This window comes from Colius striatus, chromosome 4, assembly GCF_028858725.1.
Source record: "Colius striatus isolate bColStr4 chromosome 4, bColStr4.1.hap1, whole genome shotgun sequence".
Taxonomy (NCBI): domain Eukaryota; kingdom Metazoa; phylum Chordata; class Aves; order Coliiformes; family Coliidae; genus Colius; species Colius striatus.
Genome location: NC_084762.1, coordinates 20,418,448 through 20,706,805, shown reverse-complemented (window position 1 = coordinate 20,706,805; position 288,358 = coordinate 20,418,448). Strand labels below are relative to the sequence as shown.

General features: G+C 41.5%; 4 protein-coding genes across 5 annotated transcripts; 3 read left to right on the top strand and 1 right to left on the bottom strand.

The window, feature by feature from the left end:
• Positions 1-79,910: 79,910 nt before the first annotated feature.
• Positions 79,911-95,744, top strand: EEF1E1 (eukaryotic translation elongation factor 1 epsilon 1). Its single transcript, XM_061995986.1, has 4 exons — positions 79,911-80,065; positions 81,599-81,799; positions 87,826-87,921; positions 95,090-95,744. Exons 1-4 carry the CDS (start codon positions 79,958-79,960, stop codon positions 95,228-95,230), a joined length of 546 nt encoding a protein of 181 aa, XP_061851970.1. The 5' UTR covers positions 79,911-79,957; the 3' UTR covers positions 95,231-95,744.
• Positions 95,745-106,771: 11,027 nt separating this feature from the next.
• Positions 106,772-120,349, top strand: BLOC1S5 (biogenesis of lysosomal organelles complex 1 subunit 5). Its single transcript, XM_061996031.1, has 5 exons — positions 106,772-106,943; positions 108,373-108,455; positions 109,823-109,952; positions 113,119-113,177; positions 118,259-120,349. Exons 1-5 carry the CDS (start codon positions 106,826-106,828, stop codon positions 118,436-118,438), a joined length of 570 nt encoding a protein of 189 aa, XP_061852015.1. The 5' UTR covers positions 106,772-106,825; the 3' UTR covers positions 118,439-120,349.
• A 29,445-nt stretch (positions 120,350-149,794) lies between these two features.
• On the top strand, positions 149,795-174,023 carry TXNDC5 (thioredoxin domain containing 5). Of its 2 annotated transcripts, none has more exons than XM_061994703.1 (10): positions 149,795-150,077; positions 155,057-155,206; positions 157,824-157,929; positions 159,193-159,289; positions 161,625-161,740; positions 163,922-164,008; positions 167,130-167,270; positions 170,032-170,114; positions 173,195-173,324; positions 173,879-174,023. In XM_061994703.1, exons 1-10 carry the CDS (start codon positions 149,845-149,847, stop codon positions 173,999-174,001), a joined length of 1,266 nt encoding a protein of 421 aa, XP_061850687.1. In that variant the 5' UTR covers positions 149,795-149,844; the 3' UTR covers positions 174,002-174,023. The 2 variants fall into 2 exon arrangements, with proteins under 2 accessions (XP_061850687.1, XP_061850686.1); XM_061994702.1 differs by having other exon boundaries at positions 170,029-170,114.
• A 1,415-nt stretch (positions 174,024-175,438) lies between these two features.
• On the bottom strand, positions 175,439-270,610 carry BMP6 (bone morphogenetic protein 6). The gene is made up of 7 exons (XM_061994701.1): positions 269,732-270,610; positions 203,303-203,495; positions 189,964-190,112; positions 188,538-188,735; positions 179,991-180,067; positions 176,951-177,061; positions 175,439-176,860 (listed from the first exon to the last, which is right to left on the bottom strand). Exons 1-7 carry the CDS (start codon positions 270,159-270,161, stop codon positions 176,711-176,713), a joined length of 1,308 nt encoding a protein of 435 aa, XP_061850685.1. The 5' UTR covers positions 270,162-270,610; the 3' UTR covers positions 175,439-176,710.
• Positions 270,611-288,358: the final 17,748 nt, after the last annotated feature.

Sequence of the window (288,358 nt, the reverse complement as noted above, 5' to 3'; positions counted from 1 at the left end):
ATCCTTCCTGGAAGATCAGGAACTCTGTCCAATGTATTTCTTTGAAACCAGGACCGAGTCTCTCTTAAAACTTTTGCCAAAACATTATTCAAAGTGGATTTATTGCTTTTGAGAAACATTTATTCATGCAATAATTAGCATAGTAGTAGAAGCAGCAGCAGCAGTAGTAGTAAAACAAATATGTTTTGCCCATGCCTAGATATTAAAATGAGGCTTTCTTTGAGAAAGTGGTAAAAACTGGTTAGTTGAATAGTAACCAGAGAGATGGTAACAATGAAGGGGAAAGTGACATAAAAGCTTAAAACACATGAATTATTTTAGCTCAGAGTGGGATCCATATTCAGGTCTGAACTGATTGGAGTTGTCTGGTTACTACAATTTACCCAATTAGCAATCACCAGTAATTGGAAATTTGTCCCACTGTACATTAGAGGCTCATTAATATTTTATTTTGGTCAATAAAGCCCATGTTGCACTTTCTCCAGTTTATGTCATGATTTCTCCAAAAATCCCAGTACTTCCTCAGAAATTTCTGAGATTCCAAAACACTCTGTCAATGCCATAAAGACTAGAAGGAAAACACTGACCCCCCCCAAAGCCAGTGACAAAATTGATATTAGCACAATGAAATCAGAACTGGAGTTACACACTCTATCTTTCAGATTATTACCTCTATTTCTTCGTCATCTCCCAGATTTATTGCACTTCCAAAGGACGCCATATTAATTAACTAATCAATGCATAGCTTTTTTTTTAGCACAAAAAGCTATTTTTTTTACTTAATCATTCACCACACCAAGGAGCTAAAAAAGAATATGTTGAGGGATTTGCCCTTGATTAAAACATAAAATGTGGCAATAAATATTTTTTATTGGTTATAATACCTTTGCTTTATTATGAAGTTAACAGACTGCTAGTTAACTGATCATGAAATATTAATTAAAAAGAAAAATATATGATAGGGAGTTATTTCTGTGGTGTCTGACTGATTTTTATGTCTTATCCTCCTATAAATATTTGAGCTTTTCTAGTTTGTTTCTTATTAGCTGCATGATACGATATTACCCAAGTCAGCGCACACAAGCAGCAGATTTTGAACCAAACTTAGCACAATATTCCTTGCATGTCAATGCCATTCAACCATCTTCTCTCCGGTATACAGATTTATTAAGCAGAATGAAAAACTAAAAATAACTTTCAGTTCTGATTGCAGAAAATATTTTAAAAGTATCTGATTATGTATAGTATCTGAAACACCCACACGAGCTTAGTGCTGATAAGGATAAATCGAAGCACGTGCCAAAATACTTTACTGAAAGGAGGCAGGAATAGAGGGAACATTTCGAAAATCAGTTACAGTATTTTGTAATTGTTGTGATGGGAATTAATCTAAAACTAAATAGCAAGTTCTGCATTTTGAGAAAGCCTTAGTGCTCTAAGAGGTTTATTGTATACCAGAGGCATGTCACAATATTTAGGGAAAAAAAAAAGTCTTGCTTTCTAGGTATATTTTTACAGAGCCTTTATTTTTAACTCCACTAATGCTACATAGTTGGGTATCTTATATGCCTACTTTTCATTTAATAAAAAAAAAAATCTTATTACTGTAAAATTCCATTACTCTCATGCCTCCCTATGTAGTACAATGTTAAGTACACTACAACACTGAGTCCCAGATGGAATACAATGCTGTAATTCAATCGAGGGATCCTGCTAATGTCCCACACTGAAGAATATAGCTTAAGGGTTTGGGTATGGTAGCAAACCTCTCAGCCTGGAGACTGAATTACAACCTGACTATTCAATCTAGGCCTCTGTGCAGCTGTTTGTAGTGTACAGGACCCTGATTATTTGTAATGTGTCTGTAAAACAATTATTCCAATAAAAAATAGAAAGTAAGAGCACAGTAAATTAAAGTTTGTCCATAAGAATTATGCTATTACAGGAAAGCTGGGGTTACAATAAGCATGGAATACAAAGGGAAGGCTTGCCATGTGTGCTAAAAATTGCATGTAAGGTCTACTGAACAAGGGTTCAGTCCTGCCATTCCCACTTCTATTAGAAAGTATCGTAAAATCATAGACTCATAGAATGGTAGGGGTTGGAAGGGACCTTTAGCGATCATCTAGTCCAACCCCCCTGCAGAAGCAGGGTCACCTAGATCAGGTCACATAGGAACATGTCCAGGCAGGTCTTGAAGACCTCCAAGGAAGGACACTCCACAACCCCCCTGGGCAGCCTGTGCCAGGGCTCCCTCACCCTCACAGTAAAGTAGTTTTTTCTTATATTTAAGTGGAACTTTTTGTATTCCAGCTTCATCCCATTACCCCTTGTCCTGTTGCAATTACCCCTTGTCCTGTTGCAAAAAGTATCACTGGTTAACTTTTCAAAGAAGATAAATTAAATTCTACGATTAGGTTGGGGTCTCAATTTAGTTGTGGAGACAGTCACAAGTATTATAATTTCCTCATGTTAGATGTTGAATGCCACACAATTAATCCTGAAGCAGCCTACTAAACTTACTGCTGACTCTTGTAGCATCCAAAATCCCTAGTTCTGTAGTTTTCACCAATAAAACTTAATCACCACCAACTGGTCCATCTCTTGGCAAGTCCATAGCTGCTTCAGTCATGACAGAGATGTACAGCTCATGTTGAAGCCCTTTCTGGATCTGCAAACAACAAATTCCTCTCCGTTCCCTCTAAAGGCTCCGACAAGAGCAAGGCCACAATCAGGCTTCACAGAAAAACAAGGGCATTCAGAAGATATACTACCTCAATTTCCTCTACCCTTTTTGTGTAGTAGCTCTCAAGGCAGTGAGCACAGCTGGAAATGTGGATACAGTATCATCTATCAATGGGGTGACTTGTGCATAGCTCTGAGGGAAATGCTCTGGTCATGAGGCTGAAGGAGATCAAGATCTTGGAGCACCACGCTGGAGCTCCAAAAGTGATGGAGCCAAACTATCAATTTGCTGCTGTCAGTGGAGGCAGACGTGGGTCCCTTTTCTTCCTGCTCTGCCAGCCACATGTTCCTGCCTCTCTCTTGTACCGGTCCTGGCATGGATCTGATTCTGTGACAAGCCAAACCAATTAAAAATTAGCTATACAGAACCAAAATAAAGAGGTTTTAGTTGGTTTAGTTTGGTTTAGTTCCTTGAAGCACTTTGTGGAAATATAAAACAGGCAGTGGTATCAACTCAAGGGTGGTACTGGGGACATAAATCTGGAGCTATAGGAAGAGGCAGTCAAAGAACTGACCTGATTCAGCATATGATGTCATTGTACTGCAGCTCCAGCCACTTTTGTTACTACTGTTCTTTTTTTGGTGGAATATTTAAAGACCAGTGAAGCCAGGCAAGGAAAAAGTAAGCATAGCTCTCGAGCTTAGTTATTACAGCACTCTGGCCAAGGTTTATTTTAAATTGGAGAAATTTAAATTGGAAAACAAAATGTGAGTAGTACATGTAAGTGGTATAATATTTTAATAGCCCTGCGGCAGACTTAGTCTTCTCAGTCCCTCAAATGGTATTTGGCTGAACACAGGAGTTGTTTTTCAAACCATGTCATCAGTTAACCTTTCAGTGCAGAATACATTCTTACTAGATCCATACATTAGAGTTACGCAAACACCAAGGAAAAAAATATGATTGGCTAAATGGATGGCCTTCACTGTCACAGCAGAAGGGAATGAAACCTGAAAGAAGGCTCATTACGGTGCACTCGCTTGAGCTCATTACGGTGCTGGATGTGCTGGAGTGCTAGGTCATTGGGGCATCACAAAGTTGTGGATTACCAGGTACCTCTCTCATGTCCCCCTCGTTGTCAAACAGTATGTAACCTCATAGAATTACCAATAAAACATTCATAGGAGCAGATTAGGTTTAAAAATCTACCTAATGTAGCGTGAAATTTAGAGTGTATGCTCCAGTGATCAGAGCTGCAGTGTTGACCCATTATGCTCCGCAGTCACATTCTTCCATTTTCACCCTTTGAAGCCATGAGGAGAGGGGGAACAAATAACACACACACACACACATTTACAACCATTTTTTTTTCTTGTGTTTTTCTTAAAGTAGGGATGTAGCTTGTGCTGTCTGTGTGAGTTTGCTTGAGGCTTTGCTTAACTTTGCTTAAAGGATTGAAAATTCATTGCCCGGACACCTGATGGCTGTTATGTTGTGTTTTGTGAAAAAGCAGCCTTGAGTCCGCAGACTCATGGAAAGGAAGCACCTTCTTAATTCCTCTGACACTGAAGCTCTGCAAAATTGGGCTGTCATCCTGTGCGAGTTAAGGATGATCTAAGCCTTATGCTTTAGCATACAGTGAAATGTGAATGTGTATTTAAAATCAGTGAGACAAAAGACAGTGTTGTTGCAGCTATAGGTTGTGTTACAAGTCAGAAAGCTGCAGCCGTATTTTAAAAGGTATGGGTAAAATATTCTGTCCTGCTTTAGCAATTACACTATATTCTTAAATATGAAATGTTTTTACACATCCATCCTCTTTTTGGATTGATGAGAAAGAAATAACACATACTCATTAGTTTTAAAAAGTTCAAGAAGACTGTTTACATGTGTGAACTCTGCTTGTAATCTCTGGTTGCATATGCCTAGTGATTCTAGCAGCTGCTGTAACTACATTTCTGGGCCTAGACTGAGGTATCATTCCAAGGAGACCTGCAGCAGGTCTTAGTTGCAGTAATATCCATTAGGTGGACGGGAGCAGAGATAAAATTATGTCAGTATTGCAAAATAACTAGATGGTTACATGCATGATCCTACTTATAAAATCTTGAAGCTACATCCTGATCAGTCTCACTGAAATCTGGATCTTGTCATGTGATAGAGCCAGATTTGGGCTGAACTGTGGTAAAGTAAGACTCCTGACTTTTGTTCTGCCACAGCTTGCCAAACAGTTGTTGAAAAGTCCTGTCCTACTGTGTCAAGCCAAATTGTATCTCCCTGGAAGTATCCTTACTGTGCAAATTGAGCATTGATTTCCCCTTAGCACATGTAATAATTTAATTGCTATTACAATTTTTATGACAAAAGACCAAAAATATGCAAGAAATTTCACTTTCATAATGAAATAAAGACTTCCAAAGGAAGCAGGGGCAGTCTTCAGTCTTTGTCCAGTAGACTAATATTTTCCTATTTTTTACTATATATCCTGAAGAAAATACAAATTTCTATCCCCCTGTACTTTCTGCAAGAACTCAGACTTTACATATACACCTTGCAAAATTCTTGTTCCCGTACAGAGAAAAATCAAGTATATTCCTTTCATATTACTGTTCAGAAGAGTAACTTGTGTTATTTGAGGCCTACTGTCACGTACTGAAGATTTCAACAAAAGACCAAACAGTTCTAATTTCAAAAAGTGTTTTTAAGTGACTGCACCCTGCACGTGTATTTCTGTTGCATGCTTTTATTCCCTATCCCAGAAACTGTAGAGAATGTTGCGAGAGAAGAGAGTACTTAAATGTTTATATCACATAATCTAACAAAAAGAAGAAATTCCCATTAACCTTTCCAGGGATTTCTAAAACATCCAGCCCTATGCACATACATATTTCAGGTGCTACTGAGCTATTACAGTTCCTTCATTTGGTAACCCTCTCTCAGCATATAACTATTTTCTAACCTATTTTCAGCTGTGAGAGTACCATTAGAGGACAGTGATTTCATTTCCCAAATTCCACTGCCATCAGCAAAACAGCTCTGGGGGTACAGAGCTGTAACAGCAATCGGAATCTGGCCTTGTCCACTGAAGTGAGGGTAACACTCAAATACACAGGTATGACAGTACTTGGTCACAGATTGTGTGTTAATGGGACCAGGGAAGTTAGAGGAACAATAGTTCTTCCATTTAAACCCTCTGCTATGACACATACACTCCGGATCACAGGATGCTGAAATGACTACACAGCTGGGCAGCCCTTTGTTTCACACTGTAGTGGTTGTGGACCACTGGTCCTGGGAGCCCTTGCAGTGTTTCCAGTCCTTCTGGTTCAGAAACCAGAAGGAAAAAACTAAAACCTGAAAGAGGTTTTAAATCTTACGATTTTTAAGACAATGGGATAATTTTGTGGAGCCTGGCTCATGACTTTTCAGTGCTTGAGTGTGTATTTTCTTATTAAACACTGTCCATAAAATTACACAATAGAAGCTGGTTGCATCCCTGGTGGGAAATGGCAGTTTTCCCCCATGCAACAAGCTCAAGGCTCTGTGGGGCTTGGCATATGAGCCAAAAGATTTCTGCATTACAGCATCAGGTTATCATAACCTATCTCTCCCTCCTTCCTACCCCCAGAACTCATCTATATGCTAATTTAACATGACTAATGCCGCCCCACAATATAATGGCTCTAATGTTTTCAGGGGAGGAAAGAAAGTGGAAAGAAGCTGATGATCTTGTTTGATTAGCTCAGTGTCTTCTGACAAAAATCCCAGATTTTCTAATGATAAGGTCTGATTGCATTAGCACTCTGACTACATCTGGTTCAGTGTTTAACCAGGCTTCCAGTTAGGTTTGAGTTTACATTCCTGTGAGTTAAGTATCAGTGAGTTAAGTGAACATAAAATGCATTTTTCTCACCTCACTTTTGTGGAAATAACTCTAACCAAGAGTCAATAATTCAACTGCTTGTTAAAGGGAAAGATATCACCTTAACTCTTACTGTTAAGGGCTAACTACTACTATTACCCACATCTGAGAGACCTCCCTGCTGAGATAAAAGATACCTAAACTAGCTGGGATTTAACTCCTGGGCCTTTCTGGTTCAGTCATACAGCCTGGGGAGCTTTCAGTTTCTCCACAAACATGTGCATTGATAGTCCCTCTGCCCCTTTCCCCCTACCTCCCTCACATTCACTGTAACACTATTAAGATATCAAATGCAGCAATTACAACAAGAAAACCCTAATTAAGCAGTAGCAGCTTCTATAATAAAGGAATCAAAGAAATCTGAAGAAAGAGCTAAGAGGAAAGAGAGCAGAGGCTTTCAAATCACAGACTTCTTGTTCTTAAAGGACTACTCAGTGCCAATAGTCCTCCATGAATTTAATTTCACTAGCTTTCTCTTCACTTTTCTAGGACAAAAGAAGTAATACCAACACAGAGTCCTGTGGCCATAATCAAATAATAATTGGCCTTGGAGATCACTTATGACAATCAGAGAAGTAATAAGGTTTCTGAATAATTGTGAATAATTAGGCACATTTATGAATAATTACACTGTTAATAACTATCTAACACATCCAGTTCTTAAACTGTAATTCAGTCATTATTGATTGGTTAGCCATCATCTTCACTGCTGTTTCCCTACTCATTAAAGTCCTGATACAGCCAGGAGCCCTGGAAGACCGCATTTACTCTTTTGATGTGTCAGTAAAGAGGAGTTTTATTGCTGTAACTTGTGAATCCCAAGAAATGGGAAAATGTGTTTCACAGAGAACGATTTTCACTCAGAATGGGGGAGGAACATTTACAGAAAGAAAATGTCCTGACACCTTTAAAATTTGTTATTAAGACAGTGCAAAGACACTATGACAATGAGGAGTGCAGAAGACAGGACTAAAGTGCTGTGTCTAGAATTTCTGGCTATTTTACTTCTTACATTTCTGAAATTTTTGAGGTGCAGACCATCTCATATGAAATGGACTTAGCAGAGCTGACTCAAGATGCTTGTAGGAGCACAGACAGAAGTAAATGTTTCTGCTTTGAGAAAGAGGGGCCTGGGACATTTAATCATGCCCTGGGAAGGAAAGGGACAGGAGGTTGAGCAAAGTCACTGATGCTGCTCCAGCCAGAACCTCAGGCAGAGAGGAAGCCTGGTCTGTCTGCTGTTGTGGGGAGAGACTACACACATCTGCCCATCAGCAGTGTAGCTGCCACCACCTCTGTCAGCACTTCTCAGTGCTCTGCCAGTTCTCCCATGGCTTGGATGGAGCCAGAGAGACAGCAGGATTGCCAGGACTCTGGCTTTGCACCACAATCAACACTGCAAGGGTCAACTGCTGCTCCTGACATTGTCCCATCCTCAGCAAACATCTGTCTTGCCTGTGTCTGAAGCTGTCTCTACTTCCATAAATGACATAGTTTAATGGATGCCAGAGGTGCTGGCAAGGCCAATAATAAAAGATAATACTCTGTACACCATCCAGAACAGCTCTGATTTCAGGGACATTGCATCACTTTTACACCAATAGGGCAGACCTGAGACCAATCACTCAGAAAAAGTATATGGAGCATTCTAGCTTTTTAAGTAAGGAATACTTCATGAGCTGTTATTTCTGCTCTGCCTCTTGTTTATACTGCACACTTCAACCAGAAGAGCTGCGTCAGACATGGAGAAAATATATTGAGACACAAGATACCTACTTTTGGAAAAGCATTCATGAGAGTAACAGATAACAGATACGGGTCAGATGTCATGAACTGTAAGTCTCAGTTGGAAAATAAAGTCATTCTACCAGAGGGACGTTTGATAATCCATGAATTCAGGACATTTTACATAAGAGAGAGAAAAAACCCCAACAAAATAAAACAAAAATACCCCAAAGAAACCAAACCAAACCAACCAACCAACCAAACCAAACAAAACGAAACAACCAAACCCCAACACTTGTAAATTCATTTTGTTTATTTCCAGGGCATGAGCAATGCTCTGACTGATTTTTGATTAAATGTCTTTATTTTTTTTTTTGATGCTTGCCATTCTGACATTCAGGATAGCAAATTACACTGTGGACATAAAACCAAATGTTCAAATCACTCCAAGTATTGCTTTAAAGAAGATGATTAGCAAGAATATAAATGCCATAGATGAGTATGAGTATCTGTATGTTTCTTTACAAGTCTACCCCTTTCCATGGAAAGAATGCTGGTTCATTTTTCCTTTTGAGGAATTTACTTCCTGCATATTCTCCATATATGCATATATGCTTTATCATTCATTTCTGTGCTACAATATAGTCTTTTTATTTTTCAGAGTAGAAAGAAAGACAAAAAACCCACACTTTTAACAAAGCCATCATTTGTTAAGTTTGTGGCTCAAACTCTTTTCCAAGGATTGAAGCAGGTACAATAACCTATGTTATCTCTTTCATAATCATCTTCATGCATAGTCTTTCTAATCATCTCCTCCTGGAGGCTCAGCAAGGAAAAGAAAATAGACCAAAGCACTTACCAGGAAAAATCAGTAATTGAATGATAAATGTTTGTCAAGCTGGAAGTGCCATTTCTAAAAAGCAGAAAAAGGTCACAACGTACAATTCGGAGAAGGTAGCCATGGAAGACTGTCTATTTTACTCTTTTTACATGCTAAAAAACAGATTGAAGAAATGGTTAAGAAAAATGACACATTTCTCACTTTCAGCGGGGCAGAAATTACAAATCTCTATCAAAGATCTAGTAAAAGTCCATTCTTTTCCTTTCATATGATCCCATTAAACTGTGGGGCTCATTACTATCAGATGTTGTGGAGACTAATAGGTTAGGTGGGTTCAAAAATAGATCGGAGAAGTCCATGTGGGAAAGGTCTAATTGATCACAAAACCACAGAATTTTAAGGGTAGGAAGGGACTTGAAATATCATCTAGTGCACCCCTCAGGTCCCTCCACCTAGTTCCTATACTTTAAACTGGAGGAGGTTATAAGTAACCCCAGTTACATATAGGCTTATACTTTTCCCTAAAACTTAGTTTTGTGTGGAGACATAGATTTTAGACATTATTCCAGTACCAATACTTTGTATTCTCTTCCTTTTTCTATAGCTATGGGCAAACAAATAGCTTGGAAACCCCCCAATAGGACATCTGCCTCTATCAGCTAGTGCAGCAGATGCATTCAAGGCCAGAATCTGCTATGTTTTAATTAGACAAAACCATTATTAAGGTATGTTCTGTGCATACCAGATTTATCTCCTCTGTGATGTGTTTCCCTTATTATGTCAGCCCTATCTTCTAGGTGCATGGCAAAAATGGGGTTTTTTTGTATTTGGGGAAAGGGAGAGGAGTGTCCTGAAAGAAAACTCAAGCTTTTGATGGGGCTATTTTTTTATTCATTGATGTACTTTGAAGTGTCAGATAGCATTCAGAAACATGGAAGTTTTCTCTCTGGTGTTTGTCATGCCTAACTGAATTTGGAGTGTGGTGAATATAAACGCTTGAGTAAATGATCGAAATCCAGCATTGACACAATGGGAACAGTAAGTCATTCATTTCCAGCTTGTGTTGTTTGATTCTGTTCAAAAAAGATTTCTCTTTACTGTGGTCTACACAATACTTTCCTTTTTTAATTTGCCCAACTCTGAGCTGTCATTTTGTCAAGCTCATTTTTCTAAGAGTCCTAACTAGGGCAACCCACACTGGTATATTTAGCATTCAAGTGAATGCTTTACCAAGACACTTCCTCCTAGATCTAGCAAACAACAGCAACCTTCATTTCACCAAGCTCTGAAGCACTCCGAAACCCATTTATTTTCCTGAGCATTAACATCTAGAGGACCTGCCTGCCCAGGATTATGCTTGACAGGGCTTTTTGTGTATTTTTGCCTCTATGTCATAGAGAAATAGCCTGTTGCAGTTGGTATCTGTACCAGGGAGGCAGAGAAATGTGAAAGACCAATCTTCTTTCTCTCAACGTGAAAAAGTCACCTTGCACACATCCACCTGGGCTGTCTCAAACCCTCACTCTCCTCACTTCTCCCTGGTTGTGTACAAGACCGCCCCAGGCCATCCTAACTTCCCCCTGCCCCCACCCCAGCCCATCCTTTCATCTTCAATTTGTTCATCCCCACTCCATGGTTGTCATCGAAAGAAAGGACCAATTAGCTGAATGTAGTCAGGGCACAGTGATTTGGACCCTGTTTGTTTTTTTTTTTAAATAGATCCAGAAGAGTACATTCAAAGTGGTTCCTGATGGCGAACATCAGGGCTGGGGCAATGGAGAGACAGAGCCGCTAAAGGACACACAGCAAGAGAACCAGGTCCTTAGATGAGTGATTCAGGACATGATTTTGAGACCACAATGGCTTCTACTGAGTTCTTTGGCTTTCATTAAAAGTCATTATTGTTTCCAGAGAAGCATGAAATACTCACTCGTGCTTCCTCTGTTCCCCTTCCCCCATCCTTGTCCCTCCTGCAACACAAAGGGGACTTTCTTTTGTTATATTTGGATAATTGTTCTGCTGCCTTCCCTCCTGCTACCTGCTAAATGTCCATGATTGATGAAGGGAGTACATTGAGAATTTGAGATGAAAAAGGGAAGAGAAAGCAAGGCCGGGCAAATGAGCCAGTGGGTTGAAGCACTTGGGACATTAGAGGGTGTCAAGGATGGCAAATGACTTCATTGAAGTAATGATGATAAACATTTTATCCATGTGCATTATACCTAACGATCTCAAGCATAAGTAAGTGAAGAAAGGCACTAAATAAATCATAGGAACAGGCCCTAAATGGGAATCTCTAAGGAATGGGATCTGAATTGTAAACGCACGCCTGAATTTCACACATCAAATTACAATAAGGAGATTGATATTTTAAACAGTTCTGTACTTAAAGGGTATCGTATCTAGTCCTGAGGATTTTTCTTTTGCTTAGTTTATTTTTTTCAGTTACACCATGTACACATATATACACACACACACACATACACGTGTAAATTCATTAAATTAAGTACTTTGCATATCAGTGGGTTACTCTGGGTTCCGTTAACATCTCAGAAACTGACTAAGAAGTGTTTTCTGCCTGACTGACATTTTTGAAAAACATAAATGCTCAGGGACAAACTCTTTTCTGTAACACCAAAGAAAATCCCCCCCAAAAAAGTCCTTTTTTTAAAAGAACTTACTCTACACTTGGTCTGATGCTGGAAATAGAGTCTGACAGTGTTATGCTTCTTTTATCTCTGTCTCTTCCTCCCTCAAATCATGGAGCCAAATTCTTAGCTAGTGCCAACTAGCAAAGCTTCATGAGCAGCAGAGCATGCCCACTGGCATGAGTTGGTTTGCTCCAGTAGCTACACAAGTAGGGAATGCACTTGGATATTAAATAGAACAGACTTTATGCAGAACAAAAGTGCCATTTTAAAATCATCAAACTACAATCACAGTACTATAAACAGTACTAAATCTAATAGCATATTGGAAAGTAGGATGGAAGAATGAAAATGTCTAATAAGAGAGATCAGTGCTATGTCCTCACAGACAGCCCTAGCCCCCACTGCATTGGTCAGTGGAAACACACAAGAAGATAATCATGGAGGTTTAAAATCTCTGAGATTTCAATTGTTCTCCATTTTTTGTCATCAGAGGAATATTTTTTTTAAATGCTGCTAGTTAAGACGATTTTGCCCACAAATATCATAGCCACCCTAGGATCTTTACCTCCTTCTCTCGGCAGTTGCAAGAAGACTGGCTGGAGGCAGAGGACTTTTCCCTCCAGATTCCTTGGCAGGCAGGAGTGCTCTCAGGGCAGGGCTTTGGTGATGCTGCACTTGAGTTTTCCATTCAGTATTTCTAGAGCAGGAAGAAGCCATGAATGAACCTAACTATCAACTCCTCTGGCTTTTTTCCCAGAGGATTACCAGCCCTGCACATAGATTGTATTTCCCAGGTCTTGATCTTAACTTGGAAAATACATACTGGATTTAAATGTCATATTCTTTGAGTCTTTGTGTTGCTGCCAAGGATATGCACTTCCATATGCTTCCATGTATAAGTGCACATTTGTCTGTGTCCAGAGCCCGCTCTAATTCAAGCTTTGAATATGTTTCAAAGTGTTGCTAAATTAAAAATAAGTTTTTCCATCAGCATTGCTGCTATTTTTATTTTTTCTAGAATCCCTTTTTGACATATAAAAAGACATAGCCACTTATTTATATTAGAAAACTATATTTTCCATAAACTGTAAAAGAAATCACCCCAAATAACATATTGCATCTTGTAGTCCCTTCAGAACGCTCAATCCGTCACTTGTATTATTTGGCTATTGATTCAGTTTCAGAAATATGTTGATACAAATCTTTCTGTGAAAAAGACAGAACCCTTCTCTTCCATTCCTGAATTGGCATGTCATATTTTTGCCTTTTTGCAGGATTAATGTTGTTTTGAAAGCTTCAAGAATCAATGAACATACTCTCAAGTGGATACAAGTGTACTTTAAATGTGCCCTATTATCTTAATTTTCTAGTCAATATGCAAAATATGACTCCTGTAGGATTTAATAGGTGTCAGACGTGATAATTCAGAAGGTCCTCATGTCTGATTGTGTCCTTACCATGAAACCAGATCCTCCTTGCAGAGTCAGGAATGTGGTGTATCTGTTAAAGAGTTCCCTCCAGGACCCCAGGAAGAATGTTTCTTATCAGATATCTTTTTTTCTTTTTTCTTTTTTCTTTTTTCTTTTTTTTAATTTTTTGAACTACCATTGTTTTGTCTTGCCATCCTGGAGATATTTTGCATAACACTTCACAAGCCATGGCCAGCTCAACCCATCTCCTCTTCTTGTCTTTAGCCAGGAGATAGCTTTACAATCTCAAATTCCTCTGGCTTCCTTAAATGTTCGGTCTATTCAGTATATTGCAGGATGCAGCCTTCAATGAATATCCCTTGGGAAATCAAAAGAAAGATTTCTTCAAGCCAGTTAGCATCCTATATGAACACCGAAAGAATGAGGCAGAGCATAATCCAGTGTTTGAGGGATTTTCCTAGCATGATATTGCAAGGATCATGTTAGTCCATGCTGAGAAACACTGCAGGATTTGTGAGGGCAAAATGTGTGTCCTCTGTCAATGTAGGAATCTGTCCTTTAAGTGGCCACGGTACTCTTGTTTCCTATCTGAGAATGAGAAAGTGCCAAACTGGATGAGCCCAGCCTGCACTAATCTTTCATTCTGCAATCTTTCAACACGCTGCGCTCTGGAGGAGGGGAAACAAGTGTTTTACTGTCAGGATTCTTTTTTCTCCTCAACAGGTTTGATACTGTGTGCTTGAAATTTGGCTGAATACTAGTCCCAGTCCCAGAAAAAGAGTGGGAATATGTCATAACTGGTAAAATACATTTATAAATGTTGCCAGCAACTTATATTACATCTTTAGTGTCTCTGCAATCTCTCATACTATTCTGAAAGTCAATATGTGTGCATATGAGACTGCATGTGCCTCTGTGGTCTAAGATGTAACTAGAAAATGGTTTCACCATAGTAGATGCAGAAGTTCAATGAAGGAGCAGCAATCCATTCAAGGAGAAAGATGGCAGAAGGGTAGGAGGAAAACCTGCTGAAAAGCACAGTTAAGCCCTTTGTGCTGTGGAAATAATCTGTTTCTGGTGCTGTGGGCTGAGTTTGTGTTGATATACAGAAGTAAAACAAGAGTATTCAGACAAGTGGAACATGATCTGATAAGCCTGGAAATGACTCTGCCAGGCTATTTAGCCTGAATGACATCCCTGTCTGTGTCCTTTCAACACATTTGATTTGAGCTCAAGCATCCCAGAGGAAGACCTTTCTTGTGTTCTGTGTCCTGCTTCACTACTTTACAAACTCCCTGATAGTATGTGCAGGTTGATGTAAGAGGAGAGCTATACACTTGAAGGGACATTATTTATTCTGGTTAATTTTTTTTTTCAGCATTGTAACCTGGCTGTCCTTTCAATGTCATACAAACTGAGACTCTTCCTTACTCTGCCACCTTAGCACAGTAATGAAGTTATGCCTTTCATTTATTAGATGCTTGAACTCTGTACGTATTCTTTATCTGTATATGAACAGATGAAACTAGAAAAAGGTCGACTCAGGTTTTCCAATATGAAGGAGATGAAACAATTTTTATAGGCTTCCAAGAGCACAATTTCATTAAGGTCGATATCTATTGAATGAAACTTTTGCAAAATATATCTCTTTATTACATGAATAAAATGCAACAAGATTTGTGCCTGAAGATTCATAGATATGAATAATGTTCACATAATACCAAATTTCACTAAACTGAATATAAAGATTTATATTTGAACTGTAGTCTTCAATTTACACAATTTATGCCCTAGCTGTTGCATGACTGTATTTATCAGAAAGGGACTGTTATTCTTGGGAGGTAATTCTACTAAAGCTTGTGATCAGTTGGCTCTTGATCAGTGAAATGAACTGAATCTCATTTTCTATGTCTCTCTTTTCATATGTTTTCCACTCTTATATGCTTTGACTCTGGCAAAAATATATATTTCAGATCAGAATAGGAATAACTAGCCCATAAATCAGCCAAGTACAATCTGTGCACCTAAGCACCATCTTTAACATTTGACCTAGACATGATCATCATCCTATACACTATATGTACAGCTTTTAGAACTCTTAAACACTTTCACTTGGATAAGGAAATCCCACTCCTGTTCTTTAAGCTTCATAGTATACCAGATTGTGTAAGTGTGCACTTCTGAGCAATCAAGCACATCATAGGTAGGTGGGAGTCAGCAATTCTTAGTCTTCAGACTCATATCAATACCTTCAAAGCTCTTCTTGTGTACCCATTACCACTGAGAAAATGCTATTGCCTTTGGAAGAGACATCTTGACTCGAGTCTGAAAATTGCTGAAGCTCTGGAGAACATGGATCAGGATGCAAATGTGAATAAGTTGACCCTACTAGGCTAAAGCAAATAATGAAGATCATTAATTCAGTCTCATTAATGTGACCACTTATCCCTGAAAGAAATCTTATTGACTGCTATGATATCAATTGCATCAATCAATTAACAAATAGTGCTTCCATCATAATAAGAAAGAACAAAGGAGTCTCTAGTAGAAATTGCATGCTAGAATAGAAATAGCCAGATAACCATCTCTTTGCCAAAATAAAACAAGGGAGAGCTCTTCATACTTTTTCAAAAAATACAGATTTGGTTAAAAAAAACCCAGAAAATTAGCATTAAAGCAAAAGAATCACTGAAAGCAGCTTTTTTTTCATGACTGTTGCCTCTCCTGCAGCTGCAAGCACATTCATTTCTCCATAATCCCTAGCAGCGCAAAAGAAAGAGGGCCTTCAGGTGAAAGGTTACCTACATTTATAATGTCAGGCACTGAGATTGGTGAGGTAAAAGGTAAATGGTAATTTTATCATTAGCGTGCCTGACCCCTTGCCCCCACCATATCTCATAGGAGACATTAAGAACGGCTCACCTGTCAAGATGCAAACACTTAAAGGTCAATGCGCACAGAAATCTTCGAGAGCTTACAACTGAATTGCTGACACCTTTTATTATCACCGCTTAAATAAATGATTCAAGTGGCAAGACAAGGGTAAGATTGGTTTAATGTCAAGATTTACAAGAGGAATTTTGGGAGCATTATCTTCTAAATTCTGACCACATAAATTTGATTTTTTAATTTCTAGAAGTGTGTGGACTTTGAGGAGGATTTCACATCACCTACAGGAGTTCAAATACATTCCCCTATTTTACAAAGCTTTCTGGCACTACACAAGGAGGAAGTTTTGCTTTCATCGGAGCGGTGAATGCAAATTCGTGGATCTATGAATCCATGAATCCAGATCATCCTAGTGCATTACGTTAGAAAACTCATTTGTCCTCTATGCATGAGAACTGGATAGTTATGACTTAAGAGGAAGGGAGGATATCTTGCAAAGTAATCACATTTTTTTAAAACACTTGCTACACTTCATTGTTATTTCATGAAGAAATTGGATAAAGGCTCAAGTTGTTTGCACATTGAAAAGCTCTGAAGTGTGGACACAACAGCATCAGAGTTTGGAAGAGTACCAGGAATTGCCTCTTCATAGGTATCTACAGGATTGACAAGTGTAATTTTAAGGGGTTAGCATAATTTACTCCTGACACTGTGTTACCACATCTCTTGTTACTAAAAGTGCCAGTCAGATGTAAGGACCCTTGAGCATGGCCTGCTTAGAGATGATGCTCTGTAATACGTACACAGCAACTGATTATTAGCATATGGTGCAGGCCCTTCTGCATCTTTATCTCTTTGGTCCTCCCCACATGATGATCACTGTTCTCATTAATCTGCTGTCCTCTGTCTTATCTGCATCTACTCCACCTCTCCTCAGAAATAATATATTCACTTTCTTTGACTTAGTTACCTTCAGCTTTACTTTTCCAGGTAATGTTCCACATACTTTTCTCACATATTTCATGAAAATTCTTCCTGAAACAGTTGCCTGCCACTTAAAGTATCAAATGAAAACCTTCATTGTTCCTTCCTGCTTATCGCCTATATCACTAAAACATTATGGTGTTTGCATTTTTTTCCTGTACTTTTTTTTCTGGTGTCTTGTTGCTGTGCTGCATAGAGAAGTAATGAAGTAAAAAAAAAAAAAAAAAAAAGAAAGGAGGTTAAATGAGAATAAGATAGAAAAAAAAGTATATGCCCAAAGAACACTTAATTCCTCATCCTATTTAAAGAAACGGTGGTTAAAACAGAGATTGGAGTGAATTTACAAAGAGTATTTATGAAAAACAGAGTTGTCATAGAAGCCACTGTTATCCAAGTGCTTTATTAGGAATAACAGCAGGTGAGGCACACGCTATTTGCACCAGAGCAATACTCACAGAGAATTAGGTGTTGCTACAAGACAGTACACCTCCTGAATGTAAAACTCAGGACAGACATCTTTTCCATTTTAGTTTTTGAGCAAGTCTCTTACCTTTTTGTTTATTTTTTTTTCCTACAACATCCTGCAATGAGAGATCTGGACATAAGTGACTTTCTTTGGTTTCATTGCTGTAATGCAATTCTATTCGGAAACATCAGTAAATATTATTGCAAGGCTGCAGTCTCACTTTGGCTTTTACATTTATAAAACAAGAACATCTTATACCTAGCAGAGGGCTACTAGGTATACAGCTGAAATAGCTTAACAAAGCATTTTTATATTCTCAATTTATTAATCCCTCTTTATTAATAATTACTATTAATATTTATTAATTATTGTTATAATTCTTACTAACCACGAAGCTCAAGGACACCAGATACTACTAAGAATTTAATTTCTAGTGAAATGCAATATTTAATATTTATTTGCCATCTCCTACTGAAACTGCTTACTATCTGAAGGCAGACAATTTGGGCAAGAAATTACTATCAAAGTTCTCGGAATTGCAATGTCCTTCACATAAATGGGAACGGACTCTAGATCCCTTTGCACTTTAGGAAGGTTCATCTAAGGGTTGAAAAATCTTGAACCTCGTCTGGTAACACAGGACAGCACGTTCTTTAGCTCACTTACTGAAAAGCATGTGCTTTCCGGATAATCCTGCAGTCTTGGCTAATGTCCCTGCTAGGATATTTTGCATCACTGCTATCTGCAAGGCAGGTCCATCAGTGGAAGATAAAAAGCAATGGGAGCACTAGTTTCATGCAGCTTTGGTATATTTAGTACCACAGCAGGTCATGTTATTAGAGCTCTACATGACAAGATGCTAAAAACCTCAGTGACAAGTAACACATTCTTCACTGGAGCACCCGATTGCATAGGCAGAGCCTTAAGTAGACATTCACATGCCAGGAGTACTAGAGATTTCACTGGAGCAGGCCCCAACTGAATCACGGATTTAACTGTGTCTAATTTCACATCAGTAAGTTATCTCAATGGGACTTAAACTTAGCCCAATGCACTTAGCTGAGTCAAGGATGCAGTGAGTGAGGTGCTGGAATTATAATTGCCATTTCATAAAGGAACTATTTAAAAATATACACTTTGGGGGTAAACTACAGCTTTCTATCTGCACATTTGCTTTTATGGAATTTAATACACAGGAAAAAAACCTGTAAGAAATACAATCCTTTTTGCCTTGCATGGTCTTGTACATCAAAAACTTTTGCACGATCTTAATTTTAACCATGCGTGGTTAAGATATTGTAAAAAGGTTTATAGTCATTATAAAAATATTTTCCCTTTCTCACCTGACCACCTGAGGAAGACACCTGGTAGTAATAAAACCATTTTTACTACATGCCTTTCAGGACACAAAAGAAATAAAATGCTTTCTTTTTTATGCAGGTATTATACAACTGTGCTTAAGCGAAACATCTGTTATGCCTCACTGAAATCAAACAGACACCTTTTTTTATGTTGCTTGCTTGTTTTTCTTGTTTGTTTGTTTTGAATTATTTATTTTCCACACCATTGGAAGCATGCAAAGTGGAACCAACAGGTGAGATGAGTCTAGTAAACACTCTAAAACTCAGGCTTCCTTGTTTGCATGCAAAGCTCACTCTTTTTGGATCACAGTGGTCCCTATCTGAAATCTGATTGTGGCTATGCATAGAACATACCACTGCCTCTGACACTGTTTTTTTGCATGTGTGGAAATACTCTCCATTCAATATGGAAAGTAAATGTCATGTTGCTGTTCCTGTCTGGATGTTGATGTAGAATCATAGAATGGTAGGTGTCAGAAGGGACCTCCAGAGACCATCTAGTCCAATCCCCTTGCAGAAGCAGGTTCACTGAGATCAGATCTCATAGGAACATGCCCAGGTGGGTATTGAAGACCTCCAAGGAAGGAGACTCCACAACTCCTCTGAGCAGCCTGTGCCACTGCTCCATCACCCTCACAGTGAAATAGATTTTTCTTATATTTAAATGGAACTTGTTCTGTTCCAGCTTCACCGCATTACCCCTTGTCCTACTGCTAGCTACTATAGAAAAAAGGGATGTCCCAACCTCCTGACACCCACCATTTAGATATTTGTAAATATTAGTAAGACAGTCTCCTCAGTCTCCTCTTCTCTAGACCAAACAGCCCCAGTTCCCGCAGCCTTTCCTCATAAGGAAGATGCTCCAGTGCCCTGATCATCTTAGTGCTCCTGCACTGGACTCTCTCCAGAAGTTCCCTGTCCCTCTTGAGCTGAGGAGCCCAGAACTGGACACAGGACTCCCGATGAGGCCTCACCAGGGCAGAGTAGAGAGGGAGCAGAACCTCATAGGACCTGCTGGCCACAGTCTTCTTGATGCATCCCAGGATGCCATTGGCCTTCTTGGCCACCAGGGCACATTGCTGGCTCATGTTTAGTTTAGTCAACCAGGACTCTCAGGTCTCTCTCTGCAGAGCTGCTCTTCAGCAGTTCGATCTCCAGCCTGTACTGGTGCATGGGCTTGTTCCTTCCCAGATGCAGGACTCTGCACTTTTCTTTGTTGAACCTCATGAGGTTCCTCTCTGCCCAACTCTGAAGCCGGTGGAGATACCATTAAATGGCAGCACAGCCTTCTGGGGAATCATATATGTTACATTATAAGCACAGAGATTCTCTATTTGTTATACAGTACTGCTGATGATACATCAGCTGCTTACAGGTAGAACACAACAAAATACACCAAACTCTCCAACTTTTCCCTGCAGAGGAGGACAATAGATCCACCTGTACCTCTCCACGAAGCTGGAAGATGATGTTCTAACCATTTACAAGATATGGAAGCAGGCAGAGCTAATAGCTGTTGATATATGTTGCCATAACGTCCACTATGGTGTGAAACATATGTCATTATTTATGCTCAAGAAAGTAAAACTGAGAAAACCCTGGGCTGAGTAATCTGAAACATTCTTAGCTTGAAGGACATGATATTCCATTCCAGGATCAGACTTCTCGTTCTTTCCGCGTATCCACATAGACTAATGCAAAGCAGATACAGGTCACAGGTATTGTGATGTGGAAGTATCTGATACTTACTTCTCCTCAATGGAAGTGCCAAAACAATTGTGTAAGGAGATGGAGCATTTGGTCCTAGCAATTTAGGATAATGGTTGCTCTTAAATGTAGCTACAATGTTTTCAAATATCTCTTTGTTCCATTACGCCTCCCCACAACACACTTCCTCATGCATGTTTATGGAATCAGTCCTCAGTGCAGTGGAGGAGACAGACAGTCAGACTAACACATTCTAATACCTCCTAACACACACCAATTTTTCTTTGTTGTTTTGTTTCTTAATAATCTCCAAGTGAAAAATATGTGGGAAGCCATGTGTAAATTCTGGTTATAGTGTCATCCCCTAAGAGACAAACACAGGCAGGAGCATTTTTATAGAAGACAAAAAAAGAACATCCAATTTTCCACTACAAAACAGGTGCACTCAGATTTTCAAAGTACATCGCACTTGTCTCTCTTGTTTACTTAATCCTAATTTATTGGATCAAGACAAAGAATAGTACAGTTTGGTTTTCTGGCATGTTCATGTCCACAGCAAAAAGAAGGTCATTGCATTTGGGTACTAATCTACCAGTGCAGTAAGCCGTGATTAAAATGTCTCAGTAATGTTCTCAAAAAAGCATTACAACTGCTTGAATCCATATCCATCCATGGTCAGAGAAGAGGGGGTGCTAGTCTGGTTTGGTTAAATAGATATAAACTTATTCCCTAGTCAGTCAGCTAGAGCAGTAGCCCTGCATTTCAGCGAGCTAAATAAAAAGATTGCCTGGGGTCAGGATAAAAGCAAAGGTACACAGGGCCATGAAATAGTTTTTGTCCTTATCATTTCACTTCAGAGAACCCAATAGAGCTCTCACCGGGGATTGTGAGTGACCTCAGCTCTCCCTATAAGTTTCTTATGCCTCCAAATTTATTCTATTGTTCACTGAGAAAGTGAAGGGTTAAACAAAGAGGATAACTGGAGAAGGGTGGGTGTTTTGACTTTATATTATGTACTAATTCTTTCAAGGAGTTTGAGCATTGGACAGATAAGCAGGGAGGGATTGAGTCGTTAGAATAAAGGGAAGGTACAATGTGAAAAAAAATATCTCTCTGTTCAACTTCTGGGTGAAGTTCTGTGTGCCTGAGCCACTCTTCCCCTGCTGCCACTGCTGCAGCTTCTCTGTTTTTTTCATAATCATCCCCGTTACGATTCGTTGTTCACAAAGGTGGAAAACACGGAGGGCTCTAATGATGCATTATCACAGGTCAGAGAATAAACCACATAAATCTCCCTGGCATTTGCCTCCACACAATGCCTCTAAAAGGATAGCAGCTTTCCTTAAAGATGTAGCTTTCCCCAGTTAAAGACATCCAACAAGGCAGTGTACCTGTCGGCTTTTGAAGGATAATCACCTTTTCCTCTCACTGCTCCTCGGACCGCCCCGACCTTGTGTGTTGTTTTTTCAGTCTGCCATCTTCTCTGTAATGAAGACTAGAATTCAATTGTACATCTGAGACTAATAGCTTTTAAACCTTAATTATTTCTCAGCTGCAGTTACAGTCAGCTTGTCATAAACATGCACAAAATGCAGTGCAGAATGGAGAGACGCCTTCACTGTAAAAGCCATTTTGAAAGCAAAACTTCAGTCTAATTTAAAGATATTATTACTGTCATAGTTGGAGACTGATGGTGCTGTCTTTGAAGACCATGTCAGTTCTGCAATTGGCTTGGCTTGGTTTAAATTATCAGAGAAGAAACATTGATTGTAAGGAAGAGTGAGAGGAAGACTATGTATAATATATAAGTAATCAATGGCAGATGTTACTGGCATGACAGTATGATGGCAGTTCAGTGAAGCAAATACGATTTTTTCATAATACCAATACAAGCAAAGAATTTAAAAGAAAAAATAAGGTTTATTGTATATTACACAAGCAATTACCAGGGGTAGGACAGAATAGAATAGAATAGAATAGAATAGAATAGAATAGAATAGAATAGAATAGAATAGAAGTACTTTGCCATATACAGAGAAGAATCTAATTTTTGTTTTTAACAAAGACCATAGTACAGGTTCTCTGCAGTTGTAATTGAAATAGCAGCATCACTAAAGTCAATGCTCTATTTTAGACAAGCTGACTTTTAGAAGTTTGCGACTCAATTTATGATGACTTCCTTCACATGTAGACATTACACTAGTGCTGACTGTATGGAAGATAATATTCTCATTTTGTAATAATCTAAATCCCCTTTCCTTACACCCTGCATTGGAAACACCAGCAGTATATGGGAAGACAACAGTGAACTGGGCACTTGAGTACTTGTTATATTCCCCAAATCACTGCAGTTGTTCTTAGGGCACCACTGGCCATATGGAACAAGTGAATACTGGCAGTTCCTACTAGCTTTGAGTCATCCATTGTTTACATGTTTATGTTGAAACACATGATCAAGAGTCATGTAACTGGAAGCTCACTCTTTTGCAAAGCAAGAAGTCAATGCAAGCAGTGATGGCCTCCAGTGTGATATCCATCCCGTTATTACAACTAGACTCATGATAGACTTGGATTGTATGTTTAGGGAATGTTTCCGGTGCAGATTTTCTTCCTCTCCACCCTGACAAGGATTCTACGGAGTGGGATCTTTCTGGCAGACCTTAAGAAAATCATTTTCCCATCCTGCATTTCTTTCTAATGATCTGACTACTTAACTACAGAAAACCAATAAATGACAGCCAATAGCCACAGGAAGTAGTAAATTGGCAGGCAAAGTTTGTTCTATGTATGCTACATTGCGTGTCTGATGTGGATGTGAATTCAACCACAAGACACAAAGCTGTAGTAGAAATGATCGTCATTATTTCTACTGTTCTCAGAACTACTTTTTCAGAATGAAATCTCATTTATTTTGCACAATGCTCATGTATTTATTTCTCCTTTGCTTAATTTGTGCCTCATGTTGCTTCCTGAAGAACAGTCTGGCAGCCGTTAACAGGAGCAGGATCTTTCTTTCTATTTCCAGACTAAAAAAAATGCACATATTTCTTTTCTAAGTGTTCGCAGAACAACATATTTTCTTATCATGATCCCTCTAGACTCATTAGCAATTGTTTTCTATGGAGTTCTGTTTCTACTTAGGACTTTTAAGCAAATTTCTCTAAATCACAAAACCATTTATGGCTATGTTCTTCAATACGCTTATTTTACATTCTCTTTCATGAACATTCAGATCTGGTGATCAAAAGGCTTTTAATTGGCCCCTTGTCAAAACAAAACTCTCTGGATGTTGGGCTTTGACTCCTTTTGTGTTATACTCACAGGCTTATTTTTCTCTTAGTCATACAATATTATAAAGCCATTGCATTTAGTTACTTCCAAAATAAAAATGGAATCTCTTTTTCAGGGTGTTATTCCTCCTTACAGTGCCAGTGGGAATTAAGTTACTCTGTAGGCTTTGCCATGCTTATCATACTGTCTTTTTCATAAACAGCTCTGACATACTTGATGTGAATAATAATGCTTATATTAAATTTGCATTGCATGGTGCACATCTCTCCCTGCAGAGTAGCAGGTTTTGCTAACCAATATTTTGTGGTAGCTATGTCTTACTTCCTATGAACACAGCAAGGGCTCAGCTGAGAGAAGGAACCTTTGCACAATGCATTTTAAGTATATACATCATGAAGTGTATACAACCACCAGCAAACATTGGTGAATCTGAAAACAAACACAAAGCAGAGACATGGAATTCTGTGTCCACTAGTAAATATGGCAACACAGTTGGATCCATGGACAAGAATATCTGCTGAGAAATCTCCAGTGATGGACCTGCAGTTAATGATATTTATCTGTTGAGAACTCGGAATGAGTTGTGGATTGGTTAGAGAAAACAACTCTTTGTGCACACAGTTAGATTACCTGCTGCTTCCAAAACATACATTTTGTTTAATATTTCTCTGAATTAAGACCTAAGATAATTTCAGAATCAAAGAATCTCCAGGATGCAACAAAATAAAACAAAAAAAAGTATTTTGCCAACCACAAACAAGCTACCAGATAAGAAATAATAATAAAAAAAAATCCTTAATCTCGGATAAGACTGTAAAACTGTAATTTCTAAAGTTGCATCTAACTTTCCTATTCAGCTGTACCATCTCCTGAAAAGCACTGCTTCCAGTTTTTATTACCTGCATTCTTTTTATCCCTGGCATTATGTTATCACTAGGTTTATAAAATAACCAATTGCATTTCACCCAGAAATACAACAATGCTACTCATACAAGTGTTTTCTGTGACTCCAGGTATAGCTGATAGCAAAATGCTGCTTTGTACAAGCATGTGCTTTGTACAATAAAGATGCCACCAGCCACATTATTACTGACTCCAGTGTAGTTAATGATCCATAATGTTAAGATTAATATAACACAAAAGTATGTACTTGGACCAGGTTTTTGTAGTGTTTTGGGGTTTTTTTAACAGCACTGATGCTTAGTCCAGTGTGTCTTCATGAAGTGTGAAACTCGCCAAATTCAAGTTCATGGAGCCCTCATCCGTTCAAGGACTTTTGCAAAATCAGGGCCTGATTTACGAAAGCCTGTCTTTCTAGGCAAAATTAAGAAAGACTTAAAAACAGTTTAAGGAGCTGTTACTTTGTAATTCCTACAAGTTAATCTCATAAAAATATTTTATCAGTTTACCCTTTTTCTTTCTGTGTCAATTTGCTTACAGATGTTTTGTTTTTGCAAATTCAACTGGATTATTGAGGTATATGTAAGAATAGACAGAATGCAAATATGCTGTAATTAAAAGGTGAGGGGTTGAAGAGAGGAGCTCTCCCTTGTTTGCTTCCAAGCATGAGATATATTGGCATTGTTTGATAAATAAGATATTAATGCCATAAATACTGACACTCTCTTCAAACAGTCGTCGTCCTTGGTATGGAGCATAAAATGCTCAGTACAGTTCAAAATGCAACAACGCCTCACATTCATGATACTTGTCTCTGCAAAATGTATGTGTGTCTGGCACGTTTGTGCTAAGTAAATGGAGCCACTTTGCAGTGGCTGTCAAATAGACTTTTGCAGCTATCAAATGTAATTTCTTTTAACTGCCAAAGCACTGCATCAGAAGCAATTGTGCTATGCATTAGATGGAGATAGGAAGAGAATAGTTCATCTTTTGTATAAGCATGTGATGAATGAACAGTAGAATCCGTTGAGTCAGTAATCAATGGTTGACTACAAAATACACATGTTTGGGAATCCAATGGATTTATTTTCAGAAATCAAATCTTACACTGAATGTAGTGTTTAAAAGAATTAATCTTCAATACTGGCTGACAGTGAGGCTGAAAGTTACTCATTTGTGTGAGCTCCTTGACTGATATTCATACGAACTTACATTCTCAAAGTAATATCTACATGGAAAAAACATTTCACTATAATCAGGGGATTTATTGATGTTTTCATTGTTAGACAGTTACATCTCATCTAGGATTCACAAATAGTATCAGATTCAGTAGCTGCAAGTTTTAGATATTTTTGACAGAGTTTTGGATTCAAATCACAGGATGAGACATCAGGAAAAGCACAAAACTTGTGGCACAGAGAATCAGGAGATTCAGATAGCATTAATACAACTTCATGTCTTCACAGTTCTGCTTAGGGTCAAACCTTTGATGCTCGTGGGTATGAAATCCAAACTAAGGTACTGAGAAACACTGTCCATACCCAGAGAAACCTCCACACAAAGGAACAGTTACCTCTGACTTGCTCACTATATCCTCCTCTACTGCTCCATCCGTGCTCCTATCTCAAAACTAGAAAATGTGGAGGGGACTTCCTTAGAGTATTTTAATTCCTACAAAAGGGGATTGGACTAGATTATTTCTAGAGGTCCCTTCCAACTCCTTCCATTCTGTGATTCTATGATTCTCCATGTGTCAGATAACAGGCTTTTGCATCTTGACTGTCTAAAGAAAATAAAGCAAAAGAGGGCACACTTATTTGTTTATCTGTCTTTATATCTGCTTTCATACATGAACCACCTGCACTGCTTATTTTTCCAGGCTTTTTCTTAAAATTTCCTTTACAATATTTTAGCTTGCTTTCTTACAGATCAGCTTTAGTTCTGTATCCTGTTTTTTTAATCTGTATCTATATTTTCATTGTATATTCAGCAATAGACACATATCGCTGAAGGAAGTCTGTTGTTGGTTTTAAGAGATTTTTCTTTGAGTGCTATTTTTTATTGTATGTCAAGAGGAGTGAAATTGGGAAGGCCTTTTTTTCATTTAAATATATTCACAATTTGGACCAAAGTGTGAAGTCTGACTGAACTGGTCAAATACTAGGATCCACAGGAATTTTAAAATAATATCAATCACATGTTCCTCCCTTTTAGCCAGATAGTAGACCTCTGAGTAGCATATTTCAGTTTCCCAAGGGTTAATTTTAGCTTGGTAGTCTAATTCCAAATATCAACCCTAAGTTTAAACCCTGGAGTGTGGATCTGAGAAATTGTCTTCTGCTAATCCAACTCCCCAGAGGCATTTTAGGTGATTACAGTCATTCTTGCTGTAATTTATATAATTATAGAAAATCTGATTTTTCTTGGTTGTCTTTCATTTTTTTTCTCCATTTGTCTCCTGTTGCCTGGCCTGGAATAGAAGGTAGAGATTTTGTATACACTGCTAGATATGTAAGCGTATGTATTTTCCCCAAGCTGTGGTATTGATCATGGGATGTTGTGGTGATGATTTGCCAAGTGACACCTCTAGAAACATATACCTGTGCTGAACTACCCATGCGGGTGTACATGAAAGTCAAGATAAGGGAATGATACAGTGTATCATGCATCCTAATCCTGTAAAACTGTGGCATAGCAAAGGATATTACCATATGGAGGCTACAGAATATGTATTGCAGTAAACCAGTCCAGTGAATAGGAGTGGAACTTGGGAATGTCTTAACGGTGCAGTATACAATGCCTTGCCTTTCCTCTCCAGGGGAAACAAGCATTGTGAGGAGAGGTCATATTTTCTATTATGCCAGTTGATAAAGTTAAAAAGAGTACAAGCTTTGAATTACCTTGTCAGATTAACTTATACCCTCAGATGATCACCATTTCAAAAACCATAGTAGGACATTTCTGGATCTTCATAGAAGAAAAGGCTTCAAATCTTTTTTCTGAGATTAAAAGCAAGAGTAGTTAAGAGTTTAACAGATCCTTGTTTCCTTACATAACTCTTGGAAGGGGTCATTGTGCAGAAAGAGTTATTGGTGCCAGGGTTCTGAGGGCACTAATAGGACTTAAAGAACTTGACCAGACTCTACTTCACACCCTGCCCAGGTTGTGACTGAGTTTTCTCTGGCATCTTTCTTGGGGCTGTGTAGGAGTGGGGCAACTCCAGAGAGCACCAGACTTGGTGCATACACATGGGCCAACTGGTGGAGGATGGAAGTCTGATACTTGTGCCTTCCCTGCCCCTGGAGTAAGTGATGTGGTTGTCTGGAAGGGCTGGACGCTCTAGTACAAGGAAGCAGAAGAGCATTTCATTCATAGTATAAGAAAACCTGGGTCTTGGATGTCTCTGAAATTTCCCGTTGTCATAAAGACTTTTTTTTCTGTCTGTATCAAAAAGGCCCTATCTTTCATGGCCCAAGCTGCCATGAATTATCTAACTTCTCCTCACAGCTGTGCATCTTTTCAGACCATCTTTCTCTCATAATCCAGTGCACATAAGTAAGCAAAGTGCTGGGATTTCTAGGAGGTGTCCAGTTCCACACCCAATATGTGCCAAGCCTTGAAGAGAATCCTTAGCAAAGCACACAGACAGCTATGCCCAGTTCAGAAGATAACAGATTCACAATACTTAATTGGCATTCCTTTTAAAAAATGTTAGCAAAGAGGCAATACAGCACAGTCATGAAGATTGTTTTGCCATCCTTTGTTACAGTTCATGCTGTAGAGAGAAGGAACACTATGGCAACAAGGAGACATGAAGAAGCCCATGTGCAGCATTGTATTGATAGACAGTAATTTAATTAATGCTAAAAAAAGAAGAAAATATACATATTTTTAATATGGCATAAAAAGTTGAAAGGGAATGGGAAGCATTTTATTTACCTTGAAGATTCTATTCTAGCAACACATATTAATTTTCCTTGAGAAGGATGTCTAACTGGGACAATTTTATTCTGCTTCCCTTGTGCACCGTAGAGTGGCTGGACTGGAAAAGATCACAGTTCAAATATTTTCTAGGAAGGACTCTCAGTACACCTGTGAGCATTCAGGGGTGCCTGTATTTCCTTCTGAAATGCTTCCACTTCTTGTGAAACACTTAAATGATCATTAGAGCACATCAAGGAGAGTGTAGAACGACCTGATAACTGCTCTTCAGGAAACTCTTCCAAAAAACAGAAACAATTGCAATAAATAGATAGATAGACAGATAGACAGATAAATAAAAACCATCTATTGTCTGTATCTATTGCTCCAAGCATCCAGGCAGGATTTTAGTCTCAAGCTCTGAAAGCACAGGATTTTGAAAGGAAGGAATGGAAAAAGCTTCTTCACACAAATTCATTTTGCTCTCCATCCAAGTATGAACTTATCATAGAATCAAACCCTTCTGAAGGAAAGAGATAATATTTTTGGTGGGAGTTAGGTCACATCCTCAGAAGTGGATACTTGGCAGAACTGGGAGTTTTGCCCTAGGAAGGAACTCACAGCCATAGTTCTACTCAGCTTTACAGTGTTGTAATACCTACCACAATGTCTGTTTGTTAACATAACACATAAATGAGTTCTGTGGGGGTTTAGTTACTTAAAAGAATCATAATTCAACAATAAAATAGCAGTGCTTGCTTTCATGTTAGACTTCATTGTGTTCAATTCACAGTATTATTATATTTATCAGTAATTAATTAATATAGTGGTGCACAAAGTAACTAATATAGCTTTAAGCCAATAGATTCCTTTGGGCTTCCTTCCACTCTGTCATTCCAACAAAAAGCAGATAAATGAGATATTTAATATATTTTTTCATGAAGAAATAGTGTTCCTTTGCAATTTACTTGTATTAAGAAGCAGATAATACACTACGTTCAGAACATTATTTCTTTCTAGCGGCTCACCACTTCTTCATTTGCATTAATACTTACAACATATTTCTTGCCTTCTTCACTCTTTCCCTCCCCTACAGCTCTATTTTTTATAAGTTTTTATATTTGTTATTAGTAGTAAAATACAATTAACCAGCTATTTATTTAGTGTCAGCTGGTTCAGGCCCTATGAGCTCTACTTGTCCCATTAGAAAACAGGCAACGTGTGACTGAAAAGCAGAAGAAAAGCAATCACTGTTAAATCATCAAGTAGGTTATTGCTTTTCTCACTCATCCTTCTCCAATTCACCCCCACATACTAAAAAAAAATCAAGACAAGTGAGGTTTTCAAATCACATATTCCTTCAGCAATAATAAGCTGGTTGATACTTAAAGCCTCTCACCAACCTTAATCCCCTAAATCCCTTGCATGCCATAGCAAATTGAAATTCAGTTGGGGCTGTCCTGCCTTGTAAAGACAAACCATCCTTCATCAAAGAGGTGTCTGTATTGATAAATTGCTCCCTTCATACGCGTGACACTATCTCTAAAAGTGATTTGTGTACATTAGGACAGCAGAAAAAGATGAAACGAAAACCCCTTAAGAGTAAACTAAGATGAAGAATAAAAAAGATTACTTGGAGCAGTCAAGTAGCTTTTTACAGAATCAAATTTGGGAAAGAATCATTCATTGCAGTCTCTGTAAAACACAAGTCCTGCATATAGGCACAGCAGATATGACTTACCATGGATGTAAAACCCACTGTGGAATTGCTCAGATGTGCTCGCAAAGCTGTTGTGGGGATGGAGTTCAGGAGGGCAAAAGACTGAGCAAATGGAATGAATTCTTCCGTTGTCTGATTGAAAGCAAATATATTACAGCATTAACAAGTATCTTGATTCCTGCTAGTCTAGTGTAGCTGGGATGAAATATTAAGGTGATGTTGTGGTTTATCCAATACATAAGCTCATTTTTCTCCTAGGGAAGCACAGCTGTGGTTGCTGCTGTTGCTGTTGTCTTCCAATTTGAACTTGTCTATCCTGTAGCTATTCGTCATTGCTTTTTGCAGTGCTCCTAATATAATACACTTTGAGAAAAGTTTGTTCTTGTCCTAGATTTTCACAGCAACTGCTGCTTAGGATGGAGAATGCCACACTGCTCCTGATACTTCAGGTGTCTCGGTTTTTCTAATTAAGAAGTCTAAAGAAACAAAAGATAATGGAAAGTGAATACAGGATAAAATAGAGGATTAGTAGGGATTAGACAGTAAAATGGGAGATAAATATAAGCAACACTAAAAAGTCAGTCCAGTAACACATTTAAGACTATTTACTTGAATATATGCAGATGATTAAGTGAGTTGCAGAATCAGAACTTGAAGTTAAAACTTTATTGCACATCTCAACTGTTTCACTGAGCATTCTTAAAAACAGAAGTAACCAGGCAAATTTGCTACTTAAGAAAATGTGGTTTTCTTCAATATCTGTTTTTGTTTTCAAGTGGGATATTTAGACTCTGGAAGTGGGTCCAAGATTCCTAGGAATTTAGAGATGTAGTTTGTACTTTGGTTTTACTTTGTATAATCTCCTTTTATAACATGATACCGAAAAAAACCCCAAATTGTGTTGCTGCTATGTAAAGTGTCTGTGGCATATTCTGCACCATTTAAATTTCAAGTGTAAAAAAGATTTTAAGTCCATCTTTATCCAAATAGAAATCAGTGTAATTGAAAGATGACAAATTCACACATCCAGTCACAGGGTAATAAGGGTTAGGAGGGACCTCTAGAGATCATCCAGTCCAATCCTTTGCTCAAGCAGGTTCATCCAGATCAGATCACACAGGAACATGTCCAAGTGGGGCTTGAAAACCTCCAGAGGAGATGTCACACCCTCCCTGGGCAGCCTGTGCCAGGCATCCCTCACCTGAAGAGGAAAGAAGTTTCTCTTCATGTTCAAGTGGACATTCCTGTTGTTTCAGCTTGTGTCATTTACCCCTTATCCTGTCACTGGGCACTACAGAAAAAAAAGCCTGGCCCCACCCCCTAGACACCCACCTTTCAGGTACTTATAAGCATTGATAAGGTCTCCTCTCAGTCTTCCTCAGCCTAAACAGCCCCAGATCTCACAGCCTTTCATGCTGAGAAAGATGCTCCAGTATCATCAGTTTGGTAGTATCTGGTTTAGTAGTATCACTCTGTATTACGGTGATTAGTAGGTGAAGATGTATCTTGCAGCAATTGGGAAAAAAATCCTTATGAAGAACCTGTTATTTAAGTTCCCAGACCCCAATCATAAGTACCAAGAGTATTAACAGCTTTATCATGTAGAAAGCCCTCTCTCTTTTGTCCCTTGCCACAAAAAATCCCTCAGAACACAGGCTCTGTAATGAAGAACAGTAACAAGTTATAGTGGACCACATTTTACAGCTATGTTCTGAACCTGTTTCTAGCCCTTCTCTCCCACTTTTCTCAGCCTTCCCAGTGGTATTGTAGGCACTTCTCAAGACTGGCCGCTAAAGACAGCATGGCCACTAAAGACAGCATGGCCACTAAAGACAGCATTTGCCTACCTAAAACAGTTCCCTGAAGAGCAGCAACAACAAAAATACCAAAAAGAAACCTAAACAAGAAAAAAGAGATTACTCCAAAATAAGAATCTTTTTAGAAGTATGTGGCAGGTCTATATGTATATCCCTGAAGGTAATTAGAGCAGACATGAGAATTATGCTCATCCCTACACAGATCCTTTGTCTCTCCTTAAGGTTGGTGACTCACATCACAAAGAACCTTGACAAACATAAGTGATTGACACTCTCCTCATTCAAACCTGATGTGCCTCAACCATTTTTCCATGATTCAATTTTGTATGCATGATCTGAGTTCCACTACAATGTGTTGTTCAGAGAAGTCAGATGGCTTTGCACACCTGATTAATTGCTTAACTAATCCAGCAGGCTTTTCTTTCCAGTTTGCAAATCAGAATCTCCAGTAAATTCCTCCATGTGAGCTGCTGCATTCAGATGTTTATTTTAAACATATTGTGGGTGCAGATGTACAAACTAAGCTATAACTTACATTGTCTGCTTTCAAAATCTGCTATCACTATGAAAACAAGCGAAAGAAAAATGAAGGGAGAATGAGGTTCAAGAAACTCAGCTCTCTTTCGTAAAAATATTGTGGTTGAAGGGCCTGAGATAGAGTAGAAATCAGACAGGAAGAAATGGCAGTCTAAATCTACAGATGCTTGGATATGTGAGACTTGAAATTGTCTGTGTCTTCACAGCCTTGTCACCTTCACATTGTCTGATATATGTACATGTATGTGTGTACGTCCATGTATTACTCTCTATTAATATTTAAGTGCTGCAGTTCAGATATTTCATTTACTCTATGTACCTGAAAAATTTTCTTCTGAAGTAGAATTATTGCCAAGAAAGAGTTTTCATACCAATATGTTCTTTCACCTTTGTTGTCTGCAGTATCCAGAAAATCAGCATATTTTCTGTCACTTCAATAATCTCTCATTACATTTGTATTTTTAGTTTAGAAATTAATTCTGATATTCAGATGAATTCATCCCCCCCATAAGAACTTCAGAAAATTAATTAGTTAAAATGTTGATCTTATTGATAGATGTTGATTTATTTTGTGTCATGCATTAGTTGTACTCATTTTACAGTAACAGCGAGATGTTTGTTAGGCCACATCCTTCACACAGACTTGATTTGCTCTGTGATGGTCTGAAGTCTGAAGATCATGTAATTTAAATAATCAAAAGAGATGGAGAGTGGAAGAGAAGCTCAGGAAGTGTTCCCAGCTTCCAAATGCAGGTAGAGGAATGGAGGACTGCACTTACATTCACAACATCAGTTGCAGCACAGCTAGGCTGGTTGCCTCTCTGCTGTCTGCTCCTTACCCACACAAGCAGAAATGAAGCCCTGCAAAGGTCAGGACAGCCTACCTGAGATCTAAATCTCTTCTAGGCGTGCCTCTCCATCCATTAATGAGGGAGTCAAGGGCAACTGTGCTCCCAGCCAAAAACGTTTCCCCAAAGGGCTGGAGGACACATTTCTGTAAAGGTACAAAACTGGTGAAAGATGCCAATAGATCCCCAGGAGAGAGTTAAACAGAGTCCTAATTCTCACAGAAATAAGGTAGTTAGATGGCTTTAAACATTGGCTCCCACACTTCACCTTTCAACTATTTCCTATTGCCATAATGTTTCCAGCAAAACCAATTTGCCTGGTCTTCTTTTGCCCCTGAGTGGTCTCTCTCCCAGTTCCCATCGTTCACCTTGATCTTGTCAGACCTGCTTCAGCTCCATTGAACTCCCACTCTGGGGCCTCTCAGGGACTGAGCAGACAGCTGACATGACTCCCTTGAACCAGCACCCATAGCAGCAGCCAACAGGAAGCACCAGTGGCACATAGCCGTTGTGCTCCCCAGGAGCCAAACACAGGACCCGTGCAACACGCACAGCCTCTTCAAGCCCAAGTATGAGCAGCTCTTCTTCATCTTCAGGCATGAGCCATGCCAGCCTCGTGCAGTACAAATGCTTGTAGGCAAAAATCCTGGCTGAGGTCTGGTATTCACAGCCACCCCCCTCACAGACCTGCCCCCGCCTCCTCTGATCTCTTGGAGTAGTAAACCGTTTGTTTAATCTCTTTGCTTTTCCCTGACTGCCAGTAATGAAATGCTGCTCTTTCTGAAATAATTTCCTGACTATTTGCTAAGATTCATCTCCGACATTTCATTAAATATGATCATTTAACTGTACAAGTACAAATGTATTTTTAATTTAGCTTACTGCAGATATTATAGATGTGGGGAAATGAATTTGCATTGCTCTAGGACAAATATATCATTCACATATGAATGCCACATAAGAACAAATTATTAAAAATTACTGAAACTTCCACAAAGATTTATACTTAACATTTCCATGTTCAATCTCAGTGCCAGGGAAACATATAGCTTATCACTATATCACACATGATATTATGAAGAATGCTTGGGAGATTTCACTGGGAATCTTTATCAGCATTTCAGTCTTGGATTTCATGTTGAGGAGAAAACTCTAGTTTCAGGAAGAAAGGTGAAATCAGCTGGGGTTTGTTTGGGAAAGCTTGACTTATCAAACAAGTTTCCATCAAAGCATTCCCTGACCACACATAAAAAGAGATATTACTTTAATGAAGATAAGCCCACAAGAATAGAAACGAATTAAATGTGTATTAATTTATCCAATGCATCTACTATCCATAATGTTTTGTAAACCCTATGTTTATAAACTATCAGATAAAGTTAGAAAATAGGAAAGATATAAAACATTAACCCCAAGTTGGTCACAAGAGAGATGGTTCAGACTCCAATATGTGTCAGATATTTTTTAATTTCATGAAAAGCTGAAAGTGAACTCATTTAGTTTAGATTTCTTGGGATTTTTTACAGTTTCAAAACTGGTTTTCTTCTGTACATATATATAGGAATTTATCAATATATTTAACATAATTTCTCTACTTTCACAAAAAGCAACTTTACAACATAAACTTTTCCCTTTTTTTTTCTAAACTTGAAACATAATATTGAACTGTAGGGTGGTGCTCCCTCTGTGACCCAGAGCTCCCAGATCACCTCTTCACAAACTAAAGGCCATTCTTTCAGTGAAAAGCTGCTCTGCTTGGCTTACAACTGTGTGTGACAGGCATTTCTGAAATGAATTTTGAAAAAATAGTTTAAAGATTTTAAGATTGAGAACCTGAAGCCAGGGTCTGTCACTTACTCAAGTTTAGGCACTTCAATAATGCTTCTTGCTTTCAAAAATTACCATTGCAAAGAAACAAGAAAATATGATTTACCTTTGTATGATATTGTTTGTAGTAACCATATGCCAAAGTGTTGATCACTTGGAAATTTTTGATCACTGCCAAAATTTTTGGCAGAGAGATTTGAAAAAGGAGGTTTCAGGTTGTGGATGAAGCCAGAAACAGAGAGTTCTGAATTGACATGACCCATGGAAGGTAAAGGACAATGACAACCCCAAAGCTGAAGATCATCAAGGATATATAAGTCTCAGTCCTTGTCATAGCACAGGCTTTCTTCTAAAACTTATCTATTTTGTTTAGCAGACTGTGCCCTCAGCTCTAGCATCATCCTGGTGTTTATTATACAGACTAGAATAAACTTTAAAATTTTAAATGCAACAAAACAGCCTCTTGAAACAATCTTCTCATCTTCTGACGAAAAAGACATTGCAATAGAACTACAAGAAGGCTTTCAAATTATCTCAGTTGCTTAGCTGTGATCATATTGGAAGAAATATCTCTGAAAACAAAGCTATCAGAGGATTCTAGTATGCACAAGGGAGAAAACAACACAAAAAAGGCAATGTCAATTCAGCACTTTTTTCTCAGTTCTTCCAGATTATTTTTTACCCCATGTGTCTGTAACATAACTGAATTCTATTTTGGCTATTCAAACGCATTTAAAAGTCTGACCTTTGGTGTTTACAATGCAAACTCCTATTGAGTTCAGTCACAAATCTCTTGGAGAAACACAGAGGAAAACATAGTAATCCACTTAGGATTCAGCTCAATTTTTTTTCCTACATTTCTACTCTGAGAAACAATCAATCATAAAACTGCTGTCTTGATAGAATGTGGTCCCTATCTTTCCCTAATAATGGAATATAAATGGCTTATCCAACATAAAGAGATACTCGCAGGGACCTACCATGGATTTCATTGACTGTACATGAGTGTTCGTATCCGGTGGAATGAGGCACGCAGTGGCACAACTGCTGTCATTGTCCTTGTCTGGGAATTCAGATACCAATAATTGACAGAGATTAGAGGTAATAGCTAATAAAGACAGTCACCACTTCTGTGTGGGGAAGTATGAGGCTCCATGCACTGTGACTAAGTCTCCTGACATTTAAAAATATGCAGGTGAAGCTCTTGTGGAAATCTGATTTAAATTTATATCAAGCAAAGAATTTTTGGAGACAGTGCTGGTTTTCAGTTCCATTTTGCAGGTATTCAAGGACAAGCCATTTAAGGGAGAACTTCATCCATCCTGAAAATATGTCTTTGAACTAAAGTCCATTCATCTGGGACTTTTCTGATAGAGGACAACAAAGGAAGAAGAAAAGCTACCAGAGGTAGAGGTGAGGAAACTTGCAAAAAAGTAAAACCCTAGAAAAGGTATTTGGGGTTTTTTTTGTTTGGTTCATTTTCAAAAATGACCTTTGCCTAGGTCTCTGTATCCCCAATAAGTACACATGGCAGCTTAATCACAGGATCTCAGAACGAAATCATCGACTTGCTGAGGAGGCAGCAAAAAGGCGACATTTGAGAGTCACATATACGAAAGGATGCAGCATTAGCCCGTGTTTTCCTCAAGGCTGGCCAAAATGTTTTCACTAAATTGAAAGGCTGTTCACACAAAATATAGCCTGTTGAGCTAGCATGCTCTTACTGTGGCTTAGCATGGAAGTTCTTGGGCCACTGAAAGCTCTCTCTAGCTAACTAATGAAACATTGCTACCCTTGTACCCACTTCCACTTAACTTTCTGTAGGGTTAAATGAGGGAATGTTTGGGAATACTTTCATTCACTGATGTGAAGGGGAATTTGACTTATTGGTCTAATTTTTTTCCTTTTGTCATACCAGTATTAATGAGTGACTCTGTTTATTTCATTAAAATAGGTAGTTATATACACAGTTGGTATCCACAGATGGGGCTCTAGTGACTTTGATTTGCACAAGCTGTGGTTTTGGCCCATGTTCTCAGTGGACCTATTCCAGATACATATGAAGATTAGAATCCTACCCAATAGGTACCCAGAACAGTTACAGTTTGAGCTGTGTGCAGCTGAGAGAACAAGCAATGTAGCCAAATAGCAAACATATAAACCAACATAAGTAAATGCTTGTTTTACACCAGGGGATTATTCTGGTTGGCAATAGGCCCATGTTTTGCAGTTCAAAACACTAACTGAATAAGGGGAAACCTGAATAATGATGTTGTGATAAATTAGGTTTGTGATTAGAAAGACTGTAATTCCTAGGTAGTGGGAATTGCAGATGCTTGAGGAAAAGCCAAGTTAAGGGAATTAAGTATCAGATCTCATTGAATTTCAACTAACATGTTAGTTATCTAATTGCACTGCAATAAGAAACCTGCTTTTTAAAGGCCCTACAGCATTTTTTTACATCAGTAACTTTTCACCAAGTTTACTTGGGTGTGGGTTTTTTGTTTTTTTTTTTTACTTTTTATTTTCCCAAAGGATGATCTTTTCTGAGCATTGAAGAACTCCACATGCCTGAAGTTTGCCATGGCCCCTGTTACTTTGCTTATTTTCCAGTTTATTTCCAATATCAGCAAGTATTCTACAGTCTTTGAATCTGCTCCAGGATATATGGATTAGAAGGAAGTAGAGGCTGATTTTAAAGTTTCGAGGTTTTTTTCTTCGGATGGAGCTAGTGGAAGAATTGTCTTGATATTTGACCAAGCAAATTACTCCAGCTAGTAGGTGCTTTAATTTGTATGCCTGAGGCTTAAACAATGCCACATCTACTTAGGGACCTTCACGTTACTGTTCTGCTCCTGTTACAGTTAGTGATATTGAATCATGTTACTGTGGATGTGGGTCTGTAAGCCCTACTGGCTGCATGTGTGCTTATGGGTAAATTTCTAGCATGGGAGTGGGGGATGAAAAATAAATCTAAAGATGATGGAGAAGAAATGAATTTTTTAACGTAACTAAAATGATCCATTGGTATGTGCTTGTGGACCAAGTGAACAAAAGTGTCACAAGTAATCAAAAGTTTAGGGTCTGGAGTCCCTAGTAATCCAAAGTGATCTTGAATGCAGGATGTCAAAAGCTTTAGAATTGATAAGAGAACAGTCCTAGATCAGCGTGACACGGCAAACAACCAGTTGAAGTGCTGAGCTAAATAAGTCACACTAATATTCCAGAGACCTTATTTATTTATTTATTTTAAAATAAATATCTGTATCTTTTCCCTTCAGGATATGTCCTCTAAAATTCTGTGGCTTGTTTTATGGATGTGTATCATGCAAGTGTATATTAATGAGATAAAGATTGTCTAATTACATATTTGTTTCAAGCATGTCATGTATGTTCTGAATATTCTAATTACCACTGCAGCACCAAACTGGTGCATAAGTTACTCCCACTACTCAATCATCTTCTACAATGTTATCACCGTATACTATCTTACCTACTGAGCGTAGTATGAACTATATATCCCATCTACAATCAATGCCCTGTCCTGATATTGCTTATTATGCTCTTACTACATGACCGCAGATTTGCCACAAATTGACAAAGAGACTCATTAATCATAGAATCATAAAATCATAGAATGGTAGAGGTTGGAAGGCACCTTTACAGATCATCTAGTTCAACCCTCCTGCCTAAGCAGGTCCACAAAGATCAAGTCACACAGGAATGTGTCCAGAAGGATCTTGAAGACCTCCAGAGAAGGAGACTCCAAATCTTCCCTGGGCAGCCTGTGCCAGTGTTCTGTCATTCTCACAGTAAAATAGTTTTTCCTTATATTTAAGTGGAACTTTTTGTGTTCCAGCTTCTTTCCATTGCCTCTTGTCCTGTCACCAGATACAACAGAAAAAAAGGATGCCTCAACCTCCTGCCATCCATCATTTATATATTTGTAAATATTAATGAGATCCCCTCTCAGTCTCCACTTCTCCAGACTAAATAGCCCCAGTTTCCACAGCCTTTCCTCATAAGGAAGATGTTCCATTCCCCTGGTCATCTGAGAAAGAAGCAACAAGCAGCAAACTGATCAAGGCCAAGTATTTTCACTCTCCATTCCCACAGTAAATATAATCTCCCACATGTAGTCTTCCACACCTATTCTCCTCTACCTCATAGAAAATACTAAAGAAAACGTACTAGGGAGATATTCCCAACAAATTTTATGGTATTTTATGTGATCAAAGTAGGACAATAACAATCACAGGACTTTCCAGAATGCTGACTGTACAGAAAAGAGGAAATCTTTGGACAGGTAAAATACAGGACAGAACACAGGAGATCTGAGTTCTGTTAGTACCCATACTGCAGATTTCCTCTGTCATCATATTTGATTCAGTCACTATTTGAATGCAGATTTGTCCTGGAAAACAGGAAGGTTTCCATTTGCAGATGTAGGTATCTTCTGCCACCGATCTTGGAGAAGCTCTTTGATTGGGAAGTATGAGGCTCCATGCACTGTGACTAAGTCTCCTGACATTTAAAAATATGCAGGTGAAGCTCTTGTGGAAATCTGATTTAAATTTATATCAAACAAAGAATTTTTGGAGACAGTGCTGGTTTTCAGTTCAGAGGCCATGTGTGTGACTACACTTCATATTGGCCCTTAATAATGGTTGTAGTTACGCTAGTAATAACAGCATGGTAACGATATTGGGAATAGTTTAGCTTACTCTGTTCTGATGTGTAAAATACTTATGAGCTCAGAAAATTGGACTCCATGGCCTTTTTCTGTTGCAGAATGCACTGTCACACAGATATGGCTTGCATAGCTGAGTTACAAGTGATCTGTTAAGTGATCTGCATTTCAAAAGCAGAAGCCTATTGATGATGGTAAGAATGACAACAGTAAAACAGTTAAAAGAGGAAGGACTTGCTTGCCAGGGACAAATCCACATGCATTGCTCATAGTCAACCATGTCAGCCAAAAAAAAATGCTGGTATTTTAATTAACTCTGCCTTAAGTGAAACTGGAGAATTCTCTGTCCCTAACCATCCAAGCTATCATGCCATTAAAGCCAAATGTATTTACAAAAATACTATACTGTCAAGTTGTATTTCTCATCCAAGTCCTTGTTCTCTGACTGCCAGTACTGCACACATACTAGTTCACACCCAAGATTTGGGAAACCCAGGCAGGGAGCAGAATAGAAACTCTATCAGAACTTTGTACGTACTTCCTGGCCACATGTCATCATCCTGCATGGATGATAAAGACAAACTACCTGTGACTTGTGAGATCATAAAGCAAGGGGACTTTGAACTCTGGTAAAAAATATCAGTAATGTCATGAAAAAAAAATGTGAGAAGAAATACTTGATAAGCACAACTTCAGGTTAAGTGTTAACAAAGAGTGCTGGATTGCCTCAGATGTAAATATATATGTATTGGAAAGCAATCCATTTTGTATGGAAAAATGGCTGCTATGCTTTGCCACAGAACCAGCTGAGCTGAAAAGCAAGTTGTCACCAGCTACAGTGAAAGTATTAAACCATTAACAACATTCAGTGAACATTTAGTGGTCTTGCATTCCTCTCCTCATTTTAGAAGAACTTGAAATAAAACTCTGAGCAAAAACACCTTACTTTTGTGAACAGTCTCTGGTAAAACAACAAAGAGGATACTTTAAAACCTATTTTACTTCCTATAGCAAGTGCCATTCAGGTCCTGCATATCAAGTCAACAGGTAAATCGGAATGACAGAGTCATTTTTAAGGGGCATTTTTTTGTGTATTCACTTTGGCACGATTTTCTCCTTGTCATTTTTTGAGAAGCCTATTACTCATCATTAAAGTTTTTCAGTCTTATTTATACAATGATACAAGCAAACACATTCCGAATACATCCTGCTCTTGAATAAGATGTTTGAAGTTGTTTTAGCATGCCTTTCTTCAAATAAAAAAAGCAACATGTAAAGCATTGTTAAAAAAATTGCCCAGTCTCATCCACTGCTGCAATAATAGCTTTAGAGTCTTCACCGAGCTGCATGTTCATAACAGAAATCATGTTAAAATGCAAGATGTAATTATATACTAATTCCACTAATGGCTAGCTGTCTATTTCCTGAAACAACAGTCTGACCTAAACTCACTGCTCTGCTACTGGAAAAGCAGGTGAGTAAGCCATGGTAGCTAAAACAGTGAATGAGGTTCAGAAGATGGTTCTACCCTGGTGTTTCAGCACTCTGGCTTTGTGACTTCAGGCAAGCTACATAAGCTCTTTACCTTCTTTCTAGCCATCTTCAAACTACTAGTTCAAACTAATGTTTAGCTTCATTGCCAAGTTGATGTTAAATGTATTAGAACCCACTGGCACTGCCTCTCAAGTCTTTGCCCTGTAAAACAAAATTGTGACACATCAAGGAATCTGTCTACCTGAAGCTTTTGAGTTCTAATTTTACAATGAAATTACACTACCACCAAACAGAGTAGGTAGGATTTACTAGACACCATCTGTGCTGTATCATAAGTTGACTAGCCTTGAGAAAATAGGACCCTTTGAACATCAGTGGTCTCTCCTATTTAAATGCAAACCCTGTGTAACAGTAACTGGTTGAAAGTGGGTAAAGTAATCCATTCAGTTTTTCTGGGAGAGAAGAAATTACAGAACTGAAAACCTCTTGTAGCAAACAAAAGTATTGGATGTAAAAGTGACGTAGCAAGACTGGAAGTACATGACAAGTGAGAGGATGAAAGGAATATATCCTTGTTGTGGGGAAAGACTTTTTACATTAGACAGCAACTAGGTGCAGAAGACACTTGTAATAGAGAGATAGACAGAGACTCAATGATCTCAACATTAAGCTATGTTTAAAAAGAGATTCAAGACTGGCTTGAGTCAAAAGATCTTATTTAAGACTAAAGCAAAAATTGAGACTTGAAATATGTATAGAGTGTATTGCTGTATTGATATCTGAAATCTTCACACTATATAGGAACAGAAAATTGGATTTAAGATCTTATGCAAAGTGTCTGTGTGTGTCACATCATTTACCATTGCATGTCTTTGAAGGGTTAAATTACAAATGTGGAGTGCCTGCTGTGTACACACTCCAGGGAAGAATGTGATTAAGCTATTAGCGAAATAGCATGTGTCTAAAGACCTGAAGCAGTAAGAGCCAAGGTCTCAATTTTTGTGGTATTGAATAGCAGAACTTTATCCATAGGGACTATATTCCACAGGGATGGGTTCCGGGGCCAGTCTTGTTCAACATTTTTATCAATGACCTGGATGAGGGGACAGAGTGTACCCTCAGCAAGTTCCCTGATGACATCAAACTGGGAAGACTGGCTGATTCCCCAGAAGGCTGTGCTGCCATTCAGAGGGATCTCGACCGGCATGAATGTTGGGCAGAGAGGAACCTCATGAGGTTCAACAAAGACAAGTGCAGAGTCCTGCATTTAGGAAGGAACAACCCCACACACCAGTACAGGCTGGGGGTCAAACTGCTGAAGAGCAGCTCTGCAGAGAGAGACCTGGGAGTCCTGATTGATAATAAACTAAATATGAGCCAAGAAGGCCAATGGCATCCTGGGATGCATCAAGAAGACTGTGGCCAGCAGGTCAAGGGAGGTTCTTCTCCCTCTGTACTGTGCCCTGGTGAGGCCTCATCTGAAGTCCTGTGTCTAGTTCTGGGCTCCTCAGCTCAAGAGGGACAGGGAACTGCTGGAGAGAGTCCAGCACAGGACCACCAAGATCATCAGGGGACTGGAACATCTTTCATATGAGGAAAGGCTGCGGGAACTGGGGCTGTTTAGTCTGGAGGAGACTGAGAAGGGATCTCATTAACATTGATAAATATCTAAAGGGTGAGTGTCAGAAGGTTGGGACATCCCTTTTTCTATAGTAGCTAGCAACAGGACAAGGGATAATGGGATGAAGCTGGAACACAAAAAGTTCCATTTAAATATAAGAAAAATCTATTTCACTATGAGGGTGAAGGAGCCCTGGCACAGGCTGCCCAGAGGGGTTGTGGAGTCTCCTTCCTTGGAGGTCTTCAAGACCCGCCTGGACATGTTCCTATGTGACCTGATCTAGGTGAACCTGCTTCTGTGGGGGGATTGGACTAGATGATCTGTAAAGGTCCCTTCCAACCCCTGCCATTCTATGATTCTATATGTTGGAAATATGATGCAAAGGCAAAAGGGAATGTTTACAACATAATAATCCAGTCTAAAACAAGAGTATTCACTTTTTCAGCTATGACTTTGACAGATTTTGCATATATGAGAAAAGTATAAATTAAAGAACCGTAGAATCACAGAATCATTTTGGTTGGAAAAGACCTTTGAGATTCTCAAGTCCAACCAATAATCTCACCCTGCCAAACCCATTGCTAAACTATGTCTGTCAGCACCCCATCTACACTACTTTTAAGTATCTCCAGGAATGGGAACTCTCATCACCTCTCTGGGCTGCCTGTTACAGTGTTTAAGAACTCTTTCAGTGAAGAAGTTTTTCCTAATATCCTCTCTAAACTTTCCCTGGTTCAGCTTGAGAACATTTCCTCTTGTCTTATCATAGAGAAAAGTTACAGAAGAAGAAGCAAATGCTTGCTGTAGAAAACTTAACTTGCATATTGCAACTCACCTTGACGTAGTTCCACACTGTGTTTGGTTATGTTGTTCTGTTACTGTGCCGCCTTCTATCCAAAGCAGTGTAAGTAGAGCAGAGGGAAAATCTTTTCCTTCCAACAAAAAGTGAAGAAAAATACATTTAAGAAGAAACAAAAATTATTTCCTTGGTTTAAATACCAGAAGAAAGGTTTATTATTCTCTTAGTTTTGGTCTAGGTTTCATACACAGATATTCTGCACTTGTCATAATAAGCTTTTAGAAGCTGAATAATAATAGAAGCAAGGAGAGTTACATGAGCAGACTTCATTGATCTGGATTGGCTATAGCTACATTATTGCAGGTGAGCTGGTGACATAAAACATAGCAACAGTAGATACAAAGGAACCTACTTCCCAGAACCAGACTATTGGTACGTAATTAATATTATGCTTAGCTTAGACTGAGATAAGAATTCATGAGGCTGGCTTCAGGCCAAGGGGAAACATTTCCTTACCTTCACTTCCCACACTAAACTTAGGGCTATTGTTCTGGACTCATTGCAGCACTGGGGGTAGGTCTCATCTAGATATGCACATGTACATGACTTCTGTTAAATTAGTCTGTGTACATTATAAAGAGTTTATGCAAGATTTATTTTTTTACAGATGTTGCTGTAGGCTGAGAGAGATCGTGTGCTAGTTGTGCTGGTTTTGGCAAAAGTTTGAATGAAGCAGGCAGACAGCGTGTAATTTGGCAGAAACCCCAGTTGTACAAAATTAATACATCTAAATACTTTCACCACATGTAAACTGCTGGAATGAAATTATCCTGTCTCAGAACTTTAGATCTGAGTTTTTGAGCTGGAACTAATGCCCTATTGATAGATTTACTGCAGGCACAAATTTATTCATCTAACAGATTTTCTCCTCTGTCCTGCTGGTTCAGTGTAGAGCTGAAAAAGTGACCACCACCCCAGCACATCTACACACCTTGAAGTGTCTAAGGCAACCAGTGATTTTGGGGGCAGAGTCGGGAGGGAGAGAGAAGCCTTCCAGTTGTCTTAGCTTATCATGGAGGTTTGCTGAATTTCAGGTGCTGTTGACATTGGTCCAAAGAGGGGGGACCTTTGAAATGTAATATTAAAACAATGATTTTGTGCTGTTAATCTGCTTGAGCATTGCTTTGTATAAGGGCACTCCATTCATATAAAAGCTTTAATTTTCTGCTTTTCAACAGAGTAATTAACCGAGGTGGGGCTCCAGGCTGCATCTGATCGCCATTTGAAACTAATGTGAATAAGCCCACAAGCTTGTCTGTAGCACAAATTCCAAGGTACTTGAAAAGCACATTTAGAAAAGTGTCAACATTCTACAAGACTTGGAAAAAGTTATTTATTTTCTAGTTATCTTTTTTGCTAAATCTTTTTACCAGATGCCTAAGTACAGTCTGAAGAGTTGTGGTATAGTCAGAACTTCCACATTTTTTATCATAAATTCCTTGGTAAAGATACTATTTAAGTCTTGTACAACACCAGGCATATTGTCTTTCATTAAAACAGCAAGGAATAACAATAACGATTTTTTTAACTATTGGAGAGAAGTCAGTTCCTACCAGAGAAAAGTCAGGAAAATGGGAAAAAGGAAACTGATATTTGAGTGTATTAGATCAGTTTGGATTTATTGGATGCAAAATGATGCATCCTTGTAATATACCTAGGCAGCTACCAACTCAGATGGAGACAGACTGCCAAATGCAATCAGATGTAGTATCATCAGATTCAGATTTTTCTTTTTCTTTGCTTTCTCTTCAGCATTTGCAAAACTTTCAAGAATCACAGATTTCAGAGCAGTACTATATCATCAGTTCAATCAAGTAATAAAGTTATTGCACTAGGAAAATTGTTTAGTTTAAGAGTTATTCAACTTGCTTTCTTAAGTTCTCATCATACAGGATGCCAAGAACTTTCTAGTAAAGTATTAGAACACACAAGTGATTACTGCTTAGTTACTGTTTTATATGAGTAAGTTTATGCTGTGGAGTTCAAGATTTTGAGAAATCTATAAAGTTGATAGCCTTGCTGTGCTTTCCGTGTATACTTAAACACTTCCATTCACTTCACTAGTCTCTACTGTTTCCTTCAGTTTCACAAGCAAAGTCTATGCCACAAAGTTTCTCACCAACAACAGAAACATGTCTACCTGTACAATCTCTGAACTTCCAGGTAGTTGAACAGGGAGAAAGAGCACTTGCCAGTTTCTTAAGCTCTAAGTTTTGGTCCTGCAGTGCATTCACCCACGTGGAGAACTGCCAAACTCAGTGGATTCTCTAAGGGTAACATCATGTGCTTTCATATATCTTCTTACAAGGGGAGATGTTTCAACAGAAGTGGCAATACCCCTATAGCAACCTGTCAGCTGCACAGCAGAAAAAAAAAAAAAAGCTAATTGATTAAAACCAATTTTGCACTCATGATTAAACTCAGTTCTTAGATTCAAGAATACATATATTTAAGACTTTGAATTTTTTAATTACTGTGGTTGTTTGGTATGCCATATCGCCTTCATGAGTATGCATTTCCTAGTAATAAATTCTAAGAACATTTAAGTCTGTACCATCTTTCTCTTTTTTTCCAGCCTCAAACTAATGAAATGCCACAGCTGTTTGTGCAAATGGTCAGCATGAGTCAGAGTCAGATGGAAGAGTTTCGGAAGGATTCTGGTTTCCCCCAGAATACCCATCTTTGTCTTCCAAGCTATGTGTGAAAGGACCCTGTCTTAACTAACAGCAAATATGTGGGTATTTCCAAATCTAAACAGTCTAATCCAGCATTTCACTTTTCATTTTTAATTAAAACACATAGATTGGTGTTAAAAGGCTGATTACACATATTTAATAAGATGCATCTACTGACAATTGCTGTAAGATTTATAAAGCTTTGCTGCTTTATAGATTACAAGAATTAGAGAGATTAAAGCTGAAGCCAGGAATTTGCCAATTAAGATAAACTATTGCTAAACTTAAAGAAAAGGTAGAAGATTTGATCACCTGCATTACCTCCTTACTGTCAATAACAGAGGGTGAATAGGAAGAAACAATTACTCTTTTCTGAGCTACAGAAGAAACAGACTGTGCAGAACAGATGCACTAGATGGCTCTGGGAACCACTTTCACTACTGAGAGAAGATACACCTTTAGGATTTTGCCAGGATGTACCATCCCTGGGGTAAATTGTAAAGGCTCATCAGCTAGTCTAAAAGGCAGTTGAGATGCTAAATCAGCTAAGAAGGATACTTATTAAGTATAATCTTAGTAACACATTTTCTTACTTCATCTATTTTTAATTTTATTCTATTATTGCAAATGTGTATTATTTTCTAACTAACTCTAGGTTTTTATATTTAAATCTTTTCAAAGGATTTAAGGATCTGACAAACTACAAAGCATTCCAGTTTTTTATCTCTAAAAACAAGAGCTGAAATACTTTTTGTTGAGTCCCATATCTCAATGCCTTTATATGTGGTATCCAAAGAGTATTAAGATTCTGATTCAGTCAAGGGCATGTGAAAGAATCATCAGTGGCCTCTGTAAGGTAGACATGTTTCCTGATTCTAGCAAAATATTTGGGAAACTGTCTAAACTCCAGATCACCTGTCTAAACTTCAGATCACCATGGAACATAGCAGATATTACAAATTCTGTAATATTCAGCTACTTCCTGGAAAAGAAATTACAAAGCATTTTGTGTTTAATACCGCATTGCTAACTGATTGTTTCAAACAACTGTTTTAAAAGTAATACTGAAAATACTGTCCTAATGTGACAAAGCTGCTACTGGGATTATTTGTGATCAGAAAGCCCTTTATTCCTTCCTTACTGCAAGTAACACCACAGGTATTTTTCTTAGCAGTAATAATCACAGTAACGCACACCTAAGATCATGTCCTTACTGAGATTTGAAATCGTGTTGCTCACACAGAGATTCTTGTCACAAGATTTTTCTTCTCCTCACTAACAGCTGATGGAATCTGTGTAAGAACCTCTGCTGACATGACCTGCATGAAATTGTGGTCTATAGGCTCTCTTACAGATCTGCATGCAGGATATTTGTATCAGTGTGTTGCTGAATTATACTAGGCAGCCTCAAGTTTCCTCACCTGTTGATCTGTTTGAGGTGACATCACTGTGGCATCTCAGCCTCTTGAAACATATGTCTCTGTGCCTTTTGGATATTTGGTAAAGTATCCTTCTTGCATGTGCATAGGAAAAAAAGAAAAAAGAGGAAAGAATGTGGCAGTTCCAAGGTGTGGCACATATGGACACTTTTGTCCATGCAGGGAAAGCTAAAGAGTGGAGAGCAGAGATATGCTTGTCCTTGCCTCCTGCAGATCTCAAGCAAAGCTTAAGATGAAGAGTAAGAGAATGAGTAGCCATGTATGGGGGTCAGGCAACTTGAGTCAGGGGTGTTGAGTGTAATTCTTCTTAAATAGATTAATCCCAGCCATAGAAAAACAAATCACAGAACCTTCTTCACATGAATTTGATAAACACATTCTTATCTGCCTTTTAAAATCTTAATAAGAAGTCTACTATGAAACATTCGTACTAGGTAGCATTTGCCATAGACAACGCTGTAAAGGAGATATACAAAGGTCTAGACTCACTAAGGCCTGGGTTTCTCTCGTATCTTCTGTTAGTTCCTGATGCGCAGCCTTCTCTGGTTCATGCTAAACTAACAAGAGAGAAAGGGTGTCATTACAGACTCCCAAGTGGCTTTTGCTATTTAACTCATTGACAGAAAGTCACAGTATATATCAGCAGGAATACAGGCAGAAAGACAAAAGGGAAAGAAAGCATGCACCAGATGATTAGAGAGGCCCATCAAGGAGAGATATGAAAGAGAAATAATTGCTAGGAAGTTTTCTTATTGCGTTTCCAACTTGGGCACATGCATAGAGCTACTGAAGACAAAGATGACAACCAACAATAATGCTTTGCTTGAGAGGCAGGTCTAGGTCACGGCTGCATTCATGCTGGTCAGATCTGATTGACTGTGACAAACAGTGCTGAGTAATTGCTCTAATCACTCCGGTAGGCACCGTACCTTGTCCCAGCAAAAGAATGATGCAATAACAGCTTCAGAAGCCTGATGCCCCTTCAACCTGACATCTCTGACAGTAGCGCATTTGTTTTAATGGGAGGATTATTTGGAGTTGCTGCTGTTCAACAGGGGAGAGCTCAGTGAGTATTCCTAAGTTGTCCAGAGATAAGGGCCTCATTAAAGTGCTCAGGAGTACTTATTTGCAGGTCGACTTGCTGTGATGATCAGTTGGTGGAAAACTATAACAACGAGAAGCACAAAAACATGTCATAGAGCATTGGCTGCAGGTTTGTGCTTCTCTAGAACAGCGAACAATTAGGGTGATGTGTCATCAAAACTTTCACATCAACAAAGCAACACATTTGCTTTAAATGAGCCAAAGTCAAATCTACTTAAAGGAAGCCAAAACTGGAACACTCTTCCCAAGTGCACACCACTTCAGGATACCAGACTCTTCTAAAAGAGTATTGGGTGAAAGACTCAAAGAAGAATCTGTAATTTCCTCCTGTAATGCCCTGCTTTTTTCCTCTTTCATGTTTACAGACACTCTGTTTATAGCAATAAGATTGTCTGAAATCTGCTCTCCCTTCTAAAGCAGATGAAGCAGACTGAGATATTTCCATTTTTTCTGTTTCAGGATATTTTCAGAATAACTATTGTGAAGAAAGAAACAGTTTATTTGCCTAAATGTAAAGGGATGCTGTGTTTCTGAAGCTCTCCAGCCACTGCGCTCTCCTAACTTCTTGCTGCCTCTGCAAGTCAAGTGTATTCAAGGCTCTCCATAACTGGGCAAGACTGATGCCCACATTAAAAACCCGAGATGAACTTGAGTGTCTGGCTTACTGGCTGCTACAAGACACGTCTATCTCGTAAACAGTATGCACTACATGATTTTATTGCCCACTCTCTCGGTATCAAAAGCAAACAGTGCTTGCTGCGATGCACTCCCAAGTATCTCATCTGTAAACACTAAGTGAATTGTCATTGAAATATAGAGTATAGCCTTCTATTACGAGAGCTAAAATGTTTAACACATGGGTGAGTCCCCTCTGGGGAACTAACACTTGGCAGAGCTGGCCTCCCTTAATAACATGATGTTCTCCAATGGAATGACTACAATAGATAATACTAAGTGGATGTAAGTGAAAGGCATGCTGGCAAAAGACTTTATTTTTACTCACTTCTCCATGAGTATGAGCACGCACATACAGCAGTACGTGTCTGTAAGGAGGGCAAGCTGCTTGACCTTCACAAAATAGGTGGAGCTGCAAATTCAGCAGCACTGCTTTAAGCATTCATCCTCCTGTAGTGGAGGAAATCCAGAGCTTCCTTTTGGGGAAAGTTTATAGATGGTTTTACATCATCTAACTGCTGCCCAGCAGCTGGAGCTGTGATTCAGCTTCATGTTTAAATTCATTTTCTCTTAATTGTTTGCTGTTAACTTATATTCCTAGTATTTTGCAGGAGCGTGTGGGTGTGCACATGTTAGTATGTGTACGAGAGAAAAGAGGCAGACTCACAGCATGTCAGTGAGCATCAGTTGTTTGAAGGAGGGTTGTGGCTTCCTCCTCTTCTCTTGAAGTTTTACCCAGGAAAGAGATGGAGAACGACCTGCAGAGTCATTTTCGTAATATCACAAAATGATTTGCACCACTTTGTTGAGTTTTATTTTAATTTCCATTTTGCAGGTATTCAAGGACAAGCCATTTAAGGGAGAACTTCATCCATCCTGAAAATATGTCTTTGAACTAAAGTCCATTCATCTGGGACTTTTCTGATAGAGGACAACAAAGGAAGAAGAAAAGCTACCAGAGGTAGAGGTGAGGAAACTTGCAAAAAAGTAAAACCCTAGAAAAGGTATTTGGGGGTTTTTTTGTTTGGTTCATTTTCAAAAATGACCTTTGCCTAGATCTCTGTATCCCCAATAAGTACACATGGCAGCTTAATCACAGGATCTCAGAACAAAATCATCGACTTGCTGAGGAGGCAGCAAAAAGGCGACATTTGAGAGTCACATATACGAAAGGATGCAGCATTAGCCCGTGTTTTCCTCAAGGCTGGCCAAAATGTTTTCACTAAATTGAAAGGCTGTTCACATAAAATATAGCCTGTTGAGCTAGCATGCTCTTACTGTGGCTTAGCATGGAAGTTCTTGGGCCACTGAAAGCTCTCTCTAGCTAACTAATGAAACATTGCTACCCTTGTACCCACTTCCACTTAACTTTCTGTAGGGTTAAATGAGGGAATGTTTGGGAATACTTTTATTCACTGATGTGAAGGGGAATTTGACTTATTGGTCTAATTTTTTTCCTTTTGTCATACCAGTATTAATGAGTGACTCTGTTTATTTCATTAAAATAGGTAGTTATATACACAGTTGGTATCCACAGATGGGGCTCTAGTGACTTTGATTTGCACAAGCTGTGGTTTTGGCCCATGTTCTCAGTGGACCTATTCCAGATACATATGAAGATTAGAATCCTACCCAATAGGTACCCAGAACAGTTACAGTTTTAATTGTGGGAATTACTTGTGTAGTGACATTACACTGAAATTTGATTATAGCTGCTTCGACAAGTGTAACACACTGTAGGAAAATCAATCCTGTTTCTGTAATGAAGAAAAACAAGTAATTTTCAAAAGGAAATATGATTATACATTCAGAGCTTAGGTTGAAGAAACAGAAGGCAGCTTAATACAGTGCAGGCTTGCTCAGAGGGAATATCCACTCGCTGAGGCCAGCATAACAAGATTGGATTCCAGTTTAATGTGGTTGTGACTCAAATCCCTTTGGAGAGTTTGTTTGACAATCTGACAAAGTTATCTCAAGAAAAATAGGTTAAAAAACATAAACTTGACTTCAGTAACTGCATTTCCTCTTCAGCATGTAAACTATTTTGCCTGGAGGCCTCTGCAGCCCGAAGCCCCATAGGTAATACCACTTTGTGCCTTTACATAAACCAAAATGTTTTAGCAGGCATTTTGCTCCAAGAAAAGACTTGCCGTGTGATCTTAATACCGGGAAATAAGGTCTTTCTGAGCTCTCTATATGAAAAAGAGAATATGAAGGAGAAGTGTAACTGTTGTTACTGCAAGGACATGTGCTCATCTACAGTAATTTCTAACTACAGTTTCAGTTATATTGCAGCAGATGCCTATTTCTCTCACAATGCATTTGAGAAATTCCTGTTTAATGTTGAATCCTCACACTTAGTGTCAAAGCAGAATGTGCTAAGCAAAAGTGAATGCACAGCACTGTTCTGCTTCCACAGATGGGAAATGGAGGCACAGAGAAATGTGTCATGTCGCCTTTGGGGCTTATTGCTTAGTCACTGGCAGAGTCAAGTCACTCCCACACTATGTCTTCGGGCATAGTCACAGAATTGCAATGGCAGTAATTGGAACCTTCAAGATACTGCAACTTCTAACTACTCATTATTGTCCCCAGTTGTCATTTACCATCTTTCAGCTGGTGGTTATCAACCCACTGATGAGCCACCAGAACAGATTATGTAAAGCCTAATAGATTCAATGCCTAATCAGCCAGGTCTTCTCAAATCATCTTCGTCTCCTAGGAGGAAAGGCTGATAGAGCTGGGGTTGGTCAGCCTGGAGAAGACATCAGGGACACCTTAGTGTAGTCTTTCTATACTTAAAGGGACCTTATAGAAAGATGAGGACAGACTTTTTAGCAGAGCCTGTTGCAATAGTACAAGGAGTGATGGTTTTAAACTAAAAAAGGGGAGATTTAGACTAGATATAAGCAAGAAATCTTTTATGATGAGAGTGGTGAAACACCAGAGCAAGTTGCCCAGAAAGGGGATAGATGCCCCATCCCTGGAAATATTCAAGGACAGCTTGGAAGGGGCTCTGAGCAACCTGATCTAGTTAAAGATGTCTCTGCTCATTGCAGGGAGGGTGGTCTAGATGACCTTTAAAGGTCCCTTCCAAGCCAAAGGATTCTATGATACTATCTCCAGTTTAGGCTGAGCTGTATAAATTGAACAGGATCGTGCTGACAGCTGTGTCATAAAATTAAGAAGTGATTGGAAAGAACTGAGAGAGATAACTTCTTAAAATTCTCTAGATGCATTTGCAGTAGTAAATCTAACTATACCCTTATTTCCTGACCAACACTGCATTCCATGTGATGAATTGCTGGTTCTTGGAGATCATAGCCTTCTACATCTCTGGCTGCAACCTATTCTAATGTTTCAGTCAAAATTGCACCCTAGAAATTAACTATATATACATACTGATACACATGGGTACTAATGTTTTGCTAAGTAAAGAACATTTCTATAGATCAAGGTAGATAAACTTTGCCTGTTTATTCAGCTGCTCTGGGTATCATGAGGAACACTATCTTTGAATGTGTCATAAGGATCTCAGTTTGGCTGATGTCGGGATAGTACACGTGACCTTGCTATGTAGAGAAGCCAAGGACATGTTTAGATACTATGGCTATTTCACTTTTAGAACATCTAACCCAAATTAGAAACAAGATGACCAAAAGTGCAAACCATTAGTCTTTATTAAAAAAAAAAAAAAAAGTAGAACTTTAAGTTATCAGAATATGCAATTTAACAGAGTATTAGCTGACCACCTTATTTCACCAGCAGATCCCTCTATAGTCTCTAGAGCATTCACCGGTCTCTTTTTCTCTACATCCTCTTCCCTGCACTATGAAGTGACAGTCTCTTGATGTGATGAGCAGACTGAACCCATATCTTGTTCTACCTGTTTGGAGGTTTACTGATGCTTCATCCTCTCTTTACCAGTGCCATTTTTTCCATCATACTTCATCACCATGACCACACTCCCACAACCTATGACCTCAAATATGCATGCTCTGCTACAACATTACACAGATGAGGACCTTATTTTCATTACACTCCATCACCTTGGTTTTGTCTCAAGGCTGAGCAGTTGGACACATCATTGCCACATGATGATAGCTAAACAGCACCTTCCTTGTGGCACAGTGACTTTCTAGGATTCTTCCTGTTTTAATAACAGCCTCTTAAACAGGAGCTAACTTTCCTAACTTTCCTGTGCAACAGGACAGCATCCCAAACTACACTTGAGAGATGAGAACAAATGGCATATGAGGGGAGTCATACTCTGGGCTGTCTCATGGCACCAGCTGATATAAGCACCATATAATGTGCCATGAATAATTCAACAGGAACACAAGCCTGGCTGCACCAAATTTGTACTGCCAAGTGATCCAGTAATGATCCATTAATCCAATCTTATTGATCATCTGACCACAGCCTAAATGTGCAGTCCTTGACTTTATCATTAATCTCACTGTGTGATTTTAGATAAGTCATTTTCCCTTACCTGAGAATAATTTTCTCACAGCTGGAAAACAGGACATAACAGGTTCCTGTAAACTCATACCTCTCGAGGGCTTACTGTCCCACTGCAGGATGCAAGTAGATCTTGATAGCATAGAATGAGTGTCTGCAAACAAAAAGAAATAGCAATAATAAAACATTCTTTTAAAAAGAGAGATGTGAGAATGTAGGACAGGCGTGCTTTAAATGGTGGTTGGAGACTATCTTCAAAAATAAGGTGCTTTATTTTTGTTCAGAAAACAACTTTTCAAGACATAGCCTTGTTCTCTCTCCATTTTGCAGTGCAGTTAGTGCGAAGCAGACCTTTCTGAGGACTGTACTCTGAGGTAGACAGACCAGCATCAGCATTTGTAAATGCTGCTACAGAGATTTTTTTTTCCCTGCCTCTGTAACTAATTAGATGAAACAAATAATATTTGCAGTTTTGTCCATCTGCTCACTTTTCTGTTTTCTGATGAATGCTTTTCTCCTCTTTATTACTGGACTGCAATACTTCTCTGAACAGTATTAGGTGATTTCACATGATGTCAACCTGTGAAACATCACACAGTTAAAAAATAGATGTGTGGGAATAATATGTTGAAACTTATCTTTGTCAATTAAAAAAAAAGAGATAAAATGCTATAATATGGATCAGAAGTCATTCTATACCCTATGTCATGGTTTGACATGACAGCCTTTTCTGGTAAGGGGGAAGGGGCTGTAAAGATGGCTCTTGTAAGAGGTTGTTCTAAACTCTCCCCAGCTCTGAGCCAGACCCACTTCTGGGGCTGAGCCAATTAGATGCCTCCATGATCACTTTTTAATAAGAAGCCAGAAGAGGAGGCTTCTTCCTCCTTCTTCTTCCTGTTTCTTCCTTCTTCTGTCCCTCTCTTTCCTCACTGACCTTGGAGTCCGCATGGTTGTTTCTTTCACTGTTCCTACTTCTTGCACCATCACCAGCCAGAAGAAGAAGAAGGGACAAAAAAACATGACCCTACTTACTAGCTGTTCCCAAAATACACCTTTTAACCTTCCAAAACAGCAGTTATGCTAACGTAGGGTCGCACATTGAACAAAGTATTGCATTTACACAGCCTATTTTTCTCCCACTACCAGTGTCTGTTATATACTGCCACTGTTACTGCAGCCCTTAGTAATTAATATTTTGGAAGAAGAAGCAGTTTTAACTCACATCCAAGGAAGAAACTGGGAAGAAACATTACGGGCTAGATTCAATAGTGGACTTGAATGTCTCAGGTGTGCCTAAAGCCTGTTTTAAGCTCATATAGCCTTTTTGTTTCATTTGTTGTGTTCTCGTTATTATTTTTTAATATATACTGCTATTGCACAAAACTGAGAGTGACTGTAAGCAAATTAGTCCCCAGTTTAACACAGCTGCTAAAAGGTAAGCGTGTGTCCCAGTATGTGAGTAATCAATAAGATGAACTCCACGAACATGTGAATACACAACTCCCTGAATACATGCCTTGGCCTGATTGAGGACGGGGAACTCCTCTGCATAAAGCTGATCCCAGAGCTGCTGAGAGTGAGGAAAATAAAAATTAAGCCAGCCACCTATGTGCTGAACAATCCTCTATTTAACATGGTCTCCTGAGTTTGGTTGTCATGCTTTTGCTTTTATAGTAGCTGAGTACATTTGCAAAGTTAAGTAAATCACTTTACACTAGATTTTAAGATTAAAAATGTTTACACTTAAGTTATCAACCATGGAAATTTACTTATATTAGTTTTTGGCCACAGAGGGAGCACATATTCCTTTAGTTGCTCACCCAAAGGTTACTGATGATTACAAAAATCCCCAGGCCTAGACAATGTGAAGAAAATGTATTGTTCAAATCAAGGTTAATTTATAATGCACTTTGATCTTCTACTAAAAAGTAACAAATTAAGAACATTATCCTATGCCTACCACAGATTTAAAAATATTTAAAAAGGAGAAACTCCTTTTACTCCTAAAGATCTAACGCCTTTTAATATGGTGCAGGATTATTTCTTAAGTAGCATTACACTTGCTAGATTTAAATGTCTCAAAGAAGAGAATTTAGAGTTTATATTCATTCTGTCAATGCTGAGATAATAGTGTTACCATGTTGCATAAAAATAATTAAATAAGTATGGAAAAATAAGAGGAAAATTTCTTGCCATTTCCAATGGGAAATAGTCCGCCATGATATTATAGATATGTCTGCATTTGAGCTACTATTTCAGATTGTGAATTTTAGTAAATCCTTCAGGTTAATTGAAAGGCTGAGTCCCTCTGAAATTACTGAGTCAAAAATAATAATTACCACTACTATCTCGAAATATAAAGTTAGGGCAGACATTTTCAGACAATGCAACTGACCCAGTGGTCTGTCAAAACCCCTTCTGTGAAAAGCTGATCTGATAAAGATTTTTTTTCTTTAAAGTTAGGCTCATGGTCTTTCAATTTCTTTATTACAATGAAAAATGTGAATGTTTTTCTTCAATTTAGGTTTTTTTCCCCTATACTTGTTTGTTTTAAAAATAACGGGTAAAATCCTGTCCCACTTAAGCCCTTGGGAGATCTGCCAAGATATCATTCATCTAGCACAGCTTTCACACCATTATGTAAAGTATTATGGATGTTGAATGTTAAATAAAAACATTCTCTTTCCAAATGCTTTTTAGTCCCAAGAATTAAACAAACAGAAAAAATCAAAACAGTCAAGGCTAAAAGTCCTTTCTATCCCAAACACTTCACATTTTTGCTCTTTACTCTCCCGATGTTATAATTTATATAGTTTTTAGTTCTCAAAGGCAGGCAGGCAAGACAGAACTTGAAGAGGGAACATAAAATCCCTGCTTGTCTCTCACTTCCTTTAAAAAATGCCTACCAGACAGTCTTTATATGCATAAAAATCTAAAAAGCAAACAATTCTATCATTTTTACAGATCATGAGTAAGACTTCAATTATTTGGCTTGCTCGGCTAATTCAACTTTGAGCTAACAATTCATTTCTGAGCTAGAAATATTGACTCATTCACTGAAGTTCCTAACAAGCAGTTGCACTCTATTCTCTGGAGGACAGGTTTTTCACTTTTTATTATTTTCAGAGTTATTTAATGTTTCGATGTGCAAGTAGATTCTAGACACTGTTGATTTAGATAATATCTACATGCAAGTACCAAGTGATACTTCCTTTTCCATCAGATGGCAAGGCATTTCAAAGTCATCCAGACAGGCAAATTTAAGTTGTAACATTGCAATAGGAATTCTTGTGAAGCACAACATGTTCAATAAGTGACAAAGGTATCTCTTGAGGAGCAGCTGAAAGCCATTTATACTCAGGCATTTCTACAGCATAAGAAAAAAAAAGCAGAATGAGACAAGTTTATTGGTGTTATTTTTATTGATTAAACTTCATGTCAAATTTGAAGTAAGTGTGTTCAGTGGTAGTATAGTCTCTGGAACCCCCCATCTAACTTGAGGATAAACTTATAGTTGTATGGACAATGTGTATTAATCAACTGTCACCCATGACATATACATGATGACACAGCTTAAGAAAATTTGGGAGGAGGAGGATTGTTTATCCTGGAAAGAGGCTTGAGGTGTTGCATGACAGGACATGCAAAATACTCTCCTGTTAAAGAAAATGAATAATATGCAAGGGCTACTTAAGGAGTAGCTGAAATATGATCAAATGGGTTATAAATCTTTCTCCATCTGCAAGGCTTTAAGAATACAGATTCATGTCAGAACACAGATAGATGTATTGTCACGTATGTGTTGAAAAAGACTCGTAGATGAAGGGAAACTGGCAAAACGTAGCAAGACTCACATACAGCTCTGTGGAATAGGATTTGAGAAGTTGGTCATCTCCTTTATTAGGAGACTTTACATAAGTCTTCTTACTTCCAACTCTTTCTTTTAATTATACAAGTATGTGCACCTTTGCCACTCAGTGAGGCAGTACATCACCCATAGTGCATCCACAGGCTAATTGTATAGTCTAATAGCATAGTTGTATTGCAACTATCTTCATGTTTCTTCCATGAGATCAGCTAGAGGAGGCCCATACAACAGCCCAGTGTCCTTTATTAAAGTATAGCTATGGTCTGCCTATGCTTGCCCCTGTCAAATCATTAGCAACCTGGGAGCCTCACTTGCCGACCAAAAAATACAGCCAGGGCAAATCTGATTCTACCTGATCTTTCTCCTGGAAAAGGTGAGGGACATCAGTTACTTTGCTTCAAAAAGAGCAGCTCCTGACCTAGGACTATAGCTCTGACCATGGATTCTTGTTCCTTGTGTTCACTGGTAGCACTCACAAGTGACTTCTCAACAAACACAATGGTTCACTTCCACAATTAAAGGTATGTATTATTATTATTTCAATGTCACACTTCCCTATAGCGTTATTTACATCCATGTACCACGCTTTAGTTTTTGTTTTCCTGCCTGTGTGTGACCCCAGGGGAAAGACAGGTAACTCTCTTGCTGTGCGCTGTCTCTCACCTCTTCAGTGATGGCTGCTCTGAGCATTGGTGTAGCCTCTGGCAGGTAAGCAGAATAGGCCTGCATCTTTCAAAAGTTGAACATAAACTTTTTCCGATGCATTGGAAAAGCTCATTTATAGTATCTGCTCCTAGAAGGGCTGTCTGATCTGGATAGGGATTTTCTGAATTTGGATTTGACCCTGGCCTGAGCTATAAATCATGCTTTTCTGACTCTTCAGTAGTTTAGTCCTCAAGTGGTTAGAAGATAACATCTCACTCTTATCTCTCTGAACTTTGAACCTGACGGGTCAGGTTGAGGGAAGGAAACCTCCTGCAGGTTAGGTGGTGGACTTTGCAGTGTCAGTTTAGACTTGAGGGCCACAGGCTTACTAACCCTTAAGTTCTGGCCTACAGAAGGCAATTTTTATACTGTCTCCCATCTCCTTCTCTCTGCCCACTCTCTAGAAGATGCTACCTTTACTTTGGAGCACTAGCATCCAGTATCTATATGCAATGCTTCTTCCCATCAGACTGAAAGTCGTTTAAGTTAAGGATGTGCCACTTGCTGATTTAGTCCAATGAGTAAAAGGTCTTCTTTCCCAAGCATCCATCAGTCCTCCCTCAAACAATTCTGTATTTATGGGGATATTAGGTATTTACCTACAGTCACCATACAGCAGGATAGAAATGACAACAAACAGCAAGAGGAAAGACAAACTGATAGATTGTTAGACAGATTGAATCAGCTTGTACAGTTGACAATTATATTCATTAACTCAATCAGTCTTCCATTAATAGTGTGGGTTTGATTGCTGTCTTGCCTACAGGTAAATCTCCATCAAAATTACAACCATCAGTTAGTCTCCATTTTTAGAAATTGTATATGCTGGGGAGAGAAAAAAAAGGAAAAGGGGAAAGGAAAGGAAAAGGGGAAAGGAAAGGAAAAGGGGAAAGGAAAGGAAAAGGGGAAAGGAAAAGGGGAAAGGAAAAGGGGAAAGGAAAGGAAAAGGGGAAAGGAAAAGGGGAAAGGAAAGGAAAAGGGGAAAGGAAAGGAAAAGGGGAAAGGAAAAGGGGAAAGGAAAAGGGGAAAGGAAAAGGGGAAAGGAAAAGGGGAAAGGAAAGGAAAAGGGGAAAGGAAAAGGGGAAAGGAAAAGGGGAAAGGAAAAGGGGAAAGGAAAGGAAAAGGGGAAAGGAAAAGGGGAAAGGAAAAGGGGAAAGGAAAAGGGGAAAGGAAAGGAAAAGGGGAAAGGAAAAGGGGAAAGGAAAAGGGGAAAGGAAAAGGGGAAAGGAAAGGAAAAGGGGAAAGGAAAGGAAAAGGGGAAAGGAAAGGAAAAGGGGAAAGGAAAGGAAAAGGGGAAAGGAAAGGAAAAGGGGAAAGGAAAGGAAAAGGGGAAAGGAAAAGGGGAAAGGAAAAGGGGAAAGGAAAAGGGGAAAGGAAAGGAAAAGGGGAAAGGAAAGGAAAAGGGGAAAGGAAAGGAAAAGGGGAAAGGAAAGGAAAAGGGGAAAGGAAAGGAAAAGGGGAAAGGAAAGGAAAAGGGGAAAGGAAAGGAAAAGGGGAAAGGAAAGGAAAAGGGGAAAGGAAAGGAAAAGGGGAAAGGAAAGGAAAAGGGGAAAGGAAAGGAAAAGGGGAAAGGAAAGGAAAAGGGGAAAGGAAAGGAAAAGGGGAAAGGAAAGGAAAAGGGGAAAGGAAAGGAAAGGAAAGGAAAGGAAAGGAAAGGAAAGGAAAGGAAAGGAAAGGAAAGGAAAGGAAAGGAAAGATCTGTTGCCGTTTCTTTTCTTGCAGCAGCAAAAAGGCTGCTCCAAAAGCAGCGGGAGGTGCGGAGCCACAGTGACCTCAGCCGGCGCCGGAGCGACCGTGCGGCACCCGCGCCCCGCGGGGACCGGATCCGCAGCTCCACTTTGCCGTGCTCGCAGCTTCAGCGTGCTGCACCTCTTCCTGCCCTCTGGTATGGCTTTTCTCGCCCTTACCAATCCACATCCTGGACTGAGAGCTTCTCCAGCTCCCTGTTCTAGTCCGCTGTGATAGACGGCGTTGTGAATGGCCATGTTTCCATTGCCACGGGGTAAGTTTGTATTACAGCAGCTCGGCAGACGTTAGCCGGTGAGAAGTGGGTTTAAATTCATTTCAGACTTTTTTTTGCAGGCATATGTAGGAGATGATGTGAATCAGTGTCCCCAACATTTAGTAACATAAGCAGCATACATCTTCTGCTATCAGCCTCAAATTTAAGGGCTATGCGGACAAAATATATAATTCTCAGTAAAATGCTTTATGAAGTAAATTCCTTTTATAAAAATAGCTACACTACAAAGTTTTAAGTATAATGTGCTTATACTGTTGATTCTCAAGTCACAGTCCAGAGTAAGTACAGCTTCATTTAAAAAAACTAAAAAAGCACAGTGTTGTAAAGAATATCTTCTTCTCATATTTCTGGTTACAATTTGTGCTGATGTATCAAGCTGAAAAGATCCTTACATTTACAAGTAACAGAGCTGTTATTTTCACCAAAACAGAATCTTTTAGCATCCCTCTTGGAGTTTTCCTCATTTTAAAATAAATCAGGTGTTAATGAAGCCCTATAAACATGAGTGGGAGAGTCTTAGTGTCGTGGATAGTAAAGGCCTGTTTTTTCCACTGACAAGCAGTAAACTCAAGATCTCTCATGTCTTACCACAGCAAATAAATCCTGTATAACCCCAGAATCTACAGATTGCACATTCAGCTAAAACAGATTTGGTTTGTTCCACTGGTATCCATGAAGTGGTAAAGAATTGTACCAAACCAAAGGTCCAATTTTCTCTATGTTCAGGGGCAATGACTCTGTAGCCTGCAGTTCTCTTAAAATCTAACCCATCTTTTCCTGTCCCTGGTTCACACGCTCTGAAACAGAAAGCCCATTGTTGGGAGACAGTTGAGGTCACAGCACCAAGCTATCCTGTGAGAGAACAACTTGGAGGGATGGGGACCAAGGGCAGTTCAGGTTAACAAGTGGGAATAGAAAGCTGGGAATGGGGCACAGCCAGTGTTCACAATGCACTGGTTCATGTCAGCTCCATGATGGAGAAGTTTCCAAGGAGCCCCAACTTCAGCCTTGAGCTGCCTCTCAGTGCATGACTTTTGAGAAGTGATGACCCTTATTCTGAGGAAATTCCCTTAAAACTTATGTTCCTGGAGAGAGATACCACTTTTGTTTTGCCTGATATGGTGTATCTGCTTTCATTATATCTGACCACTTGTGTCCAGAAGCTTTAAGACCAGAACTGCATTTTATAGAACCATAAGCAAGTAGTACATTTCCTTCCTCTGCTTTGAAGTTAGGTTGGATTCCACAGGTAACCTTGGTTTATTTTGGGTTTTTATTCCCTTGGAGAATGGGAAACAAACCAAAGGTTGGTGATATATCAGAGAAATCTCTTTTTTTTTTTTCAGTCAAGTCCCACTACTGCTGTCAGGAGAATAGACATTGCAGCTGCAGCCTCGAGTGAGTTTTCTTTTGTGTGCTCTAATGTGCTTCAGATCAGCCAAGGGTTGTTTTGGGTTTTTTTCGGCAGGGTGGATGTTGGCTTATTGGTTATGAGAGCCTGTACAATCATTGCAGTGGAAATAAAAAGCCTTGACACTAGAGCAGGAGAAATAACAATGTTCGTTTCTTCCTACTAAGTGGAAATAACATGCTTTGTTCCACCAATTTGAGGTACAGAATACCTGACATGAGATGGTGTACATAACATTTTGTATTTTTCTGGTAAAAAGTCTCAGCATCACTGCACCTTGCCAGAACAAAACTCTTCCAAAATGGTCAGGTACAAGGTCATTGATAATAGCCAGATTTTCAGGGCCGAGGTAAAGCAGAAGAATAGGCTACAAGTATTTCTATCAACTGACAATGTGGCCTGGAACATTTCTTTCATTGGCTAGCTGAAAGTCAATTCTTGGATATTGTGCCCCAATACCCATATGTGAAAGTCTTTTAAAAGACCCTTTCTAACCTCCAATAAATAAATGTATAATGAGTGACAGGCCCTTCAATAACTGATCATGTAGAACTGACAGGAAGAAATGGTGACACTGGTTTAATAAATCATGCAACTTGCTGAACTAGATAGCATCATATATTTTTAAGGTAAGTCCTCATAGATTTCAAATAAAAAAGGAATCACTCAGAAGACAGCCTATTTTTTCTGTTCCTTATCTCAATATATTAAGATAATAAAAAGACAGTTATTGACTAGATTCACCTGTTTCTTCCATTGGCTCCTTTGCAATGCTGCATGGTCATGGAGAGACTGAAAAGGATCTAGATCTTTCTGGTAACCTCTTGTAACATTCTTTTAGTATATAATTAAATTTAGTATATATATTAAAGGACTTAAATGGCTGCAGCTATAATGTCATCCTTAGTTTTGGAGGGACTCTAGATGTATATTTCCATTATAGTTTTACAGTCTCTAGGTTGTTTGGACTGGTCTCCTGTTAATGGCACGGTAACAGCATAGTTAAAATCAATCACCGTTGCCTTCGTAGAGCACCTTCTATTCGTCAGTTCACAAGGCAGACTTTTCAACTTTTCTGTGTCGTTTAAGCTAGAGTATAAGTAACTGACATTCCAAAGATTATTAATAGAGCCTGTAATAGTTAAATAACAGAAGGTAAACTAGGCAGACAGAAGGGGTCCGGGGACTGGGATGTTAGCCCAGCATGAGAGACTCTCACTGTTCTGATACATGTTTCATGAATAACCTTAAGCAAACCACTTGTCCTCTTGTGTCCTGTTTGACTAAACTGGACAAATAATCCTTCCTTGTTTCATGGGTTTGATATGAAGATAAATACATCAAAAATGAGAAGAATGTACACACAGTCTGTGTTACAGACATGTCTTACAGTACAAGTAGAGTTGTGAGAGTTTTTTGAACTTTGAGTGGTCTGATCACTTCACCCTCCCTTGAAATAAACTTTTTCAGTCACAATGTAATTTTATCCAGTCTTCACAAAAATCTGATCACAATACTTGTTTGATATTTTTCCCAGAACTGATCTGAAGCACAAGAGAAAGATGTACAAGGTGAAGCTATACAAGGATATATTTCCAACAGACTGTTACAGCTGCTGGGTCAGATTCTCAGCTGATAGAGCTACAGGGTAATTGGATTACAGTTAATGTAAATCTCTCAATTGATATCATCAGAGAATCCAGTCCCATCACCTAAAATAAGACACTTTTTCAAAGGACTATGATATCTGTAATGTTTTTCTTGGATGTTTGTTACAATATGTAACAAGAAAACAGAATGAGCTTTAACAGTGAAATTCTGAGCTTTTCTGAATTTAAGTTTACTCCTACTGTAACATCATATTTTATGTCACAACTAGACTGCAGATCGAAAGGCGGACTGTGTCAAGGGAATTTGGTGTTTTACATTTAGAAGGAACATTTAATGAATTATGCTGCCCCCAGATAACCCCTATTTCATTTGTATATAGTGCTCAGGGCTAAGGATTGTCTTCCTGATCCTTCTCACACGTTAGGCAGTATGATTCAAGAGTTGTCATATTACTGCTCCTATCCTTACTTCATACTCAATCCTGCAAGTGCTGAGTGCCTTAACTCCCCCTGAGCACATAAAATGACTTTAATACAACAATAAACTTAAATTTATCAAAGGCATAAAGTTCAGAATGAAATTAAATGCTTAACTTTTTTTCTCTGTGTGGCTAGTGGGCAAAACATATTATGTAAACATGACCTTTTAGTAATTTAATATTTACTGCTTTTTATATTAGTACCTAATTGCTAGATTTTTATAAAAAATGAAAAATACACTAAAACATTAGATTGCCTATAAATATTCTGTCCCCTTAATCCCTGGAGGTATTACTGACTCAGCTCCTACTAACCAGGCTTCTCAGTTTGCAATTCCACACATTGAGGAGGGGGCTACAGATCTTTAAGTTTGCATTGGAAGCAAAGTGAGAGGAATGCACCGAACAGTATATTAGTAAATTAAATGTTATTGGTCTTAGGAAGAAACTACGTGATTACTTAATATCCATACAGTGTGAGAGAGAAGAAAAGTTAACAACTAATCAGATATCAGGCTTCAGAGTGTACGTTTGTTGTCTGTCAGGGTCAACAAAAAGATCTCTCACCCCTTCGCTCTGTCAAGGCACTGGTAGAATTGGCTCCATATGCTATGAACAGCAGCATCTCTCCCTGTGGCAGGAGACAATTGTCAGTAGCCTCTGGAAATGGGGCTTTACCACCAAAATGCTTATGTACATCACAACCTACATCCCAATTTTGGGTTTGCTTTCTGTTTGTTTTTAAATATGTAAATAAATTGCAGCCTCTAAATGCACGTGCATATCTGTACATATGTGAGATATCAGACCAGATGAAAAGTTTCTGCTTTTTATCTGTAAGGTTATGTCAGTGGATGAAAGCTAGTTTGTCTTAGGTCTCACCTAAAGGTAAAAGTACAGGTCTCTATAGGTAGGGACCTATCAGCTGGATTTGCAATCTCTCAGAGTGACTGGACGCTTGCCATGGTTGTGTAATTTGGCTAGTACAAGCAGGCCCCAGCTGCATATAAAAACCATATAAAACTAAGAGATAAGCATGAACTAAATTAACTCTGAAAATCATTTCCTTTTTTTAATACAAAATGCAAAGCCATCTTTTCTAACACTTCTGAAGTGTTACCTGAGGACTGTATTTGGCCTCTGATTTCTATCCCACTCACATGTACAGATAGAGCAGCAGCCTATGGAGCAGTGATGTGTTCAAACACTCTAAGTCTGACCCTCAACTAGGAAAAAATGGCATAACCTCAGTGAATATAGTATAAATCATGGCCTGCAGAGGAGCTGTGTTAGTTTCATTACCCAAAGACCTCAAACAGCTTTAAGTACTTCATAGAATCATATAATCATAGAATGGTAGGGGTTGGAAGGGACCTTTAGAGATCATCTAGTCCAACATCCCTGCTTCTTTTCTGTTTCAGTGGGGTTTTGTTATCACGTGAAAAAATATTAAAAGAGAAGAATTGGTGACTGCAGAAGACTTTGGATTATATTCCAAGAACTCTCGTTTGAACTTGTGGCAAAACTATCCTTGTCAAGAGTGGAATTAGGTCTGTGCCCAGAATGTTCAATTTTCACAGAATTTCCTGTTCCCTGGGATTCTATGTGAATCACTAAGCACTTCCAGTTGACAGGGTAATTTTAAGAAGAAAACTTGAGCTCAAGCATTGGAATAGGAAAATAATGTTTTCAAGCAGCACTGATTTTTTTTCCCACTTGTTTTCCACTTACGCTCCTTCTTTGGCAGACCTACAAAATAAGAGTCTTTTGACCAGCAGCACTTGTTGCTCCAGGGCACAGAGCATAGGACAGAATCAGCACACATTCTGTTGCCCTTACAGAGTCCAGATGTTATAAAATGCAGCAGAAGTAAGGCAAGCTGTGGAATAGAAATAGACAAAAACATTCTGAAAAGCTTCCTTCCCCAAGGACTTTTCCATGTATTTGCACATCAAACAAACATTGACCTGGTGTGTTGGAACTGGGCTTTTGGCATCACTATCAGTTGTGGATCTGAAACAACTCTACTGAGGCCAGCAGAGCTGGGTGCCTCCATTACAGCAAAGTCCTTGTACATGCTAAGTGGCAAACAGCTGCTCTGCAGTATCAGCGATGATGCATGAAAGAACCTGAAGGAAGCTGCAGGTCTTCAGGTTTCTCCTCTTTGTTACTAATACTGACCTAGCTGCCTTTCAAGGTAGGAATTCATGGTGTCCATAAAACAGTTTGCATTATGGCAAGGTATTTTTTTGACATAAGGAAACTGGTTGCAAAAGATCTTCCCGGAGTTCCTGAAATCTTGACTAGACTAGACCTAGCCAAATGCCGAAGAAACTTTGCCAGGAAAGTTTCAATGCTGATGAGGTTGCTACAGCTGGCAACTTTAGTGTTTGTTGCATCGTGTATTATTGGACTCAGTCTCATAAATTGTTCCTGCTGGTTATACATTGCTGAAGATTTGGATACAGAGGAGAGAGGTGAACTTACAATAGTTACATGGTAGTCTTATCTGAGCATACCACATTTATTTCAAAACTGGTTTTACAAATGACCAGAAGATAAACTTAGTTTGGAAGTGTGAAGCAGTACTAATAATATTGTTAGTGATCATTCATATGATGAGTTGTATTTTGAGTCTGTGAGCTAAGATGCTGAGGCTGTGAGCCTAACCTACAGCAACTTGAACTTTAACTGTTTTTTCTAGATATTTTTAGGATACTGGAATTCCTTCCAAAACACAAAGCAATTGAAGATATTATGTTAGCTCTGAGTGTTCAACAAATTAATACACAGTTACCAACATGATCTTCAAGTTGCATAGCCTTTGAGACTGTGTCAGCCTCTTTGCTCTCTTTACCTAAACACTGCATCTTTGTGGAAAGATAATGCAGCGCAATCCTAATGCCTCAAAAGGATATGCATTAAAACTCGTAGATTTTCATCAAAATGTTGAGGAAAAAGGATTTTTATCACATGCAGTAGGCATGTAAGAAAAAGCTTAGCAGGATCTGAAAGGGTTTTGTTGTCCATTTAGGACAATAGGTCAGTAATAGCTGCATTGTAGCAGAGCACTCTTACTTACGCAAAGTCCTGCTCAGTTTAATGTAATTAAGAGCATTCAGCTCTGAGGCCTTCAAGATAAGAAAGAAATAGGCCTATTGGAGCAAGTCTAGGAGAGGGCCACAAATTTGATCAGAGGGCTGAAACACCTCTCCTGTGAAGACAGACTGAGAGAGTTGGCCTTGTTCAGACTGGAGAAGAGAAGACTCTAGGAAGACCTTATAGGAGCCTCCTAGTGCCTAAAAGAGCCAACAAGATGGCTCTTAAACTGAAAGAGAAGGGATTTACGTTAGATATTTGGAAATCATTCCCTGTGAGGGTGGTGAGGCACTGGAATCATTTGCCCAGACAAATTGTGAATTTGCCATCCCTGGAAGTGTGCAAGGGCAGGTTGGATGGGGCTAAGAGCAACCTGGGCTAGTGTCTGTGCCCACAGCAGGAGGGTTGACTAGATGATACTTAAGATCCCTTCCAAGGCAAACCATTCTATCATTCTGTGATCAAGAATACAAGGATTGCTAATTTATAATAAAAGAATTAAACAATAAGGTGGTTTTCTGTCCAAAAGTTACTGTGCTTTTTAATAACTGAAACTTGCAGAGTTTTTCTGCTGATTTGCCCAAGAAGTTCATGCAAGATCATACATTGACAACCATGCAAACTGCAAATATGGAAGCCACTAGCTACTCCACCCTAATTCCCCACATAGATGCTATTCGTCATTAAATATATGGTATCTTATTTCCCTCCATTCACAGAGAGATGTTCTTGTGTCATTATGGCACATGCCCCACTCTTCCGACAGCAGTTTTCTCCCCTTAGCTGGGGCAGCAAACTTGAATGAGGTTCAGTTCTTCAGCCTGCAGCAGCTCACCATATTAACACAAATCAGCCTTCATTTGTAATTTCAGTGAACGTGGCAGGTTGTGAAGGAGGGTAGTGGAAGTGTGGTCACACGCTCCTTTCTATCACTGCTGGAACACAGGCCATAAGCTTGAGCAAAGTGTGGTCACATGCTCCTTTCTATCACTGCTGGAACACAGGCCATAAGCTTGAGCAAAGTGTGGTCACATGCTCCTTTCTATCACTGCTGGAACACAGGCCATAAGCTTGAGCAACAGAAAAAGGCAGATACCCAGGGACAGCAACCCCTTAAACCTCAATGTGCACTGGCAGAGGCCTTCTGAGCATGCCGTGAGGGCTAACCAATCTCTCTACAGAGGATGAGTGCAGACAGCAACTATACCATCCATTTTCATCGTACCTTACCACATGCTGCTTTCCCCATATAAGCAGGCCATTGGCTGCCCTTTAGAGTCTACATGCTCCAAAGATATTTGTTAGTCAACTTTAAAACTGTGAGGAGTAAGAATTTGTATCAAAAATGACCCCGTTATTTACAGACTGCTTCTGGACTCTGAGCATGTTAAAAAGCTAAACAGAAAATCCTGCTGACATCTGGGAACCAAAATTTTTGGGTCAAGCTGATTTGTCTTCACTCCAACCTACTTATAATTAGTCCATACTTCAGGGCTGCTGTCAATCAGTTTCCTCTGAAGACCAGACAGAGATGGAGCTGCAGTGCTGGGCGAGGTGGTGGCTGTTCCTGGCACTATTGAGGACGATCAGGTACCTCTTTAGCATGTCTTTTTCACACTGTCATGGTTAAACCTGTCACCAGACTCAATAGTAACAAACTGCTGGTTTGATAACACCACATTTCAGGATGGAATTTTACTTGAGGAAATTCGCTAGAATATCCTTCCTCCTCTCAAGCATGGAGCATGGCAAACGGTCCCATGACTTCCTGGGAAGATCTGGAAACACCACCTAAGAAATTCCTGCTTCATCCAAAATACCGGCAATACCCTTTATTTCATCTCTTCCTTACCTGTGACACCATTTTTGAGGTTTAAAATCTCTAAGACATGTGTAAGGTCTTTCATGCAAAGGTCTTAAGGGGTGTTTTATAAACCTTGGTTATTCTATAATTACAAAATTTTTGCAGATGTAAGACATGGAGTTTCATGACACACAGTTGGTTCCTTTACATTCCTACTTTCCTAAATGAACAAGAGCTCAAAGAAGAACCCAGGAGGCACTTCATCATTTCCAAATGAAAAGGAGATTAAGTTCTAGGTTTGGAGCATGTCAGACAAACAGCACAGGTGATTTTATTTACCATGGCAAATGAACAGTTGATGTTTTTCTTCACCAGGTCTTTTCCACTAAAAGAAGCAGCCTGTGTTATAAATAGTAGAGAAAAATGACAATCGGAATGCTGAACCCTGCTTCCAAACGCTGATGTGCAAGGCATATACGCAACTTCTTGGCAAGAATTCATTTGTCAAAATAAAAGAAGCCAACTGTGTCAGGGAAAGAGACGATAGATCTTGACAAACTTGTAGATGCTAGCAAAAATACAAACAAAAAGTTACTGCAACTGCTGTATTAATGTACCACTGCCACAGTGCCGGCTTCAAAAATTAACAACTGTTGATGCTTTTGCGACTAGTCAAAAGAGCAAGTGTCATGATTTCTGCTATGTTTGACATTTTCTATAGTTTCTACTCAATTTTGATCTCTGTGTAATACCCAATACTCAGCTTTCTACAAGAAAGACAGAATAAGTAAGATTCCCACAAATAGGATAATACATTTGAAGACAGCTGACCTAAGAAAAGAGATAGCAGAGATGAAAATTTCTTGACATTTTTATGAACTCATCATTTTTGCCATTTAATATATAAAAAGAAAAACCTATTTCCCCTGATTGATTACTTTAATGAATAAATGTACTCAATGATTTGGTGGTTTGAGTAGATTAAATTTCCCTTGCTGGCAGGAACTGGCCTTAAATGAAAGTGTTTTGAGGGTTTATTCATTTTTCCCACTCTAAAAAAAAAAAGATCAAATCGGTCTGAATTTCAAACCACTTTGATCTCTGTGTATATTTTATAAACTATTGTCTGAACATCTGGGAGCTCCTGTGAAGTAAAACTCAATTACAGTCCCCTAGATTGTTCGCTCAAATAATTCCAAACCAGATTTTTCACAACGTCACTGATGTGTTGAACAATACCCATCAGCTTATAATAATAACCTCCTTCTTTTGCGTTATACTTGCTTGCTGTAATCAAATCAAATATTCATTGTCACAGAAGCCCTGCTCCTCACACCCACAAAATTCTTTCCAAAATATAGCAGCAAATAAACAGTTGATTAAAAAAAAATTTTAAAGGCTGCATCCCCAGCTATGGTTTTGACAAATTTTGGATGGAAACAGAAAGTAAGGCTGAAGATTGCAGCAGGAAGCAATGGGTAAAATAAGGATATTTCATAACAAAAACCTAAATTAAACAGACCAACAATTAACAACAACAACAAAAACCACAAAAAACACCTAGAAAAAAGGAGGAACTGTGTGATTTTGCAGAGGTGCTATTTGTGGCTGCATTTTGCTCTGGTAGGTTCATTATCAAACTCATGGGTTATGGTGCAGTATAATCTGAAGTTCTTAAACTCATAAGCGTTTTGTATGATTCTTCCAGAAGTCCTGGGCTAAGCATCATCTGTCTCAGTGGCAGAGTATCATCTGACACTCCATACTAACACAGATTTTCCTTTGGGTGATATATGCACTACTGTCAAACACATACATCCAAAGCCAAACGTAAATTTCTTTTCCCAAAGGCGGACTTTGTGTTGGACTGGGTCTGTACCATGTATTCCAAACATATTTCCAAACATTATCTTTAAGACAATTGTTTTCATGGGGAAAAAAAAAAAAAAAAAGCATTAAAAAGAGACATATAATGTACTGCTTTAATTACAATTTTGAATTTTCTGTATTTTGCTTACTTGGTAGATGTATGTCTCCAGCAACTAAAACTTAAAAGAGACTGAGTAAAGAGAGTCAAAGACAAACGAACATAACATTTATTTTCACTAGCAATACCAGGTTGAAGGAGTTCTGCTGCAGATAAACGTCCTGATTGCACATATAAGAAAGAAAATTCAAACTATGGTGAGTCCATGTTTTATTTTCTCTACTTGTATCCTGATGTTTACTCCTGTTCTCTTCATGCACCTTGTCTCAAACCAAATTTGCAGAGGAAAGGGTTTGCAAGCTTTGAGGCTGGCTATCACTTGGTATTAATCACAGAATCACAGATTCTTAAGGGTTGCAGTCAGTGCAGAGGGACAGAATAAATGAGGGGGCAAAGGAGCCGCTGGGATTGGCATCTAGTCACTCAAAACTGCGTGCAGTGCAATAGCACACCATCCAGGTTTTAAGCCATGTCAGTATGAAGCTGTCTGGACTCAAAAGTCCCCTGCATTTAAACCCACTGACAAACTGACATTTAAACTTCCTGGTTTCTAATTATGTTTGTTTGTTCAAACTGAGATTTTCCCATTGCTCTTCTCAAGAGTCCCCACTATTTTACTATCTGACTTGGTGAGTAAGGCAATTGAAGCCACACAAGCAGCTACTACTCCATAATTATTAACTGATACATAGTCACATGCAGTAGTAGCTTACTCTAGAGAAAAGTCTAGGGAAAAAAAAGCAGGTTTTCCATCATTTGTTGTCCAAAGATGTGATGAGTAAGTTTGGGTGAAGTGGCAACAAAAAATTATCTTCCTTCTACGGAAGCACTCTAGTCCTGCAACGGCTAAAGAAAGCTCCCCAAATTCCTCAGCATAACTTGTTTTATTTGTGCTAACAACCACATTAGCACAAGTCAGACTGTGGTGCATTTGTGTCCTTAAAATTTGGAGATTGATTGATAATTAAAACCAGAAGAGGTGTGCCAGTTCAGAAATTCACATACCATATCAGGAATCCTAAATGATTGTAACTCAATACTGAAAAAACTTCCTGTTTGACAAAAAAAGCAAAAATGCACAACTGATGACCACTCATGGCATTCCTATGACTATCAATAATAGAAAAAAACTCCCAAACCCAACTGTTGGAAAGACTATTTTTAAACTGTGGTTTATTCCTGGAGCCCTGTGAGACTCACCTATGCCATTAGCACAATGTGATAGTGATGTGACATCTCCTTTCAAGTCCCTTCTTTCCTCAAGGACATCAGAAGAGGTGAAAGCTGACAGCATTTCTGCTACACTGACAGAGCTGTGGGTCAAGCGAGCACCACACCAGTTTACATGAGGGCTGAATTTGACCTTGTGTCACGGCAGCTCCCAAAGGACCCTGAAGTAAGCACTGATGTATTCAAGGCCATACACGCTGGCATCACAACGAGATCTCCACTTTAAGGGCAATGTTGAGGGCATCTATCATCCTGGGGCAAACACAAAGCATTGGAAAGATGTTCTGCTACAAAAATTTTGCGACAAGCTGCCATCATCTCCTGCAGGGCAAATACAGGAGTCTACTGTTGAAGACAAGCCATCAGAGCCTGCCTCAGGTGCTGACAGTGCTTCTTTAACACATCCACTTCTCTAATACAAGCCTTATTCTCAACAGCAGCTGCTACTGATCAAGCTGTTACTGATCAGGCATCTTCTCCTTGTCGGCTAAAAGGCAAAAAGCAAATCTGTCGGAATTGACATGGCCTAGCATCTTGTGGGCAGAGGGCTAGATCAGCTTCTAGTCCGGCGGCTGCATGCTCATATCCAAATACAGAGATCCAAACGTGCTTTTGTATCGGCAGTAGGCAGCCCGATGATCTGCTGGAGGCTGGAGAGAAGGCTGTGTGACGAAGGGCGAGGCTGGTTTGCAGCCAACTGACCCGCCTGCCATCTAGTGTATGTTCAGGAGATATTTGCAGCCCGATACGGCAGTGGTTGGAAAACAAAGAACAGAATTAGCCTGGACTAATGTGGCACGTAACTGTTAGCAGCTGCTGAAACAGCTAAGCCTTTCACCCCAGGCCTCCACATTATGTAAGTGGGGCATACACCCCAAAACCAGTAGCAATTCCTCTCAAAACCACAGCAGGCAAAGCCCAGCATTTACTGAGCTGTAAAAGAAGATTACATTGTCAACAAGCAGTGGTACCCCATTTACACAGGATAAACTAGGACTACTGCTCTAGGTATACTTTTAAAACTACTCATTTCCTTCCCCTGCTCAGCTGTGTCTCTGCTTTCAGCTTGTGCTAGATATGCACAACTGCTGAAAGAAACAGTGGTACTCTGCTACACCAAAGCCCAGCATGCAGGTTTGTGTATCAGACATCATCCCTTCAGTGCCAAACAATCCGCTGTAATTCCTCTTTTCCAGACAGCCATCAACTTTGATTGCTCTTCTTGAATGGCATCTTCTAATTTGGAAGGTGAGTGAGCAATAAAGGACTTAAGAAGCAAGGATGGAACTGAGAGTAGTATACGTCTCTACGGATCTCTCAGTAAATTTTCTGCACAGGTCCATATTTTCTTGTCTCAGGGAAATCAAATTTGTGATTATCAGTGCTGAAGAGTTGAGTCTTTATTGAACAATAAAGTTACCTGGGCTTTCTGACAGAAAAAAAGCCTATACTTCAAAGGAGCATCAATGAGACCTTTTTTTATAGATCCGTGTATATATATATATATATGAATACATACACACTCTGTTGACTGGTCTCCACATCCACGCAAAATAGTAAAAATAATTCTGGCTTTATCAAACCCAAACCCACACACACATTCAACACTGTCTTCATCTCAAAGACATGATGCTTTTGAGATCCAAATGCAGACACACCTCTAACAAAGTTAAAGGAACTCCAAGCTATGTCCAGGCAAGTCCATGCTGGGAACACATCAAAACCAAACACAGCAGTGCAGAGCCAACCGCCTCCTATCTGGGCTAAGTAGCTTTTAGGCAGCAGTGCAGAACTGCAGCCATCCCACCCCTGGCTCTGGCACTGCCCTGCAGCTAAGATGATGACCTTAAATCACTGTCAGGCCAGGGCAATGCTGAGACCTGCAGTCATCTTCTATGTATCAGAAGTTAAAAAGAATTTAGTCAATGTTATAAGGATCAGTGATGAACCCCAGTTGCAGTTACTCCAATGAATAAAAAGATATGCATATTTTGCTAAATTAAGACATCTACGTGCATGGGATCAGTCTTCTCAAGAGCACGATAAGGTTCTCTTGCCCTACTTTTGCTGTTGCACTATCACAGCAGAATATCATGATAGCTTTCTCATCCCTAGTTCCTTCAATATGCACTTAGGCTAAAATCAGCTGCTGGGACAGTAACGTCTGAGTCAATGTCTGCAGAAAGGCTGTGAACTATAAGTCCTTTTGATGGTGTAATCTTGAGGAAATGAGACAAAAAGATAAAATTATCATGTATCTTAGGTTTTAAATATTCCTTTTGAGTCAAGTTGTTTTCTGACTGACACAACAAAGAATGGCTAAATTTTAACAAGGACCTGGGGCTCATGATTCTGTTGCATGGCATGGGGCTGAGCAGAAGGGAAGCTGAAGCAGAGGAGAGGTGGCTGATACCAGGATTGTTCTTTTCACGTGTTTGATTTTCCAAGAGAACTTGAAAGAAAACAAAAAAAAAAAAAAAGAAAAAGCCAATTTCATCTTTGCCTCATTCAGGCACAACAGGAACCAGGAACAAGTCTGGATCTTTTAGTTTGGCTGCACATGTTCCCCCCATTCCAACAAGTGGAGTGGTAGCAGGAAGATCTCAGCCTCTTTTTTTATTTTGTTCTTAAGCTAAAGGCTTAGCTCTGCTCACACAGGCTGTAGATCAGGCAGGACAAAGGGTATGAGTCACAAACATTTAAGCAGTTTGTTATATGCATTTAAAAATTAAACTACAACAATGAAACCTTGCTGCAGCACTCTGCTATTAAATCTTGGGGAATTTTTATGAGGTTTAGATTAGGAAGGTACTACTGGTCATATTAGTGGGAAACAATGTGATTTAGTGATGTTTTTATTTCAACAACATGTGTAAAAGCATCCGTCGGGCAAATCCACCTTCTCCACTTCCCATGGGGTACCTGTGAATAACAGAGTGTTTAGGCAGGTGTAGTTCATGGTGCCAAGCAAGGACCCAAAATAGCAAAAGGGAAGAGAGGCCTCTTTGCCTCTAGTTTGAGGCAAATGGAGGAGGGTGTGCAAGAGGAGATGTTGACACTTCTGGAGCAGGGAGCTGAGGAAGGAGTGGTGCATGCAGCAATATGCAGAACCTCCCTGTGGAAGGGTACTGCAGGACTACAACCGTAACTGCTGAATTGGAGAAGGTGGAAGGAAAACTGGATTCAAATGGTAGCTGCAGTGAGTCCAAGGCATATTCTCCATTTGTATAAAGCATAGATTTGTATGTAAATACTCAACAATAGCTTCTCTAGTAATGAATAAGAAACAAATTGCTTATTTGATGTATGAGAAAACCAATATTTTGCACAGATGAGGCAGATGATGCTTGATTTATATTGCCTTGCAAAAGCTTCAGACAATTAAGGGGGAAACTGTTCTGAGATGTGGTACATTGACAAAATTCTGGTACGGCTAACAGCAAGATGATTCACACAAGGACCATGTGGCATGTACAGCTCATTTTAACAGATACCAACGTGACATACATAAAGCTGTCAGCCTTTCTCTAAAGGACAGTCATCTATGTTTCAAGTGCCAAATTAATTATATTTGACATTTCGTTTATAACCTAAGGTATTTTAGATTTGGAACTTGACTATGATAACAGCAGATTAGAGCAGCTCTCTATTTGACAGGATCAATTTTTCAAGTTATTTTCCTTGTGTGTGCAGGTCTCAAGTTAGATTTTTGTGTCTAAAGCTCGTGTACAGGACACCAATACCTCTAAGCAAAGTAGGCTTTGTTCACCTCCTCCCCCAGTCGTTCCATGGTGAATTATTTTGCACTTTGAAGCAAGTTTCTTCTGCAGTTTTAATCACAAAGCTCCACCTAATGGAATGAAGAGAGAATTGTGCACAGAAAAAGAGACTGCTAAGTAGTGCTAGCAAGGGAAGACTGCTACACAACTGTAAGCAGTTCCTTTCCATTTATAAAGTCTCCCATCGCAAGGACTTTAAAACTTTGAAGTGGGAGGAAAGACACACACACACACAAAAAAAGTTGTAACTATAACTGATAGGTATTTCAATCCATCAATAGTAATATCTCACTGATCAGTCTCACCTTTGAGGTTCCATTTCGGAATTATACATATATAAAATAACCTGTAAATGTAGGTATCTAATAACATACATGGTTCATTATTGAAAGCGAAATCTTTCAATAATGAAACAATCAACTCATGTTTTTAAAAATTGGCAAAACATTTCTATCAATTTCTCCACTGAAAATGAGGGCTTTCTGTACAACTTTAGATCATTCATCGATATCACACTGGAACACCAGCATTTTTAAATGGTGCTGCAGGAAAGGAGATGAAAAATTTAAACAACTTTGAAAAGACCAATGCCATTTTCAAGGCTTTTTTTTTAAGTGCTTTGCAGATATTAATACAGAAGATGAGACAAATTCCTCCAAAAGCATAAAAATCCTCTCACAATTTCAGAATTGCTCCCCACTCAGATGAAGGCTCTGTAGCCACTTCGAGACTTTTTCTGCAACAGAAGGTACAAATCTAAATGTCACCTTGTATCAAGAGAAAGCGTTTCATTGAAAAACCAGAACATTTGTCAGGACCATCTTATTTAAGATGACTAATGCAGTGATAGCCCTGGATCTGTTTTTTAGAAATGTCAGTAATAGGACAAGAATAGCTCATTGGTTTTAGTAAAAATGCTAGTTTAGTATTTAATAGTCTTCTATCAAGAATTGCTCTTTGATACTCTGCACAAACAGACCTTCCAATCTAAAATGGGTTTAATTTGTAACATTGACTATCAGAGGTAGACATATGACATCTATGACACAGTACCTTCAATGAGAAAGGTGATTAAATCATGTATTTAGCAAATCTCAAATAAATCAGGCTATTTCACGTCCAGCTCTGATTTTGTGGGGTTTATCTCTGTAGTGGTTTTGCCTGGGCCAGGTTTTTTGGTAGCAGGGGGGCTACAGGGGTGGCTTCTCTAAACAAAGAGTTGCCAGAAGCTTCCCGTGTAGCTCACAGGGTTAGGGCCAGTCAATTCAAGCTGGACCCTGCACCTGACCCAGGCTTGGCCAATTAGTGATGGAGGTAATGCCTCTGTGAATAATGTATTTGAGAAGGAAAAGAAGTTGTTACGCAGTTGCAAAACTGCAGCAGCAGCAGGGAGTGAGAATGTGAAAATATCTCCACAGACACCAAGGCTGGTGGAGAAGAAGTGGGAGGATGGTGCTTAGGCACTGAAAAGGCTCTCCTGTGTGATGTGGTGAGGACCATGGTGAAGCAGGTTGTCCCCCTCCAGTCCATAGAGGACCACTGGGAAGCAGAGACCCACTCACAGCCCGTGGAGGACCCCACACCAGAGCAGGTGGATGCCTGAAGGAGGCTGTGACTCTACAAGTTCATCCTGGAGCAAGTTCCTGGCAGGACCTGGAAGTTCATGGTGGAGGTGCCCATGCCAGAGCAGATTTACTGTCAGGATTTGTGATCCCGTGAGGGACTCGGGCTGGAGCAGTCAGTACCTAAAGGACTGTTCTCCCAGTGGATGACCCACATTGGGGCAGAGTGTGAGCTGTCTCCATGGGAGGCACCATGCCAGAGCAATTTGTGAGGAGCTGTAGCCCATGGGAAAGACCCACGCTAGAGAAGTTCATGAAGGATTGTCTCCCGTGGGAGGGACCCCACACTGTAGCAGTGGTAAGTGAGGCCGCCTCCTCCTGAGAAGAAGCAGCAGCAAAGTCCATCTGTAATGAACTGACCACAACCCCCATCCCCCGTCCCCTGCACTGCTGGGGGCGGGGGGGAAGTAAAGGGAGTGCCGGGAAGAGAGGTGAGGGGAGGTGTTTTTAAGATGGTTTTATTTCTCATCTCTGTTATTCTTTAATAAATCAAACCTTTTTCTCCCTAATTCCAGTCTGTTTTGCCCATGACGCTAATTGCCAAGTGATCTCTCCATTCTTAACTCACAAGCCGTCTGTTACATTTCTCTCTCCTGTCAAGTTTAGGAGGGGGAGTGATTTTATGACTTGATGGCCATTGGGCCAAACCACCACAATTGCTTAACTTTGCAATCATTAACGGTGTATCATTAACATGCTTTTTGTAACCTTACTTCTATCCCTCCTCTTGTTTTGGTGTCCTTGACCAGCATCTGTAATAGCTCAATGCTGCGTGATCTTCTTTCATTTCCACAGTCTCTAGTAATGTATCTCTCTCTCAAACTCTCGCTTCTCTGCTAAATTTGGCTACAATTGCGTAACAAGTTCAAAACGTAGGAGGTGGAAGAAGGCAGGGCTGGGAAACGGATGGATAAGCAGTATCATCTCATTAGCCTTGTTTTCCACGAGACTCGAGTGAGGACAGAGATGCCTCTCCCTCTTTACTGTGACAGCATCACGTTGCGATAGCACCAAGCGACCCGTTAAACTCCCGAGACAGGGCTGTACAGCCACCGAGAGTAGGGGGACCCCCCGTGCTGGGTCGGGCTTGCGTGCCTCCAGCAACTGAGGAAGCCCTGGGGACGGCGTGAGGCTCGCACCCACAGCAGGCAGGCCACCGGCTTTCCTCCTTTCAGTTGACCCTGTCAGAGGCACAGCCACCAACCCGCCGCCACCACTCGCCCCTCCCCGGGAAGTGAAGGGCCGTTATGTCCCAGGGAAACGGCGGTCGCCACCACTCTCGGTTATGAGCCGACTGTCAGGCGCGGCAGGCGAGCGCAGGCCGGGGAGCGCTTTGCTCTGGGAGGCCGCGGGGAAGCCGGGCCGCTGCCGCTGCCGCTGCTGCCCGGGCCGTGGTGCGGCGCGGCAAACAGCCGCCACCTCGGTGCTTCCACCCGCTCCCCGCGGGGCGAGGGCCGAGCGTTGGCCCGGCGGCCGCTGCCCCAATCCTAAGCCCGGGGTAACCCACAGGGCCGCCCCACACCGGGCCCGGCCGAGGCGCCGCCCGTCGCGCTCAGCCCCCGGCGCGCGCACGGTGACCACAGCGCTCGCCCCGCCCCCACGGGCGTTTCAAAGCCAAGCCCGGCTCAGCGCACGCATCGCACGACCGCAGCGCCTGATTGGCAGGCTGGCTCCTTCCGGCCAATAGCGGCCACGGTTCCTTTGGTGGTGTGGTCGTCGTCTCTTCCAATAGGAATGGCCGTTGTTTTTAGGTGGCGGCCGGTGGCTGCGGTTCCTTTCCCAGGTGGAGCTGCGGGAAGATGGCGGCTGCGGCGCGGCCGCGGTTAGGCGTGGGGGAGCTGGGCGCTCTGGAGAAGCTGCTGGGGCTGCCGAGAGGGAACAAGTACGGCGTCCAGGGGGAGCGGAAGGTGAAGGGAGCGAGGAGGGGCCGAGAGCGGGCAGCGGCGCGCGCGGGCAGCCACTACTCGCCTTCCCTACTGGCTGCTTCCCCTCCCGCCCCACTCCCCGGCGTGGCCTGGTGCCCGTACCGGCTCCCGCACCGCTGGCGCCTCGGGTGCTGGGGCCTCCCGCTTCGCTTTGCCTCTCTGGTGCAGACGGGCCTGCCGTCAGCCTGAGCGGCGCATCGCCGCATGGACACCCCTTCCCCTTGAGCTGAAGTTTCACCTTTTCCTCCCTAACGTCTCCAGCTGTGGCCCAGCTGGAGCATGCTCCAGCATGTTCCGGAAGCCCCTTCTCTGTGCCTTTGGAAGGGTTGTCTTGTGTCATTGGAGAGATGTCGACTTCAAATGTACTTGATCTTGCATCGTTCTCAGCCCTGCGTTTTCCTGCTGCCCGTCCTGCTGTGGTTAAATTATATGAAGAAGATGCATTATTAATATCAGAAATGCATCTATGGTGAAGAGCTGTTGCTCTTAAATATTTGGCTCTCTTAAAGCACATGGCTTGACATTTGAAGTTTGTATGGAAACATAAAGTTATATGGCTTGAGAGTTAGCTGAGGCATGAAAAATGTGGGGCTGAGGGTGTCAAGAGTGTGTTAAGGCCTTAATGTGATTCTTTCTGAGAAAGACAACAAGGGAAGCAAGCTGTGTGGTTGCCTTATGTTTTTATATGGATTTTTTTAATTCACTTTATTTACTGTCTGTGATTTGAGTCCTGAATATCAATATGTGTATTTTTTTGCTTGCAAAAGCTTCCTATTTGTCAACCTAAATGGTATTTTAGTGCTGTTATTGTAAGGCAGAGGTCTGAAAAATTGAGTAACTAGATCTGTCCATAGTTTTTCTGAATTTATGTTCAGTGGAAAAGTGGAGCAGTAGTCAAAGACTCTTGGTACAACTGTAAGAAGACTATTGTGCTTTTGATTTGCATCTCATGTTAGTTAAATCTGAACATAAACAGGCTTCTCTGCACAATCAGACACTTTTTAAAAAGCCCAGCTCCAAATTATTGCATTTTAATTGTTGTCTGTCACTTGCTGTCATAAATGACTGAACAGACTTTAGTCTTGCCATGAGTTTCCATTCATTCGTTTTGTTTCTAACTCTCAGCACTTCAGTTTCTTTTCCTCCGGTTTAACATGTGGTAACATCACTAACAAACACACATTAAAACTAGAGGTATGGTGCGTGGTCCTCCCCTGATACCACTGAACCCCAAACTTCTGTTGGGGCATTTGGGAACAGGACAGTGAGTATGAATAAGCATTTCAGTAAGTCTGGCCACTGTGGTCTTCTCAGAGGGAAACTGGATGCTACTGACTTTATAGAGTCTTGAATTTGAAAATTAGTTTAAAAGCTGGTTGGGAAGTATCTCTAATACCTTCTAAACTCTAATATATTGCTTTAATGTTCAGAGACTGTAAAAAAAAAATTGCTATTCTTACAGAAACTACTTCTTGATTGAATTCTTTAGTATTACACTTCTGTTTCCTCCTGTAGGTTCCTGTTCTTCAAACAAACAATGGTCCTGGTCTGACAGGATTAATGACCATAGCTGCCCACCTAGTTAAACAGGCTAAGAAAGACCAACTGCTTGGAAGCACTGCAGAAGAGAAGGCTGTTGTTCAGCAGTGGTTGGAATATAGAGTGACTCGAGTAGATGGAAGCTGCAGTAAAGAAGATACTAGAATAATTCTGAAGGTAAGGAGTGCCTAATTACCTTGACACTGAATTTTGTGGTGGCAAGACCTTGGAGAAGTTTATGGTGCTACTGTGTGGATGAACAAACAGTTAATAACAAACACTGAGGACTTAACAGTATCATTAAGTACTGGTTTTTACTCTGCTTGCTACTTTTCTTTTTTATTGACAAAACCACCCCAACAACTTGAAACAGGAGGGAAAACAGCTTATACTGTGAGATACAAGAAGAGAGTTCTTACAGTGTTTTATGGCTGTAGTGCTGTTAACTACCTAGGGTGTTCCAGAGAGTTTAGAAATTGGTCAGCTGCCTAGTCTACATTAGCTATATAAGATGCTAGTCTCTTACTATCTTCATAAAACCTCAGTTATAAACAAATTGTCATTGTGTTTCACATTAATACTGCTCTGATTGTTTTCAGAGATCTTTCTGTTGATATGGTCGTTATGGAATACCAGCTGTGCTTGATGTTGTGGTATGTGGTAGTGATGCCAAAAGGAGTTGCTAGATGGAGTTGCACGTGTAAAGTGAAATCGTAAAGGAATCTCTGCAGAATTGCCCTTCACTTTGAGCTTCTTTGTATAGAGGCTTTGATCTGGGGTGCTAAACTCTTCTTGTAGTCTGAGGCTGATTTCTGCTTAACCGAGTAGAAGCAGAAAAGAGAATCTCAGGGGTAACCCTGTTGTTTGAGCAGCCATATGGCAGGGAGTATATGGCAAAACTTTATTTTCCTTCTTACTTCCTGTGACCGGTAATTAGTTTTTATGTAGTCTTGTGGAAACAGCTTGAAGAGAAAATATGCTTTACGGTGTTAAGTGCTCTCTTTACTAACTGTGTATGAAACAGCAGTTTTTAAAGCCTTTACCTTTTCCAGTTTTAAAAGTGTGTTTTGAATGGAAGTTGTGCAATGCTCACCAGTGGTGCTGGTGAGACTGGCTTTAGAAACCGCTTTGTGAGCTGCAAGATGTTAGGAAGGTTGACTTTACTTGAGGCTAACAGAGACTTAATTAGTACTTTTGACTTTTAGGTGTAGTAAATCTAAGTCACCTAGAGAAATATTGCAGAAACCAAAGATAAATAGAAGCAGCGTCCAGCAGGTAACATTGTGTTACGTAACATCAAGGAAAATCTTGTATCTTAAGATGATGCAAAGCAAAACCTTGTTAGTAATCTGTACTTTTCACACTGACAGCCACCTTGATCTTGAGGACTAGAAATATCATGCCTTTGTGGGAATCAAATTGGTGAAAGCTGTAAAGAAGCATTTCTGTTGCACCCCAGATAAAATGAGATCAAGATAATTCAGTTTGTCTATAGGATATCTTCTGTTGGTTAAGCGGGAGTTTGTTCACGTTGCTTCCCTGTTTTTGTAACGTTTTTAATCTTATTTTCTGTGTGCAAATGCTATCAAAACGTGTACAGTCATAGGTACTGTACAGGTGTTGTGTGGAAGCTGTACACTTTCAGATTTTCAGAACTTGATTGAAGGAGGTGTTGACTAATCAGAGTTTAACTTAAGGTTTTTTCGGTTTTACTTTGAACAGATGGTATGACTAGATGGACCCCAGAGGCCCATGCTATCTAATTACTTAAAAAAAAAAACTTTATCACAAGTTTTATATAACTTCAATTGCTGTTCAGACAAATTTGTGGTGCGTTTTGTTCTCTTCCAAACTCTGAAAAGACAGTATGAGAATAACTAACTAACCCTTATTTGCCTTTATGGGCTTTCTATCATAAAAAACAAAACCAAATTTTCTGTCTTGTTATAACAAAACACATCTGCTCTGGTTGGCTTAAGGGATGGTACCTGCTTTGCTAGCACATGCATGAGTGTTTGTAGAACTGCGTTTGAGTGTTAAAACCAGACAGAGATATGATGATTTCATGCTGAAGTTGGTATCTCTCCTCAGTTTTAGCCTTAGCAACACTGTCAGTGTAGAAAAGACACTATACTGAAATACAAATCTGTAGATAAATGTTTCCCAACAAAGTAAAATTTCCTTACTGAGAAAATCAGTGTTGCATAAGGGAGAATCTCTGCCTTAATTATACTCTAATAGATATTACCACTTTAACATTTTCATATGGATTTTTTTTTTCTTAGCAGATGTTGAATAGTCAGGTTTTTTGGTCACAGGGCTGATGTGGAATTGTTCCAGCACTAATAACTTCAAAGTATAGCAATTATGATTTTTTTGTATTTGTTCTCTTGCCACTATGATTAATCAGAGAAAGAGGCAGTCTACCATTAAAATATACTATGCCAAAAGGGAGTATGGGTGAAAAAAAGAGAAAAACTAAAATAGGGAGGCAAGTCTGAGGCTGTAGTTTTACGACATGTCTGGAATATACAATGACAGTCTTGGGACAGTTGCAGCCTGAAGCCACAATTTATAATAAGCTGCACCGAAAACAGTTCAGTCACTTCTGCTATAAACTTTAGGTTGCCTCTGTTTAACCCTTAACTGAGATGATGTGGTTCTGAAAAATATCAGTATGTAAAGAGATTTCTGTTGGCCTTAGGAAAATAAGTGCTTAAAATGTTCTTACTGACGTGTTAAAGCTGTTACTTGACGTGAAAACAATCATGAAGTAGTCAGACCATTACAGCCAGGTTTTTTATATCTATTCAGAGCAAATGCCATACTGTTAAGGACTGTCCAGTGAAAGTACTCTTGGGGTTTTGGCTATCTTTGATTTGTGCTCCTGTACTGGACAAAATAAATGAGTGCAATACCTCTGGACCGTTATTCAGCAAATATGTAGAAATGAGTATTGGCAATAGTGATAATATAGCTGAGGTATTATGTTAACTTTACTGCAGGATGAGAGAGTATTTTCCTTGGCTGCTTTGGTGTTTGAGTACTGATAATCTGCGTAGGAAAGAGAGATAAGACTTGTAGTGCTTGATAACTCATTGTTTTTCTACTCTTCTGGGAAGGAATTGAGAAACTTTGTGAAACATTTGTGCATTAACACCTACTTAGATGTTAACCAATTCCATTCAGATTGTAGGGAGCCCGTATTTGAATTCACAGAAAAACTTCCACAGAAATGTAGGAATCTCTAGTTTCTGACAGATAATTATAACCAAGAAATTTTGCGTACTGTTGTCAGTGTCATACAAAAAAAAAAAAAAGTTCCTTGATTTCAGCTACTTCTGTCCAAACTTCCTGTGCTGTCTGGCTGTAATCATGAAATCCAATTAGAAATCTGAGAAAGAGAGTTTCAATTCTAGTTTAATATGCTTGTTTGAAAAATTAGTGTTTCCACCTGCGTGTAAAGCAGGTTAATCCATGCTCTGTCTATGCCACTAATCTACAGTTCTTGTACACCATTTTTTGTCAGAGTGCTAAATAGAATGCCTACTCACTTTTGGAAGCTTGTCTAGCAAGCATTTCTTTAAATTTCCATGTTCACTTCTCTGCCTTGTCTGTTAGCACCATGATATTTTTCTGTGTTTACAGGTGTAAAAGATTGCATTTTGATTATTTGAGCAACATTTATTGATCCAGTATGTTGAAACAAATATTTTTCCAGACCAGAGTTAGCTCATCATTTGCTAGTTACACAGAGAAGTCTTGCATTAGAATTAAAAACATGGCCATGCCCGAACAGCACAGTTCTGCTTTTCTTGGATATGGCTCCCAAGATCTTTTTCTTGGGTTATGCCTTGTCAGACGCTTTCCTGAGGCATTTGAGAGTGCTTAGCTCTTTGTCTTTGCATAGTGTGATACAAAGGCATTTAGGGCATAAATGACCTCAAGAATATTGCTGACTGAAAGGATGTGCTTCTTTGTGTGAAAAAGTATGTACACAAGCAGTGTGGTGATATGGACGAAATGGCCAAAATACAATCAGAGTTCGAGTAGATCCATTGTAAAATACTGACTCGTCATAGGAAGCAACTGTCAGTTATCTAAGCTGCTGTCTTAAATTGCAGTGACTGGAAGGGATTTAGTTGCCTTAATGGATGAACTTGATTACAGACAATTAGAAAACATACTTAAAAAATAATAAGTGACACTGGAGTAGCCAGAAGTCTGACAAAGATGGGATGTGTTGAGTTGTCACTCTAGATACAGACTGTAAATTAAAGATTTTTTTTTTCTTTCCATAAAACAAGTAAATGGAAATCTGTTTGTTATGTAAATATATAGATAGATTATATTGTATATCACCAATGCAACATCTCATCTTTCTATTGCTTTTTTCCCTTCTCATATCCTAAAATGGAATTTAAATTGCTGCAATTGTTCAGTGTGTGTTAGTGCATCAAACTGCAGTTAAGCCTTAAATACCTGTCTGAAATTTGGGGAAGGATTTCCTGAGAGATTGCAACAAGAAGTTCATGTAGTTAAAAATGACTTTCGAGACTGTTTCAGTCCTTTAATACTGGGATTTTATAGAGAGAATCAGTTTAAGTAGTGACATTCAGTAAAGATAATGTGACAAATGACACCTAACAGGCCCAAATTTCCTTGATGTAATAGAAATGCAAGTAGTTTTGTATTCAGATGTACTGAGGATATCTCCATATCAGTAAAATTAAGGAACCATAAAAACCACAATATGCATAAGGCTAAAAGTACTTTTTGTTTGTTAATTATTAACTCTCCTCTTCTTTGCTTTGGACTTACTTTAAAATTTAAAAGGTTGTGAAATGCAACATGCCATAATTGAAACTGAACAATTATTTCAGGGACTTTTTGAAAGATGATAGTTATATTTAAGGTTCTTACCTCTGTTTCTGGGATGGAGGGGAGAGAGTGGCTTAGAGATCTGTGAGGTAAAAAAAGTGCATTTACTACAAGGTTTTTCAACCAACAGAAGAAAACCAGGGAGAGTTTCCAAATCCAAGGAAGAGCTGGTAAACTGTTTTACTGCACTTCTGAAAGGAGTATTATAAAACTAAAGCTGGCTTATGCTGGGATTGGAATTAGAGTAGATAATGTTGTTTGCTGTTACATTTCTTTCTTTAGAGGGAAGTAGGAGGCAGAAAGCTGCATAAATTGGATGAGAAGTAGGTAAGATGTGGAGAAAAGGGAGGATGGGTAATAGAGGTAGAGCTGATGTGTGATGCCTGTGTTCTCAGAAGTGATATACTTGAGCAATGAGTCTGTCAGCCTCCTGTTTTCCAGCAGAGCATACAAAAAGCAGTGAGAAATAGTCTTTCAGTAATACAGATTTGATTTTTTTTTTTTTTTTTTTTTTTCACTGAGCCTGAACAGAAGCCTGCTACCCACCTCTGATAAGGAACTGGGAGACAGGATCTTAAAATGCTGAAGCACTGCTCTCTTCTTATGGACTTAGATAACAACTGAATTGATGGTATCAGTCATTAAAAAGTGCTAGTAGTGATTTAAACATTCATTAAAGTGGTGTCAAACCAGATGATGCTTATGAAGTTTCCAGCATAGGGCCTGAAACACGTTATTTGTCTCCCATCCTTTGTGTCTCCCCGTTTCTTACGCTTTTGCAGTTCTGGAACCTTAGTGACCAGCTGTGTTGGGTGAGTCCTGGAGGGCAGGAGAGGCTGCTGCTGGAAGGGCAATAGGCACCCTTTTCCTCACAGGACTGCCTCTTCCACTGATCCAGTGTTCAGTGTGTAACAGCAATGCTTCTGGGTCATATGCACAAATAGAAAGCATATATAATGCCTGCATTTTTGAGTTCCAGTAGTTGAAAGCCAAGAAGAGGCATGTATTTACAAAAATTTGAGTGGGTATCTCTGGGTGAATTACAAAAAAATCACAGGCCAGCATTTTGTTTATAGACAAACAGTTAACTTTTATTGAATTCTCACTGTCAAAGAATGATATTTTAATTTATTATCCTGACAATTTTTTAGAATTTTTTCTTCTTTTAATGCTTTTCTTCTTTGAGTTGAGATAAATTAAAGCTGATGTTTATTTTATATGCATAGTCTGCAGAGGAAGTTTTCTATTATTTTTAACAATTGCCTTAATAGTTTGTCTTAAAGTTAATACTACAGCAGTATAATGACTTTTCTTCTTTTTAGGATCTTAACATTCACCTTGAAGATAAAGTCTATCTTGCAGGAAACATTTTTACCTTAGCAGACATTTTGATGTACTATGGATTGCATCATGTCATGGTAAGTGTTCTTTGCATTATCTTTATGTGTACAACTGTCAAAATTGCTGCTCATCTAAAGAGCAGTTTGTTGTGGTAGAAGCTGTTGATCTACTGATCAACAACAATTACAGAACAGAAATGGAGCGATTTCACACAAGAACTTCATGTAAAACTTGGGTTTTAGTTGTTCTATTTCTGTATCCTTTTTTTAATATTTAGCTGTGGATCTATCAAAAGAAGTGTATTATTTGTAGTGTCCAGGATGTTTTAGTTTCCTCTATGTAATGTAGGAAGGATGATACCTACCCTTGTGCCTCTAGGTACGAGGGCTCTTAACCTTTCAAAGTTGGAAACATGACTGCTTACAGAACTACACGGGGAAATAGATAAATGAAACTGAAGGGATGTGTCAGAACTGAAATTACTCACCTTGTTAAAGTTGAAGAAATGCTGCTGCTGCTGCTATAAAAGGTGCACATAAATTAAGTTCCTGAAGGATGAATGCATATAGTAGTATGAGCCATAACAAAATGTGACTTGTGTTTCAAGGCTTCATGGTAAGACTTGATAACATACAGAGTATTAAAATAACATGGGAAGCTTGTGCTTAGAAGGGAAAAAAAGAATCAAATTTGTACTGAGTGAAGGTGTTGAGGTTCTTTGTAGTCAGCTCAGGGTTTACTATGAAGTGCTTAGAAGTCATTACACCTTGATTCTGAACCCCAAGTGAAGATGAAGTTGTAAAGATGAAGCAGTAGAAGTTGTTTGTATTTGGGTGGCTTGAACATGACTGTAAATGAGCCACCCTTCTCTAGAGTGGGTACTACTAAATAAACTATAGGACTTTCACAAAAAGGCCTGTTAAATTAATGGACGAAGATATAATCAGTCAGTTTTACATTAGAAAATTGGGGAGGTGAGAATAGTCAGAAAAAGATGCCCCTGACATGCATGTGTGTCTGGGAATTGGTGAATTCAATGAACTGGGCGAATGGTTACTTTACACAATTAAATGCAGGGCTCTGGGAGAAGAGTACATGAATGCTGGACTTCAAAAAAGGTGTGGGGGAGAGAAAGTAATGAAATACTACCAAAAGTGAGAGAGAACTTAAGTATCTGTATCTTGACTGTCCAGGAGTAAAAGTTCAAATGAAAGTGTCAAGCAGAGGAGAGGGAAAGGAGGCTTAATTTCAGAAGGCTTTTGAAAGCATATTAGATTAAGTCACTTAGAATTAATTCTGTTAAATCATACTTGCCTTGTAAATTATCTTAAACGGTAGGATAGATGCACTGACTAGAATGTCAGAATGTCAGAATAGGTTACTTTTCACATATGATACGTAGACAAAAAAAAACCCCTCATATAAGTAGTTTCTAAAAATACAAGTGTATCCTGTAAGATCATGAGTTCAAATGAGACTACTTTAAATAAAAAAACTTAGGCAGGGGAAAATTGAGCATATATTAAATTTAGAGTTTGCTCTAGAGTAGACCACCTAATCAAGAAAAAAGATACAAGTTATTGCTTTGGGAAATAGAGCAGATGGTAAAAACAAATGACTTAGTGCTCCTGGGTGCCTGCAACCATCCAGATACTACTTGGGACAAGTTTGTAGTACAGCATCTGTTTCTGAAATGTTTGATTTCATTGAGGGTAGTTTTCTGAATTGTAAAGGTATAAAAGGCAAATAATGAGGTGGCTATCCTAAATAAAGGATAAAACATCTAGAAGCTACTAGCTAGGAATTCCATGTATTTTAATGGTTTCAGAACTTACTAACAGTACTTACTTGAAGAGGTAAGATCTTGAATTGTGGAATCCTGTGACTTCTTCTGGTTTTTAGAGCTGCTTCTCTGCCCTGAGCTTTGCAGGAAGGGGAGCGGGGGGGGGCAGGGGCAGCAGGGAAAGCTGTTGTATCGTGATTGTCCTGAATGAGCCAAGTATTATTAAAACTTCCAAAACTTTCTTATACACGTTTCATTGAAAAGGTTTTTAAGATGCAGTACTATTGTTCACTTCACATGTGGTTTCATCTTCATTTCTTAGTGTTTATGAATATAGATCATACATCTTTGTATTCCTCCCACCTTTATTTTGCCCTTCTTCTTATCCAGAGTGAGTGCTGGAACCTGATTCTGCAATGTCCAGGCTTGTCCATTTGAACTTAATTGCAATGTCTGCTGAACAGCAGTAACTGAATTTTGCTGTTGCATGCCTTTCTTTCATTCTTCCCCTCCTTTCTGGTTATCTTAAGCACAATGGTACTACATGTTTTAAAATCCATATTGTGGGAAAGGAGTTAGTATTTCACTGAGAGGCAGATTGACAGGTAGTGTTGCAGGCCTCTTGCAGGCTGAGTCTATTTTGAGTCTATTCTTTAGACACTTGTAATAATAAAACAGGAATTAAATCGTATACATGTTGTTCTACACCATAATACAGGTCACAGACACTTGCATTGTGTAATGCTTGATACTGTCTTAATAAGCTCTTCCAGTCAATGGGATTTACATTGTCATAGGCGATTCCATGTCTCCGTGTAGCCCTTATAAATATTGTTGTCTTTAGGCACTTCGATTACTTAAATACATTTGTGGATAAGCATGATGAAGTTCTACTAGGTTAAAGACTAGATTGCAGAGAAAACAGGAATTTGGAAGCATTGCTTGAGGATAGCTCAGGTAATCAATAACCATTAAATTCCTTCTGTGGTAATGAACTTGTTTTCATTTTTTATTTAAAAGTTTTCTCTAGGCTTTTTATTCTTAAGACTTCTAAAACAGCACAAGTCCAGCTCTGTTTAGGAGAAATACTCTATATAAAGATTGACCTTGTTTCGTATTTTAAAAAATTTTGTCACAACAAAAGTAGTAGTCTTGAATCTATATATCTCACTTGGAAATTTCTTCAAAAAATCTAGAGAATATGTTATGAGTGAAATTTACATCTGCAAACAGAGGAAGCCTCAGTTAAAATTTTTAGGTCAAATCAAGTGCAGCCAAGTACAAAAGAAACTAAGTTCTCTTTGAGTCAGAGCTACTGATATTGACCTATTAATGACTGCAATAGTTTATTTTCCATTTAATTTTTTCCATAATGAACATTTCCTGCAAGAAACAGATTACCACAAATTTTTGTTAGTATTCACTGATATGCTGCTTAAGTTAGTACTGGGATACTGGCTTTCCTTCTAAAAGTTATATCTAGTATAATGGTACTTACATGAATTATAAAAGTTTAAAGAAAGAATTTTAAGCATGAATAGTATTAAAGTAGTCAAAACTATGTGCAAGTACGTTTCCTGAAATACACTACTCAACTGTTGTAGTGTTTTTCTTTCCTTCACATCTAAAGGCTAAGTTTAAAAATGAGATGGTAGCTTTTCTGGATGCTGAGGAACTTGTAGGCAGGTGTTTTTAGACTTTACATGCACTTGTAGGGTGCAGGAATGAGAATTTATGCCTGCATCCCCAATGCTGCTGCAAGCAAATATAATTAAAGCTTGTATATTTATAGCCCTTCCAGAAACTCTTCTAGTTGCATTGTCTGATGACCACATTGGTTACCCTTTGTGAGCTTTGCGGTGGAAGAATAAGATTTTTTTTTTCCGTGACATAAAAAAAAGCCTGTCAAATTGAGTGTCTCCTTCTATGCTATTAAAATAATTGCTTTAATAGCAAATAATTATTTTAACAGCAGAACAGCAGCCTTTCTTAACTTGGGGGAATTATCTAATTTAATGAGGAAGAACAGAAAATACCCATCTAACAAAATGTTGTAAAAAATGCCATGGAACTGATCTCTAAACAATTAACCTAAGAGTTATGTTCTGAGTAAAAAGTAGAGCATGCCACAAAGTGCTTTTTAATATATTTCACTGATAGAGTACATTATGTAAATAAGTAAAAATATCTTGCTTGTTGTGCCTAGAGTACAAAAAGGGGATTTGTTATTAGAGTAGCTGTCTGTTTTGTCCTTCAGATATTTTTTCACTAGATTAACAGAATGGCGGAGGACTAGTTTTCCAGACTTTATTTTTTTATCTCCATCAGAGAAATGCGAAGATCTGAGAATTATAGGTATAAAATTATGAGGAGGAAATAGTGCATCTGCTGGAAAATCTGAAGTTTAGTTCAGCATTTTCATAAGCAAGTGCTTCCTCATTAAAAACATTGAAAAAAGATACTGTAACTACAACTTTTAAGTGTACAACGCTCAGGGAACTTAAAGTGACAGTATTTCTAGTATCTGCACATGCTTAAGTACTTTACTTTCAGTAACTTATATTTATCACAAAATAGTAGGGGTTAGAAAAGACTTCTGGGTATTATCTAGTCCAACCCCCTGCCAAAGCAGGTCCACCTAGGTCAGGTGACACAGTAACATGTCCAAGTCGGTTTTGAAAACCTCCAGAGAAGGAGACTCCACAGCCTCCCTTGGCATCCTGTGCCAGAGCTCCATCACCCTTGCAATAAAATAGTTTTTGCTTATGTTTAAGTGGAACTTCTTGTTCTTGGAACTTCTTGCTTTTGTCCATTACTCTTGTCACTGCAGACAACAGAAAAAAATGCCCCCTATCCTCTTGACAAACACCTTTTAAATACTTGTATTAATGAGATTCCCCCCACAGTCTCCTCTAGGCTGAACAGTTCCAGGTCCTGTAGCCTCTCCTCATAAGAAAGTTCTTCACATTATATATAGCCTTATACACATTGCACTCTTAGTCCTGTGTTGATTTCGAAGTGGTTCTACAGCCTCATACCAAACACCAGCTTCAAACTGCCATTAATAATCATAAACTGCAGGTGATCAAAGCATCTTCTCCCAAATGGTACTGCATGGGAGTTTTGTCCTGAATATGTTGTACCTGCAGAAGCTTAGGTGATTTGTGGAGCACTCAGTGTTACATGTCAATAGCTGCCACTCTTTCTTTGTAATGCCTTTAAAAACTGTGGAGTTTTTTCCCTTCTATCAGTGTTGTTCCACTTGGCTAATACCGATCACCTCTCTTCTGTTTCTAGGCCAGCAAAAATACGTGGCTGTGTTTTAATTGATTTGTCTGTGCACCTCTATCAGACTATACAGCTGTAGAAATAGTGTTCAGATTTGCATGCCAGCATCAAGAAAAGCAGACTTTCTCATACTGCCAGAACTGAGGTTCGTAACAGTAGGTCAAAATTGCAGAAGTAGTTGTGGAAATAAATGTGCAGTGCTATGCTTGTATTCTGGCAGGTGAGTTTCATAGGGAGAAGAGCTACTTGGGTTTAGGAGCAGCTGCAAGATCCCTGCTTTTTGGTATTGCAACAGTTGCTGTGCTCTTAACTTAGTGTTAATGGAGCTTTAATGTTATTGGATGTTGAATTATAATTCCTGCCTGCAACTCCTTGAAATTCTTCTTCCTTGGTATTATTCCAGTGGTTCATCTTCTAGAACATACATATCCTTATTTCGTTGGGTTTTTTTACCTCTACATTTTTAAAGCCTTCCAATTTGAAGCCAAGTGCTGGGCTGTGTGAGAGGACTGTAAGGAGAAGTAGCAACTACTATAGGCAGCTCTTGAAATTTAAAGGACTAGTGTGTCACCAGGTGAAATTTAACATGAGACTTAGTTTTGAAGACTGGCTTTTTACTTGGACAGACGAGTAAATGAGTATGTGTAGCTCATCCTCCGATTTGAAGTTTTGTTGGAACATATTTGTTTCCAGCTGTCCTGTGCCCAAGATGAAATTTGCAATGAACCTGTATTATCCATGAAATCTGACATTTGCAGAAAAAGGAATAGATAGCAATATATAAGGAATATATCATCAACTTAGCTTTTGAGGAGGGGATTAACTATGATTAGCTTTAGAAGTCTAAACAGGAACAATATTAAGCATGTCTACCTAGTGATTTATCTGTTAAAACTGTCTTCTACAGGCATGCCCTTTTTCATTGACTACAGATGTTGTCAAGATGACTTAAGCTTGATAGTTAACTTAGCTAGCTGAAAGCAAATTTGCTGAAGCAAATCCTGCACTGATTGATGTAAATACTGGTGAGGCAAGACTATGTGAAGATCAGGTTTTGTTCCAGAATCAGTTTTTGTAGTCAGTTTTGAGGACTACTCCATTTGTAATTCAGTTATAGTAGGTTAACATGAGGAAACAGATTATTGTCCAAACTGATGAGCTAACTTTGTTACAGAGGAATGAGGAGATGTAAATTTTGCTAATCAAGGAACAGTAATACAGATGATGGGAATAGTTCTGCAGCTGGTTTGAAAGACTGAGGTAATAGGAGACTTGGCAGCAAAGCTTTGAGGATGTTGAAGACATGATGATGCTAATTTGGAAAGGCATAGTTAAGATCTGGAATTGTAGGACTGAGCCAGTCCTGATAAAAGTAAAGGTAGCTTTTCATTAATCTTAGCTGCAACTCCTGTGGCAAGGAGCTGTTGCAGTATCTTAATATGGTAGTTGGAGGCAGCTGATCTTGTAACTGTTTAGATCTGGGTCAAAATAAGCAATGACTGTGCTGTTGATTCCAACTCTGATGGACAAGACCTCAAGGTAGGAGTAAGTGAGAGGACTTTGTGAAGCGTGGACAGGTTTCCAGTTTGGTTTACTGTAGTAATTTGAATCATGCCATTGCTATCTTAATAATGTGAACTACCATACCTGAACAGTGAAATGGTAAGCTGTGTCTTAGTAACTATTGTATAACTATTGCTCAAAGTAGAAAACAACTTCCAATTTTTCTATCCAGTCTGAAACTGCTAGGAAAAAAAAATCCTGTACTTATAATACACCTTGAAATACAAAGTAGTTGCTTTGCCTGTGAGGCAAGACAGCTTGCTAAATTTAACATGAAGGACTTTTGCCTGTTGTGGAACTCTTCCCTGCACCCTCCAGTACTGTATGCTTGACCCCATCAACAGATAAATGCATTAAATTCAAGCAAGCTAACGCCCTTTTCTCCTCTATCATACAAATGTATATTCCACCCTCTGGGCCTGTTTCTTTGAGTAAGTTAAAACAAAATACATATTTGGGGCTTTAAGATGTGAACTGAAGATAAAATACTGCTGGACTGTTACAGCTCTTTATGTGAGTTGAAATCAGCTGTAAAACTCCCTGCTTTTATTTTACCTTGCCACATGTTACAGTGATGATGATGTGGTGCCTTTTATTTCTTCTCCATGCAGGTTGAACTCACCGTGCAAGAAAAGGAGAAATACCTTAATGTGTCTCGTTGGTTCAACCACATTCAACATTACCCAGGTGTCCGACAACATCTGTCTAATGTTGTCTTTCTCAAGAACAGATTATACACCAATGCTCATTAAGGAAAGTCTAATGTCATGTTAGAGTGGTATTTGGAAGTTTAGGAGTTAGGCTGTCCAAAACCACTGACTTACAAATACTGTTTTGTAACCCTCTGTGTCTGAACCAAAACTGGTGATGCCTCAAATAATACAATTGTATTGAATTGCTGTTGCTCATTTGAGAATTGGAACTAGTTAATGAATTGTAACATGTACCTGATTAAATGCAACAATGGTAGAAAGGTGGGAATTGAGTTTTAATTTGCTATTTTCTTAAAAACAAAAAGTTCTTTCAGTTAGTCATTCAAGTGTAATTACATGGTCTTTGTAGGAAAGAAGTATTACTTTCCATCAATGATTCACTCCTATTACTATTTATTGAGTTTTTACGTACGTCCCACTTCTCATTTTCCATGGATGTTTACAATAGTTTTGTAAGAGTTAAGAGCTATATTGTGTGCCAAGAATGTGAAAAAGGGAACATGCAGATGTTACAAAGTATTTATCTGACTGAATAAATTATTTTAAAACTGTAGTCTTAATTTGGCTGTGACTTTTTAGTTTTTCCTCAGTAAAGAAAATGATGTTTGCTTGTTTGTTTGAACTGTTAGTTCACTTGCCCATGGATAACACTAGTTCCTGTGTGACCTACTCTAGGGGGCCTGCTCTGGCAGGGGGGGTGGACTAGATGATCTCTTGAGGTCCCTTCCAACCCTTAAGGTTCTGTGGTCCTGTGACCTGGCCATTTAACCAGCTTTTCACCCAGGAAAGTGTGTGCCCCTCGAAGCCAAAAGCAGACAATTTCTCAGGAGAACACTATAGGAAAGTGTCACATACCTTGCTGAAGTCAAAGTGGACAACATTTACAGCCTTTCCTTCATCCAACAAGCAGGTCACCCTGTCATAGAAGGAGATCAGGTTTGTTAAGCAGGACCTGCCCTTCATATAGGCCTGTGCTGACTGGGCCTGATCACCTGATTGTCCTGCATCTGCTGCATAACAGAAGTTAGGCTGATCTGCTCCATCAGCTTCCTGGGCACTGAAGTCAAACTGACAGACTTGTAATTTCCTGGATGATCCTTCCATCCATTCCTATATATGAGTGTTACATTGTCTGACTTCCAATCAGATGGGACCCCAGTCAGCTAGGACTGCTGGTAAATGATGGACAATAGCTTGGTGAGCACCCCTGCTAGCTCCCTCAGCACTGGATATAGCCCATCTAGCCCTATAGCTTTGTGCACATCAGTGTGGAGCAGCAGGTCACTGACCATCTCCTCCTGAATTGTAGGGGGGACATTTTGCTCATTGCTCCTGTCTCTTGTCTTGGAGAGTTGACTTTCCCCCATGCAAATGCTGTTATTACTAAAGACTGAGGCAAAGAAGGCATTAAGCACCTCAGCCTTATCCTTGTCTTTTATTACCAAATTTCCTTCTGGATCTAATAGAGGATGGAGGCTCTCCCTGCTCTTTCTTTTATTGCTACTGTATTTATAGAAACTGTTCTTATTACCCTGTATCTCCAAAGCCAGTTTGACTTCTAGCTGAGCTTTTGACCTTCTCATTATTTCCGTACATAACCTAACAATGTTCTTGTACCCCTTGTGAGTGGTCTGCTCCTTCTTCCAGAGCCCATAAACTCCATTATTTCCTTGATTTTAGTTCACATCTCCCTATTCAGCCAGGCCAGTCTTCTTTGCTTCCAGTTTGTCTTACAGCACATGGGGATGGCCTGTTCCTGGGCCTTTAAGATTTCCTTCTTATAAAGTGTCCAGCCTTCCTGGACTCCTATACTCTTCCAAACTGACTCCCAAGGGATTCTGTCACATAACCTCCTAAACAGGTTGTAGTCTGCCCTTTGAAAATCCAAAGTGTCAGTTTTGCTGACCTGCCTCCTAACATCTTTATGGAGAACTTAATAATTTTGTGGTCATTGCAGATGGCCTCCAACTGCCATATCCTCCACAAGACCATCTCTGTTCACAAACAAGAGGTCCAGCAGGGCTCCTTCCCTGGTTGGTTCACTTAACAGCTGTGTGAGGAAGTTATTCTCCACACATTCCAGGAACCTCCTGGTTTGTTCCCTCTCTGCTGTGTTTTATTTCTATCAGATACCTGGGAAGTTGAAGTCCCCAACAAGAACAATGGTAAGTGTCGTGGTTTAGGCCCATCAGGGAACAAAGACCACGATTAGCCACGTGTACCGAAGTGGCTGAGAATTGCTCAAGGGCAGGGAGAGCTTAATTGCCGCTTAAGGTTCAGGACAAAGCAGACCAGGCCACTCGGTTTGGGGAAGAAAACAGAAAAAAAAAACCAATTTAATGCAACATCAACTAAAACATACCCCCAAAAACCCAGAACATAACCAAAATGAAACAACACAGAGTAATACATCAATGAAGAGTCCAACCAGCCATTTTAAGAACACCTTCTTGCCACACCTCCCCTCTTCCCGGGTTCAGAGCCCTGATCCCGATGTTTTTACCCTGTCCCCCCCGAACGGTTCGGGGGGGCAGGCAGTGGGGATTTCAGTTAGTCTGTTCCCGATAGCTTCTGCCATTTGTCCCTCCTCAGGACGGGTGAACTCCACACCAGTCCTCCCTGCAAGTCCGTGGGGTAACTCACACGCATGGCAGACCTGCACGGGCTGCTCCGACGCGCACTTATCCCAAAGGCTGCAGCTCCTCTCTGCCTCTCGTGTGGGGCTGCTCTGTGACGTGCAGGCTCTCCAACACAGCCTGGGCTAAGGCCGTCTCCCCACACAGTCCCTCGCCCATCCGAGCTCACTCACATGGAGCTGCTGGTAACTCTCAGTCCTGCCATGGATCTCCATAGGTTGCAGGGGCACAGCTTGCATTCTCGCCACGGCTTGCAGAGGAGTCTCTGGTCTATTGCTTCTCCTTCCTTCCTCCTTCTCTGGCTGAAGGGTCTGTGTGGTCACCTCCATCTTGTATCACTCATACACCTCCTGACTCGCATTCCAATTCCCGTCCCCTAAATAGTGATGGCAGAGGGGCCAGATTGGCCCAGCCGGGCCAGAGGTGGGTCTGAACCCAGGAGCCGGGGGAGAGTCCAAAAACTCTTTACCGGGTCTTCACTGCAACCCGCTCCCCCTGTTACTAAGCCAAAAGCTGCTCCTTGCTAAACCAGAACAGTAAGTGACCACAATATTTCTTCCAAATGCTTATAGAATGTTTTATCTACTTCACTACTCTGGTTGGGAGGTCTATAGCAGACCCCAACAGCAATGTCAGTGTTACTGGCCTTGCCCCTTAACCTAATCCAATCAATGAGCCCTGCTAACTCCTGCCCCAGAATCCTTTTTCCTCTCTGAGATAAATGCATTCCATTTGCTGTCAGCAAGGCAAGTGTTTTGTACATCCACCCATGATCAAAAAACCCAAATCTCTGCTGATAACACCAGTCCCAGAATCCATCTGATGGCACTTCCTGTCAATTTCCTCATTCATCCCTGCCAGTGGAGGGATAGAGAAGAGTACATGTGCTCCTGATCCCTTAAGCAGCTGCCCCAAGGTCCTAAAATCTGTCTTAATTGCTTTTGGGTTTCTAATAGCCACTTCATCGCTACCCACCTGAAATACCAAAACCAGATAATAATCCGAAGGCTTCACCAGGGTGGGAAGTTTGCATAACACATCCTTAACCCACACTCCAGGGAGACTGCAGACTTCTCTATGAAGTGTGTCTGAACAGCATATCAGGCCCTCTATGTCTCCTTCAGGAGGGAGTCACCACAACAGTGATAACGTCCGGTTTTCTTTTTTGAGCCAGTTTTGATGCTTGGTCTAGGGCAACTTGGTCTTGGTGACACTTCTGACCTGGGTGAACTACCTACCTCTCCATCAGTCAGTTCCTCCTGCAGGGCCCCATACCTTTTCTGTAAGAGGAGCTAAGAAGGTGACAGAGGATGGGAGAGATTTGCCTGCCTCCCTGAGCAGGAGCTTCTTCCCATTTGCCCCCATATCTTTGGTCCCCTCCTTCCTGGTGGCAATAGAGGAGGGGATCCTGTGCTTTTTGTGGAGCCTCCACTTGCTGATTTTGCCTTAGGGAGTGGCTCCACCAATCTTATCTCCATCACACACTCTCTGATACTCCTTAACGTCTCCACTTCCTCCCTAAGCTCTGCTTAGGCAGAGCAGATCATTGACCAGGTCACATTGAACACAAGTGTTGTCTGCCATACTCTGGTACCAGTGACAAGCTGAGGCACTCCCTATAGCCAGAGACGTGCACAGCAACATTCCTGCATGAGAGCTCTGTCTGGGTTCCCACATTTTTTCCGCTGTTGACTTTTGCATAAGTGGTCATCGTGGCTACTTACTGTGACAGTGATATGCACTAATGGAATTAGCCTGTTATTATGGAAGAGGGACTAGTTAATACCAACTGAACATACCTCTTGTGACACACCTCCTTCCTCTGTTTTCACTCTGTGCACAGGGAAGTCGAGACAGACAGACCTGCCCTGTCTCTCCTCAAGGCAGACAGACTCCTTGCTGGTCTTCCCTGCTCTAGCACAGGGTCCCTCACACACCGGGCAGCCCTGCACAAGCCACTCTGCCATGCGTTCATCCCAAAGGCTGCAGCTCCTCTCTGCCTGTCGTGTGAGTCTGCTCTGCGGCCCGCAGGCTCTCCAGCACGGACTGCCACGGCTGCCTCCTCACACAGTGTCCTGCCCATCCAGGTGCACTCACCCAGAGCTGCTGGTGGCTCTCAGCCCTGCCATTGCCCTCCATGGGTTGCAGGGGCATAGCTGCATTCTCGCCACAGGTTGCAGAGGGGTCTCCAGTCTGGTGCTCCTCCTTCCTTCCTCTTTTTCTGGCTGTGGGGTCCACATGATCACCTCCATCTTGTACCACTCCTCCACCTCCTATTCCGGCTCAGATTTCCCTCCTTTAATAGTGATGGCAGAGGTGCCACCTTGGCACCTGACTGGGCTGGAGGTGGGTCCAAACCCAGAGCTGGAGAATGTTTCATGCAAACTTTTGTTTCGTAGGAGCACATATCTAAGTGAGTTTGCACTTTTCTCCCTCACTTATGGCTGGTAGCACGTGATGATGAGACTTAAACTTACCTGCACTTCTATTAAATTCTATAATGAACTATTTTTGGTTTCTGAAGGGGAGCACAAGTAGGAATCCTAAGTGTGTTTGGTCAGGGAAGTCTTGCATTCAGCTTACAGTTTGAGTTTATAGATGTTACGGTGAATGAGAATGGTTTACATTTTGTAACACATATGTGTAAGCCTTCATCCATGGAAACAGCATCTTAGGTTACAGTGAAGAACACCACATTGGTACCAGAGCTAAAAATATTGCTGAAAACAATACTGTCATCTTTTCAGACAAATTTTGTAGGAATGATGTCACAGTGGTTTTATTAATCCCTAGCTGCCACTGTTTCCAAGTGTTGGGATTTCTCAAGGTGGCTGCACTCTACTGCTGCAGTATCCCCTAGCCTCTTGTGCCAGTTTTATTTTCTCTGGTGTAGAACAGAAGTGTTACTTGCTGCTGAAATGTCAAAAAGAAGAAAAAAAAAGTTCAGCTAACACATGAAATATTTTAAAGTAGATTGGTAAAATTTAACTCTGTACTATCTAAAAGGCATTTGGTCATTATCATATGCTAACTTAAGCCTTTCCATTTTGTCTAGTGCACAGACAAGAGAGCTGAGGGTTAAAAGCAAAGCAGAATCAATTGAGATTTTGCCTTTAGAGGGATGATTGGGAAAACGAGATGGAATTGATTTTCTCTCCTCTCCTTCTTTCTGCCTAATGATGATCAGAAGTGATCATCAAGAACAACCAAATCCGTTAAAAAAATAAAACCCAAAAATAATAAAAATGTAGTTTCGTCTGATATTAAATGATATGCAATGTTTTTATAACGACACTTCATATTATTTACAGATGAGGAACAGAAAAGGTGAGCTCTCAAATGAACATTGATAGTCTGTATAAAGAGTGTGTGTGGGTAAATGTTCTGCTGTTTCTAAAGCTACTACTGCTTCTCTTTCTGTAATAGTTTATTATACTTTCTCAGAACATTAGTAGAAGCGACTTTCCTCCCTTGCAACCCGTTTCTCCTTTCTTAAAATTTCCATTGCTGAAGGGCACAGTAAATCCTGTGATGTTATTTTACTTTTGCAGTTTGATGATGATGATGACCACACTGATGTGTGGAATTTATTTTCACAGCATTTCGTGAACAGTGACACTCTCATTTGTTAATGTATCTCATCATTGCAGTATTATTATTTTGCATAATTGTTCTATCGAATTTATTCAAGGGGCCTGACATGTTATGGTCTTTTAAGTATGTGCCTCTAGGACTTGAGGTTGTTGCCATATGGTGAGATAGTGCTGCATGACAACCTTTCAGCAACTGAAGAATTTAACAGTGAAATAAATGTGATAATTGTAAGTGTAAGTGTTCAGTGAGATCTCACACTTAACGCTTTGCCCTGTCTTTTTCCCCTTGATACCAAGATGACCACTGCTTGCAGACAAGCCAGGTTGAAAGAGGCATAAAGGATTTTTTTTTATGATACCTTAAAAATAGTGCTTTTTGTCGAGTTCCTTTTGTGCCGTCAGCAACTTAGCTACTGGGTTGGCATCCCAATTTTCCACACAGAAAAGATCACTTCTGGTTAACAATTGAAACAGCCCAATCAAACAAGTTTTGTTATCTTTCTTCACTGCTCACCCACAGAAAGTGCATACTTTCAAGAGGCTTGCACCTAGTGGATTGCCAAAGATTCTTTAGGTAGAAGGGGTAGCATTTGGAGGAGTGAAGTCTCCTAGCTATAGCATCTTAGCCATTTTCCTGTAGTAGGGGGAGGTAGTGTTTTCACATCCTTTTCACCTTTTTGCTTTAAATCTTGTAATCCTTCTCTGTAGCCTACTCCACCTTCTTCAAGACGCATTTCAACTGAAGTAACCTCCCAGGAATTTCCTATTACCATCAGAATCTTTGGAAAGAACTTAGGCCTAGAAATGTGGAACTTATTTTTTTGTAAGGTACATCTTAAACTTCCCAATAGGTGTTACAGCTTACTGGAGTATCTTGATAAAATAATGCTTCATCTTGGCTTTTTCTTCTCTCCAACACACACATACATACATTTATTTCAATTATAGCTGATGGAAGAGTAATCCAGACTCTTCAGCGTGGAGAAGAGCACTAGCAGAGAGATGAAACCCTAAAGTTGTGAGTACTTCGCAATTCAATTAAGACACTGAATTTACATTAAGTATTTTATATGAGGATGTGACTTAAAAATTTTAATATGGTTTTGGCCATAAAATAAAATACACCTGTGGAACATTACAGATGAAGAACTTGGGCATCTTTATTCTCCTCCTGGTTAAAAAGCTCTAGATTTGGAAGAGATTGCGGCAAAAGTATTTAAAAAAGAGATTAGTTGAGAGAGATGAAAATGAAGGAATAGACACAACTATGAAATCACCAAAAAAAATCCAGTGTAAGCTCTTCTGTTCAGTGGTCTATTTCATATTCTTGCTGATGTGCTACCGTCTTCTGTTGGCATCTCAGCAGGTGATTCATGGTTTGTCTGCTACATGAATGCTGAAGTTGGAAACAGAGAAACTATCATGATTTTACTCCAAGTATATTTGCCTTGGTATGGCTATAAATTGATTTTACGATTGTATGTGCATACAGAACCTAGTATGTAATTTTTTTTTTTAACCTCATTTTAACTTTTTGCTAGGAAAAGGGATCTGTAGGCCTATTTTTCTTTTCCTTTTGCTTTTCAATCTTATCGCTTCTTTTAATCTTTAGTGTGCTTCACAGTCTTTAACTTCAAAGTGTAATTGGAATGATGCAGCTGCCTAATGGATTAATACATTTAGTATTTTCCCCCTAAGAGCAGTATTTATTCTTTGCATTTATAATTGGATCGTGCTGCTGCCATCCCTATCGGGAAGGCCAGGTTTTATACTCACCATACACCTGAGCACACACTTACTCACTTGGAAATCTTTTTTGTTCCGGATTTATCAAAATTGAATTGTATTCCACACACCTTTTTTTTTCTGCTTGGATTTTATTGCACAGGACTTGTGAGGGGAGATGCCATTGTGCACCTCTGCCGCGTTGAAGCTTTTGGATTCAGCCTGGGTCTTTGTATCCCACCGCTGCACGTCTCCAATGCTACAGGGCGATACGTAAAGATATCGTTCTGGTGGGGAAAGCGGGGCGGGGGCAGAATTGATTTTGTAGCAAAGGTTACTTGTTGCTGCTCTGTGCACGTTCCTGCAGGCGTGGCCTTTCTTTTCCGTGCTGGTCGTGACTACAGCCATGGCGGCTGCTGCAGAACGCCATGCACCCCATCTCTCAATCAGCAGGCAGGCAGGAGGTGAGTAATTTTTCAATGTTGCTGCATCTGTAGGATTCCCCCTTCCCCTCCCACGCTACCTTGGCCCCTTTAGGAAGATTTTCGTCTATTAAACTTTCCCTTCTCCATTGGAAGAACTAAATCTCTTTCAGCGTTTCTAGGCTGGTGATCTAATTTGACAGCTCGTCGGTGATGTCTATTCCACTTCACAGAGGCAGGTAGCCTCAGGCTAGCCAGCTGCATTGTGGATTCTGCAGATTTGGCTTGCTGTTCCTGCTGGGTGTCATCTGTCTTCTTAGTCTTGCGGTGGATAATGTTTGTCCTCCCTAGCATCATCTGCCTGAGCAGTTTCTGCCTGGCAGGCCTGTCTGTCCAAGTTGAGCATCAAATACAGTAGCCGTATGGCTAATCTGACAAGACACTCCTCCAAACTGCACAGCCCCGGGCCTGCTTTGGCCAGCATTGGCACTGCGGCCCGCAAACTTCCAGCCATCACCATCATGGGCTCGGCCTCCCATCACGGGTGCAGCCCATGGACTTATTCTACTGGCACAAAATCTGTCCCCCGCCTCACCCTCTTAAGGGCCGTCACTCCCAATTCCTCCCATCTCAGCAGATGTCTGCCTCAACAGGTTTGGGTTTCCCTGCCTGTTGCCGGCATTTGACTAGGACCCCGCCACTTGGATGCAACAATCCTTTAGTGGATTATCATCGCTAGACAGCCTGTGGGGGAAATGACAGGACTCGGCACGTTCATCTGAAGATTTTGCAATGCGGAGTGCTGCTAACGCTAATGGGAAGTGGCAGGGTGATCCCTAAAAGAGAAAGCGGGTTCCATTGCACGGCAAAAGTGACAGAGGTGGTTTAGCCTATCTTGCAAAAAAATATATGATGACTACATATGTTGATTTTCATGCTCCAAGCCATAGCTGTTTCCATATTTTTGTGACTTGATGACTACTTCCTACAAACTGACAGGTTAGGGACTCCACAAGTACTGTCTTTTTATAGCCATCATCTCTTTAAGTCTTCCTTAATTTTTTAAAATATGTCTTGAGACTAAGCTTGATGGGGCGGTGAGAGTACGCAGGAGGGGGAAAAAAAATGGCATAAATGCAGTAAAGATTGCCTATTCTTTAAAAAAAACAAACAAACAAATGAACAGTATTCAAAGAAAGAGGAATGGTTTCAGGACAGTAGACCTAGAAACCAATGCACTTATCTGTCACAGGATTTGCCCTTGTTGCGGTCCCATAATTCTGAACCTGACATTACTCATGACAGAAGAACCCTTTCCTAGAAATGCAGTAGTTATAAACCCCCTTAACTACAGGCTTTCCTCCATGGCAAATAAAAAGATAGCTGGAATATAGGGCTTAAGGGAAGAAATGAATTGTCTCTGAGAGAGAGAGACTGGGAAAGGATGGCAGCTAGACTGGAAAGGGAGAGAATTAACATTAGAACAATTCTACCCCTAATTATCAGTGATCATCAAGCCAGCTGGAATCTCCTACAGATATTATTATGAGCAGTAGTGTAATTTACTGGTGATTGTCAAGTGCTTATGTACTTTGGATCCAAGTGGAAAAATAGAAATACTAATTATAGGTTGCAAGAGGTGGTTACCTTTGAGGAAGAAAGATACTCGGAAGGGAATGGTATTTCTAAATACCAGTTCTTACCTCTGCTGATTGCCTGATTAATATTTGCAGACTATGTAACAGTGAAGGAGTGAAAAACTATTTTAAATTATATATTTATGCTGATTTTAATGTTAGTTGAAGTAACGAACACTTCCCAATATAAGATTCATTTGAACAGATTCTAACCCTATCTGGACTGATTTTGGAGGAGATTGTTTCAACAAAAACAATCCACTCATTTTTAAGGCTGAGTTTAGAAGATTATATGTATTGTCAAAAAAATAGTGATTTCAGTGAGCACTTTCTGAGATGTAATGATGTGATACAATTTAATAATAGGATCATTTTTTGTGTCTGATGTGATAGCTTCACACAATAAAAAAAGGATTCCTCCCCTCCCCCCTGCCAGGCAACTGCTGGTGTTAGTAAAAGCTATGAAGAGCACAACTAATTTCTAACAAAGAAATACATACTACTACTGTTTTCTACAAATAAAACAGTAATTGTGCCAGATAAACTGGCTCCTTTCAAGTATGCCAGGTCAGGACACTGACGGTTGCAGCAGCCGTAACAAAATATGTGCTCTAGTTCATTCTTCATGGACCGTAGAAAGACACTGAGCAGCGTGATATGTATTGCAAATTAATAAGATCTCTTAAAAAAAAGAACCAAAACAACACCCAAACAGTAATCACCTAAATAGAATGCTGTTCTAAAAGTTACTGAGTTTATGTAGCATGGAAACAGTCCCAGAAGAAAGTTACAGCCTATGAGGAAGGAAGTATATTGGGAATATCCTAACACTCTGACAAGATTTTAAAATAAATGTACAGGCATATCACGTAATTTTTGCTTTTTTTTTGTGTAGCTGAAAATAGCCTGATGCTCTTAATTTTTGTAGCCCACATGTCCAACTTGCTACCCCCCCGAAGCAAACTGATTTATCTGAATATAGATAGAGAGATCTTATTAACATTTACAAATATCTAAAGGGTGGGTGTCAGAAGGTTGGGACATCCCTTTTTTCTACAGTAGCTAGCAACAGGACAAGGGGTAATGGGATGATGCTGGAACACAGCAAGTGCCACTTAAACATAAGAAAAAACTATTTCACTGTGAGGGTGACGGAGCCCTGGCACAGGCTGCCCAGAGGGGTTGTGGAGTCTCCTTCCTTGGAAGTCTTCAAGACCCGCCTGGACATGTTCCTATGCGACCTGATCTAGGTGAACCTGCTTCTGCAGGGAGGTTGGACTCTGAAGGTCCCTTCCAACCCCTACCATTCTATGATTCTATGAATATCTGAATACACATCTATTCCCCTAAAACAAACAAACGAGCACTGATGTGGGTGAGGTGGTGGGTTCGTTGGTTTGCTTTCAGAAATGCCCAGAGCTGAGCCCAGAGCAGGTGGGGGTGTGCCGGGCTGGGCCCAGAACAGGAACGGGGCGCCAAGCACGCCTCTTCGGTGCTACGGCCGTCCAGGCGCCGGCGCACGGCGATGAGCTCAGACGGAGTGGCGGAGCGGGGCGGGGCGGGGCGGAAGCGAAGCGGGCAGGCGGGGAAGGGCTCTGCCGGGTCGCGGGCGCTGAGCGCCATGAGCGAGGGTGGTCTCGCGTCCCCCAACAGCCAGGGCCGAGCGGCCGCCCCCCTGCCCAACGACAGGAAGCGGGAAGCGCTGGCCGCCGGCTCCCCGATTCAACCCATCATAAAGGGTGAGGAGCGGGCGCCTGGGCGCTGTGATGTCCGAGCCCGCCGTGCGCAGCGCGGGGGGGCAGGGGGCGGTGCACAGGCGGCTGGGCCCGTGAAGGGCTGCGGCCCAGGGCGGAATTGAGCGCAGCCCCGCGGCCGGGTGGAGGGTCAGCACCGAAGAGGGCCCGAGCAAGCCCTCTGGCATCTGCCCTGCCCGCCGCGGTGCCGTGGAGAGCCTGGAGGGTTGCAGCTGGCCCCTGGGAGGCCGCACCGGCTTTCATTTCTCGGCGTTCGAAACTCGGGCAGCTGTGTGGCGTTCTTTGGGGAAGCTGAGTCTGCCACGGGCATCTGCTTTCCTGGGAAGCTCTTCTGTCTTGTTCACCCAAGTGATATCGTAAAAGCCGGCCTAGGAAAACTTACAAAGACTCTATTTTGGAGTTTTAGAGGGCAGGCATTCTTTATTGCGGCGCCGGAGGCACAGAGGGTAGTTCCTTCTCCCGTGGATGCCGTTATGTTGCATCAGGCAACGTTTAAATCACCCTGTTACTTACATATACATAATTTTCTCAGAATTTGTTCATTATTTTCTCAGAACTGATTTTCATAGAGTCTATCTCCTTTGGGCATACGCTCTTAATCATGAAGAGGGGATTTGAAGGTCTTCAGGACCCTCTGGTGTTCGTCGTGTCAATGTTCCTTCAGTCCATCATCAGTTTATTTATATATAACATGTTTCTTCTTTTTCACAGTTACTAGTCCTTAACCACAAAGTTAAGATATCTTAGTTTGTGTCTTAGTCTGCATTTACATCTACATCTGTAGATAGCTGACATATGCATCCTAGATGTTTCAAGATGATTGACATCTACATCCTAGATATGCCTGCTTCAGCTGTTTTAAGACAAGTTAAGCCTGGCAAGAAGAAAACTTTACACATTAAGAGCACTCATGTTTTGGTCTAGGGGATCTGTACACAGATGTGTTTGAACTTGGGCATATTTTAGCCTGTGCTTTATTTGCTACAATCATGCCATTCCCCAGATCTGAAATAATCATTCTGCACTTTGGGTTTTTTTCAAGTGGGATGGGATTCAGGCTGTTGAACAAGCACTCATGGATACAGCAGGGAGGGAGAGCCACAAGGCAGCTCAAAATTCTGGAGAAGGAGAGAAGATAGATGTCAGTCCCTTTATCAGTTTGAAGTTGTTGGAATCCACAACACTGACCCCCACCTCGCCACAGCGTCCTTTCAGGTAGTTGTAGAGAGTGATAAGATGTCTCTTTGGGAGCAGATAGGATGGCCAACAAACATTGTTCTTGTGCTCTTTTAATTTTGTATATATTTGATGAGCAGTGGTCCTTCTTGCAGAGAAGTATGATGTGCTGCCTTGTGTTGTGTAGTCTATGGAATGTGAGGAAAAATTAAAAATCTGACTTTCTTTAATCTTCTAGATGTTGGGGAAATCTATTCAAGACTACTGGATCACAGACCAGCAATTCAGGGAGAAATACGTTACTTTGTTAAAGAATTTGAAGTAAGTATTTGTGTCTTATTGAATGCTGTAATCTTCAGAGTCTGAGACTTTAAATAGTTTTAGCATCTTTTTAGGGATTATAACCTGTGTAGTTTTCTTGAGAAAGACTTGACGTGTGTTTCCTGCCTAAAGTAACACACCTGCATCTTTAGTAAACAATGCAGTAATTTAGGTCTTCTTACTCAAAAAGTTTTGAAAGGGATGTAAATATTTCTCCTGCAAAAGTAATGTAGGAGAATGATGTCCTAATATCTTACAGCTGGTTCAGTGAAGTTGGCTGGTATAGGTTTACATCTGATTAAGAAACTGCTTTGTGCCTCAGCTAGATTCACCTAGCACAGTTGTAATTGAATCTTGCTGTAGTTTTTTCTTCCATGAAAGAAAGTAATAGCTACACTTTATGCAAAGTAAGAAAATCATTAAAGATGGAATTAATGTCATCTGATTGGCTGCTTGACAGGTCTAGTATGGTTTCCACAAGATGGCAGCAGAAGTCTGGAAAAGTAGACTCTTGTGTCACCAAAAGGCTATTTCCAAGTAGATTTCTATTCTTACAGAATATGGGATTTAAAATCTTAAAATTACTCTTGAAAATACAGTTATACCTCACACTTCCAGTATGCAAAGCTGTTTGGTTTTTTTTAATGGCATTAACATTTCTTTCCTCCCACCCCAAGTCATAGCTAGTATTTCAAGCAGGTCTAATTTATCTCTAGACTGGTTTAGGAAGATACATATGTGAACTAAAGTCTCATCAGATGTGTATCATATGGGCCTGAGAATCGTAAGGAAGAGATTTCTTTTCTTTGCCTTCTCCACATAAGTTACAGGATAGAGTAAATAGTTTTATGTGGCTTTTCATGGGAAGAAAAATTTTAAACTCAGTTACAAAATTTGAACTCGTGTCATTATAATTCATACATTTCTTTCATTGCAACCAAAGTCTTGTTCTGTTTCTTAGACAAAGTTGATACAGTCTTAGATATTCTCTTGAAGTTTAATTTCTGGTAAAATTGTAAAAATGCAGTGCTTTCAAGCTGTTTCTCTTTGCCATTTTGGATATGCTGTAAATAATCAATGCAGAACAACACCTTTTTCCACACAATGTTTTCTTTAGTAAACACTTTTCTCAGAGAGGCCTGAAGTGTCATTCAGAATACTCCTTTGTTTGTGTGAAGAGTGGAGCATTTCTGTCATCTTTTCACAAAACTGATTTTATCAGCTGTGCTAAGTAAGTAGAGTAAAATTTTAATAGACAACGATATAGTCTTAGAGATAAAGCTATTGGTTTATTAACTGGGAAACCATCTTATTTTGGAAAGTGGAATTCCTTTTAGCCACTCATTTTCTTTCAATTCTTCTGGCAGGAAAAACGTGGCCTCCGAGAGCTACGCGTGCTTGAAAATCTGAAGAGCACTATCTTTGAGACAACGGAACACGTCCTTCCCAAGTGCGAGCAGGGAATGTGTGACAGCCTGAGCGAAGTGCTCAGCAGAGGTAAGCACACTGCTTCCTCTTTCCCTCCCGGCATCCTTTTGAGGAGTGGTGTAAGTAGCTTGAATTCAAAATACAATTTGTGGAAAAATTACCATCCATGGAGGATAATTTTTCTACAGCTTATGTGCTTTGTTCCTTAAAAGGGAAACATTGGGGACTCTTTTTTGTGTTTATTGGCCCAGCTGTTGCTAACATTACATTAAAGCTTTTTGTTGATTTAAGGAGAAGCTTTCAGTCTTTTGCTACTCGTGTAGATAGTGCTCCATCTTGGCTAAAGCCATGGACTAAATTCCAGTTTTCTGGTTTGTTGCAAGCATGTGTGGTGTGACTTTCAGTTTTCTTAATTTTCCTACAAGAGAGCATAATACTAGCCCCCGTGATTTAAATCAAAACTTGCTGCTGTATAGCTATGAAATGCACTGTTATTATTACTATATTTTTTCACAAATGGGGTAGTAGTAATAATTGCTGTATGCTAATCCTAATCTCATTATTATAATAATCTAATGTATTTTTATTGGTCAGATTTTTTTTAAAAAGTTCAAAATTTGTACTAATTTTTCAGTAACTTTTTTTTATTCTTGCTCTTTCAGCAGGATTGGTTCTTAAAAAGATACTATAAGGGCACATGGCTATTTAGCTTTAGCTGCCAAATTTATATAGTTTTAACATGCCAGTGTGGTTTTGTTCTATTTGACATGTAGCATGTTGTATAAGCATTTAATTTTGTATCACTCACTAGTATGGCATCTGACAGATCGAGAATATCAAATGCTAGGTGCCACTATACAGACAAAATGATAAGACATATGTTCTAATACCTTCTTAAAGGGAGTGAACTTTTGATATTACTTCCTGACTTTAATGATCAGCTCTGCAATATGCTGTTAGAATTACAGAATGGTCGAGGTGGGAAGGAATCTCTGGAGGTCACTTTGTCCAACCTTCCTGCTGAAGCAGGGGCAGCTAGAGCCAGTTGTCCAGGGCACTGTCCAGTTGGGTTTTGGATGTCTCTAAGATGGAGACTCCACAATCTCTTTGGGCAACCTGTGTCAGTGTTAGACTACCATCAACGGAAAGAGCATTTTCTTGTCTTCATTTGGAATCTCATGTGTTTCAGTTTGCACCCACTGGCTCTTGTCCTGGCATTGAGCAGTGTAAAGGAGAGCCTGGCTCCCTCATCTTCATTCCTTTCAATCAGATATTTATTGGCATTTCTGACATCCCCCTGGGCTTTCTTTTTACCAGGCTGAACAGTCCCAGTTCTCTCAGCCTCTCCTCATATGAAAGGTCCCTTGTCTTTGTGGTCCTGTACTGGTCTTGCTCCCTTGAGTCCATCCCTTTCATTTACTAGGGAGCTCAGAAGTGGACAGACCTCCACAGGTGCAACCTCCCCAGTGCTGAGCAGGGAGGAGGGATCATCTCCCTTTACCTCTTGGCAGTGCTCTTCCTAATACAGCTCAGGATGCTGTTTGCCTTTTTTTGCTACAGGGCTATGTTGTTGGTCCTTGGTGGGTATTGCTGCCTGGCATTATACCTTCCCAGATGCAGGACTTGTCATTTCACAGAGTTGAATTTAAGCTTCCTGTCAGCCCCATCCTCCAGTTGCTCAGGGCCCCTCTGAATGGCACCACAACCATGTAGCCTTTCCGCTTCTCATCTTTGTTTTGGATTCACTGCAGACTTGCTGAGGGTGCTCTCTCCTCTAGCATCTGGGTCACCAATGAAGATGTTAAACAGCGTCAGCCACAGTGCTGTCCCCTGGAGTGAACTGCTAGTGACTTACCTCCACCTTGTCTTTGTGTTGCTGATTCACAACTTCTTACATTGCTGGCTTTGTCATGGAAATCAGATCCTATCAATGGTTCATGCTAATATATTACAGAAGACCATCAAAAGGTTTTTGGCATTTCACATAAAGAAAATACTTGTAGTTAAAGCCTGTTGACAAAGGTGCTTTTGCCCTGTTTAGAGGGACACCATCTTTTGCAAGCGTGTTCAGAATGGGTCTCATGGATGTAGAAACTGAAATCCCACTGTCAACACCAAGTGTGCAGCAGCTGTTAACCTCAAAAATCCATTAAGTCTCACACCAGGAAGGCAGAGGAGAACATTACTTGAACCCCCATGCCTTTGACCACTATCCACAGGTTTCTGTAGTCATTGCTGGTATTTTTTAGGTCACCCCTGCAGCCCTACGTGGGAGAGCAGCAGAAGTCATAGACTGAGCCTGAATGACCTCTCCTATGGGTCCTGAGCGTGAGCTCCTGGCAAGCTGCAAAGCTGCCTGGGTGATAAAATGTATCAATAGGTGGGAAGGCACCATCCCTGCCCCAGGGGGTGGCCTGCTGCTGCCATCTCCTAATGGTCTGAAGTGCTTTGGCCTCAGCCACCAGATGCTCCAGCTCATGGTGCCCCCAGCTCCTCATCAGCTATGATGGTGTAGGACCTAGAAGTCCTCAAGGGGAGCAGGAGCCTGTCTCCTGATGTGAGAAGTCACCAGCTTTAAGATAATGATAAATAAGGTATTTCTTGGTGCTAGGATGTGTTAGTGGGAGAAATAACTGCTTTGGGGAAAGTAGTTTATTAAATTCTGTGTTTAAGTGTTAAATAAGTTAGGAAAAAAATCTGTGCAGGAATACAGTTTCTGTTTGCATTGAGCAGTTTTCCTAGACTTAGTTTCCCAAGAGAAGAGGCTGGTTCCAGCATAAAGGTGTTCTCCATGTCAATTGCTTATACTAAATCATTTTTTATATTTGATGGGGGAAAAAAACCAAACCAAAAAAACAACTAAAACATAGAGCTAGGTCACCTGTTTCTACTTACTGACTTGAGAGGGTTTTTTTATGTCTTCTGAGGTGCTAAGCAGTGCACTCAACTTAGCAGCAGCATTAAGGAGCGTGGGCACAAGAGGACCTGGCTGCCTTTCTCTTTTTAGCTTCTAGAACACACAAGAGTTGCCCTCAGTGATGTGCCTACGTACTGTTATCCATGTACATAATCCATGTATGTAATCCAAAGCATTTTTGGCAAGTGCTGACAATTTTTTTTCATGCAGAGTGAACATAATCTTTGACTTGCAACAGTCTTGTCTTTTAAGTCCCTTTCAGGCGAGTTTCTTTGGTTTAGAACAGCAAGACTGATATGCTGCAATTTGTTATTTCAGTGCAAGCTGCCAACGATATGATCCATAGACTCCAAGAGAGGGAGCATGAAGAGAGGAAGGTAAAGGATAGATCGGTAGATTATTATAATGTAATCTAAATAAGAGTCTTGAGCTTCTACAGCAAGTTTATCTGCCTCAGGACAGCAACACTTCAATGCATGTTTTGCTATACTTTATATACTTGCAGTTAAACTTCTATTTGGGTGATTTCTGCATGTATAGAACATACTTCAGTGGCATATATGTTCCTAACTGTTAAAAGGTAATGGATCACTAGCTCTTCTTACAATTTCCTGATGTATGGAAACTTGGGGATTTTTTATTTCCTTTGCTTTATTTTCCCTCCTAGCTCAGACTATAATATTTGTCACACACAGGGAAAGCTTAAATACAAACCCAAATTATTTTATGTGGAACAAAAAACACCTACTAACCTACCAGAATGGAAATGTAAATCTTTCCTAGTGAGCCAAGAACATTGACTATATTATATATGTTGCTTGTTGAAAAGGAAGTGTGTTTTTCATATGTGGATGAGTTATTTAATGAAGGGCTATATTATAGGAACATGTGAATCATTGGAATATTTTTAGTTGGATACACTTTGCTCATTTGAAATGCTTGTGCACTGAATCTAAAATTTGGAAAATTATAAGAAATTAGTTCCTTTTTTTCCCCATTACTCCATCACGATTGTCTTCCTGTGTTATCTTTTTACTTGCATGGTGTTACTCATAATCATTCAGTTCAGAAAAGCCAAAACAGGCTGTGCATTGATTTACATAAACTGATAGCCGTGTTTTCCTTTTTCTTTTGTAATCAGTGAAGGTGGGCAGTCCAGTTGCAGTTGAATAGTGGAACTGTGTAAACAGCATGCTGCTGAGCCCTGACACAGTTTGCTTGTGTCAAACACTAGTGTAGATGCTGGCTGAGTGAGGTGGACAAGGAATTTCTTACAGTTTGGCTACTGTTTGAAGTAAAACTTTAATTAGAAAAATTATAGCTTATAAAATGAACATTCACTTTGTAAGACTGGTAACTATTCTTTTTTAGCATATTAGTTGTATTTTTCCACTATTTTGGAGTTTTTATATATATTATATATAACATATATATAAAATATTATATATATATATATTATTATAGATAACATATATATAATATTATATATAATATATATATGTGTGTGTGTATATATATATATACACACACATGCAGTGGAGGAATACTAATAGTTATTCAGAATTGCAGTGTTTCTTTAAGGTTGTATAGTAACAAATTTTGGCTTGAAACTTTCCAAATGTGAGTAGTAACAAGTAGGTAACTTTAAAAAAAAGTATTTTATTATTATGTTTAAAAATTATAAAGAAAAGTTGTGTTTGTAGTGCAGCTACCTGAGGATAAATACTTTTGCCTTATTTTTTTTCTGAAAAATAACAGAGTTTTGGTAGGATCTAGTTACAAGTGATTAGTTTAGCGGCCCTCAGTAAAAGTAATACAATTTCTGCTTAACAGAATTCTTTTTAAGGTTATTTGCCTTACTATCTTTTTTTTTGCAGTTCCTTTCATCTACTAGTATCAGATAGGTAACAGAAGGGAAATGATGTTGTCCCTACCACTTAGGGTATAAAGTAATTTGTGATTGCAGGAGTTTCGTTGGAAGAAGCATTCATGGAATCCCCTGTCTTGTTGAGTAGTTTTCCTGTCCACATTAGTAAAATTTAGTTAATAGTTCAAGCTGTGGATTATAGGAGCCTTGCAGAGCTAAAAAGGGCCAACAAGAAAGCTGGAGAGGGACTTTTAACAAGGGCCTGTAGTCACAGGACAAGGGGAAATGGCTTCAACCTGAACAAGGTATAGATTTAGATTGGATATTAGGAAGTTCTTCCCTGTTTGGGTGGTAATGCACTGGAACAGGTTGTCCAGAGAGGCTGTGGAAGTGTTCAAGGGCAGGTTGGATGGGGCTATGAGCAGCCTGGGCTAGTGGAAGGTGTCTCTGCCCATGTCAGGGAGATTGGAAAGACATGATCTTTAAGGTCCCTTCCAACCCAAAGTACTGTGATTGCTTTAAGCATATGAGAGTAACTGGAGAAGACTTAAAGAAATTTTGTAAACCTCTTTTTCTGTTCTGTATTCTATTTTTAAATCTTAAATATTTTTATGTAGAAGGGTACAGGCTTATACGAAAAGCTACTTCACGCTTCCCATTATGATCTCCTTCTTAACTACTTGTACCATGAATTAGTATGGTAACTTTTCTCAAAACCTGTGTCTGCCTCAGATGTTGGTGTTTTTGGTTTAGGCTTTTTGATGTGTTTGGTTTTTAATTTTCTGCAAAAAAAAATAGCTCAACTAATACTAAACCCAAAGTTTATTGAAAAATGTGGTGTTTTTGCAAATGTTATTTTCTTTACATAACTAGGACAGTAAAACAAGGATAGAAATAAATACAGCCAACTCATGTGAGCCAGTACTGCACACAAGGAGGCTTTACTACTATTTGTCAAGTTCAAGCAGTATGCAGTATTGAGTGAAAAAATGTTTTCATAATCAGATTAGATGTTTTCCAAATAACTAATGTGTGCACTTAGGTGTTGATATAAAAGGAATATGAAAAACATCACTGCCAAACTATGTAAATTTACTAATGCACCAAAGGGAATTCCCAGAACAGGAATTAATAAGGCAGCAACTATGTAATTTAGACAAACTTTGGTTTATAGTTGAACCAAATTATGAAACTATAACTCAGAATTATTTTCAACTTTTTACATGAACATGAAAGCTGAAAATCTTGCAAATTTAGTGATGTCTAAACATCTTTTTTAAAAAAAATAGAAAAATATTGTATATTTATTTATTTTATTTTTTATATTTCTATTTTAAAAAAATGTATTAAAAATACCCTAAACTTTGCCATCTCATGTTCTAGAGATGTATTAGGTTGTTTTACCAGGTAGATCATTTTATATCCTTGGGTAGAAATGGTGCATTAGAAAATGAAAGTAGCAACATGAGTTTCATGTTCCTTGCAAACTGTTCATGTTGTGAAGAGCATGGTCCAGCTGAAGTATAGTTTGGGTTGGTGCTGTGTAATCCTGTCAAAAAGAGTATGATGCACCATCAGCTTCAAAGCCTGTTGAATATGATAGTATATGAGTCAAAGTGTTAGTGTATTTTGTTAGTGGCTGATATTTCATCCTTTTCAGACAAAATGGGTCTCGGTGTCATGTTGTTACAATGTATATAAAATTCTGCATGGCAAAAAGGGCATATTTAACCCAAAATGGGTGACCTTGAAGAACCACGAGTAGAGAGTGTTCAAGAACACATAAATGAGTTCCTATGGCTTTTAGTTGACAAAAATGCCAGATGTCTATTAAAGTTGTATTAATTCCTACACAGAAGTACTGTACATAGAAAATAGTCATTGCTGATATATTAAAAAGGAGGGGAGAAAGGTTTTAAAAGGATTAATCCTCTCTTTGATGAATGATAGAGCAAATGTAAGAATAACTGTATAGATTTATAGTGACTTCAGCGTCTCTAATACAAGGAGGCCAGAGTGTTAATACTATATGCAAGCACTCCAGAAAAGCACCTCTCATTTTGATATGCATATTGGATGTTTCTGTGATCTCGCTAGGTAGCTAGGTTATTTTTTTTTTCCTCCAGGTAAGAGAGTGAACGGAATCAGAGTTACCAGTAGCCAGCAGTATGAAAGTATGAGAGGAAAAATAACTTCTTTATAAACAAAGACATTAATCACAGTGAGAGCTAACTGACTAAAGCAGAAACAGTAGCTGCCAGTTTCAAAACATTGAGTATCTGTGTTGTTATATTCTATTTCACTCTTTCCTTTTTGCATTAGAGGTTTTTCATCAAGAGAAGTATCTGATGACTTTGCTGAACCTGAGTTGTGGTAAAATAGAAATGCAGTTTGTTTCTAGTTTCAAAAATGTACTAAAGGATGTACAAAATACTTGTTTCAACAAATGAGATATTCAAGGGGAAAGTAGCAAATATCAAGAAAAAAGGAATATGTCAAAGGCTTGGCTGATGTATAATTTATAGGAGTTTTATTAATCACCATAAGTTGTTGAGAAACACAGGAGCCTTCTGTTTACACCTACATGACATAAAATCACAAATGTGATCTTCAGTGCTCAAGTGGATACTTTAATATCTGGTAATGCGTATGTACCTAAGTAGTAGACATACATAAGTCTCTAAAATTCTGTTGATTACCCACAAATACAAAATACAGGGAGCCTGATCTTTTCCTTAGAACTCAAATACGGTAATGCTTCTAGTGCATTTTTGTTCTGCATCATTATGGGCTTACCCGTACTTGCTATACTAGATGCAGATTATTGGCTCTCTAAGACCACTAAATCAAAAATCATCAGTGTTTTATTTAAATTGCTTCTCTTTTGTTTACTCACTGAGTCTGTTCATGCCAGTAGGCAGCTTCGTTCTGTGTGAACATAAGAAAAGAAGAAGGAAAAAAAAAAAGTAAATAAAAGAGTACTGCCTATTTGCTGATTAGGATTTTTCCTCCCCACAACCAAGAGGCTAAAAATACTGAATACTGTCTTCCCCAAATCAGAAGTTAGTTTTAAAAGAAAATCTTTGTGAGTTAGTACAAATTTATATCAGCTCCTTACAATACTTATAACATTATCAGTAATTAGAGCAGCAAATGTGACACAATCACAGAATCTTAAGGTTTTGAAGGGACCTTGAGAGATCATCTAGTCCAATCCCCCCTGCCAGAGCAGGACCACCTAGAGTAGGATCTTTAGAAATTAATATGAGAGAACTAGGCAAGCTAGTAAATTGAAAGTGTCTTTCCATGTATTTACTTTTCACCAGATTATAGCATAGAAGAGCTTTTGTTGCTAATGTTACGGCATTAGTAGTATTGTAGACATTTTACCATTTGTTTTGGATTGTCTGTACTTTAAAAGGAAAACATTTGTTTTTATAAATTTCAGCTTTTCATATGTTTTCGTGCTCGAATCACTTTACTGAAGTACAAGTCCAATTTCTCTGACACTTTAACATTATGTAGCTCACATTAACCCCTTTGTTTTAGTATGGAAATGATGGTTAAAACTCCACATGTTCTTCCTCTCAGGTTCAGATGGCCAAACTGATGGCTCGTGAAGAGAAGCACAGAGCCCACTGGGAGGAATTCATGAAAGAACAAGAAAACAGGCGAGCAGAGGTGGATGAAGAGCACAGAAAAGCTATGGAGCGCCTCAAGGAGCAGTATTCAGAGATGGAGAGGGAACTGGCCAAATCTATTTCTTTTTAAGACCTTTCTTTTAAAACAATACTGGGTTTTTTGCCAATAATCAATCGCTTCTGACTTAAATTGAGATCCTTTTGGGAAGCTGAAACGCCTCAGAAAACGAAGATTTCCTTTCCAGGTTTGGTATGGCAAGAAAAGGTTTGCATACTTTCTACTTAAGTGCCTATCTGTGTTCACTGTGTTCAGGGCAGGTGGAATGCCAGTATTTCTTCGTTTCGTGGAAGGTGGAACTGAAAGTTACATTGTGTGACTACATCAGCTCAGGGAGTTGCAGCCTGGAATTCTCTCCCATCTGCAAAGAGTATCGTGTCATTTGGAAAAACAGAGACTAGCTATCCCAGTGTGTAGCCACAGCCCTTCCCCAAAAAAATGGGTATAATAGCTTCCAGGCAGAGCTAGCTGGGAATTCACTGGGAAAAACATAAATCCCATTCACGAATCACAGGAAAAACAGCTTGTTTGGTGGAATGCTTTACTTTGAAGCTTTAGCAATGAAAGATCTCCACAGAGTTCTAAATCCAACTGTAATTCCAACGGTATGTGTAGTATGTTCAGTATTGTGAAGTAGAGTTGACATGTAAATGGGTTTTGCTAACTTAAAAATGACTAAGAGATCTTGGACAACAGCTTCTTCTCTCTCCCTGTACATGTCTCAGGCCTCTCTTTTTAAGCTTTATTGTTCCAAGCAAAGCCAAAACAAGCTCCAAAGTAATCATGAGAAGCGTTACCATTCTTTGTATTTGCTTTGTAGCTGATACAGTATTTACCTTAAATACTCACTGTTGGTTTACTTAGGATAAACTTGTCAGATCTTCATAAAGTGATCGAGGAAAGATTTTTTTTTTTGTTTCATTATCAGCAAAGAAATGGAGCAGAGTAGTAGCAGAATGCCTGTGGTACTGATCTACTTTCCTACTGCTAGTCATCAGGGCATGTGAAACTCCCCTATTGCTTTACTTTTAAATAAAACTTGCAGTTTAAGAACTGCAGAAGTTGACTTAATCAGCTCATTAACCAAGGAAAATGAGACATAGAACCTTAATGAAATTTTCTGCAAGTTAACCATTAGCACAGGAAGTATCTTTCTATAACTTAACTGGTGCCCAATGTAAAATGGAAACAGGTAAAAATAAACAGAATTTTCCCTTTACCTGGTTTGCAACAGTTTTATGCCAACAAGGGTTGCTTGTGCAAAGTTGATGGCTTGGTGTCAAGGCCCCGTTCCTGGCAGCATGTTGATAGTTTGATTAAAGTTAGCAGAGGAGGTGGAATAAGTATTTGAGATTTCTTACTGAATTCCTGCCAAGCTGCTTTGCCTGCTACTGTAGGCCTAACAGCTTCATCAATCATCATCCTGTATCTGGCCTGGAAGGAGGACTTGCCGACACTGGGACATGCTGGAATGTTGTTAATTCTCTGTTGTGGATGGAAAGAAAAACATAGATGTCTCAGAAGTATCCCACACACATGAAAAAATAGGAAAACCTCTTTTGGAACAACCCCTGCTTGAGTAGAAGGTGACCTCTGTAATATTTCTCAATTTATGTACCCGTGATGAATGTTGTAACAAAGCTCAGGCTTTCATTTAAAAAGGAAAAGCGAGTTCTTGCCCATCTTCAGAATTGGGTGTGGATTGTTTTGAGCACAGGCTGGAAATAGCTTCTCTCTTACCAGATTAATTGATGTGCATGTGCTCAAAGCCCAAATATCTTTATAAAAGAATGCATTTAGCTGCATACTGAATTCATTTTTGTATTTGCACTGATAATTTTTATTAAGATTTATATATCTGATAAACTGTGCACTGGAGCTGTAGATTTTAGTACGTCATTAATTTGAGGGCTCTTTAGCAATGATACAAGTGCTACAAGTTGGGTATCCACTGGAAAATAAAGCAGTATTTCCAAAGCCTTCTGAGATGTGTGCTCCTGATTCTTTGAAACACTTCTAAATGCCACACTGAATGTGTTCTGCTTTTAGAATTATGCAGGTATTTTTATACTTAAGTTCATTTGTAAACACTTTTCTTCTCGGCCTGTACCTAAACTCTCCATGACCAAATTATTTCATTCAGTAACTCACTTTTTTTTATGTATGATATGTTCTGGGTTTTGAAATACTTGGAATTACTTAATTGTTTTTGAAGCAACTTGCCAACATTTACAAGGAAACCTTTTTCCTCCTGAAATTCTTAAAAAAAAAAAAAAGAAAAGAAAACCTCCTGTGCCTAATATTGTCTCAAAACAGATGGACAGAAAAGATTCCTGCCTTCAGCAGTTTTTTAGCAAGGTGGAGCTGTGGTCTGTCTGGACACTATAGTTCTCAAAAGTAGGACTTTGTAAGATTCAAATTCGTGTTGTTCATAGTCTTAAGTGTTTAGGAGAAACGGGAAGATGAATGGTCTAAAAGCCTTGTTTATGTCATTTGGTGCATGAAGGAAGTCTTTTTACCTGCAATATTTAAGTTATTTGGATTTAGTAGTTTTTAAAATCTTGATAATTTATTTAATCTCTGTTAAAACTCAGTGTGAGTTTGCATGGGGGTTCCTACAGGAGCTGGAGGGGGTCCTCAATGCCTCAGTTAACTGTAGCACAGCAGGTGAGCTTTGCAATCAATCTTTGTACCTGACAGTGCACAGAACCTTTTGCCTAACTATTAGCACTGTTTATTATACTGATCTGTAGGTTTCACTGTTCATCTTTGCAACTGGAAGTGGATTGGATGTCATGTCATCACTGGTATGTTTTCTTAGGCTTTTTATTCCAGTGAATACCTAGCAAGAAAGGAGTATCTTCCTTGGAACTGCTACATGAATTCAGCTGCTGCTGTACTTAGGAGTAATAACAAACCGAGAATCTGAAGAAATAATGAAGGCTTTGGTTTGGTTTGAACTGCCTTGTGTTAACAATGGATTTATGTCCTGTTCCTCTTGCAATGTTTTGTATCTAAGGCCTATCACATTCTTTTAATTTGGGGAAGGAAGGAGAAACCTGGTTTATTTGCTTTTACTCTGCTTGTTTTTATGGTTACACTAGGTAATACTTTTTATAGAAAATTCTATAATTACACCTGGAACACTGCATCATCTCTGATACTTTAATTTATGGCTTTTTAGATCTTTCCTCCAAAGCTGTTTTTTCAGTAGCCAAATGAACCTCAAATACGTGGCATAATCAACCAATGACTTGACTCATGCTTGAGTTGAAAAGCTTCCCGTTTCAAGGCGATGGATTTTGAGATTTACAAATATTCCCCAGTAGGTGTCAGAGCAAACCTGAGAAGGGAAGTTAGCCCATTTTTATAGGAGGTCTATAATGTAAATACTTGCTTTAAGTTGTAATACAGCATTTTGTCTAAGCACAAGATGTTTTGTGGATGAAACCACATACCCTTAAATGAGAAAATGACACTACTTAGCAGCGGTGGTTTGCCCCAGTGGCCTTCAAAAAAGCTTGCAACAGGTCACTCTTATTAGCGTAAAGTGTGCAGATTTGAGCAACGTTGTCCACAATACTAATTAAATATCACCTGATGTTAGACTCGGCATCAGAGGTTAAAGCCTTCAGAGCTGTGTTCTGACACTGTGGTTCAGTTTAGTGCATCAGGTTTTCTGAAGAGTTTGAGGCAAAGGTTTTGGCTCATTGATAGAAATCGTGCCATAGTAAAGAAATGGGAACGTGGCAAAAAAACTGTAAACAAAACCATAATTCCACATGCTTTTAAAGGAGCCAGTTATTTTAATTATTTCTAATGAAGTGGACTTCTGCAAGTAGTGAAGATACAGTACGCTCAGTGCTGTTGGTCAAGCTTCTGGTCTGTGTGTCCAGATAGGGCAGAAATTTACTCAAGCCAACAGTGATCATTAGAAAGAAGAAAGGCTTGCAGAAGTACTGTTGAGTCTTAGAGTCTAACAAACCTAGGGCTCAGGTTCCTCTCTAGGAGTCTGGTAGAGCTATCCACCTAGGTTTCAGATTGCCTTCTTACATGCTTTATCTGGGCCAAATCAGAGCGTGGATGGTTCACATTTTTATTTAACATAATTTTCTAGATGGTGAAGAAAAAGCTGACTCTTTCAATATGAACTTTCCAGACAACTGCAGGATGGATAATACTGTAGTTTTAAACTATAATTCAAACTAAAACCTTAAGTTTCCTCAGTCTTCTCCACTAGTGACTCACTGGGTGGATACGAGGAGACCTGCAACTTTGGGGCTTTGTAACAGACATTGCTTTTTATTGTTTTTGTAACAGACATTGCATTTAACTTGACATAATGGAATTTAGTGAGAACTGAAGCACTGTTTAATGGCTTTCACTTGTTACTCATTGCTAACATTTTGAGGTGGACATAATGTATACATTTATTGAGCATTTCATGACACGTGGTCCCTGTATTCTGTAATGTGCAGAAAATAACCTTGGTTCTTGCTGCAGTGGACAGTGCAGGACATGGATAAGCATTTTTAATTGTCTTTGAGTTAATTGTAAAATAAATTGGGCATTACCTAGTCAGTGCTCTCCCAAACTAGGATACACAAAAAATGTCTTTTGCTGTAACGTATTCTAGAATATGCACAGCACTTTTCAGTAGCTTTAGCTTCGGGAAATTTAGTTCCAGATTGCTTGAGGTCATAGGAAGTCTTTATGAGTGGACCCAAGTTTGTCCTTTCCAGATGTTTTTAGCCCTCATTAAATAAATTCTGGTTCCTGAAAATCCTTTCTCCAGATGGCCCTAAATCTGTTCCAACATTTACTATGTCACCTAGAAAGCTGCTAAGCTGAATTACATAGATAGGAAATACTGTGTGTCCCTCCAAGTACAGATCTGAAAGAAAATTGAGAATCATTTAGAAAATATTTACTAAACAATGTTCAAAGTAGAATTACAGTAGCACACCTCTTTAGCAATTTACGTTCAAACAATGAGCATTTGGAACCCTAAGGAGGAATTTTGCTTGAAACTATCAAAGTATGAATGGTTCAAGTTGGGCTTTATTTTTTTCAGAATAAGTAGCTTGCAATGCATTGACACCAGTGGAGAAGTTTTCTGGAATCCAGAAGCACTTGAAGGCAGTAGGGTTTTGCCATTTCTCTCATGAGCAAGTTTAGAGGTGTTTGTTGTATTAGGGAAATATGTTGAACTCATCATCTGGGATGCCATGAGTGTGGAACACAATTGCTGCAAAGATACCTTGTGTCAGACAACAACTTTTTCTCCTTTTGTGTAAGCCTTTTGACAAGGCCCTATGTCCCATAGAAGTGGGCTCAAACACAGGCTGCCATTTCTGGTTGTAAAAAACAACCAAAATACATACATATATATCTCTCTAAAAAATGTGGGGTGACCAGAATGTATTGTGTTTTGAAATTGTCTTGCAGCTGTGGCATGCAAGTGGTACATCAAGTGCAGTTTCCTTTAAAGCATCCATGAACAGACAGAATTTTATGTAATAAAGCTGTTTAATTGCTGACCTTTATTTTCTTAGCCAGATGTTGAAAGTAGGGAGGAAATTGATGATGCAGCCCACCACAATGGGGGTTAGTATTTGACACTGAGGTGGCAGTCACTGACACCACAAGATCACAAAATGCAAAATCTTTCTTCAGTTTGTTTGTTTGCAAGTCCAAACTGGAGTATGAAAATTCAGAGCAGAGCTTCTATATGCTGTCCCTTTGTCCTTTGCAGCCTCTTCTGAAGAAGAAATGGTTCCCTCTTTACATTCTTCCCAGGCCCAATTTTACTTTATCAAAAATTAAACTGAAATTCAAGAACTGACTTGCTTTATTCAGTCAAAATAAAGCAAAAGGATCAACCTGAGCCTGTTGTTAGGAGTTTCAGTGCTGACTACATTTTGCTTGTTAACATGGAACTGGACTAAAACCACATACTTCTGCAAGGAGGTTATCCAGAAGCTATTGTACTAGCGCTACTGTGGGTCATTACCTCGTTATGCTCCTTTTGAAACAGCTGCCTTAAAGAGAAACTTTAGCTGAAAACTATTTCCAAATAATTTTCACACGGTAAGAAATTACTTTTCATATATATGATGTGATTTCCACGTGCACTTTCCCTGTGCTTTCAGGTTCCCAGGCTAGTTTGTCCCAGGGAATCCAATAAAAAGTGTAATTTCTCCCTAGGGTCTTTTCTGGTCATGTTTGATATCACTTAACAGAATGAGCTTTTTACTCTCACATCATAAAGGGTTTTGTTTTAGATCTCTTGTTTTTTCTTTTTCTTCAACAAAAAGTGTTGCTTACATCTCTGCTAAAGAATGCTCTTAGTTATGTGAAATGTGGACATGTTGTCTGGGCCAACCTCTTATCTACACCAGATTCAAAAAGTCTGGTTCAGTACAGTGGCTTAGACTGTATGTTCTTGTTGTGTTTTGTTTCTTTTAAAAATATGTATGTATGTGTCCTGTTAAAAAACATTGCTGCCCCCGTCTAGGAACAATGCGGCACTCACATCATTTCCTGAAAGAATAGAGTTGGAAGGCAATTATCTACTCACCGAACAGGCTAAAACAACAGTTCCTGATATTCTTCTCAAATATTTCAACTTCCCAGGAATCCGGAAAAAATAATTCCATGAGACGGTGTTATGAATGAAGGTATGACATTTCAGTTTCCTTCACTTGGAATCAGACATCCAGAGGTAATAAATTACCCGGCACTTGGCACCACTGGGAGGGGGCTCTGGCTGTGGCAAATTGTTTTTCCTCAGAGCAGGAACAATGAAGTGCTTTTACATCCTCCTTTGGCCAGTGACAGACATGACTTCTTTCTTAATGGGCTTTCAGCAGCAATCACATGAATTGCATGTAGAAGAAACAGGAACCTGACAGCAAAGTACCTTGAACCAAATTTGTTTAGAGATGGGGAAGTATAATAACAATTTTGATTTTTTTATTGCCAATTTACCTCTATGAAATAAAGCCAGTAACACAGTCTGAGACACTGTAACAGGAAAATAAGTGGAAAACCAGAGTAGTGAAAGAGCAGTTTTCCCTCTCTTTGGCATCTCAAGGAAAGCAATTTTTACCTGCTCCCATCTCTCTCACTTTGAAATGACTAGCTATATCTCCTGCCCATGTTCATTTTATGCAAGGATTTTTTTGTTAGTGCAAAGGAAAAAAAGAATACATTTATGTACAAGAGTTCAGATACCTCTTCTGCAATTTCTTTGTCAAATACAATTCTCAGCTGACTGATTAGTTTGTGTTCAAGTAGTTCTTAGATGGGATTGTAAGTTTGGATTGTGTGATAGGCATGATTTAGGCATAGAGAAAAGAGAAATGCTGCTCCTGGGAAAAGAGATTATGCTCTTGATCTTTTGAGAGCTCACTTTAAATATTTAAAAGTCAAACAGATGGGAAATACTTGTGAATAAGCGCTTGTTTTGGGTCCAAAGTGAAGCATTTTGGCAAGGTAGCACAGGGAGAATATTGCACTATTAAATTTGCAAAATCATAGAAACAAAACAGTGGAACCAGAAATTCTTAATTGAACCTGATCTCATTCTTGCTTCTAGATGAATTGATTAGGAAATAGTTCGAATTTACTGAGATGTTCATATCATAGAGCTTTTCTAAGAGATGTTTTCTTTTATTACTTCTTTGGGAGAACTCGACACTTGACTGACTAGTCCTACCAGCTTCAGAGGAAAGTGTGTAAGCACTTGCTGCATGCCAGCAGAGGCTGCAGATTGAAGCTCTGTACTCAGCATCTTGGTGAGGATTCAGCATTTACAAGAAGTCACTTGACCAGGAAAACCCAAACTCATCAGAGAGGTTTGTATGTATCCACAATGTGTTCTGTTTGTGCAAGTGAAAATGGACAAAATCCCACTCCTGTTGAAATCTTCAGCAAAATTCCCATTAATTTCACTGCAACTAGTATCTGGCTTAGCATTTTCAGAATCAGGTGTGACTTCAAGCATGAAAGTGAGTAGTCTCTCTTTTTAATAACACTGATCTATGTTAAATAAATGAGATTAATAATTGCTATTCTTGTACTTTTTAACTTTCATGCCCATACTATTCAGATTTTTCCAAGATTGAATCTATTGTTGCAAGTCTGTATTTTTTGCACTTATTTCTGTTTTATGAAATAACAAAAAGGATAATATTGTTTGCTGTTATCAACCATTAATTCAGCACAACTCAAAATGAGCTTTTTCTAAGCATTTTAAGTGCTAGGCATCTTGTCAATAATGAGGTCAGACACCTGTGGCGTGTTTCACTGCTCATGGCATGCTCTGTGAATAGCAGACTGGTTGGTACTACCTGTAAGGCATAGACAGTAAGACCTCCAAAATGTCACAGTGACTGTGAAGTAAAAAATATTGAAGCCTGAATTTAGTTCACCATAAAATAGATCTTTTTTTTTCCCGACAGCCCTAGGTGCATAAACAGGGATATATAAAGGTGAATTCATTTTGGTTTCTGTACTCATTGCTCATGGTAAAGACGTGATGTCTTGTTTCCACAGCTGTTTTGGTGAAGCCCAACAGGTTTCAGCCCCCATCCTTTTGGTTTGTAGTTGAAGTGCTAATGGGGTTTAAGCCTGCATAGGACTTGATGCTCTGCCATAGGACTTGATGTTCTGCTTTTCTGCCTTCTCCCTTGGACTTTGTTTCAGCTGGTTGCTGCAGCGGCAACGTTATCTTAATGGAGTAAAAGGTAGTAAACTATTTCTATTGCTAAAACACTGTCAGTGGCCATTAAGCCAGTAACAGATGTTTAGCTTGAAAGGTCAGATAATTTACAATGTGGAACATAATTTCACCTACTGCCTTTCACGATTAAAAGTGTATCATTTACCTGCATTACACTCCAAGTGTTTGCAGCCCCATGCAATTAGGCATGAGAGAAAAATTATTAGGTAAAACCTAGACTGAGAATCAGACCCTCACTCCGTTATAGGATCATAAAAAGGAGAGGAAAAAACAGCCCAGAGTCAAGTAAAGAAAACTAAGTCATTATTATGTCTTGGAATTCTATAATATCTGTGTGAATGTTTTGCTAAGCCCTTTGATTGGAAGGAATTGAACTGAGTGGTAAACAACTAAAGATTAGATGAGAAGACTCAAGTGTCAGCTTGCTTGAAAATGAAGTAGGACATATGGTCCAGGGCTCTCAGGCATCAATGGGTATGAGGGTTTTAGTGGGGGATTGGTTCTTTTTTTTCCCGACTATCTGACTGGTGTAGCTGTGTTTTGTAGGTGTAATATCTTGCTCCTGAGATCTGTATAGCTTCTGTGTGAGGAGAAGGATAAAGCTGTATGAATAGGGGTACTACGTAGATAGGCATTTGCAGCTAGATTCTCTTCCTGTACTTCTTGCTGTTAAACGTGATAAACGGAGAAGCAGTGAAAGCTAATACGAGTTTGGGAGGGGGGGAAACCCAAACAAAAAACAACCAAGTGGATAGTCATTCAATTTGTAGATCAGTGGTTGAGCCAGCATTTAAAATAATGGTGTAAAATATCCAAATAAAAATGGGCTTTGCAGGGGCAGTGGTGTTGCGGGCAGCGGCCGGATGGCGGGGCGGGCTTTCCGCAATTAGCGGGCCGCATGGCCCATCCATGTGGCCAGCTTCACTGTTTATGCGGCCTACGCCTTACCGCAGTCCAGACTCAAAACAGTAAACACCTCGGAACACCAGAAGTGCCAGAAGCCACCTTATTTTTGTTGTTATTTTCTGTAATTAGACCTGGGAGGACCGGAGAGCTCTAGTGCCTCTAATTTTTTTTTTTCCCTCAACTTCTTATTTTTTTATTACTTGTTTTTTTACGTTTCATAAACCCTTGGCAATGGATACAACAGCTGCCTTTGGGCTTGCAGGAGACAAGATCCTCTAGGACTCACAGGCTTCCAGCAACAATCAGTCTCCTTTCACTAAACAGCATGTTGGTGGTATGGCCAAGAAAGCAGATGTCGTGTTTATGGCCTCCTCATGTCATGTGGCACTTGCCCTCAAGAGCCATTTCCCAAGGGGCACATTCACCTCTGTGACTTCCCTCCTCTCATTTCTTCTCAGTGCTTGGCTTTCTAGTGAGCAATGATGACCTCTAAGCTTTAACATTCCTCTTTTACCCACTTTGTCCATGAGTGTGCTTTTCTTCAACAAGCCTAAATCAGGGGTTGCACAGTTCTGATTTTATTTTCCTTCTTTTTTCCTTTCTTTGGCATGAAAAGTTCAGTTTGATTTACTTTATGGTAGAAAGTCTAAGACTTTATGATGGAAAAGGTGAAAGTTGTTTTTATAGAGTTTAAGTAAGGTTAAGCAGAGTTCCCCCAAGGTTTCTACTGGTGCTGGCACCGTCAAATGTTTGATTTGGAGGAAGGCACAAGTGGTGGGGTGGTAAAATCAACACATAACCAACAAAAAAAAATTGCTTGATCTCATTTAGAAAGGAAGAGAAGGAAATGTAGAAGGACCTAACAAGGAGCACGTAATCTGACATGATGATGGAGCTGCGATTGCAATGTAACGTGATTTAGAGAACAGTAATGACCATTTCTATATTTTAAATTTACTGAAACCATCTGGGAAAATTATACACATGTTGCTGTGAAGAACTGAGTAGAGACATCTCTCTGTCATTCAGTGCTGACTGAACAGAAGACAGATACATGGGAAGTTAGGTAAGAGTAGGTAGTATTAAAAGAAAAAAGCAATACTAAAAATAAAATAGTGCAATACCATGATGTATGGTATGTACTCACATAGACTACTAAACACAGTCCGCTTCATCTCAGAAGGGTTATGACTGAGCTGAGAAAAGGACAGTGAAAATAAAGTGAAGTTTGTATAAGTGTGTATGTAGGGAAAAACTTTTAGAGGTCTAACTTAGAGAGTCAAGCCTTTACTACAGAAAACAGTGCAAATAAAAGAAATTGTCGATCTATTCACATTACTTTATTGTTCAAACATGGAGAGAAAAATTTTTTTTTTGGCTTTTACAACTGATTAATCATTTCTGACAATACACATTATAGATTTGTAGTCCATGCTACAGGTTGCTAATGACCAACTGCTTTGTAGGTGAACTTTCTAGGAAAACTGGACACACTTCATTGAAGGATTCCACTTAGGAAACTTTCCATTGGCTTTTTAGGTAATCTTCATCATGGCCTTTCCCAATTCTGCAGTACTATTCTTTGCATAACACTTTCTAACACAAATGAGTACATTAGCTTTAAGTATGTGTTTTTTCCATGGATTTTATATTTTCAAACTATATGTTTTTGTAACAATTGCTATGTAATTGATAATTTGTTTGGGAACTGTGGGAATACATTAATAAAACAAACAAACAAACAAAACCCCAACCCGACCCCACCACGTTTTACCAGAAGTATGCTGCTGTATTCTTTTTTCTTAAGAATTCTCCATCTTGTTCCAGCTTTTTCTGGCTAGAGGCAGATTCATGTGTATTTCATGCTGCATAACAAGCAGAATGCATATGGCTGGCCAGCTTTATTTCCAGACTTAGACTTGTCAGTGAATATTGGGCAGGAAGAACTAAAGCAGTGCTGTGTTTTAGAAAGACCTTGTTGAGAGGTGAGGTGACCTTAGGTCCTGCATGGCCTTGAAAGGTGATACAGAGGGTAGCTATATGGTATGATGACTTGGGATGGGGGAGCTGGGGGGAGAGAAAGAGAGCTTCTATTAGGAAAATACAAAGAATCCTCTTTTTTTTTTACTATAAAGCAAATACATTCATGCCATTAGACAGCCTTTTTGGGACTTTGAAATAAACTTACCTTGCAAAGGTACTGAAAGACAAAGTGTCTGCTGTCGGTGCCAAACTTGTAGTACTTTGTTGTTCTTGGTTAATAAGGGTTCACTGTAGATAAGCTTTCTAGGTAGCTAGCTTTGCTCTATGTGCAAATTTCTGACTTAATAGTCCAGCAGCATACTCTGGCCTACAGTGAGTTTCGCTTCTAGCTTTTCTTTTAAAGTGTAACATTATCTATCTAGCTTTAATTGAACACCACTGGAATAGTTGTGCGCTTGCATGGGGACTGGCTGTTGAACTGGCTTTTGGAGAGCAAGATTTGCTTCTAATCATGCAAGAAGTGGAAATGGTTGTGGAGATCTCTCAAGTGAGGGAGGAAATTGTGAGGCTTTCCTAATGCTGCTGAAAGAAAAGTGGAAGTACTCTCTTTAGCATAAGGAGCATCAATCAATTTGAGAAGAGACAAACTTTCTTTTTACCGTCATAATAATATTGCTGCCCAAACACTAAGGCCCAGTCCGAATTAAATCTTCCCTGGACAATGCTGAGCTGTGGACAAAGCTGCTGTTGTAAGTAGAAAATATAAATACTCTTTAAAAAAAAAATAAACAAAAAAAATTCCCACCCAAAACCACAGAGCAAACCTCACTAACGCAAACTCTACAGAAAACCCCTGCAAACCCACCCCTCTAACTCCCGTGTTTCTGAACCTGATCACATGCTTCTGCTTCAACACAGAAGAAAATTTGATGAGAACTTAATACTTCAGTATTTAGCTTCTCACGGAGCAGCTGGCTTGGGCTCCTTCACAGAGACAGGATAATCAGTAGGTGATTAAGGGTTTTCCAGCTAGCACTGGCATACTCCACAAAACAGAGAAGGTATAGAAACAGAAATATATGAATTAATAATAAAAAATTAACCCACCTTCACCAGTAACAGCATAGAAAATACTTTCCATGCTATGTAAGTAATACATCAACATTTAAGCTGATTAAAATTTGATAAACTACTAACTTCCCCGTTTTCTGATAGGAAGGCTGGGGCCCGAGATAAAGCAGTGTCATGCTGGAGAGGACAAACACCCTAGCATCCAATAAACTTTTTATGCATTTATTTTGTTAAGACTGATTCCCGTTTCCTTTGTAACTCTTTGTTTATTAATGAGTTGACTCATCCAGAGTCCAGCAGCTTGTTTCCACACCAGAGAGATCAATTTGCACCCTCGCCAAGTGGAGTCAGAAGCAGAGATAACAGCCAGCAACAACAATAGTCTTCCCCGGTTCATTTGCCAAGAACAATTGGCAGAACAGACTTGGGTAGTAACTTATCACCAGCGCAGGGAGAGGCTGAAGCTCTGGAAGCCCTGAGGTTGCTGCTTGCCTGCCACAGATAAAGGGCAGGATGGGACCAAGAGCCAAGCTGGCATTGCAGGCTCTACCTGGCACAGGAGGAGGCAGACATACATCATTCTGCATAACGCTCTGTGATAACCAGCCAGTTATTTTAAGTTGCAGACTAATAGGACCGGCATTTTTTCAAGTGCCAGATCCCCACTGACAAAAATCTGAAGACAATTTGGTCCTGAGGTAAGTATTGTTCAGGAATGTGCACATGTCCTTGAATTGGTTAATCTCTTCTTGGATGAAGTGCTGTGTTTTCAAATGTGAGCGAGTCATCAGATCCTGCATTATGGATGATGTGAGATGTGCTCACAACGGTTCATACTTGATAAATCAACCTCCTTCTCTTGAGTCTTATTCTGCAAAATGGTGAGCACCTGTTCACACCAACTCAGCTGTGTTAGATCCTGATGGCTCTTTTGCTTGAGAGTAAAAAACCTGAAATGGGTGAGGCAGATTCTCTTACAAAAATTATATCAAAGTTTTACCTTGTGCCTGCATGATGGTTCTCTCTGGCAGAACACCCCTGTACTATGCTAGCTAATCAGATAAACCAAGACTTACCAAACATGATCACCCTCAGAGAGTTACAGAAGTATAGCTGTTATTTGCATGGCTTTTTGGACAAAGCAGGCATTAAATAGCATTTTGAATCTAACTGAAACGTATGTGAGGATGAATTCGATGTGACACAAAACTCATCACGATTCATGAAACAGGACTCTTCTATTTAACAAAAGAATATGGCAGGTTTAGGGATCTAGAGTGGGAAGTAGCTAAAATGGCACATTGTGGATTGTCTATTACAGCTGACCTTAAATACTGCCAAACACCTTGCAGATTAAGGACAATTTGGAGCATGTTAATTGGTTCTGCATTTCTTTATATGCCTTACCTAAACTTTCTTCTTCACCTGACTCAATGACATCTTTCCAGTCTAGCTTGGTAGAGATTAGTTTTTGGTACTCTTTCCCCTCCCCTGTCCATACAGCTAGGTTATATTGAGATCCTTCCACTTCTTTTTCTGCAGACCAGTCTTTTCTGTAACTTCAGCCAAGTCTCTCATTTGAACCTTTACTCTACTGTGTGTCTCACAGAAGCACAAGCTTTCCTCCCAAAACAGGTGTTAAATTCAAACTTTGCTTCTCCTTTCCAATCTCAGAGCTGCCTTCCATGTAGCATCATATCCAATTTAGGACTCTGGTTCCTTCTATGCAAGGACACAAAATTACTGTTGCTTTTTAAACTTTAAATTTCCTAGTATTTTTAATTCTAAAGTTAGGTTTTACTGAGCCATTAATGTTATTTGTGTTTCACAGCAGAATGAAGAGGGGGAAGAAAACAACACTACGATGGCTTGTGATAAATTTTTTCAGAACCACTAGACCAAAAGATGAGAAAGTTACTGATATACGAGGTATATCTGGGTTCAGGGTGGCAAAGTAATGATTTCCTGTGAATCAACAATATTATTATGAAGTTTGAACATCCAAAATGCACTTGTACTGTAATCTTTGCCCATGAGCCCATCTCAGCCTCCTGCCTTCTCACTCCCACTTTATCCCAGCACTTCTAAAGTTAGACTGTTAGAGGAACAGACCACACCTTCCCATATCTTCTTTTTTTTTTAGTCTGAAGATCTTAGCCCATTTTTGCTTGCTCTGTAAACAAACAAAAGCCACGGTTGTGCCAGGGAAAGGAAGGAAAAAGCCACATTAGATCACCAGGCAAAATAAGAAATTTATAGACTTAAACATAAATATTTCCCTTACAAAAATGCAACTACTCTTGTGAGAAATCAATGCATTAGATGTTCTGCAAATGAAGTTCAGCTCTTTGCTGTAGCACCACTGTTCCTGACACCTCCATGAAACACAAGGACATTTGGGGTACCTAAATGATGAGGCAGACCAGTACTTCAGGGTGCACCTTGCAAGCCACCAGCCCACAGTGACTGGCAGTGATCCCCACCTTTGGCTACTTGTTGCTGTATCCTTTCCCTTCTACTGAGTGTTTGCCAGCAGGATGAGTGCCCCAATGGGCTCTGCGCCAGGAGGTTATGCACAGCTGTGTTGGCACAAGAGGAGCGATGGGGCTGGTAGCTGCTCACACTGACGTGGCTTTCTACTCACTTCTCACGTCAGTGTGGTAATTGGTGGTTGAGTGTCTGTTTGTCCTCAGTGTTAGCCCAAAGTCAACATGTCACTAATATGTCTTTAAAAACACATTAGTATCCGTTTCCCTTAAGGTATTGGGGGTTTCAACCCATAATCTTACCTCATGTGCTTCTAAGCATTCAGCCATCTGATCATTAGCAGTGCTGCAACTTGTTTGGTGTTTGATGTAAAGTAACTACTGTTATTTTAATGATGTGCTATTGAATTGAATTGCTTATTGAGTTTTCACTGTTCCTCTTGCCTTCCCATCTAATATCTCTTTGAGCATCATTTTTGTAGTGTCATACTAACCTTGCCTAAGATTCAGTGCTGTTTTTCCTTTAGATTTTAGTCTTTTTTTACAAGGATTTGGTGAAGCTGGAATATAGCTCTCCATCCTGGATGGATGTTACCTAATTTTTTTAAATGTTGTAGATTTCTTGTCTTATCAGAAATGAAATATAGATAAGGAACACGAACTATGTTAGATTCCTAAGAGAAATGTAGGGACTGAGAAAGTTAATCATCTTCTCAGGAGATCAGAAGGGGGAGCATTGTCACAAATGCCTTTCTAAAAAAAGATCAAAGTGTATGGCCACTTCAGGGACTCTGTGCATGTCGCAGTGTAATTCTGCTAGCTTTCTGACCTGGAAAGGCCAAGAAACAACAGTCAGTCCCAGTAATAGTAGGAAGGAGCCCACAAGAGAAATTATGTTTCAAGATGGAGGAAATTTGGAAGTGCAGTGTCAAGACTGACAGTTGTTTCCATTGCAGTCATGATTGCCAGACATATGGGACTGTAGCTTATCCTTTTTCCATCCTCAGGATATGTTTGGCAGCTGATAGCACTTTTTATCCTCTCTCAGGTTACTGTGCTATATTCACAATAGAGCTATCACAAACAGCTTGAGGGACTCTTCCCACCACTGCCAGCACTGGCAGCATCATGCTGTTTCAGTCTTGGGTGGATACAATCAGTGAATCTTGCACTTGGACTCTCCTTTAGGCCCATTTGGACTCTGCTTTTAGAGTTGCTTCTTCATTTATAGCAGTAATACTGGCTCAAATGAGACTCCAAGCAGTCAGTTAATCTTCCTCCAAGCCCTTTCTCACCACAAACTAGTTAAGAACATACCCCAAATGCATTATCTGGTAGCTGTGCCAGGTAGTAGCCTTTTTTTTTTTTTTACAGACTAAAGGACTCTAAAGTTGGTTAATGCAGCTGCCTTCTCACTTCCTTTCTACACAGGCAGGTGCAGCTGTTTGTGGTTTTTCTCCCCTCTCTGGTGTGTTAATCTGCTAACACTCAGAAAATACACCTGGTAGGCATTTCTGAAACTGAGGAGCAAACAGGACTGAACATGCTTACTGCTCACTGAGAAAGAGTACCTGGTGTCATCTCAAAATAGCACTTGAAAGTAGCAAAGACAAATAACCCTTCCTCCAACTGCAAGTTGTGGTCTCCTCTAATTTAATGCAGCCCTGTAGGTTGTAGCAAAATATGTTCCCTAATGGACCCAAACAGATCAGAGACCCAGAGATCTATCAGATCTCTTAACTTTTCAACAAACACTATTATTGTAAGTTGCCTGTGAACAATGCCTTCTTATTAATAACTAAATACACTAGTGAAAAAGCAATTTTCTTACATTCCAGAAGGCATGGAAGGTTTCCTGGAGTTTCAGATATGATGTATATACAGCACCAGAACAGCCCTCGGCAAAAAAAGCCGTGTGTGGGATGGCAGCTTGATTTGGAGGGACAATTCAGAATATGATGGCTGAAAGCTGCTTGAAGTATCAACTTGAATTTGACTTCATCTCACAAAGCTTTTGCTTTAATTCAGGGAGGACTCTTGCATATAAACTGTGAGTAGTCCAGCATTGGAAAGATGCTGTTTTACAGTGTTAAAAGGTGTTTAATTATTGCCATTGATGGTGTAGGGCTCAGCACAAGTGCAACCAGTCTGCACTGTTGAAATATTGAGAGAAATGTGTAATCTAGAGCTCTGTTAAGGTGGTGGGAAGGCCAGTAGCTCTGCTTCTGATACTGGCCTTAAGCAGTTGCTGTGGTTCCCTAGTACGTGAACATGAAAGGAGAAGGTATAAACCTCAAATGTCTCCCTCATCTCTGAAGAGGTGAGATCCCCAATGTCAGGACTGCATTTCCAAGGTATTCTTGAAAAAGCCTGTTGTGGGTAGATCAGGGCTTTGTGCTCCACCCAGGCTGCCTCAGGGAGTGGAAATGAATAAGTCTGCAAGGAGCGAGAGAGATGTCACTTGGATTTTTCTGCAGGTGTTCTAGGACACCACTGCAGAGTTTAGTTTCTGATAGAGCTTTTACTAGGTCGACCTGAGACCCAACACACCAGACTTATCCTTCACCTCACTTGCCCAGGACATAAAGGGAAAGAATGTCTTTTCCAGCTCTTGATGTGACTTTTATTAATTAACATTTGAAAAAGTATTAAAGATTTTAAGTAATTGCAGGAAAGATTTTTAGTTAATATCTGTGAACCTATCATTGAATTTTATACTTTATGGAAATAAATTCTTTTGGACAGTTCTTTGCTCTATTGAATATTAACACAGTTATGGTATATCTCTACATATTTAACTATCTAGATAAATAGTAAGATACATATATATATCTCACTACACCTGAAGAAGCATTTTGCTGAAGTTCATTAAATGAGATATTCAAGTGCCCAATAACTGAAAATATTACATTCATTTAAATACATGGACTTACCTGAAAAATGATAATTAACATATAGCCAGCTGGTTGAAGTTCCACATAGCCTTTTCTGCTCTTCACTACTTTAAAGACTTCTGTGTCATTTGCAAACTCTACCACCTTAGAATTCTTTTTTCCAGGCCATTAATGTAAAAGCTATGTCTGGAGGCTTTGCAACCTTAACTCATCCTAGTTTTTTATCCATGTTTCACCAGAAGTTTGTATTGGCTTTTGCTTTACACCACAGTTTGTAACAGCACGTGAAGCTCCAGTCGTGGAGCGTGTCCCATCTGTGCCACATGCTGAACGCACACAGAAGCACAGGAGGATGCTTCTGTCCCTCCACTGCTCCTCTCTGCACAATCTTGCAGCTCCAGGGATTTTTTTCCATCTGTTTCGTGGTTTGTGATTCAAGATAACAACATTATTCTTCTTCCTCTCTCAGTGGCTAGTGTCTGCCACAGTCAGTTGGGAACACTTTGTCTCAAAGCCTTTTTCAAAATCCAAGTACATTTTATGAATTAATTCCTTTCTCTTTTTCCTCCCAGTTTCTTTGACAAAATTAAAAAATTATTCCTCCATCTGACCTTTCTACCTACTATTTTAGTGGCTGTCAGTGACTGGAAAAGCAATGTCTTAAGGTATCTGGTGTATCAGAGAGATATCTTGTAAGAATGATTATCAACATGCAACATTGTACAATATTAGCATGTAAAATTAAAAGATTACACACTAAAGCTAGGTCCATTTGCTTCAGGCACATCAATATGACAACTTCTGCATGTAAATCCACACCTCCTTCTTTGCAGTGTCTCACTTCAAACAAGTGCTGAAGCTGTAAGCAGCCAGAGACGGTGTGGTACCTTTAAAGACAGTAGTGTCACAAACCCCTTGTTCCAACTTTGTGGAAGTCTGAATATGCATCTTGAATTTCTGACTCAGGTTCCAATCAGTAGTAACTGTAGTCCAAGAGTAGCAATTGCTACATTAGTGTATTGAAACATTTAAGTCTACTTTCACCATCAGATGTTGAGCCTGTGAAGGCTTGAAAGAGTGACTCACTGTAATAAAGCCGGTGTTATGTATTGACTTAAGGAGCTGTACCAAGGAACCACACTTCCTTCTTGTACCTGAACTCGATCAGCAAACAGAGGTTCCAAGCCAGATATCATTGTGATGACAGATGCCAACAGTCATAACAGATATTACAAAGCTTATTTTTCAGCGTGATTTCTCATAATGACTTTTTTTTTAATCCATGTTTTGATCTTTCTCTGCACAGCAGAGATGTCCAAGTAGAGTTGTGTGAGAGCTGTAACCACCTCACCAGAGTCTGAGTGAATGTGTGATAAGGATCAGGAAACAACAAACCTAAAGGAAGAAAAAAAGCAGAAGTTGATCATGTGCTAGAATTTGTTCCTATATTTCCCAGAGTTCTCAGTAGAACATATTTACTAATTCTGATTTTTTTTCCCAAAGTAATGAAAAATTAGTCCTCACATCACTTGTGTGGATTGAGTATAAATTTATTTTCAGCAAAGCAAAAGTACAGATTCATCACTGTGCAGTGACTCATCAGTTTACCATGTCTCTCCAAGCCTGCTAGCCCTGGAGGCTTCAGTTCGGATACTCTGGCCAACAGTGACTGAGGTAGACTCACACAGGCAGTGCCTGTCCACTGGGAGAGATGGAGGCTCAAGCCAGCTGCCTGTCAGTCATATACTGACTGTAAAAGATCCACTTTAAAAACAGGATCTTCCATTAAAAAATAACTCCTGTTTCTAAATGAGCTCTATGTACACAGCCTTATCTAGACAACCCTCTATTGCCTCCACTTTGAGATAACAGAGGAACTGTAGCCAGGACCGTATCCCAGCAAACAAGTGCCCTTGTTGCAGGTGCCACCCACTCAAGGAGGATCTGCTATGCATCAAGCAGGATCCACAGCCTGTAATCATGTGGGATGGATGGCTTGTGCTTTCCCTGAGATACAGTTCTTCTCATACTTACACCAACTTGCTGATATTATGGGCAAAATAGATGTTTCAGGCAGCCTTCATTCAGATCCGTCTCATCACACATGGAGGAAGATGGTCTCACTGTTTCATACCATTTTGTTTCAATGTGGTTAGTTCAAAGTCTGAGATTCCTTTTTTTGATGAAAGCTTCTGCAGGTCCTAGAACCAGGTATATATTTCCAAGCAAGAAAACCTATCACACAGGTCTTTAAGTAGAAATATTCCTTGACACATTAGCCTCAATGGTGAGTATTTATCACTTCTTGACAGTTATCTTCCCTGCAATACATTAAAGCATGAGTACTCTGTAGGTAGGAGCCCCAGTTCTGTTCTTTGCTTATTTCAAATGTACCCTAGAATTGGAATAGAATATGTGCAGAATGGATTCATTATATTTGAACTATCACGTTGACTACACATCAAGTGAACAAGTTCTGCAACTAACCCTGGCTTTCCTCTCTCTCCCGCTCCTACTACTCAAAACACACTTTGCCCTTGCCCATTATTGTCACAATGTTTATGGAGAGCAGTGTAAAACTTAAGGATACTGTTTCAAAGTTGAGCCAACCTTTCCAAAGAACTTCATATTTCTTACAGATAATATTGTAATTTGGATAAAAAAATCTACCCACTTTGCAGGGCATCTTGCTGGTATGACTGAAAAGGTGCTTTCATTTTTTTTTCTGGAGGGTGAGACGAGCGCTTGTAAACACGCTGCCTCACGTGTCGTGTGCCAGTGGGAATGACTGTTAAATCCCATGTAATGCTTTGAACACATGAAAAGCAAGTATTTGTGTCTCTGTTTCTGTTGTTTGTGGAGGCTGAGAGTTCTTTAATGTAAAAGAAAGTCAGACCTCGAGCCAGTTGTTGGTTTTGAGTGCATGAAATCGTTATCAGTAGAAATAATACAAGTTCAGTAAGCAATATGTGAGGATAAATAAGTGTTTAATGCCATAAAAACAGAGTAAGATTCTCCCCCTTCCCCTTCTCAAGCTCAACTCAAGATAAGTTGCCAAATATGTGGAATAAAAGGTATTTTATTTACCTGGCACTTTATTTACCTGGAAGTTTTGTAGAGAGTTAAGCTTCAGAGAGGTGTTTACCGATGACTAACTGTATTAAAACAAAACTTACGATCCACCACAGAGCATGAGGAGCTGGCATTACCCTTGATGAAGTGTTTTCAAGTAATACTGAGCTAGACAGAGACAAGAATTTTGGTGTGTTATGCCACTGGCTGAATATTACCTTGGTACTTCCCTGTTTCACAGTCAAAGGACATATTCTTCTACATGAGACAGCAGAAGAAAATAGATTAAACTGTTCAAGGGTTGGAGTACGAATTTCTGAGCTATCAGTGACTGCTTCTGCTCTAGCCTCTTCACAAGGTACTGATACTCTCCTACAGGATACCACAGTTACTGTGTGCCCCAGTGACAATTTCAGCATTGTACCCAAATAACTGGTTGCCTTTCCTTCATTTTCAGAGTATTTCTCATCTCTCTTGGGGAAGAATTCATTGCTGTAGATCCATCTGGGAGGAGAAAAAGTAAATAAATATGCAATTCTAGAGTAGCTGCCCTTGTGTGTTGGCTGCTAAGAGTTTCTATGAAACATAAATACTTAAAAATGTACAGAACTGCATTTTAATATATAATTTTAATGCCTAATTTTAAGATTTTTCATTTTCTATATACAGAGCTTTAACAAATTTTATTTGAGCACACACCAAGGAAGAAGATTTGATTTCATACTTTCTAATTGAAGGAACACATAGAGTCTAAATATCTTGGGAATATGGCAATCAAGGAATGGTTTGTTATTTATCACATAGACTGAATCTTCACAGAAAAACATAAATGTTTAATTTAGTAAAACTGTTTGAGGCACCTGAACTTTTAATTGAGGACATCAGCACAGAATATTAATTTCTCCCTAGCTGAATGCCTAACCGTACAATAATTACTCAAGGATTAAATCAGAAATATAGATGCTTTTCTATAATACTTTTCTAGGGCACTAGATGCACTAGAAACACATTCATGTTTCATGACATAATATTAAATTCTGTCTACAAAAACAGCAACTTTTGTCATTAAGAATGATGATTCCAAAATCTCTGATAGCTAAAGCAGTTTAGAGCAACATGAAATGGCAAGGACACTGTTGCTGCTCCTAAGACAGAAGGCTGTTGTTTGGAGACCATTTGGACACTTCAGGAGAACAAGAGAAAAGCTGATAAAACTACACTGGCTTCAGACATATAAAACAAACTCCAAAGAAACTACCACAGCTCCTTTTCCTATCTCATAAAGAGGTAAGAAATTTGTTGAACGTAGTGTTTAATATGCACTGTCTTGATGTATTTCTCCACCAAGGAGTTAAGCAGATCACTCAAGGTGAGGAGAGAAAGCTAAATTGGCAGGTGTCATTTCTCCTGCTCTGTATCATAGAATCATAGAATGGTAGGGGTTGGAATGGACCTTTAGAGATCATCTGTTCCAAACCCTGCAGAAACAGGTCCACCTAGATCATATCTCAGGTTCTGTAGCAGGAACACAGAGGTTGCTGGAACCAGGCACCTTCTTTTGGATTGCTTCTCCCTTTGGCTTCCTAAAAGAACATGCATGTCTTTACGCCTTACTACTATAAGGTTGATGTTTCTTCTGTTCCTCTCACAAATTCTTGTGCTGTACTGCAGACTATGGCTGGTTACCTTCTTGCCTAACTTTGCTGCTCCCATTTTATTTATTTTACAAATTATTTTATTTAATATTCTCCAAACTTTTCTTCCTTTCAATGCTGTGCTATTCCTCTGGTGATGTGTAGTAAAGCCCTGCCTGTAGGCTTATTCCTTTTGTGAACCTAAGGGAACCGTCACCAGTAGAGTATTTTTCTGTGTGTTTTGGATGGGTTTGCCATGTTCCTGAAATAGAAAGGAGGTTGAATATTAGCTTGATATAGAAAGAAATACAAGAAGCATTTAATGTGTGGGGTTTTAAATACGTATTTCATTTGTCACACAATATCTCGAGAGCTAACTTTATAATCCATAACATAGTGTAATATGGCAATTTCTCAATATGCTTCTGTAGCAAAAGGGAAACACTGAGAAGCAGGGGTATAAAAGTATAAGACAAATCAGTAAAACGAAGAGCTAAAAGTAATGAAAGTAGCTGTTGGCTTGTTTGAGAGATAGAAAGAAAAAAAACCCTTGTACCAGAAGTGCAAAATTGTAAATTGTAGGGATGGAAGAGCTGAGTTTGAGAGGAGGCACACATAATGCTTAAATCCTAATCAGCTAATTCCTTTTTACAATGATGGTTATTTACTTTGTTTTTGAATCTCTACACATTCCTGTCTGCATCTGTGAAACTGTACATACTGCATTTGACATGAGCCCTTACAGGGAAAAGAAGTTCATTAGTGTTCCAAAGCATCCAAATTATAGTGACATACTGAAAGTATAAAACAAACATTAAATAATGGTAGCCTTGTCAGTTAGAATTACAGTCCTCCACAGTTTTGGGTCTTCTTTTCTAAAGAGAGGTGGTGTCACACTTTAGAATTTAAAAAACAAAGGGAAAAAAATTACTCTTACTGGTCCCCTAAATTACAGCTGACTTTGAAAGAGTAACACCAGAGTCCAACTTTTCTTTGGGTGGATATTGAAGCACAGTGGTTATGAGCCACCAGAAGGGTACAGGATGGATCAGGGAGAAAGTTCTGATTAAAAATTAATTCAAACCAGTTTTCTTGCTGTACAGCATATAGAGTTGGCAAAAAAACTATGAGTAAGTAAGTCTGTCTACACAAGCCTTTTTTTGTTTCCTTTTCCTAGTCTTCATTCAGCTTCTGGATAGCTCAGGACTTTTAAAAATTCTGCTCATTCCTGCCATCCCTGTTTCTTGAGCTTCAAGTTTGTTTTATTTAGGATATGTGCAGAAATCGCAGGGGCTCTGTAATGTGTCAGATATCACAATGGACCAACATTCGTACTGGCAGATAAAAGCAGCTGCAGGTTACTTAAGAGGGTGTGTGCATTGTAATGGAAGAGAATTCAACCATGGAAAAAAATAGCCTCCAGTATTCCATCATTAAGAGCAACACATTAAAGCAGCTGCAGAATTAATAGACAGGAAATTCTTTCTTTATGATCCATGAAATCCTCAATCTATATTTTGCTGTTATTTCTAACAACTGCTAATTGCACAACTGAATTTTCCTGTTTATTAATTTTGCAGCAAAGTGACTTACAATTGACAGTAAATTGGCTGAAAGCAAAATTCTGTTTCATTTGACTGAATAGTAAGAATTGGAGGACCACGGAGTGAGCAGCATTTCCAGGAATTATGTATTCCTTTCCTGAAGCCAGCAGAGAGAGCAACTATTGAACCCGAAGTTTGTGGCCACGGTGGTCAGAGTCCTACGGAGAGAGTGGTGGGACAACACAATGAGCATACATTTCCTCCAGAAAGAAGAGCACTCACTTGCCATGAGGTTGTTCTTTCCTTACTGCTTTGCCATTTTCAAGGCTGTCAAACTCGTAACATTTTGTGGGTGGCAAAATTATGTGATTTTATTCAACAGCTTGTAGTAATTTCCACTCCTAACCCTTCATGAGAGGTACAAATTACCAAAGAAAAAGGGATATAAGCTTAGAGGTGGTTGTATCGCTTTTCCATTGAGATCACAATATCCTTTCTAGTTGAATGACAATTGTGCTGTCACTAACATTACATAATACTATGTCCCCTGAGGGGTTATGGTTTGGGATTCAAAGGACAGCTGTCAAAATACAACTTGCTCTGTTCTGAGATTTAAAAGCCTCTTTAGGGGGTCCTGCATATAACTTTGTCTCTCTTTTTTTTCTGCAGATTGCAAATATGGAATGTAAATGAGAAAACTACATTTATATGGCAAGTTAAGGGATACACCTGAGATACAAATGCCACACTAAAATAACTAATGTTGGCTTTAAATTGGAGGGATAAAAATCAGGGCCAACACAAACAGCAGCACTGTCCTGACTCAGTGGAGTTTGATAACCTATGATAAAACTGTCTTTTCCATTTTCTTTTGTGCACTGTCCTTCATAGAATGTGTAGCAAAAGCTGCTCTGATTTTTTCAGGTTTTGTCTGATGTCTCGAAATCATCTGTGCTCTAACAGTCCACACTGCTGTGCACTGGCTTCAAGTGCCTGCCAATTACTATGAACAAGCATTAAATTTGAGTGTCTCCATGCAATCTTTGAATGTTAGAAGGGAAAAACTCAGGCATTTTTAGAAGATTTTCCCAAACAAGAACAAAAAAAAAAAAAAGAGGAAAAAGGTTAGGAAAAGTATCTTGGTTGGGATAAGAAGAGTGTGAAGTGAAGAGTGATGAGTAAGAGGTAAGTAAGAGTGTGGGCAGCAGATCGAGGGAGGTCATCATGCCCCTCTGCTCTGCCCTAGTGAGGCTGTATATGGAGTGCTGTATCCAGTTCTGGGCTCCTCAGTTCGTGAGAGAGAGGAAACTGCTGGAGAGAGTCCAGTGGAAGGCTACAGAGATGTTCAGGGAACTGGAACATCTTTCTTCTGAGGAAAGACTGTGGCTGTTTAGCCTAGAGAAGACTGAGGGTGGACCTCATTAACACTTATAAGTACCTAAAGAGTGGATGTCGGGAGGTTAGGGCGACACTTTCTTCTGTAATGTCCAGTGAGAGGATGAGAGGTAATGGACATAAGCTGGAATTTAAAAAATCCACTTAAACACAGGAAAAACCTCTTTGCTGTGAGGGTGAGGGAGCCCTGGCACAGGCTGCCCAGGGAGAATGTGGAGTCTCCTTCTCTGGAGGTTTTCAAAACCTGTCTGGATGTGTTCCTGTGTGACCTGATCTGGCTGAACCTGCTTTAGCAGGGGATTGGACTGGATGATCTCTAGAGGTCCCTTTGAACCCCTACTCTTCTGTGATTCTGTGGGGTAAGTGGTGTGGTTTAACCTCAGTGGACAGCTGAGCTCCATATAGCTTCTTGTCCCCTCCACATCAGTGGGATGGAAGAGACAATCAGAAGAGTAAAAGTGGGAAATGTCATGGATTGAAATAAAGACAGTTTACTAGATAAAGCAAAAGATGCATGTACAAGCAAAGCAAAAGAAGGAATTCATTCACTACTTGCCATCTTCAGGAAAATTGAGTTCCATCCTGTCTAACAAGAAGACAAAAGTCATAACTCTGAAAATCCTCTCTTCTCCCTCTTTCCCCCAGCTTTTCCTGTGAGGCATTCTATGATGTGTCCTACCCCTCTGGTCAGTTGGAGTTGGCTGTCCCATCTGTGTCCCCACCCAACCTCTCCTGCAGGTCCCTATCTGCTCACTAGCAGGGCAGATTGAAGAGCACAAATGTCCTTGCCACTGTGCAAGCACTGCTCAGCAATAACCGAAACATCCCTGTATTATCAGTGTTGTTCTGGTCACAAATCCAAAATACAGCACTGTAGAAGGTATTATAAAGAAAATTCACTCCATCTCATTCCATACCTGTACAGTAAGTCAATTATGTAGCCACATTTTTACTTGAAGGAATGGAATACAACTGAGCAATTTTTATCAGGGCCATAGAGATTCCTGAAACATTTTTTTTATTCCACCTAAAAGAGAGCATTGCAAAGAAGTGTGTACACTCCATTTCCACAGATGACAATGATTTAGTGAAAACATTTCTAAATGACAGAAGGCAGTGAAGCTCAACATGACCAAAACAAGTCTTAAAACAGTGAACCTGGAGGTTCAACTTTTCCCATTCGAACAACAAGAGCTTTAGCTGGGCTGGATGATGTGTCCGGTATTTCTTCTCTGAGGGTCTCAGCATCTTGTTTTCCCTCCCTTCTTCCAGATTTTAGCATCCTCTGCTGACGACCTCAGCTGCTGGTGTAAAATACATGTCAGAAACAGGAAGCTCTTAAGAAAACCAGCCTGACTCTGTCCTTGAAATGAGGCAAAATATAAGTGAGGAAAAGAGAGCAACAAAGCTGCTTGTGAGGGGTTATTTTCCCCACCTGAAAATAGTTCTTTACTACTTGAGTAGTATAGGAGAGAAAAAAGCATAGCACAGAGATATGTATGGATTAGGCTTTGGTTTGCAGCGCACCTATTTCTGGACTCCATCAAGTAGGGCAGTCACGTGCTGTAGATAGCTTCAGTTTGTTGGTAAGCACATCACATTTTTAAAAAGCCCAAACAAACTGCATGCATACATAATATCATCTTTCCACATCAGGGCCATGGAAAGGAAGCAGTTGTCTGTGACATGAATGGAGAGGGAAACATTTGCAAAATAGTCAAACTTGGGTAAGATGCTAATCCCATTTTATGGATGCATTTAACTTTAGAGATATGGCAACTGAGATATACAGGTGTTAAAATACATTTGCTGCTCATCTGTATGTGACTGGATGACAAGATGATTGATTTTGATTTGCCAGCCTGGTTTGTGCAGAAGATTTGTGGGATGGCACTCATGAATTAATGGGAGCTGTTGGCTTGTTTAGTCTAGCAGATCAAAAGCTGAGAAAGGATGCCACCACTACCTCTAAACATTGTCAGAGAGGAAAAGAGTATTTCATTTAAAGGACAAAGCTGGCACAGAAACACCCTGGTATGAATGAACTATAAATAAATATAGGCTGACTGTGAAAACAGTTCATAATCCTAGGCAAGCAGCTAACTTTCAGAGTGGTGTAGGCAAAAGATCCCTACCGCTTGCTCTAAAATAGAGCTGCAGCAGTTTACAAATAGAATTGTATAATGCTACTATCCTGCAGAACAGGATTAAACTCTGCCGTCTCTGAGGTCCTTTCCCGTCCTAGGCTTCTTTGGTTCTATAAAACGTTTACATCAGGCCTATGAAATTCCCAGTCCCCCTGAGTGCACACTGATAATACAACTTAACTGCTGTCTATTGGCATTTTTCTCTTGATTACATAGTTTAGGTCAGTTGTTGTCAACATCAGCTACCGCCTGTAGCTTGATGGGCTTTGGTGCTTCTTCTCCCAGATGTACGTTGCCACCCAGAATGAACTGCCATGAACTGTTGATCAGTGAGGAACAGTTGCAGGAAGCATAGGCAGTCACTGCACGTGACTCTTTGTTCCTTGGAACATCTGTCAGAGGTCCTGCCAGCTCAGCTGCTCTGTGGTGGTGCTCAGGTGCTGGCCCTGGGATGGGAAGTTCAGCTCCTGGGTGTCAGTCGTTTGTGGCTGGGAGGAAACCCTCCCTGCTGGGCAGGGACTGATTATCCTTGGGAGAACATCTAGGGCAGGGTAAGCAGAGGTTGGATGGCTAGAGAAGTGGGAGCCAGGTGATGTTGACATGCTGCACTGGGGGTAGCATGGGTGCAGAAGAAGGGTGAGAGGATTACAAGGCAGAAAATGACAGTGAGAGCACAGGAATAGGGACGTTGGTGACTGGCTGAAGTCTTCCATATACCACTCCTTATCTGACAATCTTCACCTTGTGTGATGGGACATGAGTTCAGCTTGGGTTGTGTGAAACCTTTGTGGATGGTCTTCCAAATAAACTTGAAGAGAGCAGTTGCCATCAGGCTACCAGCAAAGCTACTTTGACTTCTCTCCAGCCTTGCTGTGTTCCCAATGCAGTTAATAGAAATGGGAGGATGAGAGCTAAAAAGAAAGTTTTTTGGCTCCAAAGGCAGAGAGAGCAGGAAGATGAAGTGAGGTAGTGGCCAAGGTAATTGAATTTTAATCAGGACGCAAATCAGCAGGCAGGAACATAGGCAATATTAATCTTACCAATGTTTTATCTCAGAGAAAGATTCATTCTTCTTAGCAGTTCTGACCTAGCAGTACTTCTTTTTAGTTGATGAGAGCTTAACTGTAATCTGTACCTGTTCATCCTTGGAATGTTTTATGTGCTCTGTACCTTAGACAGAAACCTTAAATTCAAACAATTGTTAACAATGTTTTAAAAAAGCTTTTAATTAATCTATTTTTAATTAAGATAAGAGGCTCACTAATTTAAAAGTGTATCTTTAAATGTATTAGGTCTACAGAGAAAAAGCAGACCAGAAATACATTTGTATGGGAAAGAAACCAGATTGCTGACTGAGATGTGCTTTCTGTGGTTAGACAAGTCACCTGGTTGTATCGGGACTCTGTTCTTCAAGGTCTGAGAATGAGTTGCTCTCACTCTGATACCGCCTTTTTGGTTTTTGGGGGTTGTTGATGGTTTTTCATGTGCTGAAGGGGGAAATAAACTATGCTAGTCTTTTTTAAATGATTTTTTTCTTTTTGAGTTCATGATTAGTCAATCACTCTGTGAAGAGCACAGAAAGTAAACCTTGTTTAAAGAAAAGACCACTGCTTTGTACTTAAGGTCACTGATTTGTACTTGAGTTCTAATTCTGGTGACTAACTACTCTTCTAGACTATCTAGATTTGTCGTTTGGTATTTTTTTCCCCACCTTGGCTCTAACTGTAGTTTGGGTCTTTTGTAATTGCTTCAAGTATATATAGCGAGGATTTTTGGAAGTTTTTAGGCAGGTAACAGCTTCTGAAGGTAATTAAGTTTTTTTAAAGGCAAAGTGTGTCTAATTTTCATTTTTAGTTTTATCTTTAAATACATGATTCATGTTGGCTCTAACGATGGCCCTTGCCGTAGCATAAAAGTGAGCTGAGCAACCAGAGCCAGCATCAGCTTTTAGTGGAAACTGACCCAGGCAACGAGGTGGGTGTTATAGGACCTATCCACAGGCAGTTCAGTGAGATCCTGCCTGGCATTACTAGTCTGACAAAGAGGTAGCATTAGAGGGAAGTATTCAGAGAGGAGATGACATGGGGATAGGAGTCTGGAAGATACAATATGATGTGAACTCAACCTGTCGGGATACATGAGTAAATTTGACTGCAAGCAGCAGCATGTCAGAGAGAGGAATGATGCCAGGCTGAGTCTGTCTTTCTGGGTCTAAGCCCTGATCTTCCACCAGTGCAGATCTCCGCAGAGGTACAAAGGCTGGCCTTGTGGGCCTGTGTCTGCCATTATGTGTGTGTAGTTCACATTTATTGAGCAGCCTTAAAGCATGAAAATCCACTTTAAATTAGGCAAGCTACTGAGTTTTACTTACTTTGCTATCCCAAACTCAAGGACTTGAAGCTAAAATCTAAACTGGAATTACTTAAAATTAGAGGAATTCTAGAAATATAACCCCTCTCCCATGTTCAATCAGTTGGCAGCTATCTCATACCTGTTACCTCTTAGTATTATTTACTACTCCTGGCTTTATTATTTACTGGTGATTATTACACTCGAGCATCCCTCAGAACATCCCTCACCTGTTCTCTTCCCTCAGAAGTAGGTTGGAAGGGGGGGGGGGGGGGCGGGGGCAGGAGACCCAAGGATTGGCTGGAGACCTCCCTGCCGGGCTTGGCCCAGGTCGGAACAGTGCAGCGCTGCACAGTGTGATGCAGTGCAGGGCAAGAGGCAAGAGGTACCTCCCTGCTGGCCTGGTTTGGGGGTTTTCCCATTCATTTGCTCTAAAAAAAAGCTTCATCAATAATGCCTGTGTGTGACTATATATTTATTAGTATTTGAAATATTAATGGGAATTAATGTATTGTAATTAGTATTTAATACATAAAAATAGCAGCCTCTGATATACCAATAACAGAGGATCATAGAATCGCTTAGGTTGGAAGACAGACGTAAAAGAATAGTGGTGGTGGAGGTGCCGGTGTGTGCGGAGCGCCGATATATGCGCACTGCAGGTGTGTGCAGGAGTGAAGGGGGGTTGTGGGTGATGCCGGTGTGTGTGGAGTGCTGGTGTGTGCGGGGGTGCTGGTGTATGTGCACTGTCGGTGTGTGCAAGTGCCGTTGTGCACAGGGGTGTTGAGGGGTTGTAGGGGTGCCGATGTGTGCGGGGGTGCTGGTGTACGTGCACTGCTAGTGTGTGCAGAGTACCAGTATGTGCAGGGGTGCCAGGAGGTTGCAGAGGTTGCAGGTGTGTGCAGAGTGCTGGTGTGTATGGAAGTTGAGGGGGTCCCGGTGTGTGAGGGGGTGCTGGGGTTTGGGCGGGTGCCAGTGTGTGCAGAGTGCTGGTGTGTGAGGAGGGCCGGTGTGTGCGGGGGTGCCGGGGGTTGCGGAGGTGGCGGTATGTGCAGAGTGCTGGTGTGTGTGGAGGTTCCGGGGATGCTGGTGTGTGCAGAGTGCTGGTGCGTGCGGAGTGCCGATGTGCGGGGGCTGCCGGCGGGCGGGGGCGGGGCGAGGGCCGTGCCGGGCGGGCTGGGGCGGGGCGGGGGGCGGTGGCGGCAGCGGCCGCCGGACGGGGCTTTGGCCATCGGCTGTGTCGGCGCTGCCATGGCTCTGCTCCGCTCCAGCCCTGTCTGGTTGCGCCTTCTCTCCATGGCCGTGCTCGGCCCCATCCTCTGCAGCCGGCCGGGGAGTGCTGAGCCGGAGCCGGGGCCGGGTGCGGACGCGGACCCGGGGGCGGACCCGGCCCCGGACCCACATGGGCAGCACCTCTACAGCGCGGAGATGCTGCGGCACGGAGCCGCTGCCGCTCCCCACTTCGTCATGTTCTTCGCCCCGTGGTGGGTACCGCGGTACCGTGGCGGCGGGACTCGACCCGGCGCGGCCCGGCTGCCTCCCGCCCGCCTCTTTCCCCGTTGACGTGGCGGCGGGAGGCGGCGGCACCGGGCCGAGCCGGCGCCGGTGGGGGCCTCGTGGCGGGGGCGGGACACGCGGTAAACGGCAGCGGAGGCTGCGGAGCGGAGCGCCGGGCCGGGGAGCGAAGCCTGGCGTGTGCCGGCTCGGGCCTCCGCCGCCGCGCTGGGCCTGTCGGAGGCTGCGGCCCGGCCGGGCCGCGGCGGCCGCCCCTTCCCCGAGGGCCTGCGGCCCCCCTGAGCGGCCTCTGAGCGTGGGCGGCCGCCCGCGCCTCCGTCCTTCCTGCGGGGGCCCGAAGCCGGGCAGCGAGGAGGCGCGGCGGTGTGGGAGCCGGCCCCGGCCTCCGACTCGCACGACCTGTCCCGCAGGACTCCACATCGTTCCTCAGAGGGACTGAGGGGGGGTGGCAGCCTCTGAGCGTGGCAGGAGTTGCAATTTGGTGACTGTCCCTTACCCCACCTGCCCCCAAGTCTCACAAACGCTTCCACTGTAGAAGTTACAGTCTCTTTGCACTCATGAAATTGACAGATAAATCTGCAGTGAAAGCAGTATCACGGTAGTGCTGTGTGCTCCGGGCCCCAAGTGGCTGTAGCAGAGCTGGAGAGTCCTCAGGTTTGCAAGACACCTACCAGGCCTTTGTCCTGGACTGTTGCGTTTGACACAAGAAGAGTTGGGGCAAGTGGGAGAACAGGGCTTTGCTGGATGTTATGGCTGTCAAGAGGACAGTAGTTCTAATCTCTAGGCCTTTCTAGTGGTTGTTCATGTTATTCTTTTTCCTTCATCTCTTCCCCTAACATTTTTTATCTGACTCACTGAAAGCCATTAAAGGTTACTGGGAATTTTGTTGAGGTTATTTAGTTGATTTTTGTTTGGTTGGGTTTTTTCTCTCCAAGTTTTCTTACTTTTAGGTAAAATAAGGGAACAAACTGCAAAAGTTATGTTTTGATCCTAAGTTATTTGTTGGTACAGAGTGGCCATTTAGGTGTATATGAGTCATGATCCTCTTTGAAATCAGTAGCAGAAAGGGATTTCCTTTCAAAACTAAGGAACTACTACTTTTTTCTTATTAACTTTAGCTTGTTTATGCTATGCAAAAATGTTAAGCAAAGGCTTCAAAGAGCAGATGCCTGCCTTTATTCTCTGAAGATCACAAAAGTGGAGGACTTGCTGGTGAAGGACTTCTGCCTGAGGGTGCTGCAAGGCCTAAGAGGTGCCCATGCAGAGCAGGAGTGCTTTTGCTCTGGTCTGTTTGCAGGTGATACTGTGTCTGTTCCAGTTTTGACTGACTGTTTCACATGCATGTCTAAAACCAGATGAGCTTTTATCTCAGCACAGTCTTCACAGAAGACCCTGTCCCAAATGAATTGTTTCATGCTGCACATCTTCAATATGCACCAAGGAGGGTGGTGGCCTTGGACCACCCTGGACTGTGCTGTCTCTGCCCAACATGGTCATGAAGGACTTGCCTCACTTCCCACACTTGTTGTGGCTTCTCTGGACATTCTTCTTGCCCTTAGCAAGATTCCTCCAGGTCTCTGAGTCTCAGCTTCAGAGCCCTTGGGCTGGACTCTTGGCTCCTGACAGGGAGCAACAGAGTTGGGCTTCAGGTGCAAGAGGAAGAGAAGGGCAAAGGGAACATCCAAATGCTTGAGAGAGGTGGTTAGACATACCAATGACTTTGTTGTCAGGCATCAACCTGACAGCCTGGGAATCTGTATTAGAGCCTCTTCCCCTGTTCTTAGATGATGCTAATATGCTAATCTCCTAATGCTTCTCATAGAGATGAGCATTTTGGCACTGCTCCCTGTAGTTAGAAGGGAGAAGCCTCACAAACAACCCAATGTTCACCTAGGGTTGTCTTTCAGATTGCTGTGGATGCTGCTGTTGTAATGTCGTCAATGCTACCAGTAAGAGTTGGATTAGGCAGAGACAATGTAGCTCTTCTTTTCTGGATCCTTGAAGCAAATAGTGCACGCTCTCAGAAAGCAGCAGTGAACATGGTGGGTGGGTGGCTGTTTTGTTTGTTTCAAATATTGCAGGCTACTCCAAGAAGAGAGCATTCCAAGTCACGTGCCATCAGATAGCTAAGTTTTTTTAATCATCGGGCAGTGCCAATTGTTAACTATACTTCACAAGGGACAGGTCCATGAGAAAGTTACACTCTCAATGATATTAGATATTCTTAAGATGCTGGCCATACCAGTTGTGTGTCTACAGAGGATAGAAGTCCCCCTGGTTCCTTAGTTTGAAGGAATATAAATAAGTAGTTTAATGGCATTATTTTGACTGTTATAGATTTTTTCAACATATGTATTCTCTTGGTAAAGCTATGGAAGTTCCCTGAGCTGACGCAGAGTTGGTCAGCAGAGCTGGTGGCTATTGAATTGAACTCTGTGGACTGAATTTTACCTTAGCTGGATTATTTTGTCTAGAGCAAGACTGGTCTTGAGCTGCTTATGTCCTTACACCTGTTTATACTGGGGTTTGCCAATGTTTTTATTTGAATAATGATTTGTACTATAGCTTGCTGTGGAACTTCCCTTGCTAGCTGCAGAGCTCAAACTCCACTCCAGAAGTGTCTGTGTTACTCAGTAACAGCAGAGGGCTTATCAGGAACTGCAGTTTTGATGTATATAGTCCTTATGTATCTTTACAACCCTTCTTCTCATAGCCCAGGGAGTTTGCCATCCAGTTTTCCAGATGACAGGTGTTGATGCTGTGAGAGCAGCACTGAGCTCTCAGTGTGAGGTTGAGCAGCGTGGGACTCTGTTGATACTGCCACAGCAAAATCTCCAGGCACCAGCACTTGTGCCACATGTTTGCTCAGAGTTAAATGGGCAACCTCTCTGCAAAATCTTACAAATAACATCCTTTCACCTTCTGGTGTTAGTGGTGTACAAGAAGCAGGATTGGTTTGTTTGTTTGTTTGTTTGTTTTTTTCTGAAAGGTGGATCTTTCCTACCACCTTGCTAGTCTCTTTTGGCTGTTACATTTTTAAACAGAGATTAGGAATGCTTTCACCTTCCAAGCCCCTGTGGGCAAGAAAGAGTAGGCCTCCATTGACACCCAGGTCCCCACTGTCCCCAGCAGCAGAACTGGTTTTGCCTCCAACCTCACTGATTTTGTGTGGAGCAGTGGCAACTGAAGGCTGTGTGGGTGGGTACACAGGGGTAAGAGTGTGTGGGGGAGGGGCATGTAATGTTGCATGGTCTTGTTCTCTTTATTTCTCTTTATTTGTAACTTCTCTGGTTTTATATATTCTGCAGCCACACCTTATGAATTTCCAGAAAAGTATTTTGGGGACCATGTTGTCTTGTATTTCCTTCTAAGTAATACTGAGGTTGTTTGAAAACTGGGAAAGGATGACTAGTTGATTACTGATACAAATAAGAGCATTTTTTGCTGCTGTATTTTCAGGTTTAGCCCATATGATCTAAACAAGGAAGGAAAAGGGGAACTTTGTGTATAGCAGAGACTATGGTCTTAAATATGGACAAGGCAGTTCTGTTCTGCACTTAAAAGCCAGCAGGTTAATGACATGGGATTGCCTTACCTCGTTTTCCATGCTCTGTTCTTTAACACCAGTCTGCATTTATTCAATGTTTAAAATCGTTGCAACTGCAAGGGTGGAGACCAGGGAACCCAAAATCCTCTTAATTTGAGCTCCATGGAAGAGTTGCATACAGAGGGACTTCAGTCTCAAGTTAAATATTTAAGGACTATATAATTTTTAGTAAGAACACATTGCATCCCTTCACCGTGACAATTCAGGTGAGATCCTGTGGGAGGCTGTATTCCTCCACAATGTGGGAGTTCATGTGGCCCTCTGCACTTGACTGCAACACGACAGAAGGTGTTCTTATTAAGGTCAGAAGGTGTTCTTTTGCTTAATGTCAGTGTTACTGTTTTTTGGCCTTAATGAGACCAGAATTCCCACAAAGGTGTGAATCCATGCAGCTTTTCTACAAGTGGGCTCCAAACCAGTTGTACAAATGAAACTGCTTTAAATGGGAGCAACTTTCTCCAGAGTCCTAATAGTCTTTTAATTGTTACTTTGAAAGCAGGCTGCCTAGGTCACGCCAAGGGCAATAACAGCTTTCATACTGTCAGGTTGAGAATGTTTTCTGTTAATCCAATTATGTATTTTTAGATGTCTTGGAGGGCTGGCAAAAGCAGCTGTTAAAGAGAAATGAAAATCCATTCCTTGGAATTTTTCATCGTAGTTAGAGGAATAGAACATCCCTGTAATGACTTGAAAGACTGGGGAAACAAGGAGAAGAATAGTAGTCATTTTATGTTACAGCAATTGTATACATGAGGCTAGTTTTTTGTGGATATGCAGATATCATTAGTTGATGGTGTGCTGCTGGGGCAAAGCACCCCATGGGAGGAGTTTGAGAATCCCTGCCCAGAAATCAGTCCTGATGTGGTTCATGACTTGCAAGTTACAATTCCCATGATGCACGCGAGGACAAGTGGCCTTACAAAGAGGCTGCAAACCATTATCTTCTCACCTGCTGCTAAAACATAGAGTATTTTGAGATGTGATGGTGGAAAGGAAGCTAGACAGCCTTGCAGGATTTGCCTAGAAAGCTAGAAGTCTGAGAGTGCTTTCAGTAACAGCCTCGCAAAGTTCGGTGGGTGTTCAGTGTGGCCTTTGTAATGTGAAAGGACAATAGCAAGAAGTTCTTATCTCTTGATTTTTTTCATAAGATATGTTTGCAGCATTGTACAATTCTTAATTGTACTCACTGTTGCTCAGTATGGCAGTGCTTGAGTATGGATGATTCGTGACATAACTGTTTCTTAATTTCTGAAAATCTCTGACCATTCTATGTGTGGCTTTTCCATAGATTTATTCCCTTCTAAACATGAGTAACTATGAAGCAAATGTCTTGTGCCACAGGTGTGGACATTGTCAGCGTCTCCAGCCAACTTGGAATGATTTGGGAGATAAATACAACAACATGGAAAACCCAAAGGTCTATGTCGTTAAAGTGGATTGTACTACAGATACTCCACTCTGCTCCGAGTTTGGTGTCCGAGGATACCCTACGTAAGTATAAAAGAGTGTCTGCTCCTGTTTCTTTGCTTTTTAGCTTTCCGTTAACCTTACCCAATTTTTGAAGCTAACTTCTAAGCTGTATTTATTGGTGGGTTTCTTTGTAGCCCTTTAGACCTCATATGTTAATTTTTAACGTTTTTTACCGTGTTTTAAAGTGTCATGTGAGATACACTACTCTTACTCTTTTATTTGTATATTTTTTAAGGAAACTATTTTATGTCTTGGAAGATGTCTGTGTTTAAATGAAGTCCTGAATTGTCCTTCTCTTTTCTCTGAGAACGTCTCTTTCTTAAGCAACAGGACATTATGCAGTTATGATATGTATGACAGAGCTGGCCTCTGCTTTTAAAAATAGCTTGTCACAGGCTTGTCAGTACACTGCACCATTCATTATTAGCATATAGGTGATCTCTTCAGTTTCTGAGTGAATTCAGTGCTCATAATTGGTAAATTAATAGTATCACTTAGCATATCAGGAGTGATGTTGTACAGACTTCCTCTAGGTAATTTGGCTTATATTGCTCTAGGAGAAATTAATTTGGATTTTAAGGTTGTTAAACTTAGCCTCTTACGAGGAATGTTTTGCCTTACTGCCTCAGCTTTGGTAGGCAGAACATGAGTTAGAGTATCTTTGGGAGGTCAACTCATTAGTAATTACTCATTTCAATGGGGATAAGGGAAGAATGTAACCATCTGTAGCCCTTCAACAGCATGGATTTTTCAGTCTCCGTCCCTTTGCTCACTTTGTCGAGTGTTACTGCTGACCCCAGCAGCAGCCTGAACTAAACACATGCTCCTGGCTGCACCCACTTGGAGCAGATGCGTGAGACTGAGTAGAAGCTGAGAGTTATAAATAGCAGAGTCCTTGTTGAAGTAGGAATTGTCCTTAAGGGCAGTTTGTGGCTTAGTTCCCCTAGAAGTGCCAAGAAACAATGAATATTGCAACCGTATTTTAATATCCCCAAAAGTAAGCATTGGTCATTTTTGCATATTTGATTAGATTCTGTTGTGGTGCTGTTCCTTGTAAAACAGAGTGGCAGAGATTTTGAGTAAGAATAAAATTAATGGACATCCAATTGCTCCATCTGCCCCTTAAGGCCATTGAATGTCTGGGGATAGTTAGTGCTCACTTTCACCTGCCTGAAAAATGTGAATGATAAGGCAGTCATCTGCTAGTTATAGAAATATAGAGACAAGGGGAATTCATTATATCAATTCTCTTCCTGCCTGAGTCAGTTTTTAACTAGTCTGCTTTTAAAAACCTCCAGCAAGGGAAACTTCACAGCTTCCTCAGGCACAGAGGGACTGTTACAACTCCAGGATGTGCTGGCCCCTACACTGTTTTCCAAACACCTCTCAAAGGAAAGGCTGCGTCCCCTTTCCGCCCTTCTGAGAGTAAAACTGTCTGAGCAGGTTCCTGTGCTTCTTAGTACAGTTGTCTCAGGATTATTTGGTGCTGCAAAATACCGTCTCAAATGAACTAGAGAAAACTTAACTTTATCAGAAAAGTAAAACTACAGATGGCTTTTTTATATCTTTTTTTTCATGTTACTCTTCAAAAGTATTGCCATGAGGTGCATTTTAGATGTTCTTCTGTTTAGTTTTTGTTTCCTTCTTACTACAAAGTTGCTTCCCCTCGCCCCTCCAAAAAATGTTGACTTTCTGTCATCACAAGGAATGTTGAAGAATACCTTAAATGGAAAAGACAGCGGGAGCTCCCATCTCTTTTGAATGTATTTGCATTATGTATTTTTTTCAACACTTTCATGTGTCCATTTTTCCAACCATGGAACAAGAAGAGAGAGAAAAGCATTTCAAGAAATAACAAGCAGTACAAAGTGACAGCTTGGCAAGGGGAGCTGAGGGCTAGGTGACAGCAGTAACTGAAACTATGATTTCCTTTAAAAAATAAGACTAGATCAGAAGTTGATATTGCCCCTTTACCAAATACATTTGCAACTTAAATATTTAATAGTAGAAGCTTCAGGTAGTTTATGGAGAAGTTTTGGCAATGATTATCAAATGTTATAATCATGAAGTCTTGAATCCTTACAAGCAGTTCCTTATCTCCTCGTCCTATTGACTTGTTTCAATGTGTTTTTAATCAGTGTAATGCCACATGAAAAGTCCCATGTTCCAAGAGCAGTCAGGGAATGAAACCCAAGAAGGAAATCCCTAGGAAAATAAGCATTGGATGTTTTTTCTATGGTGATGGAGTGTGGTGAACAAAAAAATCTATGCTTTTTGACTATCTGAAATAGGCATAATGAATGATTAACCTTAGAACCAAACACTGCAGTATTTTCTTCACTCTTTGCTTATTGATCAAAGTAATATCAGGCTATGTTGATTTTTTTTTTTTACCATTTCTTTTTGCTGTTTTTAAAATCTCTTGTAAGAGCATCCAGGGGAATGAAAAAATGTCCTGAGTTCTAGCCAATGACCCTTTAAGTTGAGGGAGATGCCCAATGCTGCTGTTAATGGTCACAAGAGCTATTCCTGCAGCCTGAAGTGCATTGCTGTAGATCAGCAAAGCGTATAAGCTTGCTGAGAATGTTTTCTATGTGAAAAATTTTGTCTTACTCTTTTCTACATTTTGATCCTTTAGCCTCAAGCTGCTTAAACCGGGACAAGAACCTCTGAAATACCAAGGCCCTAGGGACTTCCAGGCACTGGAAAACTGGATGTTGGAGAAACTAAATGAGGAACCATCTGTAAGTGAAAAGGAAATAACAAAAGGAAATATTCCCTTCTGTAGACTTTCTTACCTGTGATTTCTATAGGTTAGATTTCATTTTCCAGGGGGAGATTTACTTCTGAGAACAGAAGTCAGGTGACAATAACAATATGGAACAGCTTCCACATAAGTCATAATTGTAATTAAAACTGCCATCCTGTGACCTACCCTTCGTTTCCTGTATTTAAAACTACAATACATAATGCAGCTTTTAAGATACAATTCTTAGTGTCAAATCAGTTGATGCCTGTAGATGATAATGTTTCTAGAGTAAGAAAAGGGATATAACTATAGTACATTATAAATGGCATTTGTGTTGAACTTAACTACCTCTTAAAACATGGATGTCATCTTTAGCTCAGTTATTATCTGATAGTGTTGGAGCCTAAAAACAGGATTTAAAATATTTGGTTAGATAAATTAAGCTAATACCATCACTAGTAAAACCCTTGAGTTTAGGGGTAGCACTTAGGCAAGGCTTGGCCAACATATCTAAAATTAAATTTGTGATTGCTGTTTCTGATGAAGAGGAAGCTTTAAGGATTGCTGAGCCACAGTTAGAATGGGGTTATATTTAAGCAAGCGTGGTGGTTTTGATAACTGTTAAATGCTAAATTATTGTAAGAAATGTACTTTAAGGTTCTTAAAAAAATCTTTCCAGCTCTGACCCTGGCACCTCCAAAGTAGTTACTTGCTTCTGCTGAAGCACCAATGAGTTTGCTGCAAATGGTACCTATGAAGTGTTTGTTCTTTTCCCGGTGTTGCTGCGTTCCTGGAGCCTTTAAGTCCCTCTTACCAGCAGTAGGGGAGCAGAAAGCAGCTTTTCCACTACCTGTGTTTAAATAGCCCAAAGACCACCAAAACTGGGGTGGTGGCAGATGGGGCTGAGGTTTGTGAGGCTACATAGGAACTGTTAGATAATCTAAGTGTAGTAGTGTATGGTGATGTGATGAATGCCATCGTGATTACTGTGCTCTGTGACTACACTGCAGCACAGTGGCAGACTGCTATTTCAACCACTGTGATTCGCTGCCACACAGAAAACAGCTTTCTCACATCTTGCTTTCACGTAGCTGGCTGATAGGAAGCATTAGATACCTAAGCCAACTTAGCTTAAGGACATAACTTTAAGAATTTAAAATTTCAGAGTACAAGGTTTGCAACAGTACCACAGCATGGTGTGATACAGGAATCCAGTACTGTGTATTTACTGTATAAGTTAATCTTTTGTCATGAATAGGATCCCAAATCTGATGTGGAACCACCAAAAGCCCCTGAACCTAAGCAAGGAATGTATGAACTCTCAGCAGACAATTTCAAGATGCACATAGCAGAAGGTAACTGTCTTTTTAATCATCAAGAGATACTTGCTAACAGAGACATCAGTAGTGGGAAGTCTGCAACAGAAATGTTAGTTTTCAAGGTACCTCTTTTCCACTTCTATTTTCCAGTAATACACAGTGAAAGAGGATGAAACTAGAGTGATAATAAAACAGTGGTAAATCTGTTACATATTGCACACCACAACAAAGTTCAAGGATGGTACACAACTCAGAAAGCAGTACAATTAAGACCCCTAATGACGTGGAAGAAGCTAGTGGGGCTTGCTTGACTAAACTGTCTCTGGCCCAGAGTTCCTTGCTTAGTCACAGCCTTGCCACTCTGTATTTTTGCAAGTCTCATTTCCTTTTTCCCTAGGTTCTGGCTTGTTCTTACTCCCAGGTTGCTGCTTTAGATAAATATAATCTACTCACTTCCTCCCTACTGCCCCCATCTCACTCCAGTCTGGCCCCTTATTTGATGTTGTTTACTTTCCTTCCTGCAGAATTTAATGTGGGCAAATGACTTCACCTGTTCTGCTGTTTTTTTTTTTTTAAAAAAAAACAAAACCCAACATTCTGCCTGGAAGCTTTAAAATTTCTGCCAGGAGTCCTACTTGATGTGGGAAATTTCATTCCCCAGGTGGTGGATGTTTTAGAGAATGAGCAAAATTTCAAAATATAAACTTTGGGTTGCCATTACAACAGCTGATCCAAACATCTCTCTTTTCCTAAAAACAAAGGCCAGATTAAATTGTCTGTGCCACATGTGATACCACCAGTGGGGCAGATACTAGAACTTCTTAAAGTAACCACTAACTGATGAGAGCTGTTGTCAAATGTAAAATAGTGTTTTGTGCAGCTAACTTAAAATTTCCCAGCCATTGTGGCTTACCAGAGAATTACATCAAAGTTCCTTATGGATTCTTCTCTAAAGCCATCAGGGAGATGCTAAGAACTAAACAACTTTAGAGTCTGAGAAGATTAAGTTTAGTGTATGTGTAAATGTCTGAATATTTGTATTGCAATATGTTTATAATGTATCCATTGGCATTTGTAGAGGAGACATTCTCCTGGTCATATCCGATGGCTGAGCAGGTTTGTGATCATCTATAAAGCTCTTGTCCTCCTTTGACTTAAGTTACAAGAAGTTCAGTGCTTAAATTTAGCAGAAGGCTTAGCAGTTCCAGCTGGAAGGTTAACTTTTATTCTTAAAAAGTCTTCCTTTGCCTTTTTGGTGCTCTGGAGCAAAAAAAATATCAATCAGGGAAGAGAATATGTCAGAGTATGTGATATAAAGTAGCTGATTTTGGCTAGATGTTTATATTAATTAATGAGAAATTTCAGTTTGTAGTTTGCTTGACCAAAGTAAACCTGTGAGACAGTTTGAAATTCTTCCATGTGCAGACCAGGCAAGTGAGAGCACACTACTAATGCAGTTTACATTTCCTGGTTATTTTGTGACTTCTTTCCCGACCTCCTTTTGTGAGCAAGCCCTCAAACTAGAAGCGAGTTCTAGTAATATCAGTTCCAAAGCAGTCTTCAAAGGATTTTGGATAATTCTGTTAAAAAGAATGCTGGCATTTCCTTCAAATTAATGTGGATTTTTTCCTTGTTTCAATTATGTTCATTGTTATTTTGTATTAACGGAACTTTGCCTTGATGTGTGCAAAAGCATGCAACATCTTGAATTAACAGTAATCTTAATTGAAGGAAATGACATCTTCTGGAACTCTGAATTGAAGAGTGTTCACTTCTCAACTAAACATTAGAGGAGATAGCACAGAGACTTTACTCTCTGGAAAACACTAAAGAAATCTACTGAAGGTTGCAATTTCCAAATAGTTGACATGAAAAGACAAATAACAGGGCAGAAAAAAAGAGAATGAGAAGCTGAAGGAAATTATCTAGGTGGTTCATGGATGTAGTGCAGTGGTGTTTCCTAATATATGTTTAAGCTGAGGTCTGATACTTACTTTGATTTATGCTGTTAGAAGTCCCTGTTCATCGGTGGTTTCTTTCTATTCTGTAATAGGTTGAGTGATTGCCATGGTAGAATCAGACATTGTAGCAAATTGTTGGGTTAAAAATACCAGGTTTAGTATCTCATTTGTTGGCTGGAGACTGTGAAGCTGTTTGGATTTTCAGAGAGGTTGGCAGCCCTGTGGACTGCACACAGTATTGAAAACCAAATTGCTGAAGTGTTCTGTCCTGGCCTTTGACTCACAGTGCTGCTTTAACTCAGCAAATGTCATGATGAATTTGCAGTCTGACATTAGTACCTAGGCTTTCATTCCAGCCAAATGCATTCCAAATGAATTAAATGTTTCCCTTTCTTTCTTTGTCTTGAAAGGCAATCATTTTATCAAATTCTTTGCCCCTTGGTGTGGTCATTGCAAAGCTTTGGCCCCAACCTGGGAACAGCTGGCTCAAGCCTTTGAGCATTCGGCAACTGTCAAGATTGGCAAGGTGGGTGAAGTGCTCTTCATCTGAAAATACCTTTGGTGTGAGTGAATGTTTCAGCCAAGCATCACGCTTTTCATGCTGTGATGTTCAGATAACTGGTTTGTTTGTCACCTCTTAAATCCCATTATAGTTTCTATTTTAATTTTGGGATGGTTATTTTTTTTTTCTCCTCACATGTCCACATTTGACAGGACTCCCTCACCTTAAGCAAGGGCTTGTTAGGAATGCAACTAGCTCGCTGTGTTTCAGAGATAGTCAGATATGTCAGATGCAGGGAGTAATATTTTGAGATTTGGTTTTTTTTATGCTTCCCCTATAGCAGAATTTGATAGACATAAGTATTTATTTATTTAGAGCAGGAAAGTTACTTCTAATTTTCCATTTACAGCACTGGTTTCCTTACGAAGCTTTAGATTATAAGACTCCTTATGATGAATTATTTCTTATTTGAGTATTTTTGTGTTTGGTTTTGGTTTTTTTTCCTCTTTACCCCCATAGAACTTTCTAAAGGTTTCAAGGGGTCTTCCACCTTAAAAACTGATACCTTGTCCTGCTTTACTATTTCCCTTAGGATTGATAACCAGGTTCTGTGGTGTATTTACCATGGGAGCTTGTTACTTGTACGTGGAGTGACTTCTGTGCAGAGGTATGGAGGTGGTCTGGCAATTGCAGTTACTGGCTTTATTTGCTGACCCATACCTAAGTCCAAGTGGCTCATTATATGAATCCCTCTGTATTTGACAACAGTGGAAAACTGACTGGGCCTGACTTCCATGTCTTTAAGCTTTCTGAGTGATTCCACTGATGAAAGCCTAACAGCAGTGTTGGCAGTCCTGCAGAAGGACGAAACCCCAGCTATCTCGCCTGCCTCTGCCCTGGGAGCACTTTCAGCTGTTTCTGGAGATTTCTTTATTTTTTTTCCCCAATTACTTTTGGTTTTAATGCTTTGGAAAGTCTGCGAGCTCACATAGACTGAAGATGTGCAGAGCAAGTCAGCATAGTTGAACTTTAGAGAAGGCATAGGTAGATATAAATTTTTGAGACTAGGTGGATGTAAAATCACATTTCCTGAGACTAAAATATTGGAGGCTATTGCTCCCTTGATGCTGTCTGTACCAAATGTCACATCTGCTGACTTACTCTTGGAGAACCTTGCTTTGTGTCTGATAAAACCTTTGCTTAGCTTCAGTATCTTCTTTAAGTTACCATTCTCTGATACCCAGAGGAAAAAACCCCACAAATATCAATTTTATTGGGTTATCTGTCATGTTTGTAGTTACTGTTACTGATAGTTGCTATTTAATAAAGCCACTAAGATCTGTCTCAATGCCTAGTCACTTTTGTGTAACAGTATACTGTGTACAACTATTCACAACATGTCTTGGCTAAGATTATAAATCTATAAGTAAACAGGAAGCTGTTTCTAAGAAGGTTGAACCGTGACCTTTATGTAATCTGGGGCACTAGTGTCTTAACAGCAACGATACCTATAGTCAGGGTGCTGATTCATCTTTAGAATTGATCTTCAGTGACCTGAAAAAAGTGTTTCTAATGTAAAATTCAAAATCCAAGTGCTGTGTTGAGCAAAGACTCCAATGCTGAAATTATCTTTTTTCTCTGCTTCAAAAAAGAATACAAACTGATAACTCTAGAGGTCAGTTTATAACAGAATTGAATGTTGCAATGCACTTGGAACTTCCCTAGGAGTGAAAGTTAATTTTCTAGCTGTTGACATGTCTTCTGAAGTCTTTGAAGAATAGTCTTTTAAAAAATGGATGAGTTAATATATCTTCCCTTTAAAGTTCTCTCACATTAGTATTTTGTGTCTTATTGTCCATGCAGGGATTTTATTCACTGAGAATAGCAAGTACTTTTTACTTGGAATATTTAATTATGTCTTTATTGTTCTTTGTAACTGTTACTAGTTACATTTATCTGTACCTCCCTCCCTGACTCTCCTTAAAAAAAAATAAGATAATTAAACACACAGTCTCCCAATTGTACAACCAAACCATTCTTTGGAAGGCAAACATAATAATTCTCAAGATAGCACTGAATTTTGCCAAGCTTTGTATTTCTTATTGCTGTGTTTGTCTGAGATTTTAAACCTGAGGGAGGCTATGATGCTTGTTGTATGTATGTTTTGTGCACTGAATGGTTTATTTTTTTTCTTTCAAAATGTAGGTGGACTGTACCCAGCATTATGAAGTCTGCTCTGAAACCCAAGTTCGCGGCTATCCCACACTCCTCTGGTTTAGGAATGGTGAGAAGGTGAGTCTGCAAGCTCAGCAAAAGATCAGAGCATTTTTTTTCTGAGTAATAGTTGGAAACTATGCTTGTATCCTGGACAAAAAAAAGATCAAATAGCCATATACAAGAGTCTGCTTTTGAGAGTAAAGATGTTGGAGGTTCAGCTGTGTACTGGTAGAGGTATATTTTGTCCACAGAATAAAGTTTTTTGCCCTGTGTGCTCTGCAGATAACTAGTATGACATTCCTAAATCTGTAAGCAGGATCTCCAGTTATGCTGATGTGTGAGACATTTCTGGGTTTGCTTTAATACTTTACCTCCTGTGAAACACAAAACCATAGGTGAAATAGAAATCATTTAAAAGTATGTCGTTCTCACCAAGTATATCAGCAGGTTCTTATCTGTAAGTGGTGTCTATCTGCTGACTGCCTGAGGGATGCAAAATTCCCTTCTTAGAAATATGAACACGTATGACACTTGTGAGTGAGTGTCCTATGGGCCCAGCTGACATTTTTCTTTGTAGCAGTTCAAACAGTTACAATATTTTGAAGTTATGGGGTAATAAAGTATTTATAACCACCACATACATGAACAGCAGCAAATAAACAGATTATAAATAGTAGTGTTGCTTATGGTATGTTTCACAATTCCAATATAAACTGAATGTATTAAATGGTTGTTGAAAATAGGTCTGCATGCAGAGAACCTAGGACTTTTTTTTCAACTCCTACCCAGCAAGTTTTAGAGGGGCTTGGGGTTTTTGCCTCACTCATCTTGCATTCCTTTCTGAACATTTACAGTGTCAGAAATCTATGTTTTGCTATGCAATCTCATTTAGTGGTTGTTGCTTGTTCCAGTTTTCTGGCACTCTAAAGGTGGGTGTAAGTATGTAACAGCACATGGGAGGTTTGGTGTAAGCACCCCTATGAGATCACACACTCCAGGGAATTTAAATGAAGGAGCTCCTGAAGTTTTGAATCCCAGCCTAATTCACACAGGAGATACAAGGTCTTGTTACTGCTGGAGCAGCAGTGCCTGGTACATGTCAGAAACAAAACTGGAAGCTGAGGGAGTGCTCAAGTCGAACACAGTAGCACGTCCAAGGGTAGAGGTGTCTTTGGTCCATTAAACTTCTGTCTCCTATGGTGTGAGTCTGGAGAACTGGAAATGTTCTGCTATTTCTCCAGAATGATTTTCCACCTGATTTATTTTCATTTTTTGACTAGCTACAGATGGCAAGACACCTTGCCAGAACCATACTACCTTGACCTAGAAAAGTTAGCTGTGTGTTCTCTCAAAAACTACATCATAGGCTTTTTTTCACACTTTGTCATTATTGACATTTGAGTTGCTTGGAGTTACTTGACTCAAGAGTGTGGTGAAAGAAGAAGTCACGTCACTGCTTTTGTATTTGGTAAATCTGAATCTTAGTCATTAGCATGAACAATACATTTCTGTTGACATCAGACTGGCTTTTCTCCATTGGCACTGTGGTATTCCCTGGTTGCATGTTCCTTTGTGGCCCGATACAATGTATTTTAAAAAACCTACCAAACAACCCCAAGAACTTTCCAATAATCTGACCCAGAAATTCCTGGAAATCTCTCTGATTGCTATTATACTGTTCAGTAAGGGAGGGAGGAGGAGGAGGAGGACTGCTTCAGCCATCCAGATTTGTTGTCCATTACACCATCACTCCCTTTGCCATAACCGAAGCCTGGCATTACGCCACCCCTCTTGGTCAGATGCAGCAGAAACCCTGGGAGGTTTATGGGCACTGCCCCTGCTCTGCAGACATGGATGCAAACAAGCAGGCACAGGCTTCTTGCATCATCTTAGATCAAGTCCTTTGTGGTTTAGATGCAGGGTGGGGAAAGTGGCTATGATTACAGGTAATGTTACCAATGACAAAAGAAGGCAAATGTAGTAGAAAGAGTTTCAGAGGAAATAGTTTAAGAGGTGTCTGTTCTTCCTTCCAATCTATGGAAGATTGTATGCTGTTCCTTGAAGAGTGTTCTTCATGTGGGAGAAAAGATATGTCTTGTAGCCCACACCTCATGGGACCAAAACTCAAGTATTCTATCCAAAATGGATATGTGGTGTCTCAAAGAGGTGATCTCTCCTTTTGAACAGAGGAATTACTACTAATTATTTCAGAGAGCACTGAGGGCAATCACACAAGAGCCAGTTTGGGGATGGCCAGCAGTGGATTTGAAACTGCTCAGAGGTGCTCTGATTTCTTGTTCTCTAAAGTTGTGAAAGTACCTGCCAAATGGGGAAGCACCTAAGGCAAACTGGCTTCTCCAAGATCTAGCTGGTTGGGGGATTTATGTGCAGGTTCCAAAATGGGACCTAACTTCTAGGAGAGTAGTGTCATTGGAGATTCCAACCCCATAGCAAGCAGCTGTTGTCTCCTGCTCCCAGGTGAATTTAGGTGCCCAGAGAGCATTGCTTTACTGTTTGAGTGTTCCGAGGATGTGGGACAAGTGTATGGGCCAGAGGAGCCTCCTGTGTAGTCAGATGAGATGCAGGTCAAGTCTTTGAGCCCTCTCAAAGCACTGGACTGAGCTCTTGCAGTAACAAGAGACCACCACCAAACAGCAATGGGTATTTTCTTGTTCCTTGAAGTAGCTTTAGGTTCAGAAAATCAAAACCTTGAAAAAGCTGACCAGAGAGAGAGATGAAGGTCAAAATGGGAAAGTTTATAAAAGTTTTCTGCTACATTTCTAAAATACCTTTCATTGCAAGGAACATTTCAGTGGTTCCCTTTTGGTACAGAAGAATCTGTGGAAAATCCTGAGTGGATTGGTGGAATGCCTTAGAGAGGTTTATCAACTACATTATTGTATTTATTACATATACAGTGAGGGTGTTGAGGCACTGGCACAGAGAGATTGTGGATAATCTATCCCTTGAAGGGCTCAAGGCCACGTTGGGTAGGGCTGTGAGCAACCTGGTCTAGTGGAAAGTGTCCCAGCACGTGGCAGGGAGTTGGAGTTAGATGATCCTAAAGGTCCTTTCCAACCCACACCATTCCATGGATATGAATATGCTTACACTTGGCAATGTTATGTTTTTCTAGTGATTATTTATTTGCTGATTATTTATTTGCTAGATTAACTGCACTATTTGATAATTGTAGGGTGACCAGTACAAAGGGAAAAGGGACTTTGATTCCTTGAAGGAATATGTGGATTCCCAACTACAGAGCTCTGGGAAAAAGGCACCAGCAGATGAGCCTGCCGAAGCCCCACAGCCACCTGCAGAACCTACTCCTGTGGAAGTAAGTGCTCCTGCCTGCTGAAACCATGTTAAAAGTGTCCAATGTCTGAATATTTTCAAAGCCTTCCATGTGCTTCCCTCTCTCTGATAGCCTGACAATTTCTAGATGTAAACCATGCTAAATACTTTCCTGTTTAGTTTTTTTCTTTTCAGTAATTAATGAGTGGAATCAGATCATAAATCCTGGTGATGCTTTTACCAACCTGATGAATTGGAGAAGTAGAAAGAAAAAAATCTGTGTCTTTTTCTGTAGTTGCCCTAAGTTGTTTAGATAGAGTGTCATAAATGTGTCTTTTTTCGTCCGCTGAACTCCAGGCAACTCCATCTTTTTCATATGACAGCATATTTCATCTCTATGGAGATGAACATTTCTTTCAAGATTCTCACTTGAATCCAGGAGGATGGCACATGCTCCTAAGTCCCTAAAAAATCCCAGGGTCCATTACTTACAGGCTGCTCTGCAGAAACAGCAGACAAGCAAAGATGATGAAGACTGATCTCAACGTGGTAAAGGTGACCTGTCCTGTGACAAGGAAACTCCTTGGGTTTAGAGGCTTGTTCTGATTGTGGTTGTAGGAGTTACAGGGGTTACGAATGTTGCCAAGGAATTGGCAGGACTAACTTTATCACCTCTGCATAGCTGTACTTCATGTCATTTTCAACCTTTTTGTCTTTTTCAATCACATTGTCATTTCATCTGCCATTTTTTCTTGCAGTTGAATGTACAATTGGTGAGGCTGAGAGGGTTTTCAAGCATACTCTTCCATGAAATGCAGGAAACATGCTTCTGCCTAGAAAATAAAGGGCAGTGACTTACACTTCCTTGTGATGTGGAATGAACTGATGTAATTAAAAAAGCATTAGTATTATTAATGTAAATACAGTTTATACACAGCTTCTCACAGGAGAGTATTAACTTTCTGAGCAGCAATACTCATCTTGCATGAAGTGGCTTACCAAACATTACAGACAACATAGATTTGCAGTTTTCATACCCTTCAAATTTTATCTTATTTTGTTTTAATGACCTCATATTTGGAAGATCTTTACAGCTAGTGTTAGTAAAATGCAGAAAGTAGTTAGCTGGCTTTCCCTTTTTATAGAAACAACTCAAACCACATGTGATGCAAACTCCCTCGTGCCCTGCAGGCACCTGCACACATACAAAGAGCAGGAGATTGAGGGGGGATTTTCCTGCCAAATAATAGCAGGCACAGTGTAGGACTCCACTTGCCTTTGCAACTTTATACCATAGCGCTGGATGCCACCCTGTCCTGGTTGCTCATCTTCACACACATTGGTTCTGGGGTGGTTCTCATTGAGTTTGAAGCAAGGGGCCATGGACAGTCTGCAGCCTCTACCTCAGGCAGCAAAAGCAGAGTTCCCACTCCAAATGTGTGTCCCAGTGTTGAGCCCCATGGGTTGCTCTGTATCTGACAGGGGCCAAGTACTTGCCAGCCCTTCCACAGAAGCTGTACCTTTGTGTGCCTGAGACTTCTCTCCTACCAGACATCGCTCATGTTACTCAGAAGCGATCCAGGTGGACTGAGGAAGAATGACCAGCAGATGCTTAGACATTGTGGTTGCATAACATGTCTTTTCTTAAGAAACCAAGCTAAAATTGAGCTATCTGATATTAAACATCTTTTTTTGTGGTTACATAGTTCACGGTGCTACTCTGATAGTTATCTACAGATCTTTAAAGTTTGTTTTCCTGTATGGATCATGGGGAATTTATGGAGCATTTCAGTGATGTTTGAAACATGGATTAGAAATTGATTTAGGAAATTCAGAATCTAAGAATACATTTACTGTTTATTTTTCCTTCTTTTAATTATTTGTAAGTATTTAATAGTTAGTATACTAATTTTTAAAGAATTCTCTAGAGATAATAGCATTTCAAGTTAATGAAATACTTTAATGAACAAACACTTACAGAAATGCTTAATTTCAAGTTGCTTTTTGGCTTCTCTTCCTAAATGTCTTACTGGGTTTAAAGCAGAATTGGTAATGCCGTCTGTTGCACTGTTTTTCTTTTGCTTTAATTTGAAGCTTTCCTAGGCAAGAGATTTACTTACTTATTTTTAATCCCTCCCACCCTTAAGGGCCTCACACAAAAAATGAAGTATGTTACAGCTCTGTGCTCTCCTGTGAGACTGTCTGTAAGCAAAGTGCTGTCCTCCCATCACTCCTGTGATGTTGCTCTTGATGTATCAGGAGTGTAAGTTTCTCCTGGCATCCATGCGAGTGTGGTGGGGTGATGTCCTCTTGACAGGCAAATCCTTGTTCCTGGTAACAGTTTTTTCTATGTCTGCAAGGCAAGGATACAGCAGAGGGAGAACAGCTGTCAAGACATCACCAGTATGCCTCAAATACCTCATCAAACTCTCAGGTGGCCATTACATGCTTTAAACCAACTCCTCTCGGGGTTGTTCCTTTAAACATTTCCATGACAGTGTATTAAAATGAAGGGGATTTTTTTTTTCCCAACAACTCCAAATTTGGATACAGGCAAATCCCCTGAAAAGAAAGATAGCTTGTTTCTCCAATTAATGGATGAGATTCAGTGTGAAATGTACATTTCTCTACATCTCCCTAGGAAAGGAGCTGAGGGGTAAAAGTGAGGTGTGTTGCTGCTGCTGCTCATGTTTGTATTGTATCTTTCCCAGTTTGAGTTTCCCTTTCAGGTATCTGAAAGCTCATTTGGCTGGTGTTGTTATATATACAAAAAGTTTTGACTTTTTTTGGTCTTTTTTTAGCAGGCTGCAGTGCTCTCTCTGTCTGAAAAAGACTTTGATGCAACCATTGCTAGGGGAATCACCTTTATTAAATTCTACGCTCCGTGGTAAGAAGTTTGCAGCTGCTGCTGTTCAGGATTATTTGTGGCCTAGGCTGTTGCTGCATGAGTTGCTGTAGGCCTTTGAGTTGTGTGTAGTGCTGTAATTCGTTGCCTGAATCTAAAACCTGAATTAAGTGAAGAATGTGTGTGTGGGCAAGAGATACAGCAAAAAGACTTCAATCTGTTTTAGCTTCCTCGGGATGCCTCTCTGGAAAGGCTGACAGAGCAACTTTCCTGTGTTAGCCTCCAAGTCATGCTGGGAAACAAGGGAAGTGAAGCTTTCTTTGCAGGCTTAGCGGGCTCCTGTCCCTTGATTAGGGTCAGGTGAGAGGGGAGCTCAGAAAGGAGAGCATGTTTGCCTTTGGGTCCCTCCTGCCACAGTGAACCTTGCATGCCACCTTTCTCATCCATTGCCCAGTCTCTCTGCTAGGAGAAGGAAGCCTTGTGCACAGGGGAGAGATGATTTCATTGCTAGCCAGCTCATTAAGGCAGTATGTAAAACAGAAAAAGGTCTATTGTTCAGGGTGGTAAAAGGTCACTGTTACAAAGCAACACAAAATGCCAAAATACTGCAGCTTATCTTTGATCATAGGCATGACTGTGGTTCTTATTGTGGGCAAGAAGTACCAGGGAAGCCTTTGTTTTGCGTGATGCCCATGATGCAGTCTTTTCCAGTGCTGGCACCGTTTTTCCCACAGTGTGGTTTGGTGCTTGAGAGCCACTTCTGTGCTCTCTTACATCTGAAAGATCTGCTTTTAGGTGTGGGCAAGTATCCATTGCCACTGTGTTAAGGCATGCCCTGCCCATGTGCACACATACCCTCCTTCATGTTTACTGCTCTTTATTTCCTTTACCCTCTCTGTACGTCGTGAGGCACTGAGACTGAATCTGTGCCTATGCTGCCACTGCACTGTAGGATCGTTTTGGTTGGAAAAAACCTTTAAGATTGAGTCCAACCACTCGCCTCACACTCCCAAACCCATCACTGAACCATGTCCCTCAGCACCTCAGCTACATGGCTTTGCAATATCTCCAGGGATGGTGACTCTACCACCTCCCTGGGTAGCCCGTGCCAGTGTTTAACCACCTTCTCAGTGAAAAAGTTCTATCTAATATTTAAACCTCCCTTGGGGTGACTTGAGGCCATTTACTCTTGTCCTGTCACTTCTTACTTGGGAGAAGAGACCAACCCCCGCCTCACTACAGCCTCCTGTCAGGTAGCGGTAGAGAGTGATCAGGTCTCCCCTCAGCCTCCTCTTCTCCAAACTAAACCTCCCCAGTTCCCTGAGCTGCTTTTCATCAGATTTCTGCTCCAGACCCTTCACCAGTTTCACCCAGAATTGGCTGGCAAATTCAGTTTAGACCTGTGTACAAAGCAGCTTCTGGTCTAATTTCAGAACCCAGGGATTGTTGGCATGTGGAGGACTTCAGTATTTGAGAAACTTCCCGGAAATGTTTGAGTTACAGAAATGATGCTCCCTTTTTAATTAACTTTTTGTAATCATACTGCACTTTTTAGCCATCTTATGTCAGGAGATTCTCATGGGATGCCACTCAGTGTTGGATGGCAGGCTGGGAAATGGGGGTTCAGGATGCAGAGAGTCAAATTCTGAAGCCAGCGCGTGTTCTCAAGCCGCAGTGTTCAGAAAGCCACTAGTTAGGAAATGGCCTCCAGTATTGGTGCAGCTGGTATCCTAGTTTTCACTGTGAAGTTCAGGCTTATGTATACAGTTGTACTGCTTTGTATATAAATTACCTCTTTCTCTTCCAAGTGGAGTAACTTACGTAGGACTCAGCAAACACTACGATGTTGCTGGCTCCTTCTGTCTTTCAGTTAGTTTTGGATAAATATTACTTGCAGAGTAAGCAAAAAATCATCGTTCTGGTAACTTTTCTGCACAGTCAGAAATGCTTTTATACTGTCACAAGGTGATTTAAATATACACTGGCTCACGTTAATATAAGTGTTGCTGAGCCACCCCTCATTATTTTTGTAGATGCCCCAATCCCACCCTGAGGCAATGACGGGGCTGTTGTACAAACCCAACGGAGGTGCAGCTGGGTTAGAACAGAATGAACAATGCAGCTTTAACATCTAAAGTGCTTTGGGAATTCTTCTTGAAGGCAGTAAGAAGTTCAAGTTATGAAGGTGGCCAAGCCAAGTTCAAAATATAAACAGAATTACTATTTTGCTATAGTTGCTGCCATGTTACAGTATCACTTTCTTCCTGGACACTGGTGGTTTCATTGTGTGTGCTCCAGGGACTGCATTCTCACATTACTGTGGAGACATAAGAGAACAAAATAGAAATAGGCTTTTTGAGGTTATTGATGATATAACCGTAGTGATTCACATTTAATGCAAATCAGAATATGGCCCGATAGAATTTTTTTTCCCATCTGCTCAAAGAGGCTCATTGACTGTCAGACAATTCCATTGCAGATCTGCCTGCAAGTACGGTGGTGGTGGTTAAACAAAGTGCATTCAGTGAAAAAGTGCATTAAGCTACCAAAGTGTTTCATAAAAACAGAACCTGTGTTGACAAATGCCTCTATTACATTTGAGTTTCCAGCACTGGGCAATGCTACATTGGTCAAGGGGTCCATTAGGAACTGGAAGAAATGTAACAGGGAAATAAAAATGTAATTTAAATAAACTCAAGGTATGTAGCTTTAGCATAACTGATACATGATGCTTCCTGAAAACTCAATTTGTACTACAGCCATTCGGTGCCATACTTAAAACATGCTTGTTTCTAAGCAATTCTTCTTTTCATTCAAATATTCTTTGTGCTCATCTTTCTTTGGCTTCATATTCCTTTGTAGGGTAAAATGTTAATGCACTGACATCCAGAATACCATTCCAGATGAAACTAACAAAGGCCAGAAACTACTTCAGTGCTTAACTAACTTAGATAAAATCACTCATTCTCTTAGCTCATTTTCTGACATAATAGTGCAAGGGAGTTGGAGGGATAAATCATTAGGGGATGGGCAAGGCAGCTAGTTAAACTTAGAGCTATTGTGGCAAGACAGTAAAGTGGAAGGTGTATCTGCTAAACACATCTCCCTTTTTTTGTTTCTAGGTGTGGTCACTGTAAGAACTTGGCTCCAACTTGGGAGAACCTTGCCAAAGAGCAATTTCCAGGTTTGACTGATGTCAAAATAGCAGAAGTAGACTGTACTGTGGAACGTAACGTCTGCAGCAGGTTTTCTGTAAGTGTGAGAGCCCTGAAATGAAGGGGATGGGATTGTGGACCAAATGTCAGAGGCTCCAGCCTGCAGCTGAGTGACAGCACAACTGCCTTCCCCCTTAGCCAAAAAAGAGGTAGCTCAGAACAGCACTTGGTGACACCAGTTCTTTCCTGGTGTCTTTGTTCTGACTTGTTCATTCTCATTGGATAAAGTTGGAGAAGTCCCAAATTAAGAAGCCTTCGCCTGTGAAAGCACCAAAGCACTTTTCAGGTAGCCAGCGCAAAGTTCTGTTACTGAGGAGGGACGGGGGAAAGAAAAAAGTCTTTTGGTGCTGGTAGGCAGCCAACCAAAGCCAGAGCTGGAGCTACCCTCCCAAGAGGGAGGAACATGTATACCCCATTCACTTGCAAATGTTCACGAACTGCAGGTTGGCATTGGAAGTTCTGCTGTGGGTTTGGGGTTTTTGGTTAAAAATGGGTTATTGATTCAGAGGGCTTTAGTGGCTTTTCAGAGGTAAATACAGTGAGTTTGAACATTAGTAATAAGTTTTTTTGTGGGGTGTGTGTCTTTTGAAGGTTCGGGGCTACCCTACACTTCTGCTTTTCCGAGGTGGAAAGAAAGTCAGTGAACACAATGGAACGAGAGACCTGGAGTCACTGCACAGCTTTGTCTTGCGTCAGGCAAGGGATGAGTTGTAATAAAGGTCTGGCTGCTCCATCCCTGGCTGTCTCTGTACAGTAAGCTGAGGGATTTCAGTCATTGCTCATTTTCAAATAGTGTATTCGGGGGGTGTGGGTGGGGATTGGGACATTTGTTTGGTTTTGTTTTTAGGAAATTGAATGTACTAAACATTGGTATCTTTCCTCTGTGTGTGTGTGTGCTAAAGACATGCCACCCTATCTGTGAAGGAAAACTAACAAGTAGTTACTGTGCAAAAGGGAAATATTTTGAGCATGGGTAATACTGGCGCATCTCTGCGTTCCCACAACGAAGTGTAAATGGTTTCCTTTGAGACTAAAATACATCAAGAAAACCAGCTTAAGGGCACCAGTAGAATATTTTTGTCTTCAGGTTAGCTTTCATTAAAAAAACTGCCCACCGTTACTAGAAAGGTAAAAGCTACAGCTGTGCTGAGCCACTTTTGCCTCTACAGCTGTCCTTAAACTCTACTTGTCTTGATATAGCTACTGGTTAAGAAATGGAAAGCTGGGCTTGAACATACACCTCTTTGGAAGATACCAGGGCACTGTGAGCTGGTTGTTTCCTGTTAACACTCAGCTTGAGAGGCCTAGCCATAGGTAAAACAAGGTACTGGGGCATGTGCTTGAGGGTTACTGATGGCCAGCTTGCGAGTGGCAGGGGGCTTGCTGGCTGGTGGGGGGCTTGCTATGGGCTGCTGCCCTCTAGCTCTAGAGCAGAGACTGCTCTGCTTCTACAGAGCCAACAGGGAGCAGCTGCAACCAGAGCTGCCCCCCTCATACAGACCCATCGCTTAGAGCTCAGAGCTTGACGCCCATGTTTCCAACCCTTGCCTGAATCCTGGCTCTGTGCTGACCTGCTCCTTATTCAGAGTACTTAGAGAACAAGTAGAACAACATTTTGATTTTCTGCTTTTTTTTTTTCTCCCTTAATTCAGCTGTTCTACAGTAGTGTAAAGGAGTTCCCCAAGCTTCTTGAGCCTTAACCTTTTCCCAGCTGTAGGTGTTGGTGAGCTTGAAAGGCAGGACCACAGACTCTGTGGTGCCTTGGATTAGAATCTGGATCTGTTCTTTGGTGCATTAGATGTTCCACGTTAGACATAACCGAAAGCCAAAGAATTTACCCTGCGGAGACTGTCAGGATACAAATGTAACAGCTGTGTGCATAGAAACTCATGCAGTGAGTGAAGATGGCTACAGGCTAACTTGACTGATGAGTCAAGATGCTGATTGTTGTCCATCATATGGAGTAGGTTGGGTTTTCTTGTTTGGCTTGTTGTTTTGTTTTGTTGTTTGGTTTTTTGTTTAAAAAAGGCAAGACAGCAACAAACATTTAAATGAGTGAATTTCTTCTGGTACTTCACTGTCTGTCCAGAACTTTTGATTCTGTTCAGTCTGAAAATGTGTGAGGGTGAAAAAGCCACAGTGAGAGCCAAGTGTTGTACAGGCAGATGTATTAGATCAATGTATATACTTCTGCCTTAAAGAAAGCCTTTATTATCAACGTTTTTAACAACTTTCTAGTGAAGCACAATCTCATGAGTTTCTTGTATAAAATCCAAGTGGTACAATTGTTTACACTGAGATTTTTCTAAATAAAAACTTTTTAAAAAAGCAGTCTTTCTATAAATGATACAGCACAATGAATATACAGTGACAAGTGCAATAAATTATAGCTTGTATTTACAAGAAGCCTTTTAAATGCAAGACGTAGAGGTAAGTGCATTTAATACAAGTCGAATATTGATCAAAACAATTTGCTATTAGCTTCTGCTACACAAACGGTCGCTGCGCTGGGAACAGGTCCTTTATACCAGTGTGGTGCTGGCATGACTTGAAGGAAAAAGGTTGGCCAAAGACTTGCATATGTTGCTGATGTTCTGTCTTCCTGTAAATAAATTGTCCAGCTAGAGAATGAATGGCCCCTAAACTTTTACGTCTGAATTGCAGCTGTAGAAGCATCCCCACTTCCTTCCTGGGCACGTGGGAGCATCTGAGGCAGCGCTGTGTGGGGCAGGCAAGGAAGGCGTGTGAGAGGAAGCGCACGAAGTGACATCGCTCAGTCAAGGAGTGAAGGGACAGGAGCAGACAGGGTCTGAGCTCACACCAGTGTTCCTAGTAGAGGGTGCAGCCAAGCTGTCTTACACTTGCAGGATCAGACTTAGTGCTTGGAAGGTAAGAGAGCTGAAACATTTGCTTTGGCACAATTTAGGATGCTGTCATGACAGATTTCAGGAGGAGACTAACGGTCTAGGTGTTGCAACAGGTCCTAGGAAGTTAATTCCTAACCTTAGGAAATTTTTAGTCCCTTATACAAGACGTATGCTTCAGCTCTGAAGCACTAACACCATCTGGTAAAACTGCAGCACACATCCAAGCAACTGCTGGGGGGGCCAGGCTGCTCTGTGAGGGGAAGCCTGTCCCAGGCCACCACAGCGTGCGTGGGCCCGTTGCTGTCCTGCAATGCTGAGTGGCTGCCGCGGCTCAGGAGCAGCCCAGAAGGAGTCCAGGGGTTTGCTTGCATCCCAGCCTGTGCTCCCCATGTCCCCTCCTCCCACAAGGCACAGACGTCGTGTTCTCAGATGTGGTTCATCAACTGTTTAGGGATAGGGTATTTTTTTTCCCTCCAAGGTCAGGTAGTTTGTGAAAGCATGGAAGGTAGTATGGAAGTTCACGGTAGAATCCCAGAGTCCAGGGGAAGGCTGTTTGTCAGTGACATCCACAGGCTCTTACTACCATATTCCTGTATTTCTTCAAGATGACATTGGAATTATCATCAAAATAAAGAACAGATATGGCATTGAGTTTGGTAGGGGCACAGCACGGTTTGGGGACGTAATCGGGATTCATCAGGTGAACCTGGTGACAAAAGGAAAGCGCAGCTGAGATAAGGGTCACTCGTTTACAATTTCAGCCCTTGCTTTGGCAGGGGGCTGGGGGCAGCCTTACCAGGGTCTGCACGATGGCGTGGTTGGTGGCGTTCATGTGGGCATTGAGGGGGAAGGAGCATTCCCCTTCGCAGTAGTTGGCCGCGTAGCCCTTTGGAGCGATGATCCAGTCCTTTTTAGGAAACAAACAGAATGTGATTCCAATTAAAAAGTTGCCAACTCACAGACAACTGCATTCGATTCAGAGCAGCTGAAAATGTTCCGCTAATGTTTTTTCTTGAGGGTGAAAATGTGTTTTCACTGAAACTGTTTGGGTTTAGGGGTGGGATTTTTTTAGGTGCACCATGACTTTTCCATGGCCACACTGATTTTCGTGCCCAAAGGATGTTGCACATCTACACAACAGCCTCACTGCCACAAGCCAAGAGAGTTTTATTCCTAAAACTCTTGCTGGGTTATCTTGTGAAGACTGTGGTTTGGATGCTGCTCTGTTACAACATTTCCTGGGGATTAGGTTCCTCTGGCTCAGCTACCTTTCCTAGGCTGAGTTGCACCCTCAGATGGTGTCCCCTCCTGGAGAAAATCATGTGTGCGCACACACACAATTCAACAGGGAACTACATTGTTTTCTGGGAAGTGAAAACAATGGTGGTGTGCCTCACAGACACTACCCCACATGCTCTTACACAGGGATGCTGGTCTGTGTAGGATGTTCTAGCTGCACAACAGCTTCTCTACCTCTGCCAAACACCTAAAGGACAGCAGCACAGCCAGCCTGAGCTGCCTGTGCAAGCAGGTGTCCCCAGTAACAAGCTGAGTGCCACACTATGTGGCATTTGGGCCACAACAACCCCATACAATGCTACAGGCTTGGGGCAGAGTGGCTGGAAAGCTGCCCAGCAGAAAAGGACCCGGGGTGTTTAACAGCAGGCTGAGCATGAGCCAGCAGTGTGCCCAGGTGGCCCGAGAAGGCCAATGGCATCCTGGCTTGTATCAGAAATAGTGTGGCCAGCAGGACCAGGGAAGTGTTTTTGCCCCTGTATTCTACACAGGTGAGGCCATACCTTGTATACTGTGTCCAGTTCTGGGCCCCTCACTACAAGAAAGACACTGAGGTGCTGGAGAGTGTCCAGAAGGCAGGCAACAAGGTGGTGAAGGGTCTGGAGAACAGGTCTGATGAGGAGTGGCTGAGGGAACTGGGGGTGTTTAATTTGCAGAAGAGGAGACTGAGTGGGGACATGATCACTCTACAACTACTGGAAAGGAGATTGTAGTGAGGGTGAGCTTGGTCTCTTCTCCCAAGAAACACGTGATAGGACAAGAGGAAATGGCCTCAAGTCACCCCTGGGAAGATTTAGATTAGATATTAGATAGAAATTTTTCACTGAGTGGGTTGTTAAACCCTGGTATGGGCTTCCCAGGGAGGTGATGGAGTCACCATCCCTAGAGGTATTCATAAGCCATGTAGCTGAGGTGCTGAGGGGCATGGTTTAGTGATGGGCTTGGCAGTGTGAGGTTATAAGTGGTTGGACTTGATGATCTTAAAAGTTTTTTTCCAACCAAAATGATTGTATCATTTTATATAAGGTGATTCTTCACCAAAGGGCTACTAAAAAAAATTCCAGTGGCTCTGCCACTGACACAAAAGAGCCAAAGGTAAATTAAAAGCATTGCCAGTTATCAGGAGCCATTTTGCCTCCCTCAGCGCCAGGCTCTGCGGATCTCCCTGCTGGGGGCATGTACATGCACATTGTTCTTAGCCAATTTCCCCTTGACCTGACAACAGTTACCTTGACTGTTGCTACAGAAGACCTGAGCATCCAGGGACTGTTGCCACAGCTTTAGTAGCTGAGATTGCTGTTAGATTGCTAATGTGAGGATACCTGGGCATAGCAAAACCACCCTTCATTGTACTGTACTGGCTTACCCACAATTTGCTCCCAGTAAACTGGGAGAGCTGCTTTTCACAGACCACCGTCCTGCTACAGAAGCCAGTACAGGCTGGGTAATTGAGTTTCTGGTTTAATGCGGTACAAGGGAAGTGTTCTAAAGAACATGGATGTGAAAAAAGAACCAGTGGATGCTGCTCTGCCTCCATCCTCTCCGTACAAGGAGGATCTGGATTCCAACACCTGCAAAGAGCCCTGTGGCCTCTCTTTGGCAGCATCTTACCTTTCTGCTCAAGCCTGCAACTAGAAGGGTGAAGGCAGTGCCTTCGAGATCACGATCTTCACAGCTGGAACAGGCTTCCTGCCTGGAAGCAGGGCAAGTGAGCCAAGGAGGTGGTGGAAAGAGTGTGCTCAACTCAGAAACTAAGCCACTAACAAGAAATGGAGAACAGAGTCAGCATGTGGCCACAGTTGTGGCTAGTGGGCTGGAGTTGACAACCTACCAAAAAATGCTGCTGTCCCATTAGCTGGGAGAGGATTACAGCTGTGTAGCGTATTGCAGAAGCAGTGGGGACAGCCCTGGCATCCTGAATTATAATCTGCTGAAAACATCAGCTGATAGAAGTGAGACCTCCCTCACAAAAGTGCTGAATGCAAGAACAAATAATGGATTTTTATTAGAAAGAGGGCATTCTTTGAAACGTGGTGTTTGATGACACTATGTCCTGGTCCTAAATAACTCACTCTAAACAAACCCTTTGGCCTCCCAGTGTGGCAATTCAACCCAGTCTTGAGTCCACCTACCGCAGCCAGTGTTAATTGTGGGGTGAGGGGAGTACTTCAATACAACGGGCCAAGGTTAAAGTCAGGCTGATCACTGGAAAACAACTTGATTTGATTAAAATCACTGCTTAACATCAGATTTTTTTCATCAAAGGTGCACAGATAGGAGCCCTTTCCACACGGTGACTCCCACGAGTGACAGAGAATGACTGTATACTTGACTCTTGTAAAGTACTGAGCTTCCTCTGGATCTCATCAAATGTCACAACTATCAATATTTATTTGCCCTTCCCTGTGACTGGGTTTAGTGAGGAGGCACAAGGGACATTTTAAAGCATAATGGCAGCCTCGAATGGAACTATGGTGACACTGTTTAGATAACATTTCATAACAAAATGTCTATTTTACCCTGAGAGAAACATCACCCACCTGCCATCCCAAGTCTTGGAAGCTAACGTAAAGCTCATGCTTTCTGCACGCTGTTTTTAAGTCACTGCTATTGTAATCTGTTAAAAAAACAAAAGAACAAAACAGGAGTTTAGAAAGTAAAACAGGCAGAGCATTGCTGGAGGGCGCAGCTGGCCAGATGTGTGCTCAGCAGTGAGAAATGGTGAGTTCCCTCAGCAGCCTGAAAGACAAGGGTATTGAGCGAGATCCAAAGCAGGGCTCAAGTTTTTAAGACACCTCTGGGAATGGTGGCACCCAAGTAACAGTGAGTTGGTTATAATTCCTTCAGCTGCCTTTAATAACTTGACAAGATGTGCTTGTAAAACACCTCCAGTAAAATGACACCTTAGAACTCCATCTGCTCCTTGAGTCCAGCACAGGACACTCCTGGGCAGGCACGGACACCCACCCCATGACTGCTGCGTCCCACAAGCCACCCTGGGTGCTAAGCCCAAGATGCACACACTTACCCAGGGAGTTCCAGCCCTGGAATCAGGCTGGAATCATTGCCTCGTGCCCCTGTACCCATGAGCAGAAGCCCTTAAGCAGCTGCAGGCTCCCATGGACAGCGAGGCCATGTCCCTGCCCCAGGCATCACACACAACTCCACACGCCACATCTGTTATTGGAGCTTTACAAGTCTTGCTCTGAAAAGCCCAAGTTTTTCCTTCCCATAACCTGCTTCCCCGCAAATGACACAGGCTGTGACACCCTCAGGAGTAACTTGCTCCTTAGTGCCCATACTTCAGGGAAGAGCAGGGTGCAAAGCCCTGACAGCAGACCTTCTCCCTTGCCATGGCACAACGTACAAAGATGTTTCAACCCTGCAGGAGCTGTTCCTGATGGCCTTAAAAAATGCAGCTTTTGGCAGTGAGTGGAATTTCCCAGTTACATTTGTTAAGAGAGGCGGCCCTGCAAGCAAGCACCTGGAACCACAGCTCGTGGAGGAGCTGAGCTGTGACAGAGGGGCCTTTCACCCCACCCCTACGGCTGCACAGACCCAGCCTCAATTGCTGCTGGCTGATTTTGTCACAGCCTGGGTGGCCGCTGGGCCTCAGCACAGCACCCACAGAAGCCACCTTCACAGTGGCCCACCAGCCACAGCTTCCGGGCCCATGCTGCATGTCCCATGGGGAACACAGGAAGCAATAGTGGCCAAACCAGCCAAGCAGCCTGGGAGCCAGGGCCCTTCCATGCAGTCTCCTCTCCTCTCCTCTCCTCTCCTCTCCTCTCCTCTCCTCTCCTCTCCTCTCCTCTCCTCTCCTCTCCTCTCCTCTCCTCTCCTCTCCTCCTTCCCCTCCCCCCCCAGGCAAATGCTACACACTGATGCGTCTGCCTCCCCGCTGCCCTGGGGCTAGCCAGCCCCCCTCCCCTAGCACCTTGAATGTGGCTGCAAAGGGCACCCTCCCAGCATCACCTTCCCCAAATGTGGCAGCTGGGATGATAGAAAAATATTTTTACTGACTTTTTCCTTGGCTCTGAATAAGCCTTTCTTTTTCTTCCCTCCATGCCCCCCCCCCAAAGTTTGGGAACTACAAATGCAAATATTTATTCAAAAGAGAAACTATAATACTAAAAGCACATCCAACTGACATGAAGGGCAGCATAGCATCACAGCTGGGTACAGTTAACACTGAGGTCTGAAAAAACCCCACACCTCAAACCTCGCCTCCAAACCACCAAAGATTAGGGAGTTGTTTTTAGAAGCAGTTTGGGTTTAAAAACCTTAAGGATTGCATTTCAGACTTTCAACAGCTTCGCTTCAGTCACAATCAGGTGAGCAGAGCCTGTTAGTAGCTTGCTGCAGCACAAACATTCGCTCTCTCAGGAGCACTCAGTAGCAAGGATGGAGGCTAGTCTCTCTATTCAAGCTTTCCATTTTTACACCAGGCATACTTGGGAGAAACCAGGGCGTGGTGTTTTTTTTCACATGAAGCTTTTCAGTCCCTGGCTCAGCCCAGCATGACATTTCTAGCATGATGTATTTCTAAATTATCTGGTCCTAACAAGGGTAAAAAAATGAGCAGAAGGTAACTTTTAGTGGTCAAAGGCTTTCATTTAAGTACCTGAAAATACCACTTCACTGTTCTTCAGTGTTGTTTGCTTAGGGGAAAGCCATCTGTCTTTGATAGGGAGTTATGGTAGAGTCTGTTTACAACCCAGTGGGCAGAACAATGCTGCATTCCAAATCCAGCTACAACTTACCCAAATCAGCTCTGGGAAAGGGGAGAAGGCAAGGGAGGCAGAGAAAACAGGAGTGGTAAGGAAGGCTGCAAGCAATCACAGTTTTAAGAAAACATGGGGGAGGGGCAGGGAAGAGCTGCTTAACAAGCTACACGAAGCAGAACATGTTATGAATGTGTCCTCTCTCCCACTGCCTGAAATTGGCCTCCCAAAATGCGCCTCAGCTCACTGACTGGAGCCACCTGATTCACACTCTGTGTTGAGCGCAGGCTGCTCTCCAGCCAAGGTACATGCAGACAGCTCTACCCCTCACCTGCCCAAACTCGGCCTTTGCTTCCTGAAATGTCAACATACAAAACATCCCTTCTCCTGAGATTTGCACTCTCCCTTCTTTAACCCTCATCACGAGCTTCTGTGCCCTCTTGTTTATCTCTTTGCCTACCACGTCTGCTTTATGGAATCTACTTTAGCCCAACTTCAGAGACGTTACAGACCTTTCATCAACCTGTAGCAGTGGCTTTATGAATCAGGGAAAAACTTGGGACTTGACATATGCCCCAGAACCACAAACGTTGGACATACATCCAATTACGGGCCTGGAAAAAAGAGGAATCCACACAGTAAAGGGCTTCTGATAGTGAGTTAAAGCTGGCCTCCACAACACCTTTTCTCCAATGCAGTAGCAGCTACCCCAGACCAGCACTCTCAGCTGTTTCAGCCCAAATTGCCATCTAAGGTAGTTCACAGTTCAAGATCCAGCAGCGAAGAGGGAAGAGAGAAGGTGTCTCTCCTCGCCAGCCCTGCGGCAGGCGCTGGGGGGCTGAGAGGAGGTGGACATGTTGCAACCTCCCTCTGTGGGGACAGCTTACGCTGCCGTGACATGACCTGCAACAATTGTTTGCCAGAGACCTTCAAAATCTCTGCAAGTTTAGGGAGATGCTGATAGGGTCATTGTGGGTTTGAAAAAACAACAACCCAAACCTCTAGTTCTGCACATGAAAATATCTTCTAGGGCAGCACAGTTAAAGCAGCACAGTTAAGACAGCTTGTGTCTGCGGCTTGTTTGTACTGAACATTGTCTGCCTTCACCAGAACCCAAGTCTGACCTGCAAGCACAGATGTTTCTCTTAAGGCTGGACGCTGCTGAAAGGCGAGAGAGAATGGCATGACCCTAATGGTCTTCCTCCTACAGATACTTATGCACCACCTCAGATTTCCTATAACCTCTCCCACATTAAGTGCTGGCAGAGAATATATAAATATTTACTGGGGCTGATCCGTCTGAGAACATCCCTGCTGCTCCCAAGGTGCCAGCCTACCAAATTCCACACGGTAATTAATTGATCCTGTGATTCAAAATAGCTTTGACAGAGGTCTCCAAGGCCAGCCCCTTCTTCTCGGTGTTTGACTTTGGTGATTTGTCCGGATAAAGCTGGTGTAAACCGATCACACAGTTAATAACAGCCCACTTCACATGAAAGTGACCTGCTTGGGTGGGAAGAAGGGGAGAGGTCGGGCCGACAGGGATCTGCGTGTGAAGGCCCATTCAGAAGCGCCGTGCGCACCACTCCGGCCTGTGGCCTAGCGCTCTGCTGAAGATAGCTGTGAGATAAGAATGTTTATTAACAAGGCCTTTGCCACGGCAAAAGCATTTGGCCTGGTTTGCCTTCAGTGTTTGGGCGTCCTGCTCTTTGCAGTATTTAGTTCCTATACACGTGGGGGAATCTGCCTGGTGCTATGTGTGTCAGCTGGAAGGAAAGGGCACTTTGGAGGGCACTTCTGTTCTCATGGAGCACCTCACCCCAGTCTCAGAGGCCCGAGGAGGGCTAAAGAGACCCAAAACAGAGGTATTACAAGAGTTTCACTCAGAGCAGCAAGTGTAGCCTCAAGCCAGACGTTTAAATACAGCTCTCTCCATAAGGAAGGGCTGATGGGGAGAGATGTGCCTGAGGGCTGATGCACAGAAGAGGAGAGTTATAGCCACCAGACAAGCAAACAGCCCTGTACAGAAACCCTAACTCATGGGGGAGCTGGCTGTATGGCAGCAAAGTCCTTAGGCTGGAGGCTGACCCTTTGTTACATTGAAGAGTGTTCTCATCTCTTCAGGTTAACTAGAGGGTCAAGCTGGAACCTGGGAGTGTGAGCTAAACCCGCCACAAGACATGGCTGAGTGAGGGCCCTGCAGACCTTGCAGACAGCAGCGGAGAAGGGCCTGTGCTCTCCTCACATCCACCTTGTTCCTCCATCTCCTGGGATGGTGCTGCCATATGATTTTCTGCCTCAACAGACAAAATACTTCCTTTTCTTCCTGGTCATCTTCCTTCTGCAGAAGAAAAGAGCTTGGCTCTAGGAATGAATTGACACAGGACTCTATGTCAAAGCAGTTTATAACCATGGTGGTTACTCTGTTCCGCTTTACATAAGCCAGTCATAATTATGTGTTTATAATACAGAGAAATGAGCATTCTTGGCAAAAAAAAACCCTACAGACCATTGAGATTCTTATGCCACAGCCATAACCTTAGCATCTGAGCACTTGGACTGCAGAACAACAACTGCCTATCAAAGGGAGCACAGTGGGGTCTCAATGTGCAAATAGCAGCGTGCCTTTGTGTAAGCCTATGGATCACCAGATCCAGTACCACCCCAGTAGCACACTTCATGTGCTCCAAACTGCAGGACATGGAGTGCTTCCCACATTTATATAGTAAACGAGGCTTTTAAAAAAATACTGCCTCAAACCAACTCACAGCATCTTTGGGGAAAAGGGTTCATTTTAAAACTGAGGAAAGAATTTACAAAAACCAGCAACACCAGCCAGCTGCCTTGCTCTCCAAAAGAGATACTACCCTCAAGTCCTGATAGGCAGCAACAAACCTGCCTTGAGGAAGAGCACAGACCAAAAATCTCACAAGATGCAGCAAGAGAGGAAGACATGTGCACAGGAGGGAACTAGAGCATCCCAGTTCTGCACCCGTTTTGGGTTCAGGTGCATCAGGGCACTCTCAGAAGCACAAGACAGCCTTCAGGGTAATCCCCAGGCTCACCTCCTACTTCATCCTGGGGCACTTTGCCAACCTTGCCATGCATCACTGGGGCATGGATATAGGAACACACACAACTCAAAAAAAATCCCTGTGATCTCTTCAAAGCAAAACACACATATCAGTCACTAGTGCCTCTTGGGCTATTAGATCCAACCACTTCTTAAGGAGAACAGTCTAAGAGTATCACACTTAGAGAGGAAAATAAGCTGATGTAGCCTCTCTTTTCTAAACACAGAAACCAACCATACCTCATACCTTCAAATTCCCCTCCTTTCCCCTGCCTTAAATCCACAGAGGCTCAACTATACATCGTGGACTACTGAACTTCTGAATTCTGGGCTTTAAATTAAAGCTGGCTTTGAGCTAGAAGAGCTCAAAAAAGCCCTTGAGACTGTACAACGACCAGCTTTTTTCCCCCTTTTTGTCATTTTATAATTTTATGACCTGATGCATACTGTAGTCAAGAAAGCACTGATGTAAAAATGGCCCTTTTTGTCCAATATATCTGCTCCCTCTGGAGCTTTGAGTCATATTGCCCAATTTAATAGTAGTAAAAACTACTATTAGCACTGCAAAGCTTAAGGTGCTGGAGATAGAAAGTTGGAGCCTATCCTGACTCTGCTACTAGCATCACAAAACAGCAATGCAGTGTTTTCCCAAAGGGCTGTGAATGCATAGGAAAATCATCTCTTGTGATGAAGGGAGCACAGCAACTGAGCCCCCCTGAGCAGAAGAACTGCACAACACTTGTGTAGAAGTGAGGCTTATTGCTTATAACAGCCCACAGATAAACTACATACCCCCTTTGCATAGGAAAGTAAAGCAGGGAGCAGCTGTGATGCTTGCCTTTAACACTGCAGCTTGGAGACTCCTAAGGAAAAGCAGGACTGAAGTGGGTCCACCAAGCACTTGGGACCAGCAGATGGGCCAGCCTGTGAGGCTGACAGAGGGCTCCTGCGCCAGGTATGATGGTAACTCCTCAGGCAATGCCACGCTGGCACTGACTGCCTCCCTCAGGGTGCTCCTCCTGCCCTTAAAATCCAGGTGTTATAGAATCCTAGAAAGGTCCAGCTTGGAAGAGAACTCTAGAGATCATCTAGTCTAACTCCCTGCTAAAGCAGGTTCAGCCAGATCAGGTCACACAGGAACATGTCCAGGTGGGTTTTGAAAACCTCCAGAGAAGGAGCCTCCACACCCTCCCTGGGCAGCCTGTGCCTCACAGGAAAGAAGTTTTTCCTTCTCTTTAAGCTTAACTTTTTATGTTCCAGCTTATGCCTGTTACCTCTCATCCTGTCACTGGACACTACAGAAAAAAGTGTGCCTCATTCTCCTGACATCCACCCTTTAGGTACTTTTAAGTGTTAATGAGGTCCTACCTCAGTCTTTTCCAGGCTGAACAGTCCCAGGTCTCGCAGTCTTTCCTCATAAGAAAGATGCACTAGTCTCTTAATCATCTTAGTGATGCTGTGCTGGACTCTCTCTAAAGGTTCCCTGTCTTGTCTTGCACTAGGGAGCCCAGAACTGGACACAGGACTCCAGATGAGGCCTCACCAGGGCAGAGTAGAAGAGGAGGAGAACCTCCCTTGACCTGATGCCCACTCTCTTCTAAATACCTGAGTCTGGCACTTGTAGGGCATGGCATGGGAACCCATTGCTCTGCTGCAGCCTACATACACCCCAAGGACCTGGCAGTGGCTACTAGTGGGCAAATGGTGCTGGCATGCACTAGTCCAAAGGGCAAGTCCATCACCATGTTGGGCTGGAGCAATAGGACTGCACCAGCACATGGCCATGCCAAAGGCCTCATCACCTGCCCTGGAGGGAGTCCCAAGGTGGCTCTGGCTCCCTGCTGGCTTCCAGTGCACAGGGCCACTTTGAGTATCATAGAATGGTAGGGGTTGGAAGGGACCTTTAGAGATCATCCAGTCCAACCGCCCTGCAGAAGCAGGTTCACCTAGATCAAGTCGCATAGGAACATGTCCAGGCAGGTCTTGAAGACCTCCAAGGAAGGAGACTACACAACCCCCATGTGCAGCCAGTGCCAGGGCTCCCTCACCTGAACAGTGAAATAGTTTTTTCTTATGTTTAAGTGGAACTTCTTGTGTTCCAGCTTCACCCCATTACCCCTTGTCCTGTTGCTAGCTACTATTGAAAAAAGGGACGTTCCAATCTCCTGATATCCACCCTTTAGATATTTATAAATGTTAATAAGATCTCCCCTCAACCTCCTCCAGACTAAACAGCCCCAGTTCCTGCAGCCTCTCTTCATATGAAAGATGTTCCAGCCCCCTGATCATCTTGGTGGCCCTGTGCTGGACTCTCTCCAGCAGTTCCCTGTCCCTCTTGAGCTGAGGAGCCCAGAACTGGACACAATACTCCAGATGTCCTGAGCACGGAAGAGGAGAGGACAGCCTATGGATTCACATCAGCTGAGTTACAGCAATGCTGGCTCATGTCGATGTTTGGACACAGACTAAACGATACAGCTGCTTCTCCTCCTTGGCGTATGGTCCTCTCTAGCCACTGAAAAGCGAGGATCCTCTTGGAAATGAAGGGGGCAGCAAAAGCAAATTAATCAAGTAACTTGGATCGGCTTTAAAGGTTTGAGAGGAAAGAAGGTACTCAACGAACACAGCACTGCGGTGCAGGGCACAGTGGCTGGAAAACAGAAAAGACTTAGAAGATGGGACAGTCTCAATTTTCTGTCAAAATTTCTAACACTGTGCCACCAGCCTGCAACAGCACTCATGAGCCTGCTGTACAACACCTGCAACATGCAATGCTTCCACAGCAAGGAGGCAATTCTTCCTGCCTGCCTGGAAGTGGACTTCACTGTTTATACACTGCTGCTCTCACAAATGGAAAAAAAATAAAAGATCTTCTGCTGTACTAGCAGAGTTTTTCCAAAGAAAACTGAAAAAGGACTCTGATGGAAATGCATTATGTGCAATACGATAAATCTCACTGTACACAGAGACAAAATCTTTTAGATACTGCATTTCACATAACATACTTTTAGGCAAATACTGCGTAGGAAGCAACACATAAGCATAAGAGTTGTGGCTAAATCACCTCATCCTCTGAATTCAATGGCTGTGACTTCACATGGAGGTCTGGACTTTACCCTGGATGTCACTATGTCACACCCCCTCTTCCATCCCCTTGCAGATGTAGCCTGTTCCCTCAAGGAAGAGCATCCCACCTCACATTTGCCTTCTCGCTTTTGCACTCCAAAGCAAACAGAAACATTCCAAGAAGTCACCCCAGCTTCCAGACAAAGCAGGCATTGCACGATTACCTGTGACACTGGACACCCTGGAAACGTCCTGAGCCTGCGTGGAGCGGTTTCGGCTCTGCTGCCTGCGCCTGCTGGTCGCTGACCTCGTGGTCCGAATGTGGACCTCGCTCACTTTGAAGAAGGCCACCATGAAAGGCTGTTTGTCGTAAGGGCCATCTCGGCCTACAAGGCCTGCTTCTTTAGGATTTACACTGAAACCTTCAAACCAGACAGAAAAGTGAGTGTTAGAACAGTCCAGCTGGATTGCTCCTTCCAGCATCATGGCATCCCCACAAACACTGTTTCCTTCAGTCTTGCTCACATTCTTCTTTAACTAATGAACATTCTCTTCCTGCCACCATGACTCTGGATATTTCTACAGTGGCAACCCATCCACTCCGGATAAGAGGCACCCGTGTCTTTGGAATCCCTACTGCATCTCTGCTCTGGTTTAGGCATTGAAAAGATATACAGATAGATATATAAAACACAAAGCCCAGGTGTGTCATGAAATTAGTTCTGCTGCCTGTGAAACCCAGGAAGCAGAGATGGGACTGGGAGACCTTTAAGCAAAGCAGAAGGCAAAGATATGGGGTGCTTTTGTCAGAAGCACAAGGACAGGCTCTCATCCCATTGGAGAGGTGGAGGCTGGTGCTATCATTTCCTCAGGGAGAACCGTGGATGGCCCCTCTGGTCTCACATGACCCGCCAGGTTTACCAAATCCCAATATGAAGCAACAGGAAGAGAACATAAGGTAGGAGATTGGTTCCTATGGAGGACAGATGTCACTGTCACCTTTTTGGTCACCCTCTGCTTATCTAGATTCTCTCTTTCCCCGCTGCTTACTTTGTGACATTCAATTCCATGCCCTTTTGCAATGTCTTCTCTCCTTTTTCACCTTCTCCATTTTTTTTGTGGCTTGTGAAATGCTATGACTGCAACCACCCTCAGAGGGACCAGCTCCACACAGTGACCACATCTCTTCTCCAACACAGGGCTCTCACCTCAGGTTTGATGAGATCTGAGCACTGATGCACAGCAGCCATATGCCATAGCCCATATGCAGAGGTACACACCCATATACCTGTTCTCTTCTCACCCTCTCACCCCTAAACCTCACCCCAACTTGGATCTCAGCTCCATGCCCTCTTCCACCTCCAACCCAGGAACTGGGCCTTACCCCAGCCTGCCTCCACCAGCTCATCCTGGTACTGCTCAGAGATACCTGACCTCACTCATGGGGAAAGACACAGCCATCACAGGACAGCCAAGAACTGACAGCCCTCAATCTGTGCCCTCAGATTCCTTGCTTGTGGTGTTGGCTACAGTTGCCTGTGAAGGCAGGGTGCTCACCCCCTACATCACAACTGGACTCTGTTAGCACCACTTCTAGCCAGCATCTAAGAGACGTGTGAGATGACTTGTAGTAACTAGCCCATAACCTACCATCCTGGGTCACCACGCTCAGCTGCAGTCCCATGTTGTGCTGAGGGTTCATCACCCACATGTTACTGGTGGCAGTGACATCAAACTCCAGCCAGCCCTCCTCCGAGGCCCACACCGCCCGTGTGTCCAGCAGAAACAGGTCAGAGGCTCTGCAGAGGAGAAGCATAATGACAAGATTGTCAGGTTTGGGATTTTCTCCTCTGGCTTTCACTGTTACAGAAACAAACCCTGACATCGTTAAAAGTGATGCTAACAGCTAGGAAAAAACCCAACAATGCCCCTCATTGCCTGCTTTGCCATGAGAAGCACATGCTTCCACACGTGAAATTCAGGAGCACAAAGGTTTTTCACCATTTTCTAGGTTGGAAGAAAGCAATCCTTCTCCTCAGGTCTGTCTGTTTCTCCGGCGGCTAGGGATTAGTAAGGCCTTCTTCCTCCTGAAGAGTGCAATGCTAGCCCTGGCACAGCAATGGTCAAACTACTGGCACTTTCAGGCATTCAATGGCTTTTGTCAAAGGGGTTTCACAGCTCCAGCCCTCTTTTCACAACACCTCAATTGACCAAAATGAAAAATAATAATCAACAGGACAATTGTCAATCACTGAAGGAAAATGAACCTCTAAAGGCCTCTACAAATATTTTCCTGAGGCTTACCAACAGGGACTAGAGCACCTTGTTCCAAAGCTGTTAGTACTGGCTCTCCTTCGTGGATTTCATCTTCAATCCTATCAAGTCTATCCCTTTTTTTTGCAGCATCAAATGCCCATAAAAACTCAGTTAAATGAAATCAGCCGGAGAAGCATCCAAAGAAATCCCATGTATATTTTCTCACTGTATTACAGGAATAACTTTCCCATGCAAGAAGGCTATCCTTAACCTGTGGCCATCATCACAAAATGGTTACCAGGTGTCAATGCCATCTTCATCTCTCTTTCCCCTGGGATTTTTTTTTTCTATCAGTAACTTAATGGAAATGAGAAAACAGGGTACCTGTCCCTTCCACCTATCAAAGGTCAACCTCGGAAAAGTACATTTTGATTGCATTACATTCTATTTTTGGCCAACTGCTATGTCATATTCCCCAGCAGCTTGGTTTGCATGAGATCACACATGGAAAAATAAGCACTTCAGTATATGAGGGCTCCTAGTGCAGCTATTTTTACAGTGTGGAGGCTTTCCTCTGCATTGCTGGTGGCCACACACTCTGGGGTTGACTCAGCAGCCACTCCCACAGGCGTCTTTGCCACCGCTCCTCCAACTGGAAGAGGGCTCAGGAACAACTCTGACCTTCACCTCCAACAGCAGCAAGTGGCTGGGGCTGGTCCAGCTGCTACATGTTTTGGAAACCTTAAGGTTGAAAGAGTTGGGCTTTCCCAGGCAGGGTATATAAAGTGACGTGCTGCTTAAAGGAAGCTGCAAACAGCAGCTGCAGCTGAGACCACTCTTCCTCTCTCCAGGTTTGAGAGAGGAATAAGCTCGTAGATCATTCCCACTTCTGAATATGACTTACACACTGGTCCTCTCCAATTCTTGAAACAGCTTATACCTTTACGAGAGTTTTTCTCACAGCTATTCTGACCTTCCTCCTCACACCAGTTGCTTTTTGATCTCCCGTCCCACCTTTCCTCCTCTCAGTGCTATACTCTGCCTGGCATTTGCCTGCTCCACACAATGTCCCACTGGAGCCTCCAGATGACAATATCTTTGGTGTTGTGTTCTCCCAAACCAAACATGTCTGGCTGTAAAGCTGCTGGGAACTCTGTAAAAACAAACTCTCACGAACACTCAACCACATGGGATTAGTCAGGTCTACAAAGAAAAACACGAAGAGGGGGCTTAGAGCTTATATTCCCATTGCCTTGCACATCAGAGCACTGTAAAGCCTGACAGGACCACATGGCACCATCTAGCCCATTCCCTGAACTCCAGTCAGGATCAATTACATCCACATCACTCTCTGAGAGGTGTTTGCCTGACCTGATCTTATGAATTTCCAGTCTCAGGAACTCTACCATCTTTCCAGGACACGTGTATCACTTGAAGCACTTCACCTCTGCCCCAATATCTAACTTAAATGCCACAACAATCTCCCCTTCTTATTAAAATAACATCTTCAGTCTTTCTTTGCAAGACATGTTTTATAGACTTTGACTATTGTCATTGCTCCTTATAGACCCAGCTCAGATCAAGATCTCACTGATGCTGAGTACAGTGGAAGGATAACCTTGCGTCTCACAAACTATGCCTCTGCTTATACACCTCAGAATATGGTTTTGTCTTCTTCCCAAAATCCACCTTGTGAACTCACGTTCACCTTGTGATTCACTATAATCTTTAGACTCACACTGCTGAACTGCAAAGGACCCAGTCATTTCCTAGGGTGCATTTCCATCACTGAGTTTTCATGTCCAAATGCAATTCTTCCTTCTACCAAATTACACTTTTTCCTCCCCAGAGATTAAATCTCCATCATTATTAGATTACTTAAAATACAGACTTGCCTTCTGGTGAATCTCCCTCATCTTAGTGTCCCACACAAATACAATAAGCAAACTACCCAACCAGTGTACAATTCTACCTAACAACAAGAATGCTCCACTTTATCCCAGTACGTCACACTCGCTCTGGAAGGGTTGCAATTCCTTTGTAAAATGTAGAAAAATGGAAAACTGGGCTTTCCAATCCAGTTAACTCTGTACAAAAAGTTTCACACAAGACTGGTTTTCAGTCATCTCTGCCAGTCAACCGCCTTTTGTATTGTTTGACCGGACAAAACCAACACTGCAGGTTCATCCCACAGGTACTGTAGGTCATAGTAGCAATGCTAGCATGTAACACATCCTAACACTTTCTGCTTGAGCATGTTTTCAATTAATGTTTGTCATGCAAACCTCACCAGCCTGCACAAAATTGCACGTAATTTCTCACTGGTTTTGATTTTGCCATAGAGGTTTAAAAAATAACATTCAGTAGTTTATTTCTAAAGACAAAATTAGGGAAAAAAACACCCTTAACAAAACAGAATTTAATGACATAAAAAAGAATTCCATTCATTTAACTGAAAGTCTTTAACCACTACTTTTATTTTTTCGGGAATTAAAATATTTCATGTCCTTGCTCCTTTAAGAAAATCACCTCAAATTTGGCCAAGCAGTAAGTCCTTGAAAATCACTGCCCACACAGGCTCAACAGAGATTCAGAACTTAGCAACAAAGTCCTCTGGACTTTTTGTATGCAGGGAACATACTTTCTCCTCCTTTCCCCCTTGGTAAATCAAACACCATGTAATATCTGAGGAGAGTCTGCTCTTCCCTATAGCCACAGTGCTGAGAAGAAATACCTGTGCTACTGCAAAGAAAAAAAACAAAGCCATATAATGTTGAAAAGGAGACTGGGAGATCTCCCAGGTTGGCCCCTCATGGAAGGGAAAGAATATCGAATTAGATGAAGAAAGGTGAATGTTTTGCCACAGTCGTGGGGAGTACATGGACATGCAAGGACTAGATGGAGAGATCCAGAATACAAGGAAAATGTCTGCAAAGAAATGGGAATAGACAGTACCCACCACAGCTCTGTGACTCAGGTCCGTTATTCCTGACTCAGCATCCCTCTTTCTGGAAGTAGTTGGATAGTTTTTGCCATTGGTGTTTGCTCTAGTAGCTCCACACTCTATGGCCCTACCTGTTGCAAAAGTTGGAGCACAAGCTGAAGAGTCCACTGAAGAGTGGACAAGAAGGTGAGAAACAGATCACATACCAAGCATGTCACATGAAACAAAGGATTGAATTTCTAGTCATTAAGTGATGACATTGATCCTGTGCAGTCAGGCAGGCAGTGGCCTTCCAAGAGAAAGTACACAGCCATGTACAGAGTCACATCAATGGAAGAATATACAACAACTTCATCATTTTGGAATAACAGAGGTAAGATGGAACCTCAGGGAAACAGGAAAGGAGCATAAAGAATGGGAAAATCTGAAAGAAGAAGGTCTGGAAGAAATGCAAGAGCCAGCATCATTGAGCAGAGAGGAAGGAACATCTGCTCTCAGCACAGGCTGAAGAAAGCAGAGTCAGCCCAGAGGTTTCATGCCCAAGCAACCCCACATGCTAAGGAGACACCACAGGACATCTGGCACCTGCACAGCAGTACTTTCAAATCCAGTGTACAGAAGATAAATTTCATCACCAGAATTGGCAGTTTGTTAACATCTTTTCTGCCTAAGTCTGTCTCTTGGTTTTTATACAGCTACTGGAATCTCATTGTCACTGTGGTGCCCAAAAGCCTCATCTTTCTTTTCAGTGTGCTTAATCATCTGGATGAGCTCAATTAGTGATTTTCACAACAAGGGTGCTACAGGTATAATATGTATTAACCTCAGATTATCAAAGGCAAGCCAGAGAATGTAAGAAACTGAAGGAATGAGCTGAAACAACTTTCCTGAGAGAAGGGAAAGTATTAAATGGGAAGATGCAAGTTAAGAGAGTCCCAACTAGAAACAAGAGCTCTTTGTTCTGAATCGAGATCCTGAAAGACAGTCTCGAGAAATAAATGGGAATGTTTCCATGGCCTTCAGAAGACTCTGGAGAAGGATGAAGCAGCAAAGGTCAACAGAGCAATCACAAGTGGCAGCAATAAACAGAAAGAAGTACACAGTTTACCAGAGAAATATGGCCTGTGTAATTCAGAAGGCAGGATTTAGCTCCAGTGGCCTCAGAGAGTGAGCTGATTTGTCAGATACAAATATCAAATATAGCTACTATTCTTAACGCTGGCATCCCAACCATGTACTCAGAGCATTTATAGGAGAAACAGCTTGCATTTAACTTCAGTGCTTTCCCTCCGTAAGATAAATATTTTGTTAACTGAAACCTCTGTGTAAACCTTTCAGTGAAATGTCTCTGGGTGTTAATTCTCTTTAACTGAACACTAATTAGATTAGAATTTAGTCAAATTAGTAACCAGGCTAAGTGGTTAATCTTAGTTACTCTACTTAGCAAAATGTTCACATTAAACTAATTTCTATGTTCTAGGTACACATTACAACATGGAACTTTGCTACAGGAAAAACACCAAAGTTATAAAAAGCTGAATTTAAAGAAGCATTCTATCTAACCAGGCTTTTTACTTTCCCACCCTCCCTGGCCTTCTTTCCCTGACCAGGCAGAGGTTTTACCAGGGAGACAGTGAGAACAAACAGAAATCTCACCTTCAAAATGACCAAGTTAAAGGTCTCTTATTTTAATTACAGATCTCAGAACTACATTTTTGGCCCAACTTCAAAGCTTGCAATTACCCAGGTGTTTAAAGGATTGTTACGCATCACCAGCCATTTACCACAGCATTAATTACTACAAGTCTCTAAAACTTTCCTCAGCTGAACCTTTTTGTTTACTTTTCTTCAAAGACAAGTTGACATAATAGTCTAGACTGCCTAGCAGCAGTTTCTCAAAAGGGAATGTTGCACAGAAGTGTGTGGGGTTTTCGTTTCAATTAACACACTTTCTATGTACTCTTCAGTGTATCTCGGGATCGGAGTCTTTAGTTTGCATTGGCAATAACCTTCTGTAAAAATTATGCTACATAGAGCAAACTAGTGAGATTATTTGCCCTTACCCACTCCACTAACAATGTGACTAGGAACTGCACTCACCACTGACTTCCTCCGTCTTGCAGACCTAGACAGAGCTCCAGATAGATAAAACTTTGAAATCACAGCCTTTTCAAACCTGTGGATCCATCATCTTGCAGTAGATGCAAATGCTGCTTTGAATTTAAAAGCGTTTACTACTTATACAACAGACTGTATGTGAGGCTTGCAGAGCATGAGGTACTGTCAGCTGACACAACACGAATCTAAGTAACAACTTAATATGTCTAAATGACCACTACTCCAAAGATTTAAAAGCCCTCTACAAAATTTAACCAACCAGTGCTGGCTCCTACAAGGAGCCTCAGGCAGCGGAGTGCCAGTAGCACCTGGAATAAGCTGTCACAGAAAACAAAGGCAACCTCTATGATTTTATGAAAAGTAAGGCTCGGTTTGACTGTCTTGAAGAAGCTATACCAGAGGACCGGGAGAGATGTGCATATCCTATGAGAACTCCTTAGAAACGAGGAAGGAAATATTACGAGCTGTTAGCCTACAAATGAAATTATTTCCAATGTGAAATAAAAGACCAGCAACTGGATGCAAATACGCAGGGACTGAGAGCCTGCAGAGGAAAAAGCACAGAATGAGACACTCTGGAGGGGCTCTGCAATTCATTACAGGGATAGGGGAGCCATCCTGGATGCATTGAGATATTGGGACACACCAGAAGGGACGAGTAAGCTCAGCCTCATATCACACCACTCTTAGAAGAGCTCTCCTGTGCTGAAAAGCCTGTCCTGTATCTCTGCGGGCACAGCCCCCAGAATAAAGTCTGTAAGGGCAGGGGATTAAGTCTTGCAGACTCATTGGAAAAGCCACAGAGTGAACCACTGGTTTCAAGGCTGCATCTGGCAAAGAGCAGAGGATCAGAACCTTGAATGTGGTCTCCTCACGCTAAGACTGCTTACAAGTCTGTGACAAACCCCAGCAAAGCCAACATTGGTATTTGAGGGCAAAGGTGTCCCCTCAGATCAAGGTCAAAGTCTTGAGTTTTACATCTCTGAGGAACAAACATTGTACCAATGGAAACAGAGAAAAAAACAGAAAACCCACCCCAAGTTACAGGACAGATGTATTTCCCATTTCCTTGACTATGATTTAATAAGACTAAGGGGTATTCCAGCTGTAGTGATGGGTACAGTACTACATCTCAGAGTTTAAATGCAGTTTGAGGCATGGAGATGGGAGAGAGGGCAAAGGGGTAGTATTTATCTTTTTCCTTTAAAAAAAAAAACAGAAATAAGGCACTGATGTGTTATTCTTTAGTTTTGGTAGAAAAAACTCAGCTGGTTACAGAACCAGTAAGTTTCATCCAGAATAACTTTGACTTTTAAGCTACTAAAACTAATCATCCTAAACCAGAACAAATCACACACCCACAGTGGGAGTTGAACTGAAATGCGGTCAGATGCTTGCCTATAGCATCATGGAAACAGCTCTATCATCTACAAATATATGCACACTATATACAAATCTGACCCCAACTTGAAACAGATTGATGCTGGCTCTGTCATTTGTATTACACAACCCATTCCAAAGCCCAGTTGAGGACGGTTATTTATTTTCTAAGCTATAAACACTGATGGCAAATCAATTTGCCCTTTAGATTAGACGCTCGGATCACATTTGTATAAATATCCTGTTGCAAAGAGGAAGACTTTATTACCACTGAAACTGGCAGCTAAAACCCAACAAGCACCTTAACCCTTAAGGAATTGTGTTCAGTAGAACAGACTCCCCAGGCAGTCCTCCGGCAGAGCACACCTAAGTCCACACATGTGTCTTATCATACAGGAGGACTCTTTCCGCACATCAAGCCCTCGTATTTCATCCTGTGTGCAAACGAAACTGTTTAATAAACTTCGACCATTAAGGTACCATATCTTCCTTTGATCATTAACACAGGCCACCATGTTTTTCATAGATCAGTTGTTTGGACAGTGTGGGAGTGTTTTCAGGTCTGCACTAGCAGGATATTTACACTTGAAAACACACTGATGATCCAAACCAAGGACTAACATCTTTGATGAACCATAAACTGACTTCCCTAGTCCTGACCTAACACCTTTCTGGGTGAGAGCAAGGAAGTTTTGAGAAAGAAAAAGGAATTAATGAGCTGCTTCCAGGGACAAACTAATTTCTTTCCCTTCCCTTGTGAAGGTCTCGCTTACATGACAATCCACTCCCAAGAGGTATCAGAAGTGGCAGAGGGCTTTGCTGGTCCTTCCATAAAATCAGTGCTGCACTTTAGAAACAAGCCCAGGCCTGGGGCTTTGCTGTACCACTGAAGGGAGGCCAGCCAAGGCTGTGCAGTTCCTGCCTGCTGGCACTAAACTCCTGCCTGCTGAAAACAAATGCTGTGAAGCTCGAGCCTGCTGAAACTAAACACTCTCAAACACGGCCGAGGTGAAACAAGCCCCTGGAAGTTGATGCCACTTGTCTTCCTAAATTGGTGCTTTGGGAAATCTCCATGATTACTGCACATACCAAAAGGAAGAAAAAAATTAAAAAAAGAAGAAAAATATCCCCGCACTAGCCTTCAAACAGCTGGGGCTCTTAAACTCTGGGGAGTCAAAAGCTGAAGGGCAGTAGCATCCAGCAGACGTATCGCCCATTCTCTCCACCAATATCCGCCTTTGCAGCCCACGGCCTGTTTCAAAACCCAGCATCATCCCCCTCGGAACAAAGCAGACGTCACCTCAGCCCTGTTTGGTGAAACCTCCTCTCCACACAACCCAAAATGTGTACTGCTGATGGCTGGCCGCAAGCTTGACCCATCCTAGAGGATTTCATTAATCTCTTTGCAGCGTTCCACTTGACAACTCCAGCAGCTTGTGTTATGACAAAATGTGGCCGTTAACTGTGGTTTGGTTAGAAAACAAAAGCCTAGTTTCTAGGCACTATTTTTTTTACCTTATGAAAGGGCGGAAGGAATGGAGAGATGAAAATATTTCTGACACAAGTGAGTCAGTATTAAAAATGTTTTCTTTTTTAAGAGAATGTACTTAGACCACACTGTCCTCAACATGAGTTTTCATTGCCTGGAGCCTCCCCGAGTGCACTTTTCAGATTTCTGATGGCTTTGAATGAGAAGAGGGTAAAATTTCTTTCTGAAGGTTTTATGCTGTTTCAATCAGCATTGATCTCTGACCGCTTGTGCTCTTGTGTACAGTCCTGTCTAGGAGACAGTCTTGAATGGGCCCATATAATTCTTGCTTTTAGCCTTGTCTACACAGGCGAAAATCAGTTTGATCTTTCAGTAACTGGTAGAACTTTTAGCCTCAGGCTTGGTTTTGTTTTTAGCCATCAGGAAAGGGCCAGCAGTGCCTTGCAGTTCCGTGCAGCAGCACGCACATCTGGGCTGGAGTCACACGCTCATGCTGTTACTGTCCAGATGAGCTTTTTTTTCCCTTTGCTCAACTAATACTGAATTAAGCCACTTCATTACACTTAACTGGCGCCAAGGGATACTTCCAGGCTCCAAGCTTTGGTGAAGATTTGTGGTTACTTAAGCTTTCTCTTATCTCCAGCCCTCTGAAACTTATTTCTTGGAGAGGAGCGGGCAGATTGCTTTTTCTTTCGACTTTCTTTCCCCCAGAGGTGCACTCTGCCTTTCTCTTGCTGGTTTAAATCTATACATGCCAGCTACCCTGTTAAAAAACTCTTGGCCCAAAAGTATTTTATTAGCTACCAATAATCACCTCAGACAACTGTTGACCTCAAAAAAGCCAGGATTAACGTGGTGTCTTTGACCTTTTTCCGGAGGCTGCCAATCTTGAATGAACGGGCACCTCCTGTGGCCTTCAGAGATGAATTTTCCTGACCAGAAGGATTATTTCTCAGCAGAACAAGATGAAAAAAGGTGCTATGTCTACTTCTGCTTCACCTGCTAGTTCACCAGCTAGCTACAGATCACTTCAGGATCTGTACAGACTCTTCCTTATGCTATAAAATGTCACCAAATCTCAGGAAATATCAGGCTGGTATTCAAACCATTAGTCAAAAGGAAGTGTGACACAACTTTTTTTTAGGTTGTTTTTTTTTTTTTAAGTCAAAGGCAGCTGTTATTTTCTGGCTCATAAGATGTCTGCTAAAATGCAACAGAAGCCTTACAAATATTTAGCAAGTTCCTTCAAAAAACAGTGGACTTCTTGTAATTTAACCTTCTACTGTTCTCAACGGGAAAAGAAAATATTCCAAACTAATCCACTGAGACAAAGGGGAGAGCAAAAAGTACTTCGGATTTCTTTTCCCTCCTCGGTAAAAGCAAGTAAGTGAATTGATGATCAAAATCCAAAATCCTTCACAGAATACAGCTTCTTAAGGCATAAGAGAAGAACCCAAGGCATTTGTGTAAACACAAATGTTTACAAGTCAAAGTCTACCCAGGTCATCAATGTGGCTGCATGTTTGAACATGTAGCAGCAGTAGCCTATGGAGTCAGAACATCAGCTGATGATTAGACTGAAGAGTAGTAAGCAGCTTCTAAAACCTTACTTCAACATCTTCATCAACAACCTGGATGAGGGGACAGAGTGTACCCTCAGCAAGTTCCCTGACAACACCAAACTGGGAGGACTGGCTGATTCCCCAGAGGCTGTGCTGCCATTCAGCGGGATCTCGACCGGCTTGAGAATTGGGCAGAGAGGAACCTCGTGAGGTTCAACAAGGACAAGTGCAGAGTCCTGCATCTGGGAAGGAACAACCCCATGCACCAGTTCAGGCTAGGGGTTGACCTGCTGAAGAGCAGCTCTGCAGAGAGAGACCTGGGAGTCCTGGTTGACAATAAACTGAACATGAGCCAGCAATGTGCCCTGGTGGCCAAGAAGGCCAATGGCATTCTGGGATGCATCAAGAAGAGTGTGGCCAGCAGGCCAAGGGAGGTTCTTCTCCCTCTCTACTCTGCCCTGGTGAGGCCTCATCTGGAGTCCTTGGTCCAGTTCTGGGCTCCTCAGCTCAAGAGGGACAGGGAAGTGCTGGAGAGAGTCCAGCGCAGGGCCATCAAGATGATCAGGGGAATGGAACATCTTTCATATGAGGAAAGGCTGTGGGACCTGGTGCTATTTAGTCTAGAAAACAGTCTGAGGGAGATCTCATTAATATTTATAAGTATATAAATGGTGGATATCAGGAGGTTGGGACATTCCTTTTTTCTATTGTATCTAGCAACAGGAGAAGGGGTAATGGGATGAAGCTGGAACACAACAAGTTCCATTTAAAAATACGAAAAAAATTATTTTACTGTTGAAGTGAGGGAGCCCTGGCACAGGCTGCCCAGAGGGGTTGTGGAGTCTCCTCTGGAGGTCTTCAAGACCCACCTGGACATGTTCCTATATGACCTGATCTAGGTCATAGGAACATAGGACCTGCTTCTGCATGGGGGTTGGACTAGATAATCTCTAAAAGTCCCTTCCAACCCCTACCATTCTATGACTCCATGATTTAACTGTCTTTCAACAGCTGCGTATTTTGAAAACATAGAGCACAATTAATATAGATGAAAATTAATATATGTACACTTTTATATACAGATACATAACAGAGAATTCATACATAGGCATGTGTTTATACATAAATACATATTTTTTCATATGTGCTTTTATATTTTACATGTACATGAAAGAGTTCTTTATGCTGAAAGGAAAAAGGGTGGAGAAGGGTATGTCCTTTTTTACAGCTGCTCACCTCTGCACTGATGATGTGACAAGTCCCACGGACTCATCCCAAGTGCAAGTTTCTTTAGCCAAATATCTCCCTCCCCTTCCCACCAGTAAAAATAAATAAAGAAAGAAGAAAAAGAAACAAAAAAGGAGCCTTGGGGGACTGGATGAGTCAGAAGTTAGTAATGAACTACAGACACTCATTCCTGGGTCAGCAGTTCACGCCTAGCCCATGTCAGGAGGGACAGGGAATTGCTGGCAGTCTGGACCTGGAGAAAGCTCTTTCAGATTCCCAGTCCCAATGGCGGGAACCCCTCAGCACGGCTGCCAGCAGCAGCAGGAGGAACATGACAGGAGGGAACTGAAAGACCCGAAATTCTTGCCAGCCCTGGAGAGAGACCACTTGACCCCCATCCAAGCTGCTGCTTCTGCTCTGTCCATAGGGAGGTCTCTAGCATGTAGTGATGCCTAGCACCTGCAGATGCCAAACCATCCAGTGCCAAAGGATACAAATCACAGCACAATTTCGTTTTGGCATGTTTCTCTCATGGTATTTAAAGCAAAGATACCAGGCACGAGCATCATTGCTGCACAGAACCATTGTCAACAAAGAGTTTCCAAAGTTGTTAGGAACAGGGTACGTTAGGGGCCATATCCTGTACTTAATTCTCTTGCCCCAAACGTTTTGCTTGCTTGCTCAGTTTACTCTGAAAAAATGTTATATATACATAAAAGTGGACAGTTCTCCTACTCTGACCTGCTTTAGTGACCATCACAGAGCAAGAGATTGCCTCTGTGGACACTTGGCAGAGGTTTTCCTCCAGCCTCAGAGGTGGAATCTCTACTTGTGAAATCTAAAACAGACCAATCCTCACTATTTTTTCACTCAGTGTGGCTCTAAATGAACAACACAGCTATTATCTATAAGAACTACACGACTGTCAGGACTTTCATCAAGAGTGCACTGATATAACATCACGAACAGCAAGCACTGCAGCAACCTCCAACTCAAAGCACAAGGGAACACTGGTCTTCTAAAACTAACACCTTCTTCCTCATCTCTTATAAACCCAAGTATTTATATTCATTTCCTCAGAGGCCACGCTCCCCACAGTACAACCACTAAATATTTGATGTTGCCTTCACAACAACAAATCATCAAAAGCAGATCGCCCCAAATGGTATCAATGGAAAGGCTGGAGAAAGAAGGACCAGATAGGAAAACACTCAGAAAACCCCAACAAAGAAAAGGAGCTTTACTTTAAACATTGCTGTTCCTGATTTCTTTTCCTCAGCCTGCAGCAGAGGAACAGTTGCAGTCCTAATGCATTTCAGCAGAAGTAATGAAATGCTTTTGTACCACAGAATTACTCTGACACTTAACTGACCATGTATTTCCATCTATTAGCCTTACATGATTCCCCTATCTGAAACATGACCTTTTTAAAATTAATCACTCCATTTATACTTGTTTGGATTTTTGTGTCACAGTTTCTGCCCTGGCTCTCTCATGCCTCTCATTGCCACAGAAAGCCCAGGAGTGATTTTGTGCCTGTGGTCGGCATGCTGAGTTTTCTTTTGCTTTATTTACTTTAATGTAAGGCCAGCTGAGAGCAGGTCAAGTCTGCGCTAATTACCTGTATTTTTCAAACAGGTCATGTTTTTTATGCTGGTAGTATTAGGTTGAAAGGGGATATGTATATTTCAGTACACAAGAGCAATGCCAACATAATAACTTTGGCTTAAAAGTCAACTGCCTCACATCAGATTCTAGGTCTATCTAAATGCAACACAAAGGTTTCAGCTAAGTGACACTCTGGGCTACAATACCATGGGCTTCCTCTGGCTGAGGTTCATTTTGCATTCTACCATGCACTATTTCCCACAAGAAAAGGAGCACACAATAACTTAACCTCGTTAATGTGAACAAAACTGGTATTTACTTAGCAGTCCTCTTAACACAAATGTACAAGCTGAACCTTCCTCAGGACAGTCGCTGGTGGCACAGAGTGAGTCCCCTCTTGCATACCTGTTCTGATGTTCCTGCAGGACTTGGTAGATGCTGATGAGGAAGGTTTGGTTTTTAAAGCTCCCCACAACGCAGTCCTTGTAGATCCGAAACTCAGCGGCTGTGACGGCCTCACCCTCAGGAATCTGAGACAAATTAAATTTGAACTCCTTGTGGTGCCGCTGGTGAGGCGTGAACTCCTTGTCATACTCAACTGCAGATGGGAAAAGGAAAGAAAAGGAAAAAAGGAACCGTGACTAAAGCTTAACAACAAAAGGTTTCCACATGCTGCCACCTGTTCCTTCAAAAAGTCAAGAATCCTGTTTTTTTTTCTCCGAAGAGAGCCCTGGCAAGTGCTAGAAAAGCTTATGCAGCTAAAGTCTTTCAAATACAGGACTTTGGAAAGATGAATGTTCTTCCTCTCCAGCCAATGCCTTTGAAATTTCCTATTTTTTAAAGCAAAGCCAGCTTTGACAGGTGAAATACAAGTACTCATTTTGGTCCTATGTAACACTCTGAAGCTGTGACCACCCCCAGCATTTTCCACTTGTGTATCTCTATGTTCTTTAAAGCATTTCCTTAAGCTTCACACACCACTTCCAACAGGGGACAATTAGTTCCACTTTGCTTTAGCACATAAAGGCAGAGACAGCACCAGGTCCACTAAATCCCTGACTGTCCTAAAAAACGCTGGTTTCTGGCTCTCACATTTGTGTGGTAGACATCAGACTTATCTCGTGAGCAGGATAAGATCAACATGATGTACATCTCAAGGGTTAAACTTAACCAGAGCTCCTCTTTCTGTTGCAGAAGCTTATTTGAGAGTAAGAGGGCTGAGAAGGGCTGAACTCTTGTTTTATGGCCTTAGCCCTCCTCAGGTACGCAATCAGGGATAAGATTTAAGACAGATGCAAAGCAGAACCTCTCCTTCTTCAGGCCTCAGGATTTGCATTTTCTCTGAGGCTCCCTTTGCAAACTCTGCTTCTAGTCCCTCTGTGGTGTTGCTCAATTACATCCTGATTGACTTACTCTGACTTTGATTTACTGTTCATTATTTCTTCTAATTGTCTATTAGAAATTGCTTAAAACTTATATCAACGTACAAAATTTCATCTTTGGAACTCTGAGGGATTAAAAAACCAAACCAACCAAAAAACTGCTTCCACCAGTGCAACTGAAGAAGTGTATGTCAATGATGAATAAGTCACCATAATGTTACCATTAGGGACATGATTACACTCAGAGAAGATGGTGGGAGAAGTATAGACCCCTCTTCACGTCTGTGCTCAGTTTTTGTCACCCCCCCCCACCCTTAATGAGCCTACCCTCACAACATCCCATGAGGTAAGCAGCAATCCCTGTTTTACAGCTGTGATACTGAGTCACCAGGAGAGTGACTTGTCCAAGGACAGGCAGTGGAGGCTCACAGCAGAGCCAGGAACAACAGCCAACATGATTGAGGTTCGTTTCTTTACCCACAGGTTACCTCCCCGGAGAACGGATACGTCTTGCAGCCGCTGCAAACAGCCCATGGAGATTTTCCCCTCTACCTTCCCCAATTGCCTGTTCCAACTCATCCCCCAGCCTAAGTCTCGTCTGTGTTCTCTCCCTTTCCTTTGGCAGCTCTCTCATGTGAGCTGCCTCATCTGGCTGGAACCATGTCCTGGCTTCCTGTGAGACAGTTAGTCACATCCTTCTCTTTGAAGCCCGCCTGGAAATCTTTTCACCTCTGCATGACTGCTGCTGAGCATTCTGTGGGACACTGCATTTGGAGATGCTGTGTTTAAGAGCTGCCATGGGGCAAACAGGCAAACTGTTGTCAGAGTCAGTCGCTGCTACCTACTCTTCCAGTCTTGCATTGTATCTGTCTGACCAGTTTTGCTGTCAAACGTGTGTGACAGGACCTCATGGCTTCCAGAAATGAGGTGGTGACACTCAAGCTTCTCTATCAGAGACTGCATCGAAGCAAACGACGGTATGCTTACTTCCAGTGCCACCTAGGAATTACCTTGCTGCCTATTAGTTATTGGTCATCTGGGCTACCCTTTGGAGCACCTACTCCTGCTTTTAACTGGGAACCACTCTGCCAATACCGGACTGGTTGGCCTCACTTGTGTATACACCCGCCAGGAAAGGGGCTCGAGCTGCCTGGTTACTCCCCATCCTGAGGTGAGCCTTGCAGGATACACCTCCCAAAACAGAGTGGCCACGTACTTTTAGCAACTTGCAAACATCCAGGCAACAAGAAACCACACTGAGCTGCGTGCAGCAGGACAACGTGCCCAACTCAGCCTTTTTACTTGCTGCTACAAGACGAGAGGATGTAATTAATGGTGAGGGAATGTCTAAATCCATGGGTTTGGAGAGACACACGTATGAAGCAACGAGTCTCGATTTAGAACTTGCTAAGCCCTTGCTCGTGGGTGCAACGACCAGCTGAAACCCACGTCCCCTCCCACACTGCCTCAGGGACGAGTTGACCTGCGGGCGAGACGCAGCAAGGCGACTTTCCCCTGACTCGTGGTTGAGGATGATAACGGAGGGTCGGGAAGAGCAAGCGGAATGACACAACCGGGAAGGAGCAGCATCCCATCAGGAGGCCAGAAAAATTACACCAGAGAGAAACAGCAAAGATGGTATTTGATGTTTCCTGGCAGCTATGGCCCCACATCACGATGAGACAGGAGAGGAGTGCAGAGCTGTCCCACCCAGCACAGGGCTCAAAATGTGTCCAAACATCACTTTTTATTTCTCCTTTGACCTTCAGTCACCTACAGCGGCTTGACCTCCACTACAAAACACACAGTTTAAAAGCATTACAGACAGACTCTAGTCCTTTAAATCAATGTTTTTTTCCGTATCTCTCTTCTCAAAAGTCAAACACAAGCCACAAGAGGAAGAAAAACCTACCAAAAGATCTACCACAAAGCATCAAAAGTAGCAGCAGGTATGATGCTTGACTCCCAGTACCCTCTCCCAGTTAATATCTTGCCCGATATATTTACAATAGTATTTTCCTGTTTTTTAAAACTTTCTTCCTTTATTCCTGTCCTTGTCTGAATACCCCACACAATCACAGAAGCTGACTAAACATTCAGACTGATTTCGTTATCAGGCTTGGCAGAATAAACAGCCTGAAACACACAAACAAGGAAACCTTTTTCTTTTTTTTTTAATACTTCAGACTAAGTAATTTAGCTTCTTTTTTTCCCCTGTTACGAGAAAGGCACATTCAGAAAGAAATATGCTCTAAGTTGATGGTGTTCCTCCTCAGCTGCGTCCAGAAGCATCCCTGCAACATTGCAGCATGGAAAAAAACCTACATTAAGCTTGTATGAAGCAAATATAAAAGTTTAATGAGTTGGAAAGTTTTTCTGGCTATGTATCTTCCCATGATACAATGGAGGGTGTTGTGTTTTTTTCTCTTGTGGGAGTGGTGAGATATTTAAGTTCTATATACTCATTGTCACCCCATCAAGTTAATAATCAACTGTTTTCATTCAGCAAGACAGCTTAAAAATAAAAAACTCCAACAATCCTCTGGGGACTTTTTCCCCCTGAAAACTGTTCATTTTTAACAGTCAACTTTTAGAACAGTAAAATTTGGAAAGCCAAGATCTCAGCTTCCAGTTCCCAGGATTACCCAGTCTGCATCGCTATCGCCTTACAATGCAATAGATAACCTCATACTCAAAAGGCAGACACTGCATGCCAAAATTCATGGCAACAGCAAAAGGAGAAAGCCTTTCTCAAGCTATTTTCCAATTATTTTTTTTTTCCAAGTGAATTTGTTCAGGTCAGTCTGACCACTGACATGTGAAATCCAAAGCTCATTTCCACCTGAAGATGGACACATGCATGTCCTGAGGGCACCAAACCCTTGCAGTTGAAAGGGAGCAGCCCTGAGCAGTACTGTGGACTCATAACCTCTCCCCAGAGCTGACTGGAATGTCAGACCCCAGCCAGGCAAAAACAGCGCCTGTAGGGCTATGACACAAACTATAGCCATATAAAATTCATCCTCATGGTCAGACTAAATGATCCTTAACTTTATTACACATTCGCCGGAGTAGCTCTTTGGAGACAACAGATCCAGGCCTGTACATCCCAGGGCAAGCTGGGAAAAAGAGATGGCAAACAGAGGTTTTAGCCCATAATGGGTGTACACCTCCAGAGTCAAAGGGATTGTCCTCTCCACCATGCAGATCTCTGCCCTGACCCTAGCTGGGGCTTCAGCTGTTCCTTCGCTTGCAACGCAAAGGAGGGTCTGAGCTGTGGACACTGGGAGTACTCGCCCCTGAGTTTTCACTGCAGCTCATTTCTGAGCCAAGTGGTTGAACATGCACAAACAGTTAACAGAGAAGCCTGCCAGTAGCTCTTTACATTGCCCTTAACAAATATTTTTAAATACTATAGAAACACAACGCTATTGTTGAGCAGTTAAAAAGGCAAGAATGGCAAAATTAGGGTTACTGTGGTTTTTGAATTTTGAGTATTCTAATTCTAACCCAGTGTTGCAATATCCAATTTCAGCACAAGATGTCCTTGGTTTAAAAATAACACACTGCTTACAATACTTGTTACTTTAAAAACACTGCACGCACACACAAAACAATTAAGAAATTAACACTGCATCTCTTTTGGTAACTATACCATCCTCCTTCCATTTGACTGTTTCACATACACCTTGGACCAAAGGAAATGTAACCCCAATGATAGTCATGGAAAGAAACTCTCCTTGTGTGTAAGAATTTTCAGCTCTTTTTTTTGGATCTCAACTAACTGGTATGTAGAAATAACTGGACGACAGTGTTTTCCAAGGAAATGTAACTTTCACTCAGAACAGCAGCACCAAGTGTCAAGATATTTAGTGTTTTTCTCCTGTTCTCTGCTGTTGAGAAAAGTGGTAGGTCAAGTGCTCAAGTGAGAATTTCAGTGGTATCTTAATAAAGGCTCTAGTTCATACTCTAGGTGCTAAAGCCAAAAACAACCTAGAGCTCCAAAAGTGGGGTTTTATTTCTAATATAAATTATCTATATAGATAATCATAATTCCCATCACAATCTGACTCCTTGGAGGGGACAGTAAAGGAGTGGGGTCGCAAAAGAATGAGATATGATTATTTGTGATGGGACATTATGCATCTGTCCTGTTCCCAGCTAGGCTGAAGCTTCTGAAGAATCTTTTGCATCCCAAATTTTTCAATGACTAATTGCTTTTATGGGGCCACTGCAACCAGACTCTAGCAAAAGCGACCAGTTTTCATAGTCCGTTTATGCAAAGTGAGTTTGGCACAAGTGTTCATTAATTCAGTTTGAGTGCAAATAGAAGCCATTCCTACTCATATCTTCTCAGCCTTCATATGTGACCCTCTCCCTAATAAAATAAGAAAGCCCCTTACAACTGGAGTTGCTAAGAGGAGATTCACCACCACAGTTATATAATAATAATAGCGGAGGCAATTTCTCCATTTTACGTCACCAATTTCTGCATTAAGTCAACAACATTTATCACATCTGGAGCAATGAAGCAGTGGATTAGGCCTCAAATACTTTAAGCATTACCACAGCTCCAACAGCCTCCTCTATAAAAGGACCATGTACATGTATGACTGATCCATTGAATTTCTTCAATAGTAGCTGTGAAGAGTTTGCACAGGACAAAATTTATGTAAGCTTAAAAAAAGAACCCCTCAATCTTGGTTACAGTTCTTGTAAAGAGAAGTAAAAGGTAGTAAGAATCAGAGCACAGGGCAGGATACATACAGAAGTTAGCAGTACTTTTCTAAGGCTGATTGATGCACTGCAGGATGGGACGAGTTTCCATGCATGCATGCCTGAGGCATGGATGGCCAACTTCAGGACAAGACTCAGTCTTCATTTGAGTCTTAAAATTTGCTTCCCACTTCACAAAAAGTACTTATCTAGACCATCAGACACAAGGATCTACGCAGATGGGACCTGCATCACATCATTTTTACTCTAAAGAGATGCCCAGGATATGCCTGAAGGTTTGTCTGTATTTTCCAAATCCATCAAGTCAATCTGAAAACAGACACCAAGTCTCCCAAACAGTCCTGCCTCACTGGTAGACAATCAATCACCACTGTAGGAATGTTATTGTTAAAGATTAAAGCTGATTAAAATAAGCATTATTTCCTAAAGACCATGTAAAAAAGTGCAAAGAGTACCAAGTACCAATTTAACATCCTAAACCTGGAAGAACAGGAGACTAAAAGGCTTCACAGCTGCTTTCTGCTGTTTAACAAGGAAACAGAAGTGAAGTTGTAGAGTAGGCCTGCAGGTGCAACAGCAGGCCAGCAGGAAAAACAGATGGCTCCTGGAAGCAGTGAGGATGCATCAGGGAAAGGATTGCTGATGTCTGGTTTTCACACTAACATACAGTATGTGCCACTGTCAGCTGGACATTAGGCTAAAGAGACATGTGGTCTAACCACTGCAGGAACATCCTCAGTTCAGTACTGTTTAGAGACAGGACTGGTAACTTTGTCTTTACAGTAAGGACCCAAAAGAACACAAAACCTTCTCATTCTCCAAACTAAGATTTATTAACACGTCATTTCACAAGCAGGGATCAAGAAAATTCTTTAACATAGAAGAAACTCAGGTGAGACATTAAAATGAAAGGTCTGAAAGCAAATCTGCCCCCTACCCAACATAAGCAAATTTCTTCCCACCATACTCTCAGCTCAGCAACTTTAAATACCTTCCATGATCACAGCAACTCTACATATGCCTTCAGGATTTCTAAGAAAAGACTGTTTCTTTCCATCACTGTGATTGTGGTGACTGACCCATCCCCTACATCAAGCATGTCACCTTCTCCTCCTCCTGCCACTCCTACATGCTAACTCTCCTCAAATCCTTTCTTCTTCATCTTCTTCTGAAAAGCAGAATGAGCAAAAAATAACTATTTTCAAAAAAGTATGAGTGTCTTTGCTTCCTAGACATCTCCCCTGGATTTGCAGTACAGCATCCCCAGTGAACAGACCAAGACTTCATTCTCATAATTTAGGAGCATGTAAAAACTCACCAGACATCAGCAATGAACTCTTCCTGCTTTGCACTCTTGGTGATAAAAAGCACTTTTTTAAACACAAAAAAAAGCCAAGGCACTTATCGTTGAACCTGGCATGGCACCTTTTGTTGATTCCTCTCGGTCCAGCTGAGGTAGTTTAGAGACAACAGCTAGCTGTGCTACCACAAAAATAACACAATTGGAAGTTAACACCTAGACAGCTTAAAAAAAAAAAAAGATTCAAGACCAACAAACTCTAAAAGGGTACTTTCTTTGAAATATGTATGAATGTGATATCATATCTGGGCCACCACAATATAAAGTGCAACTATTCCACTAACTTCAGTGCAGCGATCCCAGTTTACATCTGATGAAGACCTGGCTTTATGCTCCACAGCTGTGACTGCCAGAAAATAATGACTCAGAAAAATAACTTGTCATTAATCCAATCCCAATGTAATTATGGAGATTAAATTTAAACAATAGCAAATCACTCTCTAAACATAACACTCTACAGAAGACCTTCAAAGGATGAGAGCCTTTTACTTTTGGAGGAAAAATACAACTGAGTTGTCCTTTGTTTCTTTGTCCTGGGAATCAGCTTGTAAAATCATATTAAACCAGTTGCACAACAGCTTCCTTTCAGGATTCTTGAACCAAATGGAGTCTAAAAATCAAAATGATGCACTAACCAAAAATACAATATCCACAGAATGCCAGCAAGTACTAAAAGGCATTTTCACAGTATTTACAAAGATGCCTATTGTATTGCCAGAGAAGCTTTTCCACTGCTGTAGGACGCAGGTGGTAGTGAGGACCAGCCTCACTCTGGCACACGATGGGAAGAGCTAAAGCAAAGGTAAGGACAATAAGAGCCCTTGGCAGAGCGCTCTGGGAGGAGTTAAGCTTGAGAGGCTGACTGCAGGCCACCAGCACTCACTTCTGGGCTTCCTGTGCTGTTCCCCAGTAATAACAGCAAATTCCCTCCCACCTCAGCCACCTTCTTCATCCCCACCCCATAGCTTCAGAACACAAATGTTAACAAAACCAGTATTTTCTTTCCATATGCTGGCACATATGGCAGGCCCCTGCACTGCAAACAGTGTTGTGTCTTAGGAAAATAAAACATCTTTCTGCTTTGGAGATGCCAAATTGCTTTATCAAAGGCACTACTGTTTGCATTTTTGTGGCAATATTAATGCAGTTCCCACTGCGAAGCTGATAAAGACCCTGACTGAAAAAACACCCCTCTGGAAGAAGTGATCCGAAGCTATTTTTGTACTGCTTTTCCAAATAATTTATGATTAAAATAATATTATGCTTTCCAAAAACCATTTCTACTTCACAGCCAGGTTTTGTGCATGCAGCCCCAGCCTTCAGGGAAGGAGGCGATACCGTAAGCTTGGCAGCAGGGACACACCAAAGGAAGCAGAGGGAAGAGGATGCTCCCTCTGCTCCTGTTTGCTCCCTTGGCTCCGTGTTCGCTCCTGTGTCTATGCCCACACTGCAACTGCCTGGGACACTTAGAGCCATCCAGAAATCATCTGGTCACGGTGTTTCCCACCCTCCAGGCTCACCACAGGTCACGCCACGTTTCCTGCTGGCAGAGTTACTGGCATGCAGATCCCTGGAAGCATGCAGCTGCCCTGAGTGCACCCACTGGGCCTGGAAACGTTTTCAGGATTTCTTTAACTGTGTGGCAGTTGCCTGGCTTACCTCGCATCATCTCTCAAAATTTGCTGCCCTTCTGTGGGGATTTAAGGTAGTTCCAAACCAATTCACTTGCACATTTGAGCTAAATTGCAAAATCGAGGTTGTGCAAAGTAGGAAAGTTCTTTTGAATTTATGGGAATTTCCCTCTCTGCGTTTTTCACAGGGGAGGTTTTATGTATCAGTAAGACTGTGTATCAAGCAGCAGCAAGTAGGAAAGCAGGCAGCATAGAAGTGTTTGCAAGTGATGTTGCAAGCTTTCATTTTGTTGAGCACTCATCTCTTAGCATCATAGACAGGTTTCAGCTTTTCATTTAATAGCCCAGATGAGAAAAATATCTCAGACAAAATGCAATCACTGTACAAGTACTGCCCAGAGAGCTTAAGGTTTTATAAATTATTGAAAAGGTTTAATCCAGCACTTGAGACACCGATACACATAAAAAATCAACCATGCTTCAGAGTTTGTCATGTTGTCTCAAAGCCCACACCACTGCACTGTAACGGCAGCTTTGCTGACACGACTTGTGACTCTGGCAGACACGATGAAATGCTGTTGGCATCATTTCTTGTTTAGTGTTGAGTGTATTAAACAGGGCTCCAATTTGACATGACTGCATTAAGCAGTATCCAGCCAAAGGACCACCGAAGAGCACAGGCATGGGGCACTCACAGGGCACTCAGTGAGAGTGCACAAAGGACATCAGACTTTGCATCAGGCAGAGAAAAGAGGACATGAGAAAGAAAGAAAGCCTGCATCTAAGGGAAGGCAGAAAGTTACTGCTGGGATGAAAAGAGTAAAATCATGCTCTGGAGATGCCACAAGTTCCTAACGTTTAATGTGAATACAGAGTAAGTGCTCTCTGTGAGTCAAGGTGAGAAGATTTCGCAGCTCTGAAGACTAAGAAGGGTGAATGCATGAAGTGCTTGAAGAAACATGAAGTGTTTTAAAGATTATTACTCCTGACTGTGTAGATTTGTCTAAGGAGCAGTGTGCTTTGGAAGCAAACCCCCTCTCGCTGCCTCCATTTACTGTGTGCCAGCTCAGCACACCAATCTGGAGGAAGCAGCTCCAATATGTCACTGGGCTGGGAGGCTCCCAACCACCGCAGGAGTTGGGTACCATTGTGGCACCAAAACAGCACCTATGCTGACTGAAGAGCCAGAGTCTTGAAAGACATTGAGCTACTCAGGAATACCAGAGGACTCTTGTTAAACCTGTTATATCTCTAGTTGCCTGTCTTATTGATCAATTCTTTCTCCTTTTGCTTCTGCCCTGGATATCCTGCCAGACTCTCTAAAGGCTCAGGAGAGAGTCCCTCAGGCCTAGAGTGAGGGGATGTGCACTTAGGGCTTGTGCTGCAGACACATCTCATTTCAGTTCCTGCTTGTTTGCACATGATGATGGTGGCAGAGACCTAGAGAGAGAGGCCAGGTCAAGTTGGAGGCCTGTGGCCACTGGAATTCCACAGAGATCAGTTCTGGGGCCAGTCTTGTTCAACATCTTCATCAACGACCTGGATGAGGGGACAGAGTGTACCCTCAGCAAGTTCCCTGACAACACCAAACTGGGAGGACTGGCTGATTCCCCAGAAGGCTGTGCTGCCATTCAGTGGGATCTTGACCGGCTTGAGAGTTGGGCAGAGAGGAACCTCGTGAGGTTCAACAAGGAAAAGTGCAGAGTCCTGCACCTGGGAAGGAACTACCCCATGCACCAGTACAGGCTGGGGGTTGACCTGCTGAAGAGCAGCTCTGCAGAGAGAGACCTGGGAGTCCTGATGGACAGCAAACTAACCATGAGCCAGGAATATGCCCTCATGGCCAAGAAGGCCAATGGCGTCTTGGGATGCATCACGAAGAGTGTGGCCAGCAGGTCGAAAGAGATTCTCCTCCCCCTCTACTCTGCCCTGGTAAAGCCATATCTGGAGTCCTCTGTCCAGAAATTCCATAATATTTTACAGTGATTACATCAATGTGAGGTAACTGTCCCTCTTTCCAAGGGAATCATATCTTGCCAGGTGTTCTCCCCATGCTTGCCCGGTGTCATTTTTGTCCCTGCTATGCACACTTTCCCACTCCCAAGGCAGGACATGACCTTGCTCTGCACTCTGCATAGCCCAAGGTTCATACTCTTCCATGAGAGCCACATTACATGGGACCAGCCATGCCTGCTCCAAACCAAAGCTCCCTCTCACGTGTCTCACACTCTCTGAGGAGCAGACACCTGTGGAAAAGCAGCAGGAGAGGGTAAGCCTACCCAGTATATGTTCCCAGAGCTTTCGCCTAGCAAGCATCATGGTGTAAGCCCAGCACCAAATGGCCCTCAGTTTAGACAAGATGAGCTGTGGGCACATTCGCCCTTCTTGCAGCCCACAGCAGGGATGCTGCTGGAGCCTACCAGAGTGAGCTCCTGGTATGTCTCTTGGAAAAATGGAGGTCTCCTGCCCTACCAAACCACTAAAATCTCATTTTTTAATCTGTCCACTGGCAATGCCAGTAGAGTGCAATTTGGGAGATGACTTTTCACCTCTGAAATCTCATCTGCTGTCAATCAACGTAATGCTGCTGCAGAGAGCCAAGCAGCCGTCAGACGTTTAAAAATTTGCAGCCGCTGCGGGCTGTTAGAGCAGAGGTTACAAAGTGGTCATTAATAGTTTTACCTAATCTGCAGCCTTTCAGCTTGTCAAAGTATGGCTTTAGAGAGAAAAGAAAATGACATCACACAGCTTTAACAATCTGCGTAGGGGTAAAGAATTTCACCCTTAAAAATAAAAGAATTAAAATAAGAAAAAAAACCTTGACAAAAAGGCCCAGTTTGCCTAACAGCTTTCTCTAAGCCTTCCTTTTTCATTATTTTTTATATTCCCATATCCCCCAATGACCAGAAGCATACTTGGAATGTCTCTGTCCATCTGATAAAGCCATCAGCGGCTGCAGCCCTGCGTCAGGCCTGCGGGGAACACAGCTCCCAGCAGCGGAGTACAGTGCCCAGCCCAGCCAAAAGCCAAGGAGATGCTTTGGGAAGGATGGCAGAGTCCCGGTCAGGGTGGGAAATCCTAGGAAAAAAAGTAAGACTTGAGGAAAAAATACTCAAAACATTGAAAGAACTACTAAAAGAGGATTTGTGGAATAATCCTTAGTTCCACAAAGTTGGCCTGACTTTCATACAGTAGCATAGCCGGGTAGTTCACCTGAAAAACATCCAGCAGGAAAAGGGACAGCCTCTGCCAAGTTTTTTTTAAATATTTATTTTCCCCCTTATCACTTTCACCAAAGACACAAAGCAATCCTTGGGCTGCAGGTATTCAAAAATCAAAGTTACACACAAATGGTCTTAAAGTAACAGCACATAAATTGACTCCTAAAGTCCTCAGGTTAACAAACAGGACATTAATAAACTTCACTGGTTTAAAGAACAACCCAGTAAGCAGGCATTTGTGGTTTGCAGTTTATCTTGACCCCTTTCCTTAAATGATCAGGTTCCTGGAGACAGAATTTTAATTGAACAAAAGAGAAGGTGTTAAAATTCTCATCAGAGCTGCTTGCCCACAAATCTTTTTGACATTTGGCTTCTCTATCTTCGCTCTTTGCGATTCATGTCCTGGCTCTTTGACTATCCCAGCATTTCTCTGCCCCACCCAAGCCAGCCTTGTCATCACTGATTCTGTTTTTCCACTCCTCCTCTCTTAGCAATGCCCTCTTCTCTTGCCTTGATTGGTCACATGCCATCCTTGGAGAAAAACATCAAGACTCCTCCAACTTTTAGTAAAGACAAACACATATATATAGGTATTGTTTAACATAAATACCCACAATCAATTTCAAATTGTGGTCTTAAAATCTTTTGTTGTGCCTGAAGTGTCCTTAATGTTGTCAACAACTGAATTGCCTAGACACAGATTTTAGTTTGACTCAGCAGAGAGCGCATCGCTTACAAGAAGAAAGTCTTTCAAAAAACTTTTTGTTTTCTAAAGTTACTGAAGGATGATAATCCTACAGATCACACAGTGTCAGCAAAACTCCAGGGAGATAGTTGTCATACCTAGCTGGTGTTTGTTTGTGTTTTAGTAAGAAAATCATCAACTGTTAGAAAGTCTGGATCAGGCTAGAACCTCAACACAGGCTTTTTACAAACACATAGACAGTGGGATGATGTGACAAGCAGAATCCTTTTTAATGAACATTTACTAAATCATTTTTACTCTTTCACGCTAAACCACTCCAACAAGTGACGTTGTAGCTTGCGTGAGTGAACATTTTTCCTGCCGTTCTTGCATGGAGACAGTAAGGCTAAAGCTTTCTGTAGTTTGTGTGCAGAGAAAAGGCAATTAATTATACAGCATGTCCTAGTAAAGAAATCCCTCCAGCCAAAATACTAGACCGAGAACCTAAATGTTGTATAATTGATGTTATTAGCTGCAGCTGCTATCATACTTGGAGAAATCTCCAACTCAGAAACAGCCAGTGGTGAAGCGCTTCAAGATGAGTAATAATATGCTTGATATTAAGAGAGGGGGATAAAAAGGATTCTGAAAAATGTGCTCTCTGGTACAATAACAGTCTCTCAGAGAATTGCCGGGCAGAAAACACTGCGGGATACCAAAAGAAAAACACACCACATTTAAAGTGTTGTCTCCATTAAACTGACATTGAGGGGGTTGAGAAGCGGGTAGAGAGGAAACCCCTTGTGTTTACCTAACCTACACGAATGCTAATGCTCGCATGTGTGTTGTAACAAGACTGGGGACTTTGAAGGCTCTAATCAGTAGATGCATGGGCAAATATTTATTCTGACCCATTCCAACTCTCTGTGGTTTGTAAATCCCCAAGAAAAAAAGTCTGCAGAACAAACCAGTCTAGACCACAGATTTTGGCTACTTGATGCTCGTTAGGAAATGACAGGAAACAGGCCAGCTCTGAGGAGAGATCTTTTTGGTGGACCTTCGTGTTTGTTTTCTGAAGATCTGTGACTAGTCGATGTACGTGCACTTGTTTGGGTAGCTGAGAAGAATTCTTTCAGGCATTATTTAAAGTATAATGACCGCAATATAGAATTCCACATGCTTGATGTCTCGTTGAGGTGTTGATGTACATAACCTTACTGACTCTTCCTGGCCTGTGCTTTTCATCTGAAGACATTAAAAAAAAAACCCTCACCCCGACCCAAATAATAATGCCTTTGTATTTCAAGGTTCTGAAGAGTTTCTAGCAACATTGTTTCTCACCCTGTTACCCAGATGTGTGGAAAGAATCACTCGATATCTTTCCATCAAAGGAAAATCTGAGCTGGAAAATATTTTACATAGAAAGTTTATCTTATGGGGGGATAGCATCCATTAAAAATGTTAGAAGATCTTTCCATAAAGCATTAGAAAATCTTTTCTATGGGATGAACACAAAATCTCTGCCTTTACCATGTGGAAAAAATCAAAAGCTTGAGCAACTCTGCTTTAGGCTGAGCCAGAAGGAGTTTGTATGAAACAAAACTCTCAGCTTCTACTGTAGGCATTGAGATAAGGCCAGTAAAAAAATAGTGGTAAATAGAATATTTTTCTAGTATTTCCATTAGAAATGTTTTCTTCCTTATTATGCTTTTAATATTTTGGAGTTGGGGTGTTAGTTGTTTTATTTTTTAATTAGGAGGAAAAATAGCCACGATGGGATATTTTTAGTGGGAAGAAATATTTATGTTCAAAGTCAAGATTTTATTACAAATACAAAAAAAACCAACCCAAACCTGATGCTTAACAACAACAAAACTGATACAAACCTTCTTGAGTATATACTTTAACCTCACACTTCTAGCCCAATTTTATGAAGTTTTTTTTTTTTCCTCTGCCATCACTTTGCTGCTGCTTCTTCACAGATATTCATGGTGACAAGAGCAACAATGATGAAGCAATAACAGCTGAGACACCCACCCTGTATCCAATGTGTTTGCCATTGGACATACCCAAGCTGCATCTCACCCAAAAAAAGGTGCTGAGCACGGCCAGTGGTCTGATAACTGACAGCCTGACTGATATCAGACAAGGTCAGTTCCACTTGTGATTTACCATAGTAAAATATTTGATTTGGCTTGGTATGTCACAAATACATCCTGTTTGGGTATGGTGGGATTACCAAGTGTAAACATCAAGGTCTTTAGACCTTGGTATCTGAAGCAGTATGACTATTTTGTTAATAAAAAGTAAACTGTCCTCTGTACACAGATGAAAGTGTGACAGCAAGTCTTTAAAGATCTGAATTCTGGCTTAGGAGCTCCTCTTTGCTAACTGTCTTCAAGAGAGGAACCACCTCTGTACATTGACTGCTGCTGCTCAGCACCTTCCAAGGAAATGACCTTCCCATGGGCAACTAGATGACTTGAATGCTCTGCAAATTAAACAACCCTTTTTTTGTTTCCTCCGTTCAGCACAAAGCTACTGAGTCCCTCTGCAACTCCCAGCACTGCCCATCAGGCTGTCACTGTCACTTTCACTCTGCAGTGGGGCTGGACCAAATGCTATGCCAGTCTCAAGTGTGTGTCAAAGGCCATGGTCAGTACTCTCAAGACACTTTGGAAAGCCCACTCCAACACTTTCCAGCTAAAGTCCAAAGGAATGGAGAGAAGGAAGTCTCTTCTCACCTCTCTCTTATAGCATTTTATTTGCAGTAGCTATGTTTGCAAGGGATCTCTAAAAACCCTAAGATTTTGCCTCCTGCTCCTTGTTGAAACCCATTTTACAAATCACATAGCTTTCAGAGTTGATGGACTAGAGGAGACAAACATGAGCTAGTCTATCCATAAATCAACACAAGTTTAGAAGGATGTGTTAAGGTATTTTAGTTTTGGTTACATTGCTAACAGCAAAATGTGCACAGATGGACTTTCCAAATTAATGCATATATAAGGGTGGAATCAAGTACAAGTTGATTCACTTTGAATAAAAATTAGTTTTGCTACTCTAAAATAAAATATCTCTATAGATCACCTCTGTGTGCGAGACTTTACTCACATTACAGCAGAACCTCAGGAGTCCTGGCAAAAACAGAAGCAAAACAGGTAAGTGGATGCAAGAGAAAAATAACGTGATAGTTAAATGCCTCAGTATTTACTGCCCGCTGATACATACCAACAGCCAACTTTCAAGTTAACATTCTGCACTCCATATTGGTGGTGTCCAACACGCAGAACAAGAGAGGAAAAAAAAGGCTAAAATCGCATTCTGTATGGCTCAGGTAAGGCTGTGGGGTGTATTTTCACTACATCCTTCATCAGAGACTTGTATTTCCTGTATACAGAGCTTCAATGCTGCATTTTCCGACCTGGATTAGTTTTTGTCTTAAAACAGAATATACTTCAAAGGCTGTGCACTCTTAAATAACCAATATGGGCTAAATCAGAAGTCTCCTGGACAGACAGAATACATTTTATATTCCAGCATATATTACTTCTTCCCATACCCTGCATTCCTTGTCCAAGGAGATACAAGCTCAAACTTACCAGCATTAAGCAACAGCAAGAAACTGCCTCAGAATCCCTTCCAGTGCAACTGAAACTTATGGTCTTGTGTGACCTTGCCACATTACTAGAAAACAGAGCTTTAGTAGGGAATATTATTGAATAAGCAGCAAAAAATTTCTTAATTTTCTTCCTACTAGAAATTCTTGACAAACTTTACAGATAATATCATGGCTTAGATGTCTTATAGGTCAGCATTAAAAGCTGAAGACAACAAGAACACATCCAGCAATCTTACAAAGCCCAGGATTGTGCAGGGCTAGAAATGGAGCCTCTGTTTGCAAACATCAGCACTTCCCAGTGGATGCTGTTAAAGGTCAGATTGGAGACAAGACATCACAAAGTCAAAGGAGTGACCCAAAGATACTGAAATTATGTTTCATCAAAGCAAGAAGTTTCATGCTAACAGCACAGAAAAAACCCTCAAATTCGCAGGAAAACAGAAATCATTAGATGAAAAGATACAACTGAACTAATTTCACCTCAATTTATTCTGAAGTTGTATAACATTGTTTTTAAAATGAAATCAGCTTGCTCTTGAGAAATATTTCGGTTTCATAGAAAACTTTATTTTTCAGCAGAAGACAAAATTTTGTCCTCAAATGCCCACCCAAAGTCCCACCTGTGACCCTATCTGTGGCGTTGGGTGCTCCCTTGGGCTGCTGTCTCCACTGAGGAGAGTCTGACCCCCACAGGGAAAGCAGGTCAGCAGAGAGGAAGACTGCTGTAGGTGTTGGTTCCTCCAAAATAGCACTCATCTCTCCTACAAAATGTTTAACAGCATTGGGCTGTATGGGTGTAGCACTGTATTTTCAAGGCCTTGATATCACAACAGGTAGAAACACAATCACCACTACTAGGACCTCTACATGGAGGCACAGGGAGCACCCTGTGTATTTCTTCTTACGAATACACTTAAAAAAGCCCATGCCACAGGTTGGGTTTCTCCAGCCATTAAAGCCCAGCTTTATGCAAACCCTGGGTGATTCAGAGATGGATTACAGTGCTTGCATCAAGTTGCATGAAACTGCCTGTGAGAAAGGTCAGAGTGTGCAAAGAGAAAGAGCTCAGGGAAACCTGTCTGGTTTCACCAAAGGCTGTTGCTTTATCAGGTGAATCCAAATCAGAATCCAAAGTACACTTAAACCATTTAAGGTAACTGGCAAAGAACTCAGATGAGCTGCAATAGTTATCCGAAACACAGAAGCCCTTGCCTTTGCTTGGGCAAGAAGGCTCAACCAAAACCACATTTGAACTCTGATTTACTTGAAGTACTGGAGACAAAACAGGTCCTCAACTAAAAGGGACAAGTTATTTAACTGATGTAACAGCCATACCCTTCACAAACCTGCAATGGGTAGGTAGGTTAAGAGGCTCGTGAAAACCCCTTTCTACACTTAAGTCATTCCTAAGAGACTTGTGAAAATCCTTTTCCACAAAGAAACCTCTCTCCAAGTTATTTGGCCAATTGCAGGTATTTGCTTCTGACATTAAAACAAACACAAGTCTATTTGCTTTTGGTTTTTTTTGAAAAAATACCTTGGAAAGACCTTGGGAAACTAGAATGTAAATTATTTTGCAGCTTCCCTCATAATGCTTTTCTCTCTACACGATGAAATATTTTGCTGTCATCTGCAGCAAATCTATATTTCCAATAACAGTAGTATGCTGGGCAAGCAAGGCAATTTAATGCTGGAAAATATTCTACTTGATTTTCCTAATTTCCCAATAAAATTGGCTGAACTTTATTTGGCTGTTCACCTCCACCAGCTAAAGACTGACATCTGCTTTTTGGTCTATGTAGGTAATAGAAAGTTTCCATTTATTTAGAGCTCATTTTGCATTCCTATAGATAGCAGCAAACTGTAACAAAGGTTTGCATTTGCAGGAAATAGCATTCACATCACAAGGTACAGTCTTTCTTCAGAAAGACTAGAAAACACATGATCAAATGCTGCACAATCTATTCAGCTCAAAATCTGTTTAACCAAAACCCGCTGTCCACTGCCCATTTAGTGTAAGTGTATGCACTTGCTACTCTTATCTGTGTTACAAATGTAACAGTGGAAAAAAACATAGTTTCAATAATTTCCTAATTTCTATGGCAGCGGTAACTTTTATAACCAGGAAAGAGCTCAGAAGCAGATGTATCATCAAGTATCAGTGTAGGTTCATTAATAAAGGAGTGAAACCCTTCCTCTGGTGCCATCACCATATGCAATAGTATAAGCACTGAATTACCACGGCTCTTACATTTCTTACACTGTTTTCTCCTGCCTATCTGGTGGCATCTTTGCCATAACTGGAAGCATTGTGTACTCAAGCGACTGCCTTTCCTCAGGTAACCCGCTTGGAGTTAGAGCTCTCCCTGTGACAGCCCTGGGGCACAGATGAAAGAGCACTTCGTTGAATTCTACTGTGGGAAATGCCAGAAGTACTTTGTAGATACTTTGCAAGCACCACTGCTACCATTCCTGCCAAAATGAGCTGCTTAAGAACAACTAAAGTGCCTTCAACACTTCCCAGAAAATCCTTGCTGCTTCCCTTCTTTTGGACAGGACCCATGACCACGTATGCCTCCATAAACAGACCTTTGTTCTCCTGCTTATAAATTCTGAACTCAGATGACCTTTGTGCATGTGGTTCTTGAACCCTCCAATCAAGCTGTTGCTTTTCAAGTGCCTTCTCCCTTGCTTTCTCACACACACTAAACCAATAGCAGTAGGATGGGGATGACTTGCATTCATTTTGGTGATGAAGGAGTGGTAATAGGTATCACAGAATCACAAAATCTTAAGGGTTGGAAGGGACCTCAAAAGATCATCTAGTCCAACCCCCCTGCCAGAGCAGGCCACCTAGAATAGGTCACACAGGAACTTGTCCAGGTGGGGTTTGAAGGTCTCCACAGAAGAAGACTCCACAACCCATTTGGGAAGCCTGTTCCAGTGCTCCCTCACCTGAACAGTAAAAAAATTCTTCCTTGTATTTCTTTGGAACCTCTTATGTTCCAGCTTGTACCCACTGCCCCTTGTCCTGTCATTGGACATCACTGAGAACAGCCTGGCTCCATCCTCCTGACACAGATGTTCAAATTCCCTATTTTCTTGTCTGTTGAGTTTGCCTCTACATTATAAAGCTCTTAGGATCCTCCACACCACCAGTTACTACCTAGGGAGGGACATGTCTTTATGTTCAGCTAACACAAACAGTGCTATATGGACTCTTGTATAGATGCTTGCCTCCATCAGGAAGCAAAAAACATCTCTGTGGCAGATATGTCCCATTCATTTCTCTTACCTCTTGAAGTAAGAGATTCAGACAACTTACATAAAGTTAAATCTTCCCTTTCTTCCTGTTATATGCATCAGATCATTTGTATGCTGCACTGCCAGAGCTTGAGAGGAGATTGGGTGTGCCTCCCTAGCATCCAGAAAAGTTAGAAAGGGGAAAGAAGTCACTGGTTCTCTGGTCACCCCTGCTACATTCACCTGCAACACCAGGAGAGCAGTGTCAAGATCTTGGCTTTTTCTTACCAAGCACAGAAGTTCATTAATGGAATGAGGATTTTGGAAGCATTAACTTTTTCTGCATGTTAGATTTAGCTGTAAACAGTTGAATAAGGAGAGAAGGATTTTTATGTTATACATACAGCCAGTTGAAAAGCACACTGAACAGAGTCAATTCAGCTGGGAAAAGCTTCAGAAAATGAAAATGGGAATTATGGCCTCTTTTACACATGGACAAGGCTAACGAGAGGACTGATGGAAAAGTCTGTTTCCAGAAGCCTGACTGGCCACAGCAGTGTTCAAGCAAGCTCAGGGTGACTGTCAGGTGCTCAGACTCTGCCAGGTTTGTGCAGCCTCGTGGCATACTGTGAGTGCCAGGACATGGGCTGAGAGTACTGGCCCAGTTCCTAGAGGGGCTAAGCTCAACTTCTGATTGCAAGTTTTAAGTGAATTAGACATACACTTCTACATATGATTTGCTGGATTCAAACAGGCTTAAGCCACCTGCCTAGACATAGTCAACTACACTTTGAAATAAAGCCTTTTAAGACTCAGATTATTCAGTGTAGTATCTTCAAAACTTTATGCTACTGTACTCAAAAAAGTTGGGAGTGGAGTGAAACAAAGACAAAACCTGTTCCATAAAAGCAGCTTAATCTGAGGTTTAGGTCTACAAGTAGTTCCAATCCCCAGGAAAAATCTTGTAAATGCCCAGCATAAATTCCCCATTCTTTGTCCATTGAACCTTTTCCTACTATTTCCACCCCCTCCCAGTCCTGATGAAGCCTCAAGTTGAGATATAAACACAATTCAGCTGCAAAAGCTTAAGAGATACTCACAATAAATTGCCCCTGAGGCAAAGAAAAAAAAGATAAAAATGCCTTGCCATTGGCTTGCTTTATGGATCCTGAAAATCCCTAACGGGTGGCGAGCGGGATATGGTCAGTGGTCAGCAGTGCCTCCCGCACACGCACGGTTTCTGTGCAGTCCTCCGAAGAGAACAGCGGTTGTCTGCATTTGATTTCTGAGCCACATTTTCATCCTTTTCTGCCTGCACCTAACCACAAAGAAAAACAACAGCCAAGCTGTGCATTCTTTTCCCAGCTCGAGAGCTGCTCTTCCACTTCTCCTCGGGACAGCTCATCTGCTACAAAGTGCTTCATCGCACACCCTGGCGAGATAAGCTGGGATGCAAATGTCAGGACTGACATCCTTTTTTTTGAGGACTGACAGCCAAATTAGCACTTGTGGAGACACCGATCTATTTCTGTCTGCGAAGGGTTATACACTGAAACCACTTCTGACAGCCCAAGTTAAACTGCAAAGAAGAGGAGGGCGGGGACAGGACAGCGGGTGAAGCCCTTCCCAATGTATGGATCAAAGATGACAGTGTGTATCCTGCCACTGTCTGAAAGCACTGGAATTTTTGCCAGATTCTGTGTGGTTTTCAAAAGAAACAACTGTATGCCTTCTTTACAGCCTTGAGATTTCAGAAGTTTAAGGAAGCATCAGAAATAACGAGAAGCGGGTGATGCTGGTTACTGTGGTTCAGCCAATTGTCCAATTCTCCCTGTCTCTCAAAGTAAATAAAAATAGACAAGTCTAATGCCAGTGGTGAGGAGGAAATATCAACATCTTTCTTATCCTCTATGTTTCCTAGGAACAAATGTTCAATCAAATAAAAAATAGTAATTTCAAAACCAGCATCTCAGCTGAGCTATTTGTTGCATTTATTTCAGAGTAACAGATTGTGACATGCTGGCTTCAGCTTCAAGACACTGAAAAGGTCTCCAAAATATTGACAAGGTTCATAATCCCAGTTTAGAAACATCCCTCCATTAGGCCTTGCTGATCAGAGTACTTCCTGTGGCACTCAGCCTAGGAACAACAAAAGCCATGAGAAGACCTTGACAGATGATATACCTAGAAGAAAAAGGTTAACCTTAGAAATTAAGACATCTAATGAATCATGCTTCCTTTTACTAAACCATATAAAAAGGAAACCACAAATCCATACTCACTAATTTAACTCATCATCCCACTGTTTTATATAGCCACAGAACTCAACACTGACATTATCTATGCCTTTCGGAAACAGAAGTACCAGTACTCCAGGTTAAAATAAAAAAGGTTTGAATGAAGAATGTTACCACCATAAAAATGTGTTCCTCCAAGATTTTGTACTGCAGAGACCATTGCATTCCTTTAAAATTATGACTAAGGCAAATTGTCCTCATGCCACTCCAAAAAAGGCAGTATCTTAAGCACTTTCTTAGCCGTCTCTTCTGAATTATTAATACTCAACAAAGCATGATAAACCACTGTGAAAGTAAAATTGCTGAAAACATACAAGAACACACAGATTTCTACTTACTTACTCATTTTAGACATCCATCACTACAGTTACAATGTCAAAAGCCACCAGAGACACTGCGTGGTATGTCAGGAAACCTCATGATGTGTTTTTCACTTGTGGACATTAGGAGAGCATTCTGGCTGCTAATTTTTGCTGCAGAAAATTTGCAAGAATATAGAGCAGGCATCTCCTACCATCTGGATAAGGGCTTTTGGGGAGTTTTGTTTTGTTTGCTGTCTTTTTTGTTTGGTTGGGGCTTTGGGTTTTTTGAAGCGTGAGATGTGAGGAACATGGAAGGTAAAGTCAGAAATGGGAAACTCTTGGAGGGGAAGTAGCAGCATTTTTTTTGCTTGACCTAGATTGGACACTTACTCTCCTTTCGTAGTCCAAGACTGACACATTTGTGTAACATAATTCATCCTGGCAATCTCTGAGGTTGCAAGAGCATGGATTGCCAGGACCACTCTGTGAAGAACAATAGGGTTTGAGAAAAATATGTTCTTCTGGTTTTGTTTCAGCTCTCCATTGGCAGCTGTAATGGCACAGAGTATTCCTTGAAATGGGTAAGTATCAGAAAGTCTCAATCACAGATGTCCACATGGTTAATTTTGTACTCTCAAGGACTTAAGTTTAAAATATCTTAAACATTAATCATTCACAATGCTGAGAGCCATAGGACTGACCCGACCCATTAAAACAGAGCAATCCCTATGGGTGAAAAGCATGCAGTCTTTTTAACCTGACACTTCACACTTCAGCAGTAATCAGACTAAAATCCAAATGAAGTCATGTGCCGCTTTGACTGGAGATAATCAGAGCTAACTCTGCATTACTTGATGACCTCCCATAGTGTGGGAAGGCTCAGCTTGAATTTTTTCACATACATATCTAAGGCGTTGAAGCTTTTGTGACATTCTTTATTGTACAGAATTTTATGCTCTCATTTGAGCCCTTCGATGATCCTCTCTGGGATTTTATTTTTCCTTAAATGGCTCTGTAAGTTCCTTTTGAAACAAAGACTGCTAAACTCACTGTTGATGCCATATTTATTTTCTTTCATCATAATGAAGTATCAAGTAATTGTTTCATAGTTATTCTCTTTACATGAAAACTTCAGCACAGCCCTCATTGGGAAAGATATGGTTTCATTCCAGAGGATCTGATGCACCTGCACAATTAAAATGCCATTTATTTTCAACTACTTAAAAGAGAGATAAGCTATGAGAATAAAAGGAATACGTGTAATGCAAAAAAATATTAGCACCTCCACGTCTGAACTGTGCAACATTATTATAGGGAAACAGTTAAATCCAGTCTCCTATTCAAGCTAATTACTGCCTAGATAGCAATCTCGTCTATGCTGAATGGATGCAGAACCCTTCTCATACCTGTATATCAGTATATGATTTCAAAATACAAAATACACAAGGCATGAACTATGTGCTGTTAGAGACAGCTAGAATGAAGTCACTTGGAGCAGTTCGGCACACCAAGGCCGAGCAAGTCAGCGTCTGACAAAGGTTGGTTTGTTGTAAAGGAAAATATACATTTCTCCCTTCCTGCTTGCAAAGCAGAAAGACAATAGGGCATTACATGCCATAGATGCTTTAACAAACATGAAGTTTTTACAATCATCACAGAGGAAAAAAAAAAACCAGAGAAGCGCTTGGGGATAGCTTCCATAACAGCAAGTACTTCAACATCCATGCTGAACTTCACGGAAGTGATGGAGGAAGAAAAATCCAGGGCAAATGAGACTGGTTCCCATCTTCCTGATCAATTAACAGAAAACTGCAAAAATTTTTTAAAAATAACATTTTTGAATGATACAAATAGCTACAGACTCTGAGCAAAACACTTTCCACCCTTTCTTTTGTTTCTTTCAAATGAAGCGAGTCAGGCAGGCTCTGCTCTCCTCCTGGTACAGACAGGAGTTTCAGGATGCTCAGTGGCTGATAACAGGCTTCCCTGTGCTGAACATCACATGTTTTCTCAGGGTGCAGGAAAACTTCCAAATTTCCCTCCGTTACTCCAAAATATTTTATTCCTCACATGACATTAGCCAAGCAGGCTTTGAATTGTCACTCATTCAGTCTTCAGACCAGCAAGGCAGGAAAGACAAAAAAAGAGGAAGGCAAAACCTTTGTTGTGACACAAACAAGATCAATCTTTAAGATGAATGAATGAATCTCCCCCATTGTTCTGCGAAACACTCCAAAGACAGAGCAGCTGGTTCCCCAACCCAATGGCAAACAAGAACGGCTTCCAGGAGTTGAATAGGAAAGCCAGAAGAGAGACTAGCCAAGAACCACAGGTTCAGAGGGCAAGGCCCCTTATGTTTCTTAGGGGACAGTACATGATTTACATAAGGTCAGAAGGGAGCCAAGGTTTGAGCTATGATCCAAATTCAGATGTTTTTGCAAGCCTCATTTTTTGACAAAGTTTAGAGAGTTTCATCTTATCAGAAGAGAGCCTGGGAGTCTGCCTTGATGTTCCCAAATTAAAAAGTGCTCAACTAACCACATGCCCTGCAACTCCTCTTTTCCTTCTCCCATCACGACTTTCAGGGACAAGTTTTTCCCAGGACCCTCAATCCCAGCCAGCCATAAACAAAGCAGGAGTGGTACCAATTTACTGCACCCTGGGAAAGCACAAAATAACCAACTGTGGTGGGAGTCTGTAACCCACATCATGTCCCTAAGCTTCCCCCAGCATCTGCCCTATATCACGCCAAAATGGAAAGATAGGTTCCTACAACAGCCACCCCCAGCTGCAGCAGCAGAGGGGATACTTCAATGTCCGCACTGAAAACATGGTGTGGAAGAAGTCCTCCTTCTCCTGAAAAGCCATCTGTGTCCAAATAAAGCCTATTTGCTATAGCTCTGCAGAACAATGAGGATCCAGTCCTGGGGAGCATAAACTTTACCCATGTGCTGAGGGCTAGTTGCATTTTTACAATCCTGATGTATTGAACATTGGAAAGATTTCTTGTTTTCCTTGGGACTTTTTTGGGTGAGAGGAAGAAAGAGTGCTTCTCTTAGGAAAAGTCTGTAAGATATTTTTTACATAAAAGACTCTTGAGTGTTTCATAAAGTGGAAAGTTAGTCTTTTGGGGAGAAAAAAACTCCAACATTTACAGCCTTTACAGTGTCTATGCCAAAGAAAGATCTCTTCAGAAGTAAACTCAGTGTCCATCAGCAAGAATTAGTAGATTATTCATTACATCTATTGATTACTATGCAGCTCATACAATTCAGTGTTTACTAATAGTAATTTTATAGGTCATGCCTGAGTACAGCAGTAGACATGCGTGCTGTCCTCAGCATGGGGCCAGGACAGATGAGGGGAGGCATGACTATGGTGGCCTGCAGCACTCTCTTCTCAGCTTGCAGAATATAATCCACAAACTAAGATAACAACTTTACCTCCCTGTTTAGTTTGCATCCTGCCCCAAGTCTAAAAAAATCCCACTGCAGCAGTGGAGAAGTCCCTTGGGAGGTGGCACTAAGAAGGGGAAGGTACAGCAGATGCCTGAGGACAGTACCACGTGGAGTACCAGGAGACACCATGCCAGAAGCTCAGAGACAAGACACAATATTCTTGTCTCAAAATGTTCCGTATGACACACAAACACATTAAAAGCTGCTTGAGCTCTCAGCTAGATCAAAAGCAAGACAGACTTTTTTTGGCACAATAAAAGAGAAAGTAAGCAAGGCTTTATCATATGATTCCAATCACAGACAAGGGGCCTTTCAGTCCTCCAGAGATTAGCTTTGAATGAGCAGTGTAGGTTTGGGGTGGAATAACTCTCCATTTCTTAGGAAGTTAATCTGTCTGATTTTGGAGGGGGTGGCGAGGGGGCTCTCCTCCTCAGGAGAGATAAGTAGCTTTTTCCTACAGCTTAGCTGTAGGAAATTCCTACAGCTGCCAGAGGTATTAACAAGCCTTGTACACACAACGTGATCTTCTCCACTTTCAGTAAGAGCAAGCCTAGAGTTGCTGGCAGCCCTCTTTACACCCATCTCCCAACAGGCATCACATGGGTCATACCACTGACAAACAGGTTCCCACAGCACTACCAGATTGTTTGCATTAGTTTACAGGAGACTTCCATTTGTGGGTTTTTTTATAGGAGGCAAGGAAAGTTTCAGCATTTCCTTGAAGCATAACTATGTTTCTGACATCTTAATTGCTATTCAGAAAGCCTGCAATTAGCCAAGCCTAACATCATTGCTCTCCATGTCTATCACTGAAATCATCATTTCAGACCAATAAAGAAGTCCCTCACCCACCTGATGAATTAGATCAGGCTCCTCTGACATACAAAAACCATTTGTGATGGATACAATTACTTGAAGGGTGATGCTAGCCCTTTTACCAGTTGGGACAAGGCTCGTTTTTTGAACGAAAGTTTACTGACAGAGAAGATCTGCTTCCTGCCCTGACCGAATGAATATAAAGCTACTTTGGGACCATCTTTGAACACCATCCACCACACTTTCTGACTGGCTATGCCCTATCGCTCTGCTTATAAACCAAATCAGCCAGTTTGCGCTGGCATCTGAAAGGCTGCTCCCACTTGAGCCTCTCCACATGGTTTGTGTCTTGTCACGTTCTTCTTCATTATCTTTCATTTGCCAAAGACCTAAAATTTTAGCCACATCCAGGTGATACAGTCTCCAAACCATGGGGGCAGCAGCATGATACAGATCTCTGAGCCTGCCACCTTCCCATGCCTCCTGTGACCACCACCTCCTAAAGGAACTCCATCCCAGGGTGCTGCTTCCCTGGTGTTTCTATTTTGTTTCCCCAGGTGTGTGACAGAGTGCTCCCAGAATGATCAAGACAGAAGAGTGACCTCATTATCAGTGCCCATTTGTTTCAGAGGACTCAGTGAACAGTGCAAACACAGCATCTGCACTTACTTGTTTTGGATCATTGCTGTAGTTAAGACTATCAGCGCAATTTATCCATAACCTCTTTAGCTGCCTGACGTAAACAAAGCCACCACAAATGCTTTTGCCCCTGCAAATTCTCAGCAGTACCTCCTGACCCAGATTACAATAATACTCTGACTAGATAAGGGTTTTCTGAAGCTGCTGTCAAAACACAGAGCGATTATTTTCAGCGACATATTACAATTCTGTAACTTGGTTGTGGTATCTGACACAGAAAATAAGTTTCCTGAACAAGCAACCTCTATAAATTCTGTTTGCACACTGGGAGCCACTCCAGGGAGTAGACTATCTGCAAGTTTTATTCTTTCATTACTGCTTGTGATGTGCAGAGCAACTGCAGAAGGCAAGTGAGGCACGAGGTACTAATATTTATTCTGGCTCTTCCAAAACACATGTAGTGTTTTACTCTAAACTGCCTGAACAACAGTAGCGTAACAATAGACTTACATTCTGGCTTTGTGATGGACCTTTTCAGACATTTCTTTAAACTACTAGAGAGTATGTTAGAAAAATCAATACGTAGAAGAAACGTAACTTGGCAAAATCCATCTACACGCTGTCTCAGAACTGAATTAGAGTAGATCACAGCATCGAAGACCAAATCCTGACTGTTTGACACAGGAGTAGTTGTACAGGTGAATCTGAAGGTGAAATTTACTTCTACAATGTTGATGAAGGGGAAACAATTTCCCTTGCACCTGGATTTCCTTCCCCTTAAGAAGCACTCAGACCCAACGTCACAGCGTGACTTCTCACAGGTATCTATCAGTTTTCAATGGCTCAAACACTGACAACAAAGAGCTCAACTTAGGTCTAGCAACATAACAATTAAAAAAAAAGTAAGGGTAAAAAGTTTAAGGATTTAAGAACAAAATCCTAAAGTGCTCAATAGTAATTACAGCCTAGGTCCAAACTGCACAGATGCCTGGCCACTTTGATATAGGGAAAAAAAGGATGCCAAGGTGCACCATAAGTCAAGGTAAACACTTTCCCTCCACAAGTAGTACCAGTCTGACTTACAAGAAAAACTGCTTCTAAACAAGAGCCTGCTATGGTCAAGGCAAAGGCAGAAGGACCATAGTAACACCATCATCACTCTTGAAACCCAGGTTTAGCTGCTGATCTACCCAGACAGGCAGGAAAAAACATGGCATGGCAGCCATAGGCACAAGAGAGCAGTGAGAAGAGGTATCAAGGGCAGTGAGCTCAAACTTCTCACACCATTTTCCTTGGTCAGGGCTAGCCAGATCCCCATCCATCATGAAGGCTGGGGTGGCAAAACTCAGTAAAAAAAATCCAAACCCACTGTTTCATGGACAAAGACATCAAGAGTCTTTAGCTAGAAGGTGACAAAAGAACTACCACTTAACTGTATTTGCTGTAAACTGAAGAAGTGTTGGCTTGGTTTTTTTTTTCTCCTCTTCTGAAGGCTCATAAACAGAATGGAGAAAACCTCCCATGGGTTAGTTAAAGGCAGCATGCTCTGTACAAAATGCAGCTGGAGCCCACCAGGTGTTCGCCTGGGGGTATTCCTTTCCCTGAGCCTTGCAGCTGAACCACAGGGGATCCTATGCTGAGGATGACTCCTTCAGCCTAAGCAGAAAATACCACTGTTCAATCACACTCTTTCCTACATGACACACCTGCTTCCTCCTGTGACTAATCCCCTTTTCTGTTGCAGAAATATCTAGTTATGAAGGCAGAGTGGGCACAGAGAGGCTACGGGTTACACCACTTGCCACCTGTCCATAAACAGGGGCAGTAACGGGAAGATCGGTAAGAACAAATACACTGTTCTTCAGTGCTAGCATGATTAAGTACCAGCTGCAAAACACAAGGCTTAACCCAACGGCCAACAAAAACAAAGGAAGCTTTTCAGGCCAAAGATGCTGATGGACACCTTAGCAAAGGCTTCTTTACAAAGACCTGAGCTGTTTCCCCACCAGAAGCATCATTCACAGTCCCCACCACCACCAAGGATGGCCACAGGAGACACATCCTGCCTCAAGTCCAGACACAGGGGCTCAGTTTCTGGTTCTCTTACATCTCGCTCTGCACAGAGCCTCACTTGGAGTTAGGGTAAGCAGAGCAAAGCAAAGGAGCACCCATCTGCCTGCAAGCTTGCCGCAGTCACACAGAGCCTGGGACTGAAGCAGCTTTGTGACAAATCACACTGCTTTCTGCATTTCTGTTACATACAAGGGGAAGAGGCATTTAGCAGGATTATTTATGGTTGGGATTTTTAGGCCTGAAGCCTTTTCAAGGAGGTCCCTAAGATCCCAGCTGACACAGGCATTCATTAATCCTCAACTGTTCATGTTCCACATGAAATATCTTAGATCAAATCCTAACTTAGTCGTGTTCCAGGTCAAGATACCGACTTCAGTGTTGATGAAAGCACATTTGAATGTCACACACAATGCAAAGACAGGGGCTAAAAGAAGTTATACTCCAACTTGCTCTGTTTAATGAATGTGTGTATAAAAAGTTCTCTGACCAGACAGTCAAAATGATAAAAAAATGACACTTAACATGCCAACACAACAAAGCAGTTACAAAAGAAACACCACATTTTTTTTTCCTTTGGTTTCTTTTAGTATTGTTAAAATGTGCTTACACTGGTTTTTAAACATTTTTCTGATCTCCAATTACTGCCTGGAGGCACCTCTCTGAAGAAGACAGTGCTTTCCTCCCCATCTTCAGTAATATCCAATCTTAAAAAGTAGGTTTTTTAAGAAGCCAAAACTGAATGTAAGATTTAGTTCCTACGCCTGGAACTGCACAAAATTCCTCCCTCTTCTTAACAACAGTAAGTCCATTAAGACACAGGTGTGCTGCTGAAATGATGATGTTTCCTGCAGTTGCCAAAAAGATTTCTCCATACTGGCAATGCTGCAATGAGAGGTGCCCTGAACAAATAAACTCCCGTTGAAATGTCTGTAACTATTCACGAGGGGGATGGTGATGTGAACTGTTTGTTCCCAGTCCAGGTTCTAGAAGACATGTCAGCATCTGGAAGCCAGTTCAGATGCAGCCCTTCACGCCAGCTCCTGCAAAAAGGCTTCCTACAGACAACAGGGATACAACCACCATCTTCCCAAGGTGGAGGAGAAAGGACACCAGTGGAATAGCATGGTGATGTGTGTATTGCTGCTGCTGCCCATCCCAAATCTACCTCACAGGACTGCTAAGGAAGACCACATAGTGGTTCAATCCTCCTGCTTTACAAGGCAATGTCTTCTTTTTTTCCAAGAGGGCTCACTCCTCCCAGTGCCATCAGTTGCAACTTGCTCTTAAGCAAAGGCAGAGAGAGAATCTGGCATCATCAACAGGTCAAGGCATATTTTAAATGCCTGGTCAAAGATGCTGGGGTGGGAGTGCTATTAATGCAGGGAGTTTTATTAGTGCTTTGCCTGCATTTCCATACAAGCTGAACTGATGACAGTTGAGGACGCAGTACTTCGGTCCAAGACTGCAGTAGGTGTGTCTCCATTAGCTTTGCTCTTGTCCAGACATTCACCAGGAGATCTTTCTAATGTTGTAACCTTCATCTGAACATACCTATACAGATCCAACTATGAAATAACATAAAGTAAACCAGCAAAACAATGAGCCTCATAGCTTAAAATACTGCTTTCGCACCTTCGCTACAAATTCTTGCTTAGATGTGAACCTGGAAGCAATAAAAAGCACCATGCTTTACCATTTCCCTCTTCCCATTCCCCTCTGATTTTAGGTAACGCTATTCATAGCATCTAGTTTTAGTTAGAGTGTAAACTCTTCTAGACAAGGACTGATCCTTACGTGGACTGTCTTGCACAATAGGAGAAGATTAGTTCAGATTAAGCCTTCTAGATGTCACCACAACACAAACAAAACTGTATTCTTAAAAATGTCAATGCTTGCCCTGGTATGGTATAGCTCTTAAGGGATAAAAGGTCATTTGTGTATACACTTTTTTCACCTATTCAGCCAGGAAAACTGCACTTCCAGTCATAAGCCCCATAAAAGCAGAAGTCTTCCTTGAAAATTGCTTGAAGACTCAGAAGTGGCAAGATACAAGTTCTTAATTTTACACCCATCAATTGATGACTTCCTAGCTAATTAAGATGCATACAATCAACATACATCAAAGGTACTAGAGCACAGATCAAACTTTAATAAGTTTTTGGAATAAAATTGTTTAAAAATGCAGTTTTCAAGTTCATATTTAATACACTATAATGTTTCCAAGAGGGAATATTTTCTGCTCTAATTCTATTATGTAAAAATATGTTTTCTCTGCCAGTAAAACATATGGGACAGTTTTTCTGTTGTTAATGGTTGAAGTCATATAGTACAGATTTTCACATTTAGTATTCTGAAACTAAGCCCTTTTTGGTAAAAAAACTTGGCCAAAAGTAATCCTAAACAGAAGTGAAATTAGCTGTTTTCCCATAATCTTCTCTAAGGGTGAATTTACATACAGTATTTTTTTTAATAGTCATTGAAATCCATGTACCAGTACAGGCTGGGGGTCGAAATGCTGAAGAGCAGTTCTGCAGAGAGAGACCTGGGAGTTCTGATCGATAATAAGCTAAATATGAGCCAGCAATGTACCCTCCTGGCCAAGAAGGCCAATGGCATCCTGGGATGCATCAAGAAAAGTGTGGCCAGCAGGTCAAGAGAGGTTCTTCTCCCTCTCTACTCTGCCCTGGTGAGGCCTCATCTGAAGTCCTGTGTCCAGTTCTGGGCTCCCCAGCTCAAGAGGGACAGGGAACTGCTGGAGAGAGTCCAGCGCAGGGCCACCAAGATGATCAGGGGAATGGAGCATCTTCCTTATGAGGAAAGGCTGCGGGAACTGGTGCTGTTTAGCCTGGAGGAGATTGAGGGGAGATCTTATTAACATTTATAAATATCTAAAGGGTGGGTGTCAGGAGGTTGGGACATCTCTGTTTTCTATAGTAGCTAGCAACAGGACAAGGGGTAATGGGAAGAAGCTGAAACACAAAACATTCCATTTAAATATAAGAAAAAACTATTTCACTGTGAGGGTGAGGGAGCCCTGGCACAGGCTGCCCAGAAGGGTTGTGTAGTTTCCTTCCTTGGAGGTCTTCAAGACCCGCCTGGACATGTTCCTATGCAACCTGATCTAGGTGAACCTGCTTCTGCAGGGGGGTTGGACTAGATGATCTCTAAAGGTCCCTTCCAACCCCTACCGTTCAATGACTCTATGATTCTATGCAACACAACAATCACGGGCAACAAGCTTTCCTAGTGCAGAGCTCCCACTGCAGTCTGTTAGTAACAACTCTGTAAGAGGAAGGATTGCTGAAAGAGGCTCTTAGGAAGATTCATGGTTATTCTTCTGAAGCTAAACAAAACGAAGTAGTGCTCTCATTCTGTTGAACTTCAATGCAAAGTCTTGCTTAAGCAGCCCGTAAATGCCTCAGTCCTCCAAACTGATATTCATGTGCATGATTTTTCAAGTTGTATAAACTCCACCCAAACTATAAGGAGTCTCCTCCAAGTATGTCTCTTCCAAGTACACCGGTTTTGCATTAGCTTTTTTTTAGGCTTTTGTGGAACTCAAGCCTAAATCAGAAGCATATAGGTTTTGAAGAGGAAGAGGAGTTCCCTGTCTAAGCTAGCATTTGAGCAGGACTGAGAGGGCTGCTTGAATTTTAAAAACATAATTCAGAGCTCTTATTTATCAGGAATAAAAATATCTCACTTTAGCATATTAAAAGAAGAATCTCTTACTACTTATAAATCTTTACAAGTTGTTTTGTCTTAAAGAACATCTTTACAAATATGAAAGCCAAATACACCTTTCTAGTCTTATAATGGTTTCCACAGCACACTTCCCAATACTGCAAATGCCATAATAGTGAAGAAGTTACAGAAAAAAAAATGCTGCTTAATTTCTTTGCTGTTGCCAAATTGCCTCTCACCATGTTAACTCTCAAGAGTTTCCTTCAACAGCAGATAAGCTCTGAAACAAACCGATTGCTATAACTTTTACCTGACAACAGAAGAGAAACAAAAAGAGTCCAAAGCTACTGCCTAATATCCAAAGTATGGAAGTTACTTAACCAGCAAGCACCATCCCTGGGTTTGACCCTCCAGACTCAGCAGGTAATGAAATTGTGGCATGTTCAACTTGAACTCACTTAATATGGCATGGGAGATGCAGAGCACTCTGACAGTGATGCAGAGAAGTCCTAACAGAATCATGCATCTCAAATGCCAAAAAAAAGTAAGATGCAGAAGCAAAGAAAAATTATACCCAAGAGCTGGTGAAGACTACATATATCTTCTGTATTGCATTTATTATGTCCAACCAAGGTAATAATTTCTAAACAGACTGCTCAGCTCCATAAAGTACTTTGTACAAGGCTTTGGAAACTTAGATCTTGATGAGGTACAGAAAGGTCTAGGAGCATTGCCCTTTCATATTTTTTTGTCCTACAGCACTGTATCCTCTAAATATTCACAAAATACCTCAACCATGTGATCCACAGCAAAAGTAGATAACTAATGTCTGTGGTCTGAGAGAGCACGAACTACCTGATATCCTTCATTTTCAGGACATCTGAAATGGCCAGGACTAATTTTATTTCTTTACTTGGAAAGTTAAGAAGTTGGTATTTCAACCCTCCTAGGTCCAGCTAGACTCATCTATGGTTATTATAATCTGTTTACATGCTTTGCTTTGAAGAGCTAAGCTTATACATGTTTCAAACAGGAACCATTCACTGTAAAACTTGGGGATCCCCAACCACTTGCAAAGCAGTAGACTGCTCAAGTGAGAGAGGGAACAGCACATCTCTGATCCAGCTCCATGATGAAACTGAGCAACAGGGGCTCCTCCGTGGAGGAAAAGTGCAGAGGTGTTTCTGCAGTGATTACCTGCATGTTCTTCTCTTCCACGGGCTCTGACCCCAGACAAGAGGGTGGATGTCACCACATTCCTGCCTTGACCCTCCTAGCAAGGTTCCCTGCAATCCTCTGGCTCTCCTGCTGCACAAGCGAACACACACACATTTGATAACAATCCACCCCACTCCACACATTCCTCCCTTGCCCCTGGATAGGCAGGACCCCGAGTAAGAGCACTGCCCTCTGGCCCTGCTGCTCCTCTGCTGCAGGCAACCTCCACCACAGCCTCTGCTGATGATCTCCAGAGCTAAGTTAAAGATGAAGACTGGCCTTCAGGCTCCCTGTCACCCCGCTCCAGTTCATGGAGTTCCCTGCCCACTTGCATAACATTTGTTATATTCAAATCCAATTTCCTAGAGCCTTTTCCTTCCATTGCAGTGCTGTTGCCACTCCACACACTCTGCCAGAAGCCAGGGCATGGCGGCCATTTATTAAAAGAGAATTGCAGCGCCTTGCACTCAGTTTTGCAAGACCACACAGTTAATTTAACTCAGTAGGAGGAGTAACCAGTCTAGCCTTTCTACAAAAGAATCACACAAAAGGCAAAATCATTTTATCATTCATTTCTTTATCCAGCAAACCCTTCAGTTTAGCATCCAACCTTCCAGTTGCTTCTCCAAGAATCCGCATTGAAAAAATGAACCTTATTTCTCAGAGTTGCAAAGCTGTCATAAGTAATTATCTGCCCAGATCAGACTTGACAATGTGATGACAAAAGAGCTGATAAGCCCTTCAAGTTACAAAGCTGGACCTGATCCTCAACCAACCAACTTCCTGAGCGTCCTCTGGTCCAGGTGGCATTTGAAACCTGCTGTCATAAAACCTGAAACTTCATTTAGAAAAGAGGCAGCCTCAGTGTTTATTGGGCTCATACAACAGAAGTGAACAGAGCTGCACCAACCTCAGAGCCTCTTGGCAGCATTTGCTTGCCCTACACGCCTTTGAAGCAAGAAGCTGCTACAAAGAAAATTTTAAAAAGAAAGTAGCAGATGGACCATATTCTTGATTTTATGAACAAGTTAAGAAACAAACAACTTTGTTAGAGAGCAGGTGGAGAAAGGATTCATCTTTGGAATTTCTCCCCCTTAAACAATCTGCAGAAATCTGTCTGCTGAAAGGCAACATGAATGGGAAAAAATCCGGCTCACGCGCCAAGGACTGAGTCGCAAATGCTGGGGGATTTTAGTCAGCAGGCCAAATAGGGCACTCTGCCTTGTTTACATTCTTCCTACTTCCCATTACCCACAATCGAAATGTTTAAGATCGATATAAGACAAATTCCAGCCCACCACGGAACGCTGTGGGGTTGATGGCAGCAGCGAGTGAGTGTGTGTGTGTGCTCTCCTCCAGGACGAAAGACAGTGGATGTGCCTTGACATTCTACTCCGCAGAACTCATGTAAGCACCAGAAGTGAGGTAAAAGTCATTTGAATGATGAGGCCTTGAGGCAGAGCATGGATCTGGCTGCCCTAGATAGGCACCGGCACAACTGTCCCTCATCTCAAGTGCTTTTCCATCTTTTTTCCTGAGTCATTTTAGGAAAAGTTGTAGATATGTTGGCCTGTCCACCTGGAGCCAACCCTGTGGGCCCCTGTGCCCCTACTGAAGCAAGACTCTCCCATCTGCAGTAGCAGGTGCTGCCCGGGGGTCTGCCCCAGGGCCCCATGCAAGGCCTTTCACCAAGGGAACCCCTGCTAGGGTTGTGAGCTGTCAGCCTTCCTCAGGGACTTGATAAAGAAAAGAAAAACAGATGAAAGAAGTGAAAAGCAGCTGTTTGGAAATGAACTATAAAAACATCTGTAGTGTACCACCGATCACCTCTGGCTGTGGCCACAAAGGGTTTTTAAAGGGCCACAATGTTGCGGGGGGGACTAGAACTTTTTACCTGCCTCAACTAGATGCATACTGGCACCAAATGGCACCCCAAAGCAAAATAGATTAACAAAAATGGAGAAAAATTGAGTTGCGCCACCCCGGTGGCTTTTGGGGCCATGTAAAAGAAAGGACAGAGGAGTTAAATTACAAATAAAGTCCTTAACACTATATTACACCTCTGACAGCCCCTCAAGGGTGATGCTCTTTTTGGCGAGTGACATCGAGGGGAGGTTTAATGAGGGCTTTGGGATGCTTTAATTTACTGCTGGAAGGCTGGTGGCTGCACTACTGGAAGCAGTTATTTCACACACAGATGAACTCCATCACTGCCTGCACTTGACTGGCTGACAACATACCAAAGAAACACTAAAATCAATCTATTTGGCTTCAGTGCGTATCATTCCAACACAATTTTATGCATTTGCTTCAGAATTAGTATGGGGAGGGGGAGTAGGGGGTGGGGAGAGGGTAGAGGGTTCAAGGGTCTAAGTAGCTCCATTTATTTTTCAGTAACTAAGTTACCAGAGACTTGTAGGGAGATTCTATTTATTTTCTGAAGAAGGCTCCAAGTTGGCAGAGAGGTCCTTGGAAGTACATATTTCTTCACGTTCTCTTGATCTCAGTGTGTGGAGATTCACTTAACAGCTGTTTTATGTGCAAATGTTTTTTCAGGCATGTCCTCCCCAACCATAAACAGATTTTTAAAGGAAACTCTCTTAAAAGAAGTTAAGAAACAACAAATCTCTGAGCCTCTTCTCACCCAGACCTGGAGATGTAAGCAAAGCCTGGCAGATCTTCGCACCATGAAAGGTTGGGAAGGGGTTGATTTTTGGCTTTTTTTTTTTACCTTTTCTTAAATGTATCAATACTGTAGTGGCCCTTCCAACAGAAAAATATCTAATATTCTGCCCTCTGCACAGTTGTATTTCACTCCCTTTTTTTACATACACAAGCACTCATACACATCCTTATGTGCAATATCTATATTAGGTCTACCTATGTGTAATCTGAAAATGACAGAACCAAGGGGTTTTGGCAATGCAGAAAGCAAGAGACACAGTCATCTTACAAGACCTGCAATAAAGCATGTAACCATTTGGCTGCCACACAAACTAGGCGTATCTGTTGGTGTATAAGTGTGCCTGCATACAGGCAGAGATGGGCAATTCTGGAGGGGGAGAAGCTATCACTTCCTGCCCTTTTCTAGGGCACAGATTTAATAGAGAACACTTGGGGTTACTGTTTATGAACCCATTTCGGAACCAAGGTCCTACAAAAACCACTTAAAGGTTCTAAATTGTATTACTAAATTGCTCATGTTAACTTCTTCAGGTTAATTAGGACAAGAGAGGACACATGGGGTAAACTTCAAAACAAATATGTAAATTGTGCCTCTAATAATAACCTGATAAGAATTCTGGCAATAAATAAACAATGCAAAATCATTTTGAAGCACCAAAAGGAAAAAAAAAAGCAAAAAACAAAAAACAGAAGGAAGGACAAGCCACACTTTGAAGGGAATAACAGGCAGCACCAGAAGAAGCATCTCTGAGGCCACCTGGAGAGCCAGAATAACAGATCCTAGCTCTCGGAGGCAAGTCCCACATCCTACATCATTTGGTGGCAGTGACAGTTTAGAAGTTGCTGTCTGCGTTTCTGTTTCCAGGATGCCACTTTAGACATCTCCTCATCTCCAGTGCCTGTTGTTGGCCCCTCGTTGAGCTGAGTGAAGTGTCTATGGAGCCAAGCTTTAGGTCAGATCTGCAAAATGATCTAGCTAATAGAGAGAAGGAGGCTGAAAAATACTATTAATGCTGATTCTGTGGTTTGCTGATATGATGATCCAGCCTTAAAATTCTTACTACCAAATTAAAAAAAAATGTGGTAAAGAACCAAGATACAGCAAAAATTTCCGCTGGTGGTTTAAGCTTCCTCCACTGTTTGATACTTATTTGAGTTTGTATTGGCAGGCTCCTGGCCAAGTCATCTGTCAGTTTGAGCCTCCCAGAGGCAACAAAAAGCCAACATAAAAGCACTAAGGTAGCATTAAATCCCAGGTTGTCCATTCACAGCTAATCCAGATCACATTCGTACTGATCCAGATCTCATCCGTACTGCAGAGTGATCCTGTCTGAGGCAGGGGCCTGGGGCCTGACCACAGATCCATGGCTGAGTCATTGCCTCACATGAATGAGTAGGCAGGACAGTTGACAAATTTGACAAAGCACTGATGAAATCTGCTTCCTGCACTTACCAGTGCCATTACCTCTTCTGTCCCGAGCTGTCAGCCAGTAATTAGGATCTTGCAGGTTATTTCCATCAGGAGATGAAATTGGAGCCAGATATATAGCTGATGGAAAAACAGGATTTCCAGTTGTCATGAAATTTTCATTCAAGCATAGTTTTGGACTAAACTGGATGTACTTCTTCTGCAGCTGAGGACCATGGTTAAGATCCTCTAGTTATACCTGTGCTGGGATTGGGGACCTCAAAACTCCCAGCACCTCCTGCCATGGGAGGGATGTCACATGCAACATGTTTCTCCTGGACTCTGGATTCAGCAGCAGCCCAGTAACCCACAATATTTGAAGAAAAACAATATAGGCTCAGCTATTGGAATTTTCTCCTTGCTCTTGACAAGTACTTCCTCAAGCTAATACACCTGATTTACAGAGGATTTATCCATATGCAAAGTCCTACTCTCCTGAACACAACAGAGGGCTCTCCTGAGTTCTCCAAAGTTCTTTTTGCATCCCCAAAACTGCATACCAAACTTGAATCACCTATGTTCTGAACACACAAAAATAATAAATGGTTGTAACAAAATTCAAGGTCTGAAATAAACTGTCAGAAACAGCTAAGAGAAATGTCTGGGAGGAGAAAATCCTGCCTCTTGGAAACCCATTTGCCCAGAGAGTAAAAAGGAACATTGTGTGCTTAGCCACAGATACCTCCCAGGTGAACCAGGGAGAGTGAGGGTGATTCATATCACATTTGCTTTTCCTGAAAGTTTGCTGTGGAAAGTGTCTTTATGAATTTTAACTTGGGAAAGAAAAAAAAAAATTACAAAAAAAATCTCTTGACCTAACGATCTTTATTTAGTTTGATGTTTCCTCCACATCATGCTCTGCTGTTCTCAGGGTTACTAATCCTACAAGGGTTCAACCAGCCAAAAGATGTTATTCCTTTTGGCAGTCTCCACTTGCCAGTCATTGATGAGTAGTTTGTAACAAGCATTCATTAGCAACCACCAAAACATCAAGGCGTTATCAATATTATTCTCACAATAAATCCAAAACACAGCACTGTACCAGCTACTAGGGAGAGAATTAACTCTATCCCAGCCAAAACCAGGAGAACATCCCGGATCTTTTAATTCGAATAATCTACTCTACTGTTTTCTCCTATTAATTTTCCAACAGTTCCTTGTAGCAGTTCACTGTCCAATCTAGTGGCTTGTTCCCTGGACACTAAATCTGCAGCTTCTTTTCATTCACATGTACAACCCTACTAAAATCTTACGCTCTTAAAGCTTAGCATTAGCAACATGGAAATGTTTGCACGCTTCTGGATAGGGATGTTTCTTTCTCCTACTTTTTTTGTCAAATACTTTTCCCAGTACAAACACTTTTTAATTCAAAATTATCTGTTTTTATTCCATACTCAGCCAAGGTTTAACCCCTTCACCAACATACCTGACAACATACTCACTTGTTTGCAGACAATAACACAGAAGAAAGCATAAATCCAGTTAAACAAGCATATTTTGGAAGAACAAGTCTCTGTGAAAGTATTTTTTCTTTTACCCAACTCCACATCCTTCTATTTAATTGTTGTCAACATAATTAGAATACATTCCTACTAGTAACAGCCAGCTAGCATCAACATGATTCACATTCTCCAAGATAAATATTTAGAATCCAGGTCCCAGCAACACAAGTATCAGTGTCTGTCTCTCTTGTAGGTAGATTCCTAATTGTCCACTCCCTCGACTCAACCCATGGCCGCCTCATCCATCCCCAAACAAGTAAATTCTTGCAGGGTTCAAATAACCCACAAAAACACAGCACTGTCCCCGAAACACACGGCACAGCATGTGGACCTGGGCCAGTTAAAGCAGCACCATCACAGAACCGCTGCTCAGCAAAGAGCAGGGCTGCGCCGTGTGGCTGGGGGCTCAGCTCCCCATCCATCCGCTCCGTAGCCACAGGTCAGCGACATCCATGGCTACCATTACAGTTTATGCTGGCACTCACTTTCTGAGTCAATTCAGGACTTTCTAAGTCAGTTGTAAGATCTCTCTCCAGCCTTGAACCAGAACTTGGCATAAAAACCCCCGTGAACTAGGACTGGATACTTTTATTCAAAACAAAACAAAACAAAACCATGAAACAGCTGTTTGCGCTTCTTTTTTTTTCTAGTTGTAGGTATGTCCAAACCAAACAATCTTGCCTCAAAAGGTTACCACTTGTGTGTGTTCTCATAACATAAAGATCCCTTAAATAGTGAGTTTACTTTTTTTATAGGTCTATAGTCTACCACTTGGGTATATGCTCAAGGACCTGTAACCATTGAACCAAAACAGTTGCTACTGGTACCTACGTATTTCTTATCAGCATAACTCACCTCACCTGGTGCAAAATCTGTCCAGTACACCAACAGGAAGGGTTTTTCTCCTGCCATTGTGCAGCTGATGCCCTTGTACCATCAATATTGCCCTTCATCTCATTCCTAAATCAAGGAGTTTTATCATGAGTCTTAGCATTCACCTACATTTGTTTTCAATCCTTTAAACCCTTGAGTCAGCCACTAAACTAAAGCCAATTTCTTTTATATATAGTGGTATCTTTCTAGACTTCTACAGGAAAACTCAGAAGAAAGCACAAAACCCAAAAGCAAAGAACAAAAATATTTAACATCTTGTTCTTTTCAGACAGGACAACAACCTGAGGAGTTTGAACTTTGTTGCTCACTTCTGTTCCAGAAATACACACAAAAGAAAGGCTGGCAATCCTGCAGTTTTCACGTGGGAAGAGGCTGATGGGAGGAAATCACAAAAAGCCGTGGTTGCCTGCCCATGACAGTCTGCTCACAAGTTCCTGTCCTGACAGCAGGTCACTCCAAGGCAATGACCAAGCGAAGCCTTCATGGAAACACCAGCAACAGTCAAATGGAGTCTCCTGACACTCCTCTATGACAAGCTTAAAAGCTGGAGGATCTGCCTCCATTTTAATTGCGTAATCGAAATACAGTCACCAAAGGCTGCTGCAGGACTGAGGCTGGTCCTTCAGTCTGCAACATGACATTGAACAAGTCACATTTATTTTCCCACATGCCTCAGCTCAGCCCTGTGCAAAGTCAACAGCCACCTCTTGGGCCTTCTGGGTCTGCAATGACCTGTAAAGCACTTTGGATGGAAGGTACAGTCACAAATCATTAATCACTTCCATCTAGCACTGAAATGGTTCATCATACAAACAGGTAGGACACAAGAGTGTCCTTTCCTCATGTACACAATGAGTCCACTCAGGAGCTCATCCAGAACACAAGTAACATTCTTCTAAGTGTAATCTCAGAGCCTATACTAGGTTGAAAACCACTGTTCTCTTCACCTGGTAGTTACCTCTGTTCTTTGGCTTTTAAAAGTATGGACTCTGCAGTCACAAAGCCAAAGGACAGGTAGCATTTCCCCATGAGTTTCTACCATCATATGTATTATTGATGAGCTACATGTTGCTCACAGCACAAACTGGAGAGCCCTAACCAAAGCCAGATTTGTGAGATCATAGAAATTGCCTTAACAGATCAGATCAAAGACCCAGGCAGCTCAGCATGTTGTCTCCAAGGGTGGCCAGTAAGAAATGTTCAGGATCAACACAAGGCAAGAGATGACGCAGAAGTATCTGTACCCTGGCACACAATATTATAGTCATCACAAGATTAGCAGCTTCCTTGGAAACAAAGACCACCATATTCATCAGTTACCAACAGATATAATACCTCCATCCTTTTTTGAACCATTCATACCACTGACCTCCACAACATCCCTTGGCAATGGCTTCTCTAATATAACACTGATGCACTACAAAGGGAATCTTCTGGAGGGTGAGGGAAGAAATCTCACTCATGAGACAAACTGAACAGGAACTGATAATAGGATACATGCAGCCTGCAGATAGATCTAAGCCAACCAAAATCTGGTAAAAGGATGAATGCATAAGAACAAAATTAATGACAAAAACACATGTTCTGAGATAAAATCTGAGAAAGACAGCAAAGGAATTTTTGAAGTACCATGCAAGAAAAAGTTATGAAAAGGCAAGATCAACACTGTGAAAGAAATATTTATGCATGACTGCATGAAAGGAGCAATTTTTCAAGTATTTTTAATGGGAAGCAAAAAGTTTGCTCCAAAGTACAGCAACCTGGTTATTTTCTTTACACTCTATGAGTTAGCCTTCAAAAGATGTTACTTTTTTTCCACCCAATGTTTTTCACAGTGCAGAAGATGCGCATTTTCTGCATAATTTATCTGGACTACACAGTTTAAATCTGTATCTTTTGGCTGGTTCTCTATACTATTCTTGTAGAAAAGAAGAAGACAACTGTTATGCAAAGATCCACTGACAATAAAGGATTCAAGAGACCAATTAAGTATGTCCAGCTGGTAAATGATGCTCATAGCAAGAAAAACCCTCTGAAATGAAGTAAATTAAAAATGATATTTTCCATGTTTTCTCCAAGAAATGAAGGCTGGGGGCTTTAAAAAAAAAAAAGAAACTTTTACAAATATCTGCCATATATGCCAGCAAAAGGATGGAAAAAAGGGTATTTCTTAATGGAAAAGGCACTCTAATTTTTTTAATTTTATTCTCCTTTTCTTTCTCATTTCCATTTCAATAGAAAAATTAATAAAGTCCTTAAAAAGCTGAAACCATAACACATCAGCTCTTTTGTTAAAAAGAAAGCGAAAATGTTATTTTTTAAAAAAACAATTGACCAACAATTGTCCAGCAATGCAACTCATGACAAGCCATACTATGCAATACCAAGATCAGTACTTAGGAGAATTACTCAGAAACATACATCTCACCTCTGAGGGTGAAAAGTAGGAGGGTTACTTTCACACCAAATTGTGTCTTCTCACTGCTAGTAGCTACTGCCATCTCAGACTCCAAAATCATTACAACCTGGTGGCTCCCACTGCTTGCAGGAGAAGAAGGGGTAAGGAAAGGCCATGCCAAGCCCTTCCCCTTCATTAGATATGCTGCAAAAGGGTTTGAAATAATTTTATACCCATGGCAAGGACGCTCAGGTTGGCAAGTGGAGGGGACCAGGCTAGAACCCAACACATCCCCCAAGGTGGACTGGCCAAGGACAGATCGAAAGACAACCAGCAGCACCCAGAGCCCAAGAGCCTTTCCTCCATTCTTGCAGGTGTCAATGGCAGTAAAATTACATCAACTTGTTTTGCAAACTTGTTTGTTCTCACATTGCTCATGGGGTAACTCAGTGTCTCACACTCTTAAGAATCCTCCTGCATTTAATTTCTTTAATGTCACCATTTACCATGTCCCCCACAAAAAAGCATTTGGCTTTTCTGCAGTGCTGTCCCAGCTACTGCCAGAAGCAGAGCAGCACCCTTGTATGCAGACTCAAAACTCAACCTTGCATGCTCCTGTGCTCATCAACTCATCCACCCAGGCATCCATGCAGAAATGTTCTCAACTCCCGCTCACCAACTCACCTGTTGTACTAGCCCCACATCTCCCTCCCCTCCATCCTTGACCAATGCAGCAAATCTGTCCCTAGCCTCTGGTCACTTTTTCCATCCCAGTCTGGCTTACCACTAGTCTCCTCTCACCATCACTGACCAGGAGCCTGATTTACCATTTGAATTCATTACTGTGATGTATTTCAGAACAGGCATCCACACTCGTCCTGGCACCCACCTTCTCTCACCCACGGACCAGCAGCTCATCAGTGCAAACCACAGGGTATATGAAGCCAACCTAGAAGGCACATTGTGAACACTGGCTGGACCGCAGCAGAGGTGGCTGCTATCTTCAGAGTGAAGAGCAGGAAGCCTCAGAAATGAAGCCCTAAGAATGAAACCTCACCATTTCTGCAGTCAGCAAACAGGAGATTTAAATGGCAAAACCCAAGACAGTAAGGGTGCGATGTGGCACACAGCCTCCCACACTCATCCACAAAAATGTGACAGTCTCACAACTACTTGATCAAATTACAAGTTGTTGCATAGCTAAACAGACAATGTTCCTCTACCAAGGCATGGACTATCTTCAATTGTTGCAGACAGTCAACAGCAAAGAAACTCAGAGCTGAGATAAACATCAGCTTTACTGTAACAAATGGCAGCATATTTTCATTTCTGATCTCCTCAGGCAACTTTTGTCTATCACTCACCCAACCTGGCTTCAATGAGTTCACAGCGTGGACATCAAAATGACTATTCACAGGAGGGAGGCCAGAAAGTCCATCTGGCAGGATGGCTCACCTACAGGGACCCCCTGTAAGCTCCCCTGCAGAATATACCACCAAACGCAAAGCCACCCCTATGAACTCTGAAGATGCTCCCAGCAAACAGTGTGGGCAGAAAATGGCAGGTTACTTTTACTTCAGTGACCCATTTGTATCATGAATCTCACATGAACTATTGCCATCCTCAAAAAAAACACAGGTTCGAGGGAAGAAGTTCCTTTACATCCGTGTTTGGCCTTTGCAATGAAATAGAGATCTGTCCACTCTCCTCCTGTTCAACTGACAAACCTGAGTCCCTACATCCACGCTCACCAAAACGCAGGGTGATTCTCTGTATTCTGCAGAGACCAGCTGTCAATACAGGTCCACCACTTCAGAACAGAACTGATCCCTCTGCTCTCCACTGAGCAGAAACTTCAAAAGATCTCTTTGTGATACCCAAGTTCTAAATCCAGACAGCATCAATGCCTCCATTTTCTGTCTCAGTTTCACTACCCTAAAAAACGGATACATGACATGCTGCATTTCAAACCATTTGGTTTATGCAGGTAGTCCTGTATTTATCTGTTATTTTCTGTGAGTCTGGTTGCTGTTCTCCACCCCTGTTGTTACTCCTATCATCCTGTCATGTCCTCTTAGATGTCAAAGGCAGAGCCGCCTTCTCTGTTATGTATCGGTACAACGCCCTGCAGAGACTTCTCATTACAAACTCCAAGCTCCCTTGTAAAACAAACAGCAATTAAATCCATGAATAAATAGATACATTTCTGAAGAGAATGTGCAATTTACATAATTTCACAAAAACGCCCATTTTGTGTTGGTCAGCACTGCAAACGCCAACTCCCTTGAGAACCTCCATATTTTACAGGGCTTTTATGGTGCACTAGGAAGAACAGAAGTGAGAAGATGGCAGGCTAAAGCCAGCTCTTAATCAAATACAGATTTACCTATGGAGCACAAAGTGACGATTAGTGAGTTATTTGAGAGAACAGCTGGGCAACTGAAATGAGTCTTGGTGCTAACTAAACCTTAGCTCACCTGAATTTAAAATAAAACCCTTGAAGAAAAGACTCTTCAGTTAGCCATCATCTTTTACTACCGGTATGTGGGACACTCCCTGCTACAAATTCCTGCTTCTCTGGGTGGAGTCTGATCACTTCTGAGCTATTTCTTCACTGAGTCTGAACCACCCACGTCTACCAGGAAAATTTATTGTGATGAATAGACCTATTAATACCAGCTTCACCCCACCCTATACAGCTTCAGAGTATGGAAACTCGACGGATGTATCTGGTTTTGGTTAATATGCCATGATTCTCAAGTTTTACAATGGGAAGGCAGAGGAAACACATTATGTATTTTACTGTAGTATTTTAGAATGTTCTCCACAAAATGGAAAATTCAACCTATCAGAGATCCAACTTGTAGGCCTTGCTCACCAATCCTTACATCCTTCTTTCCCTTTTTTCATTATTTTTTCCTTCATTCCTCGCCCCCTTGACAGAAAGACCAAAAAGCAAGCCTTAGGTCCTCAGGTAGAAATCACAGCCAAAAGGATAAGGAGGGGGCAACAGCACGTGAGGCTTTGAATAAGAAAATCTTCCAGGAGCAGTTTTGAATGTGTCATGGACTTGGTCTCACCTCACCTTCAAAAGCCTGGCCACAGCTAACACTTATTGACTTCAGAAGGCAAATGCTGATTTAAAAGACAACCTGAGGAAAACCCTACACAGGTGTCCCTCAGAAGAAGACACCTACACAAAGGCAACAGCTCAGATTTCTGTGAGCTATCCTGTAATTACAGATCTCAAACTATGGCGTAAAGAAAACTGAGACAGGACAATCATGGTAACAACAGAGTCTGTTCTTGACAGGCCCCAAAAATTGAAGAGGAGAGAAGGAAAATGCAACAGGCTTTCAAATCATGTGCACCTTGTTTAAAATCCAATTCCTCGGGAAAACCAAAGAGTGAATTTCCTCCTCCACAGATCAGCTGAGGCTGCTAGAAGACAGGAGTCCACTTCCAGCGCTTCACTCACATGGCTTCTGGCCAGGGATGACCTCTGGTGGGCTGCATACAAAAACCCTCTCATCAAAGTTACTTGTCTGCCTTCAAGCTGCTAGGAAAAAAAATCTTACTTTTCTATGCCCAGGGAGGATGTGGAGTATCCTCTGGAGGCTTTCAAAACCCGCCTGAATATGTTCCTGAGTAACCTGATCTGGGTGAACCTACTTTAGCAGGGGATCGGACTAGATGATCTCTAGAGGTCCCTTCTAATCCCTACCATTCTGTGATTCTGTGTTTTCTGGCACTGCAGGAGATACTTGAAGGCGACCTCCTCAGGACAAAGGAACTTCTTGGCAATGCGTTCCAGAATAGACTCATTTTCATTTCTACTGGTGTGACCAGTTCTCATCTCTCCCTCTCAGTGATGCAACTTCTCAACTGCTTTGGGCAGCACTTGAAGGACAGGAGAAGCAGCAAGTGTTCTGTCATACATTTCAGAGCCACAGACACTGGATAGGAACCCAGCAGAGGGAAAAGCAGCATTGTATGACTCCACTTCTTCTAGCTCATCTGATAGTGCCATTAGCACAACTGGCTCCCAGCCACCAAAGTGAGGGAAAGAGCAACTGGATGCTTGTGAGGAATGTACGAATAAAAATTTAACATCTGCATAAACAGAACAAAAAATCTGGCAGGACAACTGCGGTCCAGCCACACATACCAACTGCACCAGCAAGAGCTCCAGTGCCGATCAGCACTGCAGCAGCAGGAGGATGCCTCGAGCTCAGGCTGGTTCCAATGCAGACCTACTCTGTAAACAGTTTTGGGCCACTTTTTGGCAGAGCTCTTCAATTTATTTTATACCACCGACATTCGCCAGAGGCAACTATTGGGAGGCCCATAAAAATTGAGTTTCCTCTCTTAGTGTCAACTGATGAAGTAGTTTTTGCTTCCTGACCTCAGTCATTGTATAGTGCCACCGCCCGCTGTTACAGAAATTTTCTGTGTGACAGTAAGCAAGCTGACACCTAATTGTTAAATTTGACCGAGTGTTTTAATTAAGGGAAGAGTGTCTTTAAAATAAACTCTTTGAAGGCTTTGGCCCACGTTCAGGAAAGCACTTAAGTATAAGCTTTAGACTGTCCCTATTCAGGAAAGCACGTGCTTAAGTGCTTTCCTGAATGCAGATATATTCCTGTCCTGGGGCCTTAAAAGTTCACTAAATAATAAAATTTACTGCAATTTGATTTCAACGTTTTCTTGAAATACGTTTTCAGCTGCTGCTTTGTTAAGAGTAGAGTCACTTAAATTTTCTTTCTATTTAACTACCCGTACTGCTTGCTGATTGCATTCCAAGAGACAATCTGTTAACGCTGTTTCAGTTAAACTCTAGGGTTTTTTTACCCTATTATCATGAAACTGTCCCATTTTCTTGAAAAATTCCCCAACTAAACCAGTTACCCTGATACAGGGCACCTACTAGCCACATACTACTTGAAACAATTTTGCACATAGTTGGAGATGTTTTGAGTCCATTCTTTATCACATATATAATAGGGATCTAATGTCAAACTTTATCTAAACCAACACTCATGTCTGGGGCATTCACTGAACAATGACATTCAGTTAGTGCTTCTACAAATATGGACACATATGTTATTATACCAGTACAGATGTCACAAGTCAGACCAAAAATTCAAATTTCAACAAAAACAGATCCTTCCCCCATAGCCAATACATGGTACCTGTATTTTACATCCCTCACAAGCTACCTCCAAAACCTTCTCTCTGCAAATGTTAGATTTTTCCTAAGACAAAGCTGCCAGTGTTGAGCAGGAGCTGAAGACAGTATGAACATAGAATATACTTATCCACACAAAAAACTGGGAGAAGAGTTGGACTGTGCTTTGTCCTACTTAACCACTGCTCCTGCAGCTCCTTAAATGGGAACCTGAAACTTGGGAAATAGGGACAGAAGTGTTAAACCTGTCAGTACTGACAGAGCGCAATGAAGTGGGAAGTGACCGTCATTTTTGCCGTGTTCACTTGGCCCGTAGTTATACTGTTATTAGTCTCATGTTTTATGACCTACATTGATAGTCTGAGGGCTATTTCCTGTGGTCCTGTAAAGTATCAATTATTGACCTCAGCTAGAGAAAGAGACCTGGCACCTGAAGGTCCCTCTAGCCTCAACATCAATTTACCTTTCTTGCCTAAATTTGGGCTTTTTGTTGTGTATACCACCACTGCTAAAGGAAGTACCAACTTACTACCTCTGCACTTCAAGTGCACAAAAAAATGTTAAAGCAATAGCAAAACAGGACATTTATGTGTATTCACCTAATCTGCACAATATCCCAAGAAAAGTTTTCAAAGGCTGAAAAAAAAATCTGCAAGATGAATTGTCTTCTGGATACATAGAGAAACAGATGAAAATACAGGTGTCTTAACTGTGACCAACAGGTACATAATTAAGGGAACACCACACCACAGCACGTGTTTAATTTGTTCAGGTGTCAAGGATAACAAAATAAGCTCAGGGAACAAACACAAGTAGAATGACTTTAAAATTATGAAAGTGCCACTCAAGGTGAATCACACATCTCAGGCAAATAAAGGAAAATCTGATTGCTGATTGCTTTAAACTATTTTGTAATTGGTTTCCCTTCACCTTCCAAAATGTATTTAAAAACAAAAACAGTGTTTATGGTGCAAGCTAAACAACAACTATTTTACTCATCTTGTGTTTCAGTTTTTCCTTAAGCCAGTGCAGCGTGTGCACACACACACACACACAAAATGTATTTAACTAGAAAGAATAAAGATCATTACAATCAGGTTTCCTTGGAGAGAACATCACAAGAAAAGCAGAACAGCATCATTTCCTCAGACTTCCCTCCCGGGTACTGACAGGCAGAGCCAGCTCACTCATTCAGGCAGCTGCCCAGGAAGCTTGATGGGACACCACCCAGGAATGCCCATGGGATCTCATGGACAAGAAGGCTTTTAGGACAGAGAGTGTGCCTGTTTTCCTAGCTCCACTGGTTGGTCTAAAGAAGATGGCAAGCCTTGTGCCCCTGTGGGCCTGGCCTCTTCCATTCAGCAGGCACTGTTACTAGTGTTTACACAGGCCTGAATCCTGCAAACTGGGAAAGATGGAATAAGGTAAAATAATCAAAAGCTGTAGCAGCAAGAGCTGTGGTTTCATCCAGCTGCCAACATTACTTTTAGAAAACGAGAATCTCTTAGGCACCATCCTTCAAACCCACTTGCCTGCACAGGTGAGAGCAAGGAGTCACAAATACTCCCCTCTCTCTGCGCCCAGCTCCTTCCTCCTGCCTGCAGTGCCTCTGGCCTCCTCCGTGCTCACGAGGTCAGGCATGCACAGCCAGCCCAAGTCATGAGCTGGATGTGGCCCACGCCATCAACAACCGCAGCATTTGCTCCAACACTGGTGGGGTATTTCAAGTTTTGCTTCTGATTACATCCCACATTTTAAGGTTGATTTTGTTTGGGGTTTTTTTTCAGGGTTTTTCTACAGCTGTTCTTCACAGTAACCTCAGATAACCAAGAGTGCTTTCACAACTCATCTACCTTAAAAAACACTCTGACTTACATTTTCTCCTGCTTGGGCAAAGCTTAGGTTTCCTCAACCAGAAAGAGCAGTAAAGTAGCAACGTATGCCTTTCAGGCCACACATAGAAATCCAGCCAAAGATTGTTTGAATTGTTGGATAATTGACTTAAAACCTTGAACTGAAATTTGGGTTGGCAGACTGCATGCAATTCTGCTAAGGATTCCACCTTGCTTCTTTGCATTACAGTTAGCCTCAATGCAGCCACATGCTTGGGGGAGCCCTGCCTGCAGCAGACAATGCAGCAAAACCAACGGACAGCTTTGCTATGGTGGCTCTGATACTGAGCATGTGGCAGGTAGTGATGTGACAGCAATCAGGTGAAGCCCACCAGGAGACTGGAAGAGCACTGACAATGTTTTTCAGATTCGGGAACAAGTTCTTGATGCATGAATTTCTGAAGTGACTCTTCCCTCCCTATCTTTGGGAATTGATGCTGACCTCAAGTAACTGCAGGAGCACAGTGGGATGAGACAAGGTGTGATGCAGAGATAAGCTATGAATCACAGGAAGGAAAGCAAGCATTTTTACCCAGGCCACTACAACATGGGCTTGGTACACAATCCCTAAACTTTGGTTTGGTTTTCCTTCTACTTGCCACGGGCAGTTTTTGCCATCCTTACTCATCACTGAGGTCTACAAAACTCTTTGCAGACTACAGTGTTTTCTCGAGGTAACTGCTGCCTCTGAATCTCGCACCAAGCTGTACTTTCAGTAGGAGAAACACATTAGAAAGGCACTGCTTAATATCAAAGTCTTTAAAGTTTCTTAATAGTCCTTTGTGGTTTTCTGTAGCTTTGTAGAATATTATAAAAGTTTGCTAATCTAAAAATAATGTGTTTGTTTCATTGTGATATCTCTCCTTTTTTTTTAATTGCTGAGAGGACTTGAGGCAGAAATCCAAGTTTTCTTCCATCTCAAACTTGTACAGTTCAAAGCCAAGAATATATATGTTGCTACCTGGAAAATAAAGTGCCCTTGATTCCTAACTTTATTTTGGACAGTCCACTCCAAGTTATTAAAAGCCAAATTCAGTAGTGAGAAAATATATATAGCTTCAGCTGTTTTGTGTGGGTTTAAAGTAGTATTTGCTTTATGACTAAGAGATTCAATAATGCATATATTTACATAAAAATGGTTTTGACATTTAAGTGAACATCTTGCCAAGCTGGTGCAAAAATGGAAATGTAAAAAGCATAAGCACAGAAATAAGCCCCTATGCTGTAAGCCTGCTATTTACCAGTAATTTTTTTTCTTCTTGGCAATAAGACCTGAACATCACGTTTTATAGCACTAGACCTAGCCACTCTGAGTCAATTCAGTGTTTATGGAAAGTGCCAGACTGACAGTTCAAGCATTAAACTCTCCATGCCACTGCATGGTTGAGTAAGGGTAGCAACAAAGAGAGTTTCCAGAACCTGGGTCACTGATGGCCCCCGGTTGCATTCTGCAGATGTGATAAAAAGTCAGGACAGCATTTTGAATGCCCAATTATTTCTCAAGTTCCAGAAGGCTTCTGAAGAGTGTGGCACCACCACATGCTGTGGGAGAGCATGGAGTAAAGCACCTAGAACAATTCAAAGCCCTGCATGGCTATGAGACGTACAAAACTTTCAAACTGGAGTCATTCAAACAAAAAAAGTCTACCTCTGAAAATTTTTTGCTTTTACAAAGCAGATATATGTTTGCAGAAGGAGATAACCTACCACCCTTCAGGCTTCTAGGCAGCTTGCAAGGCCCCTGGGACAGGATGAGAGATGGAGAGCCAGGAGCCCATGGAGACCTACCCTACAGACTACAGAGCCCAAAGCAAACTGTAAGGAGTCAGGACTTCTGTCTCAGCTTCACAATCTCCCAGCAACGTACACCAAGGACCAGGCAAAATCACCTGACAAAAGGCCTTCACAGGTACCACCACAGCTTTGTCAAAAGTGGCCCATGTACACCTTGTTAACCTCAGTCATGCTCAACACAAAATGTACATACGAGTGTGTTGCACTTGAGAATTCCCTAACAACTCCTCCAATCATACTTGGTGAAATATATTCCATCTCATCCACTCTCCATGACTTTCCACCTGATCTATCTAGCTCCTTTAGTCTTTTCCTAAAGCCAAGGAAGAAAAAGAAGTATCTTTAATGCTTGGTTCGGATAAGTGATGCACAGTATGACATCAAGTGCATTACTTCATTGCATTATGGCATGCCACAAGAGTCCAATACTGCTAGATCTGGGGATGACCATGCAGCAGTCTCTAAATAACTGATGTGATGGACATAAGAGGTTTGAAGCTGTCTTTTCTACTGCAGTAACCAAGACCATTCTTGACTTCTTTTTTTCCCCCAGAGCAATTAGTTAGCTCAGGGACGTCAAAACATATAAGTGGGCCATAAGATAAATTACAGTGTAAACACTGCTGCTTTGTCAATGACCTAGCAGGCTTGCCCCCAAGATTTCTAATGTTTGAAGTCTCATGTCCCTTGTTCAGTAATGCAAGACTCCTGTAAAGATTAAACAACAGGCAAACCTACCTGCACAAATCCTTTCTGTATATAAACAATCAACAACAAAGCACAGATGTTTAAAGTGATGACATACTGGTATGAAAGAGATATACATAAAATACATACATATGCATTTATTAAGACTTTGGTCACCAATCCAGACCCTTTTGCAAAAGCTCATGACAACTGTCTCGTCAACACGGATACTCTGTCTGTCTGAGTTGAATGGTCTCGCAATTAAAAAGCCATCTTTACATTCTAGTTACCTTACAGCATCATAAATAGATGAAAATATACAAACAGAAACAACTAATCAGAGCTGAGGATAGTCTTGATCCTTACTGCTGCCTCATATGTTACATATTTTTTCTGCTGTGATCTCACTAGCAATGCATCACTGTTTTTAACCAGTCTGAGCACTGATTCCACATTCAGCAGCTGTGTTTGTTTACAGGGCTAGAAATTAGCACAGGACAAGTGGACTTCGTCCAACTGGAATTTTTTTTGGCATTTTCCGCTACACTTCACAATATATTGGTCCTCATAGTCCAATTATGTATTTGTCACTGAGGCTGGCCAAGGAGAGTGCATAAGCAAAGATGGTGTGCATTCGTACTGCATGGAGATGCTCCTTACTGCTCCAAAAGCGAGCTCCCTAATTACTAAGCACGGCTCAGACACTTGCAGCAGGGAAATCCCACTACTGTATTGTCTATATTTTTTTCACTAGGAACATAAAGAATGTCATCATAATCCACCCTGTTCTTTGCGCTCTGCCAGCTCGGTAAGAGTGACGAAATGCAAGGGCATTTTACAGTTAAATGGACCTGTCAGTGCCCTTCACACTTGTAACCGAGCTCCCAAAGGCAATTCAGAAAGACTGTAAACTGAATTCAGACAAGTAAACCCTAAAATAATTTTCTGTTTCAATAGCTACACACTTTTCCACAGATAGTTACTAAAAACCAAACAAATCAGCAGCCCTATGCTCCCATGTACTTTTCATCTCCTTGACTATTTCATTAGTACAGATTTGGGGGGTGCTTCCTTTTTCCTCATCTCAAGGAGGAGTTACTGGTTTCAGAGGGACATGACAGCAAACACTCTTGCCCTAGTTCTCACACACCTGAAGGTAAATATAATCTTAAAATGTTTGCCCTAATTATTCAGAATATTTTTGTAAGCAATTCCTATTTATGTTAGAACTCCCAAAAGAGATAAACACAGTGTGCATGAAGTTGTAGTTTACAGACTGTTTATGTTTTCCACGCTGCTAAAAATACTTTGGTTCCATCTCATAAACTGTATTATACAGAAACTACCAAACAGCCTCCCTGGCAGCTGTCAAAGCCCAGTATTCAAACCATTTCTCCATGCAAATATCCACAATTATTCTGTCAATTCACGAATAAGCCCTAATCAGGCATCTCTCTGGAGACAAGAAAGTTAAAAGCACCATGCAACTCCCTGAAATGTATGTTCTCTTGGGGACAAAGAAAACTCATTTCCAGGAACATTTGCATGTTTCTGAAGGACTGCTTCTCACTATTTTTAACTTTGTTTCATGCAATAAAGTCCATATTTCTCTGATAATTTCAAATAATAGCAGCGACGATGTTCTGACATCACAAGATGCATGAAGAACCCTGTCAAAGTAATATATTGCACTTTGCCATGTAATTATGTTATGCTGGAGCAGAGTGTTGGAAAACTTAGTATAATCATTAGCTGAGCGCTGAATGTTTTGATTGTCAGACAGGTTGTATATGATGCAAATATATGACTCAGAAATGATTTCACATAAACATTTTGGTAACAGTAATCTGACTCATAACCTCCAACATAGAAAATAACAAGCTGCACAAAACATCTGTGCGCTCCCAGCAACCTTAGCCTGTAGCAACCTTCACAAGTCTCGCAGCACAGAGAAATCAGAGGGTCCCATCCCCGACGACCTACGTTCCCCAAAAGAACCAAAGCAGGCATTAAAAAAGGCCGTTTTTCCCACTGGGGATCCCCGCCAAAGAGCTGTGATAGTTTACGCCATCTGATAGTCTGCCCAGTAGGCATTGCTCGGTTTAGGTCCGCAGTTGACAGGGCTAAGACAGGAGGAAAGGTTTGTTGTTATTCCACCCTGAAGCTTTGCCATGTCAAGTATGACACAATGCACAATTCTTTTTCTATTTATTTTCCCACTCATTAGGAGATGGACAGCTTCTTTCACGGCCCCTTTCTGAAGACAAATGTGCAGTCTTGAGTGACAAGGAGGATTTACCGTCTGTTATTTCAGAGGAGGTTTGCCATGTTTATTCTGGAAAGTGCCATGAATTAATGAACTATCTCGTCAAGCCTCAGTGAGTCGGAGCTGCCAGCTCTGTGGCTGCCAGAAGCAACAGACTGCTTTGGGACCCCATAAAATTGTTTTTACTGAGACTAGTGATAGCAGAAGTATCAGGCAGACCCAATCCCAATAGCTCCTGAAATATAAAGGACTCATTATACCAACTTCAGCCGTTACAGTGCATTTTTATTCAAAGTTTCTCAACAAAACTATCAGCTCACTCAGAACACCAACTATTAGCTTCTCTGCAGCATGAACATTATCAAAAGGCATTACCATCCTGCAATATGGACGTTATTACTATTACCATGGACATTACCAAAACTTAACCAAACCTTTACTAGGCTCTCCAATAGCTTCAAGTGAAAAATGTGCTAGCCTGTGACTGCTTTCACTTTTCCTGTTCAGCTCCTCATGGATGCCAGTTTACATCCATGTGCAAGAGCTGCACTTCAACATTTGCATAAAACCAGAGCCAGCCCACAGGCTCATGCAACTACCCACTGCACCCAGGTGTCTCCTGCGCTGCTTGATCAGGAACTCAAAAGGAATCATAGAATCATAGAATGGTAGGGGTTGGAAGGGACCTTTAAAGAACACCTAGTCCACTCTCCCTGCAGAAGCAGGTCCACCTAGATCAGGTCACACAGTAACATGTCCAGGCGGGTCCTGAAGACCTCCATGGAAGGAGACTCCACACAATCCCTGGGCAGCCTGTGCCAGGGCTCCCTCGCCTCAACAGTAAAATAGTTTTTTCTTATGTTTAAATGGAACTTTTTGTGTTCCAGCTTCATCTCATTACCCCTCGTCCTGTTGCTACATACAACAGAAAAAAAGGGATGTCCCAACCTCCTGACACCCACCATTTAGATATTCTTAAATATTAACTGACCCCCCTCAGTCTCCTCTTCTCTAGACTAAACAGCCCCAGTTCCCTTTCCTCATAAGGAAGAGTTGCTCTCTTGCAGAAGTCACCAACTGGGGCAAATATCATCTATAACTGGATATCAGGGAGATATTCCCACTCAGGTAGCACCCATCAGGTGTTACCACTGATTAGTTGTTTGCAAGCATCTCTGAGAAGCCGAGCCCCTAATGGAGAAGGCACAGCTTTTGCAACATGGATGAGCAAGGTTCACAAGCGGCAAGGACTAAAGTCTAAGTCAAGTGAGAACCTGTGGTGTCCAGCTGATTGATGCTTCAACATGCAGCACACAGCTTCAGGGTTAGATTGCAGGACTCGAAGAAAGAATTTGAGAGACCTCATCATAGCCCCAGCCCAGTCATGGCCTCCAAGCCTCTGCTTAGTCATTTTGAAAATGAGTATAGTAGCAATTTACATTTGTCAGAGCACACTGTGAGAATTTAGTGCTTATGAAGGGTTTTGAGGTCCTGAATAAGAGATAGAAAAGTATCTTCAGGTTATTTAGTAAATAGCAAACATTCCACATCCTGCACAATGGACCGTTTTTTGAAGGGACAATGATTCAAGCGTAAAAACTATCACATGCAAAGACAAGATGGAGATATTTCAAACTGAAAATCTCTACTGTTGCCTGTTAAAAAAGTGTATTTTCTCTCCAGCTATCTTCCATAGCATAAGTTGGAACTTCCTCAAATATGTAAACTTTTTTTACACCTCTCTTTTTGCTTCACTCCCCTCCCCCTCTGCCTTTTTTGCCTTTGTAGGTTAAAAAAAAAAAAAGAAATTGCAAGGACAAGCCAAGAGATTCACAATCACCAAAGCCTGCAGAACATACAGTGAATTTTGGCAGGACATGTATGTTTATCTTTTTCATAAGCTGTTTAAATTATTTTTATAAACAGGTCATTATCTTGCAAAGCCACTGCTTGGTCCCTTTAATGTCAAAGATGTTTGATGTTACAATAATTAAGCAAAAGGGTCTGCATGCTTGAAATGTGGTTTCAGTGTGATGGTTTGCGGGCAAGAGAGACTGTTCTTTTCTAAAATGAGCAGTTTCTTCTCCAAGCTTCATTGTTTAAGGCAAGTACCTGGATTCTGTACTTGTGGATCAAAACCTTTGTTTAAATATTCAAAAACCAATTAATACCAGGCTTAAATTTTAGAGCTATGCTGTTAGTATTTTGCATCGAAATCATACACACAAAACAAAGCTTGCAGAGGAGCCTCTCACTGCTTGCACACAAAGGTGTTGAGGAACTGGGCTTGTCATCGTGATGAAGACACAGGTATATTACAAGCTTACAAGGCCTTTTCCTGCACCAAGAAGTGCATTTATCACAGATGAGCTGGACAACAGCACCAGTGTGGGCATAAGAAGAAATGTGAATGGGAAGTCCATGGTAAACAACAGAGAAAACACTTCCTCCTCTTTTCCTGCAGAGCATCTGGTGATTAAAGACTGCCACTGCAGCCTCTGCTCATCAGGATTCAGCCAGAAGAAGCTTGCACCTCTGTGACCTCTCCAACCACTTCTTATTTTCCCTGATACAGAGCCTCCAATCAACCCAGATACTTTTAACACAGTCTGAAAAATATGGAAGTTAAGCTGCAGTAAGTGCTCAAACAACTTTTATTACAGAGTTTACAAAGCCAGAGGCACACAAGTCTTTTGCATCTTGCATATGCTTGTTGTGGTTAAACATGTTTTGCAACTCATTTGGCCAATTTTATGCCTTGTAAAAAGACTGGGATTGACTGCTTACAGCTTTATTCTGACAGATTTTTCTTCCAAATGGTCTGGAAAATCCAGGAGACACAAGGATGCACGAGGGAGGTCTTCAAAACCCATCTGGATGCATTCCTCTGTGACCTGATCTAGTTGGACCTGCTTGAGCAGGGGGATTGGACTAGATAATGTCTTAAGGTCCCTTCCAACCCATACCATTCTATGATTCTACGAAGGCACCACTGTTTCACACCAACGCTGCAGACCCTTTCCTCCCTCCAACACCTCTTGGCTCACAGGACGACTATCACAACCTGCCCACAAGTTCTAATCTGTTCTCACTTTTTAAGTGCTCCTTGTTGCCCAGTGTGCAGCTAAATGCCTGTGCTTCAATAGACATTATGTCACCTCTTAGCCCTTGTACAAACAGAGTGTCTAATACTTTAATCGTATATGCCACACAAACATGGTGCAGTAAGCGACAAGATAAGAATGCTGCATCCACGCCTGCATGCGGTTGTACACCTCACCACGGACATTTGTGTGCATGCTTTAAGCACAACATATTTAACAGCTTGCACTTGATAAAAGAAATTGTGGCTCTCCAATTGACACCAGTAAAATTTCAGTTGATCAAATACATCTTCTTTAAAAGGGCGCTTCAAATAGCTGATTCATATGGCTCTCCTGCTGCAAACGACCATTAAAATGCAGGGAATAACACATCTTTGGAATACTGTTTGAAAAAACACTTTCTCATTTATTATCGGGAAATTTGACTTCTTCGGAACAAGTGTTAACACTGTCCTGATTAATTTGTAAAGCTATTCAAGCCATGAAGTACATCTGCACGCTGAGTATATTTCAAATACTGTGCTTCTGTTTTCATTTTCAAAATGTTTTTATTTATACACTAATATTTGACCTATGAATATTCCAAGTTTATATGGAGCCAGCTGTTCTAAATTCTGGTTATACTGAGCGTTCGTGCAAAACATCAGGTGATATCATTGGATATTTTTAAGGGGAAAGTTCATAGGAAAGCAGTTATGTATTCTTGTGATTAACACCACATTGGATCAAAACAGTCATGTCTAGCTCTCTGAAAATACAGCTACTGTTTTAAGTTAGCAGAACACTTCAGCTTTGTCTACATTATCCTTTTTTGCCAAAAATTCCCACTGTTGCTACCACTGATTCAATTCTGTCATTGTGCTATGATGAACACTCCAACGTAAAATAAAAAGGACTGCAGGCAGCGCTGTCAAAATCTTTGTGCCCTTAACAACAAAACAAAAACCTCATCACCACAAAAAAAACCCAACCAACCAACCAAATAATGACAACAAAAACCCACCCCGAAAATCTACTCAATCCTACAAGGCTGTTTCTTAGACTGCGAGTCTAAGTAACTGAAAGTTCAATTACTACAAGCCTGGACTCATAACAGCTCTTAGGAATCTAGATCCAGTATGATGTGTTAAACACCCCTGCAATCCCACAGAGACTCGGTTTCTTCAATTAAGCTTTCTTCCCCTGCAACAGCCCTGTGTCTGGTGCTGCCCCATGCCCTTCCCAACGGCACCGCCTGGGGAACCTGCTCTGGGTGTGAAGCAGGAAGCCACAGGGCTCCCACGGGAGCAGGCACCTCTTTGGGATGCTGGGGCCAGCCACCCCTGCTGCAAGTGCCAGAGGCACCACTCTTCATCCTCTGTCAACAACGACTGGAAAAAAGGTGAAAAGCAATCTGCTGAACGGTTTACATGCACCTCCCCTCAGTGTGTCCCAGCTGAAGAATGCCAGTCCCAAGCACTCTCTCCACACTTAGAAACACATGGCAATTAAACTGGAAGAGACCTTCAAAAATCATTCAGTTCAACAACTCTGCCATGGGCAGGGACATAATTCACTATAACAGGTTGCTCCAAGCCCCATCCAACCTGCCCTTGAACACTTCCAGCGTTGGGGCATTCACACCTTCTCTGAGTAACCTATTCCAGTGCCTCACCACCCTCACAGGGAAGAATTTCTTCCTTACAAGCAATCTAAACCTACCCTCTTTCAGTTTAAAAACATTTCCCCATCAAATAGGGAACCCAGGTGTGAACCCAAGACAGTCTCCAAGGATCAAGTGCATGGAAGAAAGCCTTCTGGTCCTCAACCTCAGTCTCCTAACCTCAGGGGTCTGATGTCTGCTAAACCAAACAGGAATCTTTCAGCCATGAGCCATTTTTCTATTCAAACAATAGTATTTGCTCTGTGTCAAGTAGCTATATAAATGGTCAAATGGAAACAGCTGTTTGATTAGCAGGTGAACTGTATTTAATAGCATTGCTGTGCATCTGCTGGGATAAGCAGAAACACACAATGAGACTGTTTATGTCCCATGTAACTCATACCTTCCTCTTACCCCCTCAAGGTAGAAATGAGGCAAGATGACTTAAAAAGATCATGCTCCCATGGCATGGAAAGTCTAAACACCACTTTCCTTCCTCCTAAATCACAAACAACACTTAGAAGTTTATATTTAAAACTATGAGAGAGAGTGTCATCGCCACATCGGACTACACCTGGCAAGGACCTGCAGCTCCCCAGCGGAATTCCCTACAGGAGCTCAGCACAAGACATACATGGCAAAGTTGCCCAAGTGATTTTCTGATGAAACCACCCATATCCAGCTGGAAGAAAGCTGATAAAAGAAAATATTTTTAATAAGAAATGGTTTAGTTTCAACTTTGAGGAAAATAACTAGTAAGTGTTACTTTTATTTTCATCAAAAAATCCAAACAAACCGACTCCACACCTGGGTTTGTAATTCAAAAGGTAACTTTTTACTTATTTACATATACAAAATTCGACTTGAATCAATCAAGATTGCCTTAGCAATACAAACTTTCTCCAATCACAATCACTTTGTTGTTGTCAAAAGAAAGACTTCAACGTTTCATACAAATTTAAGACAGTGTAAATCTTCGAGGTCTGAAAAGCTTTCACAAGACAGAGAATAGTCCTGCTAACGCCACACAGTCTGGTTCCAGAAGCTTAGTCCGGATGTCATTTAGACTTGGATAAACTGCTTATACAAATGTGACCCTCCACTCACTTCAACAGTGCAGGTTTTAAACAGCAGCTTCTCCGGGAGCCACACATCTTCCAGGGCTCCTAGCCAAAGGCAGAAGGATGACTGCAGTCCCTCAGATTCAGAGTCTGAAGGAGCTGAGGACTTCTAGATACTGTTTGCCCTTTCTTTAATTGTGTCATCAGGCAGCTGCACGCTAGCAGGCAACCTGCAAGCAATGACTACTTCAAGATGACATAAACACGGACCTTGAGCTGCATCAGTTGAAGAGCAAATGTAAGGCTGCTCTCTGACACTTGGGATCTATCTTGGCATCAAAGTCCAGTATACAAGCCTTGGCAGAAGTCAGCAAAATCACTCCCATCATCAGCTTCATGATTTCTAATACTGGCCTGCTCTGGACACACGTGGAGGACAGCGCTCGCACGCCGAAGCTGTACACAGCCAGCTGGCAGCACAGCCAGATCCGCAGCATCACACACTCCCGTTATTCCCTGGGAGTAAATGTCTTGACCTTTACAACATGTGGCCAAGAGTATAAACAGATGGGATGACAGTATGAATGGTACGATGCTGTCAGTACAATCACGCAACATCCCTGATACATCTTGGTTGCCTAATTTCCTACCTCCTGGCAACAAGAACAATACCAGGAAATAGACAGGTGGGCTCATCAAACCCTTCAGATGAAAAAATCCACCAGCTTTAGAAATGCATGTGAGGATGCTGGAGCACCGCTTCCCTTCTGTGAAAAGTCGTGTGGACCAAAGGCATAACTACTTGCACCTAAGTTGCTATGGATTTATGCAAGATCATTCCTAGAAAGAAATCTGGTAGTTGACAGCTGCCAAAAAGATGAAAAGCCTGTTTGGAAGACATCACATCCATAAGTTGTTGCTTTACAGGCAAGGGGAGAGACAATATTTATACAGTGAGCCCTAAATTAACTTTCGAGCACCAAAAGGGATCATCCTCACCCCAGCAGATACTTGAAGTCTTGCAGGGAAGAAGAGGATTGCCTGGGGTTTGGGGATTTGAAGATAAAAGAGGCTGTTCACCACGTTTCCAACTCAAATCAACCTGGAAAAGCTCCAGGGCTGCCTGCACGATTGCCTGGCAAACAGTTGGGTTTCCCTTCATCCTTTGGTCTGAAATCCTCTCAAGAAACCTGTGAGATCTTGTGACAAAGGGGAAAACCTGCCCTCCAAACGTACAGAGACACAGTGAACCCATACTGTCAGTCTGCCACAAAAAGGCACAGCACTGAGGATAACCAGGCACCACACCCCAGAAGCACGCTTTTTACCATCCTTATCTCTGGAGGCTTTGATGGGTTCAGACTTTTTCTGCACAGCTATCCAGTTGTCAACAGCCTCACATTTGAGTCACAGCAGAAATCAGCAAAGACTGTCACAGGATTCCTTGCTTTTTCCTGTGGGAAGCATGAGGCTTTTTTCCCCTCCGTGTGGATGCCAGAATAGAAAGGCATGGGACCAGAAAAGCTTCTTCCCTATTTTGACACAAGATTGCTCCACAGCACCTTTCATGATACAGGGAATAACTCTGGCCACAGTTAAAGTAACAAAGTCTTTGAGAGCCTTGTTTCTGCCACTACACATGGCACAGACATGTGGCCTATTCTAGGAGGTCTTGCTCTGGCAAGGGGGTTGGACTAGATGATCTTTCAAGGTCTCTTCCAACCCTTAAGAATCTATGATTCTGTGATCAGCCTGGGACTTTGGGACTGGAGAGCAGCTCCCCTTTATATCAGCACTGATGAACCAGAGGAGACAAGGAAGACTTTAGATCTGCTGCAGCCCCCAGCCCTAGTCTGCAGCTTGGTTGGAGTCGTGCTCTCTCCCTCCTCATCTCCCTGGACTGATGGAGAAGGGGTTTGTTGTGAGGAACACAGACTTGGCAGCAAAATATAGGGACGCTTGCCTGAGTTCAGCTGTCAGTCCAGTGTCACTGCTTCAAAGTGAGAGCTCGATACCAACCTCGTGCTGCTTTGCAGTGAGGAGGAGGAGGAGGAGATAAGTCTATTTGGTGCCATAAGGAAGGTACACTAGTCAGAAAAGGAATGTTAATAGATATTATTTTCCCAACAGTTCTGTGTCAAGCCATGTAGTGCTATCAAGAGTGTTCCTACAAGACGAGAAAAATTTCATGAGGACACCTGGCCCATAATGCCCCCCCTCAGCACCACAAGCCTGCTGTACAGCCATTCCCCTGGCACAGAAGTTAGGTACTCTGCTTCATCTGATAAATCCCAACAGAGAGATCTAAAATGCACAACTTTCCATCCATGCTAGATATCTGGAGGTGTTTTTTTAATGTGGGAAATGGAAAGATGACCCACCCTAGTGTAAATGCCTGAAAAAGATAGTTTTAAGGATCTTCTGTCCAAAATTTGCATTAGGTTTACCAAGAGTAGATAGTATTTTCTGGCAAATTATTTTTTGGTATCTAACCTGATGAAATGTATTATCTAAACTGTCAGAACTGGTTTATATCTAACACGTGTTTTTACTTGTAATGGGAACAAACATTTCTCTCCATTCCCTGATACTGCTCTCCAGGTGCTTTACAAAATAAAGCGCTGAGTCTCTCCTAGAAACCCTGGACACTTGAAGTCCCTCTATAATCGGCCCTTCTGGGAATCACTGCCCACATCTCGCAAGTCCATACTACAGTGCAGACATCACCAGGTAGGAAAGACAAATCCCAGACTCTACGCTTTGAAGACTGATGTTTCTTGTCCTCTCTCTGAGACAGCAACTCCCTGTATCTGGAGAACCTCCACATCTCTACATCTCTCTTTTTTTCAATTTTTGTTTAAGAAACTGTTTCTCCAGACAACACCTTTGAGCCTGGGACAGGCCTGAGCTGCCTGAATAATCAGTGATCTCACCAAAGTCCCTCAGCTTTGCAAGACCTTGACAAGGAGGACTTGTACCCAGAGCACATATGCAAACATAGCCCTCCCCAGACAGAAAACACATCTGCTGTATCCCCAGCCGTTGGTCAGGAAGGGCTGGAGCACTACACATTCAAAATCAGCAGTTGACTACAAGCTACTGACTCTTTTGGGGCTACAGGGCTGGAAAAATTAAATGCACTTTTAAACAAACATCAACATCTGCCAATTTTTGCAACCAAGCACAGCTGACCTAGATGATGGTTTTCCAGCACGAGGAGATGCATCTCCAAAAGTTTTCCTGGTTCTGAACTGCAGTTGAAGCAATATCAGCACCTGAAGGCAGGTCACCTTGGCCACCTGCAACGACTTCACACCCCCACAGGCACCCACAGCTTCAGGGTAACCTGCACCAGGTACACCCATGGAACACCGCACACTCCTGATCCTGAGAGCACAGCAAGAGCCCCTCACAGCTCTTCAGCAGCTAACCCTTCAGTAGTGGAAAGTCTTTCAGGTTGAATACAGACAAAGCCCTTCAGAAACCGTTTTTAATCAAGTAGAAGTTACAATAGGTCTGATCATCTGCAGAAAACCCCAAGTAAAACGATTCTGGTGATGTCTGCTTATAGAGAGACTCCAGCTGTGGGTTTTCAGAGTTGCTTGGCATAAACTCCATGGGAATAGTCAGTGTCCTTGAGGTCAGGAAGTCTTCCCTTTCTGCTGGAATCTCACCATCTTTTGCTGCATTTTCTAGAATCCATCTCATAAACCACTATGATAGATTGCAGGCTGGCTTCCTCCCATCACACCTTCGGTTTTATATCGCAAAAATAACCTTAGGCTTCCTTTAGCTTTCCGGCATGAATTATTGTTTAGTGACAAAGTAAATGACAATACACATGTAAAAGACCCCCAAAAAAACCCTGACATGTCAGAGGAGCTACAGAAAACAGCCGAACAGCTGTTTGGTCTGAGTCCGCTGATTTGCCAACACTCTGGTAACAAACAATCCCGTTAAATGACATTATGGTTTATGACTCGGAACTTGGAAGTTGATGAGAAATTTCTGCAGTTGATTCATACTTCCTGAGACTCATAACTAGCATTTCAATCGTGCTATTTTACTACACTACGTGAATAATTTTCCTTGTTGTTACATAAGTGTCTAGATCCAAATGATCAGAACTGATCTGAATCCTACAAATGTGGCTTGGTTTGGGGTTGGTTCGGTCACAAGAAACACATACTTTCAGGTCTACTGTCTGACACTGCTCTCCTGGTGCTTTATAAAGCAAGCACCTAAATATCTTCTCTAAAGCCACATGTTCACATTTCTCCCTGAAATAAAGCACCTTGCTCCTCATCCTTCATATAAAAGGTGTTATGGGGACTGCTTACAGGCAGCTACAGCCTACCTCACACTTCTTAAATTCACTGCTCCAAGTATAGGTCCTGGAAGTCCCCAAGGCAAAGAACAGAGACAGCGGCAGCAGCAGCTCCGCATATCAAAAAAAGAGAGGTTTGGAGAGACAGGGAAGGGAGAAATACATAAACAGTTGCCCTTTGGACTCAAAACACCAGGAGTATTCCCATATCTCGGGATCTGAGCTTGACACAGACCACACTGGCTTTATTGACTGACGATTTCAGGATGTCTCAATCAAAAAAGGTACAAGAGCTCTGAGATGGCAGCATCACCTAACTTTAAACAAGAAAGCTGAGATACTGACAGATATGTGCGCAGGACGTGGAGCCCACAGGGCTCTGTGCTGCTGTGAGGGCTGAGCACCCTGGGCAGCTTGGCTGTGCTTGCAGGAGTTGCAGTCACCTCGATTTCAACACAGACAAACCCTTCAACAACCAAGTGCAGCGCAAGGGCGGCACTTCTGACCCACTATGGGATTTTCCATCAGGCACAAAAATTACCCAGCTCTTGTTCTAAATACATGTACCATGACATAAAGCTATTGAACACATCTACCAGTACTGCAAGCTCAGATAGATTTCCTGCTACTGTGCCATATCACTGCTTTAGATGAGGAAATAAAGAAGAAGGTGTTTACAGGTGTCATCATTCTGGCACAGTGCTCTGGAAGCACTAGTGAAAAGACACAGTTTTCAGCTGACTGGCTGAGACACTTGAGCCTCACAGGAATTCCCTAAAAAAAGGAATTGCAATTTGCCAACTGAAATATTTTCACTCTCCACATTAGGCTGAATCTAATTACACTGTTTCCTTACAATTGCAGTCTAGTATTCAGGGCTCCTTCAAGTAAAAAGCTTAACGGCTCTCCCACTGAATTGTCCAACTCGGAGCCATTCACATCAGAAACACGCAGACAGGATGATTTGTTTGAAGAGCAGACTGATGTCTAACAGTACGTGTTTCAAGATTGCCACACAACATAGGTTTTCATTACGGTTCCCAGGCTCGATCATCAGAGTATCCTCCAGGGAGTCACATATTCATCACCACGCTAGCTCTGAGCCCCTCAAAAAGAGAGGAGACAGGGACACCGTGGAGTAGCACAGGATGTACTTTGCTCCAGTCCCAAGGGCATCCGCGCCCCACCGGACCTTTCACCGAGAGGATGCAACGCGCGCTCCGGCGTAGCCCCGACCGCTGCCTGGGAACCTGTTTAATCCCGAACGAGGGGCTCTAAGCGCTATCGTCATAGAGACGACAAAAAGGCTGTTATTTTTTAATAACAACGATACACCCTTTTCTTTCTCTCCCCCTCGGGTTTTGCGTTCTAGGGTTGGGCTTTTTCGCACTGTTTGCGAGCGGGACGGAGTTCTGCTCCTCGCCGAAGCGCGCTGCCGTCCCGGCCGAGCCCCGCGCAGCCCCGAGTGAGTCCCGCCCGACAAGCCCCCCGCCGACCTCCTCTCCCCGGGACACGGGCGTCTGGGGGCCGCGTGGGCTCCGCGCACCGCGGCACTCACCCAGGTTGACGAAGCTCATGACCATGTCGGCGTCGTTGAGGAAGGCGCTGTCCTGCGGGCTGGGCAGCGGCGGCGGCGGGGCGGCGGGCGGCGGACGGCTGCCCCGCTCCGCGCCCGCGCTGCCCTCCGCGCCCTCGGCCAGGGCGTGGTAGAGGTCCAGCATGAAGCGCGGCGCCGCCGTCAGCCGCCCCGGCGGTGGGGCCGGCGGCTCCCGCGGCAGCGGCCGGGGGCGGTGGGGCAGCCCCAGCACCGAGAGGATCTCCCGCTGCATCTCCCGCTTCTCGTGCGACTTTAGCCGCCGGTAGAGGAAGCCCGAGGCGGCGGCGGACGGCGGCTCCCCGCCCTCGGCGGGCAGCGCGGGCTCGGCGGGGCGGCAGGCGCCGCTCAGCAGCGCCCAGCAGCAGCAGAGCCAGGCCAGCCGCCGCGGCATGGCGCTCGGGCGGGCACAGGCAGGCGAGGTCCCCGCTTCCCCCTCTCCTCGGGGGTTCCCCGCCGCCCTCCAGCCCAGCCCCCCCCGCGGCGGCGATAGCCCGGGCCGGCGGGGGGCAACCAGGCCAGAGGGGCTTAGCGCTCGCCCCCGCCGCCGCGCATGGTCGTCCGCGGGGCGCCGCGGCCACAGGCGCCCCCGCCCCGTCCCTCAGGTGCGGCGCGGCCGCCCCCGGCCCGGCCGCTCAGTCCGCCATGCCCCTGCCCGGGGGTGCCGCGCCGGGCCGCGGGCTCTGTCTATGAGGGGAGGAGAAGGAGGAGAAGGAAGGAAGAAGAGCAGCAAACTTTTCCCCTGTGCCAGGGAGCGAGCGAGCGAGCGGCTCTTGCGGCTGCAGCCCCGGTCCCCGCGGGCTGTCCGGAGCGGAGCTGCGGGCGGCGAAGGCAAATCACCAGCGCGCCCGCCTCTCAGCGGGGCGGGCGGCCGCTCCTCTGGGGCGGGGAGCGGGCGAGGGCGCAGGTAGTGCGGCCCCGCGGGGGCGGGCGCGGAGCAGGTTCGGGGCGGCGGCCCCGTCGGTGGTCGCGGCACTGGAGCGGCACTCCGCGGAACAGCCGCGCCGGCCGCCACGGCCTTACGGCTCTGCTGCCTCGGGGTTTTTGAAGAGAAGGACATCAGGCATCCTCCTGCTTCCAGCCCTTCGAGGATGTTGGTTATTTGTCCTGCAAATAGGGGGAGCGCTCCCTATCCTAAACCTGAGAAAGCCTCGCAGTTCCTTTTAACGGATTACAGCATCCTACGGCTTTTTCTTCTGGAACACCTTACAAAGCTGAGCGCAGAGCGTTGGTAAATGGCTGGGTATGGCCAGCCCTGAACAGTGAAGTACCAGTCTGTTTTCCTACCGTGAAACAGGTTATGCTGCTATAGCAAAACAGACCCGTTCCCCCAGTAAAGGTTGCAACTCTAATTTTCAGCCCCTTCATAAAAGAGGACTAAAACTCACCAGCCAACACTCTGATAACGGCAGGTTAGGTTGAGTAAGAAGCAGCTCTTCCATATGCTGATCCCTGACTTGAATGATCTTCCTCGGGTTGGATGAGTAAATCCAGGCTAGCCCCGCTGAAATCAGTGCAATTGCTCTAGGTTTGAACTGGGATAATTTCATAGGAGTTGGCCCCGAGAATAATATCTGGACCATTTGAAGTTACTGGCAAAATTTCCATTGACTTTATTACAATCAGAATCTGGCAATAAGCTCAGATTCAGTTTCCCAGAGACACAGCTGAGAATATTCAAGACAGAATATGTTCTTTTCAGAAGTGGAGGTTACACAGAGCATTCACTTACATGAAAGCAAAGTTACAGATAAGTGTTTTAACTGCACCAGGCAAGGAACACTGTAATACTGGATATTTAGAAGATTTATTTGGAAGGAAAAATAAGAAAGCATCTTTAAGGCAATTTGAGCATAGATATCATGGGATTGGGAGGGAAGAGTATGTAAGTTGCTTTTGCAACTGTCTTCTTTTTTCTTTTCAGTTTGTGAAGATACTCAGAAGTTGAAAGTGGGGGTCCATGTGGCAGCATGGTCCCAACACACTCCTGCTATACTGGACTCCACTACTTTCATGAAAGAGGTCATTGCCCAAGGACTGGGGAAGGCAATGTCCAGGGAAAGTTGTGTACTGCCGATTTGGTTATCACCCTTTCTCAGCCTAGAGCAATGGAACTAGGTTGATTGAACAGGGAGAAAAGGGCTCATTCCCAGAGAGGGTGTGAGCAACAAACTTCTTCTGCAAGGCAGAGTAGGATCCCTCTGGGAAAGGATCCCTCTCGTTACTCAGGATGAGAGTCTGGAGGTGCACAAGCTGTCCTGCATCCCTCTTAGCCCACCAAGGAGGCATGTTATAGCCACATTAGGAGGGACAGTTGGAAGCTCAGAGGAAGTGTGGGAGCCCAGTGCAATTTCCCAGGCAGGTACTTATCCCACAGGTGGTGCGGGAAAAGAGCAGCCATTTCTGTGCCTTTCCCTTCCCAGCATCAGAGCCTGTTTGGATGTAGCTCATGTCACTGTCTCCAGCAGAGCGTCGTAGCCTCCGCTTCCTGTTTTGACAGCGACAGGGGGAAGTGTCCCATTATTCAGTTATCTCCGAGGAATGAACCTTTCCATCCAAAGTGTCCCCTGCTCCTCCTGAAGTCAAGCAGAAATGTTGCACATTTAGCAACAGACACTGTTATTAAACTCCAGGGCAGTTCTCGGGCATTTCTGTTTCTCTGGTGCTCAAATGTGTATCATCTATATGTTTTTATTCTGGAAGAAAAGTATTTGAAATATTCCTATTTGCATGGAGGTCGCTGCAATAAACAGCAGCTGTAATAACTGCATTTGGACACCTGAATTTGGTGCAGTCTGAGGACAGAGACACACAGCAAAACTTCCAGTACCTCCCTATTAAGTTAGCAAATTCTTAAGGCAAGTTCCCATGCATAGCTGGGAATCTAACACCCTCCTTAGGAAGTTACTGCACTTGTTGTTAAGTTTAATTAAAGTTTTTCACTTTTTTTTCAGGAGTGCTTCTCAGAGCTGTATGCTACTTATCTCTGGAAATGCCTCTTGCCTGTATATGAGAGTGTTTTACCGTGGGTTTCATCCAACATTGTCAGACCCAGGAATGTCACTGCATCACTCAGCAACTCACTGAGGGGAGAAAGAATGAAGGGTTCCTCCAGAGGTCACCTATGGTGACAGATTTCTGATATTCCTGCCATCTGAAAGGTCAAGTTTCTGCAAAGGATTTTGAGACCTTGGACAGGAGATGAATATCTAATTCTCTGGAGGAGTGCAAAGGCTCTGTATTCAGCAACTGCTGCAGGCTGACACACATATTTAAAATTTAATTAAACATATATTGTAGTGCTACCAGTAGAATTTTTCACTTGCCAAGGAGCCTTCGTAGCACATCCGCCATCAACAAATTCTGCAGTAACTTGTACTTTCACTCAAACTTTCCTTTCATTGTCATATCTTCAATACTGCTGTGGAGACAGGCTTCTGGGTATCGTTCAGGTCATCAGCTTTCCCTGCTCATGATGGACATCTGGTGGCAAACTGGAGAAACTCGGGGCTGTTCCTGGAAGTTTCCCTCGCTGGCAGGATAGAAATAGAGCCCTTTTTTTCTTTCTTTTTTTCCCTCCTGCCTCCCCTAGCAAAATCCTTATTTAATTTGCTGCCTGTAAGATGAAATTCAGAATATATTCAAAAACCTGCACCTGCTCAGTGCTTTGTGGGGAACATATTGTACACATGGCGGTGAGCAGAGCCCATACCCCATGGGACTGACTCCCCTTGCAAGATTTGTCCTGGAGTCAGCAAGGATTAACTACTGCAGCTCATTTCTTCTAGCAGTGCTGGTGTTTAGGTTGAATGCAAATTAAAAGCTGGGCTACCTATTTCTAGTTGAAAAGGATTCATTGGGTTTTCAGTTGTCTTCATTTAGCAAACTGTTCCTTGCTCTTACTTCAGCAAATCAGATTTCTTGGCTCTTTAACGCACAAGTTGTGAAGAGCAGCTCCAGGCATATGAATCACTGAAATGGTAGGAAGATAATGGTAGTGAGTGGCCAGCAGGTCAAGGGAGGTTCTGCTCCTCCTCTACTCTGTCCTGGTGAGGCCTCATCTGGAGTCCTGTGTCCAGTTCTGGGCTCCCCAGCTCAAGAGGGACAGGGAACTGCTGGAGAGAGTCCAGCATAGGGCCACCAAGATGATCAGGGGACTGGAACATCTTCCTTATGAGGAAAGGCAGCAGGAACTGGGGCTGTTTAGGCTGGAGAAGAGGAGACTGAGGGGGGATCTCATTAATATTTACAAGTTTATAAAGGGTGCACATCAGGAAGTTGGGACATCCCTTTTTTCTATAGTAGCTAGCAACAGGACAAGGGGTAATGAGATGAAGCTGGAACACAAAAAGTTCCATTTAAACATAAGAAAAAACTATCTCACTGTTCAGGTGAGGGAGCCCTGGCACAGGTTGCCCAGGGAGGGTATGGAGTCTCCTTCCTTGGAGGTCTTCAAGACCCACCTGGACACATTCCTGTGTGACCTGATCTAGGTGAACCTGCTTCTGCAGGGGGGTTGGACTAGATGATCTGTAAAGGTCCCTTCCAAGCCCCACCATTCTGTGATTCTATGATTCTATGATTTAACTTCAGTTGGAAGCTTTCAGAATAATAATTTAAAAAAATAAAAACAACAAAAAAAATAGAGATTCTATTCCTATGCCTTAAAATTACCATCTCATCTGCATTCATGAAGAGATATAGTCAAAGCCTTTGCAATGCTCTTGGGTGCATGGCTTCCTGGGTACCAGCATTACATGACTGGAGCTGAATGAGATACCTTTAATTCAATGGTTTTTCAGCATTAGTAGTATACTTTTAAATATAGCATGGAACTTGCTATTTTAGTCATCCTTTCTCCACCTCCTGAAAAGAGAAAAGATGTTTGACCTGTACAACTTTGCATTCCCTCCTTTCTTCCAGCTGAACCGTCAGCTGCCACAGGGCCTGTGACAAACCCAGGGTCCTGCACTCAGGGGTCAGCAAGGACACTGCAGTGAGGGCAGCTTCTGTCTTCACACTCATTTTGCCAAGCTATAAGTAATGAGAGTGACGTTTCCTTTCTAAAAACAAACCAAAACAAAACAACCCTATGTTGTACAATAATGACATAGCTGGAACAGACTATTTGCAGCGCCGCACTCAGAAAGGTTGAAAATGCAAACATGTCTCCTAATTTTAGTGTACTGGTTTCCAAGGTCTGCTTGTGAAATGGGAAAGAGTGGTTGAGGATAATCTTAGTTCCAAGATTGAAGCAGGCTAAAAACAGTATTTGCTATGAAAGCTCAAATTTTTCCCTTCGCTTGCTGAACTTACTTTCTCCACTGCAAGTAGCGACCAGTTGAAAAATAGTAACATCTTCTTATTTGCACATACCAAACCACTACTTTCTTTACTCATCTAAAAATACGCAATGATGATTTCCCAGATCAGAACACTTCATGAAATGGTTATAAATATTAATTCCACAACACCACTGAACTGCCATCCTCGCAAAAGCAAACAGTTAGAAGTGAAGTGAGCCCCAGTATGCATTTCACAAACAATTCCAACTCTGTTCCAACTCTGGCCACCATCTCGACCCTATCAAGGATACGCTTATGAGTGAACAATTATAGCTTAAAGTTTATTTGAAGTCAACAGCATTAAGAGAAACTGACCTGAAATAGCATCAAATAAATATGAATGTGTCATATCGCTCATATATTTTCTCTGTGTCTTTTTGTGGTATTTGCTTTTCATTTTAGTTTTGTGAGTAATACTTTTTCTGTTTAAAACTGAAGAAGGTAAATCATCAACTATAAAAGGGAAACAGCAAAATCTGCTCCGTACAGGCTGTGAATTAGACCTAGTGACTAGAAAGGCAGTTACATCATTCTAAATTCCACATATAAGAAGCGAAAGGTTAGTAAATGAAGAAATATGTTAGCCAATGTGAGGTCAGAATCTACCTTTAGCCTTCATACAGCTGCCATAAGTAACAGCAGAAGCAAGGATGCATCTTGTAATCCCTGTACGATGGGATGCAGGCATACCTGTGTTGTCATCAGACCTCCTGCTGCTGTGCAGATATGCTCATGTCTGCTGGGTAACGATTACACCAGTACAAGGGACACGGCACTGTGCCCAGCCTGTGTAGAGGACTTCGCCACAAAGGTGAGTCCATGCTGGAGATTGTGTCCTCCAGTAGAGTCTCAGAGAAAGAACTGAGTTTCTTCTGAATGATGAAAACTAGAGAGGCACCTGGTTGTGAACAAGTGGATGCTACCAAAAGAGATAACAAGAGGAGGAGAGGTCTTCACCATCCTCAGCTAATGTCAGATGGTGAGCTCTCAGCTGATGTCCCTCCATATACTGAGCAGAAATAATGTGAGGACGAGCTGGAAGACTCTGGTTTTAGCATGTAGATCATAACCTTTAGGCTCACGTGAAGTATCACGAATGAAGGACAAGATGTCTATATGACAGGTTAAGGCTGGGAAAGGATGACAAGAAGTCTATAAGCAGATCTCTTCAGCCTCTACATCTTCAAATATTTGACCTAATGCATTAAATTAATAAACATTAATTAGTAACCCTGACTCTGGCTTACATTTTTGCTTAGCAATTAATTTATGTTTGTTCTTTTTTTCATAGAGGCACATAGAAACTGAAAGCTTTTCATAGATCAGTTCAGCTTTAAACCATGGCAAATTAACAGAAGAGCCCTCTTCCAAGTGTTGAAAGCTCTTTCAAAGCTTGTAGGAGCTGCCATTTCTGCCCTTGCGCCAGTGGGTGTTTCCCACAGGGAGTTCTGCATGCTCATAAAAGCCATTGCAATTCAGTAAAGAAACTGGAAAGCTGGAAAATCATGAATGGTGCCAAATACCATTGATAACTTCAGAATGTGCTGTATGTTATTAAGTGAATGCTATACTTTACAATTTTAGGAAGATTTTAATCTGAACAATCCATCCATTATAAAGCTGTATGCTCAACACTCCTGGATTTCTGTTTCAAATCTTCGTGTTTTCTTGAAGAGGAAAGGATACTCAAGACAGTGCAGGACTCTGCATTAGCCACTGAATTGGATGCATGAGTAACTTCTATCTCAACATGATAAGGAAGGGGTTTGGCTGTTTTCTTCCAGATGATACAAAGGAAAAAGTGTATTTTGGAGATACAAGGGCCTGGTTGTCACCTTTTGCTTTGGAACTGAAAAAAAATCAAGCAAGACCAATGATAATAACTGAGGAAAGAACAGCTGTTGAGGTTGTTAACAAATATCGCAGAAACTGGAAAATTTCCTGGCTAGAACAAAACTAGGGGGAAAAAACATTCTGAAATCTTTTTTTAAAGTAACTCTTGACAAGGTCTGCTCTGACCAGTGTGCAAAATGTGTCTTTTCAAAAACACTTTTCAATAAAATTGGGATAGACCCAAACAGCGTGAGGCCACAGCAGGGACTGCCAGATTATTAAGTTTGAAAATACAAATTCCATTCCCAGCAGCATCCTGCTGTAGAGGTGGCCGTACTCAGATTGCCTTTCCCTCACCTACTTGCACACATGGGCGAGTCTTCAAAGGCAACGGTCCCGAAACACCCCATAAAAAGAAATGTCAGAGACCATTCCCTGCTGCATTAGTCTCAGAAGACATTCAGTACCAGAAAGGCAAGTGGCCTTGCAATCATTCCACCCCAGCCCCTGTGGATCTCTCCCTCCTGTGTAGTGCAGCTGCAGGGCATGTGACAGGCAGCTCGGTGCCTTCTCCCATCCTTGGCCATCTCCAAGGCTTCCCTGCTGCCACCGAGCTGTGCAGAGCTGCCACCAAGGAGATTTTCTGCCTTGTGTCTTCCTTGGGCTCTGTATAAACCAAGTTTCTTATACAGTTCTTTGCTGCTTACAAACATTCAGTAGATGTGATTTGATTTCATTCACATCCTCTTTAAAAGACTCCTCACACAGTGCCAAGCCAAACACAGATATTTTAGGAAAAATCACGGTCTGCCCTGTAGACTACTGCACAGGGCAGCAAGTCTACGAAGGCACTTTTAGATGTCAAGAACTTCAGTGGCTTGAAAAACTTTAAAAACTCTGTTGTCTTACAGCTCTTCTCTCATAACTCAGGGCCAAACCACTCCCTCACCCCTCAAAGACTGTATTTTTCAACACCTGTACTTACTGTCATGGTTAATAGCCTGACAGATTAGTTCCTTAAGAGAACTAATTCAGGCAGGAGGAAAGCGGACGTGAGCTGTTCCCAAACACCATTTAATGTTTAGATTTAAGAGGAGCACATTGCAACAACTGTCAGAAGAAGAGCTGAGGTAAGCTGCAGCCATATAACAATTTAAGCTGAATAGGTGCAGCTGCTACTGTGCACTAAACAAATTTCAATGCCAGCTCAAAATGAGGTAACCCAGAAAAGAGTAATCTTTTTTTTTCTTTCTTTCTACAAGAAATGTTTAGAAGGTGATAGAAAAGATTTTATGTGCTTGCCTTCTGGTACTAAGTCCTGCAGTGATCACAGAGAAAGAAATGTGGTCTCTTTAAAGGCTATTGGGAGGAAGCAAAGTTAAAAAATAATAAATACATCTATTTCTGTGTTCTTAGCCTTCTCTAAATTAACAAAATCTCCTCCTTGGTGAAGCAAAAGTGATAAGCAGCTAGTAATTGCATTGCTTATGAGAGGCTTCAAGTTTCCAGAGCAACAGCATGCCTGTAATGTAAGGCTTGTCTTTGTCATACTGTTGGCCCAAGCAGAGCTCAAATTTTCTGTCTTGGCCAGCTCACACACAAGCTCCAGAGCCTCCATCCCTCCTGCAGGATGCTGGCAGCTCAGCCCTGGCCGAGCCCTGAGGAGATGCAGTTTGAGAGGTCATGGCTGCTGATGCTTGAGCTGGCCAGTTGGGACTCAGCCACTTCGTGTCATCGGGCTGCAATGGAGCATGTAACGTAGCCCCCTCAAGCTAGCACACCCACACAGGTCAGAACCACTACGGATGCAGGCTTACAAACATGGCACTGAAAAGCAGGCAAAACCTGCCCTTGCCAGGCCTGGTCCCTGCAAGCTGCTTGGGAGAGAATCAAGTAGCTGACCTGCTACAGGGCCCCATAGGTCTTTGCTCATAGGTTAAAGGGTGACTTGCATGGGGAGGAAAGTGTAACCCTTAACGTATTGTTACAGTTTTCATATTTAACAAGTACAGTACTATAATAAATAATGTAAACCAATAAATAAGTAATGTCAGCTAGAAGAGAGGAGTAGCTTAAAACCAAGTGCTTGTGGTGTGTAGGAGTACCTTGCCTGCACTGAGGCAGCTCAGCTCAGAGGAGTTGGGGTGAGCTGCTATGACAGCTCCAGAGCCATATCCTCTTTCTGCACCATGCAGATAGTCACGTTTAAAATGAGGTCTCTATACCATACCAATGTTTTGCTGTCAGACTGACACATGGCCAAATAGCTTATTTTATTCTGTGACAGAGTACTCTTCAAGCAAAAAAAAACCCATCAGTCTCAGAAACAAGTAAATAAGAGTTTGTTTTCAGGGACTTTGGAGATATTTGGTGTGAACACCGGAGCTCAGACACCAAAAGCTGCACAATGTCATTAGCAGAATGTTCTGCTCAGGCTTTCTATCTGTAGCACCATGGCTGCTCTCTAGTTCATTGAGCAGGAGTTGAGGCGGCAGGATGGTTCCAGCAGACCTGCCAAGGGCTGCAGGACACTCATTTTCCCTACTTCAAAATTAAATGTTGTCGAGGCTACTCTCTGGGACTGAGCCCCTGGGTGGGGAAGGGTCAAATCCTTGCCACTGCTCCCTTACCCCTCAGGACTGCCACTGGTCTGTGCTATCATCCACCTATCTCAGGAACCATTTGAGACAATGCTGACTAGACCAGGCCAAAATAATGCCCAAGACAGCTGTGTTCAACCATGTGGACAATCCTGTCCCAGGACCTAGGAACATAAGGGAACACTGCTTAAGGTATGGGCACAGACTGAGAATGAGCACCTGTTAAATTGCCATGCAGACTGGCTGCTTCAAGAGCATCCTTTGTAGCAGCCTAGAGAAAAAAAGCTCTGCTCTTGGGCCTGAGCAAGCAGCTATGATCTGTGATGATGTAAATTAAAAACACCACTCACTTCAAAAGGCTACCTGAGGTTTTGGACAGCACTTTCTAACTGCTGGGCAAAGCTCTCAGTGGAAACACAGCCTTCAACTTGGGAGGGAAACATTTCTAAGCTAACTTCTTGCTTAGAGTAATTCTAGTCTCTGACAACGTCTTTATTTCACTCAGCTTTGAAGAGATAGAGGAGGCAGATAATTAATTATAAAAGACAGTTAAAAAAAAATAACCAGTCATTCCAGAGTCTTCCAGCCCCAAGACAAAACTGATACACCAGTGACAGCATATGGGCCCTCGTTAGTGTGGAACCAAACGCCTGCAGCTCATCTCCATTAGAAAAGCCTCTATTCACTCCCCTCGCCCAAAACGATAGGGAAATCCATTTCATTTTCTTCAAACCATGTAAAAACATTTGGCAAGTGTTGTTTCCTTCCATTTAAGATAAAATAAAGCAGTAGAATATGGTAAAAGTCCATCAAATGATGCTCCAGTTTCATTTATGTGATGTTCAGAACAGTCTGTGGCAATAAAAGGAGCGGGTACTTGTATGAGGTATTATGGTTAGTAGCCTGCGGGAAGACATATTTAGTTTAAATACTAATAATAGCCTAATAGCAGCAAGGCAAGATAATGGAATGTGACAGATGTTGGATGTTCTCTCTTTGCACTGTGCCAGATGTATATTTTAAATTACTGTTTGCATCATGAAAAGGCCAAGAGGCTTCAGTTTTGGATTCAGGGCCCTATGAGGCTGAACTCTGCAACTAAGTATTCAATCCTTTCCCTAAAAATAGAAATGAGAAGTTATTTTTATCATATGTATCAAGACTTTTGCATAGCCTACTCTTCACAGAGCAGTCCTAAAGGTGGCACGTCAAACGACTTATTTCCCAGTGTAGGTCACTCAGCAGTAACTTTGGCTACCAGGAGCACTGCTTGGTGAGGTGAGGACTCAGGCTGGCTGGCTAGCTGCACTGATATCCAAGGCTCCTGCGGGGGAATCACTTCATTTGGGCATTCAGACCGTGCCACTGGCAATGGAGGAACTCTTTCCAACAACAAAAGTGTATGCATACTATAAACTCTTTCTTTGAATTAGGTTAACATCAAGAACACTCTGACAAACTGAGCACTATCATTAGAAAGCTTTTTTTGTATTTGCCCTTCAGTTTCATCTTTGAAGAGGTAAGAAGTTATGTATAATGTCAATTACAGGTTCATTTTACAGAAACAACCCTGAAAATGACAGTGCTGACTTCTGTGCTTTCTACCCACCAGAGGTATCTGGTACCTATTTCCAAGTTACTTGTCAGTGGTATGAACTCAGCCTGTATTTCTTGACTGAGACAGCGCCCATTCTTTCACAGGATTCCAAAATTGCAAGTGTATTATCATTGGTCTATATTATGCCACGAAACATGTTTTTGTGGGCTAGATACCATCAACAGCATTTTATAGAAGCTGTAAACTAGTACATCACTGGACCAATGCTGCAAGAGGAGTTGAAGTTTCCAGCTCACATCTTCCTTACTTTGACAGAAATAAAAAGAAAGAGATGTGCTGGGAATCTCTATAACCCATGGAGTAAGAGCTACTTTCCTTTACCAACTTTCCAGATTAGGGCTGTATTATATTTACATGCTAAGGTTTGCTGATGATACTGGGAATCACTCCAAAGGGTCAGTGTTGTCTTCCACATGTCTGCTCTGTGTTGGTGAGTTACCACATTCCTTGCTCTGACACCAAATTAGCTATCAGGAGTTACAAGTAGCAAGCACACATCCATCCCTTGTCCTACTCATAAGCGTCACTTGGAGATGAATCACTCACACTCCAGAGGACATGCCCACTTCATGTCTCCAATTGCACTCATTTGAGCTCCTACCATCATCAGAGTTCCTAGATGTCCCAACAATTAATGATGCCTCTATGAGAAAGAAAAGACCTACTGTCACCTGGAGAACTCAGAAACAGTGAGATGAAACAGTCTTTCCATAGTTAGACAGCAAATTGAGAGCTGAATCTTGTTTTTCTGTTTCCCAACCAATGCCCTAAACATTAGCCAATAACAGATTCAAGCTGTAACAGGATTCTGACACATGGATTTCCTCCCTGCCAAGGTTTTTGAGCATTTGGGTTTTGATTAGCCACTGTCACCACTAGCTTTCTTCAAAGAGATGCTCTGAACTGTTCTAACAAGCATCAGCCACAATCTGAAATGGGGAGAAAGGAAGAAATGGTTCACAGATCCTCAGAGCTACTATATGGATATGTGGTTGGAATCAAAGGGGACTGCAGATGACAACAGCAGCACTTAAAAGAGATCTTGAGAGTGATGTTTTCTTGCACAAAGTTTTATATAACCACATCACTGTGTTCTCAAATATTTAAACAGGTTAGTGACAATGAATAAACAATCATAACATGACAACAAATTGAAATGGGTGTGGTGAAAGCGCTTTGTATTCCCAGGGCCCCTACAGTCATCATCATCTCTATACCTGACCATAACTCAGATCCAAGAAAGTCTTAGAACAAACCAGGCTGCTAACAAACAAATAATTAGACATATCCTTGATCAATTACTTCCTTTACATAGAGGCCCGTATGTTGACTATACTACAGGGTCATCAAGAAAATCTTAGGCAGCTTAAGAGTGCACAACTTTGTGCCGTGAAGTACAGTTGCAACAACTCCTCAAGGCTTTTGTTCAGTTCAAGCTGTTCAGCTAAGAGACACCAGGCAAATACTAGTAGCAACAACTAATCAGAACTTCTTATCTCCTATTTCCCTAACGTCAGGGAGGTTTTCATAAGAGACAGCTTACTGTTCTGCCCTTCTTGCTCTAGAGTAAATATTTTTTCCTAAGGTATCTCAATACAAGAGTGAAGACTCTATAAAGTTTCCTGGTGAATAACCAATGAGACACAAATAAATCCATGTTTGGTAAGAAGCTATTAACTCCTCTGACAGGTATTAGGTAGTTTTGTCCACTTGTTGGTGCACGTGCCTCCATGGGAGATGATGTGAGATCTGGACATGTGGCTTGGTGGGAAACTCAAAGACATGCACAAGCTATGAAAACACCATTCTCCAAGGAACAATCAGGAAAAGAAGACAAAGGTCTACCACTTCCTTGGTCCCAAATAACTTCCAGCAGCTGTTGTACAGCTACTTGTCACTCACCCCAGACCCTTTCCAAAACTGATGTGGACTTCACTGCTCAAAATAACAGAGCAAACAGGACAGAGTATGGCTGCCAGGACAGTCAGTGGCACAAGTCTGCAGGACTGAGCCTCACCACCTCCTTCTAAGAGCCCTGCCTCTTCCCAACACCCTGTTCCTCAAACTTTCCTTTGCTTCTGCAAATCCTGCCTGAGGTTTCATAATCTTACAGCTCCCTCATTGCACAATATATTTCCCATAAGGACAATAAAAGAAACTACTTCAATAATATGCTTTTATGCACTCTGCTTTCACAGGATCTCACATCTTCAAAAGATGCTGTATGGAAAGCACTGAGACAAATGGTTTGCTTTGTTTCTTAAAATAGAAAACTAGCTTTAGCTTTAGCTCCAGACAAGCTATCATAGTGCTTTGTGCCATAACTTAATTAAACACATTTAACATTTTACATTTCCATTTTCATTGTCCGCAGGCAAACTGGGCTTGCTGGAAAAGGTGATAGGATTTAAGAATATTTGTAACTGCATAAATGAAACATCCTGTGTTACAGTAGCACTGAAAGTGAACTATTTACTTTCCAAAAGCTTTTGTGTCTTTTCCAGGGTAGAGAGAATATGAAGAGTCAAAACTGACTGTCAGTATTGCCAGAGATGCACTGAGGGCTATTAGGGCTGGTTCAACAAAATCAGCTACTGAAATCACAGCCTGTCCTCAAAGCATCTCTGAAAAATTACCTCCACAGCCAAAAGGCTCTTTACCTATAAGCCTTACTGGTTCTGTTTTGGGCTGCCTGGGGTTTTGCAGAGCAGCCCCAGAAGCCTCCATTTCTTCTTGTGTGTGGGAGACCAGCACCTTCTAACTCTTCTCTCTTTGACTCCATGACCAAGTCACTCCAAGTACACCACTGTTCCTTCACCAGCTTACCTGTCCTGGTAGCCTCTGACACCTCTATAGCGATTGCCAACTTCTGTGAACATTAGCCATAAACATGAAAATCAAAAGAACATTAAAATGTCGTTCCCCTCAGGCAGTAAAAAAGTGGGTGAAGTTCAGTCATTTAGGTTGGATTTTTAAACACATTTAAGGACTAAACCTCCTGTAAGGCGCTAGTAGAATTTGCAAAATAACATCAATCAATTTAAGATCTTGAGGAAATCGTACATGACTATATCTTCATGCAACAAGAGCTTTAGTGTCTTTAAAAGGGTGCCATTTTACTCATTGCCACCTCAAACCACAAACTTGAAAATACAATTTTAAAACTACAGTAAAACTGATTACTCAGAGCATTTAACTGACTTAATAAACCATTCTCCTTTGTTTCATTTTTAGTACATTTGGCCTTTTCAGCAGCATCATGGATCCATTCAGTTCACTGAATAGAGCAAACCATGGTCTTTTCTATCATCCCTTCCCAAACCCAGCACAACAGCATTTTCAAATTATCTCTTTTGTTTCCTGTTGATGGCTCTGACTGATCATAATTTACAATCAGCTTGGATTGCTGTATATTAACAAAGGCTAACATTGCTGGCACATGTTCAAGGCCCACTCAAATTCAGCCACTTTGCACTTACGACTACTAACTGAAGTTGCTGTAAGCTTTCTTCTTTTTCAAGCTTGCCTTAAAAAGCTGACTATTAAAAAAGATGACCAAAAAAAGGTAAGGATGGCAAATCATCAGGATTGAGGTCTTATTCTCAAAAGGGCTTGCAGCCTTAAGATTGCAAACCTAGGACACACATAACCCAGACAACTGTAAGTTTAAGAAAGGAATTTGCAGCAAGATAACATTATTGCCTATATAAAAAAAGCTCAAGAGGGACAGGGATGTGCTGGAGAGAGTCCAGCACAGGGCCACCAAGATGATCAGGGGACTGGAACATCTTTCATATGAGGAAAGGCTGCGGGAACTGGGGCTGTTTAGTCTGGAGGAGATTGAGGGGAGATCTTATTAACATTTATAAATATCTAAAGGGTGGGTGTCAGGAGGTTGGGACATCCCTTTTTTCTATAGTAGCTAGCAACAGGACAAGGGGTAATGGGATGAAGCTGGAACACAAAAAGTTCCACTTAAATATAAGAAAAAACTATTTCACTGTGCGGGTGAGGGAGCAGTGGCACAGGCTGCCCAGAGGGGTTGTGGAGTCTCCTTCCTTGGAGGTCTTCAAGACCCACCTGGACATGTTCCTATGTGACCTGATCTAGGTGACCCTGCTTCTGCAGGGAGGTTGGACTAGATGATCTCTAAAGGTCCCTTCCAACCCCTACTATTCTATGATTCTCTGAAAATCTGCATGTATGCATACATACATAGAAGAGACTGTGACTCTAACAGCATTTTTAGATATTCAGCATTTGCTTTTTCTATAGACACTTTCTTAAAAGTCCATCACAGTGACGCAGAGCACTCCAAAGAGCTCTTTCCTCCAAACCATGTCAGTTGGCTCCAAGAAATGCTTCAAGTCCATCAGCACTGCATACTGCTTTTTCAACATCCCCTCCTTAGGAAAACTTTCCTGGGGAAGAATGCCATTAGCATTTAAAAACCAAAAACTCACACACATACAGATACATTTAGACACTGTGTTTAGAGAAGAACAGAATTCCAAGAAACACACTGCAGTAGATAAACAGGATGGAGGATGCAAAGATTTCATCCAAGATCACAGACTAATGCCTGGCCTGTGCAAGCTTGTGCAGGGCAGGAATTCTGTTTGCAGACACTGCCCATCCGCTGTGCATGCTGATCTTGGATTTGTTTTGACCAGTTTATGTTTTTATTAGAACAGTTTTCTTCACTTACTGGAGTCTGCTCTAGTGTGGTACAGCCCAAACACCTATCAGTGCAATAAAACTGAATGAGAGCAAATTTCTATGAGGGAAAAGGTTATTCACCTAATGGATTTTCCTGAGAGTTAAGCAAGAGTTAATAAATGTGTACTTTAAATCTCCAACACAAAGATTTTCTACACAGGCTAAACATAACTGCAAGCTCAAGTACATCCTCAGGGGCATCTACACAGCCCCACATCTATCCCCAGTAAGAGCTATGTTGAGCCCATCAATGTTGTGGCTATAATAGAAACCTTAGACAAACTTTTTTTTTGTTTTTTAAAAGAGCACATTGGTTGTTGGTTTCTTTGTGTGTTGGTTGTCCCAGTAGAAGTGCAGGAAAGAAGGAAATAAATTCAAGCCTATTATTGAACCCACTTTTCTTAGTTACTTGTCAGAGACTTAGAAGCCAACGGTGGAGTTCCTAAGATCCAGCATTACAAGCTGAAAATTTTAGACAATGCAGCTGCACAAACCACAGTTTGAGCAATAGAGACCTTGTTACTGGTTGTCATGTAGACAGCAGAGAACCCCCTATGACATTCCCAGCCCAGAGTGAGGTTTTTAGGTGCTAGCAGCTGGAAAAAAACAATATTTTTTTCTTGTAAACTGAGAAAGAAAGTCCATGAACATGAAGGTTTTTACACTGTCATTGATTTGCACTTCAAAACTGAACTGAGTTTGGAATTAATGCACAAATCTGACTAAGAACAAAGTAGCATTTGAATTACCATTGATAAATAGCCAGCCAAAACTAATTAGTGTTTCTACTGTAGCTCATTAAGAAAATGTTCCATTAAAGTGGCAGAGTTAAATAATGAAGGGCATGAGACAGTTAAGGTCCATTGTGCTACTGAACAAATGGGAAAAGGTTTTAAAATGCTCAGATAGTATTTTTAAAAGGCTTTATCTTTGTTTCTCTGTTTCCAGCCTGCATTAGTTCTTCCTAACATCCTCTTATTGACAAAGAGAATTTTGTCATTTTTGCCTGGCTGGAGCCAGAAGGAACCGTGCAGGCTGTGAAGGGTTGAGGGGGATGGTGAAGAGAGAAGGAGAGCTGGATTTCAGAGGACTTAAAATGAACACCACCACGACTACTTTAGCTGAGCTCAGAGAGGATGGGTTTGAGCTGAAGGTGTTAGAGAGGGTTGGATATTGAATGGCAGAAGGAGCTCAATGCCAATATATAAAATAGGAAGTTTAGAGTAGCAATCTAACAATGCTGGATAACTCTGACTGAATTCCCATAATCAGGTTCTTTCAGGCATTATGGTTTTGGCTAGGCAGCACAGCACTATAACCTGTGGCTACAGTACGGAAAGACAGTGATAACTGACAGAATATCACCTTGCTTAACACCTTGGCTTGATGTCTCCCATTGTGCTTCAGTTTCACATTGCAATACCTCTGCAATAACTAAACATAAATGGACAGTGCTAAACACTGAGCATCACTGATTACCCAGTAGAGAAACAATCCATGTCCTGTGGCCAGATCACAGAGCTTTACACTTCTGGTATACTCATTTCATATGGTCCTGTTCATTAATTTATCATCTTTCAAATATTTAGTCAGTTTGTTCTTGCCTCCACTACTCCTCTCAGAAGCCGTTTCAGAAGTGCAGATACTGGGAACACTCTTATTTCCAGCCTGAATTTACACATGGCCAGTTTATACTCATGCTTCTTATTTGATGCTACAGACTCTGCAGGTGGAAAGTAAAGAGTCACAAAATGCAATCCCTATTCTCAACAGGTCAGTACTTTAAAAACAGTGTACAGCTTTTAGGCTATACCTTTCTTCAGGCAACCTCAGACTGAGGTTAGAAGCCTGCAGCAGTTTTCCAGCAGATTTGCTATTGCCTTTAACAAAGGAAGAAGAACAAAAGAAGGAAGTGTGATGCCTTTTGCAATGATCCATGCAAATGGATAAATAGTCCGGGTATTTTGCTCCATAGAAATATGTTGAGGCTAAGATTCTTAGGATTACATAAATAAAGCATCTGGAAAACTAACTTACAGCAAGCAAACCTTCTGTATTAGTTACATAGCTTTGTCTGTCAAAAACCAAGGGCTATCTCCAAATGAGAGAAGCTGCTACAAATTTCAGGTGATACAACTGCCCTGTTTCCATTTCATCTGGAAAAGCCTTACTGACCTTGGTGGCTCTAACATTACCTGAGGTGAGACCAGAAGAGATATAGTGTTGGCCTAGTAGATACTGATACCTGCGAATCCAATACTGATACCTGTGTATCTAATTCAAGCGTTTGCTTTCTGAAATGGTATCCACCTTCATTGCTTTTTATTAACAGGCCATTATGAGTGTGCCTCTGGCAAATTTGTTGCTAATGGAAACGTAAACACATCCCTTGATGCCATGTAAAATGATTTCTAAAGAACAAAGAACTATGGGACATGTGGTAGTCAAGACCATGCAGTGGAAAAAGCCACTTGCC

Excerpts from the sequence above, each read along its gene's own strand:
- EEF1E1 (XM_061995986.1), top strand. The coding sequence starts at position 79,958 with ATGGCGGCTGCGGCGCGGCCGCGGTTAGGCGTGGGGGAGCTGGGCGCT. Across the intron at positions 81,800-87,825 it reads ATACTAGAATAATTCTGAAG|GATCTTAACATTCACCTTGA; the intron begins GTAAGGAGTGCC and ends TCTTCTTTTTAG. Across the intron at positions 87,922-95,089 it reads ATGGATTGCATCATGTCATG|GTTGAACTCACCGTGCAAGA; the intron begins GTAAGTGTTCTT and ends TTCTCCATGCAG.
- BLOC1S5 (XM_061996031.1), top strand. The coding sequence starts at position 106,826 with ATGAGCGAGGGTGGTCTCGCGTCCCCCAACAGCCAGGGCCGAGCGGCC. Across the intron at positions 108,456-109,822 it reads ACTTTGTTAAAGAATTTGAA|GAAAAACGTGGCCTCCGAGA; the intron begins GTAAGTATTTGT and ends TTCTTCTGGCAG. Across the intron at positions 113,178-118,258 it reads GGGAGCATGAAGAGAGGAAG|GTTCAGATGGCCAAACTGAT; the intron begins GTAAAGGATAGA and ends TCTTCCTCTCAG.
- TXNDC5 (XM_061994702.1), top strand. The coding sequence starts at position 149,845 with ATGGCTCTGCTCCGCTCCAGCCCTGTCTGGTTGCGCCTTCTCTCCATG. Across the intron at positions 150,078-155,056 it reads GTCATGTTCTTCGCCCCGTG|GTGTGGACATTGTCAGCGTC; the intron begins GTGGGTACCGCG and ends CTTGTGCCACAG. Across the intron at positions 155,207-157,823 it reads GGTGTCCGAGGATACCCTAC|CCTCAAGCTGCTTAAACCGG; the intron begins GTAAGTATAAAA and ends TTGATCCTTTAG.
- BMP6 (XM_061994701.1), bottom strand. The coding sequence starts at position 270,161 with ATGCCGCGGCGGCTGGCCTGGCTCTGCTGCTGCTGGGCGCTGCTGAGC. Across the intron at positions 203,496-269,731 it reads CATGAGCTTCGTCAACCTGG|TTGAGTATGACAAGGAGTTC; the intron begins GTGAGTGCCGCG and ends TCCCATCTGCAG. Across the intron at positions 188,736-189,963 it reads GAGCGTGGTGACCCAGGATG|GTTTCAGTGTAAATCCTAAA; the intron begins GTAGGTTATGGG and ends TCTGGTTTGAAG.